The 288,358-nt window shown below is 38.4% G+C and overlaps 1 protein-coding gene across 2 annotated transcripts; it reads right to left on the minus strand.

Moving 5' to 3' along the window:
* Positions 1 to 45,331: 45,331 nt before the first annotated feature.
* Positions 45,332 to 197,037, minus strand: MAN1A1 (mannosidase alpha class 1A member 1). 2 transcript variants are annotated; one of them, XM_072965804.1, is made up of 13 exons: positions 196,800 to 197,037; positions 195,689 to 196,546; positions 158,483 to 158,579; positions 156,050 to 156,165; positions 145,156 to 145,236; positions 110,328 to 110,422; positions 73,831 to 73,954; positions 71,767 to 71,860; positions 63,905 to 64,020; positions 53,802 to 54,021; positions 52,867 to 53,039; positions 48,438 to 48,553; positions 45,332 to 48,059 (listed from the first exon to the last, which is right to left on the minus strand). In XM_072965804.1, exons 2-13 carry the CDS (start codon positions 196,298 to 196,300, stop codon positions 47,933 to 47,935), a joined length of 1,971 nt encoding a protein of 656 aa, XP_072821905.1. In that variant the 5' UTR covers positions 196,301 to 196,546; positions 196,800 to 197,037; the 3' UTR covers positions 45,332 to 47,932. The 2 variants fall into 2 exon arrangements, with proteins under 2 accessions (XP_072821905.1, XP_072821904.1); XM_072965803.1 differs by having other exon boundaries at positions 196,754 to 197,037.
* Positions 197,038 to 288,358: the final 91,321 nt, after the last annotated feature.

Here is a 288,358-nt window from a genome sequence, read left to right on the forward strand (position 1 = left end):
TTGACAAACCGCTGGCCAAACTCACAAAGAAGAAAAAAGAGAGAGCACAAATTAGCAAAATAAGAAAGGAAAATGGAGAAATTACAACAAACAAAATAGAAATACAGAATATCATATGAGAATATTATGAAAAACTATATGGAACCAAACTGGATAACCTAAAGGAGATGGACACGTTTCTGGAAACATACTGTCCACCAAAACTGAATCAAGAAGAAACTGAACACTTGAACAATCCGATCACTAGAAAGGAAATAGAAATAGCAATTAAAAACCTCCCTACAAATAAAAGTCCAGGACTGGACGGCTTCACCGGGGAATTCTACCAAACATACAAAGAAGAACTCATACCAGTCCTTCTCAAACTCTTCCAGACGATTGAAAAGGAAGGAATACTCCCAAACTCATTCTATGAAGCCACCATCACCCTGATACCAAAACCAGGCAAAGACACTACAAAAAAAGAGAATTATAGGCCAATATCACTGATGAACAAAGATGCCAAAATCCTCACCAAAATTTTAGCAAATAGAATCCAACAACACATAAAAAAGATTATACATCATGACCAAGTGGGGTTCATCCCAGGGACACAAGGCTGGTTCAACATACGCAAATCAATCAATGTAATACATCACATCAACAAGAGAAAGGACAAAAACCACATGATCATCTCAATCGATGCAGAAAAAGCATTTGATAAAATCCAACACCCATTTATGATAAAAACTCTCGCCAAAGTGGGTATAGAGGGAACATATCTCAACATAATAAAAGCTATATATGACAAACCTACAGCCAGCATAGTTCTCAACGGTGAAAAACTCAAAAGCTTCCCACTAAAATCTGGGACAAGACAAGGATGCCCACTATCACCACTCCTATTCAACATAGACCTGGAAGTCCTAGCCACAGCAATCAGGCAAGAGAAAGAAATAAAAGGGATCCAAATTGGAAAAGAAGAGGTAAAAGTGTCATTATATGCTGACGACATGTTACTATATATAGAAAACCCTAAAAGGTCCACACAAAAGCTACTAGAGCTGATCGAAGAATTCAGCAAGGTAGCAGGTTACAAAATTAATGTTCAAAAATCAGTTGCATTTCTTTACACTAACGATAAATCAACAGAAAAAGAAAGTAAAGAAACAATTCCCTTTAAAATAGCACCCAAAGTAATAAAATATCTGGGAATAAATCTAACCAAGGAGGTGAAAGAATTATACACAGAAAACTATAAACCATTGATGAAGGAAATTAAAGAAGACTTTAAAAAATGGAAAGATATTCCATGCTCTTGGATTGGAAGAATCAATATTGTTAAAATGGTCACACTGCCCAAGGCAATCTACAGATTTAATGCAATCCCTATCCAATTACCCAGGACATATTTCACAGAACTAGAACAAATCATAATAAAATTTATATGGAACCATCAAAGACCTAGAATTGCTAAAGCATTACTGAAGAGAAAGAAAGAGGCTGGAGGAGTAATTCTCCCAGACTTCAGACAATACTATAGAGCTACAGTCATCAAGACAGCATGGTATTGGTACCAAAACAGACATACAGACCAATGGAACAGAATAGAGAGCCCAGAAATGAACCCACAAACCTTTGGTCAACTAATCTTCGACAAAGGAGGCAAGAATATACAATGGAATGAAGACAGTCTCTTCAGCAAATGGTATTGGGAAAACTGGACAGCAGCATGTAAAACAATGAAGCTAGAACACACCCTTACACCATATACAAAAATCAACTCAAAATGGATTAAAGACTTAAACATAAGACAAGATACAATAAACCTCCTAGAGGAAAACATAGGCAAAACATTATCTGACATACATTTCAAAAATTTTCTCCTAGAAGAAATAAAAGCAAGAATAAACAAATGGGACCTAATGAAACTTACAAGCTTCTGCAGAGCAAAGGAAACCAGAAATAAAACAAGAAGAAAACCTACGGAATGGGAGAAAATTTTTGCAAGTGAAACCGACAAAGGCTTGATCTCCAAAATATATAAGCAGCTCATACGACTCAATAAGAAAAAAATAAACAACCCAATCCAAAAATGGGCAGAAGACCTAAACAAGCAACTCTCCAAGGAAGACATACAAATGATCAAAAAGCACATGAAAAAATGTTCAATATCATTAATTATCAGAGAAATGCAAATCAAAACTACAATGAGGTATCACCTCACACCAGTCAGAATGGCCGTCATTCAAAAATCCAAAAATGACAAATGCTGGAGAGGCTGTGGAGAAAGGGGAACCCTCCTACACTGCTGGTGGGAATGCAGTTTGGCGCAGCCACTATGGAAAACAGTGTGGAGATTCCTCAAAAGACTAGGAATAGGCTTACCATATGACCCAGGAATCCCACTCCTGGGCTTGTATCCAGAAGGAAATCTACTTCAGGATGACACCTGCACTCCAATGTTCATAGCAGCACTATTTACAATAGCCAAAACATGGAAACAGCCTAAATGTCCATCAACAGGTGACTGGATAAAGAAGAGGTGGTATATTTATACAACGGAATACTACTCAGCCATAAAAACCAACAACATAATGCCATTTGTAGCAACATGGATGCTCCTGGAGAATGTCATTCTAAGTGAAGTAAGCCAGAAAGAGAAGGAAAAATACCATATGAGATCGCTCATATGTGGAATCTAAAAAACAAAAACAAACAAACAAAAACAAAGCATAAATACAGGACAGAAATAGACTCATGGACAGAGAATACAGACTTGTGGTTACCAGGGGGGTAGAGGGTGGGAAGGGATAGACTGGGATTTCAAAATTGTAGAATAGATAAACAAGATTACACTGTATAGCACAGGGAAATATACACAAAATGTTATGATAAATCACAGAGAAAAAAATGTGACAATGAGTGTGTATATGTCCATGAATGACTGAAAAATTGTGCTGAACACTGGAATTTGACACAACATTGTAAAATGATTATAAATAAATAAAAATGTTAAAAAAAGAAAAAAAAGAAAAAGAAGAAGAGAATAAACACAAGGAAAGAAAAAGAAAAAAGTAATGCAATTTGAGCAGAAAATAATGAAATAGAAAGCAAACTTACAGCTGAGAGGATCAACATAATCTAAAACTGATTCTTTGAAAAAACCGGAAAAAAGAGCAAACCTCCGGGAAAATTAAGGACAAAAATGGAGAGCATTCTTATATAATATCATGAACAAAAAGAGTGATATGACTAAGGATGTCAAAATCATGAGAAAAAAGTCAATTATTTTAAAATCTAGATGAAATGAATACATTCTTGTAAAAATACAACTTCTAAAATCTATCTCAAGAAGAAAGGGAATCTGAATAGTTTTATTCCCATTGAAGAAATGAAGTAGTTAAAAACCTTTGCACAAAGAAAATTTGATCTTTAGATAATTTCAGCCTTACACAAACCCTGTCAAGGACTAGAAATGGAGGGACTATTCCCCAACTTACTTAATGAAGCCAACATTAATTACCTCGATGCCAAGTCCAGGCAAAGACATTCCAAGCAAACTACAACCCCCAAACCCCCAAAATAGGCCAATCTCAGTCATGACCACAGATACTAATAAGAAGATTACTAATACTAGACAAAAATAATACAAACAAAACCAAAATCCCCTAAAACTCCCAAATAGGCCGATCTGAATTGTGACCATAGATAAAAATTCTAAACAAAATTTATATCAGCAAATTGAATCTGAAAATGCATAAAAAGACAGTATGTTATGATCAAATTGCCTTTGTCCCACAAATGTAGTATTGGTTTACTTTATAAAAATTTATTAATAGACTTTTTTTTTTTGTAGAGCAATTTCAGGTTCAGCAGAATTGAGCAGAAAATACAGAGAGTTCACACATAGCCCTCCCCACCCACACATCTATGCTCCTCTACCATTAACATCCCTCATCAGTGTGGCATATATCATACAATTGATGAACCAACATGTGCACATTATTATCAACCAAAGTCCATAGTTTACATTAGGGTTCACTCGATGTTGTAAATTCTGTGGGTTTTGACAAATGCATAATGACATGTAGCCACCACTATAGTATCACACAGAGTAATTTCATTCCCCTAAAAATCCCTCATGCTCCATCTATTCATCCTTCCCTCCCTCCCTCTCCCCAAACCCCTGGAAACCAAGATCTTTTTATTGTTTCTGTAGCTGTGCTTTTTCCAGAACGTCATTTGGTTGGAATCGTATAGTTTGTAGCCTTTTCAGACTGGCTTCTTTCATTTAGTAATATGTCTTTTAAGTTTCTTTACTTTTAAATTGTCTGACATCTTATAAACAAATTAATATAGAAAAATCATGTGATTATTTCAACAGATGCAGAAAAAAATTAGAAAAACTTGACATTCATTTAGATTAGAAAAATTTTGGGTAAACTGAAAACAGTCATTGTCATAGCTTGAGTTCCTTAGGAAGAACAGTCTGAGACGGAGGTTAACATGCAGGAAATTTATTAGGGAGTGTTCTTGGTGTCAGCACCTGCGGAGGAGAAAGGACGGAAGTAGCTGGGCTGCAGTGTAGCCTCAGGGAAAGCCGTGGCCAACCCTAAAGAGAGCTCTGGAATGAGTGTGTCCCTGTGGAGATGGCTTGACTTGGGGTGAGCAGGTTGGCGTTTATACTTCATGTCAACCAGCCACCCCAGTGAGCTGCCCCAGGAAATGGGCGTGATGTGGGCAGGTCGACTCTCTTCAGCTGAGGGCTGACATTCCAGGGCTATCTGCTAGCCGTGCTCCCAGCTGCTGGAAGAGTCGCTTTAATTCAGAAGGGGGACCTCAGAGGCATATCACCGTGTCTGTTACAAGCACGTACAAAAAGCCTACAGCAGACGTCACAGTTAATGTTAGAATGTTGAAACCATTCCCTTTAAGATTAGAGACAAGACGAGAGAGCCCATTATTACCACTTCTATTCAGCACTGTGTGGTGAGACATGAAAAACAAAAGGTTCAGAGATTAAAATGGAAACAAAATGATTATGATTTGCAGGTGATGATTGTCCATGAAGAAAATAATCCACAAATTATTACAATAGAAAAGAGTTTATCAGAGTTGCTGGATGCAAAGTAAATAGAAAAAGGTATGTATATACACATGTGTGTCAACTGTTTTTGTACATAAGCAATAATTATTTAGAAAACCTTGTTTTAAAATACTGTTTACAATGGCATAGAAATATAATAACTTGAAATAGATCTAATAAAAATGTGTGATTCCCTTTATGAAGAAAATGAAATTTTATTGAAAGATATTAAAGGATTTGTTAAATAAATAGAAAGATATATAATGTCTATGGATAGAACTCTGTCCTCTAAAGATTTCAGTTCCTCCCAAATTGATCTATAGATTTGATGAAACCCAATAAACAAAAGTACCACTGTGGTTTTTGTGGAATTTGACAAGCTGATTTGTGAAGTTGAAATGGAAAAATAAAAGACCAAAGAAGAAGGTGGAAAGACTTGTATTACCGGATGAGATGACATATTATTAAGAATATAATGTTGATACAGGATGAGACAAATTGACAAATGAAACAATAGAACATAATAGAGTCCAAAAAGAAATCCCCAAATATGGATATATGGAAACTGGATTTTCACAAATTATTGGGAAAGAGTAGACTAATTTGTAAATGGCTTAAGGACAATTTACTGCCCACATATGTTATTAAATATCTGAAAATAGAGCCTAACCTTATACCATAAACAAAAGTCAATCTAGGTGGTCAATGACTTAATGTGAAATGCAAAATCATACAGTTTTAGAAGTAGCATAAAGGGAATATCTTCAAATTCTTGAGTAAGGAAGAAGACACAAAAGTGCAAACTATGCCAGGAAAGATAAATACACTCAACTACATTAAAATTAAGACTTCAGATCATCAAAAGACACAGTAAGGGGAATAATAAGATAACCCTCAAATTGGGAGATATTTGCAACCCTTATTATCAATAAAAAATTAGTCTCTGGAATATAAAAATATCAAAAAATCAATTTGAAAAACCTCAAACCAATACAAACATGAAGAAAACACATGAGCCAGAAATTTACTCAAGAGAAAGACAAAAAATTCATAACCATAGGAAAACATGTTAACCTCATTAGTAATGAGGGAAATTCAAACTAAAATAAAAATGAGCCATGTAAGTTATGTTTTCCTTTGCCCCTAAACTCAGTAATAAACATTTATTATCTCATAGTTTCTGTGGGTCAGAGATTTGAGAGTGGCTCAGCTGGGATGTCCCATGAGACTATACCCAAGAAGTTAGCTAAGACAAGGATATACTGTACAGCACAGGGAATAGAGCCAGTGTTTTATAATAACTATAAATTAAATATAATATTTAAAAATTGTGAATCACTCTGTTGTCCACCTGAAACTTACATAACATTGTAAATCAACTGTACCTCCAAGTAAGAAAAGAATTGGCTAAGCTGTAGTCTTCTGCAGGCTTCACTGGGACTGGAAGATCTGCTCCCCAGATGGCTCAGTCATATGGCTAGCAAGTTGATGTTGGCTGTTGCCATGCGGGCAAACTGCCCGAATATCCTTACAACATGGCAGTTGGTTTCTTTAAGAGCAAGTGATCTAAAAGGAAGCTAGGCAAAGCTGTGATGTCCTTTGTGGTCTTGCCTCAGAAATCATAGTTCATCATTTCTGCAATATCTTATTGTTTACACAGATGAGCTGTATTTACTGTGGGAGTGCAGTATATTCGGAGGTGACTGTTAAGAGGTAAGATCCACTGAGAACCATCTCAGATGCAAGATACCAGAGCTACCCTTGCACATCTAACAGACTGCCAAAAATGTAAAAGTCCACCACTCTCTGTCATGAAAAGGATACAGTTACACTCACTAGGACCACATGGGGAAAATTCAAGATAGAACAGTTAACCATGTTGTGTGGGTCCCCTATCCTCTTGTCATCCTTCTGGTGAGAGAGAGAGGTATCAGGGCCATTGAGCAATGGAAACTGTCACCCGCACGTGGGAGTATAAACTGGCACAAATGTGTCAAAAGTATTTGTATTTCCTAGGAAAGCTGAACTTCTGTACAACCCGTGATCTAGCAATTCCACTCCCAGTATATACTTCAAAGATACTTTCTATTGCATGTGTGCAAAACTATGTTCACAGAAGCCTCACTTTTAAGAGCAAGATTGTAAAAATAATCCATAAATGAATAAACTAATTATGATGTATTTATCAAGTGGAAAATTATATAGTTATGCAAAATGAATGAACTAAGGCATATGCATCAATCTTAATACTCTAAAAACCAATGTTGAACAAAAGATGCAAGTCATAAAGGATATGCACAATATATTCTTTAGAGTTCATATATGTGAGATAAAACTATGAAGAAAAGTAACAGAATGAATGATCAATACAAAATATAAGCTGGTAGCTCTTTCTATAGGAGAAGGATCGGGAAGTAATTGGAGAGAGGCACTGGTCATGCTCTGTTTCTCAAATGCCATGGGAGTGTATTATGTTCTTTAAATCTCTATGGATATTTTTTATACAGTCCTTTTGTAAAATGGATATGCTGCACGACAAAAATGCAAATTAAAGTGTTTTTAAAAATAATTTTAAATATCAGGGCTATTTTAGTGAGCAAACAAATTGTTCTTAAATATTCAGCCTTGCACACCAAGCATCTCCCCATCCTCCATTCCTCTTCATCAGAATTGAAAAGTATAAATGTACCAAGCCTATAAAAGAGAGCCAAGTTTCCTGGGTTCACAAATGTTACCACAGAATCCATGGTAATTTGCCCTCCGAGCTCCCGCTGATTCACTGTCTGGCTCCAGATCTTTGATGTGGATCTTCAGGAGAACAGCTGAAATAGACTGAAAAATAATAAGCCTAGATCCAAACTTCATGCAAAAGAAAGATTAGAGTTTGACTTGCTAGGTGAATCCTACTATTTCTCAGGTCTGTGATATCCACACCATCTTAATGTTGAAACATATATTACCCTCTTTATTCTACTCATTGGTCTGTAAATGTTTTGGAATACAAATCTCATCAACTTCAGAGGAGTTACTCAGACATTAGCATTAAGCCCTAAATATTCGGGTTCTCCTGTTAATAAAAAAAAGTCAGAAGCATATTTCCAGAAACATAGTATATTTCTCTTTGGTACACTAATCACTAAACTCTTTTGAAATAAATTCTTTCTAAACCATAGTTTTCAATAATGCATATGCATTTTAGTGGCATAATTGTATAAACATAAGCATATTAGCATTAAGAAAAAAATCAGTAGCACAGATTTGACAGAACCACGTATTAGTCAAAGCTTCTTTGATGGTAAGGAACCAACATCAGATCTGACTGATTGAAACTAGAAAAGAATTTACTGTGAGGATATTGGGTGTCTCACCAAAGTGAAGAACCAATGGACCAACCAGACTTTGGAAAGGGCTGGAATTAGGTAGCTCTAGGGATCTACAGAGTGAAACATATCAGGCAGGATGTTTTTCCTAGGTACTACTATCAAAATAGATTAGCTCCTGCTACCTTGCCTTATTCTTTTATCAGCTCTAGTAGTTTTTGTGTAGAACCTTTAGGTTTTTCTACATACAGCATCATGTCATCTGCATATAAGGACAATTTTACCTCTTCTCTTCCAATTTGGATTCCTCTTATTTCTTTTTCTTGTCTAATTTCTATGACTAGGATTTCCAATACTATATTGAATAGAAGTGGTGAGGGTAGACATCCTTGTCTTGTTCCAGATTTTAGCAGGAAGGCTTTTAACTTTTGACCATTGAGTATTATGCTGGCTGTAGGTTTCTCATAAATAGCTTTTATTATGTTGAGATATGTTTCCTGTATACCCACTTTGGTTAGAGTTTTTATCATAAATGGGTGTTGGATTTTACCAAATGCCTTTTCTGCATCTATTAAAATGATCATGTGATTTTTGTCCTTTCTCTTGTTGATGTAGCGTATCATGTTGATTGATTTGCATATGTTGAACATCCTTGTGTCCCTAGGATGAACCCAACTTGATCATGGTGTATCTTTTTTATGTGTTGTTGGATTCTGTTTAATATTTTGTTGAGAATTTTTGCATCTATGTTCATCAGTGATTTTGGCCTGTAGTTTCTTTTGTGTTGCATTTCTTTACACTAACAAGGAAATATCAGAAAAAGAAAGTAAATACAATCCCTTTTAAAATTATATCCAAAAAAAAAAAACACTTAGGAATAAATCTGACCAAGGAAGTGAAAGATTTATATGTGGAGAACTAGAAAACATTTACTAGGGAAATTAAAGATGACTTAAAAAATGGAAAGATATCCCACGTTCTTGGATTGGAAGAATCAATATTGTTAAAATGGCCATACTACCCAAAGCAATCTATAGATTTAATGTGATCTCTATCAAATTACCCAAGACATTTTCCATAGAACTAGAACAAATAATCCTAAAACTTGGAATCACAAAAGACCCAGAATTGTCAAAGCAATACTGAAGAAAAAGAATGAAGCTGGAGGAGTAACCCTCCTAGACTTCAGACAATACTACAGGGCTACAGTAATCAAAACAGTGTAATATTCGTACAAAAACAGACATAGATCAATGGAATAGAATGTTTATAGCAGCACCATCTACAATAGCCAAGACATGGAGACAACCTGAATTTCCATTGACAGATGACTGGATAAAGAAGCTGTGGTATATTTATACAATTGAATACTACTCAGACATACAAAAAATAATAAAATAATGCCATTTGCAGCAACATGGATGGACCTGGAGATTGTCATTCTAAGTGAAGTAAGCCAGAAAGAGAAAGAAAAATACCACATGATATCACTTACATGTGTACTCTGAAAAAGAAGTAGACAAACAAACTTACTTGCAAAACAGAAACAGACTCACAGATACAGAGAACAAACTTGTGGTTACCGGGGTGGGGAGGAGTGGAGGGGATAAACTGGGACTTCGACATTTGCAGATACTAATATATATATAAAATAAACAATAAGTTCATACTATATAGTGCAGGGAACTGTATTCAATATCTCCTAGTAACTAATGGTGAAAAAGAACATGAAAACGAATATACGTCTGTATATGTATGACTGAAGCATTGTGCTGTACACTAGAAATTGACACAACATTGTAAACTGACTCTACTTCAATAAAAATATATATACAAAAACAAAGAAAATAAATTATCTTCAGTATTTTTCAGATCTCATCACTGTGCTCAACTTTCTAATTTCTGCTGTCATCTGGCATGGGCCACTTTTTGGCAAGAGGAAGGTATGACGTAATTGACAGTTCCACTGAGACCGCTGCAGTGACGGCTGGTAATGGGAAGAGATTCAGAGTTTTCCAAAGGAAAATCAGGTGCTATTACTAAAAGAATAGGGGGTATTGACGCTGAGCTGGAAAAAGAGCAGATATCCACTCAAACCCTTTTAGCTGAAATGAATTTGGCTGTAATCTTCTTACCTAGAACCATTGCACAATTTAAATGAATGCTACAAACATTTGGGCATTGTCTTAGCCTGCTCAGACTTCCATGACAAAATCCAGCAGATTGGGTGGCTTTTACAACAGAACTTTATTTTCTCACAGTTTTGAGGTCAGGGTGCTGGCAGGTCGGGTTCTGGTGAGAGCTCTCTTCTTGTTTGTAGACGGTCGCCTTCTCCCCGTGTCCTCACATGGTCTTTCCTATCTCTCTCTTTCCATTAAGGCCACCAGTCCTATTGGATTCGGACCCCCAATCCTATGACTGCTTTTAATACTAATTATGTTTTAAGAGTCCTATCGCCCAGTACAGTCACATTGAGGGGTAGGGCTTCAGCATATAAATTTGGAGAGAATTCAGTCCTTGACAGATACTAACAATGGGACTCACAATTTGCTAACTCTCGTTTCATAGTCTTCTTGTTCTCATGCACACATCTGACTGCAAATTCTGGTAAATATGTGCCATTTTCTAAGTTATCTGTCTGGGGTTTGTCATGCTCTCTGGGGAGCCCTGCCTCTCCTCCTCCTGGACCAGGAAACACACTGTGCTCAAAGCCAGAGGCCCCGTGTCTAACATCCATGTGCCCGGCTGGCTTGTCCGAGTCCGTTACTTTTCTGCATTTCAGCTCTGCTGCACCCAGTGCTCCAGTCTTGGTAGTGCTGCCTCTTCTGTTTTTCAGACACCCCAACAGGAATTGCTTAGAGACGCCATGTGGAATCATGGAAACGTGGAAGTCAGAACACCTGCGTTCTCTTCCTGGCTCCCGCACTTACAAGCTGTGTGCCTTTGGGGAAATCACTTAACTTCACTGAGTTAATCTATGCCACAAGGGTGCCTTGCTTTCTTAATTGCAAATTTGGGGCTAGGTGTTGAGAAGTCAGTGATACATGTGGTGAAGGAAAAGTGAAGGATGCTATGAGAGCAGGTGGGAGGGTGAGGAGTGGGCAATGAATCTGGCAGGGTAGGTTCAGAAGGCCTCCCAGAGGAAGTGACCTTTGATAAGGAAAATGAAGGATGAGTAGGAGTTACCTAAAAGTACTGTGAGGGAAGCGTGGGGGAGGAAACACATTCAGGACGGAGGCAACATCTCTGTCCCAGGACCGGTGTTGGGAGTAAGAAGACTTGCTCCAATATGTGTTTTCAAAAGATCACTCGGCTTAGAAAATGGAGGAGTATTGGGAGAGGGGTAGGGGTGGCTAAGGCTGGATCAGAGAAGTGGCTCGGGAGCACAGTGGTTTGGAAGAGGATGGGGAGAGCAGCGATAAACAAACGTGTCAGTCATTTCTAACCAAGATAATCATGCCTGCCGGTTACATTACACCTACTGGATTGGTCCAGAGTGATTATTTCCTGAGTAATGAAGTCAACAACATTCATCAAACAGGTGCTGAGGACGGGGCTGTGAACGAAACACAGACTTTGCCCTCACACAGCTGACTCATGAATAAAATGGTTTACATTCTAGTGGGGTTGTGGTCGGGTCAAATGAGGTATGTAAATTATCCAAACAGGAAGCCTTGGGACCTCTAGTTCACTGCTTTCCAGAGAATATTGGTTTTCAACTTCTGCCCTGTGTTAGGTTTCTGTGGTTGCTGTAACAAATGACCCCAAATTTAGTGCTCAGAACACCACAAGTGTATTACCTTCAGTTCTGGAGATCAGAAGTCCGAAATGGATCTCACTGGGCGAAAATCAAGGCAAACAGCAGAGCCGCATCCCTTCTGGAGGCTCTAGGGGAGAATTTGTTTCCTTGGCTTTTCTGGCTTCTGGAAGCCGCCTGCATTCTGGACTCAGGCCCTTCCATCCTTCGAGCCAGCAACAGCCAGTCACGTCTGTCCCACATCCCATCACTCTGACACTCACTCTCCTTCCTCTCTCTTTCACTTATGAGGATTCTTGCTGCATTGGGCCCACCTGGATAATCCAGAAAATTCTCCCCACCTGAAGATCCCTCACTTAATCACATAGGCAAAATCCTGTTTGCCACTTAAGGTAACGTGTTCACAGGTTCTGGGGCTGAGAACAGGGCCGCCTCTGGGGGCAGGGCTGCCTTCTGCCCACCCCACTCCCAGAGCAGCGTTCGTCTGTCCAAATCATGATGTGCAATCAAGTTTTCTTTTTTCCCTTTTATTTTATTTTTCTTAATTTTTAAAAATTTTAAATTGAAGTATATAGTCAGTTACAATGTTGTGCCAATTTCTGGTGTACATATAGCATAATAATTCAGTCATACATGTACATACTTATAAATATATATATTTGTTTTCATATTTTTAAGTTATAGGTTACTACAGGATATTGAATATAGTTCCATGCTATACAGTAGAAACTTGTCATTTATCTATTTATATATAGTAGTTAGTATCTGTAAATCTAGAACTCCCAGTTTATCCCTTCTCCCCCCCCCCACTGGTAACCATAAGTTTGTTTTCTATGTCTGTCTGTTTGTTTTATAAGTAAGTTCATTTGTCATTATTTTAGATTCCACATATAAGTGAAAGTTTTCTCTTCTCTCCTTTTTGTGTTGTTCTCAAGGTGTGACTGAGCAGTAAAGTGAAACACAGGGACAACCAAGCTGGACCATCTCTTTTTCCTGTGTCTGAGAGGTTTTAAGAGAATCACAGAGAGCTCCCTCTCCGTAAGAGGGTCTAGTGTCCGAGCCACGGACCACTCCCGGTGCTGCCGGGGAGCAGAGGAACACAGAGCGCCCTGCCCTCGTGTGTTGCCTCCTGTGTGACAGGGACAGGCGCTGGCTGTGCAAAGCTGTGCTGAGAAATGGGTCAGGAGAACACACTTTCTGGCCCCATGGCTTTATGGTTTGCCATACACCATGCTCATGGGTCTCCCAGTCCGATTTGCTTCTTCACTGAAAATGATACTCCATTTCCCCCAGCCTCTGAGAAGGCCCCTGGGAGAAGCAGCCAGGCTAACTTCAGGTGGGACGGGCCTTACCTTTGAATGACCAACACACAAGAGGCACCCAATACACACTATCCACTTTCCTGGACGCACAGGGCACTTCTTTCTTCCTGTCTCAGCCATTTTCAGAAGCTCGCTCTCCACTTTCCTGCAGTCCTTGTAATCAGCATCATCTCATCCACACCTTTCAGCGGCCGGCAACACGATGCTGCACCCCGGCCCCCCGGCCCTAGCTCCCTGCTGCCGCAGTGTCGGCTCTCAAGGGCTCCAGCTGAAGAGCACAGGCTGCCTCTGCCGGGAACGAGGTCTTCTTTCCCACACTCTGAGCAGAAAAACAGGTGAAAGGGAGGTGGGGACGGGCCTCTCTTCCCCTTTCAGAAACCGGGCATCAAAACCCTGCTAGGATTTCCATGCCATACTCCACTGTGCACTGCGGTCCACAGTCTAGGTCTTTTCTTTCAAAGTTAAAATTGATTCACTAGGTAATAAGTAGACGATTCCTCCTCAGGCTTCCCAGCAGAATCATGTATGTTATTAGTAGCAGTCAGCAGGCCTTTACAACTGGAGACAGGCTGATGTTCTGCCTGTCTGGAGGTGTGAAATCCAGGGCTACTTCCCATGGCCTCGAATAGGTGGCAGGGCCAGGGGAAAATGGGGCCATTTGTGTCTCTGGTCCCTTGCCTGGATTTGTTCCTATGAGGAACTGCTCTTTAATTCTTGCACAAGAAAACCATAGCTCATTAAATCTAGCTAGACATAGAGAGCATAAAAAACTACATTTTAAAACCCTGACTGCCTTAGGGTTTAGCAACCTGCCTAGTCAAATTGCCCTGGTGTTGACCTTCAAGCAAAGCTGCCTCTGTCAATAAATCACTGGGTGGCCTGGTCCAAGCATCTGGGAAGTTTGTGTCACTTCTGCTGGCCACCTGCAGTTTCAGCAGTCAAGTGCAGGTTTGGTACCAAATAGAGTGAGCATCCGGGTTGCAGGGCTGCTGAGCTGCTGAGGTGGGGAGATCAGCTGAACTCCTTTAAAAGTCCACCTCTGGGCCCCAGAGTCGTGTATCTCGGAAGGGTCTGTGTGGTAGATAAACAGTAGCACCTTATTTCAACAGATGAGCTCAGAAGAATTTTAAGTGAAATCTTATATTATTATTATGGTTGTTACAATCGTCTTTTAGGAATCATAACAAATCCTTTTAAAACACAAATAATCATCTTTTAATTTTACCTCATCTAGAAATGCTAATTTTCATAGACTGGAAAATGGTTATCTGTCTAGAGAATAGGGTGCAGGGGTAAATAAACCATTTAGCTGCAATACAGTTAAAGTGTTGAGAGTGGCTCATTTCTGTTCCCACTCCTGGTGAATCTGTTTTGTGTGTCCCAGCTTGAAGAATGTTATGGAGGACACGGACAAACATCTGAAGACAATATATCAGCTAGGCAGCCTAGGCTTCTCTAGGGTGCAGTATTTAAGGAGATGGTGACAACTGAATAAGCCAGGGAAGGACGCAGTGACCTTGCAGCCCTGATGGCTTCACTTCCCAGGAGCATCCAGGCACAACATTTCTGCCCGTCCTCTGGGACAAGGCAGGTAATGAAAAGCAGGAGAGGATGCATTCTTCAGAGATCAAAAGCAACAAAAAATAGAATGTGTCAGGAGCTGACTTGATCTACCGAAGTCCACACTTAATGTTCTTCCTTCTCCCAGGGATGAAAACGACATTGAACATTTAACAACACACAGCGAATGCAGTCCCAGTTGGAAGGAGAGGGGCATTCAGTAAGCAAGAATGGACTTCACACTCTAGACCCAGCAGTAAAAGGAGAAGGAAGTCCTTGAAGTCAGAAGACACACAAGCTAAAGGTCAGCTTCGCCGGGATCGCTACTCCCATCCAGTATGCCGCTCACGCATTTACAAAACCCACTTAATGCTCACAGAGATCCTGGAGCGTGGCTCTTGCTGGTTGAATTATGTCTTCCTGAAAGTCATGTTGAAATCCTAACCCTACCACCTGTGAATGTGACCTTGTTTGGAATGAGGGTCTTTGCAGACGTAACCAAGTTAAGATGAAGTCATGCTGAATTAGAATGGGCCCTGACACAGTGACTGGTGTCCTTGTAAAATGGGGAGAATTTAGACACAGAAAGAGGAGAGACTGCTATATGAAGACACAAACACACAGAGGAGACAGCCGTGTGAAAGCGAGAGTGATGCAGCCGAAAGCCGAGGGGGCTGCGGTTCCAGCAACCACCAGAAATGGGTTCCCAGGGTGGGCAGGGAACGGATTTGCCCCCTGTGCAGCCAAGGAGGAACCAATCCTGCTGACGCCTCTGGACTTTCAGCCTCCAGAATTGTGAAAGAATACATGTTAGTGTTTTTAAAAAAAAATTTTAATTAAAAAAATTTTGGGGGGTAATTAGGTCTATTTATCTATTTATTTTTAGAGGAGGTACTGAGGATTGAACCCAGGACCTCAAGCATGCTAAGCATGTGCTCTACCACTTGAGCTATCCCCTCTCCCCACTTCTGTGGTTTTAAGGCACCCAGTTTACAGTACTTCATTCTGGCATCCCTCAAAACATAATACTGTGGGTGATATACTTTCAACTGTATGGAAGAAAAATGCAGGTTTCAGAAATGTTAGGAAACTTGCCCAGGATTACATAGCCAGCAGAAGGTTAATGTGGAGACTTAAAACCCAGAGCTGTGACTTCAAATCCTAGGCCCTTCCCCCACATGACCTCTAAAAATAGTTGACATGGAGGTGAAGAAAAGAGATGTGTAGAAATTCACTTCTGGGTATATATGCAAAAGTATTTAAAGCAGGGTCTCAGATATTTACACACCTGTATTTATAGCAGCATTATTTGCAATGGGTAAAAGGTGGAAGCAACCCAGATGTCCATGGATGGGTGAGTGGATAAACAAAATATGGAATATACCTACAATGGAATATTATTCAGCCTTAAAAAGGAAGAATATGCTGACACATGCTACAACATGGATAACTGTGGGGGACATTTTGCCAACAGAAATAAGCAAGTCCCAGAAAGACAAACACTGTCCGATCCCACTTACATGAGGGCTCTAGAGCAGTCAGATCCCTAGAGACAGAAATTAGAAGCTGGACGCTGACGGCTGAGGGAGGGGGCAGTGAGGAATTGTTTAATGAGTACAGAGTTCAGTTTTATAGGGTGCATAGAGTCCTGCAGATTGGTTTTACAGCAGTGGAAATGTACTCAACGCTACTGAACTATACACTTAAAATGATTATATGATAAATTTTATGTGTATTTTACCACAATTTAAAAAAGAGAGAAAGGGAGATGTGGAGGGAGCTTGCTCTGATAACATGACTGTTAGGTTGGCCTCGCAATGCAAAGGCAGCCAGATTGGTTTCCACACTCAGGAAAATACTGCTTCTGCCTGCCTGGGGCCTGCACCCTAGGGATGCCTTCGAAAAGGTGTCACCTGCCTTCCTCCATGAGGTCACCTGCTTTCCTCCCGGGAGCCCTGCCACCCTCTGACAGGTGTCGGCCTTGCCCTGCACCCCAGCACACACCCTGTCAGCACACACAGTTCCCCCAAACTGCTGTTCGAGGCAGGGGTACCTCATCCACCCAGACTTACCGTGCTGCCTTCTTCTCTCAAAACACATGGGGAACGCATCCCCCAACTGTTAGTGGGAGAGCCATCTTCCTTGCTCTGCTTCCTGATTTTGCTGGCTTGTGGCGAAGAAGGGAGTCGTGGGGGTTCCTTCCACGGACTGGTCTCTTCACCTCCAGAGTCATGCTCCTTGGTAACAGAGCCGTGGCCCACTGGCGGCTAAGAGATGACTTCAGTTCTGTTTGCCTGGTGGGAGCTGAGGGCTGAGCTGCCGCGAGCTCTAGAATGGTGGCCCCCGGCCTGCAGGGGGCGCTCTCTCAGCAGTCTAGATGGGTGAGACATGCTTCTATCTTTGCCTGTGACTTCACTTGTGTTTGTGTCATTGACATACACATTTACAGTCTGATTCACTTGGTGTTTACAACCCACTCTTCTGAAAGTTTAAGGGGTGCAAGGGGGCATCACAGATGGATAAACATCATGTTACAGGAATGTGTTGGTTACTCGCCATCTGGCCCTCTGGGTCTGCTCTCCACGCTTCTCTGCTGGCCTCTAAGGATGACATGTTCAGTGTTCCCCTTGCCCTCTGGCTTCCAACTGGGTTCAGCCCCTGGAAGCTCTGGCGGGGGACGACAGGTAGGAGGAGAGTCCGTACATGTAGGCACTCTCTCTGCTCCCTGGTGGCTGGCCTGTGACCGACCTTCTCCACTGAGGACACAGATCCTGTTAGGGCAGAGCAGGGTGGTCTCTTCTGGCTTTGGAGCTCCCAGAGTTCCAGCAGCAGCTTCCTCCTGTCTAATGACCAAGCTAAATCATCTCAGCAATGAGTTTGATGTCCTATATTTGAGAGAAAAGAGTCAGAGGACTGGGGAGCACTCTTCCCGAGGGAATTTAAGTAAGGGTGAGTTTTATGGAGCCTTAGAAGTCACAACGTGGAAACAGGGCATGACTGGCTGGGATTGTATATCTGACCTTACGTAGAAAGATCAAGGAATAAGGAAACAAGTGTAGCGCCCAGAGTTGGCTCGGCGTCTGGGGATCGGATGACCGCATGGACTGTGTTTCTGGTCCAGTGGAGCATTTGCGGAGACAGGAAAGTTCAGTTTGCTGACATGGTTCTGGGCAAGAGCGGCTCCATCTTGGGCCTAGAAATTTGTTTCAACATCCTTCTTACCTTTGGGACTTGGGGTGTCACAGCTCCCTGTGGTTGCTGGGCCCTGGGTGCCTCCTTATCTTTCGCTGGCTTCTTCAATTCCTGCCCACACCTCCATAAACAGCTCTATTACTAATTTCATTACTAGTCTCTTCAATTACTCCTTTGAGTACCATCTGATTCCTGCTGAGACTCTGACTGGTACAGTGAGTGCCAGGAGGAAAAAATATTATCCCAGAGAACCAAGGGGCTGGGAAGGGACAGGTAATATAAAAAATACAAGTCAAGAGTTGATTGATATACTTAGGTTCTCTGAATCACTGACTGGAATTTTTAACATGAAAGGCTCTATAGACCCATTGACTAGAAGCTGTGGCTTTTTATTTTTAGTAGCCTGCAAGTCTTATCAAAAAGACATCCATGCGCTGTATATTCTGAACATGATTCCTGTCCACAGGTAAGTGTGGATGTTTCGAGGTCCAGCTGTTAGGAGGAGCTACACACTGGTGAGCTAGTCCAAAAGGATACTATTTATAACAATTATGGTGACAATCAGAGTGACAGCTAACACTTACTGTTTATAATAATGAGGAATGTAATTTATAATACAACGAGGAAACCACACTTAGAGGGGCTAAACATTTGCTTAGGACTTTACAATTAGACTTCAAGCTCAGAACCAGACGCCAGAGCCAGGGCTCGAAGTTGTAATGACTGCGAGATTTTCCGCCAGTGTGGCCCCTGTACCACTGGGAGCATAGGAGACAATGTGGGGGGATGTCTATGGGCGAAGAGTTCCATTTGATTAGTTATGTATATTTAGGATTACCTTCTATTTAGGACAAGTGATATTAAATTTCCACTTCTAATAGTGATTTAGTTTCTTTTTCCAAATAAAGGTAATGAGAAAGAGTAAATAAATTTAAAGAAATATATTGAAGCATTACAAAGGCTGAGTTCGGGTGTGGCCAAAATTATGGCTGAAACGTGAGGAACACTATGACTCTACACTGGCCCTCAACCAGTTGGCTTGGATGGAGCTGACAATGATGTCAGTATGACACAGGAGTCGTGCTGGTTCACACACGATGTCCTAGTGGAGGGCTGCTGGGAGCAGAGTCATAATCCCCACCAGGAGAGGTGTCCTCAGCCCCCCTGTTGCACAGATCAGAGCTTCTTTTGCTCTACTTGGATTGCATAGGGGGGCCTGTCCCTGGGGCTCCCCAGCTGGGCATTTTCAGCATCCCTGCCCTTTCTGAATCATGGCCACTGCATTTCTAAGAAATCAAATATAGTTTCTCATCAGGATAGGGCAAGGTCCCTAGACTCTAATTAGCGGCACTAACACACCTCATGGAACAGTGGCAGGCTCTGTTTCATGTCTCTTACCTCCCCCAGCTGCCCACAAGATGGGCCACCCTACTACCATCACCACTGCCATGTCCTCCTTCTTCTCTTGAAGCTTAAGTTTCTTCCAAGTTCCTCATCCACTTCTGACTAAGGCAGCGAATAATGAAGCTGCATATTAGTGGCCAGGGAGGGGTTCAGTGTGGGTCCACCCTTGCTGTTGACCTGAGCCATGATACATGTCAGTACTGACCACTGAGCTTCCAGCTTGTCCTGTCTCCTTGAGGACTTGATTCTGACTGCCGACAGGGTGGGGTGAGGGTTGTTTTGGCTGATTCCGAATCCTCACTGTTTGCCTGACTCTAGAGGAGGCCTCCAATGCTGACCATTTGCTTCTAGGCTGATCCTTGAGTTCTAGCCCCTCAGAGCTGAGAGACTGAATGTACAAATGGGTCCAACCATACGTGGAAACAGAACTTGGACCCACAGTGTGCAGCAACCTGCTCAGGAAACCAACCTCTTCATCTACAATAAACCACCCGGGAAGCCAGTCCGCTGTGAGCCGTCCTTGCAGGAAGCCAGCTGCCGTCTCTGGTGACAGTCCAGGGAGCTAAGCAATCCCTTCTGTAACGAGTGACCCCTAAATGGCCAGGGCTTGATTACTGACAGTTTTCCTGATTTTTGTCTCCACTTGCAACATAGGATCAACCGGAGAAAGCCAAATATGTACCCTAACGAGTCACGCAGACACCCCACTCTAGATAGCCTGCCTGCAGCTTCCCCAGGCCAACAGCCTCTGATCAGGGCACACCTCAAATCCTCTCCTTTTTTGCTCTATAGAGCTGTCCCACTCCTCTGCCTGCCTTGGAGCCTCTGCCAAAAGAAAAGCGACAGTGGCTGACTCCCTGACTACAGAGAAAGCACAGAATAATAAATAGCCTTTGCTTTTCTCATTTGCTTGGTTTTCATTTATTTCCATAGAGTCTGAAACCTGCTTATCGTCCCAGTGCCCTGCCTCATGATGAGTCTCCAGACTGCAGTCTCCTCTGCAGACAATACTCCCTTCCCCTGCTGGGAGAAGAGTGTGTCTGGCTGGTGTGTCTGCAGGAGCACTTCCCCAGGGGAGGGTGCTGGCAGGGCTCAGCTGGACTCCCGGAGCTCTCCTGAGTGAGACAGTGGGTCCCCTGGCTTCTTGTAAGAGCCAGTGACCAGGCAAGACTGTAACTGGGGTTTACCTCTGGTTCCTACTTCATGTCTCAGTCCCATGGGCTCCACGACAGTTGGGGCCTCGCCTTACTCTTATCAATTCCTCCTTCTCATAGATAAGGTCTGGCTCAGGAGCCCAGGTCCACTAGTGTGGTCTTAACTCCCCGTGGGTAGATTTTCTCTCCCCCGCTGCCTGTCTACATGGCCAAATCCAGCTGCTTGGGGTCTCCTGGTCCCGCCCCTGCTCTGCCTGCAGGGATCTTCTCAGCCCTTACTCCCGCCACCCAGCACACATACTATTGCTGCCTGTATCAGATGCCGGACTAGCCAGCTCTGTTCTCACCCCCTCCTCCCCCATACTGTCGTGTCTGAATCAGAATCTCCCTGCCAGGCTTGGCTCCAGACGAGTGTTTGAACAGCTTGAGAAGGGACCACATGGTGGCGCTATAAAGCCGCTGGCAAACTGCAAAGCTCCAAGGAAGTCAGGATCTGTGTTTTTCTGTTCTTGTGAAATGTCAGAAAACTGAAAACTGGTAACGGTCACAACTTCCAGAAAAATCTTAATATTATTTTGCCCAGGGCTCTTTCTAATCAATGGCTATTGGTGTTTGATACTTGCCAGAGGTCAACCATCCTTCCTCAGCACACATCCCCCTGCCCGGGGCTGTCTTCTCTTTGCACTCAACACATGCACATGTCTGTCCTAAATAGTCTGCCAGTTGCTATAAGCCCCAAAATACACACACGGAGATTTAAGAAAGATTAAAATGTCTTACCTAAGCACGAGTGAAATGATTGCTCCTTTTGTTTTGGTCTGTTATTGTGCTAAACAGTTAGAAGTCTTTTCCCTTTCCACATATGGAGCTGAGCAAACATGCACAAATGAAAACTGCCCACATCTAGAAAAATCCCTCGGCTGCCCTGGCCGATTAGTCATTACATATTTACATAGCAGAGGCAAGGTCGCCCAGGAAATCATACAAACATTTGCTGTGTTCCTGTACCTTCCCTGGCTGATTCAAATTCTTAGGAATTGAGATTTGTTTTGTGCATGGTTTTAAAAACAGCACTGATGAGATTTACTGGACTTCTTATTCTTTAACATGACTGGATGATAGCCTGCTGTTCTCTGAACTTTGTGTCAAAGACAGCAAAACAGTGGGGAGAAATCAATCTTCAGGACCTAGGTGGGGGAGGGGGATGATCTGAATCCTGGCTCCATCCCTACTTTATTTGTGATCTTGCCCAAATGGTCTCAACGTCCTTGACTTTTAATTTGCTTATCTGTGAACCAGGGTAGAGTCTTTGCCTTCCAGAATTGTTTTAGGGGATTAAATAAGGCAAATATGCATAGAAGGGGCATTAAGTAGGTAGTATTTCTGAGAGTAGATTGGGCGCTCACAGAGCATAACCTACGGCCAAGTGACTTCAGAAGGTCAGGAGAGTGCCTCATGCTCCTTTGGAAACCTCTGGAAATGTGGTGATGAAGAGCATGATCTTTTGAGTCAAAAGATCTGAATTCAAACCCTGGTCCTGCCATTTGTGCAGTAGATGAATTCAGAAAAGGGAAACAAATCTTTCCAAGCTTCAGTGTTCCAGTTTGTAATGGTGACAGTTGCAGCCATTACAACACTGAATGAGATAATACATGTATTATGGGTTGAAGTGTGTTTCCTTCAATGAGGCTGAAGTTCTAATCCCTAGTACCTGCAAAGGTGACCTTATTTAGTAATAAGGTCTTTGCAGATGGTCAAGTTAAGATGCAGTCATTAGGGTGGGCCTTAATCTGATACAGCTGCTGTTCTTACAAAAGGAGAAGGTTTGGACACAGAAATACAGCCACCCAGGGAGAGCACCATGTGAAGACGAGGGGAGAGACTGGGCTGAGGCAGCCACACGGCAGGGGATGCCGAAGCTGCCAGCAAGCTGCCTGGAGCTAGGAGAGGGGCCTGGACCAGATCCTCCCTCAGAGCCCTCAGAAGGAACCTTGATCTCAGACTTCCAGCCTCCAGAACTGTGAGATGTTAAATTTCTGCCAAGCCATCCAATTTGTGGTACTTTGTTACAGCAGCACCCACCCCCCTTCAAAACTCACACAGTATTGGGTGCACTACCCTAGTGGCTGGCACCTCGTAAGCATTCAGCAAATGTTAGATGTTATTGCTGATGCTGTTGGCCAGTGAGATTTCTCACCTTTTCTAAGACGATTTCCTTTGCACACAAATATTCCTACCTGGTTTCTCCTGCTTGGTGAGTAGAACATGCATTTTATTGTGATGCTTAAATACGTGCAGAAAAGACTATACAAAGGCAGATTTCAATCAAGCTGTTGTTTAGGTTTTTGAAACATCTAAACACCTTGAACAGAGCATCACTAAATAGAGAGCCCCGTGTCTAAAGAATGGTTTTATAAGAGGTGAGGGTGGAACCAGAAAACATCCCTGATTAAATTGTGAGGTATTCTGGCAGGTGTCAGGCCCGCGGCCAGCAGGAGACATATCAGTAGCTCCGAGGAGAGGTTGGGGCATCCTGACTTGCTTGTCACGCATCTCTGGGGAGTGGAGTTCACCTCATGAAAAGCACAAGGTTCCATCAGGACTCCTCAGTGGCTGCTTTATTTTACACTTGTCCTGTGACAACACGGAAGAAGCAGTTTTATTTTCTCCTTTCTTGGTATGACTTGGCTGGTTGGTGACAACTACTTAGAAGTCTTGATCGATCTGGCCTGTGACTTGAGTTGGAATCTTGACATCCAAACTGTCCCTAAAACCACCTACACAGCAAGGAAGCTCACATAGCCTCTGACTCACAGAGGCTGTTTAACCATAAGTTTGCATTGGAAGAGTAAGTGAACTGCGAAAATAAATACCTATTTTACTAATACTTGATTCTCGATCTTAAGGATCATTAGGACAGTCTCACTGGAAATATGTTTTAAAAATTTCAGGTAGGAAGCATTGGTGGTCTTTCTTTCTGGAGAAATTAAAATTACAAGCATTCCCTGCCTCTCTGATGTGGAGTGTACAAACAATCCCTAGAAATGAACTGTCTGGAGTATTTTATTTCTTAATTAATCCAGTTTTGCTATTTGGTATAAATAGGATGATGTTCAAGCCGAATGAAAGAACAGAAAAGTTTAGGGAATACAATCCAAGGAGGAGTTTTAACTCCCTCCACATCTGCTGCTCTATTTTGCTTTAAATTAGATTTTAAAATTAATTTAATTTTCACTGGAAGCTGCTTTCCCTCACCCCTTTCTTTCTCTTTTCGTTCAGAAGCTGGTCCTCCTGTCTGTGTACTTTTGGAGACCAAATGCTACTTTCTACATCATGTGATAATTCTTTTTCCATCTTAAAAAAAAAATCACTTAGTTATATTGCAGTAAGAAAAGTATGACATTGGTTGGCAGGACTAAGGTTATTGGTATATGAAAAAGACAGTCTCCCCCACTTATGTTAGAAATTCCACTCTATAGGTCACCTCTTTCTGGAAGCACCGCCCTCTTCCAACATGCAAATACTCAAGGGAACACACCTGACACTTCTTCCCTTTAGTTTCCTCATCTGGAAAACAGAGACCCAGCAAGGGGTAACTATTTCCTAGGGCTATTGTTAAGAATCACATTTTTATGTATTAGTAAATACTCAGCCTTCCACGAAGCACGTTTGTCTGCTGACCACAGGTATCATATAAGAAAATAATGGTAAAATAAAATTAAGGAATCAGGATTAAGGACATTACACACAATACTAAGAAAGTCAAGACTAAGGAAAAACATGTTGCGGGCGGTGAGGTGGGCTGAGCTACCTAATTTCTGTAATTAGGCTTTAAATATGACTGAGATTCTTGAAACTTCATGAGTCAAGAATCAGTTACATGATTTTCATGATCAGAGAGAAAGGTAAGGCTTTTAAGAGATGACGTGTGGAACTTGAATGTCCTCAGCCCCATCCCCATGTGGGGCAATGAGGTAACATTCTCATTAATAATACACTTTCCCATAAGTTCTGGCCCCCACTTATCGATCTTAGCCCGTTGTGTTTCACCTACTGGTCTCCTCCACTTCCCTGCATCTCCATGTTCCCTCCAGTCACCCTCGCAAGCAGTAACAGATCAGCAACCACAAAACAGGAATAGTGGCCTTTAGATGTCCTTCGTGCAAACAGACCTGGGCAGGGGGTAGTCAGTGGTCCCTCACTGCTGATTACATGAAAGCAGGGTCCCATTTATGGTCTCTGGGATCCTACCTCTACGAGGCTCTCTTATGTAAAGTGCTCCATAAATGTAGGACTGCATCCGTGTGTCACTGTGACATTCAGAAGTTGTTTAATAGGTGGAAACAGGAGACTGAAGACACACATGGTCCCTTCTCCAGCTTTGTTTTGGCTCTAGGCTTTTTGGCACTCGTGTTAAACCCAGGTTCCTCTGTGCTCCTCACAAACATAGGTGTCTGTCTACTCGGTACTGTCTTAGTCTCCTCGGGCTGCTGTAACACCGCTACAGATGGGTGGCTGGTAAACAACAGAAACTTATTTCTCACACTTCTGGCAGCAGTGAAGTCCAAGATCAAGGTGCCAGCAGATCTGGTGTCTGGTGAGGGTCTGCTTCCTGGTTCATAGATGGCTGCCTTGCTGTGTCTTCTTGTGGTGGAAAGAACGAGGGAGCTCTCTGCGGTCTATTTTATAAAGGGCACTTTATAATCCTATGCATGAAAGCTCCACCCTCATGACTGACGCACCTCCCAAAAGCCCCATCTCCTGACACCAACACGTGGGATTTCAACATGTGAATCTGGGGAGGACAAAAACATTTACTCTGTGGCCATGGCAGACTCCTCTGCTTGGCAGTGGGGTGGGAGCCACACGGAGAACCCAGATCTTTTTTTGCTTGTTTGTTTTCAATTAAAAATGGACTCTTTTTTTAGGCTGACTTTTTGAACATAGTTGAAACCCCCTGAGTAGGAGGGATTACTAAACTGTTAGGGAGCTAATATAAATCAAAAGGGGGAAAGAAACTATCAAGTGTTTATCTGCTTCTGGGCTGAGGACTGGGCTCCTGACCAATAGCCTCTTAAGCTTTCTCCCCTCCTTTCTTGGAAGGCCTCCTCGCACGGCACCCCATGCACCCTCAGGAGAGTATCACCCTAGGCTGTGTAGCACCATCTCTTATTACCTTGTCTGTCTCTCTTTCTGGCTTCTGGAGTTGCTTGAGGGGAGGGTTCTTGCTTTTTTTAAATCTTTTAATCTCAGTATCACTAAATCCTAGCAGATGATTAGCTCCAAGAGAGCAGACAACACATTTTGTTCTTTTCTCTATCCCCTACCCAGTTTCCAATAAATATTCATTACATGAATAAGTTACTCACCAAATTGTAGGCATTAATAAATATTTACTCAATTAATGAATTGTATGTGGAAATTAAATCATATTTTCATGCAATAAGGAAGTTAACTATTTTGAGAAACGTTTAACATATCCTATGTAAAATGACCATCTTATCCACTTAAAATCTCTAGTCCTATCTCAGGGCTTTTCTGATTACACAAATAATACATGTCTCTGGCAGAAAATCTAAAAAAGAAAGAAGAAAATAAAAATGATCCAGAATCCTCCCATATAAAATAAAGAACTGTTAATATAGCCCTACTCATACTGAACACACCATTTTTTATTCTGCTTTTTACCTAATCATGAATGCTTCCCTACATTGTTAAATCTTTTTAGTTAACATCCTTTTTAATGGTTATACAATATTCTGACTTATTGATGTGTCTTAATTTTATTTAGCTATTTCTCTTATTACTTCTACTGGAGGTTGGTTTTGATTTTTCACTATTATAAATAACATTGCAGTGAAAACTGAATATAAATTTCTGTCTGCATTTCTGATTGTGTGCTTAGAATCGATTTCTGAAAATCTTTTTTCTCCCAAGTTGTCCAGGGCAGTTTATTTAAGTAAATGCTGGTACATCCTGCCTTTCATTAGTGACCTTGGGTAAAGGGAGGCATTGTTACCAGCTATTTGTTTGCTAATGGCCCTTTTTTGAAGAAGAGACTGAATTATTCCTACTCCCCTAGCCTGTGACTACCTTCTGAATTGAATCATTACCTCAGCCAGGTTTACAGTCTTTCCCTCCCTCCAGGGTTGTCTGAACACTCTGGACATTTCCCTGACATCCAAAGAACGGTTTTGAAAAAGCTGAGATTGATGGGGTCCATTCGGGGGTGTGCTCTTTAGGTGGAAAGGATAAAGGTGAGTGCATTTTTATGATAGCTTTCAGTCATCCTGAACACCTACTGACCTAACCAACTCCCTGAGTTTATGCCCCTGGTAACCCTCTGAAACTGCTCTGCACTCGAATACAAACTCAAGGACATGCTGGTTCTGTAAACACCGTACGTGGTAGTAGATCATCCTTTCTTCCTTCTGCCTGAAATATCTCATTAGAAGAGGCGATGGGTGTGTACTTTAGCCCAATACATTACATAAAGAATGCTGGCCGCCACAACAGGAGAGACAGCTTATCCTGACTGCCTGGAGGTAGTCCTTTCGTGGGTAAGATCTAAGTGGCTACAGTAGATTTTAAACTGGGCTGAACAGAAATTCCCATGAGGCTCACGGCACAGAACTGGTTCTGGTCACCAGCTCTGCCCTGGGGAGGCTTCAGTGTAAATCTCTACCACTGCTGACATGTGGCCTCCAGCTGCCGGGTGGCTTCAGTAATGAGTCACAGCTAACGGCACTGGATGGTGCTCAAGATGGTCACGTGGCTCAGGAGAGTGTCAAGAGGGTTACTGACCAAGTGACCACTTCTGCTTTCAGACATTTTATGGGTGGCGTTTCCCGGAGAGATCGGCTGGTCCCGAAGAAGGGAAATCCTTAGAAAGTCAGGGGAACTGGAGTCATGTGTTGGAAAGGGACACCGCATGTCCCAGGTATGAGATGAGCACAGAGGCAAGGACAGGGTGGGGAAGGTGGGAGAGGGAGGGTGCAGGTACCTGTCAACTTGCCCAAGTCCATAGTCCACTAGTTCCTTCTTCTACTCTGGAGATTTTTGGTTTCAGAGCAAAAGAAACACTTGGTCTGGAAACAGACAGCAGGCAGGATTAAAGCAGACATTTATTAATTAATAGCATGAACTTTAAATAAGTGATACACACACTTAACTGTGGCCCAAACACTATGGTTTAAAAAAAGTATATCACGTGGCCAACCACCCTTGCCAATGCCGTTAATACTGCCAAGACTCTGTGACGATGAGCCAAATTATTCTGGAATATCGTGGTACAGAGCACAGCACCGTGTGTTTGTGAAAGACTCAATACCAGGGGAATGATCCACACAGCTCAGGAACGTGTCGGTGGCAGCAGGATGCACTGGGGGGATCCAGACCCTCACGCTGAGCACCTCATCTCCACACTTTTGATGGTGCGTAGGGGGAGAGTCAGGCCAAGTGAGACATCTTATTTGGGGGCAGGGAAGCCAAGAACTGGGATTTGTTTTTTAAAACCACGAGAATATCTCATAACTAAAGTTGGGAACTTCTCCTGGCCTAACCTTTGCCTCGGCGAGTGTTGCCTGGTAGAGTGCCAGTGATCTTTTCCAAGAGCCAATCTCAGTCCTGGCTGGAGCTCCACTTGCAGGAGCCTGGAGCAGGTCTCCTTGAGATCATCGACCTCCAAACAGGCCCAGCATCCGCCAAATGCTCACTGCATCCGTGGCCAGGCCAGGCCGGCTGCCTGCCTTAACAGACGCCCTCCTGGCCAATGCTGCTCCCACCACACCCAGTGGGACTTCCTGCCTGACTGGCGCTTCTCTGACTCCCTGACATTTAGCCAAGTTGCCTAATGAGGAAGCTGTGATTCAGCCTGTGCTTTAGTACCAGGAGATGCAGAGGTCTGCGAGTTTGTCTAAGATTTGACTGGTAACCCAACCAGATGGGAGCTGAGAGGCTGCTAAGTGGGCAGATGGGTTCTTTACATCTGGCTGTTTCCAGAGGTTCTCCGCGGAGCTGGCTCTCACCTTGCGGTGTTGGCTGTCACCTTGCGGTGTTGCACATGGTCTCCCAGGGCGTAAGGAGATGGGCGGACCTGTGCTGGGTGATGACCCCGACAGTTATTAGTACAGAAACTACACAGATCATCAACATAAACATACAGCACCAGCCACAGAGCATGCAGTACGTGTGCCGTAACTATTCACCGCGTAAAGAAGTCAATGCTCTCAACCACGGATTTCTTTGTGAAAGAGAGAAAGAGGAAATATTTTTCATAGGAGCAATAGTTCTCTTCCCAGCAGCAACACCCCTCCCGGCGCCAACCGCCACGGAGCACGTGGAACATGTAACGCAGATGCATTTCCCTTTCCCTTTCCTCCCCCGCAGTTTCCCCGCCATCAAGACTAAGCTGTGCCGCCCTGACCTGCGGGTCGTCCTTGCCAGGTGGAAGAAGGGGAGGAGAGTCTTCCTTCCTTCCTGGGGGGGGGGGTGTAGAAACCACGGGGGACGTGGCGTGGAGGGCAAGGGGGCAGCTGGGACAGTCCTGGCCACATGTGCTGCGGGCAGGTGAGGCGTCGCCACGTTCCAGGAGAGGATTCTCTCAAGTGGCAGCAGGCCCTGGAGTCCCTCCCCGCTGCCCCATCCCTCCACCCACCCAGCTCTCTTCCGTGAAATATTTCCCGGCACCGGTAGTTGGAACCTGGAAACGCAGAATAAAAGAACAAAAATGGAGGGGGCCAAAACAGCACCGTCTGTACTTGCCATCTGTGAGTTTTCAGATTTTGCTTCCAACCTCCCCTCCAGAGGCGTTTGACATTATTTTCATATGCAGAACTCCCCATATCCTGGCAGCCGACTTTGGCTGCCAGAAACAAGAGTCCCGGAGTCGAGAAGATTCCCCAGAGATCCGATCCACTCAGGAAGCCCGTCGTCGGTGGCCGCCCCTCACCGGGACCCGGCCAGCTTTCGTTCCTGGAGATGAACGAAGCATGTGATGCGCTGTGTGGAGGAGGCCTCGTGCGCATGTGCAGCTGGGAGCGCCGTGAGGCTGCCCTTCTCAGCAGCATCAGCCCCACACATGAAACCTTCAGTGACCCTGTATTTCCTAATGGGGAATTTCCTAACGGAGAATTCTAAACATTTCTCCCCTGCTTTCAAACCCTACATAGTCTGGCCCTACCCTGTTTATGCAACTTGTTTTATATTTGTCCGCAACATCCCATCCTCAGTCACGCTGCTGGCCTGATTCTTGGATGCCTCATCTTGCATAGAGTCTTCCAGGTCTCCGGGATCTCTTCCTTTCTGATCGCTGCTCATCACACATTAATTGCACACTCTCTCCCAGCCCACCTTGGTCTCTAGTGTCAATTTTGTCTCCCTCATGTCACTTAAAAATGCATTGAGATCAGAGTCACTGCTTACTTCTTTTTCTTCTCTTTGAAGCCCCATCTTGGTAAACAGACAAGGGCGAGCTTTCTCTGGGGTTCAGTTATTGAGCCTCCTACCTGAGACCCAAGTTTTTAGCTGTGACCTTCCTGGAACAGGAGGGGACAGCTAGTTCTTGGAAGAGGAAAAGGAACAAGGTAGCTGCTGGCTGACGACTAGGATGAACAATTCCTGGAGCTCATTAACACACAAGTGGAACAGATCCTGGGGCGCCACCAGGGCTCCTGCCTCTTCTCCTCACTCCTCGTCTTGTTTCTCGGGCTGTAAGGTCAGGGCTGGAAAGGAAACCACAGCCTACGGCCTTGCTGGGAAGGGATCCACAACACTTCATTGTGTCGGCCTCCTCCCTGGGTAGGGAGCTTCTGTGTGAAGGAAAGAGGCATTTGCTACAAGACAGTGCTTTTGGAAGTCTGGCTGTAGTAGAGGCCCATCCAAGCATCTGCACCCCTGGGGTAGGAAGGGGGATTTCTCTCTTCGCCTCAGCACTTCACTTCCTCTCATTGGCAATGAGAGAGGGAGGGGAAACTCCAGCCAGAGAGCAGTGCCATCTAGTTTCTCCCCACTGCCCCACACCTCACCACCCACCCAAGAAATGCCAGAGAGGGGCAGCCCTCCAGACGCCCTGGCACCAAGCATTCCTCTCCTGAGAAGGCCTTCACCTGCTTGCCGTCCCTCCTTCAGTGTGCCCCGCCCCTTCACAAGAACCCAATGGTCCACACCCACCTCACTCTTCAAAGAAATGGGGAACTCTTCATTGTACACAGCGGCACACAACCCGGGGGCCCACCTGACACTGTGCAGCGATATAAAACCCCACCCCTCAGTTCATGGGACCCGGGGAAGGGAGACCAGACAGGGGAAGGGCATCCCTGGGGAACAAAAGTTCTTGCATCTCCGACTCTCCTTTGACCGTGAGTCTCGTACCATCTCCACCTGCCGCCAGGGGGACAGTGGTGGCCACGAGCTTGGACTGCTGGCTGGGGGATGGGAGTGGAGGCCGGTGAAAAGGTTCAAATTTGTTGGAGAAAAGACACTTTGTTTTAAAATATTTGCCCTCTACTACTCTGTTGTGGGGCACAGCTCGCATTTCCCAGCCCTAATTTGGGGCTCATTTGCACTAGTTACGCCATCTGAGGTGAAAGAGGTGAAGGAAATTGCTCTGATCTTTACGGAGGCTCTACTTTGTGCTCCGCAGAGCCCTTCACACCTATTATCCCGTTCTCACGGCCCCTGGCAGAAGGCCATTTCATATCTGTTTTACCAGGAGGAGAGGAGAGCCGGGGGGAGGGGCTTGCTCCTGACAGTGGTCTCCACGCCCCTCCTGCAGCCCTCTCCTCTCACTGTGCCGGCACACACTCCATTCCTGCCTCATCTCCTGAACTCTATGCCCCATCGTTTCTCAAATCCTTAGCTCTAGCGAGTCCCTTCGTCTGGAATACTTCTCCCTGAATGACCCAAATAACTCCTTGGCTAATTCTTCATAGCCTTCATGCCTTTGCTCCAGTCTCCCATTCTCCGTGGTGGTCCACTCTGACCACCTTATCTTCATACTGCAACATATATAGCAGGTACCATCCCCTGCTCTCCTGATTTCTTATCCTGTCCTGATTTTATATTTTTCTATACTTCTCATCTTCTAACATTTATATTTTTTCCTTACTTATGAAATTTATTGTCTTCTAGAATATAAGCAGCCCAGGAAACGGGGAGCTTGGTCTATTTGTCCACTGCTGTCTCTGAAGCACCTGGAATTGTGACTGGCACATGGCAGGTACTCAAGAGCCAAGGAATCAATCTAATGAAAGGTCACCCTAGTCTCAGTATAGTAAGAGATGGAGTTGAATTCGAATTCCAAAGCTGGTCATCTTGCTTTCCCACCTCAGAGCCCATGGCCTGTCCTGGTAAACAGCATATTATTGGCAGCTCAAGAGATGCCTGTTAATTAGATTTCCCCATCAGACTGCTCCCTCATAGCAGGGATACCAGAGCTACATCTGTGAGCACTGAACCTTGCCTTGTTTTTCCTGGGTGACAGGTTTGCTGGCATCCTGCGTGTCTAGATGAGATGGCACATTTCTCGTCACAGGGCACCAAGCTCTGTGGTCCTTAGGAATGTCCTGAATGAGCCTTCTTTGAAACCAACACAAGCTGTTGGCCCCATGCTGAGTGCTCAAGACACATGCTTGAGATCTCTCCAAGTCAGACACCTGTCAAATACGAAATTGGCTCCTGGCCTTGCTTCCAGGGTTTGCTCTCTAGGAAATGATGGAGGGAAACAGCTGGGGCTTTTTAGGCACGAGCTGGAGGTAGCAGGGCAGCACAGAGCCTGGGAGCATGTGAGGAGAAGCCGGTGGAGCAGGGGCACCAGGCATGATCTGGGTGGCTGCTCTCTGGGCAGCAGTGCAGCTGAGCACCAGAGAGTTGGGGTGCTGCAGTGGTTTTGTCATTTCTGTTTTTAATTAGGGTCTAGGGTTGGAAATGCTGTGAAGAAACTCTATAATGCGAGAGCAGAATTGGGTCAAGGTGGGTCCAGTTGCTTGAAGGATGCAGACATTTCACTGTTCGTTTCATAGTCAGTTTCCTCACAACAAATTCTTCCCTGAACTCCATTCACCCGGTCCTTCTACTTGTTATGCTGTTGGTTCTAGTTTCTGTTTTGTTTGTCTTGGTTTTTGTTTTGGTTCCTGTTATTAGCTCACCTTGTTTATGTTGGCATTGAGGACAGTTTTCTTGCTAATCTCAATAGCTTGGTAATAGAAGTCACCCATTGTATGGATTCTGGGTGAAAGGGAACATTCATCTTTTATTCTCATAGTTACTGGTTCACTATGTTAGTGTTTCTAGGCTAGCCCCAGAATGAATGTTTCAATGAACACTCCAGCTGCTCAGGAACACCATTCTGGAACACATTAACCCAGTCAGAGAGCTGCCAGTTAGGCTAGTATTTGGTCAACAACAAGCATTTTCTTCCCCACGAAAGAGTAATGGGATTAATTTAGCATTTCCTAGCTGGTGGCATCTATTTCAACATAAATCTCTATATAGAGATTGATTGCACATATAACTATAAAACAGAGCATTTGGGGAAATATCATGATGAGGAAAATCAGAACACAAGCACAAATCAGGCCTTGGCTGATGACATACAGGAAACCAACGGGTGTTCCCAGGAGCAGCACTTAGAAAATGGACTTAATGAAAATAAATCACTTCTGTATGATTTCCCACTGCAGGAAGCTGGTATCTGCAGATAACCTCAGTACTTGGAATGAGCATGGCATTGTTTCAATTAATGCTGGGTGATTCTGGGTGATTCAGTTTTGCTCTCAAGAGTTATACATTATCTGTTCATGAGCTGCTTTGTAACAGGAGTATGTCTCAGGATTGAGATTGTCATTTTTTTAATGACCTAACAAATAAATAAAACAAACTTCTCAAAAGCACCTGGTGACCTGAGAGAATCTGCTTGGCTTCCCAAAGTGTATAGCTCACCAGGAGGCAGAATGCCCTTCGCCCCAGATCGCCCGGTCTAGCAGAAAACACATGGGGTGTTACACACAGCAGCAACGGCTTTTGTTTGTTTGTTTGTTTGTTTTTTAACATGTGCAGCTCTTCCTTGGTGTTCTAATAAAAGCTCCCAAGTGAATAAAAAAAGAGGCTCAACTTCTTCACCATATGTTAACTGGGATCACAGAAGAAAAATGAGCAATTGTAGCAGAATTCTCCAGGTCCAAATAGTGCAATGAACTGACATGTGGAGAGCTCCTAGGTTAACTGAGCTGCTGTATTTACTTGTTAACTGTAGCATCTATCTACAACAGTGGTTTCCAGTCTTTTTCAGGTCACAGACTCTCTTCCCCCCACTTTGATAATCTGATTAAAGTTTTAGATCCTCATTCTTGAAAAATGCATGTATGGGTATCCTCCACTTTTTGAAAGTTCACTTTACACCATTTCACTTTAAGGAAAGACCTACATTAGCACCTGTTTTCGCTAACTGAAAGAAACCCAGGGAGGATTTTCAGTTTTACAAAAAAGGAAAAAAAGGGAAAATGGCGTTCAGCATGTGTTTTGCAGTGGGCTGTTATGGAGGTAGCGCACACCTTGAGCAGCGAGAGTGTCCCTCTCCAAGCTCCTTCTCTGAGAACCACATTCAGTATCTCAACATCCGGCGCCATAGTTTTGAACTGTGTCTGTGAGCATCTGGGCTTTATCTCCATTTACTTTGTGCATCTGTTAGCAAGATGTGTCCTAAGGTATCTGCTTCTTTGCTTTACACCTTTTTAGCTTATGAAAGGTTTTTCAGATATTGGGGAAAACCTGTGCACTCCCAGGCCCCATCCATAGACTCTTAGGTCCTCAATCGCTCATCTGACAATTGCCAGAAACGTCTTGTGTTTATATTCTTTGGTGTGCTCTCTGGAAATGTGTCAAAGTCTGCTGTTTATACTGAAACATGTACATACACTACAAGTATATATATGACATTTTTCCTATTAGAATAACTAAATGAAATAATGAAAAGATATGTCATAAAAAGCCAACTGTGAGAATGTTGATATAGTTATTGTTTTTATTACTATGATTATTTACATCGGCCATTTAAAAATTCACCACTAAAGCTTTTGGTTGATGTTGCAGCAAATAATTTGTTTTATGGAAACTGCTCTAAAATATGACCGTTAACATTCTCACAATCCAAAATGCCTCTTTATTCTTGCTTCATTCTAACGAATCATTTGAAAAAAATCACAGCACACTTACTTTTCAATTTTTGTGAGACAGGTGCTTTCGAGTGTATACTGTATGTAAACCTTTTTCATTCTGTGAAAAAGCTACTTCTCAGTAGTACCCTGGTAGGTCTGCACTTTACTGTAACTCCAACAAAGGTCCTGCCAAAAGCAATTAAATTCTGACCTGAATTAGTCATTTTATTAATTACATTTTAAGCAAGTCAATTACTTATTTGTTTAACTGATTTCTTGTTATAAACTGATTATAGACCATTAACGTTTATTAATGAACCAAATTAGATTTCACATCTTCTGCAGCATTCACTGGAAATAGCACCAGTCCACACTAAGATCGGATCTGTTATAAAGAACGCCCATTGGAGTCACACTCTCCTGTGTGATTTTAGAAGTAGATAGCCACTCAAGAACAATTTCTGAGCTTGCTCATTCTTCTTTTTCTCTTCCTGCCTTTAGTGGTAACATACAGCTCTGATGTGGGGAGTCCTCAGGAGTGTTGTCTAAAGGAAATTCCTACGGTTGGGAAGAGAAATAACTTATGAGAGGGATAACTTTGTTCTAGCATACAGTTTTTGGATAGTGAGACTTTTGCTTAACGCTTGGGGAGGAGGAGTAGGGAATAGGGGGAGCTGGGAATTGCAGAAACACACTGAGAGAAGAGTAGGGAAACATTTATTTCCCATTTTGAAAAATAGCATCCTAGCTCAGTAGAATCCAGTTTGAACTAGCACTAAATTTGAACTAATGGACTCATGTAAAATCTTTGATAAAGAAAGACCTCTCAATATACGCATTTGTCGAATGCTTGAAAGAATGGCTGCCATCTATTGACAGGAACTGAATTCAGAAGGAAAAAGAGCAAAATTAGATTCATACTGTTAGTCCATTCAGGTTGCTATAACAGAATCACGTAGACAGAGTGGTTTATAAACAACTAACATTTGTGTCTTACAATTCTGGAGGCCAGGAAGTCCAAGGTCAAGGTGCTGCAGATTCCACGTCTTGTGAGGGCCTTCTTCCTCATTCACAGATGATTGTCTCACTGCTGTGTCCTCACTTGGAGGAAGGGGTGAGGAAGCTCTCTGGGGTCTCTTCTTATAAGCACATTAATCCTATTCATGAGGGCTCCTCCCTTATGACCTAATCACCTCCCAAAGCCCCACCTCTAAATACCATCACATTGGGAATTAGGTTTCAACATACGAATTTGGGGGACACAGACATTCAGTCTATAGCAATCCTTGTTTACTTATTAGATACTTATTATATACTATGGGCTAGAGTCCAAGATAAACAGGCATCATTATAATATTTTCTATAAAAAAGAAAACAGAACTTATATATCACTTTCTAGGCAATCAATTTTGGACCTCAAAGTGGCTCCATCTTGTCCCCTGGTACTAAACATTTGTTTCACCCAATCTCCTAAATTGGATATTTTGGTTGTTTCAACTTTTACAAATAACACAGAGTAGCAACAACTAGCTGAAAAAAATAATTTAGCAAAAATGAGAAATGCTTCAGTCTCAATTCTGAAAAAAATGACAAGAAGTACTTAAATTCTGGACCCACAAATCATTGCAAAACAACACCATTCTACAACAAAATGACCAAACTTGGCAACAGTGACTGAAGATATTAATTTTTGACCAACTTATGATGTGGACCAGCTTTATATTTGTCCAATTTATAAAGTTAAATTGCTTTTTAAAAGTTGTTTTGGTCTAAATCACTAGTAGAGAGAGATGACTGGTAACAATTGCAATATAATGTAATAAGTATATCATTTAGGCTTATTCAAGATGCTAAAAGAACAAAAAAGAGGAAGACAGGGTAAAGTTCCTAGGTGACATTTGAACTGGGCTTGGAAGAGTAGGCGTTTCCATCTAAACCCAGTGAAGAATGCAGAGCATAATACTCCAAGATGTCTTTAAGTAATAAATATACTTTTAAATCATAGGATTCTATGCTATTAAACTAATAGAGTCAGTGTTTTTAAAAGAAAATCTAAGTTCTCTCTCTTGCAAGATCATTTAGCTTTCATCATTTTTATGTTCCACTAAGTAGGATATAAAACTAGGCTGATGTATTTGGGTTGGCAGATAAAGGCTTTGAAAAGTGCTATCAGTCATGTGAAAATCTGGAGTTAAGATCAATTGTGATCCGAAGCAGGGTGGTCAAAGTTTAATCACTGACATTAAAACGGTCATTTTGATGGCCATGCCTTCTGCAGGTTTTATTTTAGGCCTATCCTTTAATTCTCTGGAAAACAAAAACAAAAACAAAAACAAAATGCTTCATGGACTCACAGATTCCCTTCTCTGAAGTCTGTTCTCTGATTGAAAGCATTTGTTAAACTTTTTGGACCTCTCACGGATGGGCAAATGTGACATCTCACTAGTATGTCCATCACTGAGATATGAAGGCTCAAAAATATGTCCAATAGTTTTGCTCTGCAACTTAGGGAGGGCTCACGGATCACTGCAATCAAGGCTCTCAACCTGTTAAGTTTCTAGCAGCTGATATTCCTAAGGCTTGTTTTTTTAAATGAAGTCCTCTCAAGCTACGTGAAGGTTCCAAATGATGATTAGCTACAGCTACGTTTGCCTGACATTTACCTGTTTTCTCTTATCTCTATTCCATGAACTTCCTCAGCTTGACTCTGAATCTCAGGGAACTACGTTTCCCAGGCTGTTTTGCTGTTTTCCTGGTAGTCTTGACCAATAGGAAGCATTGGTAGAAGACTGTAAGGTAGGAGAAAGGGAGAAGCTGGGGTATTTTTCCCATTCATTCTGCTTCTCGTGGTGCCTCTGGTAGTTGCGGCATCAGTTTCACAATTTTACCTCCTCTTGGACTGTTCCTTCCCTCTGTGGTCTTAGTTCCTGTTAAGTCCTCCATTGTCAATCTAGCCCATGCTCTGACCATTTCTCCTCTTCGGTAGCATCACTTCCACCTTGTGTCTTTCCAGCTCCTCCCCCAGATCGCGGCATATTGCAGCCGCTCATCTCTGAATTGCCATCAGAATTCACCATCCACTCTTTGGCTTCTCAACTCTCCTATCACCTATGTAACTAATTCTCTGTGTTAAATTTCTTCTTTTTGAGACAGAGTGGTTTTGGTTTTCCTGGCTGATACACCACTTATAATAATTATAAAGATAATGACCATAAAAGAAACTGGAGGAATGCCCACTTTAAACACCTCTCTTCACACCTTGATGCCTGCTCCTCAGGGTTCTACCTAGGAATCTTGGTATCATAACCATCAGGATAATGGAAAAAAGGTTTCCCCAACTTCTTTTGAGATGTGGGGCACATTAGCAGTTTACCCAACGGTCTCAGGGCAGTTCCTAATGTGCACTGGGGAGCCGCCCAGCAACCTCTGTCCAGTGGAGTAGCAATTGGCATTTGGTCTTGGATTTTCATCTCAGGAGGAAAAATACAATCTCATTGCCAAGTGGATTTTTTTTTCTTGCCTCAAGCTTTTTATAGAAATATCATGGGCAATATAATGTAGCATATATTTGCAGAGTAGGGGAGGGGTATGTATTTCTCATTTTTCCCTTTACACTTTTCACTCCAAAAAAGAATAAAACGTTTGTTTTAGAGAGTATTCAAGACTCATTTTAAACAGAATATACTCTACAGTTAATCAATAGATAAAGACTCTAGAGAAGTCTTTGCTCTTGCTCGGACGTGCTGCATCTCCTATTTAAAGAATGAGCTGTGTACCTGAGCCAAGAATGCTTTTTGGTTTGGCAGTCTTTATTTGATCTTTGGGAGAGGTTACAAGCCCATACACAATGTGGAAAGTTTGAAACTTCTCCTTAATGCAAGCATCATTGTATGAGGCGACAGAAATTACAATCTATTCCATATCTACTTCAAACAGCAAAATAAATCCAAGATTTTGTTAAAACTAATTATATTTATTTACCTTTTAATCATGGTTTTGGCATATTATATGGTTTTTATCTAGTTTTTAAAGAAATTCTGTGTATTGATTTATAATAATGACAAAAGTCACTTTCCGATTCTCAGGGACAGATTAATCTCTCTGAGATCCTTTGCTTTTCTCCTTGTTATTTGCTCGTTTATATTAGCACCTCCCCTAGAAGTTAGAGACAAGAAGATAAGGAGGATGAGATTGAAAATTCTAATCGGTCATTTTTGTCACTTGTTAGAATGGTTGAAGAAAGGCCAGCTTGGGAAAAGGAAGCTGAACTTATTAGGAAGAATATAACAATGTAATTACTAATGGATTTGCTTTAGTCCTAGAATTCTTGGTCCCATTACTGGAGAGGATTACAAAAAGGCTGCAGTAACTACAGAGGAGTTCTTTCTGCTTTACATCACTGACCGTGTCCCTCCGCTGTTTCACTGAGCAGAAGCAGCCAGTCTCAGATGTGTGCGTAGCCTTTATCTATGATGGCTCGAACAAACAACCCCCCGTCTCCCCCAAAACAAAATAAACAAGCAAGCCTAACCCTCATGGTGAGAGGGCATCTGGTGTGTCTGTGGATCTTACCAACAGTGTGTGGTCCAGAAGCAATTAAAATGGAGGAATACAGTGTGGACTCCTGTGGGTTTTCCCTGAGACAACTGATGTATTTTGAATGTACTAAAAGATAAGAAAACCATCCTATTTTTGGTGAGTTTGCTTTTGCAAGTACAGTGATGAAAATTTTCTAATGACAGCTTATAATTAGGTATCTCACAGTTAAAGTGAACACTAGATTACCCACTAAAAATAGAACCTGCATTCAGTTTTGCAGACAGAAGTACCACTTTGAGTCAGTAGGGCCTCGTAGGGGCTTATGTTCTGTTGAGGCAAACGTTAAGATGAAAATTATGTTTATATCTTTTGAACAAAAGTTTAAGACTAACTTTTTCTCCATTTCCAACAATTTGTTCACTCTTTACCAAATGCTGAGTGCCTCCTAGTGCAGGATGGAAGGGTATAACCGGGTTGAGAACAAATATGTGCCAGATGCTAGATTTCCTGTATTTATATTAATGAGTAAACCATGGCAGCTTCCATTAAAAATTTTGTTTATTTTTGCATATTTACCTTTTTTCTAGTCTTTAGCTCTATGCAAACAAGAAGCAAATTTAACTTGTTCTCTGCTAAATCTCTAGGACTTAGGATAGAGTCTGAAGCACTCTGGATGTTTAATAAATGTCGAACAAATGAATGAGTAAACAAATAATGATACTACAGTGTGAGGCATGTGGATAGGAGTTTGCATGGAGTCCTTGGAGACCCAGAAGAAGCAAGAACAAATTGAGGGAAGAATGAGGTAGACAGGCCACAGACATGTGAATAAAGACTTAAAAGAGGAATAGATATTTTCCAAGAAGAGTAGAAGACAGATGGGGAGGGCTTCAGGCAGAGAACAGAAAAGCAAAGGTCAGCAAGGGTGTGGCGGGGGAGGGCAGGGGAACAGAGAGTACTCCTCCGGTAAGCAGTATCTGGGGCAGAACCACAAGTCCCTCTTCCAAAGCTAACAGTCTTCCGTCATTGGGGGTGAGTACCAGAAGAAAAGGAAGTGTCACTCTCACATAATTCATGTCCCCAGTGCTGTAGAAAGTAAGGCTTTTTTTTTTTCTTTTTCCAGAGACGGAGCAGGCAAGTGGACTCTCAATCAAAATCACTTCATGCATTATTCTTTGGATGTGGTTAGTTTTAAGTCACTATAAGTGATTTTTAAACATGTAAGCTGATTTGGGAAGCAGTGCTGGCTCTGTCAGAAGTTATTTCAGCAATCCTTCCTAGTTCATACAATTGATTCTGTTGGTTTCCAAAGATACTCTGGGATGAAAACAAAACTATACTTCAATTTAAAAGCGGTTCTTAACTTGCAGTCCCTGTTTTATTTTCACCGGCTTATCTGAATACATCAATGACACAATTGATAACAGAGTTCTTACCAGTGCAACAGTCTTGGAGGTTGATCCCTATTTCTTTTCTTCTTCAAATGCTAAAAGAAAACTTCCTGTTCTTCAATAAAAAAAAAAATAAGTGGAAAAGTCTTCAATTAGTGCATCATACCAGCATGATGAAAGAGGGAGAAATTTCCATTCTTGTGTCAGAAAACAAAAGCTAAACTCTGACCTTGGAAGATGAACAATAACATGTGTTTGAAGCAGTCTGATTGAAGGACGGCATCCAAAAAAGCCTAGGGTAGTTGGAAACAGCAAGCAAAATAATAGCAAATGTGTTGTCATAACAAAACAAGCTGGAGGCTTCCCAAGGTAGAGGAGAGATGATTCTTTTGCAGGATGTACGTGCTAGAAACAGGGGCTGGGATTCATGGATTGAAGGCATAATCCTGCCACGTATGGAGCTAAGAACATGTACATATTTTAGTCCTCATGACGCAGGTCTTATCATTCCTACTTTACAGATGAGAAAACTAAGGTTTCTGATGTCTTTTAATTTGGGCCTGGTGATCCCTAGTCCATGGATGGAAAGTTCCTGGCTTGCGTCCTTCTGTTTCTCACTCCAGCATCCACAACAGACATCACTGAAGGCATAGCCTAGCTACTACATGGCCTGATGACTCCTTGCAGTTTACAGATGAGGAAACGGAGATGTGATGACTTCAAGGGCTTGTTCCAAATCACGCAGGAAGTTAATAACAGAGCCAAGTTTGGAACTCAGCTGTCACGATTCCTAATGAAGTTGGCTTCCCATTGGTCCAGCTGTACCTACTTCCTACCCCTTCTCTACTGCATCATAAAAAGAAAAGAGTCCAGAGGGACTTAATTTTAATGGTGGCATTTAAAACGTATATAATTTTGCAGCTCCTGGCTAAGACTATGTTAAGTCACAAAGTTATCAACTTGGAAATAGCAGATAGCAGTGTGGATAGCAGTGAAATGTACTCAGGGTTTATTTAACCAGTGAGGTTAAAGTGTTGTATTGACTGGCACACTGGTGATGAGGTTTGCACAAGGAAGGAAGAGATTTAGTTCGCCTCTCCTTCTGTCACTTACTAAATAGAAGCCTTGGGTCCCAACAAGCCAGAGCTGTCACGAGCATGAAATGGGACCACTAGCACTGTGCCTGCTTTAGGAAATTGATAAGGTGCCCTCCCACCCTGGTTCTAAGAGGTGATTCTACACTATGTGTTTCCACTTTCCACCAATAACTATAAGAGTCCAAAGTCAGGAACAAAGTTCCTAAAGATTCTGTGAATGAGGACCATTCACTTACTTCTAGGAGAGTTAGAAAACAAAATAAAGCAAACAAAAAACTCTCAGGTGCCAGTCATTTTTGAAAATGCATACTTCATCTCATCTTTGCTTCATTTTCACTGCAAATCAGTACATTTCTGGCTTTTTCTTTTTTGCAGAATTACAAATTAATATGTGTTCATAGCCTGAGGCTGAAATATTGCAGGATGTGGAAAAGTTTTTAGGCACCCATCACTCTTCTCTGAGCTTTCTTGTAATTTGCATTTGCTGGGGGAATTAAATAGACCCGTAACACAAATTTACATTAATTTATTAGTAAGTAATGGCATGCTTTAGGGGATTTAAAGTGATCATCATAATAAGTCAAAAAAGTTTCTGGCAATTAGCACTGCAACGAATGTAAAAACACGGAGGGTGGGGGATGTGCATGGAAATGAAGGTGCATTTCAGAGGTCATTTCCAAGAACATCTTATATATTTACATGACATGTGACCAAACTAGGAATTCTGTGTAGTCTGTGCAAGTGGCAGTCATGTTAAAATTCAACAAGAACAGAAGAAACAATTTGAGAACTGACTTTAAAAGCAGCTACTAAGAGAAGAAAACAAATGAAACAGTGACTGAATAAAAATAGGGGTGATTGAAGTTAATACTTTTCAGATTCTCTCAATAAGAAAGAGTTGTTTAAAAATCCAATGTAAATCTGTTTCTAAAAGATTTAGATATATGGCTTACTTCTCAGAAATGCTTTTGTAAAAGGATAAATCTATGTTTCCACAGTGGTCCAAATTATGCTTCAAGTTGCTTTTGTGCTTAAACCTTGAAGCAGAAACAAAAATTCTGTAAAAGGTACATATACTTGTCATGACTTGCTAATTAATTCATTATTTCTTCTGCTATCTTGGGAATTCCACCTACCTGTAAACCTGTAACTTAAAATTGTGTTTCTTGACTTTAGCATGCATAGGAATAACAGAAAGAGCTTATTCAACATGGATATTCCAGGCTACCCCCCCCCAATTTTGATTTGCTAAATTAGGGTAACGCTCTGGAATCTGTATTTTAACAAGACTTACGAGAGGTTCCAGTATAAATGAACTGTAGCTCACACCTTGAGAAATACAGCCTTAGACCAATTTCCAAGGGTGAAGTCTGAATTTACACCTTTATTTTGGAGTGGCTGGTTGGATATGACGTGAGCATAAATCTTACCAAATCCCTGGGCCTGGTAGTACAGAGCTAGGATAGAAAACAGTCCCTGACCTTGGAAAAATTTCCCAGTTTCCTCACATTTAATACAAGAGAGCTGGACTAAATGCTGTCTAGACTCCTATGTAGTTCTAATACTTTATGTGCATATCTGATGCCTAGCAAATATTTCGTAAAGATTATGACTCATGTGTTGGCCAATGTGGATGGAATGAGCCAGGGAAAAACAGAAATCAGGCTTTGGGCCATTAAATCAGTTTAAAAGATTAAATAACTCCACTCTCCTCCCTTCTCATTTCAGCCACAACCTAAGGAGCTGGAATGGCAATTAGATATACGAACTCTATGCTTAAATAAAAAAAGGTACTGTTTACTTAAAAATTCTGCAACTGTCTACTACACATAATTATCAGAAATTAGATATATTGATTGCTAAGCGGTCATCTCTGTGTGGATGGTTGACAATTAGTATAAATAAAAATCACTCTTAGATTCCATTTTAATAATCCTGTCAACAACAGACTAAACACAACCAACATCATTTGTGTTACAAATAACTGAATTCAGAAGGTTCCCATTTGACTAACTCTATGTTAACTGAAAAACCAATTTCTTTGCTTGATGCTGTTGAAATAGGTTTTTTTTTTTTTTAATATAAGACAGGGACTGTGAGATCCAGTTATAGAAAACAGTAGTAGGCTATTCAAATAGCAACAGGGAAAAAACTCCATATTACAGAAATCATGACTTACAATTTTTTGAGTGTGTATTTTACACAAGGCCATACATGGTACCTTAATGATGTAAGTGGCTTAAAAACAAATCTGTTGGGTGAGGGTTGATTCCAGTCACAAATACTAATTTTCTCTATATTTCCTTAAAACTACTATAGGCAGCAATAAAAAAACTGCCCAGTCTTATGATTATTTATTTAAAACAGCATGTTATATAATACTGGTGTTTAATATTTTTTTAAAAAGTACTGCTTATTAAGACATGTACAAATAGCTGTAGCAAAGCCTATGAAGATAAGGCAGAACCTCATGCATTCATTTGCCCACTGACCAAACACTGTGTGCTACCAAGAGCTAGACGCTGCTCTGGGTGCTGGAGATGGCAGTGGGGAAAGACCCAATAAAGTAACCTTCTGTTTCCGTGGGGTTTAAATTCTAAGAGGTTAGACAGACAGTAAATACATAAGGAAATAAATACGTCATATAACAAATGCTAAATAGAAAGTACAAAGAGGAGGGGGCAAAGGGTGATGGGGAATTTTATGTTGATTTGCCAAGGAAGCCACTCTGATAAGATGCCAGTAGAGCAGAGGCTTGCATGGAGAGAGGAATGAGCCAGGAAAACATCTAGGAAAGAGAGTTCCAGGCAGAGAGAACAGCAACCAAAATATCTGAACCATTCTAAGAAGTACAACATGAATCTGGAAAACCTAGGCTTTGAAAAAAATATTGCAGGCTTTCCTATAGCTTAAGTTGTGTCGTTTCTACTAAGCCTCTTTGACCACTCAAATTCTAGTCACCTCCTGCTGCCCTGAACTCCTACAGCAAATCTAACTTGTCACTGAACACCATGAAATGCTGTTTTGTTTTGTTTCTAGGGGTGGAGGGAGTGTGATCCCCTCATTGAACGGCAAACTTTAGAACAAGGATGATACTGTGTGCTATTTCTGATACCAAACTCTTGCCTCTACCCTATGTGCCCCAGTGTTCAACATATGCTAAGATTCTTAATAAAAGTATTTGATTAACCAAAGGTGGTGTGTGCAAAATTAGTTGCAATTTGAAGTTTTTAATGGGAGATATTTCCTTGTCACGATTCCCTGGGTGTGGCATTGAATCGCTGTCAGGATCTCATATTTCCATTTGTGATGGTACACGCTCATCCCAACATACACAAAAGCTTCCTTAAAAGGAGAAAAACATAACAAATGAGGAGATATATTAAAAGGCTTTATTTACAATAGAGAAATTTTACAAATATAATTTTTAAAAATTATGTGTCAATCTATTATGTTTCCCATAACATTAGAGATTTATATAAAGTTGGAAATGACAGGATGGATTTATGCACAAATCAAGAACAATCAATGGAAGGAATGGGTAATACATGTGAAGGCGTCATGACAAACATCACTGAGTTCTGTAAACTGCCATACAACTTAAACGTGTAATATTAACTGCACAAAGTATACCAAAACATATGCAGAAACACAAAATTAAGTGCTGTTTTAATTATTCACTTTTTGGGATGTGAATACATAAGTAAACTTCATTGTACAGTTTTTGCTGAAAATGAATGAAAGACAGTATCTACCTAAGGACTTCAGTTGTTTAAAATAATTAACACAAACTATATAATTAAATTATACCATCATAATATTAATCTCTTATCTTGTTTACATTTTTGGTGTTTTGGGACTTGGGTTAAAAAAATCCAAGTTCTGCAACTGAAAGAACTTTGTTCTTTCCATTGGCTGAGCAGCATGTAGTATAGTCACCTCGCCTGTTAATGCCAGAACACGGACGGTACCTCCCAGTGCAGTGTGTGCATACAATCTGATTTTAATATCCTATTCTGCTGCAGAAATACCTATCAGCTTGTGCTCTTTCAAATCAGATTGAAAAGCAAAGAAAATAAATTAATTAAAATTGCTAGTCCAAGGATGTTCATATGAAAATTATAATCTAAATATATATGGTCCAATTTTGACAAGAATCTTCTATATTTTGCCTTTAAGCAAAGGCACTATCCATTCATTTCATAGGGTGAGCTGAAGATATGAGTGGAAGAAATTATTCTGTGTCACAGAAACACATTAACATAGCAATCATGATGTACTAAAGGAGATCTTTTTCATTTACTAATTGTATTGATCTACTCTTTGACATATACCAATGTATAATATTGAAAAAAGGGCAGGTCATACAAGGTGGTCCTTTCAGACAAAGGAAATCTTTAGAAACACTTTCAAAAGCTGAAAGAGCTAAAACAACTAAGTCTATTGAGATGTAAGAAAATAATTGTCTTAAAAAATACTAGGTTGAGCCCCATGAAATGACTGGTATTGAACAGTTTTTAAAGTAAAAATGCCTCCATTTCATGTGCTTCAGGATAATCCGTGGGGTGGCACTGACCTGCCCAACCACAGGAGGCTGAAAATGCAGGTGGTCAAAGCTTTGTACCTTGGGACAGGCATCATCATATTAGCCCTTTCATGAGAATATATATAAAATATGAAAACACAAGGTGTCACCAAATCTATTCTTGGGAAAACAACTCATATCTCAAAAAAATGCTTTGAAGAATCATATAATTATTTTGATTGCTACAGGACTGTGGAGGATTGGGAGTGTCCATTCCTATGTATTATTTCTAAGCGGAGATCTCTATGTTGAATTTAACCAGATAAAATACACTATACCCTAATTTGGCCGAAAGGTTTATTAGATTTTCCTCAATTGACCGGGGAAGAGATACATTGGCAAAACTTTTTTCAGAGTTAAATCCTGCTTTCATAACCTGAAATGAAATGATTTACTACATTTGAGAAAGGGCTCTTTTCAAATCTGAAAAATCTGAATCAAATGTAATGCTTTCTTTTTTTCAAGAAAACAATTGAAGATGAAATGCAAATTAAAACCATATGAAATACTCACCCTCTCTGTGGAGAGACGCATTCTCTTCATATATTCAGATAAAAGCAAAGTCTAACACACTTATAAAAGTTATACAATTTCTCTTTAAAAAATATAATTCAGTAATAGCAGAGCTCTGCAAAACCGGAAAGCTCACCTTGCTGTGTGGTAGGAAACAGAGTAAACTGATTTAAAGTCAAACTTGGGAACTAATTCTCAAATTAGAAAACACTAATATAATTAACCAACAAAAATACACTGTGGTTCCAGTGAAATGAGGTCAACAGGAGATGATCCTTTTGGGATGAGATTCTAATTTGAATTACAATGTGAAGTCTTTTAGAAGACATTCTATCAAATAATGATAGACCCGCATAAGGAGGCTGTCACAGTTATAAGATCTGTCTCTGGCGGATAGAAAACCAGATTAACATAAAATTGAAAAGGAAAGAGCTTTTTCATTATTTAATTTATTATTATGGCTTTTGCAACATGGCAAAACATTACAGCTTAAAGCAGACATCATCTCCTCATAGAGGAGGAAAAAGTTTTGCAGTCAAATCAAAATCGTAATTAAGAGGTCATTGGTATACCATTCTACTCAGTTTAACACAAATGATACCATACCTTCATGAACTCCAGAGATAACAGATTACTTAAAAAAACAAGCAAACAAACCTGTGATTCACTGACTGAATAATAAAGGATACAATGAGGAATTTATGTCCATTGATGCCTATGATAACAAACATAAAAGACTGCAAAACGATTTTAGAACTTAGGATAATCACAGACCTATTAATAAAAATTCAGCATGTGCCTGAACACCAGAAAAGGAATTATTAAGGTATGCAGTGAAGGGAGTGGAGTAGAGTAGAGTAAAACATAAAATGTCTTTTTATTGGTCATTGACTTCAGCTTTCTTTATATTATTAGAGAGGACAGGGAGAAGATGGGCTTCGGTATTGAAGATCCAATGTTTCAGAGGAAGTAGATCGTCATCAGAAAATATTAAGTACAAATATCTGGAAAGAGAAACATGGGTGTATGAGGCCTGGAGACTGCCAAGGAGTGAAACCACAAAGACAGAAAAAAACCACATCAATGTCTCCTTTCATCTTACGGAGAACCATGGACAACAGTCAGGGAAAGCAAAACCCTGAGGGGGGTACTCAGTGCTGAGCAAAGAGGCTGCTTTGCTCGTGTCTGAGAACCACACAAAGCGGCCCCAGGCCGTCGGGCTTACACGTGACTGAAGGCACACCTGCAATTATCGCCACGCGTGTACAACGGCATTCAGAAGCAGTCATGCCTGACGTTATGCGAGTGTACTCACGATACAGACAACCAGAAAGGTCTGTCCGGGTATCCCAGTCATACATGCTCAGAGTGATTTTACTCACTTGAGCGTCTCTGCCAGGAAGAAGCTCTGCTGCACGTCGTCGTAGCTCTCACGGCTCAGGTAAACGTCCCTGAGGCCTGAATAGCCTCCTTTCAGTCTGCAGTGATTTTCCAGGGCCTAATGCACCAAGAGGAGGAGGGAAAAACAGTCATTCTTCAGTAAACTGATTGTCACAAATTTTTACTATAGATTGTCACATTTAAATAAAACAAGGATTCAAACTGAATGACAGACAGCGACAGGTTCAGGCAAAAATTTCAAACATGGTGGCAGGAAAGTGTAAATAAAGTATGAAAAGTTAAAGGACATGCGGACAATCTATTTCATCTAACTGGGAACGCTCTCACATTTAGTTTTAGAATAATTTTTCAGTGAGTTTTACCATTTCCTCCTGTGGTCTAGAGTAGGGTTTGTCAAACTACAGACCACAGGAGAATCCAAAATTTTGCTTTTATAAATAAAGCATTATCTAGTATACTGTATAGCATAGGGAACTATATTCAATATCTTGCAGTAACTTATGGTTAGAAAGAATATGAAAACAAATATACGTATGTTCCTATACAACTGATGTACTGTGCTGAATACCAGAAGTTGACACAATATTGTAAACTGATTATACTTAAATCAAAATATATTAAAAAATAAATAAAGTATTATTGAACCAGAGACATGCCCACTTGCTTACATACTGTATGTGGTTGTTTTTTCACTATCGTGGCAGAGATGAGTAGTTGCGTATGGCCCCCAAGCCTAGTTCTCTCTGGCCTTTCCAGAAAAAGTTTGCTGACCTCTGGTCTAGAGAGATTGTTAATGCCAATTGGGATCCTACACCACTGCTTGAGAAAGTGTACTGGACCCAAAACAGCTGCCTCTGTCATCAGAACATCTTACTCCTTAAAAATTGACTGTGGAATACTAATTAGTGATACTGGTGACTGACAGATATAAAGGGAGAAGATGGAAAGCAGTGAAAAAAACACGGCTGGTGTCTTATTTCTGAACTATATTTTTCTTTTCTTTAGTCTGGGATGGAAGAAGATGGGATGAATCCACTGGTAACTAGAGAGACGTGATCCTGCGTTGCTATGCTGCCTGACTGTAGTGAGTATCATAGTCCAAGATGGGAAGAAAACATTGGGCAGTGTGGGAATGAAAATTTAGGTAAGAACCTAAATCGATTTGCCTTCCACTTAGCTGTCACTAACGTGACTGTTGTTTGTATTTTGAAATTACATTGATTTGCTTTGCTAGTTACCAGGCATATTCATCTCTAGGAAAGTTATTTTCTACTCATAATATCTTATTAATTCTATTAACCATATGGTCAAATAAAGATGTCCATTGTATAAGAACTGTCATCAGAAATCTGGTTATAATTCATAGAACACGACAAAAATAATAAGACTAAATAAACCCCCTAATATTTATAATGAGATAAAACACAGGAAACGCCAATAAGATAGAGCTCCTCTCAGATTCTCATGTCATTTTTTCATTTCTTCCTCAGTTTTCTTTCACAAGTCACAACCCTGTCCCTCTTTTTTCACATGCATAATTGTATTCTGTCTTCCTCCCACTTAGCCCAACTACCAAGAAGATATGGCATTGATCTTGCCGTATTAGTTGAGAAAATCTTCACTGGCTAGAAAAGGGCTTTGGAGGAAAGTATAGCTCTAATGACCCGGGGCCTGGAAGAGGGGAGAGGGAGGCAAACCCAGGGAGCAGGAATGGGGCGCTGAGAGCTCAGCTTCCATCTGCACATGCTGATAATGAGGATATTGATTCTGCATGTGAGGGCTGGAGGGCAGAAGGGAGCCGTGAGGAGAAGCATTTAATTACCAGGTTAAAGGAAATCTAACTGGCAGCCTACTTGAATAAAGAACACGTCTCATGATGTGGTACTTTCTAAAAGCCCTGGGGAAAATAAGAACAATCAACTTAACCACAAAAAAAAGTGCTTTGATTATATATTCTCAGTTGCAGACAATGAGCTAAGTCAGGGAAAAGCCTGAAGAAAGGAACTTTCTGGTCTTATTATATTTTTCCTTTCTTCCTTTTTTGATAACAGTTCTTTCTGATAAAAAGTCAAATACCAGATACATGGTGTAGGCAAAAAATTATCAGTAAAAAAAGAAAAAAAAGTCAAATCTAAATTTTAAGACTTTAGGGATGTGAAGCTGGGGACAAGCAGCTCTCCTGGGCTCCCCCAGTAGGCCTGGTTTTATAGTTTCTCCACAGCAGAAGTGGTCACGTATCCACGCCACTTAGTCTGATCAGGACATCATCTGACTACAACTTGTTCTTGGGATTCTCAGCCTCTGGGAATAGGATTCCTCTGAGAACAGAGCATGAAACAAGGGTTGGATGCATGGAGTTTTTTTTGGAGGTGACATCAGGAAGTGAGCCAGCGGGGAGAGGGAAAGAAGGAAGGGAAAAGGGCCAGTGGAAGACACGGAACAGGTCACCGCTGTGTGCACTGGGGGCTCACCCCTGCCAGGAACCCTCTAAGGAACCATGTAGGACACATCTTGGAATTATTCTTCAGAGGAGTAAGACTGGGATAGTTACCATCAACTCCAAAACCTCACTGGCTGGGGGTTGCCCTGGGGCCGCTAACTCTCCCACATTTCCCAGACCACAGCCAGCTGCCTGGGAAGGGGCTCAGAGTCCGAGTAGCTGAGAAGCCCTGGGTGGTGATGCTGTCAGGAGGCCAGGCGCCCCAGCAGCCAAAGCTGAGACATAGGGTGGGGCTGGGGGATGGGATACAGGAAAGAAGGGGGAAAACTGCCGCCACACCTCCTAAGTCTATGATCTTTGTGCTTAAGAAAGGCAAGAGCCTCCAGCACTCCTCCCTCCCCACTACAGCTCAAGTCCGAACAGAAGGTACCAATGGCAGAAACGGGGGCAATCCCTGCTTTGTGACACAGGGAAACAATCTGACATCATGTGCTACACTAAAGGTAGACAATAGATAAAAATCCTAGCACATAAAGCCAACCTTATTCCCCCACAAATAAACAAACACCCCTGAAGAACCAAGCAAATCAAAGCTGCCTGCCCACAAGATGGTAGAGATTTGCTGACTTTCCATTTTTGATCAATCCCGTCATACATTTTTCACATTTTCACATCTCTAAAACTGGCATGCCATAATTTAATTGGTAGTGACATGCTTCCTTAGTGGTATATAAAATAACGGTATTTCTTATCAATTATGGTGTCTTATACTTAATGATACGCTATTGCTGATATTTTCAATTTATCTGATGTTTTCAAAGTGAATATTAACGTTAATTCCTTTGCTGGTCTATCGAAGCCCAAAGTAATTCCCATCACTAAGGCTTAGATGAATCTCAATTTTAATATACTTTTCTCAGAGGAAAAAAAAAGATAAATTTAAAGAAATTGGAATTACCATTGACTAAACATAATTAGAAAACTTTGCAAAAAAAAAGAGGCCTAAAAGCTGCTATTGCTTAAAATGACTGACAACTGGTGATAAGGCACGCACAAAATGAAGTCGGTAATAAGCAAGATGCATCAACGGCTTCCTAAGATATTAGTTAAATTTTACACAAAGGCAATATTCATTTTAGATTTCCTGAGAGAAGTTATTCTTAACAGTTTTAAAAGAAAACTAACTTTCTCACAAAGAGTGCTAGACAGTAAGAGTGTAATTAAAGCATTTGCTAGTTCTTACCCCCTGAATTCCCTACCACTCCTTTTGGAATAATAGCTCTTAAAATTAGACATTGTTTGATGCATATCCTGGAGGGTGCCTCCGCTGGCATCCAGCACACAAAGTGTTTAGCAGGTTAGTTTAGGAAGATGACACAAAACATTCAACAGGAAGAGACCCAAGAAATGACAAAGATAATTAACACACTGGACAGATAGAAAGCTTAGAGCTATTCAGAGAATCTGGAGACTAGTGAAGGAATATTCTCGTGCAAAGCAGTTCCTCTGTAAGTACTTTCTAAAAGATCTGCATAGCTAACTTACTCTAAGTAAAACCATATATTATCATTTCAATGCCCCAAGACTAAAAGAAGCTACCACATAGTGGCTTCTTGAAACAGACAACAGGCAGGGGTTGACTACTTCCAACTTGCCAGTAACCTTCTGTGTAATTAAGTGATCATCATTTCTACACTCGTGAGAACTTAATTTTGTAATATTCTTGTCTAGATTTGTCCTTCAATACCAAAGTAGGCATATTTACATCACTGTTACATAAAGCAAAGCTGAATCCAGGGATATAGGATGACTTAACTGAGAATACTCAGTCTTGAATGGAAAAATGGCTGGTCAAAGCTCTAAGTTTTAAAAATCATAGAAAAGTTGATATGCTAGATTTGTAGGTACCATTGAACATTTTTTTCCAGAGACATTTATATATAAGAAACGTGAGCAAATTAAAACGTCACCTCTACGACTTCCCAGGCCCATTTCCTGTACTTTGGGTCATGAGTCAGTCGCCACATGTACATGTAAGTCTCGACAACTTCTGGCCGTAGGATGTAGTATTTCTCATTCTGCCGTGTAGCAATGGCTTCAACACCACCATCGAATCTGAAAGCTTCTGGTCCCAGTTTCATAACTAAAGGACATGCAACAGGTGACAAGGGTCATTGTCCTAGACAATGCTTAGTGTCTATAACTAAAATGAAACTAGAAAGTACTTTATAACATTCAAGAGAGATGCCAAAACAATTATTTTATGGAATAGTTATAAACATTGTATAATAAGCAATATTAAATATACCTTTCTAATTTATTCATCAAAAAGAGTTCATCTTAGAAAATGGTAATGATCCTTTATTTTCTTTCATTTAGCCACCATTTACTGAGTACCCACTGGGTAGGTGCACAGCACCACCTCACTAGCGAGCTAGAAAATCTGTGGTGGAGAATTTTAAGTCATTACATTGTGAAGGGTATTCAGTCTTTGTGCTTCGAGCTTCTGTTTTATAAGAAGGGAGCCAGACTCTTCATCTATTTCATGGAGATTCTGGGAAGATCAATGAATAGTTTATAAAATACTAAGTTTCTTTTGCACCGAGACAGAGACTCTCACCAATGTTATTTACTTAAGGCAGGGCAAATAAGTCAGACTGATTTAACACTTGATGGCCTGGATTTCTGCTTCTTGGTAAACGAAAGGTAAATATTTTTATGTAGGAAAGCAGTGCCTCTTAAAGTAAAAATATAAATTCCTTTACGATATTAATCACGAACACCAAGTTTCATCAGGCATATTCTTTTGAGGGCAACAATGGACAACAAATGGACAAAGTTCCTTACTGAATGGAGCAAAAAGCATGCGGGAACAGACTGCAAATGAAGACAAGCGCGTACTCACACGTGCGATTGTAAGACTCATGACAGGTACGGGCGATTTCAGTCCCGAGCTGAAGGTAGTGTTCGGTCAGGCCTTTCGGGGCGTCATGTGCCCCAAGCGCAAACATGCCCCCAGCAAAGCAGGTCAGGTGGCCCATCTTGTGTTCCAGGAGGCCCCCTTTCCACTCTGCGATGTAAGTCAGCCCGTTACTCGACTTTCGGATCAAGTGGGTCTCAATTGCCTGAAAATCATACTTATTTTTAATATTTTGTAATCTCCTCTCAAATTTATACTAAAAACACCCCCAACATTAAAAAAAAAAAAAGAAAAGGATAAAACATCACTCACAATTTGAAATCGGTGCTACAAGTCAATTCAACCTGAAATTTCATGTCACTGCTTTCTGTGTATTTCCTCTAGCCCATGCCTCACTAGTTTGGTTAGTCAGGATTAACGCTGTTGGGCCAGCCCTGTTGGCTTTGCTTGGTTCCCTAACTAAACACTTATAGCCTTTATACCCTCCAAAAGCTGTCTCTTTTTCAAAGACAGGCCATGGGTATAGTGGTAATAGTTGCTTTAGTGTATTTCCATTTTCACAAATGAAGAAACAACACAAAGCAGCACAGGCCGTACCATGAATGATGAACAGAGCACATCTGTGAGTAAAACCCAGCCTGGCGGTACTTCCCTTCCTTTCCCTCTCCTAGGCGTGGGGAGGCAGCAGAACACAGTGGGAAAAAACAGCTGGTCCTGAGTCCGATTGCTTGGCTTCAAATTCCAGCCCTGACACTATCTGTAAATTTTGTGGGTTATTTGCTTACGATATCCTTAAATTTCAGTATCCTTATCCAGAAAATGGGAATAGTAGTATCTACTGTGAAAATGGCAACATTTTGTTTATAAAGAGATCAGTACTGTGATTAGCACTTGATAAAGGTCACTTATCATGATCACATCTCCACTGTGGTCCAACACTTGAATTAAATTCCTCATAATAATTCTATTTAAAAAGGATATTCATATATAATAAATAAGTATTTTTTTAAAAAAGAATAAGGTCTATAAATTTGGGAGAGATGATGTTTACAAGAACGGTTTATTAAACACCTTTTATTTCTGCCCAGGACAGCTGATATCCTTTTGATTAGATAAATAAAAGAAGTCTTATTTTTTTTTTAAACAAAAATGTAGTGTAAGTGCTTGGCATCACTGTTTTTAATTACTGTAATAGGAAGTGTCCTCCCCCCACCCAATTTCTTCATGGAAGGAGAAAGACTATGACTGTGACTGCACCTGTTATACTATTAACAAAAAAGAGACGCTTTAAAAAAAAGAGACAGGATTTTACGAAGCACATTTGGGAATACAGGCACACCTCATTTTATTGTGCTTTGCTTACTGCACTTCACAGACTGCATTTTTCACAAATTGAAGTTTTGTGGTGACCCTGCATCAAGTTCATGAGTCTATCAGTGCCGTTTCTCCAATAGCATTTGCTCTTTTCATGTCTCTGTGGCATATTTTGATAATTCTCAAAATACTTCAGACGTTTTCATTATTACTATATTCATTATGGTGATCTGAGATCAGTGATCTTTGAGGTGACTATTCCGACTCACTGAAGGCTCAGATAATGGTTAGCATTTTTTAGCAATAATGTATCTTTTACTTAAGGTATATATACTGTTTTTTTAGACATAATGCTATTGAACATTTAATAGCCTAGAGTATAGTGAAAATATAACTTTTATATGCACAGGAAAACCAAAAAAACCTCATGTGACTTGCTTTACAGTATTATTTGCTTTGGTGCAGTGGTCTGAAACTGAACTCACCATACCTCTGAGGTATGCTTGTAGCAGGTACAGACAAAACTTGTGATAGAGAAGAATGAATGAAAATGAATAGATATACTGATGAAACCTCTCCCACCTTTATTGGAAATAAACAAATTAAACCAAGATGGTAAATAAATGAACACACTACTGTGCTCATTAACTGTGGTTAAGCTAATTTTATTGATGATCTAGTTATTACATTAATATTTCATTCTTATTTAATGCAACTGAATATCTTAGCTATTTACATTTATAGCACAAATTGCAATAAAGTCCTTCAAGCAGATACTTGTTCATCACCCAAGAAATGATTCTTTCTACATAACAAGAGTAATGGTTTTTGAGCAAGGATTACAGAACCATTATTACCCTGTTATGGATCCTGAATAAAGTACTATATTATTTTTGCCATAATTCTGACCAAGTTGCTACCTCTCAAAATAAACTACAACGAAGTTCCAAGATCTTTAAAACAATGTTTGTGTGGCAATGGGAAAATTTTAAAAAATATAAAGGGGGAAAAATAGCCTTTAGTGGCTCTAAAAATGTTGTGTCAAGCTGATGTGAGGGTTGTGAGAACTGATTAGGAAAAAAGAGTATTGTGTATTTTGTGATTTCATCCTTCAATATTTGAAAAAAATTAGTCGGCTGTGCCTATAGAATCCTAAATGCCTAATACATCACCTGCCCAGGTATCATTCACTCCAATGGACTTCTGGCAGCATTAACATATACCATATGGATTCTCAGAATGATCTCCAGATGAGGTCATAACAGCCAATTGAAAACTCAAAGTATTTTGTTATTAAAACAGCTAAAGAAAACATGCCACTCTGGGATTAAATGATTCTCAAAATGCAACGGAAGCTAAAACTGATGAACTGTATCTCCAGTAACCCAACTGTCAAAAACAATACTGTAACGGATTCTCTCCTTCACAATAAAGTACAACCAGCACAAAGAAACTTTACTATGTAAGACATGACTACTTCTTAAAACCAGAAGTGTAATTGTTCTAGCTTTGCTCTCTAAGTTGGAAATACACAATGGATTGAAAATGTTTTTACTATTAAGAGAAACAGGTAACACTTCGACTTCATTTGTTCTTAATGGATTTTCCTATCCATGGTCTGCCTAAACACAATATGTTGAAAGCTGTGTGGGTATAGTTCTAGAAACTGGGGAGAAAGTATTTCAGAGGGTATTTTAAAGTTGCCTTTCCTGGTACTTCAAAATCTTAGGGAAGGACTTTAAGATTAGAATAATTAAAATATCTGCCAGGACAGTAATGAAAAATGACATAATGGAAACCACACTGTATAGAGAACTCCTTAAGTTAAAACCTGAAACCTCATAGGATTGAAGAAAAATAAACCTGGAGGAGGCCATCTGGACCATATCCTAGTTTGCTTTTAATATGTGTCATGTGCCTTCAAAGCTGTGAATGTGTGAAATGGCCAATGTCTAACTAAAGTGTTCTGGTTTCTATATGTGAATAGTACAGAGTATTTGCTCTACTTAGTGAAGTTCACTATTTACCTTGGAGGGAACCAATGTAATATTGAATCTGGTCAACCAGAGCAAACTATGTTGTATTTATATTTAAATAAATAAGTTGTCCTGTTTCAAAACCACCCAGAACTCTTTCTAGGAACATTAATTTTAGAACAATGGTAACATCATTGAGATTACAGATTTCCATTCTTCCCCCTACAAATTACTACTATTGATTATAAGAATAATTTCTAAGCTGTCAATAAAAAAGTCAATTTTCTGATGATTAAGTAATTACATTATTTAAGATGTCTGATAATGATTAATATTAAAAAACATGAGCTACCATATAAAATACTTATCAATCACAAAGTTACTTGATTCTACTAAAAGCTTTTGTTCCTAAAAAGTTGGATTTGAGGTTCAAGTATTTTATATAAAATAATTTTCTTTTTAAACTTTATTTTCACTTTTGATTAAGGCTTAAATTTGACTAAGGCTTAGTTTACTCTTACAATGGCCACCTCTTACATATTTTGTTAAGTAGTTTCTAACTTATCTTATGAACTTTATGCCAAGAAAGACATTTAAGTGTAGTATGGAAATTCTTATTCACAAATCCACAGTGGTGAGGTAGAAAGGGATAGGTATTAATACAAATCTTAGTTTGAATTTTGGTTCCACACTCAACCTCTCTGAGGTTCAGTTCTCTTATCTGTAAAACTGGGTGAATCATATCTAAACTACTGTAAGTGGCTGGGCCTGATAGGACATCTCCTATATAAGGTCACTTCTCCAAGATCGGGATATGTAAGTTACCTACGTAACACAAAAAATAAACAGAGAATTGGAGGAAAGGGGAGATAGAAAAAGAGCCAAATGAAGTGGATATAAGCAATCTACCTGATAAAAAGTTCAAGGTAATTATCATAAAGATGCTCACTAAACTCAAGAGAAGAATGAACACACTGAGACTTCAACAAAGAGTTAGAAGATATAAGGAAAAAAAGCCAAAGAATACAATAACTGAAATAAAAAATATACTAGAAGGAATAAAGAGTACATTAGATGATGCAAAGGAAAGAATTAGAGAACTGGAAGACAGAATAGTGGATATCATCCAAAGTTGAACAGAAAGGAAGCAAAAGAGAAAGAGGAAGGGGCAGGGAACTTATCTGAAGAAATAATAGCTGAAAACTTACCTAACCTGAGGAAGAAAACAAACATCCAGATCCAGAAAGCAAAAGAAAATGCCAAACAAGACAAACACAAAGAAGTCCACAGCAAGACACATCATAATTAACATGGCAAAAATTAAAGATAAAAAGACAATCTTAAAAGCAGCAAGAGAAAAGCAACTAGTTATCTACAAGGAAATTCCCATGAGACTATCATCTGATTTTTCAGCAGAAACATTGCAGGTGAGAAGGAAGTGGCACAATGTATCTAAAGTGATGAAAGGGAAAATCTTAAAACCAATAATACTCTGCCTAGTAAAGTTATTATTCAGATCCGAAGGGGAGATAAAGAGTTTTACAGACAAGCAAAAGCTAAAAGAGTTAAGCAGCACTAAACTGGCTTTACAAGAAATGTTAAAGGGACTTCTCCAAGCAGAAAAGAAAAGGCCACAATTTGAAATATGAAAATTATGAAAGGAAAAATCTTACTAGTAAAGACAAATATACAGTAAAGGTAGTCTATCAAATACAAAAAGTTAGTAGAAAAATTAAAAGGCAAAATCAGTAAAATCATCTATATCCATAATAATTAATAGGGATGCACAAAAAATGTAATATTATGTCAAAAACATTACAGGTGGTGGGGGAATAAAAATGTAGTGTGGTTAGAGTTCATTCAAACTTAAGAGATCATCAACCTAAAATAATCATTTGTCTGTCTGTCTGTCTGTCTATCTATCTATCTATCTACATACCTACCTATATATATATGAATGACATTATATACGAACCTCATGGTAACTACAAACCAAAAACCTATAATATATACACACAAAGAAAAGAGAAAAAAATCTAACATAAAACTAAAGATAGTTATTAAATCACAAGGGAAGAGAACAACAGAAGAAGAAAAAACAAAAAGAACTATAAATACAACCAGAAAACAATTAACAAATTTAAATACATATCTATAGCACTTACTTTAAGTGTAAATGGACTAAATGCTCTTATCAAAAGACAGAGTGTCTGAATGGGTGAAAAAACAGGACCCATATATATGCTGCCTGCAAGAGACTCATTTCAAATCTAAAGGCACAAACAGATTGAACGTGAGGGAATGGAAAAAGTTATTCCATGCAAATGGGAACAAAAATAAAGCTGGAAGAAACATCTATATCAAACAAAATAGATTTTAAACAAAGACTGTAAAAAGAGACAAAGAAGGGCATTACATAATGATCAAGGGACTCAATCCAAGATGAAGATAAAACAATTGTAAATATGTATGTACCCAACATAGGAGCACCTAAATACATAAAGCAAATATTAACAGACATAAAGGGAGAAATTGATAGCAACACAACAATAGTAAGGACTTTAACCCCCCATTTACATCAATGGACGGATCATCCAGACAAAAAAATCAATAAAGAAACACTGGCCTTACACGACACATTAGACCAGATAGCCTTAATAGATAAATAAAAAACATTCCATCCAAATGCAGAATACACACTATTTTCAAGTGCATATGGAACACTGTCCAGGATAGATAATTTAAGAAAACTGAAATCATATAAGGCATCTTTTCTGACCATAATGGTGTAAGACTAGAAATCAACTATAAGAAAAAAACTGCAAAAAACACAAACATGTGGAGGATAAACAATATGCTACTAAACAACCAATGAATCACTGAAGAAATGAAAGAAAAAATAAAAAAATACCTGGAGACAAGTGAAAATGGAATTACAATGATCTAAAATGTACAGGACACAGCAAAAGCAGTTCTGAGAGGAAAGTTTTTAGCACTACAAGTCAACTGTAGGAAACAAGAAAAATAAATAAACAACCTGACCTTACACCTAAAGAAATCAGAAAAAGAAGAAACAAAACCCAGAGTTAGTAGGAGGAAAGAAGTCATAAATATTAGAGCACAAATCAATAAAATACAGACTAAAATAAAAAAAATTGAAAAGATCAATGAAACTAAGATCTGGTTCTTTGAAAAGATAAATAAAATTGATAAACTTGTAGCCAACTCATCAAGAAGAAAAGGGGGCCCAAATAAATAAATCAGAAACAAAAAAGGAGAAGTTAAAATAACACCATGGAAATGCAAAGGGTCATAAGAGATTACCATGAATAATTATATACCAATAAAATGGACAACTAGAAGAAACGGAAAAATTCCTAGAAACATACAATCTCCCAAGACTGCATTGGGAAGAAACAGAAAATATAAATAGACCAATAACTAGTAATAAAATTGAATCAGTAATTTAAAAAAGTCCCAACAAACAAAAGTCCAGGACTGGATGATTCACAGGTAAATTCCACCAAACATTTAGGTAAGATTTAACACATATCCTTCTCAAACTATTTCAAAAATTGCAGAGGAAGGAATGCTTCTGAACTCATTCTATAAGGCCATTATCACCTCGATTCCAAAACCAGAAGAAAAAAAAGAAAGAAAGAAAGAAAATTACAGGTGAATATCAGTGATGAAAATAGATGCTAAAATCTTTAACAAGATATTAGCAAACCAAATCCAACAATAAATTATATGGATCACACACCATGAACAAGTGGGATTTATCCCAGTGATGAAAAGGAAGGTTCAATATCTGCAAATTAATCAATGTGATATATCATATTAACAAACTGAAGACTAAAAGTCATATGATAATCTCAATAGATGCAGAAAAAGCTTTTGACAAAATTCAACATCTATTTATGATAAAAACTCTCAACAAAGTGGGTCTAGAGGGAATATACCTTCACATAATTAAGCCCATATGTGACAAATCTACAGCTAACATGAATGAAATGCTGAAAGGATGAAAAGCTGAAAGCAACAAGATCAGGAACAAGGCAAAATGACCATTCTCATCACTTTTGTCCAACATAGTTTTGGAAGTCCTAGCCACAGCAATTAGACAATAAAAAGAAATAAAAGGAATCCAAATTGAAAAGGAAAAAGTAGAACTGTCACTTTTTGCAGATGACCTGATATTATATATAGAAAAATCCTAAAGATGCTATCAAAAAACTATTAGAACTAATAAATAAATTCAGTAAAGTCACAGGGTTCAAAATTAATAGTCAGGTATCTGTTGCATTTCTATACACTAATCACAAACTAATAGAAAGAGAAATTAATAAAACAACCCCATTCACATTTGCATTGATAAGAGTAAAATACCTAGGAATAAATCTAACCAAAGAGGTAAAAGACTTGTACTCTGAAAAGTATAAGATATTGATGAAAGAAATTGAAGACAACACAAACAAATGGGAAGATATACTGTGTTCATGGATTGGAAGAATATTGTTAACATGGCCATACAATCCCCATCAAAATATCAAAGGCATTTTTTTTTTTTTTACAGATACAGAACAAATAATTCTAAAATTTGTCTGGACTCACAAAAGATCCCAAATAACCAAAGCAATCTTGAGAAAGAAGCACAAAGCTGGTGATATCACCCTCTCTGATCTCAAACTATACTACTAAGCCACTGTGATAGAAACAGTAAGGTACTGGCACAAAGACAGATACATAGATCAATGGAACAGAACAGAGAGCCTAGTCAGTTTATCTATGATAAAGGAGGCAAGAATACACAATGAGAAATGAAAAGATAACCTCTTCAATAAATGGTGTTGGGAAAATGGGACAGCTACATGAAAGAGAACCAAACTGGATGACCTTTTCACACCATATATAAAAATAAACTCAAAATGGATTAAAGATCTAAGTGTAAGAACTGAAACCATAAGACTCCTAAAAGAAAACATTGGCAGTACGTTCTTTGACACTCATGTTAGCAATGCTTTTTTTTTTTTTTGATCTGTTTCCTTAAGGAAGGAAAACAAAAACCAAAATAAACAAATGGGACTATATCAAATTACAATGCTTTTCTGCAGTGAAGAAAACTAACAAAAAAGTGAAAAGGCCACTTACTGAATGGGAAAAGATATTTGCAAATAAATCTGATAAGGGATTAATATCTAAAATACACAAAGAACTCAACAAACAACCCCATTAAAAAATGGACAGTGGACCTGAATAGACATTTTTCCAAAGAAGTCAGAGAGATGGCCAACAGACACATGAAAAGACATTCAACATCACTAATCATTAAGGAAATGCACATCAATCACAATCAGATATCACCTCATACCTGTCAGAATGGCTATCATCAAAAGGACAACAAATAACAAGTGAGGGGAGGATATGAAGAAAAAGGAATCCTTGTGCATTATTTTGGGATTGTAAATTGGTACAGCTACTATGGAAAATAGTATGAAGTTTCCTCAAAAAATTAAAAATAGAACTGCTATATGATTCAGCAATTTCACTTCTTGGTATTTATCTGAAGAAAACAAAAACACTAATCCAGAAAGATATATGCACTTACACGGTCATTGCTGCAGTTTTTCCAAGCCAAGATATGGAATCAACCTCAGTGCTCATCGATAGACAGATGATGTAACACACACACACACACACACACACACACACACACACACACACACAGCATTATGCAGCTATAAAAAAGAAATTTTGTCATTTGCAACAACATGGATGGATCTAGGGGGTATTATGCTAAGTGAAGTAAGTTAGAGAAAGTCAAACACCATATGATCTCATTTATATGTGGAATCTAAAAAAGAAAACAAACAAGCAAAACATAAAGCATAATGAAAACAGACTCACAGATATAGAGAATAAATGTGTCATTGCCAGAGGGGAGGTGGATGGGGGAGTGGGGAAATAGGTGAAGGGGATCATTAGGTACAAACTTCTTTATAAAATAAATAAGCCACAGGGATTCAATACAGTATACAGTATAAGGTCAGTAATATTGTAATATCTTTATATGGGGACAGATAGTTACTAGACTCATCATGGTGTTCATTTTATAACATACAAATGTCAAATCACTATGTAGGACACCTGAAACTAACATAATACTGTACATTAACTATATTTCAATTAAAAAAAAAGACTGTAAAGAAACAGACAAACAGATTATATAAAGTATCTACCTAACACTACTTAGTACACAGCCAGGCAATTCAACAAATATTTGTTCCCTCTCATTCCTCCTCCATCATAAGGACCTTTGGAAACTGTTAATAATCTTCCCTTTAAATACTAGTTTGGTTAGCTCAGATTTATTTGAAAGTGCCATTCATCTATCTCTGGAGATAAGTTTACTGCAAATAGAAGCAGCCATTAGTATTATCTAGCAATTCTAACTTAGTCAATATTCAGAATATAAATTCTGGATTTTTTCCTCTCCATAATTTTAATTGTGACTCTAACAGGAAACTCATACTCAATGAAGAAAAATATCTCTTTATCAGATATGTAAATCTTAACTGAGCTTTAAACCTTGAAAAACACTTTTAACTGCCTTATTGGAACTCAGCATATCAAGTATGATTATTATTATTATAATTATATTAGCACCCATTAACTTCTATCTGACTGGAAATATTCTGTAACCCATTCAAGTAGTATTCCATTTTTTTCATTAAAGCTTGATTAATATGCAACTTATAAGTTAATTGAGTGGCAAAGATGATTTAAATCTGGGTTTACCTTAACAGCATCAAAATACATCTTCTTAGCTTCTAAATCTGTCTTGTCTGACATTAACCATGACTTTAGCAAATATTCATAAAAGCTGTCTCCAAGTCCTCCAACAGATACATGATCTGCAAAGAGAGGGAAATGAATTTTAGAGTGATTCAGCATTCAATTCAGATAATGCAGTAAAATCACATTAGTAACTAGGATGCAGAACCCTATGTCAACTGCAAGTCAATGCTACATTTAAATTCCAATAAATCTCTTGTCTTCAGAAAGATATTCTGAAATGAACAGATGTGCTATAAACTAATGTGATGTACTCTGAATAAATACCAATGTAGTTTTGTAAACATTCAGATAAAAAAAATATAATCAACCTGATTTCCAAAACTGTTTCTTTAGTAAAAATACCAAATTAAAATATTTCATCATATATGTATTCTTAATTGCTTTGATTCTCAATAATAGAAACTATGTCAAAGCTATGGGTATAATCAAATCTTAAAAAAAAAAACCCAACTGGCTTGCAATATAACAAGAAGGTCCTCAGCTTCCTGTAATTATTATTATTTGGTAGGTTTTCTAGTTTTAACAATCTGAAGGGTCAAAATCCTTTTGGGGAGACCAGTAAGAAAGAGGACAGGGCAGTAGAAGTTTTTCTTCCTAAAACAGTCACCCCTCCATATCTCTGAGGTCCCCATTCAATCAACCATGGATTGAAAACATGAAAAAACTTCCCAAGTTCCAAAAAGCAAAACTTGAATTTGCAATGCACAGCCAACTACTCACATGGCATTCACACTGTATTTACAGCTATTTGCACAGTATTTACATTGTATTAGGTATTACAAGTAATTTAGAAATGATTTAAAGTATCCCGAGGATGTGCATAGGTTATATGCAAATACTATGCACTTTACACGAAGATTTGAGCATCCATGAATTTTGGTATCCATGGGGTTCCTGGAACTAATCCCCTGCAGACACGGAAGGATGCCTGTACTCCATTCTACAATCCCCCTCCACTGCCACGTATTATGCCATCGACTATATATATTACCAATAATCTTGCAACTTGTAGGATAGGTAACCCTCATTAAAAGTGAAAACTGAGATTAGAGGGGATAAACGAGATTATAACATTGGTAGGTGCCAGCTGACTGTTTGGCTCACACAGGATCTTAAATTTGGAATCACTTGCTCTCCAACATATAACTAAATGTAAATACTCTTTTGCCTACTGCTTGAATTAATACTTTTATTTTTGAAGCATATTTACCCACAGAGACATCTGAAATATCATTCCTAGAACTCATAGTGAATTTGAGCATTAATAGGATGGTCCTATTTGGGAAATCTGTGTTTGAAGTTTTATAACTCAAAACTAATTTCATGTATCTATAAAAAATAAAACCTTTACTTGTTGACTTAGTTACACAAAACTAAATCAGTTTTTATACATCTCTCAAGACAATTTTCTCCTGAGACCCACCCAACAACTCCATTTGGACATGGGGACTTAAACTTGAGCAGGTTAAAACTGAATTCATTACCTTTTCCTCCTCAACCTTATCTTCTGCCTTGGTCCCTGTCTCACTAAGTGGCAGCATCATCCTCCCAACTGCACAAGTCAGACATCAGATAGGCATCTTTACTTCTTCTCTCCCTTACTCCCATATTCAATGAGTCACCGAACTCTACTAATTTTACCCCTAATATCTCTCTCGAGTCCACACACTCCTCTCTGTCCTCACTAATATGATTCTGGTCCAGGCTACCACTATGTCCTGCCTGAGTCTGCAATGGTAAATTATCCGGTTTCCTGCACTATGACAACACTCTGCTATTTAAAGTAGTTAAAATACAAAAACAAAACAAAACAAAACAAACCAGTTCCTCTGCCATACTAGAGCTCAATAGCTATGTGTGTCCTTTGGCTACTGCCCTGGAGAGGGGATACATAAAACACTCCCATCACCACACAAAGTTCCAAGGGCAGTACCACTCCAGTCTATTCCCACACTAATGCCAGAGCAACCTTTTTTAATGTGTGGATCGGATCATCCTGTATTTGAAGACTTCAATGACGAAGATGCGAATCCCGGGTCTTCGGAGACCTGGGAGGCCCTGTATGATGTCAGTCTTCTCTCCGCCATTGGTCCTGCCCCTCTTGCTCTCTGCTCTCTTGCTATCTGGCCCTTCTTCTGGTTTCTCCAAACCATCAGGCTCCTTCCTACCTCAGGGATTCTAAAGGCACTGTTCTCTCTGCCTGCAGTGCACTCCCTAACTCCTTTTCCCCTTTTTGAATAATTCTTACTCATATTTCATATTTGGGATCAAATATTGTTTCCCCAAAGAGACTTTCCCTGACTGCCCCCTAGGTTTTCTCATTATATGCTTTCTGATAGCACAGTCTACCACACCTGTACTTTCATAAAATGGTGAAATTTTTTCTGCCTCCTCCATGAGATTATGACCCAGGAAGGCAGGGACCAGGCCTATTATGTTTCCCAGTGCACATCAGCCCCTAAAAAGTATCTTGCCCATAGTAAGTACTCAGCAAATAATTGATGAACAAAGCAAAATCCTTTTAAGTCAATCTTAGTAAGGAACTACACCTATTAAGTTTAGAAGGGATTTATTTTTAAGTAGTTAAATACTTGATTTGGCTTTGCAGAAAGTCCAGAATTATAGTCTTAATTTTAATGTAAAATTGTTATTTTTATAATTGTAAGGGTGACTCTTAAAATAGTAGTTTGAAGTGACCTTTAGAGTTTTCTAAATAAATCACCAAAGAAACCTCTGACATTTACAAACTAAACAGACTAAGTACTATCTCATCAATAATAAGCCCTATTGTTGTAAACATGATTGCACGAGACAAATGCAAGTGATGCGTGCTAAAGCAAATCACTGTCCAGTTACTGTCAAAATAACAGGGACCAAATGAGGTAATAGGAAATGATGGCCATGATCCAGACATGTCCTTTAGAGTTAAAGCAATGAGACTTGAAAAGTAACAGCCAGATGCAGCTTCATTTTCTTCCCCCTTGGGTTATGATTCTAGAATGGAGGAAGAAGCAAATTTGGGCATTTGGTGATTTTTAAAAAGGGAAAAGAGTTTACAAACTTGTTTTAATTAATGTTGCCAAGTGCTAGTTAATTTTCTATTTTCTTATTTCTTACTTATAAAATTTTCATATTTGGAAAGAATCAAAGTAAAGGAATGTAGAGGAGAAACAAGAGAAAGTTTTATTTTGATAATTTAGCATATCACTTACTAAGTTTCCCCCATATTTGGATGACTATTTGTGTTGGCAACAAAATCCTATGTAAATATCTTAGGGGATGTAAGAGAGAACACGCCTGGTTTTACCAGCAGGAAAGGACTGCCTACTTCTAGAAAGAACATATATCATGTTCTTATTCCCAAAAGCTCTAAAGGTAATGTGTACCATTGCCACTCAAATAGTATGTTCTTCTATAAAGGGGGTAATTTATTCTTCTATTTTCAATAGGAATAGGTCCCATAAAATGATTCCTAATATTATAAAATTTTTTTAATTAAAACAGTTTATTTTTTTTTAAATTGAAGTGTGTCAATTTCTGGAGTACAACATAATATTCCAGTCATGCATATATATACATATATTTGTTTTCATATTCTTTTTCTAAAGGTTATTACAAGATATTGAATATAGCTGCCTGTGCTATATAGAAAAAATTTGTTTTTTAATCTATTTTTATATATAGCGGTTAACATTTGCAAATCTGAAAGTCTCAAATTTATCCCTTCCCACCCCTTTCCCCCCACCAGTAACCGTAAGATTGTTTACTATGTCTGCGAGTCTGTTTCTGTTTTGTAGATAAGTTCATTAGTGTCCTCTTTCTTTTTTTTAAAGATTTCACATATGAATGATACCATGATATCACTCACATATGGAACCTAATACTTAAAAAGAGAAAAAATAGTAAAAGAATCAAGACGAAAGTATGAAATACTCAACAGCTTCACTTTTTAATATTTTGTAGAGTTCATCTGAATCTGAACTTCTCAAAGCAATCCCCCAGTGATGCTAGTAACACCATATATATATTAATGTTGTTATATTAATCAAAGTAGGGTGATCATTGTTCTGTTTATAGACATGGGGCCCCACATCTGGCCTCAACAGTCACAAGATACTATCAATGACCAGGACCAGATGCTGCCTCTCAGCCACAACTGAGAAGCAGGAGACAAACTGTTCAAAGAGGAAAAACAGAACCATCATTAAAAGCAGAGGCAAAAAGAGTCAGATTGGATAGACGGCATGAGTGCTCACAAAATTCAATTAAGTTAACTCCTTTAGCTGTAAGGTACTACCTGCTGGGGTTAACAAGTATGACTAAGTCAATGTCCCTAGAGGTTGTGGATCCCTAGGAAGATGGGTATGTATATGAATCATCAGGAAAAGGGTTGTGATAGGGAAGTACTCAAAGTGTTGGGCCAGGGCAGAAGTAGGGGGTGAGCAGAGGAGGAGTGGTGCTAAGCATTTCTAACCAGGATCTTGCAGAAGGCCGCCTGGAAGAAATGGCGACCAAGCTGGGCGTGGTAGAGTTAGAAGAGCAGTAAAAGGACAAGGAAAACAGCACGAGCCATGACCTGGATATGGCCAAGCAGACTTTGATCAAAAAAAAAAAAAAAAAAGTGCTGGAGCACAGGATGGGGGTAGGGGAAGAGAGACCGGGGACTCACGAACCCTATTTGTTTTTCCATCAGGAAACTGGTCCATAAGCAGTCCAACTATAAAGGGCCCTTTGTACCAGGAAGCACGGCCTAATACATAGTATACTGGTGACCCAGAAGGTGAAGCCAGGATGTTCCAGAACAACTGACTCCCTTTGTCCCTCTTCATAGTGACCTCTAGATCCTAAATCACAGGAAGAAAACAGTAAATCATAGAAACTTTTCTTCAACTTCTGAAATCTTTCCTAAGGGGAACTCTAAAAACACCTGTAGGGAATCCTCTCTCGTTACCTTGCACTTAGAAAGCTACTCAAGTTCTGTTTTATCCCAAATACTCTAGAGGCCCTCACACTTTTCAGCCTCAGAACCCTTTTACACTCTTAAAAATGAATAAGAACCCTAAAGAAATTGTTCATGTAGTATCTATCAATAATTACCATGTTGGAAGTTAAAACAATTTAAAATATTTTGTTAGTTTATTTAAAGTAACAATATACCCATTATGTTAATGTAGTTTTTTTCATAAAAGTATATTATATTTTAAAAAACAAAAACAGTGAGAACGATACTGTTACATTTTTGATCTCTTTAATGTTTACTGTACTAGAAGACAATTGGATTTTCATACTTGCTCTACATTCAACCTGCTGCTATCTGTTGTTCTGGCTGAAATACAGGAAGAAAATTCAGCCTCACACATTTATACAGTTGGAAAGGGAAGAGTATTTTAAGTTTTTTTCAGATAATTATGGATAATTTTTCTTTGGTACTACAACAAAATTTGACAAGTGGTCAAAGTTTCTTAACAGTTGCAATGTGGAATTAGAAACCACGTCAGTAAATTTTTATACTATTACATTAAAATCCACTGGGCTATCTTGCACTTTGAATGTACTTTTTCTTGCATAATATGATTTTGTCACAGCAGGCATTGGTCATTTGGAAAACACTGAAGGTTCACTGACTTACACAGATCTTCCAGATGATGACACATTTGATTATACAACATCAAAAAAACATATTTGTTAATACCAATATCAATCCCAGAAGAAGAGTCTTTTAGTGTTGGTGAAAGGCATTAAGCTTATGGTGGCAAATGCAAGTTTTTAAAAATTCTAATTCAGAATTTAGAAGCTCAAGTTTTATCTTTGGCATAGATACTGTCAGTTTTCCTTGAAATGACGTGCTCATTTCTGGGACCATGTCTACCAATTATCCAAGTCTGAATAACCAGAATTTGTCTGCAGTATTTCAACTGAAAATGGTGACCCCTAAAACCATATGCAGCTAGTTCAGCTTGCAACTCAAACAACCACACAAGTGCTTTTCTATGAGGCAAGCACTATTTTTTATCATGCAGCACAAGTGCTTTAAGTGTACTTTCCATTTAATCACACAGAATAGTACAATGATGTATACTCAACGATTTAGATTCACTGGAATTGATAAGGGTTTTTTTTGCTTCATTAAGAACATTCACAAGTGAAACTGGTATCTATTTGTTGTTATCTGTTATCTGTGGTGAAGGATATGACCACAGACAGGCATATGTCGTTTTACTGCCTTCTGCAGATATTACATTTTTTACAAATTGAAAGTTTGTGGCAACCCTGCAACAAGGAAGTCTATCAGTGCCATTTTTCTAATAGCATTTGCTTTTCTTCATGTCTCTGTGTCACATGTTGGTAATTTTTGTAACATTGATAACTTTTTCATTATTATTAGATGTTTTATGGTGATCTGTGATCAGTGATCTCTGATGTTAACCACGATTTGCTGAAGGCTGAGAAGATGTTAAGCATTTTTCAGCAATAGAGTATTTTTAAATTAAGGTATGTGCGTACATTTTTTTTAGACATAATGCTACACAGTTTATAGACTATAGTGTAAACATAACTTTTATATGCACTGGGAAATCAAAAAACTTGTGGGACTTGCTTTGTTTCGATATTTGATTCATTGCAGTGGTCTGGAACTGAAACTGCAATGTCTCTGAGGTATGCCTGGTGTTACTACCCTTTGGTCTCTGCCAAAGCTCTTATTGTGGCTTCATCAGTTTTACCACCATTGCTTTTGCAACAGAACTGCAAATGTCAACACAGGGAAGAAGACAGAAAGTCTTATTGCTATTATAAAAATAGCTTTGATATTGTAGATCTCCTGAGAGGTCTCAAGGACATCCAGGGATCTGCAGACGACACATAGGTTAAGTGACAACCTCGATTATGGTCTTATGGTCTCAACACTAGGCCTTCCATGGACATCATCAACATGTAAACATAGATGGCAGTGCAATTTTTTTTTTCTACCAAATTATTCTTTAAGAAAAGTATTTTTAAAGTAACAGTGAGGCATAATCATCTAAGAATACCCTACTTAAATATAAAGAAAATGTCACGTTAGAGTAAAATTTTGAGGCATCGCTAACACCCTTGGCACAGCTGAACATCTCAGTGTTCTTCATTTGCTCTCAGTTGCTGCTTAATCTACCACTGTTCTTCCAAGTCAGCTCGACAGCATGGCTTTCAGCTACTCGGAGTCTTTGTACCTCTGGTCAAAGTCCCTAAGGACGTGAAGTGAGGGTTTCTAGCACAATACTTCCTCCTGTGGTGAAGGTAGCTCTCCTGGCAAGAAGCCTTTATCTGCTGGCTTAAAATTAACTAAAGAAAGTACCCTGTTGCTCTTCCAATTTCCCAACCCTTAACGATTCAGGCTCCTCTCTTATCTTGTGGCCAAGCAGAAAGAGAAAACGTTATGAAGCAGAATGATCCAGCCACTCTGCGCAAGCCCTGCTAGTCATCAGCACAAAGGGACAATCTCCCCGTCCATCTACATGACCAGTTTGTTACAGTAGCGTCAGCACACTATCCTGACCAGATCTTCCCTTTCTGGTTAACAGCTTCAAATGTGTACAGGCCATCATATTCACAGTTATACATGAAAAATAAATGATCTAGTTCCCCCGGTAACACTTACAGTCTGCCCTAAGACAGAAGCCTACTTATTGAGGGAACCATGTTCCCTTTCCCCTTTTCTAAAGATTCTCCAACAAGATTTGTTGCTTTTTTTGGATGTTCTTTCTGTTACTAGAACAGTGCTGGGCGCCAGAGAGAGCTAAAACAATGCTGAACTTTTGACTTACATTGAGCCCACTGTCCACTACTGGGATTCAGATAGTTGGGATAAAGACCTTGCGGTTTTTCCAGGTTATTCAGTACTCTTCGGATATTCATCACCTACAATAGAAAATCAAAAGTGACTATAAAAATCTAAGAAAACAATTTTGGTGCTATTCATATTCTCTCTTTCTTGATTATATTTTCCACGTTAGAAAAAAAAAAAGAGCTGATATAAATGATGTAGAATTAAAACAGAGACAGCCGCCAGCAGCTTAACAAAAACAGTAACAGTAAGTGAAAATAGTCACACTGATCTACCATAAGTCAGTTACCATATAAGGACCTAGGGTTATGTCGATGGGAAAACGAAGTTATTGCCGCCTTGGAATTGCATCTAGTGGGATGAGACAGCTAAGAAACAAGCAAGTATGTCCAGTGGTAAAAACCTGTGAGGAAAGTACACAAGGGTAACGGGACAGAGAGGGATGAGAGGTGGTGAGGCTGTGCTATGCTAGTCGGGGTGGTCTGGGGGGCATGGTATTCGGAGAGTGAGCAGAAATTTAACGGAATGAAGGAGCAAGTCATGCAGAGCAATGGAGGCAGAGCACCTGGGCAGGAGGAGGAGCAAGTACAAAAAAAGCTCTAAGAAGAGAGTGGGTTTGGCAAGACCATGGAGGCTGGAGGTGAGGAAGCAAAGGAGCAAATGTCAGAGAGCACCGAGGTAGCCAGGACCCATGTCTTGGAGGCCTCACAGACCAAAATGTGGGCTTATGTTATTCTGAGCATGATGCAAAGCCATTGAAAGCTTGTATTTTTACAGGATGGCTGTGACTGAGGGGGTAAGAAAGGAAGCAGGAGTCAGATGGTTACTGCACTGTCCAGGTGAGAGATGATGGATCCCTGGGCCAGGGGAGCAGCACAGGTAACAGGATACAAAGCATTTCTTGGTGGACTGGACCTGAGGTTTACCAAAAAGAGAGGAACCAGGATGATCTCCAGATTTTTGGTCTGAGCCACTGGGGTGTCATTTCCCCAGACAGTGAAGACTAGAGTAGAAGCTGGTCTGGGGATGGAGTCCAAGGCATTTTAAGTGGGAGCTGTCTGACAGACTGCTCAGGGGAAACGTTGAACAGGTACTTGGAGACAGAGTCTGGAGTTCAGGGAACAGGTTGGGACTGGAATTACAAATTAGGAGTCAGCAGTGTATAGATGGTGTGTAAAGCCATGAGACTGGATGAAATACTGTGGAGAGTAAATGCAAAAAGAAAAGGCCCAGGTCTGAGTCCTAGGGCTTTCCAATGTCTAGAGGTTGGGGTGATGAGGAGGACCCAAAGGAGGAGATGGAGAAGAAGCACCTGGTGAGGAAGGAAGCGACCAGGCGGATACTGTGTGTCCCCAGCCAAGTGCAGAGAATGTATCATGAAAAAGGAAGTGATCAGTGTGTCAAATGCTGAGAGGATGAAGAAGATGGAGAGGTGAGAATGATCACTGGATCTGCAAGCATGGTGCTCAGTGGGGTGGCTGGGAGAAAAGCCCAGCTGGGAAGCACTCAAGGGAGTGAGAGGCAAGAAGACAAGATAAACACAGACAACTCTTCCAAGAAATTCTGCTGTGAAGCGATGCTGAGAAGTGGGGGTGAAAGCTAGGGGCAGAGCAGCAGGGTGAATACGAACTTATTCGAATAGCTATGGGATTATTTCCTAAAAATTAGAAATCGATTCAGTTGCTACCTCACATTCGTAAAACACTTTGATTTAAAAAAATCTTTCACATATATGGCTCATATAGTCCACACAAATGATATGTTTTTAGATAAGGGAAACATTCAGAGAGGTAAAGTTACCTGCTTAAGCTGTAGAGAGTCGGACAGGTAAGCCAGGCCCTCCAGCACCGAGCTAGAATGGATGCCATGAAAAGAGGGGTTTACAGTTGGGTGGAATGAAATGCTGCAGGCAACAAACTTCATAAAGGGCTGCATTAAACGCAGTGGTTCTTTTCCACATCCCATATTACTAAATCTTCCCAGGGAGGGTATCGTTTCTCACAAGTACTTTTTTTGTAATGCAAAGTATATTGGAGAATCTCACCTTTTCAGCAAAGATGGGGTTTCCTGACAAGTAGCTCAAGTGTATAAACTCCAAATGCAGAGTTCCAAATTCTGCCAAAATGCTGCTGCCTCCCGAGGCCCAGGGCCAGTTCCTTCCAATCCCACTGAGGAAGGGAAGAGAGTGAAGGGTTACGGGTCAGACTGATTCCATTTTTTGGATCTCTAAACAGCACAAGTCAAAGAGACAGCTTTTGAATAATGGCATCTAGCTTATTGCACACTCCATATATTTTAAAATATCCAGTACTGTTTTCCTTGGCTACTGGTTTCAGGCTTTGACTCCTGCACCAAATTGAAAATGACTTTTGACTTAAGTCAGAAAGAAGTTGTTATGTATTTGTCGTTGATGAACAGATATTAGAAGGTACAGGTGCCACATAGACATGTACAACCATTCCAAGTAGAATATAAAACAAAATCAGAGCCCAACACTCCCACCATGCTCCAAATCCCATATAAAGCCTTTCAACATTTTAATTAATTTCAGCTCGAGAGGTTATGGACTTTTATAGATACTCTGATTATATACAACATTTTTCTTGGCTATATTTCAAAGATTTACTAGTTACATACTCACTCCACTCTGCTTCAAACCTTCCCCGCATTTACTAGACTTCCTTTCTTATGTTTCCCTTCACACAATTTTACTTGTTTTCTAAGGCACTCATGTACCCTGTGACCTATTTAATCTATGCTCAAGGATTTCAAAAAATTATGTAATTCAAATCTCAAAGAGACATAAGTTAAAAAATTACTGCCTTGTGGCCCATCCCAGTGAAATGCTTTTAAAAAAGAGTTAGTCCTAAACACACTCAGGCACAAAGACACATAAAGTGGCTTTGGAGACATGGTCATACCCTTGAGTACAGTTTATTGTGGAGAGCTACTTAAAATGTCAAACATAGGTGATAATTCAAATACAGAATAAAGTCAATGATACTCCTGACCAATAAATTCCCTTCAAGAAAGCTGAAAACCCACATCTTGGTTTTCATTCAGACTCACATTTATTGTATGCCTACTATTTGCCAGGGACTTATGTAGGGCAGTGGATTACAAGGATTCTTATAATGAATAAATTGCTCTTTACTTAAAAGACCTTCTGGCATAATGGGAGAGAAAGACCTAAGCATAAACAATTCCAATCACATATAGTAAGTGCCAAGTTAAATGTGTTAAGTGTTCTCTGAGCACCTAGAGCCAGGACATGCAAGCCAACATGGTAGGGATCACAGAAGGCTTCTTCAAGGAGAGTCCTGAGTTGATTCTTGCAGGGTAAGTAAGAAGTAGTGAAGGAAGAATGGAGAGAGGGAGAATCTGGACACGGGGAGACACACAGCAGAAGGGCTAGCCAGGAGCTGGGGGTAACTCCTGATACTGGTGAGTGGAGGGAAGGAACAGGTAGCAGGAGAGAAGGCTGCAGGTTAAGCTGAAGCCAAACTCAGAGGCTTGTGAATTTCTCACTTTCTTCTTTCTAAGTTGGTCCTACTGACATACTGCTGTTGGTGTCCCCTGTCCCCCAGGTTTTCTACCTCTTTGTTTTTGCCTTATGTCATTCACAACTTCAGGTAAAAGCTTCTAGTTCTGTCACTGCTTCTGCCGCAGGGCTGCTGAGGACACTGATGAAAAAGAGAACATTGATGACAACTGGTATCTGACAGTCCAGACTGCCTTCCTCTCAGTCCCTGATTCTTTTTAGAGCAGAATCTAAATTTCGTTCCCAAACATGGATTTATAGTAAACCTAATCAAAAGTAAACAGAAATAAAAGACAGAGATCTGAAAACCACATATGCATTTATTTTAGAAACTGTCTTACATTTATTAACTTCTGGGAATGAGAGTCAGTTTTATTTTCACGGTTGGCTTAGATAAAAGGACTAGCCAATCATCCAAATAGGATGAACAGCTACTTTCAAATTGTATTAACATATGGCAAACGCACATAGTAATTGGTCATTAATTTGCTGTCATGACATATTATTATTTTATTCCAACTATTCCATCACTGACCAAAGTCAATAAACCTATTAAGCAAAACTACAGATTCCCATGTTCTAGAGAAACTATAAAAAACAAAGCCACAATATCAGGGCAAGAGGGATGATGACTTCATCTTGGAGAAGGGAGAGGACATCACGCCAAGGAATACAGCCCAGTTTCCAGATCTTCAGAGGCTGTTTTTTTTTTTTTTTCAGATCAGGATATTAGAGGGTGTGGTGGCACACTCAGATGCGAAACTTAAGCAGTAGATGTACTAAATAAAATACAAATTACTTTTGTATCCAGGCATCTGTTCTCTGCTATTAATGTGGTCAATCAGGAAAAAAAAAAACTAGAGATATACAGAAAACTTTTCAATATGTTAAAAATGAAGATTTAAAAAGGATTTTATATATATATATATATATATGTATACATATATTCATTCTCTTTTTCTTGTCTTTGCACAAATTCCTATGAGAAGAAAAACAGCACTCTATCACTATACAGGGAGCAAAACACTAAGGCACTAGCAAAGGATACATCATGTGAACAAAAAGGAAGCTGGGTTTAGAACACATGTATGTTTCTATGAAACGATGGCTTTGGTTACCATTCTTTGAGCCAACAGAATTAATGTATTCTGGTAAAATTATAAGATCAACAGTTCTGCTAGCTCTTAAATGTAAGTCAGGCAAGGGTTTCAGGAAATCAGGTAGGGCATCATTTTATCTAGATATTAAAGAAGGTCACCTGCCTCTTCTTAGGCAAAGCTTCAAAGACATGGAAATTGGCCTGGAGAGCACGGGGCACATGCCATGGCCATCACAGCTGAAGTACGTGTGTGTCGGGGAAAGGGCTGTCTCCTTGCACAGCAAATGTGCACTGAGTCAGAACCAAGTTTTGCTCACTTATAGGATGCTTTCTAAGACCTTTTTTTTGTTTCTAAATTCTGTGAGTCTACTGAGAAATCTACATATTTATGTGGTTCTAATTTTTAAAATAATATATAAGGACAGTGGGCATTTGACACCAAAACGGTGGATTTGTGATATAAGGACATGAGTCCAGAAAGATTCTGCTCCCTTGGTCTGGGAGTCAGACCAAGGCATCCTGGGCATCCATCCCATGATACCAAAGGCTAAGCTTTCTAGACCTCTGGCTCAAAACAAATTTCACCTGAGAGAGCAGAGAATTTAAAATGTCTTTAACTTTAGTTCTGTTATTACAGCATTTAAAGGCAATCATGATGTTCTTTATCTGTTTTAAAATATCATTATTTTATAAGCACTAATAATATTTTAGAGAAATATTTTAAAGATAAGATAACAGTTTGTGTTCAGAAACTATAAGTTCCATAAGGCAGGCATGAAAGGGGAGAATATTTAAATACTGCCAATCTTGTTATAATGACTACATTTTAAGCCAAAATGATGACTCAGCATATGGAAATGTATACACAAAAATGCAATTAACATGATTTGGGGAGCTGCCAAGTGTTTGGTTCAAAGAATCCTGGAATAGAGCTTCAAACTTTGGTATCATTCTGATTTCATTTATTTCTGTTTCCTTTAATCTCCAGTTCTTCCATTTTAAACTGGAGTATTGTTTAATATATAAGCCTCAACTTTAAATTTAATGTAAAACTTCAGTATTCTAGAAAGGCAATAATTCTTTGAACATAAAACATCACATTAGAAAATAAATGATTATGGCAACTGCAATTAGAAACATGTCTTTTAGAAAATTGAGTTGCTATGATTCTTTTGAAAATGTGGAATACTATTTTGTTGCTTTCGCGAATGTAATTTGAATGTGGTTTATTAGCACTGGGAATATACTTCCTCATTCTACTGCACTGAAAAGCAACAAGGTCTAATTATTTACTGAACTCATAACTCTGATAAGCAATGGATGTTACATGTTTTCCTTCTCTCTCCTGGGAATGGTTAATAGCGCCAGAGAAGGAAAGTACAGTGCTAATGATGCTATTCTACCCACGTCTGAATCCCATGGGAGATTTTGCTAGAGCTTATAATGAATCACGTAGCTGGAGGGCTGTTCTGGACTGATGGTATATCCCCTCAAAATAATATGAAATCTAGGTACCTAAAGTTATATGTCATAGTTACTTCCCATATACAATTTGGAACATTAACAAATAAAGAATTTATAGAACAACTGAAACAACTCTAAAAAATTGCCAGGTGAATATATAAACAAAACATTAAATAGTTGTAAAGTCTTGATAAGCTATAGACTTTCAATTTACTCTTTCTTGCTGCTTGTTCTTCCATGCAAAATGGGAAATGGGCCAATAAAGTAATTTCTTGAAGATTCTTGCCTGAATAATTTCTGATTAGCTGATCAGTAAACAAACTCCCTTCCAGTTCAAAGTCCAGAATACAGATTATTCCTTAGGGCTATGGAGTTAACAAATTTTGGAAGAAAAAAATTCCTCACATTCCATACATCATGAAGCTCTACTTATATTCACAAATGAAGGGGCACACAGGGATACTTAATTCAAAAGAGCAGATAATCCAAAAATAATTCCTTTTGGATTTTAGCACAAATTAGGAAAAACATAATTGGAAAGTTCACGATGATTTTTTCCTTTAACTGTACTCCAAAGCTAATTGATTTTGAGGTTAAACAATTTCAGCTTCACTTATTACAAATGCTTCCTTCCTGAAGAGGTTTGCACAGTGCTGATCTCTCATGTTTGTAATCTAAGACCTCATTAAGACTTGGACTAACAATTCCAAGGACTGGCATTCTATGACTGGTCAAGATTCTACAGGGAGGTCATGCACTGAAATTTAGACTGGGGAGAACTACTCCCCTGAGGGCTATCTCACTGGGTAAAGCTGGCTAATAATGGGGATTTGACTGAATTAATTCGTAATCCAATAGTTACTGCTTCTGAACAGCAACATGTGGATTATATCTCCAAAGAATTTTCACATTTAAATTTTTTAACCAAGGGCCCAAATAATGTTTCAAAATTATCCATATCTTGCTTCATTTTGTGGGTATTTACACAGAATTGAAATTGAGTATTTATTATTTTAGTTTATTCTCATATTCATTACTTCTGTCCTTGTATTTGGCTTTCTTGAATTGGGGGAGCGGCTGGGGGGGTGCTACAAAGACTGAGGTGATGAGAAATCCTCTTTAATTCCATAACTAACTTGCTCCTGGAGTCCAAAGATGCTAAAATTCTGTTTTACAGCTACCCTTTGAGTATGAGTAGCTCCTTGCTAACCACTTTCAACAACAGCCTGAGAATACACTGAATGTAATTTTCTGCCTAGTAATTGGGCAAACTGGGATATCATATCATTAGGTTGGGAACACCACCAGAAGGCAGTACTAATGAGAAAGTATTTCAGTGCATTCAGGACGTGTGGGCATGCATACACATTTACTTTATCATACTTAAAAAATTATATTCTACCTGTTGTTTTAAATATACATTTCTCACTGCCATTTCCCATGCCAATCATGTTTGTCATCATTGTTGTTGAGTGTTGAGTGCATAGTATTTGACTGAATGTATATATTCTAATTTATTTAAACATACTCCTATTGATGGACACCAAAGCTAATTTATTTTCCATTTTTAATTTTTTTACCATTAAAATAATTTAGTGGTATGTCTAGATCTCTTACAAAGCTAACTTATTTTTACATAAAAATGTCTACATCACTTCAGGTTGGAAGATGTTAGTTGAATTGTCTAAACTGATAATGAGGATGGATTTGGGAATGTGTATTGGAGTTATAAATGTCCAGAAAGAGAAATGAGTTATTTCTCTTTACAAAGTAGGCCTATTATATCCCAGCACACTTGGTAGCCTCTAGAACTCTTGGAATATCTCAAGTTCATTTGATGTAAATCATCACATTAAATCCTTTAAAATTGGAAAGGGGGAAGTTACAGCAAAGATTTATATCCAGACACTTTTAATAAACTTCAGGATGAAACAGAATAGTATATTCCATATCTTCAGAAATGGTAATTCACTAATATTGGTTTGCCAGACATTCCCTTCCTTTGATTTTAGATACAACCGCTCCACTACTGTAAGAGTTTAACACACAGCATTATTTCAAGACATTACTAAGATCCAAGACTACAGTCAAATTTGGCTCTGTTTATTCATCTCTTTGCCTTTCATTCTATGGATCTATGGATTGATCATCTATGGATCAAGCTAACTGAAATCAGTACAGACCCCAGGCTTTTAATTCTCCAAATGCTATACTCTGGTTTATTTCCATAACCAGCATGGTCAGGATTGTTCCCTTCTACTAGATTCTAAGATCCCCAGGGACATAGATTCTGCTTTATGCACCTGTGTAATCCCAAAGTCTAGGGCACCACCAAGAAAGAAAAGTGCTCAACACATGCTTCCTTAAATACAATTAAAAAAAAAAAAGCAAAGGGTTGTGTTATTGGTGCCTACCCCTAATTTATATCTAAATAATATAATCCTACATTAATGTCACCACATGCACACCCTCAAAGTCAATTTGAGAAAAACATTCTCACTGGGCTGATCACATAGTTTACTATCACAAACTTAAAGTGGTCTGAGGTTGTGTTTCTAAGAGTTGAGATGTGGTGGAATGAGGAAAACAAGGACAGGATGGTAAATTTTTATGAAGGCTAAAATGTACTCTATTTAAATGATTGCCTTTATCCTGAATTTACACCTTCCCTATTTTTTGTGATGTTAAGCTTATCTTTTTAAATGAAATAGTGACAGTAGGTAGTTTTTGTTTTGAGGGTTTTTAGGAGGAGGGGTATCCTTTTTTGATAAAATAGAAACACTGGCAACCTAGGGACAGTGTTTCACTAAATGGGGAAATTTTACTCTGTCCATGAATGCGAAAAGTCTGGCACCAGTGACCTTAAGATACAGTTGAAGCTATGGAGAATCACTATTGGAAAGAACAGCTCACTATCAATTATGCCAAAACTAATGTTAGTTTTTGGCAGAAATTCTGAGGTATAAAAGGATAATATTAAATGATTTTGCTCAACAGGTTAAAAAAATAAGCACTTTGGGGGAACATCTTGCCAAACTCAGCAAGTAAGACTGAGCCAATCAGTCAACCATAATTTATTGAGTGCTTCCTAAGTGCCAGGTGCTGTGCAAAGCAAACATCAAACGCTATAAAATTCATGCTGAGGTTTTTAACGGTCAAGATGGCCTGCTCTGAAATGTGGAGATTTGGGGTATCAGTTGCAACTCAACACAATTTTTGTGCAGTCACTCAAGTACAGGTAAGACAATTCTTAGAGAACCATTTCTGTTCTTCCTAGGGCCATTCCTCTGAGGTCTTCAGTGAAAAACTCAAGTGAGTCTAATTCAATTTTTATAAAAGAAAGTGAATTTCATCTCACCTGAATATAAAGCACTCTCCCTCTATCTCATTACCAAGTTCAGTAGATCCTGACTGTAGGGAGGTTTTTTTCCAGGTATTAAACTACTTGGGAGTAACTGGGAAAGATTCATTCTCTAATGCTTAATAAATTAGCTATTACTATAATTCAGGGTGGGTAACAAATTGTTTTTAGGGCAAGATCAGTAAAATAAATGCAAAATTATGCAACCTGTAGGGGGAAAATATAGCTTAATGCTACAAATGCTATTCAAATTTCTAATGATAAATAAGCAAGAAAGTTCAAGAAAACAGATGATATCTGGGTAATCACAGCTAATAATTAGTGTGTTCTTTTAAGCTGTATTATGCAAATTCAAATATTTCTCTTACTATCTAATGGAAATCTAAGCAACCAAAAGAAACTACCACAGTTAATTAAACCACCTTATAATTTAAAATGGTAGCTTTCCTTAGTTTTGAATTTTTATATAATAGGCATTACACAAACAAAAATGTGTGCATAGCTTGTGGGAAGAACAAACAGATTCAGGGAATACTTGGAACAGATGCTGGAGAATAAAGCTACCAAGCTATTGCATTCTCATTTCCCTGCCTTCTGCCTACAACGTATGGTTCAGAGAATGTGGAAAGCTGTGTTATAAAACACTGTGGCAACTAAGGGTTTAAAAACATAAAGATTAGCAAAAATCATGACAAAAGAATAAAGAGGACAATGGAAAATAAAGAATAAAGAGGAAAAATAAATCACTGAGGAAAACTCAACAATAAAGACAGGTGTCCTCAACAGAATATGAACTATTATGATGAAATCAGCATCTGTTCTGTTTTGGCTGTCAGTGACATCCTTATATAAAACAGTCAGTGCTAAAGGATCATCTGCATATAATTAGCTATACGCTGCCTTGTGATGTCTTCTCTGTTATTTAACTTTCTACATGCTTAAATTCATCCCCGTAACTGGAGAATAAGATCTAAAGGTGGAGATAGAATTCTGTTTCTTTCACCACCATCGCCCCTGCAAAAAGATATTCATATAGTAGGTGCCATAACTAGATGATTGGAGCATTTGTATATTTCAGCAACAAATCCATTTCTAACAATTCTGTAATTCATTTTTTTTCTATAAAATTCAGGAAGTATTCTAAGCAAGGGTTTTAACTTATAGTTAAAATATTTTACATGTATTGACACTTTTAATTTATGTTTACCTTTAACTTACATGTTTAGATAGTTTTAGTAATTAAGATTCTTTATATCATATGGAAAAATACTGAAAAATGTAACTAAACTCCAAGCAACTTTCACAAAGTAAGAATAATCAAAACAAATAGTTTACAACGTCTAAACTTCTGGTAGCCTCCTAATGCTAATCTGTCCATTCAAAAAATGTTTCAAAATACTAAGTAAATGGTTGGTGGAACTTTGATAGTAAAACTACCTATTTCCTAATAGAATATTTAAAATATGAGTGTCGACAAACATAACTAACTTTAAAAACTTTTTATTGAATGTGTGTTAGCTCTGTAAAATGCAGAAGTGAATAGTCAGTACAGTATTTTGAGACCATACAATCATTCTTATCTTACCTTTAAGGAAATACTCAGATAAGTGAGTGCTAACACAAAAAATGTACTTTTTGGGAAATTTAATTTGTTAGGAAGCATTATAAAATGCTATGATGAAAACATCAAAGCAGTATTTTGAAAGTAGAAATGGTAACCACTCTCATTTTACCTGTAAGAAAAAGGAAGAGAAAAAAATCCTTCTTTATCTTTTGCTAATGGAATTTGGACTTTATACTGGCTCAGAGAATTTCATGTAATAATTAGGCCTCAAACACTGCTGTTCTTAACCCACTAAGGATAGAGTTTGGTAATATTATGGGAAGAATTTCTGAGAGATACAGGAATCTGGAATGAAAGGGGAGAGGCTAAACTTAGGACAAACTATACTAGAATAAGTAAGACCAGACTTTTCAGACAGATCTGGTCTGAAATGAGCTATTGTGAAATAAAACAATGAACTAGCAGGAGGATTCCAGGGTTTTAAGGACTGGGGCTACTCTTGCTACAAAATAAATCTTACAGCTTTGATGAGTGCCTTCTTGTTCCATGAATGTCAGTTTAAGAACAATAACAATGTTTCTGGACCACCTTCCTCCCCCAATTCAAAATGAAAACTTTCTCTTGGGTCATGGGGAAAATGCACTCTCTTGGAATTTAAGATTACCGACTTCTGTTAATTGTAGGATGCCAATGTGAAAATGGCACAATTACCATTTAATGCTAAGCAATAAGAAGCCAATAAAACAGTATGGAGTGGCAGAGTCTGATGGGGAGCTTCTTTAGATGGGTTTGTTGGGAAGAAGGCCATGTGGAAAGGGAGATTTTCAAGCTGAGACCAGCAATGTAAAAATGAATCTTTCAGGGAGGACCTGGGAATGGTTTCTGCCAGTGCCCTAAGGTGGCCATGACTCTGCAAAGTGTGCAAACAGAGGCCGGTTGTGTGGCTGAAGGACAATCCGTCGGGGACTGTAGTGACAGGCACACTGAGAGCTGATAAAGCAGGGCAGATCCCCAAGGACCCACAGGCCGGAGCAAGCATCTGATTTATTCTAAGTGCAATGGGAACTCACTCTAGGGTATTAAATAGGAAGTGACGTAATCTGATTTGTGTTATTGAAGTTCACTCTGGAAACTGTGGGGAGAACGGACTATAGGAGAGCAAGACGGGAAGTATGCTAGCAAACAGGCATCCCGGCAAGAGGCAGATGGCGGCCTGGACGAGGTGCTAACAGTGGAGGGGGACAGATGCGGGCAGATTCAGGCTACGTCTGGAGGAAAGAGCTGCCAGGAAGAACTGGGTTTGGGGATGAGGGAGGACTGGAGTCACAGATGATTCCTAGTTTCTTGGCTTTAGCAGCTGGGTGGATACTGATGCTACTTACGAAGATGCAAAAGACTGAAGTAGGAAGCATGATTAAAAAAATTTGAGTTCTGTCTTTTGAATTTTGCTACAATAACCGTCATTTATAATTATGAGGAAAAGCCAAATTTGATCACTTTAATTTTCCTTTTTCAATTTTTTATAAAGATCAGTGTATTTAATTTGAGGAAATTTTCTCTTGCAATGCCTTTTCTGAAATTATTTTAAAATTATGAAAATCACACATATGGAAAAAAAGTAAAAACATATAAAAGAATATATAACAACAACAAAAAACGAATATGTAATGGAAATGAATCTGCTTCATATTCTAGATCCTACCATTATTTCTCAGAGTAAACACCATCAATAATTAACTGAAATCTCTTCCAAAATTTCTAGAGCATGTCACTAGAAAAATTTTTATAAATACAAATGAAAATATACTATATGTATTACTATACACTGTCTTTCATGAAAGAGTTAAGTATCTTGGTGCTGTACCTCATTATAGCTGCATAGTATTCCAGTGTATGGGTGTACAGTGACTTATTCAGTCATCTTTCTTTGGTCTCCAGTTTTGCTATTATAAACAATGTTGCACATTCATGAGTAGGTCTCTAGGATAAAATCCTACAAGTGGAATTTCCAGGTGATAAAGCATGTATTTCAAATTTAATAAACACCATCCAATTACCTTCCGAGTTTGTCCCAATATACACCCCCTCTAAATGTGCATGAGAATACTCCAGCTGCTAACTCTGAGCATCTATCAAATTTTTAAAACTTGGTGAATTTGCTAGGTTAAAAATAACATGTTAATGCTATTTTAATTTGCATTTCTTATGAGCTTCTGATGTTTAATGGCCAATGTACATGTTTATGAAGTTGTCTCATGTATGTATTGGTGTTACTGCCTTTCCCACTTGTTACCTTTTATAAACTAAAAAAATTTAAAAGTAATGTATATACATTCTTGTAAATGAAACAATGTAAAGATGAATTGAGAAACAGCTAATATTGTACCTGTACCCCCTTGTAATGTCTCCCACCTGTCAATCCTAGCTAACCAATGTCATCCACCCACATGCATACATGCATACAGAGACATATATCTATGTAGATATATATCTTGAGGATATGTTCTTTTTAATAAAAGGGATTACTTGTATCTATTACTTTGTAAGGTACCTGTCTCAATTAGCAGCTTATCATAGACACTTCTTAGGATGCTCATTTTTAACAGCTGCACAATAATATTCCATAAAATGGATAATCACATTTCATTAAGCCAATCCTCTACTGATAAACAGGTAGATCTATTCTAATTTTTAAATACTACAGTCATGCCATATTAATCACCCATACTCATATTAATGCTTTTAGAAAGAGTTTTTTATACATTAGGAATACCTGCCTTTTATCCATCAAGTGTTTGCCAATTTTTTTTTTCCAAGTTGCTCTTTGTCTTTTGCTTTTACCCCTCGCTCTTTTTTTTTTTTTTTGGCTCTACTAATTTTTGTTTGGTAAAAATTTCCAATTTATACCTCTATATATGTTCTGGGTTCTGTGCCCTATATAGAAAGCCTTTTCTCCTCACCCAAGATTATCTTTTAAAAATCCTGGAAATGTGGGCAATGACTTTTTTTTAAAGTTAGATTCAACAGTGAAAATCATAGTATTATTGTATATAAACAAAATTTATATTGTTAACTATAAGTGTTTTGCTTCTCAAGTCATTTGACACCTTTTAAAAAATTGTATTCAGCTCACCTGTTCAATAGCTTAGTTAATTATAGCTGTTGAATATTTAAGTATTCTAAAGTTAATTTCTCTCAGTATTTCTTTTTAGTCTTTACTGATTTCTTCCCCATAGAGATTTAGCAGTTTCATCAATATTTCCTCATTAATAGAAAAGAAAAAAGTTGCATTTAAACAATAATGGAGAACATTTTATCCAGAAAGACAACAGAGAGGCTGTAAGTAAATCAGAGAATGGGCTACATAATCTTTAAACGTTATTTGTGCATTTAGAGAATTTTTAACTGTGACCTTGGGCAAGTCCCTTAAACTCTCTAAGGCAGCTATTTCCTGAGCTTTAAAACAAAGTAACACTTGTGCAACCCACCATCTTAGATTTTAGTGGGATCAAACAGGACAAACACGTGAAATACAGAGTTTATCCCAGAAAATTATTCTTATCTTTTGCATTAAGCAAATGACATTTAACTAACCAAAAGAAATCTGCTTTTGGGTTTCTCTCTTCAATTTTAGAGATATCTACTCAATAAAAATAAACTAACCAAATGTTTATTTGGAGATGGATATTACAACACAAGTAATAAGGAAACAAAGTAAGGCATTCCCAAGATTTAAAAATATAACAAATTGCTGTTAACAGTCAACTTTCTTAAAGCAGTTTAATTGCTGTACAGCTACCAAATATGTAGCACTTTAAGAAAGCTCTTTTATTTCTTGCAAGTCCTCTGGAAAAAAGGTAATTCAAAATTATTTCTAGAAGTAAGAGAGCTGCATAGACCAATGACATATTACAAACACTATTGTTTCTTGAATTGCTTTTCAAAGATAAATTTTTTGCATATATGAACAAATATCCATTACTTTTTACATAAATAGTAGCAGACTAAACACTGTTAAGACTATATTCTTGTTTCATGTTTGGAATATTCACAGACCCACTTTTAAAAATTGAAAAAAAAATTTAATGAAACAATTTCATTAAAAATAAAGTTTTGATATATATGTATGTATATGTATGCCTGGGACATTGTGCTGTACACCAGAAATTGACACATTGTAACTGTACTTCAATAAAAATAAAATAAAATAAAATAAAATAAAATAAAATAAAATAAAATAAAATAAAATGTTAAAAGTCTTCAAACTTTTAAAAAACTTTATTTTCAATGAAAAATTTCAAATACATAGAGAAGGTAAAGCAAAAGTTTAATAAACACCCAGATTTATCCATATACCCACCACCTAGATTTAGTAACTATTAATATTTATATTGCCATATTTGCTTCACCTGTCTATCTATATGTAAGCATATTAGTATTCTTTTGGGGAATTGTTTTTAATGAAATTATAGACATCAAGTCACAAAATATTTCAGTATTCATCAAAAAGTAGGGACATTTTCCTGTATGACCACAATATCATATGGCATCAAAGAACATTAATAATTTCTTCAAATCCTCTAATGCCTAGTCCTTATTCAATTTCATCAACTAACTGACCCCAAAATGTAAAGAATTGTTATTTTTTTTACAGAATTTTACAAAATTGTTATTTTTTATCTTTTTGGCTGTAGTATTATTAACATAAGAGGTATATTATCTAATATCAAAAGTTTATAGTGTTTATTTTTCATTTTGGTGGTTGTTGTCATTTTATTTTTATTAGCACCTTTCATTTCTATGAAAAAATACTGACTAAACTTCTCTTTGACATTAGCGTAGGAAATTTTCCTCACCATGGGTAGTCTTCCACAGTTTGACATGCACAAAATTGCATCAAAAATGTTATTTATATAATTATAGCTAACATCCTGAGCAGAGGTAGGAAGTGGAGAGGAGAAAGTCCAGCCCCCTCTTGTGGCAGGGTCTTCCTTCTCTCAGTTACACAAACTCTACTCATTGACCCTCCCAGGACTCTATCTAGTATTCTCATTTTATTATTCAAAAGGAAATCAGTGGTGGTGATGGTTGCACAACTCTGTAAATATACTAAAAACCTTTGAATTGTACATGCTAAATGGGTGAATTGTATGGTACGTGAATTATATCTCAATAAAGCAGTTTTGAAACGAGAAGAGAGGGAATACATATAAAATTTCATCCTAAAAAATCTTGTGAACAGAATTAGTTCCCTAAAGTGAAATTTAAAATTTTTCTATGTATTCATACTACTGAAAAAGGTGCCTAATAATTAAACTAAAGTACTAAAATTCCTCTATTATTTTGATTATGTAACCGTATTACAACTGTGACTATTTTATATGTAAGCATAATATGTGGAAACAGTTTATAAAAAAAGATAAGTCAGGAATAACTTTTTGCTTTATAATAATCAATCAAATAATTTTTTAAGCTAAAAAAATCTCATAATAAATTTAAAGTTATGTGACTTGAGAGGAAGGAAATAATCTTAATTTCATAGTTAACACTGACAATTGGTACAACCATTCTGCAAGGATATCTGGTAAATTGTATCCAAAGTATGAATAATATTCAGTCACTAATTTAATAATTCTATTTTCAGAAATGTACCCTAAAGAAATAATTTTAATTTTATTCATAAGTATAAACATGTATATTCCCAAGTATAAATAAATAACTTACATATTAGGGTATTATTTATACTACTGTAAGACGAATAGAGCTTAACTATCCAACAAGAGAAAGTTTTAAACTGATGGCCCATTTAGAAGATCTTATAGCATGCAGCCATGTTGTAAGAAAATATACAATATGTAGTTTTCTTCCTAATACTTTTTTAAAAAGGAAGGGATTTCTGAGTTCTAGTAATGGTGACGGGAATTGGTTAGCAAATCCTCCAGGAAATAACAATTATAAAATCAGATATAATCTATCTATCTATCTATCTATCTACCTACCTACCTACCTACCTATCATTTAAAGGCACTAGCAAGTGACCAGTATTAGGCTTAAACTAAAAAAAAAAAGTATTAACCACAGAAAGACAGCCACTGCAATGAGTTGGAGTTCAAGTTAGTGACTTTTTCCCCCTGATTTCACAAAAATTCAGTCTTACTATAGACAGAGTTAAAGGTTGGCAAGGCAGCTGAAAATCTGGTGGTGGAGGGGGAGAAGAGGGAGAGGATAGTCCTAGAAATGAGTGAGCCATAGAAGGAGTGGGACTAAAAATCTCAGACTAATCTCTGCCTGAATCTCTGGAGGGCCACTAAAGGAGATACCATTAGGTCACCAGGAAAACAGTTGACTGAAAGAAGGGGAACATTTACCTTTGAAAGGCAGAACTGCACTAGATGAGATTTGTGAGTTTGCTGCTTTCTCTTACTCAAGTTACTCCTGAATCCATGCTTAACCCAGGAGAGGCAGAAAGCGAAAGCCTTACTGATTTCAAGTGTCAGAGGACAGAGCTTGTTGATGGCCTACCACAAACTTTGCCCCAAACCTTGACTGTATTAACATGCATTGCACAGGTACAAGAAAGTTCCCCAGGAGGCCAGATGAAAGACAACAAAAGCTGGAAACTAAAAGAACTGAGCAGAAATCTCAGCGGTTGCACATTGCAGGGGAGACAGAGTTAATGGCTTGAGTGTAAAAGAGCTAGCTTCATACTAAACAACAAAATAATTCTCAGAAGAAGATAAAACAATCAAAGGTTGTTAAACATATCCACAATATCTAGTTTTTAACCAAAAATTACTAGATATGCAAAGAAATAGGAAAACATGACCCATGCTCAGGAAGAAGGAGAGTTAAACAGAAACTGACTCTGAATGGGTCTAGATACTGGATTTAGCAATGACTCCAAGGCAACTCTTTAAACACATTCAAAGAATTAAAGAGAAACTTGCCAAAGAAATGGGCAAAAGAAACAGTTAACTTGAAGACAGCAATAAAAATGATCATATTTCAGGAACAGAAAGAAGATAGTTTAAACATAATGAACAGGGCTTCAGAGGCCTGTGGAGGACATTTAGAGGTCAAACAAGTGTAACTGAAATTCCCAAAGGAGGGAGGGAGAAAGAAGAAGAAAAATCTGAAGAAATAATGGCACAAAACTTCCTAATTTTTTTGAAAAGCATGAATTTACTCATCAGTAAACACAAGCAGGATAAATACAAAGAAACCCAGACCTAGCTAGGTACAGAGTCAAACTCCTGATAGCCACAGATAATGAGAAAAATTTGAGAGCAGCCAGAAAATAAACAGCAAGTTATGAAATAAGGACAAGATAACGGCTGACTTATTATCAGAATCAATGACGGCCACAATCTGAAGGGATGACACCTTCAAAATGGTGATAAAAGACCAGAAAACTAAAAATTCTACATCTAATGAAGTCTTCCTCTAAAGGTAAAAAGGAAATACGTATTTTCAGATAAGCAAAAAACTGAGGTTATTTGTTGCCAGCAATAACAACAGAAAACTAACACTCAGCGGATACAAAGGGTCGACTACATTATGCCATTTTATATAAGGAATTTGAGCATCTTCGGAGTTTAGTATCTGAAGGAGGTCCTGAAATATATTCCCCTTGGGTCCCAAGAGCTGACTATATATTGTTGTAAAGTTTATATAAGTTTTCTGTAATAGAGTAAGAACTCTAAATAGACTAAAGCAACTACATATCTATATCTAGATATATATATATTATATGTAAATGTATAAAATATATGTTCACATATAATAATACAGGACAGGAGAAAATAAAAAGAACAGCAGGCAGCATAAACTTCATATGGGTATCAGGTCCCGTGCCCTCACATCACTCAGGGGTGAGGCACAGTGGCTGGGTGGATGCTGTACATGTTTGTATTACAGTAGAGAACCTTAATCTTTTAAAGGAGCTACTAACAAATTTGCCCAATCTTTGCTCCAAATGGGGGCATTATCTTTATTATCTTGGACAGCAAAAAAATCACAACAAAACCAAACAAAACAGAACTGCCCACTGCCCTAGAAGAAGACATGTTACATATTTTATCTTCTGAGGCTGTTCAAAACATCTTTGAAAAGACAATCAGGAAAAAAACCTGATAGGATTCAACAATTCCACTCCTAGGTGTTTATCCTAAGAGACATAAATACATAAAAGGTCCACATAAAGTCTTGAACTTTCATCACCAAATACTGGAAGTAACACAAATGCCCATAAAACAGAAGAATGGAAAAACCATGGTATATCCATAAAATAAAATACTAGTCAGCAACAAGAAGGAATGAACTATTATATACAGAATGACATTAATGAACCTCAAACACTATGCTGTATGAAAGAAACCATTCAGAAAACATTTACTGTATGATTCCCTTTGTATAAAATTCTAGAAAGGGCAAAACTCATCTCTAGTGACAGCAAAATATAAGTGGTTGTTGGGGTCAAATGACAGGGGCTAAATGACTGCAAAGTTCACAAGGCAAGTTTTGTGTGTGATGAAATGATGCTGTATACCTTGATTATAATGGTTACAAAGTATATACATTTGTCAAAATTCATTGAAATTTACACTGAAAATGGGTGCGTTTTTAGCTGTAAATTATACCTTAATAAAATGGATGAAAAGAAAAAAGAATGGGAAAAGTATATGATTTTATTGTTGACTCTAAAAATGAGAACTGATGATACATAAAGTGTTTATACAGGATTGAAATTGTGAATGATTATTTTCTTCTTTTTGTTCTCTACATTTTCCTATTTTCTCCAATTAAAATAGTTTCTTTTACAATAAGAAAAAACGATAAAATATATTAAAAATGCACTCAACCAAAGATTATTTACCTTTAAAGTTATTAAAAATTTATTATCTAGAGAGAAATACATCCATAGTATTTCATTGCTCTACACTAACGTTTAGAAAACCAAAATTTTTCTAAAAATGTAAAAATACTTATTGGAATGAAAAAGGAGACAAGAAAAATGCTTGATTTTCTTCTAGCTCTTAGGTTAACATATTCAACTGAAAGTTAAATATTGGAATATTTAACTTACTAGACTTATGACAGTGATATGGTTCAGAGAGACCCTTGTAATACAGCTTTGTGGTAATTACTTATTGATTGTTCACCAGCATATTCATTCTTTGATAACTCAATTGAAGAAAGTTTTACTTTTAGTTCAGGGGCAAAGAATCTGATTAATTTCATTCTAACCCTACTGGTATTACATGTGTTTACAATGAATCCAAACCTTTGGTCAATAAAAATGATCACACTCCGACAATATCATGACATTATGATATTGACTTAATATTTCCTTTAATATATATTGATAAGTCCCAAACATCTTTTAATGATTCTCTTAACAAGTTTTTTGCTGAGAAACTCAACCATCTTGACTGGCCATTCAAAAATGCATCATGGAATAAGTTATCAGTACACAAAACGTACTTGTAATTTAAGAAAATAAGTGTTTTACAACTATACATCTTAAATTTTTCTTACGAGATAAATAGCTCAAACTTTTTAGGGAAGGTCAGACTCTTTTAGGAGGATAATTATTAAACTAAATTCTTAGTCACAAGATTATGGAAATCGGAATAAATCTAAGAAGCTTTAAAAAACAAACGTGGAGGCAATACTAAATTTTTTCTAAACAAAAATGCAGATGCTTTATCTGCCCAGAGATGAAAATAGTTACATTTGTGTCAATCTTGTACCTTTTAAAAATTATAAAATATAGAAATAAAAAGTGTGGGTCCTCATAATGGCCCATAACAAAGCTTCACACAGGTGACTATGCATATAACTCTATAACTTCTCCTGCTACTTAACCTCCCAGAGTTCAAAACTCTCACTGAGGGCAAACATGTAAGCTTGCTCCTTTTCTATTAAAAAGAATCATAAATACAAGCAATAATGCTAATTTTCTACAGTGGGACTTTTTGAGATTAAGATTTCATATTGCTAAACACATGGTATCCCCATTAGTAACTAACATAAATGAATAATACATGACATCTTAATTCATTTCCAAATATATTTTGGGCAATAAGTTTATTACTAGAATAATAATGTATTTACCAAGATGACTACTTTGAAGGACGTAGGACAGCAGTCATCTGAATCAGAAATTTATGAAAGTGCTCTGGAGACAACTGTGGATCAGAAATGGCAACAGTTGTTCTGGATAAAAGAAGTCCCACATGAAAGAAGTCTGGAAAGTTGTAAAAAAGCTCTGTCCCAGAGATTAGCAATGCACACTGCACTTTGCACACTGGCAAGCTAAATGCTCTGAGAAGTTTAGGGTGAGGAAGTCTCTGTAACCCAGGGTTCACATTTACCTACAGTAGAGCTCTGTTTTCTTTTCATAGATCACCAATTAATATCTCAAGGACATGATATTCTATGGAACACAGTTTGTGAAACACAACTTACGTATAAATTCTGCTATGTTGGTTTAAAATATATATTTCACAAATGCAATTGGGTTGCAAGCATTTCTGATTGAGAGTCAACAGCACACACTCATATTCTATGAGGTAAGTGCTCCACCAACATCAGAGAGGAATGCTGTATCTTTCATGAACCTTTCTTCCTCTGCAGTGCCACTTTCTCTGTCGTTCTCAACTTATGTAATCCCCCTCTTCTCTATCTATTTTGAAAATGTAAAAAACAAACTGATAAAAGTTTAGTTTTTTGGTGGTGGGACTCATCCCAAGCTGCAGCAATTTTGAACCTGAATCCATTTTACGTGATGCTCTCTTCTCCAAATTAAATGAACAGGTTCCTTTTTTCAGTTATTTTTGACTAACAGAAACAAATAAAGAGAACTGAAAAATGCAAACTTGCTAGTAGTATAAAGCACAGGTTTATTTCCTCCTAAGTTAGTCATTTTGGTAGCAGTCCCTTGTCAAACAATCTAATTTCAGAGATCATTTCAACTGAATGGAAATCTTGGAAATTGCTGCTTGATAACTAAACCAATGATAAAAGACCAAGTTTAAAATTGCACCCAGCATTTTGAGGACCTAACTGACTGTGAACTTTCACAAGTAGGACTTCACAGGCTTATGTTCTGGGGAAAAGTTAAATAGACGTGAAAGAAGGAAAATACAGAGATCTAAAACTATCACTTCTGAGAGTCAGCACAATTCGGTCATACGTTTTATGGCATTCGAGGCAGGAATAAGCAGGAAGCCTAACTCAGCTAACCTCAAGCACCATCATGTTGCCCACCCTGCTTAAAATCTTCAACGGCTTCCCACTGATGTCAAGAGAAACACCTTGCTCCTCTTGGCCCCAGGCAGCCTTGCCTTTGTTCTGCATCTTGGCCTTACCCTGGTCCTTTCTGACACAGAGATTCCCCTCCATGGGCCTCCCTGCTTGGATGGTCCACCCTTCCCTCTTCATCTAGATCTCACCTATGCATCCCCTTGATATCAGCTTGAAAATCACTTCTTCAGGAGTGCTGCCTCTGACTTCCCTGAAATTTGATATGTTATAGTGATTAATTAATGTCTGTCTCTCTCATAGATTGTAAACTCCATGAAAGTCACCAAGAAGGTGTTTATAGTTACCAGTTTATCTTTGGCGTCCAGCAAAGATCTAGAATGAGGAGAGTGTTCACTTGATGCTTGCTGAATAAGTGAGCAGGTTCCTTTAATTTACTGCGATGGAAGCACAGGTCTAGCTCCCAGACTACTGTCCCAGAGCAGCTTCTCTGTGGCAGTGCTCACCCCAGTTTAGTATAACTGTAGCGACTACAATAATACATAACTGGACCTCAGATAACAAGTGCAATAATCCATCTTGGACCACATGGTCCTTCTGCTGATTATACAATCCTGTGCTTGCTCCACACCAGCATGCTTGCTTTCTTATCTTGCCAAAGCAAGTATTACTGATACTTATTTTACCCTGTCATTAACCCTTGAAACCGCTTATCAAAATGCTAATGGAAAGGAGACTATAATTGAGTAAAGATATCACAGTGTTAAAACTATTTTTGAGTCTTAGAAAAATTTCACACAAAAGGAATTTACCAAGAGTTTAAAGGGCAAAGGTGAGAGAAATGCACTACTGGGCCACTGTCTGGGCAGCAGATTGGTGATAAATGGGGAGTACTTGCCACACTACACTGGGGTATTCTACTCTGCCATTTCAGATACACTGGATCCAAGATTCATGCATCTACATATTCTTAACAGAACTTGCTTTTTACCCCACCCTTTAATTAAAATGCTTTCATACTAGAAACTTATGAAGAATGTTTTCCCAAAGTGGTATCTCTACTTTTCAAATCAGCCTATCTGAACCAAACATTGTCTTCCATTTTCTTCCATTACATTCTTCTTCCATCCTTCTTAAAGTATCCAGACACAATTTAATTTAAATCTCTCCTATGATTCCTGTGTTTGGAAGTCTAATTTTATGTCAGAATAAGATAATCTAAATGTTATGAAGACAAATCACTGGACTTGGTGCACCAGTTTAATATTTAGATTTAGATGATAGGGGAACCTCAATCTCTTCTCTAGTTACATAAAACAGAAAAAAAACAGCAAATGATGAAACACCACTTTGTGAAAAGATGTCTATATTATTTCACTACATAATTAATACCATATTTATACAACAGAGATGGACTAAAAAGATACTTTTGCTAATTATACCTCAATGCATCACTTTTTTTTTGTTATAGGGGAAAAAATAAATGATCACATTACTTCTTAGTTCACTCACGAACTTTCATCTCCATGAATTCAGCATATCCTTATGGAGAACTTTTGGAGATCCTGCAACTCAGTGGTATAGTTTATATTTGTAGAAGTAAACAAAACGTTAGAACAAACAAAGGAAGATGATTAAACTTGTTCAGGGTGGGGAAAGGACAAGGTAGATAGAAAGTAATTGAATAAACCTTTCACAGGATAGGTGACACAAGTGGATCCTTAAAAATGGCAGTTTTGTTGGCGGTGAAGGGATCTTTCTAGGCAAAGGGACCAAATATGCATGAACATGGGGGTTTGAGAGCACAGTGCATGTTTGAAGAAAAGCCTGCCAGCTTTTGGATAACTATTAAAGATTCTTGTCTAAGAGGAGAAAAGTGTGGAGAGCAGAAGGATAATGTGTTTTGAGAAGATGACTAGCTGTGATAGATACATGTGTGCAGCTGAGTTGGAGGGAAGAGGAATTGGCAACGATTTCCAAAGCTATTGCTGCAGCACAGAACTGAATTGACAGGGGCTAGAACTAGGTGATGAAATGAGAATGGGAAAGAAGTGTGGCTGTGAAAGATGTCAAAAATATAATGGGAATGAAGTGGATCTGATGACAGACTAGCCATCAGGGAATGTATTTCAGTATGTCCTTGGGATGTTTGAACTGTGGTTACTGATGTAACAAAGGTCAGTCTGGAAGGGAAACTAGTTCAGGGATTAAAATAATGCAGGTGACTTTCGACCGGTTAAGTTTAGGAGCTGCCTGGTACTAAGAAGGATATAGGGATTACAGTCTTCAGTAAAGACCAGGCTAGAGATTTGGATTAATGGATGGCGACTGCCACAAATTTCGGACTTAACAGTGGAACACCCAGTTGTTTCTATGTAGAGAAGGGTCATAGGAGAATACTTTAACATCTCTACAGAGTGGGGAGGATGAGGTGTTGATGAGTAGGTCGTATGAAAGATGAAGAGAGAAGGACTGGTGTCTTGAAGAGTCAGAACAGGGTGGAGAAGAGGATGCAAAGTCCTTCCTCACTGCACCGAGGGCCTGGTCACTGTCTAAAGGAAGTAGGAAGAGACTGAACCGTAGAAAAATGCTCTTGCTCTTCCTGTGTCACTTAGATTCTTATTGAATACAGTTTCAAATTTTGATCATTTTGACACTATCACAAAGATGGGGAGAAAGTACAGAAGTAGAGGAGTCACTAAGATGGCAGGAAAGAAGAAAAACTGGTTCTAACAAAAAAGGTTGAAAAGAATTCAGGTTCTTTATCCTAAAAGAGAAGACGAAAGGAAGATTGACATAATCCTAGTTCTTGCATCCAGATAAGAAAGATGCTTGCCGCCTAATTTTCTATTTTTAACTTTTTAGAAAGGAAATTCTATTTGTTTACATTTATTTTTATCTTTAAATAGTGAAAGTGGGCTTAACAAAACGTATATATCTAACCGCAAGGTACTGGTGAAATTTCATTCTGGAGGTATGTGAAATTCAACCAAGCCCATCTAAAACACCTAATAACCTGGGAGTGCTGAATGATCAATATAGTAAAAACATATAAATATGGTGACAGCCTACCATGGCAAGAAAAGATTAGGACAGTTTTCTCTTCCCTGTCTTTCTGCCAGGTATCAGAAAATTTAAAAGCATAAAATTATTTCTTTTAGTTCCAACAGTTCCAAACTATTTCAAAAGGGAATGTGAATTACAGAATTGTATATTTATGTCTGTGTCAGAATAGATTAAATCAAACTAATACAAGTTTTAATATATTCATATATTTGAAACTCCTTTGTCAGAGTTGCAGAAGCAGAAGGTATTAACATTAGCTGTCCAGCTGCCTGTAGCTTGGACACTCATAATTTCTCCTGCTTCCCATCTCCTCATCTCCTCCCCTTTACATCTTTTCCTTTAGGATCAACATAATAATAAATGTATTTTGTAGCACCTTTCGTTTGAAAAGAGATCCTAGGCTTTACTGTCTTTAGAGAAACTTGAAAAGCAAGTTTATTATTCTTAAAGATCTATAAATTCTAGTTTTGAAACATCTTTTTAAAATACAAATATGAAATCACCATTCTCTTGGCCATAAGATTCAGAAAGTCAAATTAGCAGATTCTGTAATTTGAAGTCCTTTGAATGTAGCAAATATTTTGGATCCTAGCACAAAATACGTTGTTCATTTTAAAATATCACTCTTCCAGTATAGACTGACACGCTCAGCCATTTTATTGTTTACCCAATCAATATTAAAGATTAATGTCTTTTAGCACTTTCTGACCTATTTCATATTAAAACCAATAACTCACCTAAGAAAAGCTCTTGATCTAATTAACAACTTTTTCAGGCACACTTTCACAGTTGGCCCACTTTAAAGTGGAGGAAATTAATACCACAAGATTATTTAGTCTTGTAATATTTAGATCTGGTTAAAAGTAATTTAGAACTTCCCTTGAAACCAATTTAAAAAATATTCTCAAGAGTAATCTAAACAGGATCAAAGTCCACTTAATATAATGAGACAATATGCCCATTATAAACTGCCAAATGATAAGACATTGGTACGGGCTTGATAAAGGCAAATGACACTTAGATATTTATTGTTTATGGCAGCAGCCTTTGAAGCAGAATGCAAGACTCTTAATTAGAGTGCAGGAAGAAACTATCAAATCTGCTATTTCTAAATTTTTTATCTAAAAGAAAAAAAGCTTTATTAAATTAAATATTCAGATATATACTGCTCTCTTCCCTTGGTGATTATATAAAAGATACCCAGAGGTTCCTGCAGAGGCTACACAATGAGCAGAGGCCTGCAGTGGGACCACTATTTGTTCTACAGCTCTCAGCAACTCTGGATGTATTGGGGTTTCAGAGCTATAGAAGGTCACTGATGCAGTTAATTTTAAAGTCCAGGACCTCTACACAGTAGAGTAGTTACAGTATTACAACACTTTGTAAAGAGATGGAGAATGACCATGCAAATATTCTGCACTAAATAGATTTTCTGATTGTCTTGAGGCAAAGTATTTAACCAAGAGTTGATATTTCACAAAAGAAATGTGTCCCTATGTGCTGATATTTTCTGGTACAAGTAGTTTGTCAGGATTATGCTACCTACCAGATAATTAAAAAAAAAAAAAAAAGGAAGAAGAAAAGAAACAGAAAACATGCTTCATCTATCACCTGAAGATAAAGGTAACAACTTAACATGAATAAAAAATACGAACTTGAAAGAAATTCCTTCTAGGGAAAGATCATTTTGAAATTGGATGTATATGAAAATACATATTAATGTGATTCACCTTTAAAACTCATATTTGTATCAAATGGAATGGAATTTTCTATCCTGCTTTTAAATCTCCCAAAGTTAGAGTTCCAAAGGTTTTTCTAATTTTCTATTAGTTTGCAAGAACAAATGATGATATCAGGAAAGGCTGAAGTTTTCCAGCAGAATTACAAGAATATTCTTTGCATAATTAAAGGATAGGATTTAAAACAAACATTAAAAAAGAAAAACAAAACAAAAACAAGCATCATATTTTAGGGAGATAAGCCAATACCACGCTTCTCTCATCAACACAACTTTTTAATTTGCTCACCTGGACAAATCCAAGTTTTGAAATAAACACAGAACAAGATCTTTGAATTACTCACTGTCTCACAAGCATTAAACTGAAACAAACAAAAAAAAAATCACACTGCTCTTACTAAAAATATCATAATTCATTGACTCTTAGTAAGATATTTTATTTCCTCATCTACACCTTGTCCTTCTACAATTTTAATTTTTGAGTGTTTTAAAATGAATTAACATATTAATACAGTGGCACATGTATTATATAATTTATAAATAAAAATACATGTTCTGGGGTGAATGCTCCAAAATATAGTACTGGCAAGAGAGCAAAAAGGCTTAAAAGCTTATGATCCTGATACAATTGTGCAGCACAAATTCTATCATACAACTAGCTAAAGTAATTGCATGTAAATAAATGGCTAAAAGTAATGCACTTATACAGTGTTAACATTAATTTTTCCAGTTAAATTCAGGAACCACAATTTTTATACCTCACAATGAAGGAAACTGACACAATTTTCGTTCTTATTTTAGGGTATTCCAATAATTTAAAAATAACCCTTTTTCAGCTGGGCAGTTTCATTGTGTATGATCCTTTGCTGTCTCAGATGCTGACAATTACTATGAGGACTCTATAATGCTTCCCTGTTTCAGGAAGACTATGAGTTATAAACTGAACACATGGGAGGCTTGTTAGAATTACGGATGTGTGCATACATATTATACACACAGATGCACAAATCTCACACACAGTTCTTTACTTGAAAATCCATTCTTGAGTCTCAGCTTAAACACAGGTGATATGGATGGATACTATAATGATGTCAGGATCCTGAAATTTCACAGTGATCCACTCTTTTGGGTCTAAAAAAGCCGTGACTTCTCGAATTTCTAGGGCCTGTCATGAACATTGTCCCTGTAAAATGGATACTATTCATTAATCCCACTTTAACAAATGAGAAAACCAAGACTTAGAGAAAGAAGATATGTGACCACATTATTTTTAATAGAATTATACTTATATTCAGTACAACACAGCATCTTAAACACATGGTTTGATGTGTTTTGAGAAATATATATACAGTTGTCACATGATACTAAAGGTAGTGGAAGCAGGACTTGTATTCCTGTTCTTTCTGCTACCTTTTTCTTAAACACTCACAATTGGCAAAGTTACAGCAATTGGCACTGTCAGATATTAAAAAATTATGGCAAATCTATAATTCATAATTCATTTATTTTCCAAAGTCCATTTGCAGAGTGCCAACCAGGTATAAAAAATCACTATGCTGACAACAGTTTGGGGCAGAGAGAGTGGGACAGGGCATTCTGGAGCTCTCTGAGGGAAGAGGGCAACAGCTCAAGGGCACAGGCATAGAAAATAGAGATGAGAGAACACGAGAGTGTGTAAGAGTTTTGTCCAAGGCGTAAAAAAGATCATTTATAAAATCTTACGCTTTAAGGGATTGGCAAGTAGATTCACTGATCTTTGAAATAATGTAATCATATTTTTTAAAAAAGAAACACACAAAAAGTCCATGTTCTTTGTACAATGTACTCGCACACAACTATTAGAAGTAATATCTACCTTAAAACAGCTTATCCAACTTTTACTGTACTTCAGAGAGTAGAATAGATTTATGCTTAAATTTTGGAAAACTGCTCACTGATAAAGCCATTATAGTAATTGCACTGGGTCTGTTTATTAATTTGTCACAATTAAGTCAATAAGAGCTTTACTAATGTCCTATTACTTGATTAGTTTTGAAAGTGATTATCTTAAGAACTTGACTTAATTGGAAGCCTCTCAATTTACAAGGTACATTAAACTCTCAGTAGCATCTTAAGATTATTCAACATATGCAGGTCAATTACCAGTAATCACTGTTTTGTACAAATGTTCCATAAAAACCGTAGTATGACATGACAAAGAGGGAAAGTGAGATTTAATTAATAATGCTAGACTCCCATTGACATTTCCAGGATAAAAGGGCAACGTGAGCATTCATATAAAGTCTTCCTGAAACTGGGTCTGCTACTAAAAACCAAATAATGGGAAGCTAGCAACTCCTTCCACCTTATAGATGAAGATAATTTGTCATGATTGCTAAATCACCAAATTGCACTGCCTGTACTCATGCCCAGCTGCACATTAATTTCCAGATTAGTAAATTATAATTAATTCTTACTATTGCTCCATCACTTTTCTTTTTCTAGTTAATAAAAGAGACTGCAATCAATTATTGTTCATCCCAGTTTTCAGTACAGATCAGCTACAGCTATTACTGCACAGGCAGGAAACAAGGAGTGGTTAATGGACCCACGGAGATTGTGAGGCTTTTAAAAATTATTGGCTGTAGCATAAATATTTTATATTGACCTTCCAATTCCCACTCAAAGATTCAATGGAGTTAGCGGAACATTTACAATGATTAACAATTATAAGGGCTGACAAAGTGTCTTGAGACCTAGGCTGATTTTCAAACACCTGTTCAAATGATTTCATAACTTTTAAACTAAACTTTACTAGGTATTTGAAAGGTCTGCACCATACTAACAACATGAGCCTGGTCTTTAGAGTCATCACAGGTAAACTGATTGCTGCTTCATTAAAATCCTGGGATTGTAACTACTTGAAAAGATTATTTCACTGCTGACCTGTGAAGGCGTAGTATGAATTATGTGTTCTGATTTGTTCCTAATCTAATTTCTGTACACAGAATACGTTTCCAATTGCCCAGGTTGATTTGCTACCAAATGTGTGAACACAGTGAACAAAGCTGAATAGGTAAAACACTACGAGTTTTGAGCATTTGAAAATCTTGAGATGAAAGCCACTTTGAGTTTGCTGTATTCAAATAACTGTAATTGTTCTTAAACAAAAACTCCCCGGTGAGTTAACCACTTAAACAGTGGGGCTGCTGTGGGGAAAGTCACGGTCATATCTAACAATACAATCCCGTGGGTTTTGTACCAAGGATCTATCTTGCCCAAAACTGAAGAGTGAGGAAGGTGCCCTAACAGAATTTCCACATACCACAGGTCGTTGTTTAAGCTTTAAGCAATCCTCTTGGGATAGAGTGTTTCTAAATTGCCTACATATCACCTTTAATGTATTTCTGCACTTGAATTACTCATTTGCTGTAATTGAGCCTTAAATGCAGAACCTTATGAAAATACACAAAAAATATTTTTTCAATATCTAATTCATGGTTGGGTAAAAGGCCAGCCAGTCTACTCCATTCACATGTCAATTTTCTGCCACTGCCTTTCTGGAAGCACAGCAGAAGTGGTCTGTGGCAGGTGAGGAATCGTGGAGAAAGAAGGTGGGTGGCGTGGAGAAGTAATGAGGACTGTTAGAGCCTGTGTTCAGAGACAGATTAGGCCTGCTTCTTCCTGCAGGGAAGGAAAGACATCGAAAAGCCCATTTACCTGGACATTAGTTTCAATTATGACCAGAGGAGTGGGAAGAAAGGGGACAAAGAGTTCATCTACCCTTAGGCTCTCCAAATTACTGCTTCACAGTGCATGACAAAGAGACAGCAAAGCATCCTTTGCTCAGAATTGCTTGTCCCTTGCATCTCAACAAAGGAGGCTGCACACAAAGTACATTTAAATTAAGCATTGCCATCCTTACAGTCCACTTGCAATAAATAAATGCCTCTAATTTGGTCAAGCTACTAAGTGCATAGCATGCACGTAAGAGATCTGAAGCTTGGTGAGAGGATTAAATGATTCAGAAGAAGCCTAGGTTCCCTCTTTCTTTGGTGGAAGGATAGTCTCAGCCTCTTTTCTTGGGCCCTGGAATGCCCTCAGGTATAAGCACAGGTCACTAGCTGCTTTGAATAAAGTCGCTTTGCCTGAAGTAACAAGAATGGCTTCAAGGAAATGGCTCTTCTTTTTAATAATTACCCTGAAGCCCTTAATTAAAAATGCCTTTTTTCCCCTCCTTCTATGCTAAAATGGCCCACACTTTGCTTTCTAGTCTTACTGGATTAAAAAATTTATATATTGCAAGGGAAAAAAGGACATATACATTCTTTTGGGGTAATTAATATCTGGAATTAGCTGCCTTTGAGAAGACACAACAAACTGCTTAGGGATAAGTGAAAATGTTGGGTAATTATTAACAAAAATAAATCAATCATAGAAACAGCGCCCCCCTCCCGCCCCCCGCCAGACGCCTACCTCTATGCCATGGATGTTTGGAATTGCCGGCCTCACTGAGCAGCTCTGAGATTAAAGAACCCCAAAAGCTCAGATGTCTCAATCGTTTCTTATATTACAATGGTTCTCAAAGTGTGGTCCTTGGACCAGAAGCAACAATCAGTCTCTGCATCTGCTGAGATCTGGTAAGAAATGCAAATTATCAAGCCTGACTAAAAATCTGCCCAATCAGAAACTCGGTGGATGGGGCCCAGCAATGTGTTTTAACAAGCCCTCTAGGCAATTCTTACTTACTCTAAAGGTTGAGAACCACGGTTTTCTTACAGCTGGGTATTTTCAAACCATTTGTCTAATATTCTATATTTCAATAATTAAATTGACCATCAACATGGAGGGAAAAGTTTTCAAAGGTCACTGAGAAGAGAAATGAAGCTATCCTTAGGATAAAAATACTAGACTAGAGCAGTGATTCTCAACACTAGATGAATATTGGAATGGCTGAAGAGGCTTAAAAAATGCCAGGATCTTACTTCAAGTCAACTGAAACAGACTGGAGGGTAGAGAGGCAGCGATGATATTAAAACAAAAAACAAAAAAACAAAAAACAAACAAACAGAAAAGCTGAGACCACGGCCTAGTTATTCTAAAGCCCTGGGAAGGTTGAGAATCACTGGTAGAAAATAGCCACAGCAGTCAGACCCTTAATAGCAGTAGGACAGCCGAGGAATTAGAACGTAGGGCCCTGTGGATGTTTATGGGAAGAATACACACACCTTTTCATAGACTAGGTTTGTGCCATATTAATTAAGCACTAGCTAGAATGCGGACTTGTGAAAATAACATTACATTTTATTGCCTCACACTCTTCTTAAAGCCATGAATTGAACAATTCTTATTTCTAGAAGAGATCATTCACCAATAAATATAATTTGAGAGAGGAATTTTGACCCTATAGGCTGATTCCAAAATAATTTTAAAAATAATAAAAGTTTGAGCATGGAGCTACCACAATCCTACATGGACTGCAGGAAGCTGTACTCTCCACACCCCTAGCTGGTTCTACCAGTACCATCTCCCTTCCTGACCTAGAAAAGTGGGACTCGAGTTTGAGAATATGTTTGGGGCACTGAATAGCTTAAAAACCTGAAGACTACCATAAAAAGGCATCAGAACCAAGTCAGTTTTAGTTATATACTATTTTATCATTTTATCTATGTATTTATATATATGTGACACATACATATGCTATTTTAGAATGAAAATTGAGAACAAGATGATAAATTAATAATCATTCCAATTTACATTTATTTCATAGCAATGATTAATCTTCTTTTACATATTGATTCATTAGATTTCCACAAAAATGCCTTATGAGATCATCAGGAGAGACACTATCACTGTTGTCATTTTAGTTTCACTTATAAGAAGACAAACTCAATTAAGCGAATTATCCAAAGCTAAGAGCTATACTGACAATGTTAATAGCAGCTTTAACTATGTTAATAATATTCTGATGTCTGATATTAGTAACTTTGTGCATGTCAGTATTAAAACCTCAAAGTATGGTTATAATTATTTCCAGAAGACTATAAAGGGCCAAATGAATTAAAATAGGCGAAAGAGGGAAATAATAAAACATCCAATCAGAACAAAATAAAAGCATAAAGCAGGTTAACTTAAAATACCTGGAAAGTCTGTAACTGCTTCTTTACTTTTCTGGTAGAACTTATCTTTGAATTCTTAACAGATCCACAAAACATATAAATAAAAGACTAACTATAAGATGCAGCTCTGATTTTATACCTGGGCTACATAAATGCTACAGAACACTTTTAGGATAACTAAGTACTATTTTGCTTCTTAGAATATTAGCAAATCATTAAGTAAGTTTGATCTCTTCCTATCAGAAAATTTGTTTCTTGATATTTTTAATATTCTTATGATTTTAAAGTACAGAATTATATTCTGCTTCATTTTTAAACATAATACATGTGTTTCAAATCTGAAACCGGATACTTTAAAAAATGGTTATTAGCAAATTCAATTATGCAGAAGTTCATATTTCAACTGTCAAGTAAAACACAGGGAAATATATGGAAAATATTTATCCTAATTAGACTGTTTTTCATAGTTTGTGTCTATTAAAACTAACTATTCAATACAAAAGTATTAAGAAACCCCAAAAAGGGGTTTATTACAATAGATATACTACATGCTTCATATAGGATAATCTTTCACTATTAGAAAACATTAAGCTATGTACTATTCTTAATTAGGGCCCCATTTCAGTTAAAGTAAAGCAATTTGCAATTTAATTATAATAATACAAACTGCAGTGTAACTAATGACATAGTATGCATTTGTGTTGGATAATTATAGTAGTCGGTAAATAAAGCTTTACAAAGCAGGAAGTGAAAACAGGTGAGGGAGCTGTGGCTCAGTCATCGCCTTGCTTACTAATGAGAGCTGGAACAGAGATCAGTCATTTCCCAGCACATTCCTTGATGTGCACAATAAAAGCACACGCTGTAGACAGTTTCACTAAACTAATACAGCCACCAGGCAAGTGTCAGCTCAGAGAAGCCCACAAAGAGAAACAAGCGATAAGACACCAAGCAGCTAAAACTAACTCATAATAAAGGTAAAATAATCGTTAGGAACGCCCAGACTATGTGCCCTGCAATAGAAATGAATAATGGGAATACTAACCTTATTATTTTAAATTAAGAACATACTTTAGAAAACCTCAAATTAAGAAATGTATTCTACTTCAGTTTAAATTATACCTAAAAATATGGAAATGGTGAATTGCTTGATTTTACAAGCCACAGAGGTGATCTTTCTTCTTTAGGTTGGAGAAAAAAAAATGCATAGGGTCTCCTGCTAATAGTAGTAACAGGATCAGACATCAAATTTTGACATTTTCACATCAGCGAAACTGAGTTCTACCAAAATCTAATCTGTTAAAAAGGTAACGCTTTCCTTTTAGCAGAGGTGTCACGTACTCACGCATCTTCATTTTACCGTTGTACCGGTGAAGCAAGTATGTTGGTCTAATCGGGTACTGTGTATAACACCTAGGTGTCTGTTCAATCAAATTACCACTCGGTCTTAAATCATAATTTCAATTAATTTACAACTTAATACAGCAGCTCTTGAGTTGAGAATTTATTATAGCTGTAGCAGAAGAGATAATTATAACATTTTTTTCTGAACAGATTTTGGGACAGACTTTCTAATATAGGATATGAGTAAATTATTTAGGTTCTCTGCAATTCTCAGTTTGCAAAAATACTGAAATCTAATTTGGCTTATTGGTGTTTGGTCTCCAAACACATAAACCTCCCTGATTCAAAATACAGCTTCTTAAAATTCAAGCTGGTGAGTCCTTACTATCTCTCCTTGGCACATACTGTCTTACATTTGTCAATCATACAATTAATTGAGTGTATTATGTAACACATAAAATATGTATTCTCCTTTACTAAACAAAGTTATGAATATGAATACCTTGAGAGAAAGACCATGTCTGTTATCTTTTTAAATAAAGTGAAGAGAAGCAGAAAATCTGCCCAGGACCTAGCATAGAACCTTCATCACAGCAAGGACTAAAATAAACGTTTATTTCTTACAAAGGATAGGTAAAGAAACCAATCATCTTTTGGCAATAACTTGAATACTAGAAGGATGTGAACAGATGATATAAATAAGTTCACATTTTTGTTAACTTGTAGGTGTTGGCAAAGAGTAGCCTCTATAACTATTTTCAAAATTGAGAGGGAAGAACAGAATTATGATATTACAGACAGCATATTGTGCTTCTCCCATCGTTATTATTGCCAAGAGTTTTAAAGCCAGCAAACAGTGACACGTAGCTATTCTAAAAAGCATCCTTTAGCATTTTTCTCTTGGGCATCCTTCTGTAGATAGTCCCTTATTCTGAGAAGGTAATTAAGAAAACATAATTTTGCCAGACATACTTTCCCCCTTCTCCTTTGAAACTTGTACTAGTGACAGTCTGCAAAAAAACAAGAAAATAAGTTCCATGCCAGCTGTCCCTTGTACCCTGGCCCAAAATGTGAAAACACAGAGATTTGGAGAAAACAACATGTATGTACAGGTTGACATCAACAGCACATCCTGAAATGTAATTACTGCAGATAAATATGAAATGCTGTTTTTGTCCCCTAGAGAAAGTTCTTCAGGATGATAAATCAGCTTCACAGCTGGAAGGAGAGAGGATTCTATGAACGTACTTGACTGGGCCAAGGGATAGGAGAAATTTTAGTGGATTGATATTACTATTAATTTTGCCAAGGCTTATTGCGTGAATTTGGGTAAGTCATTGCTACTTGGTAAATGGGGCTGAGAGTGAATAAAATATATAATTAAAAATTCATACAAGTTGCCAGGAAGAAATTAGATGTTCCTATCAGTTGTAAAATGGTCACCTAATTTCCTCTAGTTTAACTTGAAGACATCAGAAAATACACAAATAAAATGGCACATTATTTTTTGACCCAAAATAGTTTTCCTGTGAACTTTGAAATTAAACAAAAATTCTAATGTAAAATACTGTAGACTCAAAATAAGGTCTTGTGAAAAAGCTGAAAGTCCCAGTTAATGAATTTTCAAGAGATACAGATAAAAAAGATAATAGAGGATTCAGTACTGAGTAGTTTTTAGTAGTATTCCTGTATGTGCTGAAAAATATCTCCACTGTATACAGAAGATAGATTTAACTAAGAAAAAATCCCCTTGGCTATAAAAAATAAACACTGAGTAAACTTAAGTATGCTTTAAAATAATCCAATTTGTTATGCTTATTTCAAGAGAGGTTAGAGCTAATTAAATGATATCAGCACCTTACAATAATTGAACTTTTGCAAAGACGTAGGCCCACACTTGTATTAGTTTTAGGAAGCTTTTATCTAATTCCATCACCTCCCAGGAAGCAATAAGGAACTAGCTCCACAGTATCTTAAGCAGAAGTTTGGAGTGATCATTCACATTTAAACCTGGGGTCCTTAGGTCCTAGGTGGTCTCCTATGGTACTGTTAGCTTTTGGGAATGGAGTGAAAATATGTGTATTCAGGAATATGCATTTATGAGAAGAGGGCCATGTTTCATTAGAATTTCAAAGTGGGCTATGAACCTGAAAAAGTTCATAGAAAAAAAAAACTAGTTAAGTTAGCCTAACTTCCAGTTTACAAATAAGCCTGGAGAGTTGAAATGATTGCTCTAAAGGCAAACCCAGGATAGCTATAAAACACCTAGAACCAGGTCTCTAGAAAACCAGTAAACTCAGTGTACTCTTAGGGCCACATCATTCTTCTCAGAGGGCAGGTAGGAAAAATGTGTGTTAAGTGTGCACAGGGCTTTCATAACTAGATCTCATTTCAAGTAACAGAGTAGTTTCTAGGTCACAATACTATCTATAAATACAAAATCTGAAGATATGAAAGTAATATAGGTGATCTAAATGAGCCAAATAAAAAACTCACAAATCTCCCAACACGATGCTGCCTCCACACCAAGCTTACACACCTGTTCCAGCCTTGAGTCCCTGCAGCATGTGCCACAGTCTCCATGCTGACAGAGAGCCAGAGGCCCCCAAAGAGAAAAATGGATCCTGAGCTATCACATCACACAATGGAGAACTACCTCGATTTAACATGCCCAGGGTGTGGACTCTCCCCATCTTACTTCCTCGGCACCCCCACCCCTGCCCCAAACATACACATACATGGAGACATCTACATACATACAATTATAGACAGGTAAAGAGTGATTTCAAGGTATAGATATATAAACAAGATGAAAATGAAGCATGACATTTACCTGATTTATTAGCCAATCAATTAATCTCATGATTTTTCATGATTAATTTTAGGAAAGACTGTCACTAAAATAAATAAGTAAGGAGAAAGGTACATTAATCCTGCCAAGTAACCCTGTACATCCTCTTGGCATTTCTAAAACTTTAAGAAAACCATTTAATTTATGCCTATGAATCAGTGTGCACGTAAACATCTGAGTACATGCTCTAGTTCTACCCTTTGCATACATTATGATGTTAGGCAAATGATTTAATTTCTCTGTGAGTCAAGTTCCTGATTAGTAAAATGGAAATAACAACAGTTCTGACCTTACTGAGTTGTTGTGAGGATTAAAAGTGGTAATATGTGTAAAGTACCTAGAACAAAGCCTCATACTTTATGATGATAAAAGAGCCACCATCATCATCATTATCACAAGAAGACACATATGCAATTAATTACTTATATGGGAAAAGGAGTTAAAAAGAAAGCTTAAGATAAAATTGTTTACTAACAAAGTGCTCAAGCTACCATGAAAATTCAAACCACTTACTAGGAGAATGCCAGTAAGTCTGTTCAGCCCACGTGTTCCTTGGGGTACTTTTCCCACGGACTTTCCCACGGACTTGGCACTTCACCCAAGTGGGATGAAAAGGTTGGGTTGATGTGGGTCAATGGAGCAGTTCCCTTCCCTCTCTACAGTTGTGGGTGAGCAGCCTCAGGAGCTCCCAGTATCAGGTACACCAGCTCGTTGCACGGGAGTTCGGACCAGTCTAAGTGTTGTATCCGCAATATCTCTAACCAGAAGCTTAACTGAAGGAAGTGACCTGAGGAACTGGCCTCTTTGGAAGTGAAATGCTTTGATGACAATTTTAAAGATAATGGGATGCTCTTGGAATCTATGGAGAGAGACTGTATCACGGATGCAGCATCACCAGGAAATAGTGAAAACCTCAAATTATGTCTCATTTGGATGAGTCTCTTGGGGTTGTTTGATCCCATGATGGGGACGCATCTAAAGCCATGGAACACTGAAAAATACTAATAACTTCCAACACAAGGACAGATGCCAAGACTCCCAATAGTGTCAGTCACCAACAAAACTCAGTAATTATCCATCCAGGGTCTATTTGTTAGACCACAATCTTGAATATTTCAACTTAAAACATGTTGAAAATGAAGCATTTTACCTTTTTATATTCAGCAATGCCCAAGGTATTCCAGAGGGAGTACGAAATGCAGGTAGCAATTTTACCCCAAGTTCCACTGCTTTCTTTCGAAATATCTGAAAAGTTAAACAGTTAAGTAAGCTACTGTTGTAAGAAAAACAAAATGCACTATACTGCTATCTCACATTGAGCATGTTTCTACTTAAAACTTTTTTATATGAAAAAATAAAAGTTTCTTAAATTAACAGAATTACCTGGAAAGCAAGAAAGGTCCAGGAGCCATTGTTCTTTGGGGTATTTATCTTGGTTGCATGTTAAAATCATAGGGGGTATCAGTATAATAATACTGATATCTGGGTTGCACTCCTGAGATTCTAATTTCTATGGCTTGGGGCTCCCAAATCAGTTTTTTTTTTAAAGCACCACAGGTGACCTCAGGTGATTCCAATGTGCAAGACAGGGAGAGAACCACTGTTGCTGGTGCTAAGTCCTGGACTGAAAATCAGGAGCTCTGGTCCTGTTTCAGCTTTATTTACTAGGGCACTGAGAAAGAAGTTGTGAAAAAGACATCTTATTACCAGTAATCTATATGTCCACTCAGCCCTTTGCAGTTTTGACCTCCTCTGATGTCAAGCGTGGGTGATATGGAAGATACAAAGTTAAGTTAGATACAAATTCTGCCCAGAATTCAGTAACAAAGGCAAAATATGCATGCAAATATCTGGAACACAGATAAAATGAGAGCCTGGCATAATACCATCTAGGAGTTCAGATGAGTTCGCTAAGGCTCTATGGGTGGAGACGGCATTTAGATGAGGATTGTACGCAGCATGTAATGAGGTTAATAGTACTAGAGATGTGTGAGGTGTGGGAAGCGGAGGGGGCCTCCCCGAAGGCATCAATGTAAGAATATAAGCACAGATACCCGCAAGTGGGGGCCTGCAGAAGAAATGGAGTAAGTCAGCTTGCCTGTCCAAAGAAAAGGGGAACACTTGTAAATAAAGTCAGATATACACAGCCCATATTTTCATGGGTAAGGCTAAAAACTTTATTCTGTTAAAATGGAAAAATGTTGAACGTTTTTGAGCAGCCAGTCCACCTGAGCAGAACTGTGATACCCATTCACAGTTTTAGGTCCAAAGTAAAGCACTGAGTGAATGTACTCATTGAAGGAAAGACTGTGATAGTTTTCCCTGCAGCAGGGCCTTGTCCCTTCTCCTTGCCATACTGTGTGACCAAGCGTGGTGGGCTGGGAACCTACTATTTCCTTTTCCCTCTTCCTAACAAAAGCTAGGGGAGCCCTGGGAAGCATGGAGAATGGAAGTAAGATCCTCTCCCAGTGTGGGAAAGCATTCATTAAGGTCACTGTCAGAGAAGACCTGGGGGGCTCCTTCAGAGGGAAGAGTTCCAGCCCACAACTTCTGGTCTAAGCACACAGCCTCCCTACAGAGAGAAGCCAGGCACCGGGGCTTCTGGACTGGAGATAATCCACTCATATTGATATTGACACTATTTCTGAAACCCTACTCTTTTGGAATCTTACTTTGTAATGAAAGTTAAGAAAAGACTAAGTTTTCATGTAACAATTTGGCTGACAGTCAATTTAGATAAACTAGTATTCCTGGGATACAAATGAGGACACAGACATTTGTACTATATGAGGCTCTTAAAAAAACAGAACCATTTTTTCCCACAAATTATTATTATAACCCTCTTTAAAGTGGACAATTTTCTGTTTCAACAACTAAACAGTGAATGGAAGAAGAAGAGAAAGAAAAATAAACCAAAAAGTACAGTCTTCCTTTCCTTCTCTGCCTTACCCTGGAGAATTTTAAGTTCTTTTCTGCTGTAAGGGATTATCCAATCACTGTCCAGCCATCTGCTGACTTTCTAGTTTCCACCCAACTTTTAAAACTGTTAATTAATTAACTCCTTTGCAAGAAACTTACATAAGATGGAAGTCAGACTTGTAATTAAAACACCATCATGGATATTATAACCATATGGCATGGGAGTTAAGGGCTGAGGCTTTGAAAACACAATGCCTGTAGTTGAATCTTAGTTCTGCTTCTTCAAATTGGATGATCTTGGGCAAACTGGCTTAATTTCCTTGCGCCTAAACTTCCTCATCTATAGAATGGAGATAACAATAGTACTTGCTATTTTAAAGGTTGTGGAAAGAAAGGAATGAATTATTATATTTAAAGATCTTAGAAAAAAATACTTAGGATACATAGTAATCACTCTAAAAGGTTAGTGGTAGTTTTTATGTGAAGTAATACTTTCCCTATTTACTGCCTGAAAATGTTTCTTGTTCTGTCTTTAATCCAACTGCCGTTTGATACGCTATACTTGGGTTCTCTGAGTGTGTGTGTGTACGTGCGCATGTGCATGTACACCCCTTTTCCCCCAAACACACACTCTTAATCATAAGCATTCATGCTCAAGAGCTAAGCCCGCCTTCTCATCACCGGTTGCACTCCCAAATTCAACTTTTCTTTTTGAATTTAGTTCTGTACTTCTACTTGCATGCTCACATCACAATCTGGGTGTCGTCTTCTGAAACTTAACATGTCCAAGATGAAATCAATCATTTAACTTCCCGGGCAAACTTCCCCAGTTCCATCACTGACACCACTGTTCAGATAGTCCATGAGGCACGAGAGAGCTGCATTTTGACTTTTGATTTCTTACTCTTTAGTTATTGAGTATCAACATGGAAGTTCCTGGAAATGTCTCATATATGGCTTCTTCCCTTTCTATGATGAGCATAGTCCATGTTTTCATCACCAGGTACCATAGCAAAGAAGGTCCTCCTACCTGGTCTCACATCTTCCTGTCTCCATTAATCTGTATCTATATTGCCAAATTCCTCTTTTTACCGTACAACTTTCTTATTCAAGAAACCACAACGATTCCCTCTGTTGTCTAAAACTTCAAGTCAAAACTGATTACTGACTTTTCAATAACCTCTAACAATAGGACCATTTATCATTTTTTGTTCCTTCAAAGACCAGTTCTTGAGCACTCATTGAAGTTTGGTCCACTTTAGTATCTTTTTTGAAAAAGTTTTTTTCCCCCTCAGCTTTATTGAGATATCATGGACATACTGTGTAAGTTTAAGGTATACAACGTGATGATTTGATACACGTACGTGTTGTAAAATGATTACCACAATAAGGTTGACACTTTCGTCTTCTTGCATAATTACCTTTTGTGTGTGTGTGTGTCCTGCCACAGTAGTATATTTGTTCACCCAGTTTGCTCATCCTGAAACACCCTTTTCTGCCTCCTGTTGGCCAATACAAATTCACCCATTCTCCAGGCCTAGGTCCAGGCCAAGATCACTGCCTTCTGTGATCTTTTACACAGACAACTGGCATCACACAATGCAGCATTTGACTACAGAAGGCAAGATCCACATCTCGAAATGTTTCCTTATGTTCCTCTCTTACATCCCCAAGTAATTATCTTTAAAAATAGAGGAAAAGATCTCCATTTCTTCTCCATTGCCTATTTACATATCCGACCCAGATCTGGTCATTCTGTATTAAATTTATTGATGTTGCCAGCGTATGCCTAGGAGCTGCAGGTGGGAAGATACATACACTCTCAGTTAACAGGAAACAGTGGCCCTTCCTATCTCAAGGTTTTTGCCTTTGCTGTTTCCTCCTGCTGCAATGCCCTTTCCCTAGCTCTTTACGTGACTGGTTCATTCTTAACTTCAGGAATCTGCTTAAATGTCCCCTTCTAAGAGGGGTCTTTCTTACCAACCCCACATAAAGTTGGCCATTCTCATTTATTATTTATCATATTATCTTGTTTATTTCTGTCCCACTATTTATCATACCCTAATTATCCTATTTGCTTACTTGTTGACTGTTGGACAACTCTGCCAGATGTAAGCTTCATGAGGGCATGGATTTGATCTTGTTCATTGCTGTGTGTATATACTCAGTATCCTGTAAAGTAGCTGGTACTCAATAAACATTCATTTAATAAATGAATGAGTCAAATATTAATAAATGTACCTGGAGCACTAGAATGAGAAACCACTAATATTCTAGTATTTGCAAAGTGTTCTATTCCACTAGTTTCTATTGTCTGCAAATAATTACATCAAGGATTCTGGAGTCTCAACCTTGGGCACAATTACAAAATAGTTTTTGGATGAAAACATTAATTAACCTATTGATGCTTTAAATGAAATCATATGTGAGCCTAAGTCAATTCCAATTCTTAGTGTTCGATTTGTTACCTCCCCTTGAGACATGAAGAGAGGTTACTTGGAGGAGGAATCCAGAGTCTCAAAGACAACATCTTTTTACCCAAAATGGTGAGTAGTAAAATTCCAAACTAGCTTACAAAGTTAATATTGTTAAAAGAATGAAGGAGAAATGTCACAAATCATTCTAAAGGGTAGTTAAGTTTTAACTAGCGTATCTTAGATAATGTACTCAAAAGCAAATGATGACAAAGAGCACACTAAGAAAATGGTACTTCAATTCAGTGCCCCTTCAAATGGGGCAGCATGACGGAGGCAGCACTGGACAGGTCAGTACTTGGATCCTAGGACTGGCTCTGCTACAGTTCAGTGGGAGGCCTGGGCCCACCGTTTAACTTTTCTGGTTCTCAGTTTCCCCAGAGAAATGGGAGAGCAGGGCTGATCATTTCTACTTCTGATTTATTACTGAAAAACTAGTACTCAGAAGTCATAAAACTGGTATTAAAATGAGGCTGGCAAAAAAAGAAAAATTATTATAATTTTTATAAAGATAGAGTTGATTTGCCACCCAACTCTTAGTCAATCTTGGTCTCCAGGATTTGCTGGTACTTATATTTGCTGGGGAGGATTCTATAAAGAGAGCAAGATGAAAATGAAAAATGACAGGCAATAAAATACAATCCATGATGATAACAGAAGACATATTCTTTTTTTTAAATGACCATTACCACTAAATAGAGTTTTTGTGCAACTTGCACCAATCAGTTCAAAATGGGCAGACACCTAATGGTCCAAAAGGAATCTTCCAAAAGATTATGCATTATAGAGATTCTGATTACATTCACAGCAAAAATCAAAACTCATATAATTTGCTGAAAAAAAGAGTGGTAAAATATGATGAAATAGCTTCTAAAATAGTCTTTCAAGCATGTAACTAACAAACAGGTTTAAATAAAAACTTTTATGGTCTCAAGTTAAGAATTTCAGAATAACTGCAGCCAAACAGCATCTTTTCATTACCCTTAAATAACATCATCAGTCTTACTGCTATGTTTGATCAAAAGTTTAAAAAAACTTCATATTTTAGAACCTATCAAATAAAAAACATTTATCTTTTTATTTTATCCGTACAGATAGGATTAGACAAGGCTGTAAATAAGATGTATGGCTTTCTTTGCCATTCTAGTTTGCAGATCCCTGAAGAACTGTACAAGAATATTTATACACCAGAGCAAAAAGTAAGGAAAGAAAATATGAATATGAACAGACAGCTCTGGAAAGAACCAGTTTCAGTTCAGACATGCTTTGGTTTGAAATGTACAATTAATATCAAAGCCTTTCTTCAAATGCTCATGCTGAAAACTTCACTGTTAAAAGATCAAACACTAATTCCCCATTAGTACAAGCAGAGTTTACCTATTACTCACTTTTGCTACATAAAGCTTCCAGCATGAAATGCCATAGATATGATAAATATCTTTGGTTGAAAATAACTGAATAACCCATATATCGTTAGCTGAGTTGATCAGCACAGGTAATATGGGCCAAATTTAATCACTCAACCAATAAATACTTATTGAATTACTCTGGCTTTTCAATTTAGAGGGAAACCTCAAAAGGTTTAAATATCTGAATAAAGACATATAAAAACAGTCAATCCAAGAGAAATCTGGAGCTGGAAGGGACATCAAATATCATCTAATTGCATAATCTTGGTTTATAGATGAGAAAACTGAGGTTCAGAGAGGCCCTCTTCCTCTAATTAAATGCTCCGGTATGGGGCGGTTTGATGACAGCTACAGCCAAGTGAATGCCAGCTTTGTGCCATTTCAGATAACACGTAAGTCTTTTGATCTGGAAGGATCTCCCCTGTGAGTCCCTTGTATGTAAGCGTACATACATCTTTCTTTTCTTTTTTAACTGAAAATGTGCACACATCTTTCACTGCCTCTTTCTACTCTTTGCATTCTCTCTCTCATTAATCAAAACCCCAAACTGAAGTTTTCCTAAATTAAAAGAATTACTTGTTGTATTTATCAAATTGTATTACGAACTTCATTTTTTAAAATGTATACATTTAATTAGATGAAAACTTGTGTCAACTGTTTTGTTTTTCTTCCCTGTAATTCAGTATAATTCAATTTTTAGCCTCTAGGCCATTAGATGAAGAGAGTATTCTTCATTTTTCTGCAAAACTAAAGCACTAAAATCTTGTTTATTCAAAATAAGTAAGGATATACACGCTAACCAGCCAGTAACCACAGGTCATAACCAAGAAGTATCAATATAACAGTGCCTTAGGCTTGAGTTTCTAACGTATGAAAACACAAAGATTAAATGAAAGAAAAAACTTCTGGTAAGTATATTAATAAAAAAATCTAGATGCAGAGTGCTGTTAGTGAATCCTGTTAGACTCAGGATTTTAAAAAAGATATTTATTTTCATGAAAAAATTAACAGCTAGTGAAACCTTTCAAAGTTTGCTTTTATACTAGCCCCTAGTCAAAATAAATGTTAATAAATGAATTAATAAAATTATATTCTAATACTAATTTTTTTTCCGTGAGGGTTCAATTTCATGCCCTAACTCCTGAGTGAGAAAGATTTTATAAAGTTAAAAGAGTAAGATGAAAAATAGTGAGAAATACTGGAGGGAATTCATGCTATTGTTCAAGGTGGACATCACCAGCATCCGTGTGGGCAGAAACCAACGCCACCTACTTGCGGAAGTGATCCTGCGTTTTCCCTGAGCATAAGCCGGAGTCGAGGTGGCCTGGTAACAGGCACACTGAAACAGGGCCTGAGTTCTAGTTCCGGATTACTACCTACCTGTTCTGCCACAGTGAAGATGAGTTGTTATTTCACTTCTCTAATTCTTTCTCTTGTAAAATGAGGGCACTAGATAAAACACTTTCTAAGGTGCTTTTCTGCTCGATGTGGCATGGTTTTAAGACTTAAGAAGCACTTACAACATGTTTCCCAATGTCCTAAGAGCTATAAGGGAGATACACCACAAAAAATAAGATCCTTGTCTCAAGAAGCTTATAACCAGGAAGGCAAGTCAACCATATAAAACTATAGAAACATAAAATAACACCAGAAAATAACAATACGAACCAACAGATCAGTAGAGAATAAATTGAGTGATATAGGCTGTAACTATGGGAATAAAACAAAAGGAGAGACTGAATTAGGTCGAAGGGGAGAGTAGGACGGCAGAGGGGGTACTCCTGTAGGTGAGTATGCGTATGTCGTGCACACTCTGGGTTAATGTGGTGGGGGACAAGAGAGAAAGCAGGAGGGGAGAGGAAGGAGCCTGACAGAGAGCAGGGTGGAGAGAGAGATTCATAGGGTTTAGAAAATGGCAAGAAAGAAACAGAAGAAAGAAGGCAAGCTAATAACCTTAACTATCAGGGACAGAAGTTAAAGGGCTGGTTAAAAAAGCACATCAGCTGGATCAAGAAGGTTCCAACACTTACGATCTTGGTGCCCTTCATTTACAAGTGGAAGCATTTCTTGATCATCAGGGTCCTGAGAGATGGGGCGGGGAGAAAGGCAGTGGTTCTCGTTGATTATGGAACTTTTCTGAGTTGTAAGGGCAAAGATATATAAATCACAACACCATGAAACATTACACTGGCTATCTGGAGGAGAAACCTTGAGAAAGAATTAGGGTCCTTTAAAATAACATTTCCTCAAGGAGAAAGTATACATGTATTGTAGAGAAAAATGGGGCAGAAGTGGAGCTGGGAAAAAAAGGGAACAAGTATGATCATATGATAAAGTATGACAATATGATATCGCTGTATGTCCTTCTTCTAACATACACTCACTATGGAAGTTAAAAATGCACAGAAAAGGAGAAACAAAACCATGGCTAGACAGCTTTCATGCTTAGAATTATTGTTAGCTGTACGACACAGTATGTTATCTTAGATGTTCTAACTCCTAAAGCACTGGCCCAAGAACAATAAATAACATCGTAACAGTCCAAGCACTACAAAGGGCTTAAAGACGGGGTTTTGAGTTGATCAATCTCAATTTAAGTTAAAAAAATGGGCAAGTCACTAACATAATGTTTTAAATGTGCAGTTTATTGCTAATAATATTTAATATTAGGTAAGTATGACAAATAGTTTCTGAGCATACATTTCACATCAAAATGAAAACTTTTTTTTTTGAAAACATAATGCCTACTAAAGAGACAGGGAATGATGAAAGCACGTACCCTATCTGGCTATTATTTCTAATAGAATTTGTGGAAACCACCATTACAAAGGTTGTTAATACATAGTATCATAGTGTTAAAATAGGGACTATTTTGTTTATTATTACATTTGTAGGTAAAGATCACAAATCATTGGATATATACCAAAATCTAGGCTCAGAAACCTTTGTTCAAGAGAAAAGGTAAGAGGAAGAGAATGACAGCCTCATCCACGTAAGCATATTGTGAATCTCTGGCATTTCTGAGTTAGGAGGCATTCTCTGCTAACGAATTTTTCCAAGTACTGAATCTCACCGCTAAAGAGCCTCGAAATATTTGTAGTTTAACCTTTTTATTGTTATCGGTTTAAAAAACATGTTTCTGTTTTTTTGATTTAGCGCAACGTACACGGATCCTATCTTGGTGAGTCAGCGTCAGCATCACATGCAGACACTGGGCTGGGGCCAGAAGATGAGTTCCAGGTCCTCAGCTGACCGGGCTGTATGATCTTGAGCACTCACTTAACCCCCTCTTTGCCTCAGTTTCTAAATATGTGAATAGGGATTGTTCTCCCAATTCACAAGATGATTAAATGTGATTAAATGCACAAGTGCTTTTTAAAGAGCGTAACAATTATCACCATCATTGTTCTTCGCTATAAAATACTGGTTCCCTCAGGAATAAACGAAGTATATTTGACTTTACACTGAATGGTTCAAAAACTGCTGAGCTTTTATGTCTGCTTTCTATAGTCTACTGTTTCTTTTTGTCATTAGCACTCGTTAATTACAACGGCCGTTTCTCACCATTGTAGTGTATTTGCTCTCCTTCAAAAAGTTTCAGACTAGTTTTATAAACAGTTGTTGGCACCAAGGCCTGAGGATAAGTCAAATGTCTCTTCTGGGTCTATTTTGTAGTACAGGGTGTGAGCTTCAGGAAATGTGCCCTGTTTTTTCTCAGATGACTGCGTTTGAACCACTAACTCTACAGGTATGAAAAAACAATTAATTAGTATATTATTCAGGAGTAGTAGTTTGCAAGTTTACAAGGTAACCTAAACACCTAAGTCTATATAGGTTTTATTTGCTTTTTTTTTTTAAAGCAAAATGTAAGCCACGCCTTTTTCACTCTATCTAAGCAAATGTAAACCTATCTAGTTGTACATCTATTCCCATTAAACTGACGTATTTTGATTTCTGCATCACCTGCCTTTGTTTGTCTTTTATTTACACACTGACACTGAGACAGGAAGGAGGCAGGGCATAGCCATTCAAGGAATGCTACAGCAATTAACATCAAAATGGTAAAAGATTCAACCCCCAGTAGGCCTTGAGGCTCAGGATGATGACAGATTTAACTTCTAGTAGATCTTGAGCCCATTGTAATATATTAACATGGTGAATAACACACCCACAGGTACCATGGCAGTCCCAAGGCTAGCCACAAAAGATCAAAGAATGGGAAATGGCCAACTTCCTGGGTATCCCAGCCCCTTCCCCAGGCTACTTAGAATGGTCCTTCCACTTATTAGCATAGGAAGCCACCAAGCCGATAAAAACCAGCAACACTGCGCCTCCCAGCCGCCCCTCTCTCTCCCTCTTCAGAGAGGCCTGAATTCTGTCTATGGAATGTGTACCTACTTTTAATCTGAGCACCCAACACTCACACCTTGTGGCCTTTCTCTTGCCTTTCAATGTATCTCTCTGAATAAACCTACCTTCACTCAACTGTGGCTCGCTCTTGAATTCTTTCCTGCGAGAAGCCAAGGACCCACGCTTGGTGGGGCACGTCCCAGGGGCTCAGCCGAGACCTGGGACATGGCCTCTCCTCATGCCCCACACCTGTTTTCCTGCATCAACACCTCCAAGTGCCTTTGGGCAGAGTTCGTAATTTCATATGTCAACTGATGGATGAACATTTTAAGTTATCAAAGGGTGATGCTGATGGACACAAAATTTGGCAGCAGTGCTATTTTTGTCTTGTTTGTGTCCCCCAGGAAAGCTGATTAACCTCTCTTAGTCTCAGTTTCCTCATCTACAAAATAAAGAAACATAAACTCAGAGAATTTCTTGTTTCCCTATTATTTTCCCATTTACCAAGAAAAATTTTAATTTTCTTATACAATACATTCTTATTATTGAAAAATCATAAAATTAGACAAATAGACAAAAAATATAAAGCCCCATTAATCTTATCTACCCAAACACAATTACTGTTAACATCTTAAGCATCTATCTTCTAAATGATATTGATTGTATTTGTTATGCAAAATGGCATCTTTCCATATATACTATTTTGTAATGTTTTAAATCCATCCCTAGCAACTTAATCTACATTAAATACATCATTCTACATCAGAGGTCGGCAAACATTTTCTGTAGAGAGTCAGAGAGTAAGTATTTTAGGCTTTGCCAGACATTCTCTATGGCTCATTTTTAGTTTTTTTCTCTTATAACCCTTTAAAATGTGAAACCATTCTTAGTTTTGATAGTACAAAAACAGGTCCCAGACTGAATTTGTGCTGTGGTTTGCTGACCCCTGTTTTATATCAATGGATACACTTCTGTAATATCTTTTTTTAAACAGCTATATAGTATACCAGTGTATGGATATGTCAGAACCTAGTTGCCAATCTCCCATTATTCAACACTGAGATTTCCATTGTCTTGATATTACAAACAGCGGTGAATAAATATCCCTTTACATACTTATCTGTATGCATGACTATTTCATCAGGTTGAATGTCTGACAATGGAATTTCTGGTCAGAGGGCATTCACTCATTCATTTACTCACTAACTATAGTTGTAGGGTCAAAGCAGCCATAGACAAAATGGAAATGAACGGGCACATCTGTAGTTTGCCAACTCCTGGATTACGTTAATTTGACTAAAAGCATCTTAAATATTTTTCACTTAAATTAAGAGATTTAAAAGTATATTCATATATTCTATTTCATGAGAATACTACGTTTTTAATAGATCAGTGTTACATTCTTACAGTACCATAAATAATTCAATGAAACAATCATCATCAGAATACAAAATGTCACATAACTCAATACTTTCCTTATTAGAAAAGTTTTGAATATATCAAACTGAAATAATTTGGAGGGCATTTCCTCTTTAAAATATAAGCATAAGTAATCACTAACATGAAACATAATTTATTTTGCCAATTGTGACCATTCTTGTACTATTTGAATGCCTTTGAAAAGCGATTACACACATACACAGACTTCAACACAGTTTAAACTTTCTAAATTACAAGCTTTCAAAGAGGAATCTATTCTATAATTCTGACCTTTTAGAGATGTAAATTCAAATATTCAACAAATATTTATTGAGTGCCTATGAACTATAGGCCGAGTTGCACAAGGCACTTGGAATACATAAGTAAACAAGAGAGCTGTGGTCAATGACTCATAATACTTGTTTCTGAAGTGTGACAGTGGAAGAACATCCACAGAGTATATTATGATATACAGGGAAGGCTCAAGTAATAACTTTCATTTCTTGTCCAAAAGAGAAACTGAAGACAAATACGATACTGTTGTAGTACTGCACAAGGTAATCAGACAAATCCTGGCCATTAGTCTGACCATGTAAAATGGAAAAAGGTATCAGATATACAGAAAAACAATTGCACAAAATTGTAGAGAAAGTTATCCTTCAGGTGTTCTTGAAGATCTTAAATACAGTTTTAGATTAAGCAGACTTCTCCCACTGTGACCTATGCACATCATATGCCCTTTTTTTTTGTTTTTGGTGATTAGTCAACATCTTGAAGGTTATCATTCAGGTGGGAATCACCTACAGTAGTTAAGGAACTGATCTTTTAGATCTGTTAAAAAGAATTAAGTCCAACAGAAAGCACTGGAATAGTCTTTTAAAAAGACTCAGGGACAGAGAAAAACAAATACTGTATGAAATGAATTATATGTGGAATTTTAAAAAGCTGAACTCATGGATATAGAGGCAAAATGGTGATTGGCAGAGGAGGGAGGGTAGGGAGAATGGGGAAAATGGGAAGATGTTGGTCAAAGGGTGTAACTTCCAGTTGATGAAAGGGTGTAACTTCCATAAGACGAGTAAGTTCTGGAGATCTAATGCAAGGCTTGGTAAGTATAGTTAACAATACTGTATTATAAACTTGAAAGTTGCTAGAAGAGTAGATCTTAAATATTCTTACCACAAAAAGGAAACGACAATTATGTGAAGTGATGGAGGTGTCAACTAACCCTACTGTGTTAATCATTTTGCAATGACTAAATCAAAACTGTGTACATCTTAAACTTACACAAAAATCAGGGCAGTCAAGGATAAAAGGGGAGTAAAACAGAAGTGATGGAGATGCACAGAAGTCCACGGTCCCGTCTAAGGGCCAGGCAGCTTCAAGATGCGAAGGATGTGGAGTCAAGCTCTTTTAACATTAAACAAACAGCAATGCACTTGATTAAAGCTTGACATGAATGCCAAAAATTTCATCTGTTAACAAAAAAAAGTGGAGTATTCTTACTTTGGCCCTAATTTTAGTCACTACAAGGCAGTACTGTTGAAGACAAATGACTAAGGAGCCTGGGAAAAAGCAATTATCTCTTTTTAAGGGTTAGAAAATAGAAGTTGTCTCTTCTTTTAGGGATAAAAAAGTAAACAAACAAAAAATTTTAGCAAAGTCCAACATGGATCCTGGACTTTGAGGAAATAAGATTTCAAAAGGCTCTTTAAAAACTTCAATATGTATCAGAGTAATAACAGAAATTTGTGCCCCATATTCCTTAGGGATTGTGGCAGGGCTTTTTTATTTGCTTTATTTAACTGGAATTGTCCTTAATATAAATGAAACCCCAAATAGCTTATGCTCCATTTGATACAATGTTTATCAGATTTTAGAAAGGAGCTTCATTATAATTTCCAATAGAGAAAATGTTTCCCTCAATTCTTGATCCAGCAAATTAGGACGTGGTTTCCTCAACAAAGGTGAGAGCCAAACCCGGATGTCTATTTTCTTAGTTCATTTTTTTAAAAAAAGGAATCCTGTTAATTCCAAGAAGAGGGATTCACGGTATTCTCAAACCAGCAGCATCAGCATCATCTGGGAACTTATAAGGAACAAGAAATGCAAATTACCAGGCCCCAATTGAGATCTACAGTCAGAAACTCTCATAGCAGGGCCCATAAATCTGCATTTTAATAAGCCTTCCTGGGAATTCTGATACACATCACAGTTTGAGAAGCCTTGAACTAGCGAAATAAATTGATTGGAAAGAATACTTTTATCAAAACATTTATTGCCACCGGTATAATATATACTGTTTCTGTAGTGAATGAAGCAAAAAAAGTCTTTAATAATCTTTAAGTTAATCAAATAGCATGAGAGGTCTGAAGCCATGTGATGCTGAGTTCACAGTTTAACAGCCAACTCTCCATTTGCCATCCGCCTGATATTTAAGAACAAATGGGACAGCCAATTCCTAAACGAACAGCAGTCATCACTGTATAATTTCAGTCTTATGTGCTTGTCACTGTCGCTTAGGAGCTTATTTTACTGTTAAGTCATGTCTCTAAGTCACTTAATAGCATTAGAATGGAAGGATAGGGTCAAATTTATGAGGCCAAGAAGGAACCTCCTGTGAGTACTTTACACCACATTGAGAATCTAATTATTGGTTCACAACACAGCACTTGGCAGTTTTTTTTTTCCTTCATACAGACTCTGTGGCGAATCAGTACACAATAGTATTGTTTTAAAGGGCCATTTATGTGTAAAGTAGCTCTTGTGTCTACTTTTGGTAGTTCAAAGGTAAAATAACCTTGTTTTAGCATAAAACTGGTCATACAAGGTAAAAAACATTAAAAAACAATAAAACAATTATTTTTCAACTATGAGAGCTGTGGATGAAATATATTGCCCACAATATCAGTAAACAAAGGCCGTTGCAGCCATCAAGCCGTCAGCCACTGCGGACACCCCAACTGTGCACCCCAGGGGATTCACGATGGAGAAAAGCAAGATGGTGGCCCCTAGACTGTTAAGGTCACATCAAAGAAATGATTTCAAGCAGCCCAGACTCTTGCTTCTTCCCATACATGCAACAGTGCTAAATTCATTAACTTGAGATGTCTGGTTTTCTTTAATTAACAGTAATCTTTTGATGTTCCTACTACCTGGTTTTTGTTGCACAAACCCTGTATCCTGACTTCTCCCTTACCTCTCGGGAGCAGTCCCTCAGAGCGATCTGAGAGGCTGTCTTCTGGCTTTAAGTTCTCAGAAAATTTGTCAAATAAAATAAAATTCTCCACTTTTAGGTTGTGCATTTTTTTTCAGTTGACAGAGCTATGCCAATACTATAGGTTTGGAATAATGTAATTGATAAACATTTGTAAAATGAGTCATGTCATATTAATACTGTGAGGAAGATTCATGTACAACTTTCTTATGATATATTTTGGGCCTTTTTCCATTCAAGTTCTTTTTTTTCTTTTTAACATTTTTTATTGATTTATAATCATTTTACAATGTTGTGTCAAATTCCAGTGTAGAGCACAATTTTTCAGTTATACATGAAAATATATATATTCATTGTCGCATTTTTTTCTCTGTGAGCTATATATATTTCCCTGTGTGTTTATCTATTCTACAATTTCCATTCAAGTTCTTAATAAGAAAATCAATAGGAAAGAAATGGGCACTAGTAGACATATGTAAATATTTCTTGATGTCTAGATTCCTTAGGATCTTGGAAAAGTTAAATTTCTTAACATTTTTAAGTTTCCTAAGGCCTCTCCAAATTCTTTTCAAACAGGTGGGGCTGCATTTACCAAAGATTAGTTAAAATCTAGAACTGGGGAGGGGGTTACTACTGGTTTTGTGCTAGTCGAATAACTTTTTACATTTGAAAAATCATGATAAAGATTTTCCACTAAGAAATATAAATATATTTAAATGAGATAATCACACAACTAATTATAATCACAGACCACCCGCATCTTGGTAAAGTGGACTGCAAATCAAATATTTCAAAGCACTCCTTTTCCCCATGAGGTTTTTTTTTTCTTACTTTCTTCCCCCGTTTCTTCTTCCCTTTCTCTTCTTTCTTGCCCCCCCCTTCTTTTCTAAACATCTTCCCCTTTCATAGCTCTTGTAATATATACTTACACTGTGAACTGACATTTCAAGATATAAAGAACATGGATTCCATTCCAAGTTACCTCTGACATGCTAACTGTATTTGAAAGTGAATATTCAGACATAAACTATAAAATCTGAACAACATGCTTTGTTTATATCACTATCTCATACTAAGCTGCTTAAGGAGGGTGAGGACCTCCGTGAAAACAATCATGTGGTGAGAACGCCCCAGTTCAGGGATGCCAGGAATAAGAAGCAGGCTTTCAGCCATATAATTTCCCAAAGACTGAACTGCATAAATGATTCTGGCCAGGTAGTAATAGCTGATGATTATATAGCATTCAATACATTCCAGCAACTCTCCTGAATGTCTACACTTACTAAGTCACTTAATCCTTCTAACAAGCTTCTGAGGCAGGAAAGGTTATCATCCCTGATCATGTTCACACAATGCCAGCAAGAAACAGACCTGGGATTCGAATGCCACAGTCTTCCCCACTACTCCACGCCCCTGAAACCAATTTTCAGAACAGCTCTGAACATAAGTAGCTTCTGTTGTAAAATGAGAAATGAATTAAAGATCTATTTACTGTCCTCTACACAATACATATCATAGTATGTCCTATGAAGCATACAGCATGCTTATGGTTTGAAAATTTACAACTAAACCTGAAATGGTCAATGCAAAATTGTTTCAAGTTATTTGGATAATCTATTTCATAATGTAAAATGACAAATGTTGTATATCAAAATACCTTTTCAGTCAGCACTTTAAGACATGTACTTACATGTACTTTATATTTGAATTATGTTTGTGTCTGAAATATGATCTCTAATTTATACATATCAAGCTAATTCAAATACATTAAACATTCTTTTAGAGAGAGAAAGAGATCCAAATAGATCCCCAGATCCAAAATTCATTCCACTAAGTTTGACTATCCTTCTGGGTAATGGCTTTTATTATTGATTTATTTAAAAACACAGTTAAATTCTAAAGACACAAAGAGATACAGATCCTCCCACCCACAACACATACCTACAAAATATACAGCCTAGGATAAAGACACATATCCCAATAATTACTATCCAGGTCAGGAAATAGGACTTTGCCAGCCCAGCTAGAAGCCCTCTGTGTGCTGGCCCCAGTCATTGCTCCTTCCCTCTCTCCAAAAGTAACCACATCCTGGCATTTACTCTCTTATATTTCTTCATCAACCAACAGCACATCCTTCGACACTATAGATTTGCCCACTTAAAAAAAAAAAAAACGACTTCTGAGCCTCACACTACAGGCTCCCCATTTTCCCCTTGCATTTCCTTATAGTTTATCTGGACAAACTGGAGTCATTTGAACTAAAGGAGCCACGTTCTGCACACGTGTAGTGCAATTCGATATGTTCTTCTTTCTATATTTTTGACATATTGGAAGCCGGATCCAGAGAACTGATCCCTTTGACAAGACCCTGGGTGATATGTTCCCTTATCAGGAGGCACATATGTGGTTTGCTCTCCTTTTGAGAAGTTAGCAGCTTTGATGACCATGGCCTAGATCCATTAATTTATCAGGAATTATAAAAATGGGTGAACTTCTACTTTTATCAGTTCACTTTCATTTATTAACAGAAATAATTTTATTAACAGACACTTGGCTTATCTAGGACTTGGTTTCCAGTGATAAAGTTCATTTAGGAAAGGCAAGATAAAGCCTTGACTCTTTTCCTTTATCAGTTTTCAAGATAATAAATTGCTTCACTGTTATTTCTTTGAATGTGTCCAGTTGTTTTTACTTTTCAACATCACTATGAACTTATCAACTTAAACATACTTAATGGGTTTTAATCTGTTACATTTCTTATTTTTACTGAAACTCAAAATTCTCATCTTTTGCTGGATAAAGCCTCTTTTAAGTTAGCTCTTGAGTCCTTTTGACATTACTCTACTAGTTTTTGTTAGCTTCTTTGTTAACTGGTTGGATGAGATGTTTGAGACTAATCTTTACATTTTCTATTTCAGGTATTGCTCCAAGAAGCCCTGGTTAGTAAGAAATAGAAACATAAGACCCAATCGGGGTGCTACGGATGCTCATGACTATGAATTCATCATTGTTTCTAGGCTTTTTCAGGGGATACACACACACACGCACATGCACGCACATTTATATAATTTAAGATAAAATATTTCATAAACTCTTAATATTTTCAATTAAAATTCAGAGCTACAATGTTTTCCTTTTTAACATTTTATCATATAATTTACTCATTTAAAGTGCACATTTCAGTGGTTTTATTATAGTCACACTAAATTGATTCCCACAATAAATTTTAGAACATTTTTATTATGTCCCCGAAAAGAAACACCATGCGCATTAGCTGTCACTCCTCATTTCCCCCAAACCATTCAGTCCTAGGGAACTTCTGATCTACTTTCTATCTCTCTAGATGTACCTATTTTGGACATTTCATAAAAATGCAATCATATGATACGTGGTCTTCTGGTTGTCTGAAGCTTATTGCCTGGTAGGTTCATCAGAAGGGCTCTGGGAAATAATATTCCCCAAGTTCTTACATGCAGATAATCTCTTGCCTGTGTCCTTTACACCTGAAAGTCAGTTTTGCCGGATATAAAATCCTTGTTCCTCATTTTTGCTGCAGCTGCCAGAATTCCCCTTGAGTCTGTCATTAAAACAGGAGATCTGTTCAAAAAGGAAAGCAATCTCCATTCAAATTTTGGGTAAGAAAGGAGTTATGACTGTGACTATTCCATAAGTAAAGAATCGGCACATGTTTTTAATTGTTTCTCTGTCTATAGCAGTTTATTGTTTTCTTTAAATTTTTAGCATCTCCCTTTTACTATCAATCAGCCAATTTCTCTTCCATAGGACACAAGATTTTTCTAGGGCATAAAGATGTCCAACTTTCCTACTTCTTCTTCATTCCTAGGTATTTACAAATCTGGACTACCTAAGCATTACATAACAAGAAGCACAAATCTACATTTCACCAAAAGGAGTCATTGTGTTTATACCCCAAAATGAGTTAAGACGTTTTGAGTTATGAGGAGGAAACTTCTTCCACACTCACTTCTCCGATTTACAACATTCTGTGAACTTGGAAATCAGTGTACCATAGTTAGAGAACACCGTGTTTAGAAGATGCTTAGTATACATTTATTCCATAGCCTAGTACTTTAATGAAAAAAACTGAAAGTGATAAAATGGCTTGCTTGAGGTAATGCAGTGAGTCAACCACCAAACAGGGTCTGAGAAGCCAGGATTCCAGATTCTAGGAGCAATGTAACTTCCACTCTCTACGAGCTACTTCTTAAGTTCACTAAGCAGATGTCTCCAATGCAGTGAGTATTTCAAGTAACCCCCTGTTTACAAACAGTTTAACGACAGGTCCAAAATTTGGCAATTTCCCTTAGAAATACAATTATAGCGAGAGACCCAGAGCATTACACAAACGTCCACTCCAGTTACAGGATCACAGACTAGCAGCTAATCCTCATAAACGGAAGGAGAGGCAGACTTTTAGGGTGAGGAGAGAGGGAAGTGAAAGAAGACACTGTTGGCTTTTCATCACATCTATAGATTCCCCCAAACATTACTTTTAAACAAAATATTTCAAAAACACAGAAGTTTCCTATACCTGGGTACCCATAAGCAAGCTCTATTCATTCATATCATGTAGTCATGTTTGCTTTGGATTTTAAAAGATAAAGGAAAATATTATAAATTTTAAAATACAGTTTCTAATTATCTTGGGTTTCCATCATAAAGCGAATCTAGATTTTGTTTTGAGAAGTCTCACGAGTGTCTGGTAGACTGTACGTTCCCCTTTTTCTAGTCACCTCCTTTATCTCTCAGACAAGGTTTTCTTTTTCCCCTGGCTCATTACTGAACAGCTTTTCTCTTACTCTCTTCGTCGTCAAGCAAGCATCATGTTTTGAAGTTTCTTAAGGGATATTTACTGCTGTAACAACAGGAAAATGGCTCTCTGCTAAGTCTTTCCTAACATCTTCCTTCAATTAGATCCTGTAGAGAAAGACAAAGTCACAGATAGTGCCAAGTGGCCCCAGATTTTCTTCTATGTTAGTAATGAACATACACATTATTGTGAGTCTATAATAATCATCACAAATAATTCCACTCTTTTGGCTTTTAAATGGTTGAGGGTGAAAAATGCAGAGATTTCCAATGCACATTTTTTTAAGAATATGAAATACTCTACATACTATTTTGTATCACATTTTAAATAGATCTGTGTGCATGTAAGAAAAAAATCTTGGTACTATAATTAGCTTTTTTTCTTTTTAAACTGCTCTTGAAAATACAAAGACTAAATAGTTGGATCTGAGACTGTGCAAGGATTTATGAACAATCTGTTTACTTAAGCTTTGTGTCACCTCCATTTCCATGTGAACTGAGGATGATATTAACATCTAATAGATGTTGTTGTAAATAAGCCACCGTCTGAAATGGAAATCTATAAATTGGCTATAAAGGAGGAAATTCAGTTATCACTGAGTGAAGTCATCTTCTTTATGAAACAGATGTCAGAAAGGGAGAAAGGTGACTTTCAAGACTTCACAGGGTGTATCCTTGTAAGAAAAGTTTAAAAAATTCAAATCTTAAAAAAGCTGGAACTAAATCCTGAGGAAGTCTAGGGGCAAAAGTTTGGTAATGATTTTTTTCCAAGTTTATCACAGTTTTCCTTTAAATATTATTCTGATCATAAGATTATTACTAGTTCACAATGAAAATTTTGATAAATATAGAAAAACAAAAAGGCAGGGGAAAGATCATATACCGACTAGAAGCAAATACCGTTTATATTTGGGAATAGTTTCCCATTAGTTAGTCTTTGTATTTTTGTAGGTGAAAACAATCAATCAATCAAAAATACCAGGTTCATAGATACAGAGAACAGACTGGTGGTTGCCAGAGGTGGGGGTGGAAGGCTGGGAGAATGGTCAAAAATAATCAAATTATACATGAAATTATGTATCTTGCTTTATTTATTATATGAATACCTGTCCATGCCATTAAATAAATTGACAAGCATAAACTTTAGTGGTTAAACAATATGCCATTGTGTGGGCATTCCATGATCTGCTCCACAATTCTTTTAGCGTTGGCTATTTGAGATGTCGCTTCCTATTTACTGAGTATATAAAATATATTCATTAACTGCTTTAGGTATAATATGATTACATTTTGGATTATTTCCTTTGGATAGACTCCCCAGTGTCGAATAACTAGAGTTAAATAAATACCTTTACTGAGGATCTTCTTATATACATAGGACTTAATAGCTCTTCAGAGCAACTGTATCAAATTACATTCCCTTCAGCAATATCTGAGTGAATTTTTGTCCTATTCTGTTCAAACTAGGTATTAACATGGTTTTTAGTCTTTGCTAATTTGATAGGGAAATAAAGGTCGGGGGCGGATAAAGAAGTCAGAGTGTTGGTATTTTACTTTGAGTGTAAGGAGAGTAAGTGATTATTCTGCGCCTGTCTGAACATGGCGGGGGGAAACACTGAATGGGTAAGTAAAGCTAGTGGGAAGTGTGCACCAGGCAATGGAGACACGAGACTGTAATCCTTAAAAGTGTGGCAACTATTCATTTATCTGAGTGCTAATTAAACTCCATCATTTGAGGTGGCATCTTGAAATTCCACAATGGACAAACCCCTAGGAAAAACTCCTGGAGGAATGCCAGGTCCCTGGATCTAATCTTAGCTTAACCTAAGGGCCCTGGTTCTCAGTCTTATCTTTTGACAACAGTTAACTTAACGGAAGAAGAACATACTATAAAATGGTTCACTGAAAATCTTTAATGACAATGATGAGTAGGTGTTTTAATCACTTTTTTGCAGTTACTTTTATGATATATGACAATAAATATGAGCTTTTCTTCTCTTTGTCTAGGTGAATAAAATAAAAAAAGTAAATAGGTAACTGGATTCCAAAGTTTCATTCATAGTCAGAAGAATTTTATTAAAGTGCTGTCAACATATGGTAGACTTATGAGCTATTTCTAAATTCTTTTTGGAATTCTCTAATTACATGAAAGCATTCCAATTGTATTGGCAAACTTTCACAATTTATGTCTGTTAATAAAGCCAAACTAATTTCATTTAAAATAAGATACTACCATTTTCCTCCATATTTCTTTATTAGAAAATCCGATTCAAAACTGGAAAATACTATGCTTTTTTCTAAATTATGTACATTCACATTATTCAGTGCTTTCAATTATTTATATGCCTTACTTGTGAAGAAAAGTTGAACAGTCTTATCACCACCATAATCATCACCACCACTGTCCTCCTCCTCCTCTTCTGCATCCCAAAGGGAAGAAAGAAATCTACCATAAACTCAGGACTCTCGGCTTCCTCTGTTCAGAATGTTATTTTCTCCAAATCTTCAATAGTGTCATTCAGATCCAAGCTTCAGTTCACCCTAAAGTAGTCCTCTTCTTCCTGCCCCTCTCCCTGTCACTCTTTATCACAGGACTGTATTGTATTGCTTCACAGTTCTTACTGCTATCTGAAATTATCCTGTGAACTTATTTATTACTTTACCTCGCTAGCTGTACATTTCATGAGAGCATAGCCGAATCCTCCAGAGACAAGAACACAGCCTGGCACGTAATAGATGCTCAAAATAATCACAGCTGGCACGTAATATCTGCTGAATAAAGGTGTGAATCATAAGCAACTAAACATGTTAATAATTGTAAACCTGACAAGATGACAGAGCTTTAAGGTCCACTACCACTAATTCTTCAGAGTTAAACTCTGGGTTAATACTATTCCAAGTCTAGTCATAAAGCACTAGATACCATGAAATAGTCATAAAGATTAGATAGCACACAGTCAACGTTCATGCTATGGGTGTTATCTGAATTAACAGTTAAACATAAAGTGAATAATAAGTGTACTTTCTACCTGACTAGAGGAAGTTCATAAGAGAAGTCTAAAGAAAGAGGCCACTATATAATAATTATAATACCAACATAGCTGTAAGAATTGAAACATAAAAGTTAGTAGCAATTATAAATTAGAGCAATTGTGACCTGTTTTATCAAGAACTTTAAAAAAATCTGTTAAAAAAATTAAACAAATAAATATATCAACCAAACAGGACTTATTAGACAAAGATGACAACCTCTTCAACTTATCTGTTCTAACTCTAATCCTCTACCTTCTGGTATGGATGAAAAACAAGAGTTTATAATAAAGAGCTGTGAAAAAATTCTTGTGTTCCCTGACCATACCACTAAAGTTCTTAGAGTCCTTAAAGTTTTCTCATTTTGCAGGACCCTGGAAATGATCACTATTTGTAGTGCTTCAGAGGAATGTGACACTTCAGATTAAAATCAGAACAATTATTAAGTTAAAAACAAACACTAACCTTAAGGCTTAGGTCCATTTATCATCAATGTAAAAGAATTTTCAGCTAAATTATAAGATGAACTTTCAAATGCAAAGTTAATGGTGGTATATTCAGATATATCAGCAGATCTCTCTTGGAGAAACACTTCAAAATGAGGCAGAAATGGCTTTAGTTACTAGGATGGTTAACTCCAAGATTTGTCAATGAACTATTTTCTAAAATGTTTTAAAGAAGAAACTTTAAAGAAATACATAAACTACAAATCTACATTATAAAATGGTAACACAAGAAAGCTTTATAAATGGAATCTTTAGAAGACTCAGGAAGGTACCTGCCATAGACTGTGTCCCCCAAAAAGCATATGTGAGATGATAATCCCCAATGTAATGATAATTTGGATGTGGAGCATTCGGGAGGTGCTTAGGTCATGAGGGTGGAGCCCTCATGAATGTGATTGGTGCCTTTATAAAAGAGACCCCAGGGAACTCTCTCATCCCTTCTGCCATGTGAGGACACATCAAGAAGATGGCCATCTATGAAATAGGAAGCTGGCTCTCACGAGACACCAAATCCTCTGGCACTTTGATCTTGGATTTCCCAGCTTCGGGAGCTATGAGAAATAAATGTCTGTTTATAAGCCACCCAGTCTATGATATTCCAGTATAGCATATTACAGCCTGAATTGACTAAAGGAAATCCAAAGCAAATTTACATCACCACAGTCAAATATACTAAATTTACTGCAGATAAAAGTTCATCTAGTATATAGCTTAAAAGAAACAACTGCATAGGTATATAGTTGCCTCAAATCAAACTAATTAGCGGATAAGCACTTTGTTTACATTTCTACTGCCAACTGTAATCATCTGCACTAACTTCTTAAGACTCTAGAGTCATGAATATTTGTCCAACAATCATATATTTAAACTTCAGACTGCATGAATATTTTTCTCTGTTTTGTTCAAGCAGTGACCTTTGTTCAGCACATACTTTCATACAGATTTATGATTATATAAAGGGTTTAAATCTCAGCAAATTTAAAAACAAGTTCACTGATGCTTTTTTCAATTTAAAAAAAACCAATTATTTTTTTCAATTAAAATATATTGCATAGTCAGCCACGCAGATAGCTTCTGGCAAAACCCCTCCTTCATCACTCAGTCTCATGTTATCCTGGATTATGACATCCCTTAAAACTGCCCCATTTTTAAAAACTCTTAGTCATACATTCCACTTTATAGCCTTAACTTCCAAAGCTTCTAGTCACCTGATTAATTACTGTTACTTCTACCATCCTACTTCAACTAAACATCAAGCAATTTAACCTTTTTTCTCTCTAACAATGACTCCCTGCTTTTTTTATACTGTCTTCTACCCATTCTTGGACTTTATGTGTATAATTTAAATAAAATCCATGCCTTTTTTTTTTTTTTTGGTTATCTGTCTAACAAAACTCAACTAAAACCAAACCAACCAACTACTTTCTCCATGGAGAAATATATACCTGAGAATTAACGCCATGATGAATTCATGGTCACCCACCTAGATACTGTCCAGAAACTCTACCAGGATCCTCTAGTCAACCCCCTCTGGAATGACAATTTCAAATTATATACACTCATCTCAGATGTCTACTTTTTCCCTGTGAGTCTCAGCAGATGTCCCCGTCTTCTGTTTCTTCATACAGTTAACAGGGGTCACCAGACAGTAATTATCTCATATCTTTGTTATCAGATTTACCAAGTCACTGACATGTGTGCCTATTTTCTCCTCCACTCTTTCATACTGCAGTGGAGGAGGGACCACTCCCTAAGGCTATCTGTCCTCTGAATTCCACTCTTCCCCACCTTCTTAAAGACCTTCTCCTCTTCAACACCAAAACCAATTTAAATTCTCTGCTATTACTCTACCAAAAGTCCTTTCAGTAAAGTCATCCATGACCTCCACACTGCAATGTCCAAAGATGCTTTTCATTCCTTAAATATCTTGCCCTAGCAGCAACTTTTGACACAACTGAGTACTTTCACATTTTTCAAAATGCTATTTTTCCCTTTGCTTCTGTGATAAACACATTTTATTGGCTTTCCTCCTTCTTCTGGGTCCACTACTTCTTAGTCCCTCTTTCTAGCTTCCTCCTCTCACCAATGCTTAAATGTTAAGGCTCTCTTTTCTTAGTCTAATGTATTCTCAGCAACCCCATTCCCTTCTGTCCCTTCATGTATCTTCTAGTTGTCAATGACCCTTAAGTTCAAGTCTACTGCCTGCATCTGTCTTCTGTGTTTGAGATCCCTAATGTCTAGTTGCTACTTGGTGTCTTGTTGCTAGACTACACAAGTTTGAACATCAGCTATGCCACTTCATGTGCCCTTGGGCAAGGTACTCAACTCTCAGGGCTCTGTTTCTCCCTATGTAAAATTAGGATAAAAACAGTAACTATTCCTAACTTTCTTTATAGGGTTGTTGTGACATTTATACGCATTAATATTCATCAATGGAGATTGTTTCTCTTTAAAAAAAAACAATGGGGGGTGGGTTTACTTATTTATTCTTTCAATGAAGGTGCTAGAGATTGAACCCAGGACCTTGTGCATGCTGAGCACAGGCTCTATTGCTAAGCTATACTCTCCCCTTTGGAGGCTGTTTTTCTTGTTTGTTTTTCCTGTAGCACCAAGTGCAGTGTTTCAAAGCAGGTATTCAATAAGCATCTGCTGATCCACTAAATAAATGGACTTCACAGATGGTAAATTATCACAATTCTCAGGAATTCACTACTAGTCCTTTTAAATTTTAGGTTCCTTGCTATAGCTATCTCATGATACTTTTCTAAAGGACATCAAAATTTCACAGAAAAAAACACATAGAAATGTTCCTGGAAAAATATAACTTCTGTTTAAATCACACACGTACATAACACACACAAATCTAGTATTAGAAATCTATGTCGATATGGTTCAGGCAATAAAAATGATTTGAGGTATTGGTTTTAACAGACATTGTGAATTATGAAATGATTCAACATTAAATCTAAATACAAACATATTACCTCATCTCTTACATTAGGCTTTTGCAAAAAGAGAAGTGTCTGGCTTAGGGAAGTACTTAAATCACAGAGAAAAGGGTTAGAGGAAAAGCACCAGGTAGGTCCCCAGCGTCTGCTCCACACAGTCGGGTGCTGCCAAAGAGCACTGATTGGCTCTCCCAGCAGATAACCACAATGCTGGTGACAGGCATTCTTTTTTTAATACGGTAGTTTATGCTGTCAACTTTACTGTATGAAACTTGGGAAGTTGCAGGAGAAGCCTAGCATAGGAGGTGTTTCCTGGAGAAGCAAAATTCTGTAGACAAGTCCTGGAGGAGTAGGTTTTTACTTGAAAAGTTAATGCAGAAACGTACTCCTATCCCAAGGCACAGCTCTCTACTTTCTACCACAGGATGGATGTCTTTTCCTAGTGGTGCAGAACTGACTCCAGTTTGGGGGATCCTCTCTTCTCACAGATTCTTATCTTCTGCTACTCCCAGCTGCATCGTAACCTGGGTCTATTCTCACTGATGTGAACTTGTAGTCCACTTACTATGTGCAAAGTGCTACGCTCACCTAAAAGGGGGATACAAATATTTCATTAAGAAGTTAATTTTCTGAGTTTCCCTCTTCTTTGGGCCCCAAGCCCTCTTGTTTGGTCTACCACATTAATCAATCAGATGGAAATCTATACCAGCTTCTGGCATTTATACATTAGCCATAAATAAGTTTTGGAGCTGGAATTATTAGGAAACTGTAGAACTATTTTCATGAATTACTGAGATAAAGTTCTTACAGCTAATACAACTTCTGTGCTTCTAAAAACAATTATAAACACAGGACAGAGGTTTATACAGAGGGAGACACATATAGCAAATCTGAGTTAAGGAGTACGTATGATTTCTAATTCACTTTGAGACAAAAAAGATAGTAATTTCATTTGACTAAAACGTATATTATTTTAGAATCAATTCCATATACTCCCAGATCCCTTTTTCCCAATCAAAAAATTTAATATGCAGCAGTTATAACTCATTAACCATGGAAACTTAATTATAAATTTAAGCAAAATCACTAGAATCTAATATCACTTTAAGTTAAACCTTTTTAAATAAGAATTTATCTATTTAGCTTATTGTATTCATTCCTTTTATAAAAATTTCAATAGTGAATGCTGAATAGTAAATTAATATCTAACATATATGTAAGGATCAATCTAAACCTCTAAGAAATAATAGGGCCAAACATATTAATACAAAATAACATAAAGAAACAATCAACATCATTTAATTAATATGATTAAAATTGTTTCTTTCTAGAAAATTAGCATAAATATATCATCAAACCATTTAGAAAGTTTTAGCTGGATAGTTTCCTCAAATTAATTCTACATTGTAGAATCTCTTTCCCATTTACCTTTTATAATTTCTTCTTAGGTTTAAAATTTCACAAAATGTTCAGATGTAAATTCTATTTTAAAAATTCAAAATAAACAAACTACCATATTTAGTAATGATTTCAATTTGGATTAGTCTCTAGCTCACTGGTTTTCAAAACTCTTTTGGAGAACCGGTATATGCAGAACAGATGAAAAGATGTTCTGCCAGGATTAGTGCAGAGAGGGCTGCGGTGGGGAATAGGGTGGATTTGTAGAGGGGGTTATAGAGGAGGTTAGAGATCCTGTATATTTGCAATGACCTTTCTGCATTCTCTTTGAACCCACACTCTACCTCAAGCCTTCCTGGACAGCTGTCTATTTGTTATCAGTGTTAAGATTTTACTTAGAAGGTATTGGAGAAATTTTCTACTGGAGTTTTAAAAAATAAAGGTCACAGGAAACCTCATGAAGGTTTAGTCAACAAGCACTTAACTATTTTCTAGTGCCAGGCATGCAGTGCTAAGTAAAGGGATTAAAAAAAAAAAGAAAACCATTTGCAGCAACATGGACGCTCCTAGAGAATGTCATTCTAAGTGAAGTAAGCCAAAAAGAGAAAGAAAAATACCATATGAGATCACTCATATGTGGAATCTAAAGACTCATGGACAGAGAATACAGACTTGTGGTTACCAGGGGGGTAGAGGGTGGGAAGGGATAGACTGGGATTTCAAAATTGTAGAATAGATAAACAAGATTACACTGTATAGCACAGGGAAATATACACAAAATGTTATGATAAATCACAGAGAAAAAAATGTGACAATGAGTGTGTATATGTCCATGAATGACTGAAAAATTGTGCTGAACACTGGAATTTGACACAACATTGTAAAATGATTATAAATCAATAAAAAATGTTAAAAATAAATAAATGCAAAAAACAGAAAAAAAAAAGAAAAAAAGAAAAAAACAGAAGAAACTTAAACCTTACTTTAAAACTGCACAAATGCTACTGGGGAAAGTGGAGTGAGGAGGTAAGATGACCCCAGACCCATCCATATACAAGGAACTGTGACAGCAGCAACCCCAGAGAGTGCAGGGGAGGAAGCAGGTGCCTGGCTCCTCCTCGAAGGAGGAGGGGGCAGTGCAGTCAGGGGAGGGCCCCACAGAGGGGCCATATCTAGGCTGGGGGAGTTGGAAGGAGCAGGGTAAGAGCCAGTCTAGGCAGAGGGAATGTGGAAATAAAAAGCACACAGATGTCCTTGGTGTATTTTGCGGAAAAAGCCCACTGTAGTTACAGAGGAAGGTGTGTAAGGGACAAATCCAGAGAATGTAATCTGAGGCCAGATTATAAAGCTTTTGTGGACAAAGTCAAAAGACTCAACTTTTAAGGCCACAGGGGCCAGTGGAGGTTTCCAAGAAGGGCTGTGGGGCACAATACATCTTCAGCGTTCAAGTGGAGAGTGACTAACGAGGGAAGACGCTGGGAGTACAAAGGTCAGGTGTGACGGGTGTCGATCTCTAAACAGTTTTCTGATTGCTTATTATCCTGCAATACTCAAAACAAAATAAACCAAAACATAAACCTTGTTTTCATGTAGTTCAAGTTTCCCAGCTTTGGTTTATGAGAGTTACGTTTCCTCACTAACAGACAAGCTCCACAGGCAGGGATTGGAGGTGATTTTATTCTCAGGGGCATCTCAAGGCAAAGAACTGTGTCTGGTAGGTGGTAGGAATGCAAGCAACATCTACTGAACCTCTCCCAGCCGTGACCGCGTCTGTGGACGTGGCCCTCACTACTTCTCTGTGACGCGGCCCAACCTGACGAACGCCATGTCACCGTAGTTTCGCCCAGACCCACACCTGTGAGCGTTTTCCTGCTGAGGGGGCCCCTCAAACTCCTCCTCGTCAACCCCTGGTCACTTAATAGATGAATACTTAATACTACAGTTCTTCCTGTTGCCAAATTCTCTCCCAGAAAATTCATCTCAGTAAGAACATTGATGAGGAGGGAGAAGCTTGGTAAGTCCAGCCCTTTTTCTAATTTTATAATCTATTTATGTTCTTATTTTTATTATTTCTTTTTTTCTTGATTCTTTTTTCTAATTAATAAAATATAAACCTAGTTCACCACACAGTAATTTTTTTATAATATAGACATTTAGAAACATGTATTTCTCTAAGCAAAACTTCAGCTATTTGCTAAGTAGTCTATTTTAGTATTTTAGATTAATTCCCTGATCTAGTTATTTAAGGGATTATTTAAAAGTCTTCATGTGGTTTCACCATTTTAAAACATGTGTCACATACTTCCAATATTATATTTTGATTGTAACATTGTATACATACATACATATATACTATATATATATATTTACTGAAAATTTTTCATTATCTGTAGCACATAGTAAATATTGGTTAAGAATTTGATTACTTCATTTTTCTGTTTCATTGTGCCATTATTTCAATCAAGCCTCTCTTTTATAGCTGTATTACTAAAAATCTGACCTTTTTGTTTTCCAAATATGCCCTTTCTTGATCTCTCTGCTTTCTGGATTCAAACCGACTTTTTAAGAGACAATAACTAGACTACCTTCCATATATTTGAGAGAGAGGGATATATCTGAGCCCAGTGTTTACAATGTAAGCAGGATTAGAGGTGCAAAAATATTTCTGGTGGATCCAACTGTATTGTTTTTTTCTTGTTTATTCCAATTGATCACGTGTTTTATGGAAAATTTAGTCTGTATATAGGTAATATTATATGTGGGTGATTTTATGTTATCAAATTTTTAGCGTCCATCGAAGTACTAAAACTAAATGACTATTAGCTCTCTCCCCTTTTCACTCTGGCCTTCAGGAAACCTGAAGATAACTTTCTGCCCAGAGCCTCGTTGCTCTAACAGCTATTTGTTATGTGACTTTAGTATTGTCTTTACGCTGTTTTCCACAGCTCTGAATTATGTACATTTTCTTTAACTCACCTTAGCTTCCTTACAGAATAAGGCACGTGACAGACAGATGTTCTGGGAAATGACTATTCTTTTTAGTGGACTGTGGCAGACACTGAGTTTGAAAGGTAATCCCATCAGTGTATCCTAATTTTCTATGAGATTTCTAAACACTTGTATGATTATTCATCACTAAACAAACTCTACAAAGTTGATGTCCAGCCTCCTAAGCACCCACAAATGTCTGAATCCTATGACAAGAAAGAAAAGAGATCTTTCTACCATCACACTCACATGCTCAGTCTAACCTCTCTCCCCCCAACCCACAATCCTATCCCCTTCCTCCATGTCTTCCCCTTGATAGTCTTAAAATTAGTGGCATTAGCTACTTCTCTCTTTCAGTTAAGTCCTTCAGCAATCTTTTGTACTGATGTGTCTGGAGCAGTGGGTTTCTTTTGGTGGATTTGGGAAAAAGCATTCTTTTGCTACCTTCAAAATGCAGGCTATCTCGGCAGAGTAAACTGATCTAATGTAAGAATCCATGATATGTATTTCCACAGTTTTGGATCAGGTACCCTTGTTACCTTTTTTCACTGAAAGCTCATTCTTTAATCTTTTTAGCTTTTATGAGTTGACTTTTTGTTTTTCTAGTTTACATACTTAAAACATACTAATCGAGTGTTTCCATTAAGGATTAAATATCTTGGCAGTTCTAAATGGTCTCAATTTATGGAACAAAGCAGTTTTTCGAATCAGGAAAATCTTTCCCAAGCATTTCATTAAATTATCAGTTTCCATACAGTTTGTCTATTTCCCTCTGATACCCTTATTCACCATAGTGGAATTATGTCTTTTTTTTTTTATCCCCCCCCCCCAAATATCTTTTCTTCTTACTCTTCTAAAAGGGTCTCAATTTCCTGTTCAGGAATTATCTATCCTCGGTCTGCATAGGATACCGAATTCAAAGTCTGTGGAAAACTTCTTCTATCATATCCTCTCTTTCATTTCCCAAGACTGTCAAGGCGCCACATGTAACCAAAATTGCCAACTGACCTCCTTCTTCTGGGATTTTGTGTCCTTACAAGGTTAGAAAAAATAGTTCATATTTATTATTAATCCTAGGATGTCCCAGAGTGACTATTGAGCCACAGATCCTCTGTGGCAACTTGAGAGTGTTAGTTCTAACTTGTTCCTCAGCCTTCTCTAGAAGTCTGTAGCGTCACTATATTCCATTACATTCTCTTTCTGCTCAACATAGCCACTGCTTTCTGTCATAAAACAAATAATAATCCATGGTAATTTCATACATGCTACCTTCTACGTGCATCATCTTCCTTTGTGATGTCCTGTTTTGCATTTGCCAATTTTCAATATCATTTTTGCTTTGATTTTTCTTATGCTACAGTGGCATTTTCCAAAATTTTTTCTGGGAAACTATATTTGTAACTCAGTGTTAGCGGATGTTACATTAAAAACATAAGAGAGGAAGTAAGTATGGAAGACATAGGGATAAATAAAATCAGTTTCTTTTTCTGTGAATTGTGAATTTCTAAGAAAGAATGCAGGATGTAGCTTTTTCTGGATTTATTTTTAGTACGTATACAGATACAGATTTATCCTGCCATATCTCAAGAAACTAGTGAGCTGTAGAACATAATGGATAATGATATTCTAGCTACTGCTATTCACTATATCTCCAATGGGGATTTTAGTTTCCCTCGAACTTACAATAGAGCAATACTATCTCTTTATTTTTAATACTGATCATTTAGTATTTAGTATTCATCTTATTTCTACCCCATCTGTTTGTAATTCCTATGGTTGTTTGCATTTCTTATTTAGACTCTGGAAGTCTTGTGGTTTGACTTTAAAAACAAATAACATGACAAAATATTTTAACTGAGTTAGGACATTTTAAGTTTTTGAATATGTTCCTGTAAACAAAGTATTTGTCAACAAGTAACGTTTCTATTGTTCTTTTGGTAGGCTTAATTAGACAGGTAGGTAGAGTGAGTTAGATACAGTTCCATTGACATTCTTGATTATTATTCAGTGTTTCTACTTGTAATTTTCCTGAAGCATGTAACACAAATCAGTGGTATTTCCTCTTCTGTTTTTGCAATATAAATTTAAGAATCTTGAGCTTATACCAATGTGGACTTATACATTTCTGATGGTGATTTATAAGATGTTCTCAGAATACTCCTGAGCCACAGAGATGAAAAGAGAATGTTAAATTATGATGATTTAGTAGCCCCTCTGTGAGATAATTTAGGAAGATGAATTTTCCTAGACTGTCTTAGTAAATATCTTGATCCACATAAAAGTATGCAGTATAGAACTTTCTCAACAATCTGAAACCAACTAATTCATAATTTGGCCATGTTGATGTTCTTTCTATTAAATGACTGCCTAATTTTTTACTGTGATATGGAGACAAATAGCTTAGGCACAGACTTGGGGTAAAATAATTCTCCTCAATCACATTCCTGAAAGCCAGTCTCCTGAGTGCACTGGTCAAATGAAAGGCAACTGACAGTGATGAGATAACTGGAAGGAAGAAACAGGAGATGATGGTAAATAGTCTAATACTGATCATTTCTCACCTGGCAATCCCAATTTAGAGAATAAACACATTAACTGGCTGGTTATAACTATATTATTCAAAATACAGAAATACTAGGAACAACCCAACTGTGCAACATTTAGGGAATAGTTAGCAAAAACAAAGCTGAGAAGATGAATCCTTAAGAACTAAAATTAACACATATTCTACAGAAACATAGAAAAGTATATAAAAAAGGAAATACCTAAAGTAATTTTTATTAAATTAAAATAAAGAAAATCTAGATATAATAAAAACAATGTTTTGCTCAGGGATAAGGACAAAGCAAATGTACTAAAAGAATAATTATTTTCAGTGAAGGTGTTTTTGCAGTCCTTTGCTTACTAAAGTTAGCTAAGTATAGAATTTAAAAATACCCTTACAAGGTCTTAGGCAAATGATTTTACCAATAAACTATAATATCTGTAGGTATTATATTTATATAAGTATATAAATATATATGCCTATAATAAGCATACACACATATAGAAATAAACACTTACGTATAAACTTAAGGCATTGTTATGGGTGAAACAAGTATCTTAATTAAATATGATGTATATTTAGAAGAAATACATAATTGTTTCTCTTTGTACGCTCCATTACCCTATCTGAGCCCAGATACAGAATGAAGCATCCTTAATTCCTCCAAATTGTCTCACTCCCACAGAACTGATGAAGAAAGTTAAAATCAAGGTCATCTTAAGCATGCCACGTCAAAAACAGGGGGAATATGCAGGCACTGAATACTCAAAGACAAGTACTCCAAAAGCAGTTTTTTTAGTTAGAAAAAACAGTGGTTAATTTTAAGTATGAATTCTTAAAAATATGGATTCCCAGGTTTAAGGGAATAAGAGGGATAATGAGGAACAGAATTTAACACATAAACAGGACAGATATGGGGAATAGAGAAGTCATCTACGGACTTTTAAAATCTCTGAGGTAGAATAAAATCTAAGCAGAGAGAGAATGTTAAGATTGTGCAGGCTGTTTTGTTATGACTAGGAAAGTACCTGAGAGACAGAAACAAAGTAAAACAGTCTTTCTCATTAAACATTTATTGTTCTGCTTAAATCTGTCTGAAGGAGCGTAGAAATGCATGAACTACTACACCAGGTAAGCTCCACTCCTCCCCTAGCCAGAGTGCTGCGGCTAACACAAATCTGATTGATATGCAATTGAAATACAGGACTGTTCTTCCTTGATGTCAGCTTTTAACACTGTCGACATGAAAGGTGAGGCCCAGTCCAGCGACTCTTAGTGGACACTGAGGTTGTCATTCATAAAGTTGTCCAAAACCTTTCAAGAAAATAGAATCTGTGCTCTTCGTGAGCATGATACAAAAACCCCTTCTTAATCTATCAACTGAAGGCACTCCTGCTTTGCTCTGAGTAGTGGATCATTAATTAGGCCTCAACCCAGGGCAGCACTGTACACAGGGATACTGGCCTACGGGACTTCTCGCTGGGAAGCTGGGTATCTCCCTCACCCCCTCAACTTCTTAAAACACTGTAATTTTTATATCTCACTTGCCAAGCTTTCTTAACTTTAAAAACTTTTTATTAAGTGAACATTTTACTAACATTAAAATAATATTTAAAGAAACAGATTTATCCACAAGCCTGCCACTGTACTAAGCCTCTTTACTCTGTCCACAGGCATATATAATTTGTAGTTGTAATCACACCACACATAACATAACGGAGCCAGGGTTTTTTAAAGGCATTGCTAAACATTTCCTGACAACATGTTCTGCCAGACTTTCCCAGTGTGCTCATATAATTAGTAGATATTATAAGAAATTTAGTGTATGCTAGTGGCCCACTGAAATGTGAAAATTTAATGGATGCTGCAAAAGGCCTATTTTACCCAGAAAATATAATTTTAAGACACTTTATACTTCCCATATATATGCTGCTTTTCATCTTACCTCTTCTCCCGACAGATAGTAGGCTGAGAGCAGTCCACCGACAAAGCGTATATTTACTTCAAAAACAGAAACTTCAGCATTCTGTGGAAACAAAATAAAGGCAATTCACATACATATGGTAGTACACAAATGAGAAAAACATCATGATAAAGTTGCATTAAATATTTAAATTTTGTACAATCTTAAGTGTTTGCCCAGAGAAATTTATACACAAGAGCAAAAAGCCCTGTCTTTTAAGTGCCAAAAATACATGTAGATAGATAAAGTCATTTTGACTTTTAAAATAAATAATAAAAATATTTCTAAAATAAAGCTGTTTCCTCCCTCTATTCAACAGCAGATACAATATTCAATATTCTCAATGCAGGTGCAATAGACCCAGGACATTCTATTTTTCTATTTGTGTTCTTTTACTCATTTGCATGTTTTTCTTCCTGAAGGGCCATTCAGACTCTTTATACTTTGGTTGGTAGTTCAAAATTATTCTAGGATTCTTCTCATATCATGTTAAAGGAGCACAGCTAGAACGCAAACAGGGCTTGAAGGGAGGAGGGTGTAGCTCAGTGGTAGAGAGCACGCCTAGCATACATGAGGTCCTGGGTTCGATCCCTACTGCTTCCGTTAAAATAAACAAACAAACCTAATAACACCCCACCCCTCAAAAGAACAAAACAAACAGGATTTCAAGTTGGAGGAATTGGGTTCTAGCGCTGGTTCCCAAATGTTGTCTGTGGCCTAGGATGGTCACGTCTCTCTAAGAAGAAAGTTCATCTCTGCACAAAAGAGATAATAATGTGTTGCACCTTGCTAAAAAACTGCTTTTACACCATAATAGCTTGTTTATGTTATTATTACAAAGTGCTATATCCTGTGCTAATCTCTTCACATGGACTGTCTTTTTAATCCTGATACCAACCCTGTAAAATGATGACTATTCTTATGTCCATTTTACAAATGGAGAAACTGAGATTTATAGGGGTTACTTCGGCTTTTTTAAGGTCAGACAACTAATATGTGGTTGAATCAGGATTTAAACTTGAGTACTTGGATTCCTGGTCTAGGGCTCTCTTATCCTGACTTCTGTATCACCTCACATGATAATGTATCAAGTCCCATTAATAATGGCCAGAAATTGAGGCATATAATTAGTGATTATTGTCAATACTTTTTATTATTTTACAACATTTGACTACTACATGGGATTTTTCCTACATTCTGTTTAGTACGGGTAATCCACAGTAGATGTTAGGTACACTGCAAGCTTTAGTTAACTTCTTTTCTTGTTCATTGGGCCTACTCAATAATTGTTCACTTTTGTCTAAAATAAAACCATTCACTGAAATCACAGAGGCAAACAGCAAACTATACTATATGGAGTCAATATCCAGCTGATGAGCTTAGTCAAAATCATCTGAGCTATTATTTCCTTTAACAAACATTTATTGAGCAACTACTATGTGCCAGGAACTATCCTAGGTTCTAGGAACATGGCAATGAAGACTCATAAGGTCCTCAAGCTCATGGAGTCTACATTTTAGTGGGAGAAAACAATTCCAGAAGAAAAAAAAGGAGATATATTTTCATTTAATTTCTACATGCTCTCTCTAAAAAGGTATAAAGCTAAGTAACTGTTTAAGTTAAAAAACGTTTTCAAAAAATTCTTAAAAAAGGAAGATTATGAAAATTACTTAGGAAAGAGAATTATTGGGCCAGTATTAGGCAAAAGCATCATAATATAAGACTCTGGTGAGTTTGTTTAATTGTATTTCATAATCTATAACATGCACATAGTATAATTTGATTAAAAGCATTTTTATAGGTGCAATTTATCTGTGAGGTGTACCACTCTCAGTATTATATAAATATTGGTAAAAGCTTTAATATTCCACAAAATTACTGATAAGGAAAAAGGAAGGAAATTGTTAATTTATTTTGGTTCACATACCTATACTTCTTATGTCTAAAGATAACAAAGTCTAATAATAAAATCTAATAAATTTAAACCCACAAATCATACCACTCTCAATTTGTACTTGTGTTTTTCAGTTTTTAAACGTAAGAACAGTCTTCCACATTTTTGCCTACTGAAGTCTATTAAGACGATTTCATATTCTTATTCTGGCTTTCAGTCCATTCGATAGGTATTCTTTTCCTCCTAGGAAAACTTTGGATAATCAGGACTTTTATATGGACATCTGATAAAAATTATTGCAAGGTAGAAGACTGAGCCATGTCAGACACCACCCTAAAAGTATCTTCAGCAAGATGTCAGTCACCCATTGGGTATAGTTGTTCAACCAGTTATTGATCCAGCAATATATTCTAGATAGAACCTAAGTTATATTTATCTTGCTCTGTCTGTAAGATATTGGAAGATGATTTTGCCAAGTGCGCCATGCTGAAAGTCAGGTGCTTTGTCTTTTGAATTTCATGGATCTAATAGTCTGGTGAGCCTGTCCAAAAAGCACATCTGGCTTGTTAATAAATCCGTGCAATGATTGCTGTGTCCTTGTCTTTAAGAATCTTGCTCAGGAACGTCACATCATCGTTGGTCGTGCTCAGTGGTCATCATATCTACCTTCCTTTGAAAAGCAAAACTACATTTCAATTCCCAACATGTAATTTTTTCTCTTTTCTTCTTTTCAAAGTTAAATCTAAATTATTCAGAAACCTTAATTTGATAGCTCTTAACTTTCTGGGCTATATTATGTTTTAGGTCAGAAGACTGAAATTTAGACACTTTAGGTCCCTGTTTACAGATCCTTAGATGAAAAGAACTAAGCAAATAAAAACGTAAGAAATTGGTTGGCTAAACTGGGGGCGGCAGACCATAAAAACACTCCCCTAGAGCCAGGAAGAGCTGGGAGTGAAGGCTGTTTCAGAAGCCGGCAGATTGTGAGGTCCCAGCCAAGTCACATATTCTGAGACTTGGTTTTCTCATTTGTAAAAAGGGACAATGCATTCCTTACAAGAACACAAGTACTGTGAACAGTGCGTGGCACAGGTAAAGCCCTCAGTGAAGAGCTGCTGACGTCAATATTGCACAGAAGCTCAGCTTCCATTAGCTAATAAGGCCTAGCTTCCACAGGGGTTACTGGAAAATCAGACACTCCAGAATCATAATATTCTAAATTCTATAATGCAAACTGATATATCTTCTCTGACCCTCATGGGATCCATGTTTCTCAGACCCTCTTCTGAAATACAGTATCCTGACCAAACCTCCTTTTGGGCTTGATATGCTTTATGTGATACCTGGGTTTTCAAAAGTGAGTTCCTACAATCTGAGGCTTTTAGGCCATTTTTATAAACTTTTGATTCTGATTTCCATAAACTTACTAAATTCAAATGAAGATATTCATCCTATTAATATTCATGCAGGATCTTTTAAGATGTTCTAAAACTTTTCCAGTGAACTACTCTAATGACAGAAGAGGGATTAGGGCAGGGAGAGGATAATATGTAATGGACGGGGACCCCAAACAGCCTGCAACTCTAAAATCTTGTGTGACTTATCCTAACAATGTGAATTGTATAGTCTTCTTAATCTATGTTTGCTTTAAAGTGAAATTAAGTTATTTAAATCTGTAAGTAAAGTTGCATCCCAGGAATATGTCCCACTGTAGTCTGTGGCTTCTACTACACAGTTTTAGTATATACAGAGTGCCAGTTTGGAAAGTAGATCCAGAATTCTATTTAAATTGCAAACATCTGTTAATCAATATCACAATTGATGAGCAAGAGGAAGTTGGACATTTTTGGTTTAAAGGTCTCCCAACAAAACAACGTAAATTGGAGATATTGCTCTTTCATTTTTGACTTTCCTCCACCAACAGCATTTGAATCAAAGAACATACTTGACCAGAATCACACATAATATGGTATAGTGAAGTTTACATCTAAAGTCAAGAGGTGAGTATTGTGAAATCATGAAAAGACTAGGCCTCAGTACTAATCGCTCATATTGTCTTGGGTGTCTTAGACTGATAATTTCCACCTTAAGTTTGTCCCTTTCCTTAGTACTGCTGTTGTCTTGTTTACTATACCTGTATGTAAAATTATGAGATATAGGATTAAGGATGGCTAAAATGGAAAAAAGAATTTAATTCAATAAACCATTGTGTATGGCCCCCTCCCACAAGCTTTAACATCATGCTCCATCTTTCTACTGGGAAGGCACCCTTCATGAGCTCATGGGCATGAAGAATCTAACCGTATCCGGACAAGAGGGAAAGTGAACACGTCAACCTGTTTCAACCTGAGTACCTAAAAGACCAACCTTCTTCTACTAGACAAGATAGTATTTCCAATAACTCAGAGAAATTTATTAGGTTTTTTTTATAGGCAACTTATTCACCAAAATTATCTATTAAGTAACACATTTTAGTAAGTGAAATACCAGGCTTGACCATTAAAATAACAAATTTAGGTTGTGGAACAGATTCAGCCACAGCTTCTTTTTTTTTTTTTTTTTTTACATTTTTTATTGATTCATAATCATTTTACAGTGTTGTGTCAAATTCCAGTGTTCAGCACAATTTTTCAGTCATTCATGGACATATACACACTCATTGTCACATTTTTTTCTCTGTGATTTATCATAACATTTTGTGTATATTTCCCTGTGCTATACAGTGTAATCTTGTTTATCTATTCTACAATTTTGAAACCCCAGTCTATCCCTTAGCTTCTTTTTGACTGAGGAACTACAAAGGCACAAGGTTTCCTTGAAGAATGGATATATTGTTTCCTTGAACCCTCAGGTCTTACGATAATAGTTTAGAATCAAACTTGCATCGAGTTTAAGGGACTCTCCTTAATTCTTAAGATTCCACACAGCATGACAGACCTGATTGATTGCATCAAACTGAAAAAGACTTCTTGGAAAAGAAATTTTATTTTCAGAAATATCTTAATCCTATTTTGAGTGTTTGATCCCAATTCTGAGAGTTTTTTTTTTTTAAGGGTAAATTCTCTGAGCCCTGAATTCAGAGAATACTTCTTTGCTAGCTACTCCTCCAGTCTTCCTCTTAGCTTTCTACTCAATGAACTACAGGTGACGAATAAGCAAGCATTAATAACAACTGCCCAACTACAACTCAGTGCAATAGCTATGTTTAATAATAATTCTGCTACTACTAATAAATAATAACTCTGCTCTGCTACTAACACATGTGATAACTATGCGTTCCCTGGAAACAACACAGGACTTGTCATTCATCAAAGACAGGTAACTGCCTATGAGCTCTGCCTATGTTTAGGCTTAGCGTACACATTGATTTAAAAATGGTACTTCAGAGTGTGTGTTGTACTAACATTTTGAGGATTAAAACTCCTTTTAACAGATTAAATCACAATATTAAACAGTGTAGCTTAGAATAACCTATGTCTTAGCAATTTTTAATTTCATATTTAAGTAACATGATAAACCTCTTCAGATGAACAAAGTGCAAGTTCTCTGGGCCACAAAGTTAGGCAAATCACCATCTTCTCTCTGTCAATAGGTTGGTTTTACTATGCAGGTCCAGGGAGCCATCAAGTAGAAGTCCAGTCCATCAGTAATTACAATCAGAGGGAACAGCTCAGTATCCTTAGAGCTAAAACCCAAATCATCACCCTTGGCAGACTCCAACTAGCATTCAAAGGGAAAATACTACATAATTCCATTGGACAGGATAATTAACTTAGTTATCTGCACCATCAGGTTGCAATGCTGCTCTAAAGCAGACCTTTTGCAAGAACAATACTAAGGCAAAAGTCACTTCTTTCATGCTCCTTGGCATGGAGCTCTGGACTAAGCCAAGAACTCACTTAGGCATTTGAGGAGATCCAAAGTCACTTCTTGAGGTCAATTTACATCCCTTGGATAGGGAATCCTACAGCTTATTTTTCTAAAAAGTAGGATGGCACTCCAATTGGATGAGACAGTAAACAGGATCTTAAAAAAGTAAATTTAGTTTTGCCACCAACACCTCTGTTATCTAAAACATACAGTGTTCATTACAATCAAAAGCACAATCCAGGCACTTGCCAAAGATCAGTCTCATTGTGTTCCTAGTGTCTGGAGCAAGCTCACCATCTATCCCTTGTCACTCTCAAAGCTCAGCCTCTCATACGGAGATATCAGTTTACCTCAATGAAGAAAAATGCTTAATGATAATTTTAATATAGCTTTAGCTATCTTATCTGGAGAAAATTTCTACATATTCTATAAAATGTATCACGGAAGGTAGTTTCCAACATTTCTCGTGTAAGAATCTAGGTAATTAATACTATTTTTAAGTGACAGTAAAGAGGAGAAAGTTTGGGACTGAATTTGGAAACACCCGAATATGAAATTTTTGATCATTTGTCCTTATATTAATGATCTTCCTGTATCAGAAGCTACCACAAATCTGTTCCAGAAGTAAGTTAGGTAAAAACAAGTAGATCAATTGCACTTGACTCCACATCATTTCTAACTATATAAAAAAATGACACAATACAGCTACCTTTGCACCCTGTCAGCTTGTCTTCTAGCTGAGTTTGTCAGGAAGCAGGTCAAGATAACAACTTCTCAATCATTTAATTCGTATGTATTGAATACCTACAGAACAACGTACCCTAATGAGTACATTAATTGATGTTAAGATTACATGCCTAACCTTGGAAGACTCAAATTCTCTGGCTGCCTATGTATTTCTCAACTCTGTACTTCCTCTCCAATAAAAACAGGGTCGTTGAGTTAGTCAGACCTTGTTCAAATCACAGCTCTTAATTGGTGTATGATTTTGGGCCAATTAGTTAACTACCTCTTCATCTATAAAAATAAGGAAAATACCACTTAACCTGTATTGTCATCACAAAGACTAAACCAGATAATCTATGAAAAAAATCACCTAGCATAATAGTTGGCATCAGTACTCCGTAAACAGTAATTTCCTTTGTCCTTTCTTCATTCCTTAAAAAAACCTGGCCCTAGCTAGGCAATCTGACTACTTTTCCTGTTGGACTGTAAACTCCATGTGGGTAAGTACCTGACAATAAAAAGGTATTTAGTGAATAATTAATACATGCATGAGTTAATGAATGAGTAATGAATAACCAAGGATCTGTTTTATTAGAGTCTTTGTCCTACGATTACTTTGAATTAAAACCAGAAAACTCATCCACTGGAGTCTACTTTTAGAATTTTCTGCCCAAACTTATGTGCCCCTACAGATACTTGAAATAAATACAAAGCTCCACCTGAAGCCATTGCTCCTACACATTATCCCAGTGATTTGTTTTACACCAGTTATTAAACCCATTTGAACTTTGTACTACCAAGTATGCAAATTCAATCAACTTGCTATGCCTTAATTAAAAGAAAATGAGTTTTAGTTAATGACAGTGGGAGCCAATAAAAAACATTTACTTTACACCTTTAAGTGATGCAAATTGAGTATTTCACATATAAACAAATTTATTCTTGATGGTAAGATTTGCTAATAGGAGCACCACAGGATAAACCAACTCTTAACAACAATGGTTCTATTTCAGTTTCATTCTTATTTTTCCCTTGCAATAAATTTAGATGCATTAATTTTTTTTTTGCAATACCCTCTCACTGTCAATTAAAATACTTTATCAGGAAAAAGTGTTAATTGGAAAACAAGCAATAATTTACCCACAATGAAATGATACTACATATTATCCATAAAAATGTTTTCTCTGTCTTTGCTTAAGTTTTTCCAATTTTCCCTTCCTCCAGATAAATGGAAAAATTTTTTCAGTGTTTTCAGAAGGAAAACTGTGTAATCGTTGACATAATCACTTGAATCTCTGGGTAGAATGAGTGAATGTAAGACATATTCTCATATGGGAGATACTAAAATCAATTGGAAAACTGTAAGATGAAGAACTTTAAAATGATTATAAGAGTAAATCAGTGTAGCTGTCCTGAATTTATATTTGTTATTAATTTTAATATGGAGAGTACTATCATTTGGATGTTATTGATAAACTTTTATATTTTAAAGGAAAATATGGCAATATCCAAAGAGAAAACTGCAAGAAATGTTTTAAGATCTCTCACATTAGGAAGAATCTAATAAACAGAAATTTGAGACCTGTGACTACGACTTTTAAAAGTATATTTTAGAGGGTATAGCCCAAGATGATCAATAATAGTTCTAAAATGGTATTTTACACATCTGTCAACTAATTGATAAAAATCTTATAAAAATACAAAAATACAATTTTAAATAAACGAGGAAACAAAGCTCAGTATCTTAGCAATCACTCAACAGCAGTCCAATCCCTTTATCTTACAAGTAATGAAGCCAAAGAATTTGCTCCTCTTCTTTCTACACAGTCTGATATCCCCTATTAGGTTCCCACTGCTCCCTCACAGGTCCCCACAGTCCACGGAACACATTCACGACACCTGGTCATGGTCTCAGGCCAGCCAACTGCCTTCTGTCACCCTGTTCATCACCTTGAGAGGCCTTTGTGCTTGGTCCTTTTAAATAAATGATTCGAGTTTTTCAAACTACCACTGGTCATGAAAGCAAAGAACTGTTGCAGTATTTGGGGGGCGGGGGGCAGGAGTCAGGGCAGCAAGGCTTAGTCATCAAACAAGGGACCTGGACACTATTCAGGTCTAGTGTCACTGAAGTCTACTTTCCTGTCTTTCAACATGGGATCCTGAAGGAATCTAGTTTCCATTCGCCTACCCTTCCCAGAAGAGGGGGTGGAGGAGGCAACATAGTCTCTGTTTTCTACCCTCCACACAGCAAAAGACAAGTCCATAATTACTTACTGGTGTGTAGCTGGATTTTCTTATAAATAACAAGAATTTTCTTATATATAATGAAGCAGGTCAGAGGTATTATTAAGAAAGAATAAACCCTCAAAAAGAAATAAATTTTTTCCCATTGCCTTTAATTTTTCACACTCAGTTCTATTGGTAATACCCAATGTTATCCACAGGTCATATCCAATCAAAGGGCTGTAGAACTTTAGCAAATCACCCACTCCTTGGGCCTGTCTTCTCATGTTTGAAATAAAAAGACTGAACATCTCGATCTCCAAGGTCCTTTTATACTGTAATACTGTCTCATTTACAATCTAAATTCAGTTATAAGGCAGATTAGATTCATCTGCTTGTCGGTTAAGGCAGTGCTCTCCAAAATGGGTATACACGGCAATTAATTAGGGGAGTAGGAACAAAACATTAGAACTTTTATATATTTTTTAATCCAAAAGGATAGGACAAAGACTCAGCTTTATATGCTCTTCCTGAATATTCTGAATGACACTGGTGTCTTCCCTTGGTCTGTAGAAGAATAAGAGCTCCACAAAGCAGAGGGAGCATCAGAGAAGCACTCTTGGTCCATTCTCAACTTACAGCAAGTTTCTTGTGCCTGATCGTGGGTTTTTACAGATATTATCGAATGCTTACCAGACAGACGAGAGGCTTACAAGGATTTCTGCAAAGTAATCTCAGATTAAAAATAATACCAATAATGCAAACATAAGTGAATGACTAAAACACAGCAGGGCCAACACCTTTCTTGAAACAAGCTCTTTGTCAACCTCATTACGAGGTAAAGCAATGACGATGGAATTAGATTAGCTCTGACAAGCTGTAGTCCTCCCAAATCAAAATTATCAAGATGTACTAGAAGAGTCCACTATCCTTAATTCTGAACTTTTCATTGGTGTATAATAGGCTTTGAGGTTTGTTAAAAATGATAATACATAAGTAAAATTAAAAAAAAAATATTTCCAATATATGTTGGCAAAAATTTATACTGATAAGGGTATATAATTAACATAGCTTAGCGCCTTCTTTATGGGGAAGTGGTTGCAGCTGCAACTGGATGCATGTGGAGAGTTCACATAAAGCTGCTTAATAATATTACGGCCTCAGCAACCGTTTTGTTTGGCCAAGTGGCCTGCAGGAGCCTTAAATGCAAGACTGTGCCCTTGATAACAGTCTGCAGAGTCACAAGCAAATGTCAGTTCCTAATATGACTCCTCCTTGTGGTCATCAGTGTCCTCCACCTCCTAGGCCCATCCCTTTGTGCACCTCTTAGAAAAGACCACTGCAGAGCTTACCAAAACCTAGCTCTTTTTAGTTTGAATCGACCAATTTTGTCTTAGCTTTGGAACCCCAAAGCACTCCACCCACCCTAATAAAGGCATGTGCCCCAGGTCCTGTCTCTCTGTCTGTGCTCTGCCGTGACCTCCCTGTGTTACCCTTGGAGGTGAGTCGTGTACCTTCTTGGGGCCTGTAAATAATAAACTTCTCTATTTCAATTCCTCTTGTGGTCTTCCATTGAACTGCAGCTCACCATCTGGCACCCTGTGTGCCAGTTAACAAATGTTAATTTAACAACGTCATAATAACGCACCACGGAGCACTGGAGGCACACAGACCTGTGCTAGGCTCACAGCTCTGACACACAACGAGCTGTGTGGTCTGGATAAGCCTCTGAGGCTCTGACTTCTAGTCTAGAAAGCTGTGAAAATCTTACCCGTCTCGTAATCTGTAAAGGTGTGAAAACAATACCCGTCTCACAGGGTTGTTGTGGGACTTGAACAAGAATATTTGGCACATGTAGGTCTTGATAAATATTATTTTCTTTTTCCTTATTCTTTTTTTTTTATTATTGAAGTATAATTGTTTTTCAACGTTGTGTTAGTTTCTGGTGTACAGCATAGTGATTCAGTTAATCCTTACTCTTATTGCCAAAAAAACAAAGACATATATTTGCAAAGTGAAAGAGGGCAAGTTAAGACTATAGTATGACACTATTTAAAACTGCATTATTTGTTTCTCTTAGGGTACAATAATCTGCCCCACAACAGAATTTGCCCATGTTAGCTGAGATTTAAGAACTGAATTAACAGCTTTTGCTTAACTTACCACATCAAAATTTAGATTTTCTTCAACCCATGATTTTGCCTCTTCAAATTCATCTTTCATTTCCATAATAAAAAGTGTATCCAGAGCATCTACTATTGTTGCTCCTTTGAAATTACCTGAAAATATCAGGAAAATATTTACTCAGTAAAATACTTTCGACAGATACATACATGCTAATTGACCATATCTTGGAAAGGGAGAGGGTAATAGCAAATTTATCAGTAAACAGGAATCCTGAACACGCCCTGAAATTCTTTCAGCGAAAGAAAACATAAAAGCTGCATCAAAACCAAACCAAAAATTATCACAGGCTACAGATTGGTACACTAATCTTTAGAGTCTCTTCTGAGTTGCAGAAAATAAATCCCTTAGAAATCTCATTTGTGATTGCAATCTCTAGCAAGGGAAAAAAAAACAGGCCTGAAACAAGGAGCAACACACATATTAATTTTAATGTACTTATATCAAAATGCACCTATGCAAAACTGTCTAAATATAATTAGATCTAAGATTGTCTAGTGATAGTGCTAAGAAACCACTACTCTAAAATGGAATTCTGCCCCCTCTTTGCACCCTGACAGATCCTCCCCTCCCCTCCCACCCTCCTAGCCAGTCCTGACTCTGATTTATTTTCTCTGAACTCCCTCAACAGGAAGACTTCACGTGCTCTTACACTCATTACTTTTTACTTTTATTTTAACTACTTATACGCATCTCCTTTCAGTCTGTAAACTTCCTTAGAACAGAGAAGTCATGTCTTGTTCATCTCCACAGTCCATACTAAGAATTCTAGTATGTTTTTAATGCTTAATAATAAATTAAAAACCACCACTGTATTAACAGAGAACTAAATAAACTCTCTGATAAAGATTATGGCAAAATTTACACATAACTGCTTTCTTAATGGTATGAACAACTTTCATAGAGATAAAAACAAAAATGGAGTTAAATTTTTTTAAATTATAGTAAACAATAAATTTAAGATCTCTGAGCCTGCGTGAAGTTGCTGAGTTTCTCTCTTCAATTCCTACTTTTCATCACCTATGTTAACTGGTCACTGTATCCCCAGAATACGACTTCAGAAACATCTGAAATCAGTTGAACTGCCACTACTGCAGGTTCAGGCTCTCTTCATCTCTGAAGTGTGTCACTATACTAGACCAACCAGCCTTTTCCCCACTCTTCGAGCTCTCTCTAACTGTTCTTGCAATACCCTTCTCCCTACCAGAGAGCCTACGGTTCTTCAGAACTTCGTATGAGCATCTATTGAGCTACCCAGTGCTTCGATAATTCACTGTCTACACATATGTCTTCTGCACTAGGCCATGAACTTTGCAAAGACTTGTATAGTGTCTATTAACACCAGTGCTGGAGAGAGAGCCAAACTTAAGGAAGGTCCTAAATAAGTGGAAAAGCACAGCGTGGCGATTAGGAGCAGACTCTGACCTGAGCCACACCTGGGTTCAGATCCCAGCTCAGCTAGTTAATAAGTGGCTAACACAGGGCAAGCTATTCTCTCAGCTTCATTTTTCTCATGTATAAAATGCATAAAATAATGAGGTTAAATGAGAAGATGCACAAATGGCATGTGGCACATACTGTCAGATGATACTGCTATTTGTTTTATGATTTGATACTATTTAACACCTTCAGTTGAATTATAGAAAGTCACCTTTTCTATGGTGAATTCAGAAGCATCAGAATAAGACTCCCTCCCCTTCATCCTGTTACTTACAGACAAAACTACGGGAGTTAAAACCGAATTGAGTACAGTGGGAAGGGCACTGGGTAGCTCTGTGACCTAAGGAATCCACCTACCACTTCTGATATTTAGTTTCCTCACCTCCACAATGGGAATGTTATGTAACACCCAGACAACCAATCGCAGAGGGATGCCGAGAGACCAAATGCAATAAGAGCATGCCAAAGAGGATAAACGGGAGTTCAAATAACTGGCCTAATCCATCCTCACTTTCTCTCCCACGGCACAAACAGGAGAAATTTAGAGCCAAAGTTGAGAGTCACTAAAATACAGTGAAGGTCACCACGGCTGGCTGCCTTGGCCAGCTTATGGATAAAGACACAGCTTTCACCTGACAGGAAGCAGTTAATGCAGCCAGCAAATGCTCCTCTGCTAGGTACCACATGGGAGCTAAAAATCATGATGCTGCATCCATAGCCATTAAACAAGAATCTTTGGAAGTGTGCCCCAGGCATCAGTATTTTTTCAAGGGACACAGGTGGTTCTAATGTGCAGCCAGTGCTCTGTCTGAAGGACACGCTATGCACATTCCCTGCAGACAACTCCATCAGGTGTGCAAGTTTCCTAGCAACACAGCCTGGAGGGTCACACAAACTTTCTCCATCACCCACAAGTTCAGGCGATTGAAGAGGAGTTACTGTCACTAAAGAACCAAAGTACATTCTACTCACCAAACAAACTGCTTGAATGGCCTTCTTTTGATACAGGCTTCAGTTCATTTTGCCCCCAGGCATAACGTTTATAATTATTCCAAGCATGTTTCATCATCTGAGAAAAGAAATGAAAATTGGATTATAATTTGAAGTTGGGATGTTTTTGCTTCAAAATAGAGCACATATTGAAGACCTAAAAGTTAGAACATTAAAAGTCACTGCTTAGTGAAAAGGATGATGATTAATTAAAAGTGACGGTGGTATGAATAAGCTAGAACACACACATAACACACAAATACACACCGTCCCTTTATGTTTACAAATGGAGATTTTACTTTTCTGACTCCATTTAGCCCTATTTAATATACATATCATTTTCAAAAGTCAGTTCTCAGCAACAGAAATTTAGCTTATCATAAAAGGATGAACCATTCTCACACCTATTTCATCCTCTTGACATTAAATCTGCAATAACTCTATATTTAAAGTTCATATTTTTGCATAAGGTTCTCTGTACTTAGTATATAGACAAATATCCAAGGTTACCACTTTAAACACTTTGACGTATCTTGACCAAGTCAATATGGAGAAGTATTTTTAAGTATTTATAGGAGATGGAAAAAAGAAACTCTATGGGTATAAAGAGATTTTGGAAAACTTCAGCCTATTTTAATAAAATTAATATTTAACTGTATATATATATCTGTGTATACCTATGTAACTGAAGATTGACTCTGTATATTACCATCCTAGACTCCTTGTACCAAGAATGTTTTTAAAGTCCAAAACTCCCATAAAGTAGTTGTATACATTTTAAAATGTTATTAATTTTAACAAAATTAATTTATCTACATACAGTGAAAACCAATCAATTTCTTTCGGTTCATAGACAAAGTTCTGATCTTTTGTGCTAGATATTAACTGTAGTAGAAAGTGAACGATTTTCAAGGGGAAAAATTATTCTCTAAGAGCTTATCAAAATAGTTGTATAACTACTATATAATAGTTGTGCAAATTATTTTCAGTGACTCCAAGAGTATACTGCAGATAATTATTTTTGCATACATTTTTTTAAGAAGTGTTGAGGACTCCTCAGCTGTCTAGAATTTATTCATGCCACTATTCCCAATCCATTAGAAATAGTAATTAAAATATGGACATAATTTGGAAATATTCTAATTTGGCTCCATATTTTAAAATATCTTAAAAAGCATCACATAAAGCTATAAATATTACATAAAGGCTGTTTATCACTAAAAATCTAGAGCAAAATCAATACAACTTTATTAATAAGAAAGTCTTCAAATGTCCCTGATAAATACATAGTGAACATTTTTATTTAATCAATTTGTATATTACCTTCTTTCTCACTATTATTGCTACTAATCCTAGCTATCAAAAATCTGTACTATCTGCTAGGTACTCTGCTAAATGCTCTATATTCAGTTTTGTGTTCATTTCTCATTACAACCGATGAAATGAGGTGTATTATCATTGTTTGGTAGATGAAGAAACTGAAACTCAGAAGATGAAAAAACTGAGACTCAAAATTAAGATATTTCTCCACAGCTGAGGAGCCAGGTTCCTCGCTGAGGTGGACTGGCTCCAAAGTCAGTCGCATCAGTCCCACACTACATCAGCTTCCTTTAATGAGTCAAAAACAGAAGCTTCCTTTGATGAATCAGATTGTTGATCTTCTAACAATCGATGAAACGTGTTAAGCGTTTTGAAGACTTTCTCCTTACAAATTAATTTTATTGAAAAGTATAAGAGATTTGAAGGGAAAATAACCTGATTTATAATCCCAATACCACCAGTTAGTCACATAATCATGGATGAGTCATAGAAAAAGTGGGATCAGAATTCCTCCCAGGGTGTGTGTAAGGACTACAAGAGCAAGGCCTGTGTGATGGCACCTGGCACACTGCCTGGCATACGGCGAATAATCATGTACCTATTGAATTTTAAACCTGATTGAAACCAATTAAAGTCACATCACAGAAGAAGAAACTAACGAGCCTCTGAAAAGACTAGGGACACGAACACTAGGTACAAAACCACCTTGAGATTACATCTGAATTTGATTTGTGTTTTCCCATTAAATGTACAATATGTGGTAAACTCTTCATTCCTGTACATTTCCAAAGATACTTTATAAATTCAAAAGCTTTTGGAATATACCTAAAGCAAGAACAGAGAAAAACTGCTATGATGATTTGCTTCAGCTCCAAGGCTGAATGGAAACCAGTGCCGTATACTATTAATGACTCAAAGACAGCATAAAGCTCTCCCATAGAAGGCTGTCGCTTTCTCAAAACTGTTCACTTATACAATGTGCCACTAGTAAAGAACCTCCTTGAGTTACCTCTGTAGTATATATTAACTTTTCTTATCTTTTTTTCCTTCAAGGCAAAATCTGACACTAATTGCTTATCTGCCTGTATCTCAAAAGCTGCTGTGACACACTTCTCAAAATGGGTTCCTCATCCCATGGGATTTCTATGAGTTAAGTTTAGAAAAGAAAAAGGAAACGACATGGTCAAAATGTCCTGTATGGAGCATCAAGAGTGATTTCTCCAGAAATCTGTGAAATGAAGAGGAGCAGCCAAACTGTTACTGGATTCCAACGGTTGCTCACCTCTGGAGATGATTTACTACGTCAAAACACACAAGACTTCGTGTGAGTGTATGTGTCTAGGGGTGTGTGTGTGTGTGTGTAGAATAACAATGAGATTAAATTCACAAGTCATATATAAAAGCAACTTTGTAACTCTGATTTACGACTTACACAAATTTTGAAAGTATCCAAGTGCTACTAGCTTCTAGTTTTACAGTGCTAAGCCACTAGCCAGCTGAGGGACCGTGAGAATGAAGCATTTACTCCCTCTAGACTCAGTGTGCTCAAGAGCTGTTAGGACAAGAATGGCACTTCTAAAACGCAACTGCTAACGTAGAAGCTCATAGAAAGGATTAACCCTCGGTTTTCATAAGCTCCTTCATTTTGTTTTGCTGTCTTTCATCAATTTAATTAGGGTTACACAGCCTGACATACTAAGTAGAAAGATTAAAATAGGTCTAAATTAGATGTTGATTAGGATGTCAAACCCAGAACTAGGACTCTCTCAAAAAAAGATAAACTGAAAACAAGTCGAAAATTTTTGTTGAATTTTATTTTTTCCTGAATATTTATATTTGTGTTGGTAAAAGGTGCAGCTAACATAACCTGTAAAGGGAAATATACAAGATCCTGGAATGGTAATCCATTGTTTTGACCCAGAGAAGCTGACATTAAGGCATAAAACACCAAAATTAGCATTCTTGACTCTATGCCTATAGAATATTCCTCAATTAGCACTTTCTTCTCAATTGGCATCAGTGCTGAGTAATTAGGCAAAGCTGCTTATTGGGTATCTGCTACCCTATGAGTGATAAGATGCTAAAGGACTAGCAGGGAAAAGTCCGCAGGTCTATCATAACCTAATAGATAACATATGGAAGCTTAACATTCTCCCTTCTTACGACACTCACAAATGTTTACAATAAATATAAGAGAATAATAAGAAAACCAATTAAATGTTGTGCCTAACTCTATTGTTGTAAATAACAGTTTGTTTCCATTTGATGCCCTAATCAAGGACACGGTAAGCCATGAATAAACAAAAATATGCTTGAATTTCCCCAGGTATGTGTACATTTCACAATTGACATTTTTGTCACTAGCAACTACCCTTAGCAAATATTTTTATTTGCTGATACTTTAATCACATGATCTTAAGTTATTCATAAGGCACATTAAACTTCTTTTTGAAAATCTGTTTTTTTCAGACAGGTCTGATGAGGATTTGGGGCTTTCAGTGCCTTTAAAAAGCACACATGTTCAAGTCCCACTTACAGGCCCCTCCTGTGGGGCCTTACACAAAATTTCCATAGTTTGGCAGTATGATCTGGGTTCCTGGTTCTGGCTGACTGATTCAGGCCCTGGTGTCTGATCCAAAGAAAGACATGAGCCATGAGCCTTTGAGGTGAGGCACCCAGGGGTGATGTTCTCTCCAGTGGATGGACAAACCCAGTCATCTACTGCACCTTGGGGAGTGTAACTGGAAGATAGTCACAGAGAATATGGAGGCCAGAGGCGATGGAGAAGCAGAGAGTACAAATATATAGAGGAAAAAAGGCACAAGAAGTCACAATTGAAATCATGAGGGAGATGGAAGGCAAGGGGAGAAAAATAAGATGAGGCTGGGAGGCAGATGGGGGAGGGGAGGGCAGAGCTGGGGGTGGGGCTCAGTTATCTGCACGGTGCCCCAGGGGAACCAGGTTTGTAGAGCTGCTGTATGACCACAGACAACGCTGCTGAATCCTAACTGTTGAGGAATCTCTTCCTCTCCTCCCGAGGCATGGCGCTTTGCCTGCTGAGACTGTTTACTTACTTCCCCTCTGTGTCCTTACAGAAAATCCTCCTGTTTATTTGAGGAGGAATGTGTAAGAGCAGGTCACCAGCGGCAGGCATCTAACAAACTGGGTTCATATCTGAGCTCTGCCACCACTGGTGTGACTCTAAGCGAGACAATTAATCTCTCTGAGCCCACTTTCCACATCCATTAAGTGTAAATAAATAAAAGAACCAGCCTCATTGGTTACTGTGATGATTGAATAAAACAATGCATTAAATAAAATAACACATTGTCTGACACATAGTAAGTGCTCGATAAATTACAGGCATTAGAATTATTTTTATTAAAAATCTAAACATTTCTCTGATCTTTGCAATCTGAAAGAGTTTCCTACTTATTCCTACTAACATATTTAAACAGGGAAGGCAAATATACACAAAACCAGGTTTAACCAGCGTACAAACTGTAAACATACACAACTACTCAGTATCCAAAAAGTGGACAGAGAAAGGATGAAGGCCCTTTCTCCAAAAGATCTTCTCCAGACGTAGGGTGACATGGGTCAACTTTAGTTCTGAAGGTTCATACACTAGCTTTCTTGAAATCTTGGTTGTGTTAGGTATCCTTATGTAGGGGATTTGTTTGAGGGATTTGGGGGGCTGATTTAGGAAAAAGATATGACCATGAGAGACAGTAGCACCCAGGTCTTACTGGGTGGTGTTTGGACAGGGCTGCATGAGACTGTCCAGAGGCTTAACGGGAGGGGGGCCAGCATCCAGAAGAGGAGGAAGGCAAGGGAACTCCCAGGGCGGAGCAGGTCAGAGAGGGGGCTTCCCTGTCTAGGTGGTGTCACTCAGAAGCATGGCAGGGAGTCTCTGGGTCAGAGAACTCCGAAGAACAGGAGTAGCTTGGGTTCTTCAAACCACAAGGCCCTATCTTACCAAGGGCCAACAGATGCCGGGCAAGGTTTCAAGGGGTATGTAAAGCAGGCAGGCTCTAAATGGCTAAAAATCTACTTGTCTGGCTATTTAAAAAAAACCTGGATGTGTAAAAATTTGAATTTGATGCCAACGGCCTTTTGAGCTAACACGTCTCAGCCCATAGTGAAGAAACAAGCAAACTCAGGAACAAGGCAGAGGCCTTCTTTGGCTCACTGACGTCACAGCTTGCCATCTGGCACTAGTGGGAAGAAACTCAAGTCCAGAGACACTCACATTCCTGCTGTTCTAGAGGACACAAAGGGCTGAGTCCGGTTCAGCTGAGGACTAGTGGGGGAGTCAGTCTACCTCACTGATTGTTAACCTGGAAATCGGCGGCTTTGGCTCTTAACATTATACTTCCAGTTGGTTGCTTTGTAAAACGCTGATTTTAAAAGCCTGTCAGTCGTTGCCACCAAACTATGTCTGAAATTACTTGATTGTCACATGAAAGTAACTTCTTAAACTTCCAGATAAAAATCTCAACACAAAACATTTTTAGGATCCCTTTGATGGGACTAGGAAATGGAAGAAAGGAAAGAAGATAAAAAGTAACTTCAGGGAATCAAGTCACAGCTTCTCCAAATCTTCACTTATCTGTCGGGAAAGAATTTCTAGATATGCGAACACAAGACAGCAATCTAGCCGCCCGTCCTCTTATCTGGTGCTGTCCCACGCCCTACATTTCCCCGTGGGAATGAAGACAGAGAGGACCAGAAGGAGCACAGGGCCAGCAGGAGACCCAGTGCTGAGGACGCTGTCCCAGGGAGCAAGGCAGGCGGGCTTTAGCTGGGAGACTCGGAGCCCTGCTGCCCAAGTCCCTGCTCTCTCAGACTCTGAGTTTCTCATCTTTTAAAAAAATAATGGATGGTAACAAATGTCCTACTGTGGCGCAGGGTGTTAACAGTGGGTGAGAACAGGGGTGTGCTGGGGCAGGGATTCATGGGAACACTCTATACTTTCCACTCATTTTTGCCGTGAACCTAAAGCTGCTCTAAAAACTAAAATCTGTATTTTTTTAAAAAGAAGAAGAAATAGCATTACCTTCCTCACATCATGGTCAGGAGATCAAATCTGATAATGCACCTGTCTGGAAGGAGACAACCAATGAGTTTTCCTGGCCTTCATCCACACTTCCTCCTCACTGCCCCACCCAGGTGCAGAAGACAAACAGAGAAAAGGGAGATCAGCCCAAAGGAAAACAGACACTTAGCTACACTCACAGTGGACAGGGCAATTCAGGGAGAGGGAAATCAGCAGGGTAGGAAATAGGCCAAAGTCACCCAGAGCTGACAGAATGCAGAGCATGGCAGACCGCATTCGCAGACACTGCAAGCCTGGAGTCCCACAATTACAGTGTTTCGTACCCTCTCACCTAACTGCTATCAGGACGCCACCCAAGACAGTGCTGGGAAGTTCCTCCCCACTTAACACAGTGCAGTGGGCAAGGCCAGAGTCCAGCCACCTTCTATCTGTCCTTGTCCAGCATGAAGGAAACCCCTCTCAGCCGTGACAGTTTCCAATTTTACCCCATATCAAATTAAAACATTCTTCAGCATCTTGCTCAATTTCTCTCATCCAATGCTGAAATATATTAGTTCTCTCTCCCTTTCCCCAAGGCTGTTAGGTGTTCTGTTTCCAAGGTTCTTTTTCCCAATGTTGCAATGACAGGTACTACTAACTGAGTGCCTATTGGAGGCAGGGTGTGAATTACAAATGAGGATAGGGTAGAGGTACCAGACTTATGAAATAAAAAGCTTGCATCGGACATACTTATACTAAAAAGTATTTATGTTTATCTGACATGCAAATTTAACAGAGTCCTGTATTTCATCCAGGAACCCTACAGCTGGGGGATAGGACCCATTCAATCCCTGGTTCTGTGTCAAGGGCTAGCTCCCTGGCTTGTGCCCTTCTCTGCCATGGGCTCAAAAGAGGGGCTGAAAATTCAAGGGCCAGGAAGAAACAGAATGGTCGGGTCTAGGGAAACTGAAAATGACAGGGAATGTGGCCAAACAAGATGAGGGCCCTGACTAAAGCCATTTGAAAAAAAAAACTCTGAAAAAAAAAAATAACTAAGCTTGCTTTCAAGGTCTGAGCCAGGTTTTCCAGGGGTCTGGGTAAAAAAAAAAAAAAGCTAGCTACGGGGAGAAAATATCTGTGAGCCACAGATGGCCCACAGACCATGGTTTATGGGCACATGTCTACACTGTACTGCTCTGTGCTTAGGCCTGTGGGCACGCTGCTTTCCAGCTCAGTGAGCAGTGACCAGCCCACTCTGCCACAGGCTGATCTCGGTGCCTGCTCTTGGACTGTCCCAGCCCCCCAGGACACTGGTGCAGTCTCTCTGCCTAGAATTAGCAAGGTCCTTGAGACCTGAGATATCTAAAGCGTTATGCTGAGACTTCTCAGCAATTCTCTTCTTGCTGGATGAGTGGTTGTTTCACATTTCAGAAAACATTTAGAATTCAAAACACGACGCTGTTCTACAAATGAAACTTCAGAAGCTGTGAAGGAGAAAGTGACTTAACTTTGTCCAACACCTATCAAGGCACTGTGAGGGGAAACTGATAACAATTTACAACACATTTAATCCTCACAACACCCCTCTGGGGTATTACTAGCCCATTTTACAGATGAGGAAGCTGAGGAAAAGCATGGCTTCAAATGCTCCCATTCTGATTCTTTCCTCTACATCACTTAGAAGAGCCTTGACCTTTTTGCTGCTTGCGAACTTTAAGATAGTCAGCTACAGCCTCTGAGCTCTCCTCCTGCTCCATGCACAGAGGGCAGCTCTATGTGGGTCCAAAGAGATGCGGCCAGGCCTGCCACCAAAATGGCACCCACTAAACTTGGCTTATAAATTGGCTCAAGGACAGGACCCTGCAGCAACAGCTTTTCTCGCCTGCATTATATCCTTCAGCCCTCATGACCTTCCTTCCCTCCACTTCAGCTTTCTCTCTCCAGCTCCATTGCCCAACTCTTCTCCTCGGGCCGTGTAGGCTACCTGGGAAGACAAGATGGCTCTGTCCTCCTCCAACCCTGCCCGTCGTTGGATTTATGGAGAACCGTGAAACCCTCTCCTTCACACCAAGCTGCTGACTGTGCTGACACCTGCTCACTTCAGCTCCAATGCTTCCTGAATGGCATCGCCACCACCAGGGCTGAGGGTGGCCAGTTTTCCTTCCTTTTCACTACCCTACTGCTTTTTGCTTGTGCAAGTTGTTTGTTACCAGGCACCCCAGGCTGCCTCATAACCACTGAGTGGATAGATGTATGTATGTATTTTCCTCAGCTTCAGATGTCCTGAATTCTCATGCAGCCAATTCAGTATACTTCTTTTTTTAAGATAGCAGGAGATATGTAAAGGAGGAGTAATAATTTAAGGCTATTATTGCATGAACCCTAATGGGCCAATGAACATTAATTCCCTAGTGAATTGAAAGAGCAGTTAGAGCAGCAATCTCTTTAGAAAAAGAGTCAGAATGCCTGATAAAGCCAGTTTAAAAAACAGAGAATTCTAGTTAATCACTTGTGGAGGACAGATTGTCCTCTTTCTAAGAAGTGTCTCACTCTCCTAAGCAAGTCAGTTTTACTATGTCTAGATCAGGGAATTTGGTTATATGCTATTTAATGGTTCTTTTTCTTTGTGCTCAAGTCTGACATTATTTTAAATCTTCTGTGCTATTATCAAACAAAAGGTTACTAGGAACCCTATGCTCCCCCAACAAACAAACAAAAAACCCAACCAAATTTCACTAAAATGTAAGCATATATCTCTAAAATATTCTAAGGGATAGTATCTTCCTATCTCAAAATGTAGCCCTTAGAGAAAGGCTTGTTCATATGTGAATTATCTAGTGCCTCTCTTTTTTGGAAAGAAGCACTATTGGTGAGAATGATTTCTTTACATGGACAAGCTCTGGATCAGCCAAGGGTCTATCACTTGCAGTTATTTCTTCATCAGAAATATCTGTCTTGTGGTTAATGACTCTGGTCTCTTTCCACATAAGCTGTCACTCGAGTTCAAACGTTAAACCTCAGGATTTTTGGTGCGTGTTTGGTTAATTTTTTTCTTTGACCGAAGTATAGTTGATTGTATTACAATGTTGTGTTTGTGTCTGGTGTACAGCATAGCGACCCAGTTATACATATACATATTCTTTTTCATATTCTTTATCATTGTAGGTTATTACAGTTGACCTAAAACTGCCTTCATTGGATTTCCCCCGGCTAAGTAAGGCCTCTGCAGTCAGTGGGAGACTAGCAAGTGGTCCTTCGTAGGCCCAATGGCAGCTGACCTTCCCTGCCCAGTCCCCAAGTGAAGACTTATAGGGCTTTTCCAAACCTGGGAAACATCATTAACTACAGATCTTTCCTAGCAATCAAAAGAAAATGCTATCTCCTGTTGGAATATCCTGAAACTTCCTTTATTCTAAGTCAGAGGTCTAAAAAATTATCCCATAGGAACAAATACTATCCTCATTAGCGAGCGTCTTATTTCAAAAGATGTCTTCTTAATTTTAACATTTCTAATAAAGAGGCAAGTCCAAACATTCTTTTACCTCATGCCTGTCACTCTATAGCTTCCAGTTTTCACTACATTTATCTTTTGGCAGTAGGGACACAACAATGTTTTAGAACTGAAATACACTCTCTTTAAGGGATTTGTTCATAAGATTTGTCAAGCCCACAAAGACTAATAAACTTATCCTTTTAATGTTCCTTTCTTAAAAAACATTTTTTCCATTTTTTTCCTTATATATTTTATTTTTCTCACTAACAGAGGCACTGGAAATTGAACCTAGGACCTTGTGCACAACAAGCACACAGTCCACCACTGAGCTATACTCCCCACCCTCTAAGGTTCCTTTTTTTAAAACTTTATAAGTACTAGGAAGTTAGAACATAATTAATGATAAATCAAAAGAATTGGCTTAACTTTTATAAAAATAAGCAAAAGTCAGAGATATATATCTTTTAAAATTATATTCTTTTCTTATTTTTTGAAACAAAAAATCAAACTAGCCCTAGAGAGTCAAGCCCTATTCTGCTTCAGTTATCAAGAGGAGAGTTGTGGGACAAAGTGTTCCTTTTCTTTTCTTTTGTATGTATGTTCCTTTAGTAGACTTTCCTTTTTAGAGCAGTTTTAGGTTTACAGCAAAAATGAGAAGAAAGTACAGAGATTTTCCAAACCCCCTGCCTATTCACTGTACCACCTCCCCTACCATCAGTATCATGGACCACAGTGGTACATCTGTTACACTGGGGAGCCTATGCTGACACATCATTATCACCCAAGGTCCACAGTTTACATTAAGGTTCACTCTTGTTGTTTTGTACATTCTATGGGTTTTGAAAAATGGATAATGACTTGTATCCATCATTTTAGTATCATACAGAATCATTTCACTGCCCTAAAAATCCTCTGTGCTCCACCTATTCTTCTATTTCCTCGCTCCCCCACCCCATCCTACAACCACTGATCTTTTTATTGTCTCCATAGTTTGCCTTGTCCAGAATGTCATATAGTTGAAACCATATATACGTAGCCTTTTCAGACTGGCTTCTTTCACTTAGTAAATATATACTTAAGGTTCCTCTGTCTGAATTTTCATGGCTTAGTAGCTCATTTGTTTTTAGTACTGAATAATATTCTGTTGTCTGGATGTATCACAGTTTATTTGTCTATTCACCTTCTGAAGGACATCTTGCTTGCTTCCAAGTTTTGGCAATTAGGAATAAAGCTGTTATCAACAGGAGAGTTTCAGGGTACAAGGGTTTCCTTTTCAAAATTAAAACCAGAAATCCTATTTTCTTAACTAAAGGATTATGAATTATGATTTTATTAAGTTATTACTTTTGAAGGTAGAATTATACAAAATATTTGGGTTATAAAATGCCACATGTTATAGGGAAATATTTTTTAAAACTTCTGAAATAATTACCCTTAAAACTGCCCATTATTAATAAATAGAAGGAGTACTCCTTGTTATTCAAGATTCCATAATTTTATAAGATTATGAAAGTAATTCTTTTGTATACTGCAGATAACAGTTTTAGGCACTATTATCTGGGCAGAGCAATAATAAAAAATGTTGCATAAAAGGTGCTATTTTAAAAATAACCTATGAAATGTATTATTTATGTATACTAAATACCAGAAATGCTGGTTCCTAATCTTAGAGTAGCAATTAGTGCGTCTGTTAAGACTTAAAATACATAATCAATCGCTGTGTCACAAAAAGGCACTATCTTAGCATCTTTAATAGTAGAAAGGGCCAGCATGTACTGAACACTTATGTGTCAGGAAGGACGTAAAGCATTTACATATTCTCTCACCCTTCACAACAACCGTTCAAGGAAAGCAGTCTCACCATTGAGATTCCCGTTGCACAGATGAAGAAATCAAGAGGTTAAGTTAATCTTCCCCAAGGTCAACGCTCTAGCAGGGGTGGAGGTTGGCTCTGAATTCAGGCTGACTCTAAAGCCTATGACATACTGTCCTGTACACTGTCCAGAGCTAAACATGTGAGCCATGCAATCTGGAGAACTTGCCTTCCAAATAAGCTTCCAAACAAACTGTTAACTCATGTGTTACTGATGTACATGCCTGCATGCTTTCTATTACCTATTTAATTATTCTGGATAAATTCAACTTTCAATAGTAAGACTTAGAAACATGACATACAAAGCCACCCTCTAATCCTTCCATTCTGAAAACCTCGCTGATTCAGGAGAGAAACATTAAATATGTTAGTAGTTTAAGGAGTCAAAATGGAAATGAGAATGTCTCTTGCTTCTGGTGCCCTGTGGAAAAAGATATCTTATATACATTGAATAGGAATTTTGCTTTACATACATTTTAACATTTAAAAGTTCCTTCCAGTGAAATACACTAGTTCATTTTTCTCTGAGCATCCTACAGCGTTAGAACATAATCTTTATTCTCAGTTTCATAGTAGGTAACATTTCATCACCAACAGAACACCCTATAATTTTGGTTTTTTGGCAACTGAAAAAAAAAAGATAATTTTCCTCAACATGAGTTTAAATGCCAACAGCATTCTATAAATTGCCCCTAAATTGGCAACATCAGATTTCTTGCTAAACACCAACAAAAAAGTATAGCAATATTGATTATTTGTCAGTGCTCTTTCTCCTATAGTTTTGTTTAGACTTCTACTATGTTACTAAGGTTATTATTGAAGATAGAAGACAGTAATTTTGGACTATATGTGCTGTCATTTCTAAGACAAGCATTAACATCTAATATGCCTGTGTCATTACCACACTATAAGCCATATTTTCCATGGATTGAAGATCAGCTGAAAAGTTTTTGTAAGTGATGAGAAGTATTGCCTGAGCCTAAAAATGCATGACTCTAACCATTCTGTTAGAACTTCAAATTCTGATAAGCCTAGATTTTTTTCCCAAAGAGTAGAAAGAGATAATCATCATTCATTCTACAGTTGTTGGATGGCAAGTGCCCAGAATTAATTACACACCAGATTCAGTGACCTGTTAAAGCAGACTGCATTACTCAGTGTTAGCTTTGGGTACAATGACTTCCAGTTTTGTTCAGGTATTTTATGGCTTAAAAATCAGGCAAAGATCTTCATAAAGAGGAAAAACAATGCCAGGTTTGTCAGAAGAGGTCAAATCATTTTATTATTCAAAAAGACTACATAAAGTTACAAAATAATAATAATGGGAAAATATGAATATACATTCTACCTGCATATTAGTTCACCCCATACCCAAATCTCCTTCTCCCTTGCTTGTCCCTGGAACAGAAGCTGCAAAAGCCAAAAGGGTGCTTTTCTAACTCTCACAACTAGAGGTGGCTATGTGACAAAGCCCAGGCCAATGAGACATTTGTCAAGGTCTGCCAACAGCCCTGCTGTCCCTCTTCTCTCTGCCTTGAAAGGAGGTGCGATGCAGGTAGGTGTGCTGTCGCACGGCTGTTCTGCGGCTGTAAATGAGCATAAATCCAGGAGGACTACACATCATCCTGATGGAGGAGGCAGAACAGCCTGCCCCTTCTATTTAAGTTCAAACTTAAGGTTATTTTGTTACTTAACTCATTGATTACTAATCACTAATGAATTTAACATTTGAGGAGCTCTCCTTTGGTTGTTTTTTAAAAACTTAAGTGATCATATCAAAACTGGACTTATACCATATCCCTAACCTGGGGAAACAGGAAGTTTTCCTCTGTATTATTTCTTTTCATAATATTGTTTGGTAGCTGAAACCACTCTAAAGGTTTGATCAGAACAGTTGCATAATAATAAATAATACGATTAATCAAAGAAATTATGGTACTTGAGTCCTTTCCTCAATCTTTAAAGGTCTAGTGTATTGCAGGGGTTGGGGAGAGAGGCATAACTGGTTAAAAAAAAGAAAAAGGATGTGGTCAGGGTTCTTGGATTCACCCAGAAAATAGTAACTTCATGGGACAATCTGAGCTGTTTTCCTCCACTTTGCTTGAAAAAAGTAAAATACTTATTCAAAGTGGGATAAATTATTCAAGTAAATATTACTATCAAAGAAGATGGCTATGTTATAATTTTGGATTATAAGTTCTGTAAGAGAGCCTATCTGTGATACTGGTAAAAACTGATTTACCCTAATACTTGTATGCCATTCTTGTTAAGCTAACTAAAAAGTGCTCTGGTTAAAAAAATTGTAAAATCGTATTTTTACTAGATACTATGCTTCTGATTAGTAAAACTAACAATAATAGTTGAAGTGTTTAATTTTTATCTACTTTTATGGAGTGTCATAGCTGAGTTACAATATCTTTCTCTCTAATGTAAAAATTTTCTCCCTCTAATGTATATGTATATATATTTATGCAGGAAAGAATACAACTTTTTCCCCATGTTTTATTATAATGACATCAAATCTTATTTAAAATAGGTCAGTATATTTGTGATCTTCAACTATCAATTTCCATATAAACTGACTGTCTTACACTATATATTTTCTTCTCATTGTTTGAACAATATTAGAATTCTATATCCTTCATTTCTGGAAACAAGACTGTTGTTCCAAATAGAGAAGTATGACCTTCTACCGTCGACAGGAAGTACTTTCCTAGCACTGAATATAAAATACTGTCCTTGGCTTAGGACTCTCTAACTTGATTTAGAATATCCTTGTTTAAAATGCTTCTCAGAACCAGAAAAATATTCTGCCTTCTCCCACGATGCTCTGTCAGGATTTACGAGAGATCTGTCCCTTCTGCCTGCTGCTTTAGTCCTGTTTTAGAAGGACACCCTCCCAATAACTAACTACCCACTTCAAAATTTTATTGGTAAAGATCTGAGGTCCTAAAATCTAGTAAATAGGTTAAAATATATAACCTGCAAATATCTACCCCATGCAATGGTTTGTTGAGGCAGTAGCCTCAGCCTCCCACATATGGTCGGCTCCTGTAGGATGAGCTCACAGAAGGAAACCTTTGTCAGCCAGGCAGAGAGCAAACTCCAGAACAGATTCAAAGGGCCAGTGGGGTGCAACTGCTCAGCTGTCCTCATATTGGACTCCAACTCCCAACCCCGCTCCCACCTGTTCCTTTGTGCCAGGCTGAACTGTCCATTCCTTTCACAAACATCTGTGTGCCTACAGCTACATGGCTGATACCACATTCACTGACTGTCCACCAGGGGCTAACCTGTGCACAGCTGTACGTCTGTGTCATAAGTCTGACCAGCATTACTAAGTGCTGTAATTCTGGTCCCACTGTTTCTTCTCTCCCTGACTTGCACCTCTGGGTACTGGAATCTGCTCAGTTTAGACCCAGGACCACTACAATACGCCTTGCTGCTGGTATTCTTTGAAACCCACACTCCCTCCTTAGCTCTATTCTCAGAACTACTGGAACTGCCTCTTATAAAGGAACTGCCTTCCTAGCATGATCACTACCTTCAGCCCAGTCCCCTCTAGCCACTGGCTCAGCCCTCCACAATAAAATGCCATTCTACACGTACAAGTACAGGCAAGAAGCATAGTTCTGTGATGTTTGCTCCTGAGCCAATGATCCTGTTTACCAAAGTTCTTTCTATAGTGTAACATATGTAAGTACTGATTCATTGTGATCTAAGGTCCCCTCTCCCCCAGATCAACTAATTCTCAGTGGAGAAACTTAAGCAATCCCTATGTTTCGCTGGTAAAGCTGTTAAGAGTTTTTCCAAAATGTCTTCATCACAAGGTTCTACATTATGAAGCGGCAAAATAAGACTTGGGTCATAGTCATTTCAAAATTGAAGTAAGTCTTTAATGCGTTTTCAATGGCTCTGTAGCTTGATCTTTTGGTGCTCAAAGATGCAGCCAAATCCTTAGTGAGGTGGCTGCAGACAGTCAAGGCTCTCTATTCTCACAGCCTGAGACCACAGGAAATGAGCTGGTCCTTGTCCAAATCCCTGAAAGATGCCAATTACTCTAAAAACTAATTCCTCTTAATCATGAAGTCTGTGAAGAAGTAGTTATCACTGTTCCACCATTTCTAAAGAGTATCACAAAAACAAACTTGTGAAGTTTAAAAAAAAGACCACAGTAAATACTGTAATTCTGTTGTAAAGTGCTTTTCCCAGTTTCTGGCCCTGATGACAAAGTATAGCAGGTACGATTTGTATGAATAACATTTTGTTTGCTCCTTTTAAATGGAGCGCCTGGTTGTTCCTCTTTGAACCTCGACAGGTGTATAACATAATGATCCAGAAAGGACAGAGTGGATGTCATCCTCACCAATGAACGCTCTTCTTTTGCTAATATTTATATAAGGCCAGAATTTGTTAAATACAACAGAAAAATCTGTTTCTATCATAATACAATCATATATTTTACCAATACTTGGCAACTGTATCATTAATCGTGTAAGCAATTATCAAGTACTTTTGAGTAACTACTTGGTGCCTAGCACATGTGTGTTCTGCTTAATCCATGGTGATCTACAGCGACAGGTTATTGTGTTTGTGTCTTGTGTTTCTCAGTGTCTTCAGGTAGTTAACAGAGAGGAAGGTAAGGGGAAGCCCCCAGATTCTTTGCTTTCCTTCCTGGATGTCAGTCTAACCAATTCTGTGCACCCAGTGGTAGTGCAGGTACTGGTGACTAACTGACCCTACCATCAAAAGAACAAATTCTATGAGAAGTGAGAGTGGAATAAACAACCTGGATAGTGAGAGACAACTCAAATTGCTGAACTTGAGGTGGAGGGGACGTGGGTGAGGGGTGGTGGAAAGGACTAGCTGAAGAGTATTCTAAATCATTGCCTATGTGTAAGAATGAAAGGGGAGGGAGTGAAGACAGCAAATACACAAGCTTTATATAAAATTCAGAAATAAAACTGACACCAGCATACATGTTTCAGGCCTTTCTAAGCCATATGCTACAATGTAGGTAAATTCTAAATTGGTAACTATAGTGGGTTGTTATCTTGACTGTTACCATGTTTCAACAGACATAGTAACAGCAGATCCCCGAATTCAATAATTTCTTTCCTATGATCTCCAGAAGAAAACTCACTGGAAAATTAGGAAAATTAGAAATTCTACTCACTTCTTCACAAGAACAGATTATTTCTAACACCCAATTATGTATTCTAGAGGTTAAGCACACGCTTGTGAAATCTGTATACATATTAAAAAATAGACAAGTAGATAGCCAAAGTAAGGTTTCTTTTTAACACTGGACAATGTGCATTATTATTATCATTATCATTATTATTGTTATTTTATTGTAGAACTCAGAGCCCCATGGCTGTCAGGCATGAATATCCTCAGTTAAAAGTCACTAGATGCCTTAACATACACCCCTAGATGTGACAACCAGTGTCTCCAGACATTGCCAAATGTCCCGTGCAGTGGGGGGCAAGATAGCCCTGGTTGAGAAGCAATGGTTAAAGCAAACGGTTTAATTAGAATAATAATTCTAATACTTCTACAGCACATGTACTGGGCACAACTCAATTTGATCCTCAATGACAACTCTATGAAGTAGGGTTTATTTTAACCTCCATTTTACAGATGAAGAAACTGAGGTCCAGAGAGGTTAAGTTACTTGCCAAGGTCACTAAACACATAAGTGGCAAAGAGGGAAGTCAAACCCAAGGAGTCTGGTTCTAGAGTTTGTGCTCCTAACTTCTATACCACACTTGCTATGATAGACAGAGAATAAAAACAAATCAGAATTAGATTTTTAATAGTTTATAATACTGGGTACCTTACACACCCCTACTGAGTTCAGAATACTCATTTGTAAAATAAAAGTGATAATGAAATGAAAATAAGATACTTTATCAAAGGCCTCAACAAAAGCTGTAAGAATAAAGACTAGAATATTTTTCTTACTTATCAATACTCTTTATATGTGGATACATCTCTGGTTTTTCTTTCCTGTTTACCTGCATATAGCAATTAAGAGTCAGTTATACACGAAGGAACTACTCTAAAACCTGGCTTCTTTTGGTTTGGTTTCCCCTACCAGTAACCTGAGGCACAAAATACCTCCTGAGTAACAGCTTTGGTTGATCACAAACCACAGCCACAGGCCACATAATTCACCAGTGGCTGTTGAGTAATGTATGTAAGGGACTGCACTGCACTTAGCTCCACATATTGCATCACACATGATACCCACAGGTGCTAAGGAGAACTGCCCCCCACAAAGAGGTCCACTCCCTGGACCTGTGAAAATGTTATTCCACATGGCAAAAAGAAAGTTTGCAGGTATAATGAAAGTTACTTGAGGATAATTAAGATAACCTTAAAGTACAGAGATAAGCCTGGACTATTCAGGCAGACCTAATCTAGTCACTTGAGCCTTTAAAGCAGAAAATGTTCTTTAGCTAGAGACAGAAGAGATGCAGCAGAAGAGAAAGTCAGAGATCCATCTCCCTCAGCAGATGCTGCCCGTTCGAAGATGGAGGGGCTATGTAAGCATGAATGCAAGCAGCCTGTAGAAGCTGAGAGGCTCCTGGCTGACAGTCAGCCGGGAAATGGGGACCTCAGCCCTCCAGTCACAAGAAACTAAATTTTACAACAATGTGAATGAACCTTTAAGTGGATTCTCCTCCAGAGCCTGCAAAGAAGAGCCTGGGCTAGCCGGCACCTTGATTTTGGCCTTATGAGACCCACTGCAGAGAAACCTAAAGACACAAGCCCACTCAGACTCTGACCTACAGAACATTAGTTTGTATTGTTTTAAGCTTCTATGATTGTGATAATTTGTTACAGCAGCGATAAAACCTAACACAACACACAATATGCCTGAGACAAGGAAGAGCAGTAATTCACCCATTGTCATGCTGTGAATTACCAGGTGGCAGACAGGGGTTTAGAAGCCTAGTCTTTCAACCCCCAAACTATTTCCTTAGATAATCAGTATCTGCGTCATAGTGGAAGCAAATAGTTTTGCATCCATTCACTCACTGGCTCCTAACAACAGCCATGAAAACAAGGCATTATCATCCCTTTTACAGATGAGAAAGGCTCAAAGGCATTGTGTACTTGCACAGGGTAAGGCTGTTCATAAGTGACAAAGCCAAGAGCTCTTTTATCTCATTGCCTTTGCATGTGCTGCCTTTAGCAATAAAACTGCAATAAATATATTAACAGAGGATTAAACCAAGCACAGAAAGACAAATGATTTTCTGCTGAAGGGGGACAGGAACAGGTAATACTCTGTGGAACTGATAAACATTTAAGTTGTGTTTTGATGGGCTGATAGGATTTCGAAAGATGATGAATGCTCAGATTTTTTTTTTGTAAATATGAAATCAAATTCTGTTGTGTGTGTGTTTTCACCATTAAAAAGTTTGGACTTCATCACATCTCAAAGCAGCAATATGATAGGTTATTAAATAGCGAACATCTCAGGGCAGGTGCATTTGATTCATGAACTGATATTTTTCAGGCATCTTTGTTATCACAGTTACTGAAATAACATGAAAATGCTAAGGCTGGTGAACTATCCTTTCAAGAAGGCAGAACTTTCTGTAGTGAACATATAGCAGAACCTCAGACAATCTGCCTCTAAGTAGGAGTCCTACAACAGAGAGTCTTCCACTGAGAAAAATGAAGCTGGATGCAGCAGAGATGGTGGGAGACCTCTGTGCAGCCAGGCAACCCTCTCCTCTCCAACATTCAGGAGGTTCTGTGCCATGGCTGCATTGGTGCTAAAAGTCAGTTCTCCATCCCCAGCCATAGCTGATTAGACACCTAACTATAGCTGGGTCAGATTCTCTGTTCTGGGAATGTGGAGTTGAGTCTCTGAGATGCTTTTTAGAACCTCCATCAGTACTTAAACTCACTGGCCATGTAAACTTGTTTGCAGAGTAAAGAATAAAGCCGATACATCTACAGATGAAAGATCAAGTAGCCCAGGATAAGAAACTGGGGGAATAACATTCTTGGTGCCAGGTACCCTCCAGATTTGTACTTCTAGGCCCTGTGAGGTCTTGCTGCACTTCTCACCTGGATCCATGAGATACTTCCTCTTATTTTAATAATAAACAGCACCCCCCCAACTTTCTTTAACCTAAGTTGAGTGAATTTGTATTCTTACAAACAAATGATTCTTGTATCAGGTTCTACAAAACAGCACTTGGGACCAGGCATCTTCTCTCTGTTCCAAACACTTGGGAAAACCCCAAGACTAAGCCAGTCTACTTGTCTGCCTCCTCCAAATATGTCAGAGTGGCTGCATCCTGCTAAAGGAAAATCAAACAAGTGAGCAGATGGGGCCATCAGAACTCCACGGCCACCAGCCCCAAATGTGTGCTCAGCAGTGTTCCCTGTTCTCTACTCATCATCCCTGTCACCTTGCGGCTTCCATCCCATCTCTCTAGTCCTGTTCACGGCAACACTCTTGGAAGAGTTGTCTCTGTACTTCCTTACCTCCACTACAATCTGGCTTCCACCCCAAATATGCGACGGAATCTGCTGAAGGGGTCGCCTTCTACCAACTTGTTACCAAATCCAAAGGCCAGTTCTCAGTCAGTCCTTCTCTTGCCTCTCAGCAGCTTTTGACACTGCTGAGACTCACCTCTCAGAACAGCAAAAATCCAAAAATGCTTCAGGGCGCCACACTCTAGTTTTCTCCATGTGCTTCTGACGCCTCCTTTCTGTTGCCTCTTTCTCTGCACATCCTCTAAATGTTGGTGTTTCTTGGGCTTTAGACCCTGGACTCTTCTTACAGGACTCTATTCCTGGGGGAGCTTTTTACTTCCATGGCTTGATGGTCTTAAGATTGGTAACTCTAGTTTAGTGCTCTCTTTGCAAGGCTTATATATTTCCAACTGCCTGTGAAAGAACTTCTCTCCTTGGACATCTTTCTCATTTAATGCAAAGCACCCTAAATCAAGTCCATCACAGCCCCCCACTTCTCTCCTTTGCCTGGGTCCCCACTGTCACTCAACCCCTTGTGCAAGCCAGGAACCCAAGCACCATCTTTGACTCCGTATCCACCCTCCCTCTCAATATAAGTGCTCACAAAGTTCTGTAAATATTTAAAAAATTTCTCAAAGATCTGTTCACTTTCTCTATCCCCACTACCTCTGTGCATTTAGGCCATTATTATCTCTCACCTGGAGTCTTTTAACACACGCCCCTGACTCTAGTCTCAACCAAAAATGCAAATTCAATATCTAATCCTTTACTACTTTTGGAAAGTGCTCCTGAAGCCCCTAAGTCTGAGCTAACTGTCCCTATTACATGCTCCTGTCACACCCTGTACTTTCCCTCCCAAAGCACTTATCACACTGCTCTGCTCTTTATTCCTGTGGGTTCCAGATGGGCAGTGGTTCCATCTGTCTTGTTGACTGCAGTCTTTCCAGTGCTTCCCACAGGATGGTATTGCCTAAATATTTCTAGAAGGACCTTGTTGGAAATGTTTCTTAATTTAGTTTGTTAAAGGAAAATGACATTAAAGTTATTTAAAAAAATTTGGATGTGCATGATTACTGTACTGCCTCATCTGCATATACTTTAGAAAGAGTTATCCCATCCTGTGTACCATCACTTAGGACCAATTAAACATGCCTTTGTTGTCACTTCTATATAAAACCTGAGTGTCAAATCAGTAACAATGTATTACCTGGACTCACATATTTTTTTGTAATACACTTCACGAATTTAAAATTCACATTTCATTTGTGTTAATATGGTCACACTTTATGGAATGTTTCACTTGAAAATTAAGTAACTGCAAGATTATTTATTCTCAAATTTAGGAGTCATAATTGCCCTAAGACGAGGGGGAGAACAGGAAGCAAATTCAGACTTTCTTTCAGAGACTATCTTCTTTCTCTCCATTTTGATTCAAACAACTTTCCAGAAATTCCAATTACTTTCATTAGTGCCTCAAATATTATTTGAAATCATTATATACACACACATAATCATTTATATATTATATGCATACGTATCATTGAGGTGTATACACATATACTGAATATAATACTGCTTTTAAGAAAAGCTTTTCCAAATATATTGATCAGACGTTTTACTTTCAGAATTAAGTACTAAAAAAAAAAATTTTTAAACCCAACTCAGAATGTTGTTTGCCACAAGCTGAGACAGAAATAGTGTCAATTCTCACACTCCTACAGGTAAAGGAGTGCCTCTGTGGCAGGAGTCCTGGTGAGTCAGGATGGGTAAGTTCCTCAGGGGCCCCGAGGCATGGGGGGTGGGGCTGAGGGGCTTTCATCCGGGCTAGCGCAGTGGGAGCAGGGTGTGTGCCAGGGCCAGACAGACCCCGTATCAAATCCCAGGTGAGGCACCCAGGAGCTCTGGGCAATTTGCGTGACACATGTCAGCCTCAATTTCCTGTGTGTAAAATAGGGGAAATAATACTGAATTCACAGGATTGTTCTGAGAATTTAATGCGTTTATGTATGTAAAGTGGTTAGCACTGTGCCTAACAAGAAGTAAACACTCAACAAATGGTATGCTATAATTACTTTCATATTTTTCACCACTCTAGAATTAAAATTGCAGAAAAAGGAGACACAATCTATGCAAAGATGAGATTGTGAAAATCTAGTTATTGGTTGTTTTAATTATATATAGATCAAGCTATGCAGAAAATCACTTAAGAAGATTATTCTCAAAACAAGGAGACTAACACATGCATGCTATTGGGGGAAAGAAGGGAGCATATTTTAGAGTATAACCAAGAAGCTGTATTTTTTAATTAAATGTTTAGTCTTGACTGCTACCTCAACTTTAAATCTAGAGAAAAAGTGAAAATTATCAAGCATTGTTACTATTATTGTTGTTATTCACAAACAAATATACCTGCAAATTAATAGCTGAGGTTTAAGAGTCAATTAAGGAATAAAAATCTTATTTAAAATAGTAAGGCAAAATTCTATTTAATAAAGAAACAGCTAACTTGGGGTCTTGTTATACGAAGGTAGAAAGCTGGAGTGCAGTATATCCTCCCTTTTATGATCACTAATGTGTTCTGTGCCCCTGGGGTTTGTGCAGACAGGACAGTCCAGAGTGAAGAACAGGTGCAGTAATCTCACCTAGACATAGAGAAAGATACCTGCCCTCCCTGCCAGTTTAGATTACCACCTTCCAATCAGCTCCTGAAAGTGCTGTCTGCAAAAATCCTCCAGTGTTTTAGAAAACCGTAGCAACACTATGGTGATGCCTGAGATTTCAAATCCAATCACAGGCATTCCTTTCTGAGACAACTTTCAAGCAATTCCCCTGAGAGACAACGGCCCACAAATAATGCTAACCAATCATATAACTGGACAGCTTTCTCCCCCAGGGATTCTACAGCGTAGCAGTGAGAGCCCGCAGGTCAGGGAAAAGGTGATCTGCCTGTGACTCAGTGCTGATGTCTGGAATCCACCGCTTAAGGTTCCAGGAAGCCAGCGTGCTGCTAGGTCCCTGCTGATAACCAGTCACTTCCTGACTGTTAAGGTGACTAGCAATCTGACGTGTAACAGCTATAATCCCACTTGTGCTACTCTTCTGCTATTTACCTTTTTGTCATTAGCACCACCTCTCTCTGAGAGGAAACAGAAAAGGATGGAAGATGATTAACAGCATGGGTAAACAGCATGACAGAAAAATACAGCTACATTGAGACAGCTACAGCTAATACCTGACTACCTGCGGCGTATTTGGCTATAAAATTTTAAGCCTCTGTTACCACATCAACATCAGAGTAAAGGATTTAGGTCAAAACTTTCATTTATCAAGAACATATACATCCAGAGTAGTTTTCCTGAAGAGAAATCTGCAACTGGTTAAGTCAGTCCTGGTATTATAGTCTGTCAAATTTAATTTCTTCCTAGTCCCCCAAAAGACCCTTCTAAATGCCTAAATTCTAGTGCCTCTACCTTATGAAAACCCAGAGTGTAATTCTCCAGATCACAGGTGGGTGGAGAACTACAGCCACAGAAGCACATATGCTGAAACCCAGATTCACAGGCATACTCTAATGAACTATACTAGAGAAGCATCAAGAAAGAAACAGATGAGCAGTATCTCTCTTCCCCACTCCCCCGAGGGCAGTGTTTTTAAAGCTCTGTATTTCAGGTTACCACACCATGCTACATCTTGGAATAGGACTCTTTCCTATCTATAAAATTACAATTGTTTGTTTTCAATCAATTTGAGAAACACCTGACAAGGCATGAGCAATACAAATATTCCTTTTATTTTAACTTTTCTTCTTTTTCCTTACCACCAACGGCAAACAGATTTAAATTCCTGATTATTAAGGTGACTAGCAATCTGACAGCAATCTGGAAAAAAAAAGACGGGCCTGGAGTGAGGGAGGTCGCATGGTGGCAAAAAATAAAAAGCTAGAATAAAAGTAGACTAAATAAAACACACTCATGGTCAACAATATCTTTACTTCTTTATACCAATCAGTTTTTATTAATAAATTTTACTTTGAAATCTACCATGAAAAAACTTAAAAATAAAATCATAGATCAAAAGTTTTCTATCATTTTAGGTTGAATCATAAGAATTTAAGTATCATCTCTCATGTTAAGGCTAAATTCAGCCAAAGTGTTCTCCAGGAAGTCTTTAAGAATATGTTTCAATAGAAGAAAGTAAACTTTTAGAACATTAGCTGGTGTTCTGTTTCCAAATCTAATTCTCCAGGCATAAACTACAAAGTTAATAAAGAGCAGATTAAAACCAACCAAGAACAAATTATTAATTCTGTTTTCCATTTCACTCTTCAATTCTTGTTTGAAATGCGCTAGGAATCTCTGCTGCCAGTGTAGTTAAAGCTGCAGAAGCTCTAATAATCAATGGATCTTATCACAGAGGGTGTAGATACTTTCTAAATGAAAGCACCATAAGCTTAATTATTGAGCTAAATTTATACCCGTAGCTATCTCTGAATGAAACATTTTCTGTTATTTCTTTCTATGCCCTTAAGATTTTAGATTTCATTCTTCCCCTCCACTTTTTTCCTTCCCCCAAAATCTAAGTGTTTGTGTGACACCAAGCCAGAAAGCCAGAGGTAACTGGCCACTGATGAATGGACACCCTCTCCCTGGTTTTCCTAAGGACAAGCATCACTTCTGTGGGCTAACAAGTTAAACAAGGCAAAGGAATGCTTACTTTCCTGCCACAGGAAGCAAGGATTTTGGCAACAACTAAGGAGGGGGTAACAGCAGAAAATACAAGCTATTGGTTAACATAGCAACACGACAGCCAAAACTTTTTCCTGGAAGTGACTTCTCAAATCCAGTTCTTTCCAACAACCCCTTTTCTTAACCTATTACTTCAATCAATCCCTAGTTGCTAATAAATAAGTGCTATTTATTGAATAATGCTACATGCCAGGCATTGTACTGAGAGATTCACATACATTTTCTACTTTAATCCTCAAAAGAACTCTGCAAAAGAGAATTATTAGCCCTAATTCACAGAGGTGGAAAGGGAGGCTCAGAAGGGTTTCCACTCTGCTATTCTGACTCATAGTCTGACTAGTTTGTAAAGAATTTTGCTGATATACTTAAATTGTTTCTCATCTTGGTTATATTTAAGACAAACTGTCTTCCACTGCTAAATTCTGGGCCATGAGTCTAAAGGAGAGAAAAACTCACCTCCACACTGAGGGGGTCTAAAATCTAGCTGGAAGATAATACATGCCCATGAAATTAGCAACACACAAAGACAGAAACAACAAATGCATGTGAGTTTGGAGAAGGGATAAATCAGTAAAGGTTGGGAATGTGAGAGAGGGCTTCTTGGTGGCATAGATTCTGAGCAAATGAGAAGATATTCCATTTGAGAAGGAAAAAATAAGGCAAAGCCTCTAATTAGATGTGTTTTGGAGACAGCATGCAAGTTTAGCTGAAGCACAGAGTCCTTCCTAATTTAAGGGCTATGACTCCAGCAAAAGAGGCAGACTTTGTAGAAGACTATGAGTGCCAGCCTAAGGAGTCTGGACTTCTAGATGTTCTAGAGCAATGTTTTTCAAACTTTAGTCACTGGATCAGTGGTATCACCATAACCCACAGAAACATTTTAAAAATGCAAATTCTGAGGCCAACCCAGATCTACTGAATTAGAAACTCTGGGGGCAGCACCCAAAAATCTGTGTGCTAATCTGCCTTCCATGTCATTCTGAAGCTGCCTGAAGTGTGAATCAGTGCTTCATAGGAAATGAGGCCCGCCAAAACCTCTGAGTTGGGCAACGTGAGAGAAGGGGTATTTAAGGGAGATTAATCTAATAGTGATCTGCAGAATGAATTGGAAATTCATTCTGTGTGCAAATTCATGAAATTCATAAAGCCTCTACCATGCAATTATTTACATGAGACAACACTTTTCAGGAGATACAATATTAAATTGGGAAACAGAGGACCAAGGTTCTTTCTCAAAATACCACACCTTCTTACAGAGAAAATTTTTATTAAATTCTAATTTCTCTAGTGGAAATAACAACTAACCTTTGGTTTTTCATTTTGATGCGGTACTCTGTAAGCATTACTTATAAAAACACAATTGTCTCTCAACAATTTTTGTTGCGATAGGAGAAAAAAAACCCACCAACTTTAGGGTGAATCATGTATAAAACTGAAATGTAAGAAAAATGACAACTCTTATTAAATGTAGCCCATGACTCTAGATAATAATGAAGAAAAATAAATGAGGACTCTACCTAATTTAAAAATCACAGGCCTGAAAAACAAAATGCTGGGTGTAAATATAAAGCAGATTAACTTTTAAGCAAAACAGAACTTTTTATATTCAAGTAAGAGTCGACCTTCAAAGGACTCTCACAAGCATCCACATTTATTTCATCGATGTTACATCTGCTCAAAAGATTTTTGATGATCCACCTTCACAGCGAGTTTACAAGTCACGTAAAAAAGTGAGTACAGATTTTCATTTTATAAATCATTCTGAAAACAACTTTAAAACTAGAAAAGGTGTTTCCTATGTTGATAAATCTCTTTATTCACTAGATCTGCTTCTGAATGACTTTTGACATAAAAAAAAATCAAGTCTCCCCTCCAAGACAATGGCTTGTAGCCTGTGAGGACAGGTAGAGGGGGTTCCCCAATTGAGTGGAAATCACTTTTGGAATATGTGATTATTTAAAGGAGGGGAAGGTGTCATATTTAACTCCTCCCAGTACACTTGTTTGAAAAGGTGTATTCATTCGCAAAATATTTACTGGGTCCTCTTATGGGCAAGGTCCAGGGCTAGCCCCTCTGGTGGATGAATAAGGGGGCAACCCTTTCTCATACTCTCAGCATGATGGTCAGGAAACAGATTCATGACTATGAAGAACCAACATCACAGACATTTTATACCCTCAGAGGAAGTGAAAACAGAAGTACTTCTAATCTCTCCTATGACTTTATCTTAATATTGATAGAACACTTAATAAATCATAATTTTTATTCATCCTAACTGCTAAAGCAGCATTCAACAGTACTTAATAAATCATCTTCACTTGTTATGCTCCTCCAATTGCGCCTCCACCCCACTGGCTTTTTTTTTTTTTTAGCTAAATTCTTCATCACAAATTTTAAGTTAAGCAAATCCTAGGAGGATTAAATAATGAAGACTAATCAACATGCATAGTATGAGTGAATGCACACAATGTATTAAATGCATGCCAAATATAAAATATGCCTTTTTCTACATAAAGTTCCTCTTACACTTACTGAGGATGCCTTATAAAACTGCTCACTTGGGCTAATAACTCTTGAAATGACAATATGCACAGTTCAGGCATTTCTAACCATGAGACGAAAACCTGTAGTTGACTATATATATTGTAACAACACTGCTAGTTGACTACAAAAATAACGTGTCTCAGAGACCAGCATCCTAAATATTTAAAAATTACTATCATCTCAAACCACAATTTATAAAAATAACATAGTACATTTATGTCAATCGTTATTCACCATGTTAACACAGTTTCAAAGCCCAATTTAAACAGTTCTGGCATTTGGCAGACTTTTATGAACTAACCAAGGTCACAGTATAAATACATTTTAAAACGTGCAGCTCTTCACTATCTTAAAAAGAAGTATGACTAAAAATACATTTATTTGAAGGAGTTAGCACAAAATCAAAAACCAAAACCCAAAAACCCAGAGCCTAACTTCATAAACAAATCTTTTATTCTAAAATAAAATATCTTAGACAAAAATCCACATTTATCCTATTTAAAACACCAAAGACCTCTAACATACAAAGTTTAGCCTGCCCTTTCAAACATAAAAATGTATATTGCTATGAAATCTTATCAACAATTTCCTTTTGGTTAATTTTTCTTCTTTAAGAATTCAGCTTTGTTAAGACTTGCCATTTTCTGGAATCACTAAAATCACTTCTGAAATTCTATTCGGAATCTTTCTGAGCTTCAACTATGACTTTAAAATATTAGGAAACCATCTTGATGAATTCTAAAAAGAGAAGGGCCTTCCCTCCTTCCCAAGATCTCTGAAGAGGCCATCGCCTTCCTCAAATATCTGATACAAAAATCCAATGACAATAAGGAAGAAAAGCCAATGGAAGCTGGCTGGCTGGGTCTCAGCAAGGGGGAAAGCGGGGTGTTTCAAAGTGCGTGGTAGGTACACTTATCAACAAAGAGCACTTTTTATCCTAGGCATCCAACCCAGGGAAGGAGCAATTTTTTTTTTTAATTAAATGCTATCTATTGCTTTTCATGACTTTGCTTCCTTCAGGAGCCAATGTCCCTCTGGACAGCTTCTCTGATACCCCACTCCTTAGGCCTCCAAGTTTTGCCTTTGCCCCAATCCTGCTCCTTTCAAAACTTCCTTGTTCCATACAACTCACAATGAGGAAATCCAACCAGTCAACCAATTCAGGAGACAATGTTGCTCAAAGAAAGGCAAACTAAATATTCAAGATACTGTTTCATCACCTATGAAATTTATAAAAATTCAAGACTGTGTTCATTACATTACAGGAGAAAGTACATTGTTTTTGGAAAGTCATCCCTCAAAATGTACTACTATCCTTAGACCCATTCATTTCCCCTATCAGGAATTTAAGGAGAAATCTTACTTATGGGGGATGGAGACGAAAAATGAGCTAGAATCTTAATGGACAAAGGTGTTTATCTTAGCTTTAAAAAAAATAAAAACAGAAAACTGGAAATAATATAAATGTTTAGGTCCAAGGAAATGATTAAATAAATCATGATGCTTCTATTTCATATATTATGCTACCATAAAATGACACTTTAAAAGAAAATGAAAAAACATGTATACATAGTGTGCTTATAACTGTGGGAAAAAATACCCAGCATGTTGGGGTGGGAAGTCGTGTTGACCCTCCTTGTGACTAAGTGATAGAACTGTGAAGGATTTTTCTTTCTTCTATTCCTGTGTACTTTCAAAATGTTCTTTCCTAAGCAAGCATCACTTTATAATGAAATAACACCATGAAAGATACTTGCTTCTATAAACCTATTCTCACCCTTGCTAAGACAAATCTCAAAGGATAACAATTTCTGCCAGGCAACTTTAGTGATAACGTTTTAACAACATCCTTTAAGAAGCAATACATCAATGAAAAGGAGGCACTGACGGTGAAATTTCAGGCAGCTGAGAAGATTTTTTGAGACTGGGTACACATCGTGTGCTGCCTTAATCATTCCACAGGTCTGTCCTTTTGCCTTATGCCCCGACAGGCAGACACACAGTGATGAGACACAGGCATTTAGTAGTTTCAGCTCATATTCTTGGGAGAAAGGAACTAACTAGGATCAGACAATCATGCCCTGAACATCAGCTCAGGGAAGATGGATGTGGCCACCCCCCAGTGTGGGCCAGAAGCCCTGGCCTCCTATCTCTGGACCCACTTTTCCCTGAGAAGAATCAAGTGCTCCTCACAGGACTTTGAAAAGATCCTTTGGTAAAGAAGGATTTGCCAGATATGAAGATTCCATCAATAGCTCACGGTCTTTGGATGGCCTGGGTTCAGGTCTCAACCACCGTCATTCACAGGCCAGTGTACATCATTATTGCCACACCTTTTCTCATAAACTCCTGGCCTAGGCAAACAGGCATCCCCATTGGCGTTGTAACAAAGACTGTTTCAGGGTGTAGTGTGCTGTGTCATTAAACCTCCCCTGCAGAACCTGGCATCCTTCACCAGGTTTTTATCCCCTCATTTCCAGGCCTCCTCTCACACTAAGCACCCTCACACTACAGACCGGAGACAAGACAATCTACTGGGAGATCCACATAGATATACACAAAAAAGTGCAAATGAAAGCTAGTATAATATGGCCTGAGCGTCACTGTATGAAAGAATTTAGAGCAAGACTGACTAGAAAGTATTAGAGCAAATGAGGGATGGGGCCTTTGATAAGCTTAAGAGCCAGGGAGACAAAGAGACCGACAGAAAAAAAGGAAGCAAAGGAGGCATTTTAGTTACAAAAGTCAAGTAAATACAAAGGATATATGGGCTTTTGAATTTTATTATCTCTGTTCTGGATTACCTGCAGGTCTGTTGGGCTCTAACGTACCTAAAGCAACTGCCCGGGTATTCATGACAGAAATGAGCGACTTTTAAATGCTCTTAAGCCTTAATCTCATTTGGTTTTCTTTCAAGTACCTAATGATCACAGAAGTCTTTATCAGGATTCCGTGGGGGTGGGGCAGTGCTGCCGCATTCTTCAGAGCAGAAGAATTAGCCAGGATTGCTTTCTCAGGCAATACCTTACCAAATGAAGACATTCCATCTCCTTCTAGGATGGTCTCAGTGGGGCTTCTCTCTGCTGGCCTGCTATTCAGAGTTGAGGAAGGGGGAGGACCAGGCCAGCTAGCCTCCAGAACATTTGCTCTCACTAGCATCAAGGTATCCCAGGTGGCGCAGGGCCTGAGAACTCCCAGGCAGTTCTCAGCTCAATAGTTAGTGCACTGGGGGAATCTCAGGAAGTCACAGCTCACAGCGCCCTGTTTATCATATGTAAAATGAGTACTGGGCTTCCAGAGGTCTGAGGTCCTTCTGGGCCTGATACCCTAGTAAATCTAAATTCAAAGCTCTCAAAAGAAAAGAAAAGAAAAAAAAAAAAAAAGCCCAAATCTGTGAGTTACAAAGTATAAGTGATTTATGTGAATTCTGACTACAAGGTGACAGACTGAGCTCTAATATAGAATTAATAATAATTATATAAATTTTTGCTAAATGTAAAATAATTTTCTTCTCCCTTCTTAAAAACATTCCTCCAACGACAAAACAGGTTAAAATGCATTTTACTAATTCCCTCTATTTTGGGGAACAGTTTCAATGCTTCAAGGGGTAGCTCAAGAACTGTGATCACTCTGAAAAGATGTTACTTCAGGAACAAGCACCTTTGACTATGAGAAACAGGCAAGTTAATTTTTTAACACATATTCTGAATTACAGAAGCTGAAAAAGTATGTAATTTTAAAGATAAAATTTTTTTTTGCAATTTTGCAGGAATCTTAGAAAATCAGAGTTGACAGTAGCACAATAAAATCACAGCTGTCTGGAAAGATCAGCTTGATGAACTGGAAATACATCCCTTTAAGCAAACTTAATTTGAACTGTCTTTGATAACTTTCAGAAGCATCATTACCCACTTCCCTGGTGTATTAAACAGTATAGGAAGCAATGTCATCTTGGCTTGATGGCTTTAGATAGTGACTAAACAGTAATAATAGCAAGCAGCATTTATTACACACTTACTGCATACCTGATACCATTCTAAGGGCTTTGTGTGGTTGATCACATTTGAGCTTTCCGATCCAACAGAGTATGTACTTTTATTACCTCCATTTTACAAGGGAGATAACTGAAGCTCTGAAAGATTAAACAAACTACTTAAAGTCACAAAGCTAGTAAACAGAAGAGGCCAGATTCAGACCCAGGTCATCTGACTCCAAAACCTGCCCTTCTCACCACAACACATTGCTACAAATTAGTGGAGCAGGCACAGGTAAGGGCATCCAGAGAACCTCCAGGACCAACTTGGGTGGTGAGAACTGTGTGCTCCTATAATGAAGAGCCCCTAGGTGTCTACTGTTAAAAATATACAGTCCTGCAGTTTACCTTTCAATTCTTGTGCAATGTCAAAAGAGCATGTACACTGAGTGTGAAAGAGCTCCCCCACACTAGCACACCCCTCTTCTCCAGGCTACCTCTCTTCCCTCTTTTTTTCTCCCTCCCTTCCCTCTTTTTTCTTCCCAACCTCTCTTCGTAAAGAAAGTGCAACCAAGTGATTACAAACGTCTCTGCTTCCTGCAGATATCTTAAAAGGAGAAAAGATGTTTTATCAAGTTGTTGCTGAGTGGTTTTAAAAAGAGGCCTTCTAAATCATGCTGCTCGTAAGATTTTTTTTAATGTATAGTTAATGTAAACAACAAATACGAGATCAAAGTTGTAATACTGCAGAATTGTACATGTTTTGTACTCACTCGTCATTCCCGACATTAGGATCTGGAAATAATGAATATGGGCTGTCAATTTATACACCTCTTTGGCATTTTATTTAGGAGGCAAGCCGCGTTAGGACAGTGAGCAACACTCACCAAGGACTAGACTTCTATTCTCAACTCTACCACTAACTAGCAATGCAACTTCCAGAACAATCTTTGTGTCACAGTTGCCTCTACTGTATCTATCTCTAAAGTCTCACCCAGATACAGTATTTTATGACTTAGAGCATAACATTTACTTTTTAAAGTTAGAGAGTTATTTTTGTCATATTTTTTGGCCATATTTTGGCAACAGAACAAATCATTTGCAGACTTTGTGTAAAGGACCTTGAAACAGATTTAGGAGTGAAGGGTGGGGGGTTAGAGGTAGTTCAGTTATTTAACACTAAACAAGGCACTAGACTTAAGAACACTGAGGGGAAAGTTAAGACTTAGTTTCCCCAGAGAAAGAATCTCTTCCTTAAACTACCAAACATTGGTTCTCCTTTGTCATTTCTGGCTGCTTAGGAGAAGGCATGTCATAGTATTCCTGGAGCCCACGGTGTGGCTGCTCCTATTTTGACCAACTAAAACTCCCCTTTGACAAACACCTGCATTTCTACGGTTTTGTGGGTGATAAAGAACTTATAAGGCCACAGGTTCTCTGTGGGGTTGTGGGGTATAAGCAGGGTCCAGGGCACTGCTGATCTACCCGTCTATTTAGCCCTCATCACTCACACTGATCTGCATGTTTTAAACTCTTTCTAATAAAAAATTTATACTGCCGTAGCTTATTAAATAATTTAATACAAATATGTTAAGTAAGCCACTGAATTCTAGCAAATTCAGATCTCATCCAAAGACACTTTCTACACATAGGAAATACTAGAGTAAATTTCTCAAGGTGGTTTAGTTTATTAGCTCACCTAAGAAATACAAATGCATTTACTTGAAAATGCATCTTTCTTAACTTCTTTTCCAGAGTCTTAACTAGGTTCTAGATCCTAAATGTAGCTCCTTTATTGGAATGTTAAATTACCCAATAAGAAAGACAGAATACTCCTCCCATACAAATTATCAATAGCTTACAGAAAATCAAGCTGAGCATGACTAATGTATCTGCTAACAATCTTTTCTTGCTTTTGTATACTTATGTTCAACAGTCAGCATCTACTCTAGTACTTACACTGTTGAAAATTTAATTTATTCATTTACTTGCTAAAAAGAGAAATCTTTTACAAACACTCCATGACCTACCTGCTCTAGGGAAGGTCCTAACCAGGGGGGAATCTCCCATTTGCCCAAGTTCAATGTCCAGTGTTGCAGAACAGGGTGAGCAGAATAGTCAAGGTAACCCAAGGGCACCTAAGCTCCTTCAGAGTCAGGTCTTCAAATTGTGGCCTTTATTATTTTGCAAATATCATTTTCCACACCAGAACTACCCAGACAAATAAACTGGAAAGTTAAGTTTCAAAATAAGAATGTTTTGTGTTAATCTGTTAAGGTTGAGTATTCCTATGTCTGATCTTTAATAAAAAGGTTAATTGTCAGTAGTTAACATAAATTATAGACTCAAGAACAACCTAAGGCTAGTGTAAGGCATAAAAACACACTTTCACCATTAGCCATCTATATGAAAATTCTCTTTAAACTTATGATTTCGTAAACAGGTCTGGAATAAAAACAGAAGCCTGTTTTGAGAAACCTAGAGAAAACAACTGTGACCCTATATCTGACTGTCTGTTCCTAAAACTTTTCCTGATAGACCCAAAGATAGCTGTCAGCCTCCCCATCCCATTTAGACTGGGGGTTCCAGAATAAGAAGGGGGGAATCCCGTTGACAATCTGTCTTCAGCCCCTATTACTTAGGGACTTTCTCCACAATTCCAAAAAATGAAAAAAAAATTGTTCATACTCTAAATTAAGATTAGGGCTCTAAACCTAAAGGACAGCGCAGGTTCTTTATGTTGACTCCTGCCAAAAACCCTCCTGATCTTAAAAAAGACTGGAGTAGAAGGGGAAATGGACTAATTTTCTAAAATTTCTAGGGTACTATTTAACTTCTGTACTTCACTGTTTACTACTGCTCTCTAAAGTTAAGGACAACTTGAACACAATTTTAAAAAGGATCGATCTCATGAAAATATCTACCATGTGTGTATTATAAATTTCAGGGAAACTTCAGAGTTAATTTATTCACAAAGTTTTCATAGGGGGTGTCTTTATTTCAATTTTAAGTTTTACATCAAATATTTATTATGCATCAAATCAGTACTGAAAAGCAGGCAGGACCTTTTTGTGAAAGGTGCTAGGCAACAAATACCCTATTTGAAATTACAGACTGTTTCCCCTTGCCACAGATTTGTTAAAAACTTAAGCACAGTATCAGCAACACAACTGTGCTGGCAATATAAAAATAGCATTGGCTGTTTTTTAAACCAAATTTACAAAATAAAAGTTTGCTCCGAAATTACAGCCCAAGCTCCCAACATGTTAGACTTGCTTATAGCTTCTAAATTTTACTTTTAAAACCATTAGTACATTCAGGTGTAATAGAGAATCTAAATGTATAAAGAGAACTAGAAAAGTAGAAAATACAGCAACAATACCACTGTTTCCTCTCCAAAACGGAACACTTATAGTGTAGTTTTAGAATAACATGTTAATTTTTTTTTTTTTTTGGTTTACAAAGGAACACATCTGCCTGAACTAATCTGATGAAAAAACACAACCATTTCTTCCCATTAGCTTTTGACTAAATACTAATGGTAACTAATTATGCTGGATTTTGGGGGTGCAGGGAGTGGGAGACAGGTCTCATGGCAACATGAAACTTAAAAGAAACCCTTTAGTTCCACCACTTTATGCAAGACTGGGCAGTTTCAAAACATGTAAGTACTAAGATGTTAGCACCACATGGACACAGAAGGCTACATAAATTTCCTTTACATGGTTAATTAAGACCTTTTGATTTAGAGACACAGATAACCTGACTCTAACAGGGACAGATACACATACTGTTAATATGCTGTCCTGAATCAGCTACTGTCCCAGTGCTTCTGCTCTAAATGCACTTTTAACCACTGTTCAGTATCAACAGCTTTTTAATATCCATGCGTCTTTAGTATTTAAAATAATTTCCTTGGACAACTGTGATCTGCACTAACTAGCAGCTCATGGGAATTTAGAGGCATGAAACATGTGAATTACACTGCTTCAAACTTAAGTGGAACATAAGCAGATTCAGATTTGGGGCTAATTTATCTACAGGTTTTGGTTGGATATTTTCAAGGAAGCTGAGAGATGAAGAGGAGAGAGAGATGGTTGGTGAGAAGCAGAGCTTTTACCACCTTCCTGGTTTTGTAGCCCTGACAGGATTTCATGGAGAAAGGAAACTGCTAGACAGAAATTATCCAGGGGAGTAAAATCCATTCCCCCAAGTCTGGGAGGGCTCTGTGCCTGAGGAAGGGTCTCAGAACAGAAAGGCTGTTGGGCTGTGGAAGGAAGCTATCTGTGCAGGGGGACAAATGAAGACATTCTGCCTAGGGCAACCAATTCCACTTTAACTTGCTCAATTACAGCTTAACCAAATTCATTTGGTCTTTATAATAAAAGCACAAATCCTACGACAATCAAGCTGCCTCTATCCTGCAGTCACTTAAGCTAAATACCTCTTTACCACCTCAAAATTCTTTTTACCCTCTGAAAATGGGGGGAATCAGGAAGCTTCCTTTCCTGATTACCTGTCCAATGTCAAAACACACAATTTGTTTTCACATAGATTCTGCGAACCTTAAAAAATGATAAAAACATTGCTTCCATTCATAATGTATTGCAGAAATTAGAATCAAGACTTGGGATAGAATGCTTTTAATATGGTTGCTACAGCTGTTGGATTGTGTAAAAATCCAGGCTGGCATAGTTTCACGTGGGAGAGTAGCTGTGGAAGGAGGCATGTCCACAGAGAGCCTAGTCACAGGAGGAAGCCTGGCTTCAAGCCCTGACTCAGTCACTAACTCGTTCTGGGGCTCTGGGCCTTCAACTTTCATCTTTAAAATGACAGTCTGAAATGATTTTTAAGGTCCTCTTCAGTTTTAAGCTGGTCATGAGTTAACCACACGTTACAAGTTTTAAATGAAAATTACAAGAAAGAAATTATGAAAGACTTATCAAAGTCCATGTTTGCCCTAGATTAAGTCTGTCATCATTGTGCTGCTGTGGAGGCAAACCTGTTGCATCACATGAAATACTCTTTTTTTCTGACTTCACCAGAAATGCAAGAGGCAGTCGGCTGATTTTTCACATTTTTCATTTTTTGAAAAGTAAACATCAGTATGCCCCCTATGATAAGAAGTTGTCAGGTTTCACCTTTACAGTCTGTTAAGTACACACACGATGCCACTTGGCAGAATGGGGGCCACATGACTGAAGGTGAGGTGCGCTGGCTTAGTGTTAGAACCTTATTATCATGCGTGATTGATGTTTTGCGTTTACATTCACGCTTCATTTCCAAGCCACTCCAAGCCTTATCAGGGGGCTGTTTGAGACCTTCACTGCCACTGTTCTCAGAGACGATTAACCATGTATCAGGCGGTGAAAGAAGAGGTCTGCACAGCACCTGCCCATGTATTTAATACCTACCTCGTGTGGCTTATTCTCACCCAAGCGTGCAAGTTAAAAACAACAGGATTCAACCTCAGATCATAAATGGCCACATCTACTATGACACTGAAGAAAGGAAAACGAAAGAGCCTTTGACACTGCGCCTGGTAGAAGTGGAAAACCTCCACGTCCCCTCACACCGTACTGTTACAGTCATGTCCCCCTACACTAGAATGTTACCTTTTTAAGAGTTTCAAAGGTTTGTCGTTTCTCCCAGAAAAACACCGCGGGTCTGGAGGGGTTTCCAGCCCGGCGCACTCACCTCTTTGATCTTCGCCCTTTTGTTGCGGACGGCGGCGTCGGTGGGCTCCTGGTCAACCGGCCCGATGAGGGGCATCAAGTACACCGGGGGCAGCTTCCTGAACACCGACCTGTCACGCCGCTGCTCTTCGGCCACCTTCTCCTTCTCCAACAGGATGTCTCTTTGGATCTCTTCGGGCAGCTTCTGCAGCGTCTCCTTGGCTTCCCTCAGAGCCCGCTCGTGGTTTTCGCGGATCCTGGCCAAGTTGTCCTCCAGGGCGGCCGCCGGGTCCCCGGGTGCGCCCTCCTCGACGCGCCGGGCTCGCCCATCTGCCGCGTCCTCAGCGCGTGCCCCGGGCCCGGGCTTGTGGTCGGCGGCCGGCTGCAGGGCGGGGCTGGAGTGGAAAAGGACCCCGCTGAGCAGCTTGGAGGAGTCGGGCAGGAAGAAGATCGCACCGAAGCAGAGCGTGATGAAGGCGCTGAACACCAGCAGCAGCACGAACTTCTCCGTCAGGCGGAAGGCGGCGGGGCCCGACCCCTTCCTGCCGCTGCCGCCGCCGCCGCCGCCGAGCCCCCCACCCAGGCCGCTGCCCGCGGGGCTGCTGAAGAGCGGCAGCAGGCCCCCCACCGGCATCGCTCCTGTCGCCACCGCCGCCGGGCTGCCCGCTGTCCAGTGGCCTTGCGCCGCGCCGCTCAGCAGCCAAACTTCGCCGCCGCCCGGCGTCAGCGGCTGCGGGGCTGGGTCTTGTGCATCCAGGCCGCCCAAACCCCCTGGCTGGACTGCAGGTATCCCCTGGGGTAACAACTCCCCTCCCGGTCTTCTCCCCGGGGCGGCTCCTTTGGTAAATAAACACGCGCGACAGACCTCTAGCTGCAGCCCCTGCGGGGAGAGAAACAGTAAAACGTAGTAATTACGATGATGGTGATAAAGTTTCCACCAGTCTCCGCCCTCCGACAGCCGAGCGAGCCGCTAGGACAGCTCCCCCTGCGCGGAGTCGAGTCCCGCTCCCGGTACCGCCTTCGGACCCCACTCTTTGGACTTGGGGTGAAGTTTTCGGGTCCCGGGGGCGGGGTGTCCCGTGCACACCTGGAGCAGGGCCGCGTGCGGGCACCTTCTGGAGAGGGCAGCGCACCTCAGTGCAAGAGGGGAGCAGCGGAGGTGGGAGGCTCGTCAACTTAACCCGCTCCCCATCCCGGAGATGGGACTAGCTGTCTCCGCTTCCCAGGCGGCGGCTGAGCGTACAACCCCGCCACTCCACAACCCCGGTCACCGCTCAGCTGGGCGAGCGCGCCGACCCGCGGGCGATTAGAAGAGCAGGGGAGCAAGACGCCCTCCGCCTCGGCCCCGAGAGCACTAATGCCACTGCCGGTCTCGAGGCTGTCGGAAATGAGGGCGGTGACGCGTCCGGAGAGTGATGGCGGGGCCGGGCCAATCACGCGCCACTCAGGGTCCCGCGGGGGCGGGGCCGAGGCGGGGAGGGGGCCGTGCGGGGCGGGGAGTTTACGGGAAACGCAGCCTCGCAGGGGCCCGGCCGGGGGCGGAGGGGTCGCGGGGGCCCAGAGGCACGAGGCGGGAGAGAGTTGCGGCGGCAGTGAGGGCGGTCAGACTCGTCGCGGAGGCCCGGGGCGCGAGATGGCGGGCGGGGCTCCGGATCGGGGAGTTTATCCCTTGCCGGCCTCCGGCCGGGGTCCCAGGTTGTGCTTAGTCTCGAGTTGCGGCGGAGGCGCCTGGGCTGATGCGGGACCTCCCTTGCAGCCACTTTCGGACCTGAGTCTGGCCGTGCTGGGGCCCGCTCCGAGGGGAGCCGGGAAGGGCAGGGTCTCGCAGAGATTTGTCAGACTCTGGGTCATTCTTAAGCGAGTCTTTTCTCCAATTACCCGCCCCCTCCTTTTTTTTTTTTAAATTTTTTTAACTCCCAGCCAGGGATTCCCTCGGTGCCTGGTAGAGGTTAACCCAAAAGTCCCTCGGCGTGGAGCGGTGTAGAGCTGTGATTCGAAGAGCTTTTGAGCTCAGCTTTTGAGCTCTCTGGTTTAACCTCCTTTTACATCGTAAGAGACTTACGGTTTTGTGGTTGCTTAGGATTCTTCGTATACATCGTCTCCCCCACCCACGCCCACTTTCAAAATTCATTTACCTCATACAAGTTGGTCATATTTTCCATTTAAAGAAGACAGTTCTATGCTGCCATAGCTTCAAGTAATAAATTTTAACACTTAAAATTAAGTCTTGGGTTTGACTACTTCTAGGGAAGGACGGACTTGATCCAATAGAGTGTCTTCAAGACAGCGTTACTTTCCAAAATGTGTTCGTTATTCCCCCGTTGCTCTGCATATGAGACTATCAAAGAGGAAAAAGTTGGCTGATTTCCCATTTCTGAAGGTTGGTTTGTAGCAAACTTATTCTCTATCCCTCACCCTTCTCTGGAAACGTGATTTTTAGCTCTGCTTCTGCTTGTTGTCTTAAAAGGAAACAGCTGACACCTTTCAGGAAGATGCCCATAATACAGTAGGTTTCAGGTGGTAAACTGTATGAGAAAACATCAAATTAAAGAATCATTATTACAGTTTTCATTTAAGTATTCATTTTGACCATCATTATTTGTTTTGTGTAAAATGAGCCATACACCCAAAGTTTCTGTTAATAGGTGATTATTGTTTGATAAAGCCAACTGTATAGCTTGGTTTTTTGATAACTGTTATGAAATTCTATGCCCAGAAGAGTGCAGCATATCCAAGCAGGGTAACAATGTCTAGAAGGACTGAAAAAATAAAAAAATGATTTTTATTTTTAATGATGGAAGGGTAATTTTTGTTTCAAGCTGCAACCTGTAGATAGGCTGAAAAGTTTGTCACTGTGAATATTGTTTCCAACAACATCCTGAAATTGAGTTACCTCTTGGCAAATAGATAATAATTACCCTAAAAGCCAATCTCTTTATGATCATCTTTTTTGGGATGATTTATTATTTCAACTATTATGTTTTAAGAATGGAATTATTTCTTATGGCCACAAAAATATTTAGAAACATTAAAATAAGTATTACTAAGTATTCCAGAAAAGCAATAAAATCTACTTTTAAGTGCATGTTAAAGTGGCGATGAAAAGAGTTTATAATTCTATTTCTGGCATTCTTTTTGATATCAAACCAGTTTGGCATTTAATCCATCAGTTAAGGTGGAAACATTCAAAATTTAGCATGTAGATTAAAGATAATTTTTTTTCTAAAAACTTTAAATTTGACTTACCTATATTGTGTTTAAATTTTTTAAACTGACTGGTCTGTTTATTTCTGTTCATCATTATTAAGCTTATTTTAATATTGCTTTCTTACTATCTATTTTTCATATAAAACAGATATATCATGAGTGAAGGCTAGCTTTAATGACCTGTTAAACAAGAAGTTAGCATGGGTGGTTAATTATGGGATATGTATTAAAGGGTGCCAGTTTGTGTTAGGTAAGATGAGAAACATGTGGGAATGCTCATATTTGGGCTAGAGCAAGTTTAAAAAAAATTCACAGAGAAGGTATTTGAAGAGACATACCAATTAAATTAACCATGTGAAGGCTTTCAAAATAACCATGCAAAGGCCTGCGTATTCACGGTAAGGGAGGAGTACAAGATGTTCAATAAGTAAAAATGTGCGTTTTATAGAAGCAAAATCTGACACTTTGTCCTGATTTCAATACCACACACAAGCACCTCATATTCTACAATGCTTTGTTTTGTATCCTGAGATAAAGCAAAAATAGAGGAGACTGGTTCTGGTCCCCAAATAATAAAACCTTGACTATGTCCCATAAATCCAGACTCCTGACCTTACCTACCTGAAGACACATTATGATCTTTGTGAATACAATGATTATGATAAAGTTGCTGTTTTCTCATTATGAATAATCTAAGACAAATTTAGCAACCTTAGAAATTTTGTGCAGTTTTTCTGTTTAAATACTTGCTATGTTTTCTTATGTGGCTGACCAATCCTGAAATGACCCCCTTGTACTTCTTGCAAGTTTGCTTGCAAACTTAATCCTTACTTTTTCCTTTTCCAATACTTATATCTCTGTATCTTTCTTTGATAGTTTGTAAATTTTTTTTGTTTCAAGATAAAATGTTTAGAATCAAGTAATTTTTTAAACTGGTTTTGGTTAGAGATACCAAAAGTACAAATAAATCCCCAAGTTTCTTGACTGCTTGGATTTTGCTATTTTTAAAATAACATTTAACAAAGGGTAGATTTAACTTTTACATAGACATACCTAAAATTAAATATAAAGATAATTATAAACAAGATTATAGAGGAAAGAGACAATATTTAAAAATAAACTGGTGAATGAATGTTTTTATAAAGTTGTAAGTTCTCAAAAATTAAATTGCGAAAAATACTTCTCAGTAGGAATTTTCTAGGATGTACTAGGTTTATGGAAGAATCCTTTGTTCTTTGATTTAAAAATAAAAAGTTGTCCAATAAAAGAAATGAATTAACATGTATGTGTAATAATTAGTAAAATTCTCCAATAAGTTAGATTTCTGATAAAAATCTTCCCATACTGATTTTCTAATTGTCTTCAAATTCTAGGTCAGAATAGGTTTTTTGTTATTTTTTATTTAAAGCAAAACAAAACCAAAATGTAATATGTAGAAAATAGTTCATTGTGAACATTAATCTTGAAATTTCAGTACTTCAATGGGCAATGCTGAATTTTACACGAAGTTTAGTAAAATGGGAATTAACCAAAGTTTTAAAATAAATTATCAGTGATATTCTTGGTCATTTGAGGGGTTATAGTCACATCTCTGGTTCTTTTTTCCACCCTCTTTTCAACTTACTTTGGAATTGCTTGAGTAGCTTATTTTTATGGCACTCCAGTAAACTTTGTGTATGTTTGAGGGGAGGGGAAAAGAAATAAGAGTCTGAATCAAGAAGCCCCCTCTGTCCCTGCATGCTCCTATTGAAAGATCTGTTTTTGTTTTGAACACTCGTTTCATAAATATTAGCAGTCTCCAACTTAAAAACATTGTGTTCCACAGAATATTTGTACATTGGCTCTTTGGAACTTTCAGAGTATTTTTCTCCACAGAAACATTGTAAATGGTGCTTTGGTTGTTAGTGTGCTCTACAAAGATCTAAGACCCTCAGGTAGAATAAAATGTTGGGAAAAATAGTGTTGCAATGCTAGTAATCAAAGCAGCATTGCATTAGAAAGTGTTTTATTTATCTTCGTTGTTGGAGCCTGAGGACAAACAGATTTACTTGGAAGACAAGGAGATATAGTGATTGTTTCAGGAAGATTCTAAATGAACTTGCAAAGTTGGTAAGGTTTATGGATGTTCTTAGGTATAGTTTTTCTTCACTGCATATAGCTTTCTTTGGTTTGAAGTGTATCCCTAGTGCTACGCTTAGGGTGTTTTTGTTCCTGTTTCGTTTTGATTTGATTAACAAAGGAACTGAAAGAGTTAAATAAGCACCTGGAGAGATTTTCCTGAGGTAACTGGGCAAGGGTTTGAATGAGAGAGTAATTTATTACAGAGGACACACATGTCCTTGGCTGTGTGACCATGAGTGATAAGTCACCTATCTTCTATATCTCTCATTCGTCGTCTAGAACATTGCTGTGGCTTTTAGATTAAATGATATAACCAATGTGTCTGGCACAACAGGCATTCAGAAATTTAACTCAATTTGTCCCCATCCCTAAAAAGGGAACTAAATATGTCAGGAGTGGTGAAAGAACAGTGTCTATAGGATTCTTATACGGAAGAACCAGAAAAGGGTGGCAGGACAGAAATTTTGGATTATTTGGTTCTTCATATGGTTGTCACTTTTCAACTTCTGTCCTCTATTGAAATAATATCCATTGTAGAAAAAGTGAGGGGGAAGAGCCCCAGGTTTGATAGAGAGGGTCCTACAATATTACCCCATTCTTTGTACAAATAGGACCAAAAAGCCAACTAACCGTATTTATATGTCCTAAAGCCTTGAGAAAATGTGAGTGATGGCAAGGTCTCAAAGTGAGGAGAATGGTATTACTGCTCAGTGCTCAGGAAACCAAGGACTCAGGGCAGAAGACTGAGCAGAAAATGCTAACAACCACCTTTAGGAGCCCTTGTATATAAAATGAATTTTATGACTTGTGGAGAATATACTATCTCAACTGAGTGAAACTAAAGGAAAAAGTTTTTTTCCTCTGGCCAGAAAAAGAGATAAAATTTTTCCTTAAATTCATTAGCTATATATATTTTTTTAAATAGCCTTTTATTTTAAAAAGGATTTTTTCTCTCCATTTCTGTCCCAAAAAAGATCACATTTTTTTTCAGAAAAACCAAACTCAGAAAAAAGGAAAAATTATGATACATTATTCTGCCCAATTGAAACTTTTCTCATGAAATAAAAGTGAAATGAAACCACATGTTCTTGTTTCTATTTTGGAGAAAATATCTACAACTCTGACACGACAGCATTTGGCTTCCCAGTTGCAAAATAAATGTGCCGTTTGCACTACATGTCTGGTCTTTCATATTGTCTTTTAAGGGCAGAACTATGTTTTAGCCCTGGGTCTCTGTAAATAAATAGGAATTCATTTGTGGTTCTTTGTCCACAGAACTGATTTTTCAAGTTCACTTGAAGTGTTCTCCTGCAGTATGTAGCTTCATTTAAGGGCTGAGGTAAAAGCAGATCTGTGTTCAAGATAGAACCTGAAGAAATTATATCTACTGAATGTGTGACTAGTAGTCTATTTATTCAGTATAATTAGTACAGTCTGGACTGTGGGAATGGGAGGAACACACTGAAATTAACATAGGAAAGGAGAAGGGAAGAATTCCAAGCCAGTGACCCAAATATCTATTAGACTTAATGGTCTGGAACTGGCTGGTTCTCATATAGGGTTTCTACAAATTACTGGGCTTAAAATATCAACAGTTGAGTCTGAGACATTTAATCTGGCTCTTGGATTATAAACAGTTTTTGAACATCCACTAAGATCATTAAGTACTCCAGTTTCTCCCAAATATTAAGTGGGTATAATGCATTCTATTATGATGATATATCATATCTTGAACAATAACCAATAAGAAATGAAAATACTAAGTGCCTAGAAGTGCCATTCATTAAAAAAATTCTTAATATTAAAATCCATATCTCTATCAAGAAATTAATTTCAATATTCTTAAAAGTAAGAATTTAGTTTACTTAAGTAATTGTGGAGCTATTTTCTTTTATTCCGCAGATGTTTATAGGATAGAATAAATTACTGTAAGAAGAAAGTCAGGAAATGTAAATTTGTGAAACTTTTCAATTAATGAATAGACTAGACATAATATGCCAGAGTACATTTTATTAAGTGTGTAGAGTTTCATCATTTCCCTCTCCTTAAAAAAGTGTTTCAAATTTACATGCACTGCTGATGGGAATGTAAAACAGCACAGCTGCTTTGGAAAGCAGCTTGGCATATCTTTAAAAGGATAAATATAGAGTTAACATATGACCTAGCAATTTCAGTCCTAGGTATAACCCCAAAGAAATGAAAATATCTATGTAATTAAAAATCTGTATATGACTGTTTATTACAACATCATTCATAATAGGTAGCAGCATTATTCTTAGTAGCTAAAGGTGGAACAGCATAAATGTCATCAATTGACAAAATGTGGTATATCCATACAATGGAATATGACTTAGCAATAAAAAGGAATGAAGTAATGGTGCATAATATGACAAAGATGAACCTTAAATACTTTATGCTAAGTTAAAGGTGCTAGTTACAGCGGGGAGGGTGTGGCTCAAGTGTTAGAGTGAATGCTTAGCATGCATGAGGTCCTGGGTTCAATCCCCAGTACCTCTTCTAAAAATAAATAAATAAATAAACCTAATTACCTCCCCCTACCCCCCCAAATAAAACTAAAAAAAAAAAAAAGGTACCAGTTACAAAAGACCACAAATGGTATGGTTCCATTTGTAGAAACATCTAGAATAGGTAAATATATAGGGACAGAAAGTATATCAGTGATTGCATTGAGCTGGCATCCTGAGGAAATGGGGAGTTACTGCTAAGTGATACAAGATTTCTTTTAGGGGGGACGATGAAAATATTATAGTATTGATTGTGGTGATAGTTGCATGACTCTGAATATAATACATCCTACTGAACTGTACACTCTAAATGAGTGATTTTTATTTTATGTGAACTATATTTGAATAAAGCTATTACAAAAAGAATGTTTTCTTCTCAAAACTTGTTTATAAGAATCTTAAGAACCATGGAATACCTTAAGCAAAAAAAGATTAAAAAAACAAGATAAAGTTGACAGCACACTAAATGGTATTATTAAATATTTAAGTCCAAAAAGTAGTTAAGTAGAGAGTATAAAGCCAAAAAAGATCTTCAAGAACACCGAGGAAAATGTTACAAATTCTCAGCTTGAGAAATATACATTTTTATTGAGTAGTCAAACCAAGAGAATGTTTTAAAGTTACGAAGCACTTCTATAACTCTACACTCTTTCCTATGAAGTAAAACATAGACAAGTAATTCCATTCATATTTTTTGATGTGTGGAAAATTACCATTAAAACAACTGTCCCTCTCAGCACTGTAGTGACCAAAATGTTTCCAGAAGTTAACTGCTCAGAATGGACACCTTAATCTAAGCAAAATGATACAGGGGCAAGACAGCTATATTAGGAATCAGAAGACCTGTTTTTGAAACTAGTTCTGACTTCTGTGGATTTTCAAACACTCAGCTTCAATTTTTTCCTATAAAATAATGGGGACTCCTAATTGAAAAAGTTGTGAAGATCAAATTAGATACTGTATGTATATCAGAGAATGCTCTACAATTCTAAGATATTATAACTATTAATAATATTATTAGTTATTGATATAATAATATTCTATGTTAATACTAGTTTTTTTATTATTATTCTATAGTAATAATTATTAAGCACTTAGAAAATCTAGCGTCAGAATCCCAACACAATGATTACTGAGAAGACCAAAAGGATAAAATTTGTATCTATTATATCAATTCTCTTTCTTTCCTTCTTCCTTTCATCTATCATCTATCTCCAAGATCTTTAACTCAAAAAGTTTAAATATTTTGAAGAATTGACTACTATTACTTTTTTAAATCACAAATATTTAATAGGGTATATTATCAAATATATAGCAGAATCTATGTCTGATTCTTCTGTATTCAGTTAATTCTACCAAAATAGAAACCATTTTTTTCTGAATGCCTTCAATAAATAATAAAAATCAGACATCCTGAGAAATTTTCTATTTTTCTGTTTTCATGTAGTAGCCTTACATTTTCTCCTCTTAAATTGACTTTTACCTTTTTATTTTTATAGTTTTATAAACTTATCTAAATATAATACATATTTATTAAAATTTAGAAGATATGGACCAACAAAAAGAAAAAAACTTAACAATTTCCCCACAACAATGCCTTTGTACATATCTTATATAAAAGAGGAAATTTTCTCTTTTCCCTTCTAGGTTCTTTGGCTGGTTTTAGAATTAAATTGACATGAGACAGATTAATAGGAGAAAAACAAATTTAATTTTGTATTTATGGGAGCTAATAAAAATATGAGAGTCAAAAACGTCACCAAAGCAGGCAGCCTTTATACCTTTCAGGTAAAGAAATAATTACTTGTGAAGATTTGACAAAACAAAGGGGTTTGGGCTTAGGGTAGCAAATTAATAAAGAAGTAATAAAGTTTGTTTATACAGTCTTCTCAGCCTTGAATTTCCTATCTCTGGTAATAAGAATGCCTTCTACCTTCCTGATATAGGGAAGATAGCTTCACATGGGAGATTTATTTCCTACTTCATGGGGGACAAAGTTTCCTTCTTGCACTGGCTCGCTCTTAAGTAACTTTAATTAAAAATAATCAAAGTGGCATATTTTGGGGTAGCATATTTTGTTTGCCCTCAGTCCTGCCTTTGAAACTTTCCTGAGAAGTTTAGTCTCCAAAAGTTGACTTGGTAGATTGTTCCATCTCATTGAACTTGTCGCTTATTCCTGATAATAGATTGGTTCAGATAAACTCATTTCAGGCGCTGGTAATGCAGGTGGGTGCCCAAAGTTAGGCCTGTGCTGTGCAAGCTCTCTCAGGTATTTAATGGGGCATTTAGATTGCAATAAAAGAAAATCAATGGTTAATAACTGGAGTAGACCATAAATCTAGTTTCTGAGTTCTGAAGGGAGCCAGTAGAGAAGATTACTAGACGTCAGGCTCAGAGCATCTTCAGATAGATAAGAGCAGGCAGTGGCCATCTGACAGATTTTCCAGGTTTGTGGTATGAATATCTTTGACTGTCTGAGTGGCCCACACAGCAGCAGGTGCAAAGATTGTCCATATATGAGCTGTTGTGGTCAGTTATCTGAAGCTTATATCAAGTTGTCCTATTTTAGCTTGCATGTCTTCAGGAAAAGGGCAGTTTTAGTTCTCAATGAGTTAGAGTCAGAAGGGTGGGAGAAAAATTAGAAATACAGGTTAGAGAATTGTCGCTAGATACTGGAGAAAACTAGAAGAATTCAAGATTCCATCTAGTTTACAGGCAGAGAACAAAACCTCAATGGCAATTAATAGCACTAGAATTTGATAACACAAAAGTGTACTACTAAAATATAATCTTCCCTATAATTACCCCCATTTCTTTTAAAGATAACCACAATAAGCCTAATTTGTTTGCAATAAACAAATTTAATAAACTTGAACTGCTTATTTACATAAATGTAGCAAGAATAGTGAATAATCATATAAGCTCTTTTGAATCTGCTTTGCTGGAGCTTTTCATAAAAAGTCTCAGATTGAATTCTAAAAAGTTCCTTGAGGCTAAGAAGCCAAGTTAAGAACTTGCCATCAAACTTTCCCTGCAATTATCTATAGACTTGGGTACATTCCTCTCTTCTCGAGGTAACCCCAAATCCTGATGTTCCTGCAACTGCCAGTAAGTGACCTTCCTTACCTGATAAGGGTGCCAAGAACGCTATGAGAAATATACCAGGTTGTTTTCTAAGTGGCTTTACTGACTCCATAAAGCCAATCTTAGTTCCTTAAAACTGGTCAAATCCGAGTCTATGCACATCTCTCTCAAATTGACATTCTAGTCAAAACTTCGGTAATACAACCAGCGTTTTCAGTTGTGCCCTGTCATAAGGAGAACAGATTCTTATTGAACTTATTCAAATAACTGTATTGCCATGAAAATAAGAACACTCACTGAGAGTTTTCAAATTCTGGAGGGATCAGGTAGGGAGAAAAAGTAATTGCTTTAGCTTTGTTCACAAAGGTATACTTTACCAAACTGCTTTAAGTTAGGAGTAATTTAAGAAAAAAAAAAAGAGAAAAAAATTTTCTTAAATCTGGAAAAACAAAACATTAAAGAACGAACAATGTTTCAAACAAAAAATTATAATCATCCTCATCAAGTCATTCAGTCCAATATAATTAATTCTTGTTGATCTTGATCTTTGTTAGCAGTTTTGAAAGCCATTAGTTTCTCCATTGGGGTTTTGTAAATTCTTACCCAATTCAATGATATGATCTGAAAGTGATCAGTATTCTAGAGTACTTGTCAGAGTCATTTCCATGAATTTCTCTGAAGATGGAACACTTTTGCAAAAGCATCGGAGAAAAACAATAAATGCAGAAGACTTAAAAATACCCATAATTGGGGGGGAGGGTATAGCTCAGTGGTAGAGTGCATATCTAGCATGCACAAGCTCCTGAGTTCAATTCCCAGTACCTCTGTTTTAAAAAAAAAGCAAATAAATAAACCTAAAATTACCTTCTCTCCATTAAAAATTTTTTAAAATACCCATGCTTAAAGATCTGATGAGAGCTCATTACAAGGTTTTTGACAAGGAAATTTTGGTTATTTTTGTGACATATATTTTAAGATAGTAATTAGAATTACAAGTGATAACATTCTAAGACATATCAGATTTCTAAGTAGTTCACACAGTTTCTGGAACACTTATGACATATACCTATATAAATATAACATAAAGAAGGCTTAGTATTATCTTCTTATTTGACAGTACTTCCCATGTAAATTAACACATCAAATAAGACAAATCAGATTGATATTTCTCGTTTATAAGGAGAGAAAACAAATCTTTTGACATACTCTAGTGGCCCTCTGAAAAATCGCAAGGCACTTTCAGGTCAAAAACCAACCAAACAAACAAACAAACTTCATTTAGAATTTGATTTTGGGAAGTTTGTCAAAAATATTAAAAGTTTTGGACATTCGACTTAAAGTATGACAAGTCAACTAAGAAACAATACATAATTAACCATTTAATCAAAAGACAATTAAATATTTTAAAGGCAAATACAGAAGGTTATATAGTGCTGAGCAAAACTTAGCTCTTTACTTAAGTAATCAAAGACTTGATATTAAAGATAATATAAAGCACAGGGAATTATTTTGATAAAACATAAAATATTTGTTTTCTAGGAAGATTACTTTAAAAAGTTAAAAAAAAAAACTTTCACAATATCTTATCAAGAGTAAGCTAATAATTCAATAAAACTTTTTCCTTTTAGCAGATGAAAGAAAATTAATTTTTAGTTTTACATAGGGACACTACTGATATTAAGCTTATTTTAAAACCCCTATAATAATAATTTAATTTTTATCCAACTTGACCACAGAAGATTCTTTTCCTGTCTCTTTTGTTCTGTCTTTCTTCCCAAACTTCTATGTCCTTTATCCTCTCTCCCATTCTGAGATAATCAGCTTTAGTTTAGGACAAAATTACTTCATTTTTCCTTAAAAAAAAAATGCATCTCTATACTTCATACTTGTTCTTAACCAAAAAGGCAACTAACTTTCCTTGCATAAAGAGTAGCTTCTCTTACTATTCTCAATATTTAATTACATTAGAATTTTTAACCCTTAAAAACCTTAATTTCTAGAGAAAATTAAGAAGTAAGCAATTGTGAACTGTCAAATCAGCATTCTTTAAATTGGTAAATTTGTGAATACTTTTCAAGAAGCATACACTTTCTCATAGTACATTTTAAAAATGTGGCACAAAACATGCTGATTGACAGGTCCAAATATCTTCAATTTCTTTTTAATAAGATGCCAAAGGTGGAAAACATATGTTTCAGTATTTAATCTTAACTGGAAATGATATAGGTATTTAATAAATATCACTTAACTTACTCAAGCTTCAAGTCACCAAAAATATTTAGAAAACATAATTATTGATGAAAAGTTCACCTATAAACCTTTATCCCACTTAATATGCATGTAAATTGTTTGTTCCCAACAATGATGTTTAGACTACATTTGAAAACCTCATGAGAAATTAGGCAAGGTCAGCCATCATCCCAAGCTATTTTCCATGCTGATAAATTTTGTAAAAGATAACATGAACTTATTTGACTAGTAAACTCAGGTAGAATAAAAGTTGTATATCTGCATTATAGTTAATGTTGATAACTCTGAAGACAGTTCTGTTTTAATTAAACCACCAAATTTAGATTAGCTTTTATTTATCGAAGATTATCCCAGATCACATAAACTTAAAAAAAACACATTTGGGTTTGTTTCTATATTTCTGAATTTTAGGAATACTTAATTTGTAAGCATTTAATTTTAAGCCAATTAAATAGAGCTCTTTTACAGATTAATTGGCAATATCATCTGAAGGTAGAAAAATTCCGTATCTGTAATGTACATACATAAACATACATAAACAGACAGACACAAAACTTTTATTCTAAAATTTTATCCACAAGTCAATTATAACAGTATAAAACTCATTAGTTATAAATAACAGTTGAATTCAAACTGTATCTCTGCCAGACAGAACAAGTTAAAGTTACCTGCTCAAATGGTTAGAACTTTTTACTAACATTTATGGAGAAGGTGTTTAAGGTTTGTATTTGCCCTTGACGAGTAATCTTATGGAGGCTGTGGACTAGATTTTGAGCAATGAAGCTTCTGTAGCAGTCTGTATTGTAAAAAGCTTCCCTCCTTTGTTTTCAGTCTCTGGTGAGTGGGGAAGTGTGTTTTAGTTGCTTTTGGAGGTGTTACTATTTCAAAGACGGGGTAAGATGTAGAACTTCAAGGGCCAGAGAAAGAATGTAAGTTTTTTCTAGGAGCTTTGGAGTATATTTGTCTATTATCAGTAGTCTAGGCAATTGCTATTATATTTTTCCTTCTTTTTCTTATGTGCAAGACAATTGTACTTCCAGTGTCCCGATATTTTTATATTTGCACATGTCTGAAGGCAAGTAGGAAAGGGGGTGAGTGGATTTTTGAGTTGCTCTCGGAGTTATGCTTTTGTTTCTCTAAAAATCTAAGCTGCACATCACGAATTATTGATTCTAACTCCGTTTTTTTCCCCCTGTTGTGCTCTTGCACTCTATTTTCAAAGAATTGAGTAGTTGCTTTTATGATGATACTTAGAGTTGATTAGCCCACCCAACCACACTGTTTTGAGTTTGTCTTTGTGCATCAGGGAGAAAATTTCCTGTTACAGGAGAAATTCGAGGATTTCTACATTCTGGAGCTTTAGGATTTTGTGCCGTATGCCTTTGAAAAGTTTGCACAAAGCGTTCAGGAAAGGCCTTTGGATGCTCTGCTTTTTGAGAGCACGATTTAACCTTAACCAGTTCACCTTAGAGGACAAAACTTCTGCTAATGTTTCTGTTAGTCCCTGAATATCAGCCTCCAGTTGAGCCATTTCCTGATCATTTGTAGGAGGGCCTGGGAGAATTTTTGGCCATCTGTTTCCTCTGTGAGGAGGGTTTTTTCCAGGGGGCCATCTGGCTTGTCTGATAACTACAGTATAATCATGGGTGGGAAGGACACCCCTTAGCACCAGACAAGGTCCCTGAGAGTGGGACTGTAAGTGGCCATTAATCGTATTAATTCATCTTTAAATTTGGTAGGATATTCTGAAACTGGAGGTAAAAGGCTTTATACTTCAAAAGATTCGCTGCTGTCTAGACCACATGGACTCTTTGGGTGGGGGTCTAGGTTATATCTGCAAAGGACTTTGCTTAGGAAGGCCTGAAGCTGGCAGAGCCTGATTATAGAGCCCGGAAAGTGGAGTCTTTTAAGGGAGAGCAAAGCAACTTTTACAGTCTGTCTTGGGTGCTTTTGCTAAATTCACTTCCTGGTTTTCAGCATTTACCTTGGTAACTTGTATAACTTGGGCCTTGAGACTAGACTCTCTGTAAATCTTGTAGGGAAAGGAAAGTTAAAATAAATAGCTGGGTATTTAAGGAATTTTCTGAGGATGGTTGAGGATTTGGTGGAGGTAAGGGAATTTGTTCAGGAGATGGGGCCAGATTTTAAGAAGGGGAATTTACACTGGATGTTTTAATTTTAATTTCTGTTCTTTCATCTAGTTAAGGGCTGAAACGCCCGAAGGCTAGTGTTCTATTCCTTTGTATCTACTTTTCATCTTGATTTTTCTGTAGGTATCACCAAGACAATTGTTTAGGATGAGAGCTGCCTAATTTTTTTTTTCTTTAAAATATAATCAATTCAAAGGACCATCATACTGGTGGCCTCCTTTGGCCACCAGTAAAAGGAGAGTAGAGGAACTTACTAGACGGATACATAGGATTCCTGGAATCAGCGTGTGACTACTAGTCCTTTATATGAGGCAGTTATGCTGCTAGAGGGAACTAGAATTATTTGTAGATTTGTATCCAGAGTTAGAACCTAGAAAGCCCCAGGGCACCAGTTATAAAAGTGAAGTCTTGGTGGAGAAAACTTAGATATCAAAAAATTGTGGGATTTACATCAGCAGTAATTTAGAAAACATATATAAGCATAGAAATTTAAGGTATATAACCAAAGATGGAGAAACATGATTGATCAGACTGAACTGTGAGTTCACTTGTCAGAGATTCCTGACGGCATGTGATAGTAAAATGCTGGGCTAGTTAACACTACCCCAGACTTACAACTGAACTGGAGATGTCAGAAATGTCTTAGAATAATATAAAGAAAATAATTCAAAGAATTGGGGGATTGGAATATGGGATTTGATTTATTCGAGCTATCCTGTCCACTCATCCAGTAAATATATTCCTCAAGCAGGTCCTGAAGACTTTCCATTCACTGTGGTTTTGAGACATACATTGTGGTTGATGCCCTAGCATATTACATAAGTGGTGTAGTGACTGTCCCCTGAAGGCTGTGGGTGAAGCTGAAATAGAAATGGGTTTCCTGATTTCAGTAGGACAAGTGAGTCTCTAAGGTGGTAGAAGCCAGACAGGTCACTCCCCAGGGAAGAATGGTGGGCCTAGTTACTGTAACGGCAGCGTGAATGAAATGGGCTGACTATAGGGAACTTTGCTGTGACTAATTGGTTGTAGAATCCTTGGCATTGAAATAGAAGAACAATCCACGAAGGTCACATTTTATTTCTCTAGCCCAAAATTACAGGTCTGGTGGAGTTCTTTTCTTTACACTCCATACTAGGGTATAATACATATGGCTTATTAGTGGTGGTTAACTCTAAAATTTATCTTTTAGGCTAATACATATCACAATGAAACTAGAGGAAGAAGCAGCATTACCTGGAGTTTATAGACTTGTGACCCGATAGAGTAACTGATGAGATTTGGAACTATCTTCATTTGGAAAAGGAGTGTGTTTTTGTGGTACAAGTAATGCATTATATTAGGAAGAACAATTTTGGAGGAAGTGTGATTTGGGTAAGAAGGATATGAATGAATGTTTGTCTGCCAAAGGTGTGGACCATACATTTTTCATTTGATTTCTGACTGTCTAGTATTTAACCATATTTCTATTTGAGGCCTTTCCCAGTGAATATAGTCTTGGAAAGGATAAGTGCTTCACCTCCCAGAACTGACCTTGAAGATGTCAGCTCCTCTCTTTCCCCGCCCTTGGAAGACAGGTTAAAAGGCGTATGACCTAGCCAATTAGACACTACTACCTTGGATTGTAAATTTGAATATACAGCACATAAATAAAGATAGGGTAAGGATCCATCTTTGGTAGTATAGTGGCATAATTCTTGTAGTGTTGGGGTGTTCTGCTCAGATGATTCTCATTAAAAGATACTTCTTATGCCCCCTGATTCTTGGACTTCTGGACCTGCTTTAATTCCTATCTGGTTTCCAGGCATTGTGCTTCAGTATCATTTGATTTGGTAAACTCTTGGTAATATTTCTTCTTCATTTTCTTGCACTTAAAGAGTCACAGTTCATTTGTATTACTTGCATATGTTATTTGTACCCTAAGAAACTCAGATTTAAATGGTAATGCTCTTTCCTCCATATCCCTGGTCCTCTTCTAGTATCTCCTGTCTCAGTGAATGGCACCATAATTAATCTAGTTGAATAAGCTGGTAGCCCAGGGTGTACCCTTGACAACCCCTCTCTCTCAACCCCACATCTAATCAACCACTAAGTTTTATCGATTTTTCCTCCTAAATACCCTTTGAGTCTATCCACTTCGCTATAGCTTTACCGTCATCAGTATCAACACCCTGGTCTAAGCACCATCATATCTCATCTGGACCACAACAACCTTTTTGGCCTCCCTGCACTTTTTTTCCCCCTTTAATCCATTCTTTTCTAAATGTAAAATCTGATCACGTTACACACTATTTCTGGTGAGGGCCCATTTCCTGGCTTTTAGACAGCTGACATTTCATCATGTTCTTACATGGCCTTTCCTGAGTGCACAGGTCCCGAGATACGTGGGGTGGGGAATCTCTTTTTCTTATAATAAAACCACTGGTACTTTCAGATTAGGGCCCCCCTCTAGTAACCTCATTTAAACTTAAAATCTTCCTAATGACACTATCTTCAAACACAATCACGCTGACTGACATCAACAGATGAATTTGGGGGCACACAATTCAGTCCATACCATTCTGTCCCTGGCATCCCAAAATCAATGTCCTTATTGCATGCAACACACGCTTATTGCATCCCAACAGCCTCCAAAGTCTTAGCTCATTACAGCATCAACTCTTAAGTCTCATCTAGATATCATTTAAATCAGACATGAGTGAGATTCAAGGTATGATTCATCGTAAGGCAAAATTCCTCTCCAGCTGTGAACCTGTGAAACCAGACAAGTTACATGTTTCCAAAATACAATGATGTGACTGGCATAGGAAAGACACTCTTATTCCAAAAGGGAGAAGTAGGAAAGAAAGACTGGATTGATGGCTCCCAAGCAAGTCCAAAACCTAACAAGGCAAATTTCATTATATCTTAAAGCTTGAGAATAATCCTCTTTGGTTTGATGCCCTGCCTTTCAGACACACTGGGTTGGTGGCCCTATCCAGGTGGACCTTAGGCAGGGGTCACAGTCTCATGTCAGACAGAGGCCATTTGGCCTGTTGAAACTGAGTTGGTGGTCCTGATGACCTCTGAATCACCTTTGGGGTCATTGTTCCCTTTTCTTGAAGCATAAAGCATGTTTGCAGCCAGATAACTCTATGGTTCCATCCTGTAGAATTCAAGAAGTCTGACAGCCTTCCTTCGTTCTGTGCCACTTTTTTCTGCCCTTCCTTTGGTCCAAACTGGTAGTATCACTGCTGATATAATTGCGTCCCTATTGCTGGCTCTACGGAGATGGTTGATTAAATCCATGAATCACACCCACGATGACCTCTTTACCAAAAGTTGCTCGGCCACACCCCTAGTGTTGTCTTCCAAACAAGCTTCCCCCGTCCCCCACCTTTTTTCTTCTTTGCAATATGGATAGGCTAAGCATTTTCAAGTTCTGGTTCCTTTCTGCTGACCAAGTCCTTCTTTAATTCATCTCTCTCCTCTCACATTTTACTACAGCAGTAAGGAGGATCCAAGTTGCATCTTCAGTACTTTGCTTAGAAATCTCCTCTGCTAATATTTCAATTTCATTGCTCTAAAGTTGTACCTTTCACAAAACTCTAGAATATAATTCAGCCAAGTTCTTTGCCACTTTATAAGAAGCACCATAAGAAGTTCCTCATTTTTGTCCGGGACCTCAGCAGTCTGGGAGGAGTAAGGTTTGAGAATTTGCCTTTCTAACTTTAAGAATCAGTACTATAAGCTGTAAAAATGCCTCTCAAACTCTCAGACACATACTAATTCCTGGTTAGTTTATTAAGTGTGGATTCTGATTCTGTAGGTCTGAGGGTGCCCAGGGATTTTGCAGGTAGGCGGCGAACTGTCTCCAGGGGAGTTGCATCTGCATCATCTAGAAGTTTATTAACAATGCAAACTCTTCCTGCGATAGCCTTCCAACTCTGAACCTGCATTGAACCATGCATTTTAACTTGATTCATGTACATTTAATATTTGAGAAGCACTGTGCTAGGTGCTTGGTATCATCAGGGGATTTAGGGAACCTGCCATGGAGGCAATGATAGGCTTGAATCACAGAAAACTTGTGGGTTGGTGCTTCATTCATGACGAACAGTGTTTAGCTAAACAACCCACTCACTTTTAATACTTTTAGAGTTTACAAGCCACTTGAAAATTATATTACTTTCTTTGATCTTGACAGCAACATTGATGTATAGATGGAGCAACTATTCGTATTTCCATTTTATAGTTGAGAAACTAAAAATTAGTGGAGATAAATCATTTATTTAAAGTCACACAACTAATATACGACAGGTCTTCAGTTTGAACCAAGTACTCTGCCCCAAGTTCAGTGTTCTTTTTCACTAAGTCATACTTCCAGATCCCTCTATCTATTTAAAAAAAAAACTACTGATTTGGAAATATTACCTGAGAGGGAACTGGTCTTTCCAATCAAATTGTTTCACATGATCTGTTAGCCTGCTCCTTCAAATTCTCCAAAAAATAGCCTTCACCTTGAGTATCATCATCATGCTGTTCTAAGATGTTCTCTTCTGTGTACTTTACTTTTTCAACATTTGGAACACGGCTGGAAGTCAGGAAACAAAGACAGCTCTGCACAGCCAAGGTGGGAACAAGAAGATCCCAGTGCTAAAGCTCATGTAATTTGCTCATAGGTGAATAGTCTCTAATGTAGCAAAGCTCCTGGAGTCCTCCCTGGGAGGAATGGTCCTAGAAGCAGCTCTTCCCCATTTCCCCTACCCAAATCTAAAGCATATAATAAGTAACATTTGGATGGGGAAGAGTTCCTGTCATAGGCAGATACAATGACAGAGGGGAAAAAATCTTGGACCTTTTATAGTAGAAAGGAGATAGTAGCCATAAAAAAGGAAGAAGGAGAAAGACGAGGAGATGGAGGAGGAAGAAGAGGAAGAAAGAAATCAGTAGCGTAGCAATACAGAGTCCTGTGCACCACAGCTGGTCATGCAATCATCACTGCATTATACTAGAGTGGAATTTTCTTTCAAAATAACAATGATTGTACATCATCCAAGAAAAGGTTAAGTTATATTTAGAGTACCTTTCGAAGAAAGCAGTAAAATATGCAGTGCCATTCAGAAAGAGTTCTATAAAGAGACTTAAGTGAGCAAATCTCCACCATTTCAGAGTGACACATCCTCTAAGGATTCCTGATGGAGGAGATTTTATTGTATTTTCTTCTTTTGTCTCTCTTTCTATTGTAGTGTTTTAGAGGATGGAGAAGGTTTATCACTTCACACCTGAATTATATATATCCAGACCAAAAAAAGAAAAGGAAGAAAAGAAAGAAAAAGTCCTAGTGGGGTTTCCACCAGCCCTTCCACCAGTGAGTGCATATTTTGGCATGAGCTTGGGATGGAAGACAGGCCTTTGCTGTTACTTCAATTTCAGTTGCTCTTAGGGCTCTCATGATTCCTGCATCTTTATGACTGCAGCATTTGAAAGCACATTTTTTTTGTGCTCTATTACCAGATAAATGCTTTATCCGTTGAACAACTGAGAAAACATTAAACTCTTTAAGTGCTGGAGTAAAGCCTGATTGTATTGTACTTATTGAGAGATATTGTGTTGGTTTCCAGTGTTTAGTGTCAAATAAAAAATCCAGACTTAGTGAGGAGAGACTTTATTTGAAAGGATTATTGCAAGATGTGGGAATGGCAAGCATCTCAAGAGTGAGGCAAAAAGAGTTGGCTTTACTTTATGGAGAGGAGTAAACAAGACCAGAAAGAACCAGATGGGGAGAAGTGAAATGAGATAGTGGCAAGATCTGGTAGTAGTTCAGAGGATGTTTTATTCTGAGGCCAGTCTGTTCAGGTGGGTTGTGCGCTGGTTCAGGCTGAGGGTGAACCAAAGTTCAGGAACCTTGGGAAAGGAGAGAAGTTACCAAAGTTTGGTTAAGAAGCATTTTCTTAACATTGATCAGTGGGGATGCGCAGTTCAACTAATCATTTATGAAGCAAAGAACGAGAACTTGGAAGGTCTCATCATAGGTAACAAGGAGGAATGAAAGGATTTCAATCTAAAATGAAACTGGAGAATAAGAAGTGGAGAATCCCATGCATGTGTCTTCAGAAGAACCAAATTTAAGAACTGAGAGATAATTTTCCCTAAATACCTGATTTACAGAAGACAGAGACTTATCCCCTGACCAGTGAACATCTGCCAAGAATCTCTCTCCATCCTCAAGCCCAGTGAACTTACTGCCTGGACTCTGGCTGGGCTTCTCCCCTTTTTGTGCTCCTTACCCATGAATACAGCCCACCCCAAACCCTCAATGGACTCATCTATAACTTGCTACAGCATGTGTTTCCTGAATTGCAATTCCTCTGGTATTCCTGAATAAGCTCAATTTCCAGTAATTTGAGTTTGTCTCAGTTTATCTCTTTATTTAGGTTGACAGAGGGCATCTGTAATTCTTATCTAAGCTGTCTGGGGAAGAGTCATGTTTTGTAGTGATTCATTTCTTGCAACACAAATAGGTGGGAGGCATCACTTAAACTTTACTTTTCCAGGAGCACAGGGTGCAGTTAAAATTTGACATTGTCAATAGTATATAAATACTACTACATACACTGAATTTGGGGGGGGTAATTTATGGAGTTTCCAAAAGTAATTTTTACTATATACCATAACCAGATGGCAATGGCAGAATCCAACTTCTGCTCAAGATGACTTTATTACAATTAATTATATCCACATATGTGAGTTTGAAATTTCACTCCCCAGTATTTCAAAATTTCTAAGGGAATGAAATACACAAAGACATGTCATTTCCTCAAAGAAGCCTTTCCTGACCCAGATGAACTTTGGTTTAGGGGCCTGTTACTTGCTTACATTTCTCCTTCTTAATACTCTTTACACTTGTAAGTCATGCACTTAATACTTCTCTTTCATGATAGATTGCAAGCTCACTGGGAGCAGGGGGCCTGCCTACCTGTGCTGTTTGCTGCTGTGTTCCAGCACCTGACCCAAAATACATGCTCAATACATATTTGTGGGATGAATAAAAGTTGTTTCTATCATTCTCTCACTGTAGGATAGACTGGGGAAATAATAAAATTATTTACTGTTTCTTAAAAACATCCTGTGTCCTTCATTGTATGTAGTTTTGACTAGTGATTCCTTGTAAGTTAGGTTTGTGAAAACTGGAAGCAGTGTTTTGAGAGTCACTTTATAATATTCTGGATAAGATAAGTCTATGTAAGTGTAATATCATCACCTATTAATCAAAACTACCTAATATTGTTAATGCTTAATATACGTTAAATGTTTTACATAAATTTTTTAAATCTTCGAAATAATCTTATGAGCAAACCGTGGATCACATAGGAATGGTTTTAGACAATTCATATGTAATAAAGGCCAGGATAGTCAAAATATCTAACAAAGTATCTAACAAAACATTGTAATCATGAATTCCTGGAGCACAGAAAAGAATGGATCCAATGTAAAGGAGGTATCTTTATTTCCTCCAGTTATTTAGCACAATACATCTAAACTATGTAAATTATGAAAACACAATGTGGTAAAAGGAATTTGGGGGAATTCTGATTTGTGAGCCCCACCCAAAATTAACTACCATTAACAATTTATAATGGTTTCTCCTCTAGTTATAAGTATGAATACCTTTTGTGGGTGAAAAAACATAAAATACAAAGTTATTTGCATTGGATAGAATTTATATAGCATAAATTCACCTCTATAAGTCACAGAAAATGATGACTAAGAATAGTGTAAGCCAAAAATAACTATAAATTAGGGACTAATGATATAATTCAGTAAGATTCTTTTGTCCTAGCAGGATACAGAAAAGGTAACTAGAAAGGCCATGGACAGAGGACCTTGGTGCTGGTCCTTTGACTGGGTTCAGCAGTACAGGTGCTTAGTCATCACTTAATTCCTAGCCAATTGAGTGGATAAAATGATTGAACAAGCCACTCGCAGATGCAATGGCTTCACAGAGTTTATTCACTTTCAAATTCTCAGACTCTGAAATCTGTCTGAACCTGTCGGGTTTTGATGGTGGGAGGAGGGTTGGGAGGCATCACCTTCTGTCTCCCAAGGAAGTTTAGCACTTCATCCTCCTCTCCCTTCCCTCCTTTCTAATGCTTCTGTGTGCTCAGTAAATATGGGGGTTTGGGGAGGATGAAAGATAATTAAAAAGAAAAAAGTCTCTTGTCCTTTGTTCTTTACCCTCTATTGCCCTGAGGCAGAATCCTAATTATAACTTTGAAATTAAAAGCTAGCTTATTTAGATTAATAGAAAAGACACTCCAATTTCAAGATTGCCAAACTTGTATATTATTTTTGAATGTTTTCCAGAATCTAGCCTTCCTGTTTTTCAGAATTTGTTTGGTACAGGAGACTAATAGTTATCAGAATTAAGTCAGGTAGTTATTGAAAGGCAGTTTTCTTACTAAGCCAGTTCTAAATGCCAGACACCACTGTTTCAGGCACTGAAGATACATGGGTGAACAAAACAAAGGTCTTCTCTTCATAAGCTTAATTTTAATGATGGAGACAAGTGATAACAAAAACATAATACGATTTCAGGTAGCATTAAGAGCTCTGAAAAGGAAGTAAGAGAAAGCATAAAGAATGAAGTATGTGTATGTATGTGTGTGTGTGTCCTTTCTGATGAGCTGATTCCATAAAATGAGAGGGCAGGACAAGTGATAATTTGGGGAAGAGCTGTCTAGGTAAAAGGTAGAGCAAGTACAAAAGCCCTGAGAGGAGCATGTGCTTGGCAGGAGGGCAGTGTGGCTGGGGAAGAACTAAAGTGTGAGTGAGAGGAGATATTAAAAAACACACAGAGAGAAGACTAGGAAGAGTTAAACCAAATGGTAGCAGTTTCGGGGTGACTTTCAGTTTGATTTCCTTTCTGATGATTTGAATGGGAAGTGAAGGAAGCAAGAACCGAATCAGCCACTTCATTTCTTTTTTTAGTCAATTTGCCAAATTTTGATCACAAATATTTCCTCACACATTATAATTTTTGTAAACAATATAGATGACTTTTTTTGGCCTTTTTTTTGGTATATTCTAACTTTTTTAAAAACAGAATATGTTGTATTTATAATGATAAAATAAACTTTAAAAATAACCTACAATTTTCCCTTCCTTTTTCAAAGGTGAAGCGAGCTATTGAAAAGGCTTTCAGGATGTCCTGATACATTATACTAAGCTAGAAAAGATTACTCTCTCTGTTGCAAGCATGACAGCAACACCATCCTTCAAATCCCGCTGCACAGCAGGCAGCGCTGACCTGGAGTGTGCCCGGATCAGAGACCAGCATTAGAGCAAGGAGTCCATGGTCTCAGCGGGGAAGCCTTGGCTTGGATGTGCACTCCAAACACCCAGACTACTAGGAGCCCCCAACTGTCTCTTCTGCCAGGAGAAGCTCCTGTGACAGGGCAAGACAGGGAGTCCAAGCAGCCTGGAAGGACTGCTCTCTCTGCAGTGTTTGGAAATATTAATCAGGACACAATAGAATGGGATGCTGCCTGGTGTTCTGTGTCAGGGGGACCTGAAAATCTTGTGAGTTTCTGAGGACAAAATATAACATGATGAACCAGAGAGGCGATGACCTTACACCTGTGCCTCTAAAGAGCTAACTTCTTGTCTTTCTAAGGAGAAGAATGGATGTGGAAAGCTATGTAAATTTATTCACTAGATACCTTAATATGTTACTTATTTCTCTTATTATAATGGATGTATTTCTCATTAGTAGTAAAAATAGTTCATAGGATATGGGGACAAGTTGGGAATTCCCTTTTTCATAGGAAAAAAAATGGCCTGTATTTGTGGGATGACAGTTTTAGTGAATTTACATTTGGTAAGTTTTAGACATAGATTAAAATTCTCAAATAAAAAAAACACCATGAAAGGTTTTTATCATTTTTCACAATATACTTAATAAACCCGACTATTTGTTTTGCTTTGTCTGGTTTGTCTTGCCTGTAAACTGGGTACAAATTTTAGTTGAGTCAGGTGGTTATTTGGTAAGCTTGCCTAAGACTGGACCGACACCTTAAGTTTTCCTGACTTATTTTATTGGTTCTTGTGTAAGATACCAGACAGACAAGGCGTCCTACTTCTCCTCTGTAGAGAAGATGAAGGCGCCAGAAAGAAGACAATTTGTCAAATAAACTACGTGAGCAGTAAGATTTCTCAAACACATTAACAAAATACAAAGCGTGAACTGTAATTTTGTTGAAGTGCATAAATTTGAAGCTGGGATAGAAATAAAACTTCTTGCTTACCAAGTTAGGTTTTGAAGAAGATTCTTTCTTTAAGCTAAAGAAATTCTTTCCTTAAGCTTCCAGTGGTGAATTTTGTTCTCTGGGCCTGTACCACTAAAGGGATAAAACAGAAGTTTTTTTCCTGCTTTAGACCATCTAAAGTTGTAAGGTCATGAATTAGAAAAAAAAAATAGGATGACTGTGATGGAGAAAATAATTGATGTAGAAGTGTCCTCCAATTCTCCCCTCTTCCTTTCTGCCACGAGGCCTTGGCTGGGCCAACCCTGGGCTTTTGTGCAGCATAGAGATAACAGGTAAGAGAAAAAAAATGCAGAAGTGACATAGATTTGCTTGATTTAGATTAGATAGAGCATAAAGTTTCTTCAGGGAAAACAGACTAGATCCAGGAAAGGAAAAATGCAAGGAGGAGAAAGAAAAAATTCAACAAGGGCTGGTCTTGAGGGGAAATATTTGGGGGATTTGGGGACTAGAAGTGAAGAGAACTCTTCATGGTATATGAAACACTGGGTGAAAGATGGGGGGAGGGATAATTTGAAGTTTTGCTGCACATTATAAATGTAATGACTCCTAGACATCTTTGAGAGACTATAATAAAAATTTCATCGGTGTTTGGAGGTCAGATTGGTGAATCTTTTGAATAGAATATACTGTGTAGAAACTATCTTTAAAGGAGGTGGGTGATGGAGCCACCGGCTTTACTTTGGTTATAATCACTATGTCTGCTCTGAATCAACTTCAAGGGAGTTTGCTCTGATAACCCCTAAATTTAGAAGGTTGAGGGGGAGTAGAGGGGTCAGAAGGAGGAAAAGTAAGAGAGAGAAGAGACTTTCCCTTACGTCTCTCCCTGCACTGCCAGTCTTGTCTTTATCACGTCCTTGATTCCTGAGCGCAGCAAAAAGGCAAAAGGCTCGTATTGTTCCCTCTAATTAACACACGGCTGATGAGATGTTTCTAAAGTCACAGAAACAGATTCGTCTGGGAAGAGCAGCAGCATTCTAAAAGGCAGGAAGCGAGAAACACCTAGGAAGGTGAAGCCAGCTTGGGCTCTTTCCTCTGTTTTACCGCCATTGGATTCTGAAGTTGATGGAGAATGAAGATGGACACAGAGGCCACGATGTCGGGAGGCTGGCCTTCTGTGATGAGCTGTATTCTTCCGTGCCTGTTGAGTCAAGCACTCCTGGTTCACCTTCCTTTCCCGAGGACTGTTCTCCTCTCCCCTTTTCCAGGTCCATCCCTTCACTTCTTCGCTCACATTTTCTGTCAACCGTCCTTATTCACTGCCTTCCTTATCTCTGCACGCACACATTTCTCCTCTTCTCCTTCCTCATCACTCTTTCTTTCCCACATTCCCAGTCTTCTGAAGCCCACTCACACCATTTTCTTCTTTTTTTGCCTCCTAGTATTCATGAAGATTGCATTTGGTCAAGATTTGGTGTGTGCCATTTGAAAACAGACAGAACAGCATGGCTGAGTCCAATCACTACTCATTTATTTTATACTTTCATCTCAGTAAGGATCCATACTCGTGCTCCTTGCTGAGCTAAGAGCTTCACCATTCTCAGGGACAGGACTGGAGGCTCCAAGTGCCTGCCCAGCTGTTGCTCCTTCTGAGGAATGTTATTGCAGGTGGTTATTCCTCCTGATTTGTCCAATAGCTGGTGGGACAAAGGACTGATCTGAAGGCACCATCCACAGGCAAGGCAGTGACCTTGAATGGGCCTGGCAAGCAAACGCTGTCCATCAGGAATGCACTTTGTGGGCTGTGTCTGACTAACTTATTCAGTGTCTCTCTCTCAATAGTTTGAATGTTGGTTGTCAGGGCAGGTAGGAATGCTTTACCACCTGTGTGCCCAGAAATGAGGAAGCAGAAGCCATGGGACACTGGAGGCTCATAGGAAAAGAGAGAAAGTTGCAAATCAGAGAGAGAAAAGCTGCAGAGGCAAAGACAGAGAGAGAAGCTGGTAGAGTAACTAGACTTGCTAGAGAGGGAGCAGGCTCACTTGTGAGGGGGCTGGTGTTTTTCTGTCCAGGAGGCCTGGAGCTGCAGCTGTTGAGACTGAAGGAACCAGAATGTGCATCCTTTGCCCTTGCAACTTGAAAGAACCTGGTGCATATATTGTTTAATTTAATCTTAACAGCTCTGCAAGGTTATTCCCATTTTATTGTTGGGACAGAAGTCAGAAAAATTACATGACTTGACCATAGTCTTGTGAAAACCCCAGATACTTGCTTCTAATGGAACATATGCTTCCAATGAATAGCATGGTAGAGTTTTTGAAGCCTATATTCAAGTAGAATAACATGAGATTGTTTTCCTCATTGTAATTCCCTTTTCTGTCCACATTCCAATGTAACTCTATAGCTTTGTTCTCTACTTCCTTCCATCTGCCAGCCCCTCTCTTTTGTCTCATTAGCTTGTATTACATACAGGCTATTTCAACCATGTACTATTTGATAACAGTGTTTTAAAGACTTGTCTTGATAAACCCAAGTCGGGATGTTTTATTTTGACACAATTTATAAAATGAAATCATCTGGAAATGCTCAATCAAGACCAAACTGATTTGAGTTAATTAACAGGGTAGCAGGGATTATGTGTAATTTATGACCTGGAAAATATAACTCCCCAATTAGGAACTAAAAGCATATTATTGTCTGTGGGATCCATTTTGGCTTAATATGTTTATTTATAATTCTTGAGGTTTTCTTTCTTTTAAACTCAGGGTATTAGAAAACAAAAGAAATTATTTGAGAATTCATTGCAATAAATATAACTAAAGAGGTTTCATTTAACAACTCCCTCATCCTAGGACTAACACCAGTGTTGAGCCCTGGCCAGGGCCCTCCTTGTCCTCCTCTGATCCTCACCAGCTCTTCACCATAGAATTTCATTTTCTAAGAGTTTATCCTTCATGATTGGTTCAGTATGATGACTACCTGCCTCAATAAATTCTCTACTGCCAACACTGCTACTTTCTGTTCAGAGCTCCTGGACTCTGTTGCAATCCCTGTGCTGGGCTTGGTTTCTTTCACGCCTGTTTTGTTCTGAGCCATGTAACCTAAGTACACACATTCTCTGTGGCCTCCTGACCTCTGTAAGCAAATCTAAGGCTTCCTTGGTTCAGTTGCCAGGAACTGCCACTTTGGCTCAGACTTTTCTGCACGTTCTATTGTGACCTTTGTGTCCAACGATTCACCTGGACTTTCCTCTGACCATGAAGGGAGAAGCCATTATCCTGTGCCTGGGTTTTGGGTGCAGAGGAAGTGGATCCAGGCAGAAAGCCCCTGGACAGACAGTCCTTGAAGACAGTGGACATCCTGGCCCACAGTCATTTTCTGACTGAGAGGAGTTAAAACCATGCTGGGGCTCATGGCCAGGTCTGAGTACAGCTGGAGAGAAACTTCAGACCACACCGTTCTTTAACTTCTCTGTCTCTCTTTACACTTCATAGTGGTCTCATCAGTGAAACAGAACTGTAGAAGTTATCAAAGAGGAAAATGAAAATAAACAGATTTGGCCCCCAAGGGGCTATTGACATTTGACGCTTTCTTGAATTTTTCCAGAAACTGGATTTAAAAAGATATCCTTTCATTCTAGAAGAAGGTCCTAAGTCATCACTCCTCAAGGATTTCTGAGAAAGAGAAACCATTTTTGGCTGTCCCTTCTGGCTTAGTGTCTGGTTTTTGGTGCAGTAGAGGAGGTTTTTAGGGTCTCTGGAGACATGTAGGACTGTCTGGCTTCAATTCTACCTGGAGCAGTGTTTCTAAACTCCCCAATAAGGCCGGCTTAATGGGTGTCTGGCCGATGTGGTCACACAGGGGCCCACACTTAGAAGGGCCTTGCTCTTGGTTTAACAGTCCGCTGTTGCCATCTTGAAATTCCTAATTATTTTTGAACAAGGAGCCTACTTTTTCATTTTTCACTCAGCTCCACAAATTACATAGCTTGTCTTGCTTCCCAGACTGTTCTCCTCAGAATCACTTGGTATATGTAGATAAATCAGATTCCTACTGTATCAGATGCTCTAGGGCTAAAGCCCCTGAATCAGCACCTTAATAAACATCCAATTAATTCTTTCACAAAGTCTGCAAACCCAGAGAACCACCGGGATAGAGAGTCAAGATACGGGTTCTCAGGCAGCTTTGCTTGTAAAGATTTAAAATAGAATTCTTGGCTTTTATTTCAAGTAGAGGGGAAAAAAAAAAGATGTGTCCATAATTAAAAATGTTTTATGTAAATTATACTAGTGGTTTTGTCTTCTCGCCAAGGTAAATTATTTGGAAATATGCCCAAATTCTCACATTCTCTGTTCATTCTAGCATTGATTATTTATTTATGTTTATTTCTATTCCTCTCCCATTAAGTCAGGGCAATGCATCTCCTGTTTGTTCACTAATTAGATCTGCTAAAAGGCAGTAATAATGCCCTGAAAATAGTCTCAAAAAATTTCCTCCAATCCCCTTTACACCCTGACAAATCAGCAAAGATGGAGTCCTCGTACATGACTTGTAGGTTTTTGAGAAGTGCTAGCTGACAATCTTGCAGGCGTATATATTTAGTTTTCATTCCAAACTAATTCCAAGACAGGAAACAGCATCAGCTTCCTAGACAATCTCAGTGACAGATGTTAACCTGGCTCTGGAAGGCAAGACCCTAGACTTAGGGTGGCTGGGGATTGTGGTCTTTCTGTGGATCTTTTTTGGGACTGTGAACATAAAGTTCAGCGGTATTAGTTGCACTAAGATCGTAATACTAAATATTTAATCTAGGCTGAATCACCATAGAGCCATTACAAGGAAACAGTTTTTCAATACAGTGTACAGAGCACAGTTTGAACCAGCACGCTAGTGACGAGAAGGTCCACCTGACACCAAAAAGCCCCTGACACATTTGATTGCAGTGCTGTTTGGTTTCTAGGCTCAAAATTTCACTTTTTCTGACCATATCAAGCTGAGTCTATGAACATGAAGTATTTTTCTAATCCATACTTTAAAACACTTGCTGGGTCAGTGGACTGTTTCACTGATTTTCTGTGCATTTGAAAAATAATATTTATTATATTTTTTTCTTCTTATAAAAATAAAAGAATTTCATAGCAGAACATTTGGGGAAAAAATCTATACATTGTTGGACACATATTTTGATGCCTTTTGAAATTTCATTTTACTGAATCCATTTTACTTACTCCCTAGAACTATCAATAATCTGTAGCTGTCATCTTTTGAGTCAAACATGTGAATAAGAATTTTTGAAAGTTAATTAGCAATACTATTAATTTAGACATTTTGCCATGATTGATTTTTTCTCATTCTGTAAGTTTAGTTTTAAAATGAAAATGTTTTGGAATGGTGTTCATTCCTCCTTTAAATAAATTCTTCCAACCTGAGCGTTCCACTGTCTTTTGATAAGTAAATTTATTAGAGAGGAATTGGAACATAAGCCATACTCCACAAGTCAGACCCCAAAGACAAACAGTATAAACGATTTCCTGAATGAGAGCCTCTTCTCGTCTTTCTGTGCCCCCGCCCCCCCCCCACTGGAATCCTCTGCCTCTAGACTTGGGGTGGCAGGGAGCCTCTCAGTCCTGCTGCTCATAATCAGACCTTAATGCAAACCTCATCTGAACCTCTCCCAGAATGGCATTCAGCCATCTGCTCTGCCAGGATGTGACGCCAGAGAAACAAACTGAACTGGACTAATTGCTAAGTTGATTGCTAAAGTCAGTCAAACACTGGACAAGGCCCTAAAAGATACAAACAAACAAAACCTCACAAACAGCTGAGATGTACTTATTGTTTTCAATGTTATTGCCCAATTATATAGTGAAAATGGTTGGTGTGTGCAGTTAGTCATAATTTTGATTGGGCCTTTTCTCTATAAAAGATCTGGTTATTAAAGAAATAAAACAATGTCCTCTGTAAATAGGTTTTATGTAGTTTATAATTACTTGGTTAAAGAAGAAAGATAAACGCTAGCAGGATCTCAAATAAATAATCTGCATACTCAGGTTCATTGCTGTTACTATTCACAAGCCAAGAAGTGGAAGCATCTCAAATGTTCATCAAGGGATGAATGGATAAAAAAAAAAATGTGGTATGTGCAAGCAATCGAATATTATTCAGCCTTAAAAAGAAGAAAGTCATGTCACATGTTACAACAGGGATGAACCTTAAGGACATTATGCTAAGTGAAATAAACCAGCCACAAAAAGACAAATACTGTATGACTCCACTTAAATGAGATACCCAGTCAAATTCATAGAACAGAGAGTAGATGGTGTTTGCCAGGAGCTGAGGAGACAAGGAACATAGGAATGTTTGCTCAATGCATACAGTTTGAGTTTCACAAGATAAAAAAGTTCTAGAGATAAGTTGTACAACAATGTGAATATATTTAACATTACTGAACTGTATACTTATACTTTAAATAGCAGGCCTTTAGGGCAGCTTTATAAACATAAAGAATAGCTCATTTGCTAAGTACTTGGCAATCAGTGTTATGTAAACCCCTCCAATCACATTATTTAATCTTCTTAAGTTTAAAGATTGAGAAAACACACAAATACATTTCTATTCCCTTTTTCATTTTTGCTTTTAAATTAAAAAAAATGTTTTTGACATAAAAAAAGTACCTTCCATTTATAGATACTGGAAGCTGGGGACTTAAATGGGAATTTCACTTGAAATTAATCATTTTGCTTAAATTGTGCATTCAAGTTTAATAGGTAAAGTTCATCAACAGATTGGTCATTTTACAATTACAAATTCATTTTCTATTATCAGGCACTGCACTATAATTAGGAGATTGCATGTGTAGGCTTGCTTGTTCACCAGTCTACTACAATTCTTATAAACACTAGAAAGAGGCATTAGTTTTTGCCAATGACTAATCATTGACTGTTGTAAAATGAAAATGGTTTGAACCCAAGTTTGATACAGTACAATTACAGAAGTGCTTTGGAGGGGTAGTACCAACTTCAAGAAAATACATCTAACAGCCAACTATGTTGTTTTGTACCAGTGTTCGGCTGATTAACTGAACTTTTGTCATTCTCAGTAGTCATCCGTCCTTTGAAACAAATTTTTTAAAAAATGTATTGAGCAAATTTATTACTTTGAGAAATATCCAGCTCAATCTTTGTAGGAGATATTAATTTACAGTTCACTGCATTTATATCCTCAATGAATTATTGGGAGATTTCCACCAAAAGTTTTTGCTCAGATTTAGATCATTACTTCTGGCTTAGAAATGTGACTCCGTAGGACTTCAGCTATTAACCATACATGAAACACAGGCAGTTTTTTCCCCTTAAAATCTCACCCATGTAGCATATTTCAATTACCTTAGTTATATATCATTAACCTGTAATCCAAGCTAACTACTGCTGCGTCCAAAGCATTGTGCCATTTATTTTATTTTACTCTTCCCTTTCAGAAAGTCAAAATGCAATTAAAGTGGAATTTAAAAAAAAGAGAGAATAAGAGAAAAAAATTACAAGTGAAAATATATCATGATGTAGCTCTTTATTAAAGAGTTAGGTATACTGTGTTACATTGTATTTCCTTCATGTAAAAGTAAATTTACAGTTTTCTTATTGAAGTAGTCTTAGGCTTATCTCCCACCACTAGTATTGGAAAGGAATCTCATCATCTTGGAAAAGAATGCTAAATGTAACTGTGAAGTAAATATGCTGGGACAATACTTTTTATGTTTATTGCAGTAGTGTTGCAATTGGCCTAATAGAAAGCACACTGCTGATTGTGTAGACTAGCCTTATAGAACCGGTGTCACTTATTGGCAGGAAACAAAGACTCAAGTGAAATATGAAATAAAAGTTAGGGAGTGGAAATATTTGCAAATGTAATTTTTAACTTCCATTTTGACAAATGTTTTTATTTGTGAAATTATTATTTTTTCTCAGTAAGCTTTTTACCAATAAGCAGACAAGCACTACCATCATTTATCAAGCTATTTCAGACCCTTAGCATTCTTCTCTAGACCAGATCCTACCAGCTTCCCCATCTCTCAGCTGATGATTGTCTTATCTCTGAAATATCAGGAGGCAACTTCCTCAACTTCCTACTTCTTTCTCCACCCGCTTCTACTAAGGTAGCTCTATCTAGACCAGGACATAATTTCTCCTTCCATATTAAAGGAATTGTTTTTCCTACTGTCAGAAATTAACTCTCCATTTGCTCCACTGATCCAACTCCTCTTTGTACCTTCTTATACCACTGATTCTCCCATCTCGCCTTCATCTTTGTCCTCTCAGGATTTCCTCCTCCTCAGTATATAAACACACTGAAGTCTCCATATCAGAGGGAAAACAAACACATTCACAAATCTACCCCATCACAAAACCCTCCATTGACTGTACTGCACCCTCTGTGTACTAGCTTATTTTAAACTAAACTATTTTTAAAAATTTGTTTATAAAAGTAAAATTCTCCCAAGAAGACAGCACTGTGTCTACATCTTCATCTCTTCTTTTGCACTTGAATTCACTGCAATCTCCTTCCATCATTCAACTAAAATTTCTTTGCCCAAATTATCAGGTCTCTCCTTGCTAAATGTGACACATTTCAGTCTTTTTCTTACTGCTTCTCACCTCAGTGTTGAGCATTCTTGCCCATTTTATCTATGAAACCTTTTCATCTTGTTTTCTATTATACTAATCTTTCATGGTTTTCAAGATATCTTTTTGGCATCTTTCTTCCTTAACATTTCCTTTAAACACTGATACTCACTAACAGTCTATGCATAGACCTCTTTTCCTCTTAATCTACCCACTTTATATGAAAGAACTTCTCTACTTTGCTGGCTTCAACTATGATCTGCATGATAGTGAGTCTCAGATCCACATTACATTACAGATTTCCCTCCTGGACTTTGCCCTTGACTGTGTCACAGGTACCTCACACCTAACAGAAAACTGGAGTGTCTACTGAATCTGATTCTCTTCTGCATGGTCTGTTCAATGGACCAACAGATATCCAGTTACCCAAGATAAACTGGGACACAGCCTAGGTTTGCACTTCCCTTTTCACATAATATCCAATTAGTGTCAGAGTCTTGTCAATTTTACCTCTTTTATATCTTCTGAATTCGTCTTCTCTTGTCACTGGTTCACCATTATCACGCCTAGATTAGAAACAATCACCTTACTACTCTAACTTCAGCTTTGATTTCGTAAAGTCCATTCTTCATCTTAAAAACATCTTCTAACATTCAAATTATATCATGTCATAATCCAATTTAATATCTTTAATAGTTCTTCAATGCTTTTAGGAAAAAAAGATCCCACTAATTAGCATAGTAAAGAAGATTATTTGGTCCCTCTCTGATTCTCCAAACTCATCTCTTAACGCACACTGCCATTTATTTCTTGCAGCCTTTACTCACATCATATTAAGCCTCCCTCAGTTTGTGAAAAGGGTCAGACATTCTCCTGCCTCTGTATCTTTGCAAATCCTATTATTGCTGTTTGGCACATCTTTCTTGTCCCCTTTCATACCGTGTATCCTTCAAAACTCAGCCTGGAATCAGCTCTTCAGAGAAACTTCTCAGTGGTTTAGCTGTCTGTTTTGTGAGTTCATTTTGTTAGATCACAGTACTTTTTCATTTATATTGAAATTATTTTCCTCTTCAAACTCCTGGAGGTCAGGGACCTTTATCTCTGATTTCTCAGTGGCTGAAAACACAGTAACTGATAAAGCTGGTGCTCAATAAATGGAAAAAGAATGAATGAAGTTGGAAAAAAAAATTAGCTGTTTTGTTAGAGCCAGATAAAGAACTCTGAGATTCTGTTCTAGTTTACATTGAGATTTGAAAGAGCCACTCAATTTCATTACCTAGAAGACAGAATCAATTGTGATGATGATTTCTAGTTCTCCTTCTGAAAGCTTTTGACAATAAATTTCTTAAGTATTGAATTTTAGGACCAGAACATATTTTATAAGTTAAAACTGTATCTACTAGGCACACATATTTTATACTTTATAGTGTCAAACAAATATATACGTATACAAACATTATTAAAAGACAGGATGCAAGACTGTCTGATAATAACTCTTACAACAATCTTGCTTTTTATTTTCAGTCATGTAATGTATATAGAAGTTGATCCATTGTAATGCACCTTTTCCTAAGATATTTTGCTAGAGAAATTAGCATTTCCTTGGCTTTATTGTAACCTTTAATGTTGTTCAAACATTACTATTGTTCTCAATAGTATTACTATATGTTCTCAATTAGCAAAGAACAAAATAAGAATGTTTGTAACTATGTAGGTTTCAAAGTCCAAGGGAAGAAGTACTTTCTTTTTATTTTCTGTGTTCTGAAATACTTTACTAAGTTTATTAACCACAAACAAAAAAAGTTTCCATTGCCATTTTAATGTTGTCTCTACACTGTCAAATGTAATGGTTGAAAAGTAAACCAATTTAGGCACCCAAATGTTTGTCTACTTAACTGAGGACAATGGGTTTGGCTTTTGCTTCTGTCACTTGGAATCATGAATAAATCAGCCAGTAATGTTGGCGTCCTGCAATCATTAGGGGCTGAAAACATATTGTTAGGTGCTGCAATTGTATGCATTCATACCTGGTCTTTAGACATTATTTGGCCTCTGTGGAATGGTAGGAAAAAATTCTTATAATTCAAAGTAAATTTGTAAACCACTTGGAAAAATTGATTTGCCTAATGATGCCTTAATCTAAAAAGTCAAAAATAAAGAAGTGACGAAAATATAAATAACAATCACAAAGCCCAAAATCCTTCTAAAATCCGCCACACAAATATTTCCCTTGTTTTTGAGAATTTCCACCTGTAACCTTGTTCTACCTGCTTATGCAAGACTGTAGCCTCTTATAAACTCCCTCTTCCCAAGAATTTCTGGAAGTCTACACACTCACACACACACACACACACACACACATGTCTCATGAATTACTGAATGGCCTCATCTTTACTCTTCCGTGTCTATTGCCTCCTGTTTTCCCTCCTACCTCAGCTTCGCTCCCAAGATTTGTCTTCTCTAAGCCAGCTGAGGGAGACGTTCTCTCTTTATTTTGATGTAATACCCCATTAGAAAGTTGCTAAAGTACCGCTGCCTTGTGTCCCAGTGTATAATGGGACTGCAGGGCACTTAGCTTTTAAACCATCAGAGACGGGGTGAAAAACAATTCCATTTTGCCTGTTGTCCCTATTATGTGGGTTATCACCCCCAAAACACAAGCTTCTCTACGTACCAATAAATTCTTGAACAAAGGATTCATATCTTACTTGGGGATTGGGTTATACAGGTAATGTTTAAGGCAAAATCAAAATTACTCTTGAAAATTCTATAAATTATCCATACAGGATGGTGTACATAGTTTTGAGGATACATTTTTGCACAGAAATTCTTTGAGAACCACTGAGGAAGGCTAAAGGAAGGAATCAAGGGAAAGAATGTCGATAGGTGGGTCTCACTTGTCTCCTTCAAAGTCATCATTACGTCCCTGGTGCAAACTGGGTGGAGGATTCTGAAGCATTCTGGCTTATCTGCTGACCAGTCCACTATGTTTTAATATTAAGCTCTTAATATATATAGAGTTTGATTTGTGGTGGTAAGGATTAAATGAGATAATACACATCAATGTACCTAGCTCAGGCTTTGGCATGTAGCAACTACTCAAAAAAAGAAAAGTTTGCTGGGCTCGAGGCTAAATCTTACTTGGTCAGATTAATATACACACTGTTCTTTGAAAATGAGCCACCTGTTTCCTGTTTTTCCAAGTTGCTTTTCCTTTTTGAACAGCTGTCACTTTCATGGGATTGGTCCCATGACCTCTAAGTAGAGTCACAGCTTCCCTAAGGGTTAAGATCTAACGTCAGCCTGTCAGATAAGCGTGTGCACATGATGAGTTCCCACCAGGCTCGTAGCCCCACTCACACTCCCCTGTATATTTCCTCTTAACTCAACACTCTCCATTACCCTTGTTCTTCTCTATGCTCTAAAACTCCTCTTTCTTGAGTAGCAAACTCTTCAATGTTCGTAGACTTTTCTCCAGATCCAGTCCTTGCCTGAAACCCAGTTGGGCACTCTTAGCCAGGACTTTTTTTTTTTTCAATCTGATGTAGTGTTTTCCTTGTTTGTGTCATGTTCCATCTTCTTCAAGGCCAGAAGGGTCATTGTCCTTCTTGCCTCCCAATGTTACTTCCAGACCATTATTCCTTCTCATTAAAACTTTGCTCTTTGAAGCTAGCCCTTTTCTCCCTTCTAACAACATTAGTTAACATTTATTGAACACTCCTATTGAGCCAGGCAGTGTGCTAATCATTTTGTACAGAATATCTCACTGAGAACTCCATAAGGTAGAAACTATTATTATCATATCATCATGACGTTTACAAAGGTCAAGAAACTTGTTCTCATGTGAATAATGCGATATTCCAGTGCCTAACCCAGTGGGCTTACTGTGAGGTATAATAGACATAAAGAGCTCAGTAAATACCATGTAAGTGTTAGCCGTTATTCTGTTGCCCAAGGAGACTTTGAGGAGGTAGGGGAGCTGGCACTCAAACCCTGGCAGTCTGAGCCTAGAATATGTATCCTTAATCATTATGCACAGCCAGGCGACATTCTACTGACCTCTCCTCATTCAGTAATGATATCCTTCAAAGGCACATAGCCTTTGAAGCCAGTTTTCCTTCAGTTCTCCTAGGCTTTTTCATAGTATATGATTGGCTCGTTCCCTACCCTTTCTCTTTTTCCTTTGTCTCCTCTGCTTTTCTTCATGGTACCTCACTGCCACAACACATCCTGCAACCTTCACAACCTCTGAAATCTCTAACTCACACATCTCATTACTTCATCACAGCCCAGTGTCTTAGGGTACATCCACTAATGCCACCATAATTTCATTATCCATCAACTATTCTTCACTTCTCTTTCTGCCCAGCTTAGTTTTCATAGTTGAAATCATAAACATGTCTTTGGAGAGACACTCAACTCCCTTATTCATCTCTCTGCCTCTCACCCTCACCTGACATTAGCACTGGATGAGCCCAACCATCTACCTCATTTGTACCTGCACCTGAACAGTTGTGTCTGGCAGGAGAAAGATCAATAACCAGGCTGACTGGTTTTTTACATTAAATGAATGCATCATTATATTTAAGACCTTTAAATTGGCACTTGGCACTGCGTGGCAGTATAGTGTTTCCCTAGTCAACTCAACCACTCTCAAGGTAATTATTTTACACTTTCTCCCTCACTTCACATCTTGCACACTTTCTCTTTACACTCACTCTCACTGGTGATTTCCTTTCTTACTTCATGAAGAAAACAGACGTACGGATGGAAACTTCTTCAACTTCCCATTGTCAGACCCACATGAAACCACCCCTGCGTTAGTCCCTTCCTCTCTTCCCTTTTTCTCAATGCAGAGGAAGTAGGCTCTTTTCTGTCAAAGACCATGCTCTCCGTGTGTTCTGGATCTGATTCTGTCCTGTTTTTTGCAAGGACTTTTCTCCTTCTCTTTTCTGCATGTCTAACTCTCCCTCTCGGCAATGTTCCAGATTGCTCTGTCCTAAAAACCCTCCTGCAGCTGCATACAGCCTTTGAAATCTTAGGAAGCTTAAAATCTGAAGGGGCCTGCTATCCTTGGTCTCTGTCTCTGCTTCCTCACTGGCATTCACTGTGTCCCCACCTCATCAGCCCGATCCCATTTGGCATCGCACTTCTCTACCAGGTCTGCTTTTTCTAAGGTCACCAATGAGTTCCACGCTGTCAAACCCAATGGATGCTTTCTAGTTTTCAGTTGATTCATTCACAGGATGGTTCCCTTTTTTCATTCAGCTTGCATCTCTTTAGAGAGACCTTCTCTGATGACTCAAGGTGAAATAGCCCCCCTCCCCCCATAAAGGCGCCATTACATCACTCTGCTTTCGTTTCTTCACAGCACCTACTATCTGAATTTTTCTTATTCATTGGTTGCCTGGGTGTCTCATGCCCTCGCCTAGAACAGTGCCTGGCACATCACAGATGCTCAGTAAGGATCTGTGGACTGACAGCACAATGCTTTATTTAGAATCTTCTCTCCGCTCTGACGACTAAGCTTTTGTTAACTCGATGAGGTGCTTCTGCTTGACTGCCTCTAATATTAGTACAGGTTTCTAGTCTCTCAATCAGGGAGGCTTCTTGGTGGGCCACTCTTATTTGTGGACAGGTCTGAGTCCCATTTAGGACTAGCTTCATTTTGGTTTCTGTGTTTCCCGTCTCTCTCATCCTCTTTTTCTTCCCACTCATCTGTACCATTCTGGCCACACATTTCTAGTCTTTCTTTATTTTAATGTGATCCTCAGTTTCAAAACCTCCTTCTTTCCAAATACTAATTACAGGTTGCTGTGTTGGTGTGATCAGTAGGCATCTGTGAGCCAATCTGGGAACATCGTAGTCCTACCTTTGCTCTTTAAGTCTGTCAGACTTCCCTGTCTGGGGCCAGCTGGCTAAGTTCCAGATCTTGTCTCTAGTCTTCTGAAACCTTAAGTATCTGGGTCAGAGCTATTTGCAGGCTTGATTTTTGTCATCTAGCCATTAAATTTTGGTTACCTAGTGAAGCATACTGATAGTGAAAACAAGGAGTGTCCCTACCAGTGTCCCTACACGTTTTTCTAGGGTGAGTTCATCTACTTTGACAGGGCAAAGCACCAGTAGTGTCAAAAAGAATATCCAGTTAAAACAAATCACCAACTGCTAGCCAGGCAATGTTACACTCTCCAATCTCCTATTGTTAAACAAACAGAAACAAAATGAAGCCCACAGAGGTATTAACTGAGAAACATTTTGAATTCAAATTTATTATATGTTCTGAGTGGTCATGAATTTCCTTTAATCATTATTTAATGATTTAAAAAGCTCCCATATACACACACAGGCATAAACATCTCCTTGAGACATGGCCTTAGCATGGGTGTGTGCTAGAAACTTAAAAACAGTGAAAAAGATCCAGAGGGACAATCAAGTGCCACTGGCTATTCAATTTCAGCCACTACTCTGACCACACCCAGTAAAAGTACCATATCCAGGTGCTCATTCAATTTACCATCCAAACTGGGATACTCTAATAATCATGCTGGAATCACATGAGTGTACTGGGGCTATCTTGAGAAAATGGGAACATACAGTCATTCTAACCATAAGTTCCCATGGTGACTACTATGGATCAGTCCAGCCTCCTGCATACTGAACAGAGGATCTGGCCCGTGCAGCTGTAACTCATAGCAGTCCTGGGTTCATGGGCTTAAAGATTATAGAAAGCACTGTTAGTCACGAATTAGGGATGTGTTTAATTGCTACAGGTGCTTTTTGTAATATCACAACTTTGTGATAACACAATGTTATGATCTTTTTTGATGTTTTTCACCTCATCTCTCACAAAATAAAGCAGGTCCTCAATACATGTCTTTGAGAAAGAAGGAACTGAGACAGAGGCTTACATGAACTAATTTCCCTTCCCCCAGCCCAACCATTGTTTAATGCAACCCATAGTCTGCAATGGCAAGTAAAATCAAGTCCTTTTTAGAGAACATCTTACTTGCAATGCACTTGCAGTTTATAGCAGAAGAAAAGTGTGTGTGTGTGTCTGTGTGTGTGTCTGTGTGTGTGTGTGTGTGTGTATGAAAGACATGAACAAATAAGTTTCGTAGAGAAAGCTTATTATACACATGCCCAAAGCAAGCCAATAATTTGATAATGTTTATACGCTTATATGCCAATAAAATTTTTACACAGCCGGGATGCCAGAAAGCTCTCCCTCTTTCAAGGTGGCTCCTGTGGGCTCATCCTGGTTATTCTCCTTTAATGGAGGCCCTAGGGCTGGCCCTGCGGAAGGGCACCAGCACTGTTCTCTGCACTCGCTTTAAGCTGTGAGCAGTCAGCCATGAGAAAAAAGTTATGAATGCCAGAATGCAAGGCATGTTTGGAATTAAAGAAATTCTTTTCCTTGATGGCTCAAGGAATTTTTCTCCTCATTTTACACATGCCTTGTACGTACATGAAGTCCTAGATTGCATAGGTGTGTTCACCTTTGAAAGTCATCAACTCCTACCTCCTCTTTATCAGCAGCCTCATGCTGAGCTGAGTCTGAGCATCTCCAGTGGTAGGAAAGGTGCTGCCTCTCACTGGAGAGTTTGGACTGTTAAAAGGTGTCTTTCCATAAGTGAATGGCACAATCTGTCATCCTAGCTGACCAGTGTTCTTGTTTGCCTGGCAATGCACTGGCTTTAGCTGAAATTTCTGCATCCTGGAGTACCTCTCAGTCCTGGGCAAACCAGGACAGTCAGTCACTCTGTCTTTAATCCTCACCTATTGGCTCTATTCTCCATCTTGGGCTATGCAAAGAAGTGCTATTACAAATTTCATCTAAATAACATACATTTTGACATACTTAAGGTACACATTTCTCTTGCTTTGCTCTAAATATTCTCAGCTGACATAGCTTTCAATTCTTTATTTCCCACCTGATCTGCTCAGAATGTGCCGTTCTCTGCTGGGGGGACACATATTTCCACAGAGGAGGGGAACTGGGTGTGAACATTTTTGTTGTTTCTCTACCCACTATTTTTTTAGCCCACTGTGAGGAAGAGCTGCAGCTAATCTGACTACTGAAAACACAGCCCTTTGGGCCAAGGTTCTTGCAATGACCAGGATTACTTGAACTCAAAGGTGACAAACAGGCTCACTGCCAGCCTCAGCCCCATGGATCACACTACAGACTCAGCTTTACTCCTTCCTGCTTCCAGGCAATTAGCATGCTGGCAGCAAGAGGAAGCCTGGCTTCCAGATGGAAAGTTCCATCATTTTGCTTTAATTTCCAGTTTCCCTGTTTCCTAGGTGAGTAGGGCAGGTCAGCAATGCCCTGTAAAAGTGGCTCTTTTTAGTTTAGAATGTGTAAGAGGGAGGGGGTCCCACTACTTTCTCCTGTTTTTCTAGGGAGCCCAACACTTACCATAACAATTAATATTAATAATGAATTATTATTAATTAATATTAGTAATTCATTATTAATTAATAATTAATCATCTCATTCTTTTGTTTCTCTTTTGGCTTAATACTTCAGATCTTTTTTTTTTAATACTTCAGATCTTTTATTTAGCCTTTGTAATAGTGATAAAAAGGAGGAGTGAATCTTTAAACTTAAAGCCCATTTAGCCGGAATTTAAGGTGTGGTGCCCAAAATGAGTGTAATACTTCATGTGTGACAACTTTTTGTTGTTGTTGTTTTTCCAGATACAGCACTTCTTTAATCCAGTTATGATCAGAGTAGGTATTTTACTGTCTTCAATCTAGATTCCTAGTTTTCTTAGTGATGACTAAAATCCCTGACAAGGAACACGTTTCTCCCCCATGCTTCTGCATTGGTTGTTTGTACCAAAGTCCAAAAGTTTGACAACCTCTGTACCTGCCATTCACTTCTTAACTCACTGCTGGAGCCCTCTGTACTCCAACACTCCAATAACTGCTGCCATTAAGATTACTTATGATTTTCTAGTGGAGAATAATCTTTATCCCTGCCCTTCTGCCTTATCACCATTCACTTAAGCTGGGTGACCTCCTTCAAACCAAATCTACCACCTATGTATTGATGATTCTCAAATTTATACCCACAACCCAGGTCTCTCTTCCAAGCTCCATATTCACGTAACCCAGTTGTGTGTAAGATAACTCTACCTGGATATCCTACCTGCACTTCAAATTCAACAAACCCCAAATCAAATTCATTACCTTGGTATAAGATTCTGATTTTACTCTAGTATTGACTGTTTCAGAGACTGGTACCACTATTCAGAGAATCTTCCAAGCCAGAAACCGGAGTACCTTTCCTAATTCCACTCTCTTTTTCTTTCTCTACCTTCAATTTATCTTGTTAATCCTACTCCCTAAGGGTCTTTTACTTCCCTCTCTTGCTCTTTAGTCTCATTATCACTACCTTACTGAGCCCTTTCTGGTTGGTATTACTTCAATACTGTCCTCCCTGCCTCCAGTTCCACCCACCCTCATTCTCCAATACTGTTGCCAGAGTAACCTTTCCAAAAGGCAAACCATATCACATCATGTCCCTGCTTTCAAAATCTTTGAATGAGCTCCCATATTCTTCAGAATAAAGATCAGACATTTTGGTTTAACACAGAACGTCCTTCAGGGCTTGTCTCCTGATCATGCTCCAGTCTCATTTTCCACCACCCTCCCTGCCTCTGGCACCCTCATTCCTACCGTTCTCAACAACATGCAAGCTTCTGAGTACATTACGCTGGCCCAGGCTGCAGTGCTGTTTCCACACACTGCCCCTTCTACCTGGGATGCCACTCCTCCCCTGCCCCCACCCAACTCCAGCCCACTGGTCCTTCATATCAGGGGTCACACTCTCTAGAAGTTTCTCCTGATCTCATCTTCCTCTGTTATCAGCCAGTCTCATGTTGGATGCTCCTGTTGGAGTCTAACTAAAACTCACACCTGAATGGATGGCCATTTAAATTCTCCACTGAGATGACTCAAAAGGAGATGTCTGGGTGGGCTATAGAATTCTGTATAGAAAGCCCCTTCACCTCAAAGGAGGAGTTGCCAATTGCCTGCCACAATCATGGAGAGCTCCTAGTAGTTTGCTCAAGAAACAACTGGTTTGGCAAAACTGAGCAACAGAGCTTCCCAATGAAACTGCCAAGGTCCTCAGTAACCACATGAATGATTTACTAGATGGAATGATTTAATGTAACCTAATTAAACCAGGGAATAGCTGCCACAAATAATGATTTCTACCTTCAGAATTATTGGCCATTACCTATTTTTTTCTAATAATCATTAGATAGCCGTAACAATTATCTATTGCTGCTATTAGTTCACAACGATAAAATTATGTCAACAGTGTATGGGAGGGATGTTTTCCTTTCTCTCTGTAGCTGGGGAATGTACTTTCAAATAATCCTAAAGAGGTTTCGTTTAGTTAAAATATAAGTTAAAAGACGTTTAAATTATGATTTGATCTTTTAGGATGCTTTCTACAGATCTTGAGTCTCTTGGTGTTGCTAAAAAGAAGGTTTTGTGTAAGAATTACCAGCTTGGGGACATACAGCTTAAATTACAATTGCTCCTGGTCTGCAGAGTTAAAGGCCAAGAACAGTCAACAGTCTTTTATTCATACCAGAATGACTGCTTGTAAGTGGTGTTGGGGAAGCTGGACAGCTATGTGTAAATCAATGAAGTTAGAACACTCCCTCCCACCATACACAGAAATGAACTCAGAATGGCTTAAAGACTTTACATAAGACAGGACACCATAAATCTCCTAGAAGAGAACATAGGCAAAACATTCCCCAACATAAATTGTAACAATGTTTTCCTAGGTCAGTCTCCCAAGGCAATAGAAATAAGAGCAAAAAATAAACAAATGGCTCCTAATCAAACTTATAAGCTTTTGCACAGCAACGAAAAGCATGAAAAGACAACCTATGGACTGGGAGAAAATATTTGCAAATAATGTGACTGACAAGGGCTTAATTTACAGAGTATACATACCTAAACACACATTTCTCCAAAGAAGACATACAGATGGCCAACGCTCCATGTCACTAATTATCAGAGAAATGCAAATCAAAACTACAGTGAGGTATCACCTCACCTAGTCAGAAGGGACATCATTAAAAAGCCTACAAACAATGAAAGCTGGAGAGGGTATAAAGAAAAGGAACCCTTCTACAATGTTGGTGGGAATGTAATTTGTTGCAGCCATTATAGAAAACAGTATAGAGATTCCTTAAAAAACTAAAAATAGACTTATCATGTATTTCAGCCATCCTACTTCTGGGCATATATCCAGAGAAAAAGAAAACTCTAATTTGAACAGATACATGCACCCCAATGTTCATAGCAGAACTATTTACAATCGCCAAGACATGGAAGCAACCTAACAGATGACTGGATAAAGAAGTTGTGGTATATATACACAATGGAATACTACTCAGCCATAAAAAGAATGAAATAATGCCATTTGCAGCAACATGGGTAGACCTAGAGATTATCATACTAAGTGAAGTAAGTCAGACAGAGAAAGACAACTATCATATGATATCACTTATGTGTGGAATCCAAAAAATGATACTAATGAACTTATTTACAAAACAGAGACAGACTCACAGACATAGGAAACAAGGTTATGGTTACCAAAGGGGAAAGGGGGTGGGGGAGGGATAAATTAGGAGTTTGGGATTAGCAGATATTATGTATAAACTAGATAAGCAACAAGGTCCTACTGTATAGAATAGGGAACTATATTCAATATCTTGTAATAACCTATAATGAAAAAATATATATATGTATAACTGAATCACTATGCAGTATACCAGAAACTAACACAATACTGTAAATCAACTATACTTCTATTAAAAAAATGCTTATGTGATCACTGCTGTGTTGTACTTTTTGTCTTGACAAATGTCTTCACAAGAAGTTCAGAGTTCAACAGGCTCTCTGGTGAGAGAGGGGATGCTAAAGGGTACCAACTCTACTCCTGTTCTTTCAGCCTAAAAATCAGAATTAAGTAGTTATAAGGGCTACACAGAGTGCCTGACAGCAAATGTGACTGTGGCTCTGGAGAGGTAAAGAACTGTTTATTTCTACAAATGAGATAAGTAACATTTCACACCCAGTCAGCTAGTATCATTCCTAGACTTAATTAAGACAGATATATAAGTTCTTAAGAATTAGAAACTGTCAGTGAGAACAGATAAGTCCATTTTAAAAATATTGATGATAAAACAAAAATAAGTCTCTACGTGCTAGGTTGGATCTGGACTACTGCAGGTTTTCTTAGAGATAAGCAAAAAGACAAATCAGGCCTCCATCACACCTAAATGTTTAATGTTTAATTAAATTAATAAATGTCAAAAAAGTTGTGCCAAAGAGTATTTAATTACAAAAAGTCTTATCAAGGAGTATGGAACGGAAAAATAAACTGTTTCAGTGAAAAAACTTAAGAAGAGCATGTATACAATGATTTTAATTTTTTTTATTTGATTTTTCTTATTTTTTTAACATTTTTTATTGATTCATAATCATTTTACAGTGTTGTGTCAAATTCCAGTGTTCAGCACAATTTTTCAGTCATTCATGGACATATACACACTCATTGTCACCTTTTTTTCTCTGTGATTTATCATAAGATTTTAATTTTTTAAAATGCATCGATACGCCTATAAAAGTGTTGGAGAAGTGCTGACAAGGATTCTTATTTGCTTGTTTATTTTGAAGAGTCAGAATGAGGGGAAATGGTCAAAACCATTTGACCACGTTTCAAAACCCATCCTAAAGAGTATGGTAAGTAGGTACAGGAAAACTGTGCTGTAGACCACCTAGGACAGGAATATGAATGAATATTTCCTCTGTCTTCTCTCATGTGCAATATCAGTTTTTGTTTTTGACTATTTTTAATGAAGAATGTTCTATGTGAGTTGACACAGCCGATCCTAAAAGAATGGCATCGGGGAGACTCCCCTCCCCCGCCATGCTGACCCTGGCATAGCATGGTACTCTGTGGATAATCAGGCTGCACAGAGCAGTTTTTAACTGTACTGTGATTGTTTATCTGTATCTTTCACTGTACAGTTGAGCTCATTCTTTCTAGATGAGCATGCTTCTGCAGAAGAACAGGGTTTCTGGCTCCTACATGGAAGCCCCCATGCAGAAAAGTGTGCCATTTCCACTGAAGCCGGCACTGGAACTGGTTTTGGGAGGTGAAGTAATGTTTTTCACTTGTTGCTGTCTCTGTTATATGGTACGTGGACACGTGGAGGGAGGGGTGGCCACCGCTGATGTCACCGCCTGCTTCTGCATGCTCCCGTGCGTCTGTGTGTTTGCGCTGGTGGGTGCTCTTCATACTCATGGTCTTAGAATCAAAAGGCTTGAGCCTTGTGGTTACACCTTGCTCACCATGATCCCATTTAACAGAGACAGAAAAAGACAGGCTTTTTTCAGTTTGTTTGTTTTGATGGTGGGGACAGATGATGGGCTCATTTGAGCCTCTTTGTGCTTCCAGAAATCAAGCAGCTCAGGGAGCTGAGTCCTGATAATTCTCAGTGAGCAGAGAAGTGAGGCAGGGTGTTCATGCGTGCGCCTGTGTGCATGCGTGTGTTTCCAGATTCGATTGTGGGAATCCCTGGCTAACAGGCCTTAAATAGGAAAGCTTCTAGGGATTTAGCCCAGTATCCTTTTTAGATATACACGAGGAGAAAATATTAGGAAACACACATCCAGCTGGCAGAAAGGTCCGTTCCTTTGCAGATTCAGACATGGTTGAAAGCCGTCTCTACACTATAGTACGTTTGGCACTTTAGGCTGCAGTTCTGAAACTCTGCCTCATTTCGTTGCCTCAGCTATTCATAGAGGAGCTGATTTTTATAAGAACAGAAAATGTGTTCTTGAGGCCAAACTTTCCTTTCTCTTCTTTAAGATTTCTTCTTGAAAAGACTTAAGAAAGTTAAACAGTTTCACGACCATACAGGGCAAGGCATAAGACTGTTTAGAGTAAATAAGTCAGTCTTATGAAAACACCATGATGCATATACAGTGGCTTCTGCATGAATAAAAGCGTATGTTTTCAAAACATAATTGATATTCCCAGGTGGGATGAATGGCTTGGTCCCGTGAGCAAACTGAATGGACTAGTGCCCACCTGTAAGGGATAATGATCGAATCAAAAGAAACGACACCAGCAGAGGAGTACAAAAAATTCATATTAAAAATCCCACACAAAGTTGAGTTTGGGAATTACTTATAACCTTGAAATTCAAAAGGAATTCCCAGAGTGCACGTATGAGCACATACAGATGATATATCTCGGCATCTAACGGACACTTTGCTTTCACTGATTTAGGAAAATGGTTAATTCTTAGGTGGAATTGTGTATCTCTGTTGGGAAGACTATGATAATTTGCCTGGTCTTGGAAATAGTTTGAATAAAAGAGCACAATTCATCAATGGAGGTCCTCTTTTTCCCCTTTCACTTTTTCTTAACATATATTTTTTGAAAGTAACTAATTTAGAAAGTAAAATGGATACAATTTATTGATAGAGCATGTTGCAGGAGAATCTTTCTTTTTGAGTTAACAATTCCTATGGGAAGAAATGCAAAATTCCTTTAGCTGTTGAAAAGCATTGGAGTGTGATGGCAACGTTTACATAATGTCCTGCTTTTAGTCAGGGAGGGGGTTCGATATGTCCCTTGTGTAAGGGTAAGAACAAATATATACAAATACTTACATGACATTGGGCTGTCTTCCTCTAAATGTTTTTGTTCTACTGTCAGTGGTGTGAAGGAAAAAAAAAACCCTGTAACTCATAAAAATCATATTTCTCCATTTCATTTCAAGTACAAGTTTTGTTCCAGAGACATATTCAAAGTGGAGAACAGGACAAAATATGGTTTATGTTCTCATTCATCTTTAAAATAGCCTCTCGACACTGTTAAGTTGTGACCGGACAATTACTTGGCACATAACCCATGCAGACAGCAACCTTGACAGAATTAGAGGAAATCCTTCTCCAAGGATGAAGTGTTCTTGAACAATTCATCAGAAGCATCGGGTAGAAATGCACCCTTTTTCTACACCTCATGCACACCAGCCCTCTCGCATGCCCATTTCCCATGTGTTATAAATGGTCTTGTTTGTTTCATGTTTCCTGTTTTATTTCCACAATTATCCCTTTTCCGTGACTCAGGTCAGGTAAGCAGATACGGAGGTATTCTACGTATGTGTAATTCCCATCTCCTCAAGAGCATTTTTTCTTGTTTTTTTTTAAGAGGGTGCTTACATGGCATTAACAATAACCTACATACTTCTTCAAATGTTGTAACTCTTTAGAAAAAAAAGTCATTATCTAGATCACTTTTTTCCCTTTTGCTGAATAAAATACATTATCTGAGCATGGATTATCGATTTAAAAAATGGCATTCCAGCACAATGCTGGGCTTTACCTTCGCTCAAGTGATAGAATGAATGACTTGCCTATCTGGGGAGATAGTTAATAGACATTGTGAATTTTTCAGGGGCCAGGTAGATATATACACACACAGAAACACACACACAGACACACACAGACACACTAAATGCTTGATATAAGCTTATAAAGAACTGGGGGTATGATCTTAAAAGTGTCCTGATGAGCATGAGGCTCTTCACTGCTCCTGCCTAATTTCCCATCCAAGAAAACATGGATTTTAATATCCTTCCCCCTTAGCATTGTGTCAGGGGATATTTTTGGACTCAGTCTCCTGAAGTCACTCTCTTGGTTTTGCCTGTTTAAATTCTTCTGTATTTCCAGCTTCAGATTCCATTTTTCTATCTGGCCTTAGTCTTAATGCATTAGAGCTTCTCTTGCTCTCTAGCATGTCCAGGTGTGATATTGAGACTTATAATAAGAAACAAATATTTGACCTTCGTCTCTGTTCCTGGGACAGAGCTCCTAAAACTTTTGGAACTTCCTAGGCGTTGAGAGTGATCAAGGCGTCTTTTATTGAGTTAATAAGGTGGCTTTTGGAAAGCCTCTAAGTAACCTAAGGATGCAGTCTGGTTGCCAGTGGAATGAACCAAGTGATTAGAGGGTTAGAACTTCCAGTCCTTCCAATCCTGCCCTCTCCTCTCTAAGGAGAGAAGAGGGGCTGGAGATTGAATCCAATCACCAGTGACCCATGATTTAATCAACCATGCCCATGTAATGAAGCCTCTAATAAAAAGCCAAAAGGATGAGGTTCAGGAAGCTTCAGGGCTGGCGGACAGGTGGAGTTGCAGGATGAGTGGCACACGTAGAGAGGGTGGGGAAGCTCAACATAACTTGCCCTGAGCATCTCTTCTATCTGGCTGTTTCAGAGTCATGTTCTTTCTTTTCTTTTAAAGCTAGAGTTTACTTCTACTTAAACAATACTCAAGGAACTTTCAGAAGGTCATGAGACCCAACAATATCTGAGTTTAACACAACATCATAGCCAGCTGCTGACTGTTGCTGTCTCTGTTTCAAAGTTCTCAGGATGACTCTGGACAGTTTGATGCCTCACTGACTCTTCTGGCCCAAGAGTGGCGTATTCTGAGTTTTAGTGTAATCCACACAGTACCATCCCTCTAGTTACGAGGACAAAGACAGTATTGGAAGCAATCATTGATGCTGAGAGGAGGAAAGAATAAGGCCACCACAGCAATTTGGAGGAGCAGGATTATTGAGTCATATTCTTCTATATCAAGCTGGTAATCTAGTAAGTAAAATGTTTCTCGAATTCTATGAGCTGCTCTAGCAAACTGATCAAACCCAAAGAGGGGCCGCTGGAGCCTCAGATCTACAGCGGGTCAGTCAGAAGAAAAGGTGACAATCTGAACTCATGATTGACATCTGAAGTTGATGGGGACAGTCTTGTAGGACTGAGCCCTTAATGTGTCGTATCTGATGCAGCCTCCAGGCAGAGAGTGTCAGAATTGAGTTGAATTGTAGGACACCCAGCTGGTGTCACAGAATTGCATGGTGCTGTGAGAAACTGCCCATATGTTGGTATTGCAGTCAGAATTGTACCATACTTGGATGAATGCGCTCCCCTTTGATCATATGTCCTGTCTCCAAGGGTAACCTTCACCTTTGCCTGGCATCACAGTTCACCTCTGTTTATTCCACATTCAGCAGCCAGCTAGGTGCCCATTCCATATCCAGCCAAGGCCCCAAGGGACTGTGGCCAGAGTCAGAGCTAAGGGAAGGGAAGTCTGTAGGGAAACTTAAATGCTTTTTCTCTTCTCTCCTTTGTTCCAATCATGGCCATGAGCATGTGTGAGCTATGTGTAGAAGTCTAGCATTTTGTGGGTACCTGGAAGGAGATTTCGAGAGACAAGCTTTCTCACTTATTTGCCTAGGCCCCATCTCAAGTCCTCTGTCCTTTCACTTTATAGAGTGGAATGCTTCACAACAACATCTGTGCATTCGTTTTCTGTAGCCTCGTGACTTCTGTGTCTCGGGGATTATGTGAGAAAGACTGAACCAGGGTGCCACTCCCCCTTTAGTTTCCTTGGCCTTTCCTCATGCTCAGCTTGCTCAACAGCAAGGACATGGCCACCAGATTACCATCCCCAAAGCAAGCCATTATCAGGAGAGAAACTCAGGAAAGCCCTTCCGCGGGAAATGCCTTTTTGAAGGCTCACCCTTTGCCACATCTTCTGGTGCCCGGCATGCCCCTCTGGGGGCGGGAGTTGAGGTCAGGATCAGGCAGAGCAGCACAGAAAAGATTCGCAACATTTTAAAGTTACAAAGAGTTAGATATTAGAATTCTATCGTCCCAAAGATTATCAGATGAAAATGTCTTGCTCTGTAGTGTTATAAGAAGCTGAAATGTTTTGAATGGACTAGGCAGACTTCCACATAAATGACGACAGTGAGGTCATTTTCCTGGTAGAAATTTTAGCTTGGAGTTGGAGAATTGTTAAGTTATTATACAGTTCGGCTAGGTATTGAATCCATTCATTTTTGCTGCACAAAAAAACAAAAAAAGCCCCTTAATGCCTTCCTAAAGACTCCCACGAGTAACAATTTTAACCAAGGTGAAAACACACTGAATAGTGTCATCTAAGGCTTCAGATTAATCTTAGTTAGGAAAGACCTTTCAAAAAAGTAATTGTTTGTTTGAAGTGCTTAGTTGATTCAAAATGTATTTTATTATAATTTCAAAGAGGTTGTCATTTTTTTTTAAACCTTACCCATGGCGCAGACGACATTAGCATTCCCATAAAGACTTAGCAATGCTAGGTTTTGAGTGTGAGAAGCATACTCATACATAATGCAGATTCTCTCTCATTTCTACAGCAGAGGTTTCTTAGTGGTATTGAAACTACAGGAAAATTATAAATTGCTGTAACTCTGACAGAGGATAGACCTTGGCCAAATGGGTTGACTCAGAGCCGCAGCATAATCTCTGCTTTGGCACTGGCTCTGAAACAGCTTTAATCACTGTGTCCCACACCCAGGCTGGTCTACTAAAAACAACAACAACAACAACAAAAACCTAAAACAAAAATCGAATTGAAAACACTGATGTTTGATTGATTCACTACTAATTTCTTGAGCACTCACTCTATGCCAGGGGCTGTGAGAGGCGCCAGGGACAGAGTAGTGAACAAACAGATGAGAGTCTGCTCTCATGAACATGGAGAACACCACAACTAGATGAAGCAGAGCCAGAATCAAAATAAACCCCACTAGTTTGCTCCAGGTGTTTTTTGACTCCCATTTTTTAAAAAAACAAACTCTTGGCTCCACACCTAAACGTTGGCTCCCACCATTTGGGAAGCACACCATGTTTGATGCTTTTGCACACTCCCCTCCAGGCATTTGGGATCTTGGCACATCTTACCACAGTGGGTTTTTTTTTTTTTCCCTGAAGTATAATATATTTGTTTCAGGTGTACAACATAGTGATTCTATGTTTCTAAAGATAATCTACCATACAAAGTTATTCTGATATTATTGACTGCATTCCCTATGCTGTACATCACACTCTCATGACTTATTAATCTTATAGCTAGAAGCCTGTACCTCTCAGTCCCCTTCACCTACTTTTTTCATCCTCCCACACCCCTCTCTTCTGGCGACTACTCGTTTGTTCTCTGCATCTGTGAGTCTGTTTCTCTTTTTGCTTTTGCTTGTTTTTTTGTTTTGTTTTTTATATTCCACATATAAGTGAGATCTTATGGTATTTGTCTCTGATTTATTTGCTTAGCATAATACCCCCAGGTCCATCCATATTGCCACAAATAGCAAAATATTCTTTTCATGGCTGATTAATATTCCATTGTATATACACCACATCTTCTCTAACTATTCATCTGCTGACAGGCACTTAGGTTGCTTCTGTATCTTGGCTATTGTAAATAATGCTGCAGTGAACATCATCGGGGTACATATATCTTTTTGCATTAGTGTTTCAGTTTTCTTTGGATAAATATCAAGGAGTAGAATTGCTGGATTATACGGCAGTTCTATTTTTAATTTTTTAAAGGAAACTCCTTACTATTTTCCATAGTGGCTGCACTCATTTACATTCCCTCCAAAAGTACGTGAGGGCTCCACATTCTCTCCAGCACTTGTTGTTTCTTATCATCTCCAGTTTTGCTCTTCCCTTTGACTGCTGCTTCCCATTGCTTCAGGCTAGGACTTAATGCTGGTGACGCTGGCCCTGAGAAACCTGCTCGTTTCCACCTCCTTATGCTCTGGAAGTCTCAGAAGCCCAAGAAACCTTATGGTGTTGCCTGCATGGTGATGGTTTCAGTGATTGCACAGCCTACTTAGAAGTCATTTGAATCTGTTTCTACTTCTGTGATCTCAGGTGGGGAGGTACAGGCAAACATTTTTGAGGACTGTAGCTGAAACTTCATCATGACAGATTTTCAGCTATGATGAGACAATGATGACAATAGAATCGAAAAAAACCTTTGAGGATACTTGACTTGCCCTCCTGACAGTTTCATTTCTTAGAAGTGAAAAGGGGGACTGGCACTCTGCACCTAAATCTTACAAAATAGGGAAGATTAATTGCTGAACTGGAAGTGACTATGTCTGATATATGTAGCAGCCAGAGGAAAGAACCCTAGCTTCTAGGTAGAGGCAGGCTTTTCAAAAAGTATAACCTTAAAATCTGAGATTCTAAACAGGACCCAAGAGGCATGAATGGTTATTAAAAAAAGTGACAGTCCTGTGACAACTGGTTATTTTGAGGGATACGTTTTAGTTCTCTAAAGAAAAAGGATGTGCTCCAAGCATCAGAACCTGCAGAACTTCAATCCCATTCTTAGAATCTGAAGTGTGTTTAGATAATGAGTAGTTTTATCACATCCTTGTCTTTCCTACTCACCTTTGTCCTGTTTTCCTTGTTGGCTTTTTAATATTTTCTCTGGCATTATGTCTTTCTGCCCACAAACTCATCTTTATTTTTAAATTAATCTCTCTGGCTCGCTCTCATTCTTGTATTTTCTTCTTGCTGTTTCTCTTGGATTTCAACCTGCACTTACACAGGTTCTCCTCCCTCACAGTCAGGTGTTCTCTTGGTCCTCCACTTTCACTTTTGCTTTCTTTCCCCTTTGTTAACCTTTCCTGCCAGTTATGATGGCCAGAGAGCCTCCATGCGAAGACAGTACCCCCAGATGGTGTGGGGGCTAAAAACCCAAACGCTTTCTATAGTGATGCCTCGTTCCTCTCAACCCCCCCAACCTTCAGCCCCCATTTTTTGACATTTGTAGCAGATTACTTGAAAATTGGAAGATAAATTCAAGAGTGAATTCATTCATTTAGCAAACTACAGAGGGATCAGAGTCCCTTTAAGTAGCATTTTTTAAGTGTTTATTTATAGATCATTAAATATTTAACTTAGTGAGAGACTGAAAGTTGAAATGTTCCAAACCACTGCTGATTAAATAGCAATCTGGAATCAAGATAAGGCAAATCTAAAATTAAATAAACAAATTTGAAATGTTCGTATTATCAGATAAGAAGCTAAAATACACGAATGTCTTGTTCAACAGGAGACATCTGGCCAGTCCAGGCCTTGCCTTTTCTGGTTACTAAGATCTGATGTTCAGCCTTGTGTCCTTCTGACAACCAGTGCTGCTGTACTACCAGGACCGCCCCAGGCCAGGGGCCACCTGCTCCACTCTCAGTCTGGCTCTTCCATCTCTGCACCTGCTCTCCCTGGACCAGGAAACAAAAGACTGAAGGAGGGGCACATTACCAAGGATGAATGTTCCTAAAGGGATCAACAATGTAAGAATGTAATCAGCAAGGCTAAACCTCGTTATGATAAAAATGCTAAAGATAATAAAAAAGGACATTCAAATCTATATTTGAACTAAAGAATTCAGGAAGGGATAAAGGCTCAGTGGAGTAGGGATGGGTGCTGAAAGGCTAAGTGACTTAGAGAACAGAATTAGTCAGCTTTGATTTCACCTCTGTCTTTTCTATCAAGGAAAATAATCTTCAAACTAAAAAGAGCAGAACAAGGATAGTTAAAAAGGAACAGAAACCCCAGATAAGGGAAGCAATAGTGAGAAAACACTTAGCTGCCCTAAAGGTATTCAAGTTTCTGGGTAAACTGCACTGTAGCAAAATTAAAGTGCTTACTGGTGAGATTCTAAAACTACTCTTGGTAATTTTAGAGGGTTTATGAAGAGAGGAGTGCAAAATCCAGGATGGGTAATTATCCCAATTATTAATGATGGGAGAAAGTGGATTTCAGACACTAAAGACTGGTAAATTTGAAGTCAAGACCTAGAAGGGAAGTGATGACTCCTTTTTCTTATGTGAGTATTTAATTTCTTTTTATGACAGATACTAGACATATGATATAATTCATTTGTTGATTCATGCATTTAATAAATACATTATTAAGTGCTCACCTGCCTCTGAGGCCACGTATGGGAGATCTGAGATAATCAGACTGACTCTGAGCTCAGAAACTCCCAGTCTATCTATGAACAAAAGGAAATGAGAAGGAGGAACAGATCTGAGGGAGCACAATGAATTATACCTCAGGGTCTGGTGATTTTGAGGTGCCATAGTTCTTCCAAGTTGGGGTATCAAGCTGTCATTTGGAGATGTCTGAAGCTCTAGAGAGCTCTTGCCTGGGAATGTATCTAGGTGGTAGGTAAAGCTATGGTCTGGGATGAGAAGAAAGGCAGGTGAGAGGGGAGAGGGCCAGTAAAAAGTGGTAAAGGGTGATGAGACATGAGAAAGTGGAGAAGGGAAAGCAGGTTTTTATGGGCTTGGTTATAAAGGCCAGAGTGGGACATAGGGTAGAGGGAGGGACATTTTTATGATGATAGAGATTTGGGCATTTTCTGATGGATTAAGCAAAAATAGCTTCCATTTATTGAATATTTAGGCATTGTGCTGAGTGGTTTATCTACAGTATCTCATTCAGTCTTCATTAACACCCACAGGGGTAGGTATTATCATTCCCAGTTAACAGACTGAAATATTGAGGCTTAGGGATGGTAAGTCATGTCATCTCAGTACATAGGAAGGGACACAGCTGAGATCCAAACAAATTTCCCAGGCTGTAAAGCCCTGTTTTCCCTCAGTATGCTAACCAGTGGTTCCTAAACTTTGGCGTTTATGAGAATCACTTGGAGGGAGGGCTGGTAAAGAGATGCTGTGAGCCCCAGCCCCCAGATTTCTTATTCAGGAGTTCTGTGGTGGAGCCTCAGAATTCACATGTCTGACCAGCTCCCAGGTGGTGCTGATGCTGCTGGCCAAGGACCACGTTAGAACCACTGGAACTTGTCACAAATGCAAATTCTGGAGACCTAGCAATCTGTGGTCTAATAAGTCTTCCAGGAGATTCTGATGCAAGAAGCTGATGGGTAGTAGGAGGTGGAGAGCAAAGAGAAGAAAAAGGACGAATTGAAAGCCCTAGAGGAGAATTGGAGGTGCTGGGATTCATGGCACAGGAATGGACCTTGGCAGAAGGAGGGACTGTAACTTTGAGGTGGGAGGCGGTGGGAGGAGGAGCTGAGCACGTGTGCAGAGGTAGCTTCAGTGTGTGAGAGGGGAGTGGAGAGTAGAAGAGCGAGGGCAGAACTATGACTTTCAGTGTTTCGGTTTTTGGCACAACATCTGACCATGCCTCTGTGAATGCTCCTGTAGGAAGGTGAAGAAATGAGGGCTCGCTGAGAGTGTCTTAAGTGGCTTCAAAGCTGGCTATCTCCTAGAGGAAGTTTTTAGGGATGTGCTACAGGGGCCTATTGAACTTTTAATAAGCCAGCTGCAAAGCACACTCATCAAATCTGAAGATGACATGAAGCTGGGAGGAACAACTAATTACTTGGATGATAGTCAAGATTCAAACAGATACTGACAAGCTGGACTAATGGGCCAAAAGAAACAAGATGAGATTTAATAGGTATAAATATAACCTCCTGCACTTAAGTTTAAACACCTATCAACCTCACCAGTAGAAGGGGAATTTCTAGACCCTGAGTTCAGTAGCTCAGGCAGCTCAGCACTGTATTAGCTTCATGGCTGCCTGACTCGCCTCTTAAATCCTGGTTCTGTAACAAAATTGCTGCCTTATTGCTCACGCTGAATTCTTTTCTTGTAACCTGTCTCTGGTAACATGCCTAAAATGGTATGAGACAAACTTCCAATGTGGGGTGGGAAGGATTTCCCCCAAACCCACCAAGCAATGCTCCCCAAGAGCTAGGTGTCCTACAATTTAACTCAATTCTGACACTCTCTACCTAGAGACAGCATCAGATTCCACAAGTTAAGGGCTCAGTCCAGTAAGACTGAGCCCCTCCCCTCACTTAAGACACCACTTTGCAAGCCCAGGTCACCTGTGCTTCTGCCCAACCAACTGTCAACTGAAAATTACAACATCTTCCTGGGGTTTGATTAACTTGCTAGAGCAGCTCACAGAACTCAGAGAAACATTTTACTTACTGGATTACCTGTTGATTATAAAAGGTTGTAACTCAGGAACAGCCAGATGGAAGAGATGCACTGGGCAATGTATGGGGAAAGGACACGGAGATTTCATGCCTTCTCCGAGAGCATCATTCTTCTCAAATGTCCATGTGTTCACTAACCCTGAAGCTCTCTGAACCCTGCCTTCTGAGTTTGTATGAAGGCTTCATTATATAAGCATAATTGATTGAATCATGGGCCATTGGTGACTGAACTCAATTTCCAGCCTCTGACACCTCCCTAGTGGTCAGTGTAGGGGTAAAGGGGACTGAAAGTTCCAACCCTCTAATTACAAGCTTGGCTCCATTGACAACCAGCCCCCATCCTTGGGTGATTTCTAAAGGTCACGTCAACCCAGTTGTGGTAAAAAGGTGCTTGTTACGAACAACAGAAGACCATTTATGGCTTTGAAACAATTTCAGGAACCGAGGACAAGAGAAAAATATTATAACAGAAGATGTTTCCATTGCTCTTATTGCTCAGGAAATGCTAATGAGGATGAAGACTAAATATTTCTTGTTATATCACATACATCTCTCTTATTTTGTCCCTGTGCTCGTGAAGACTTGGCTTCCCTGTCTCTAAGTTTCTATGAAATTGGGGTCTGGCTTCACCCTTGCAAGTCCTTCTGAACCTGGACTCCAGTGCCATGTCTGTCAATGATTCCATCACCTGATGCCTGACTTTCCTGACACCCAGCACATCCCTCCAAGTCTTGATGTATTTCCTTCCATGATGTATCATGGCTATTGTTTCTCAGACCTGCCTGGGGTTCTGTTCCTGACTGGCAGTATTTCTGACACCATCTGCTTGCCTGAGACCACTTCCCTCTCATTTTCTGCTGTCGGGTGCACCCCAATACTTGCAGGAAATAAATAACTAGAGATTTTTAATGAAGTTTCATTTTGAAGGAGTGAGAGCTTTAGTTTTGATTTATGTATAATTGCTCACCAAAATTAAATTCTACACTCACATGTACAGGGTACTTTCATGTACGTTTTTTCATTTAAATTTGATCATAATCCTGTAGACAGGTATTATAATCTTCATTTTACAGCTGAGGAAACTGAAGTTCAGGATGGTGAAATAACTCGCTTAAAGCCACACAGCTTCCAACTGTTAAGACTGGGATCAAAATCCAGGCCTTTTGATGCCAGCTACGCCCTCACAGCTGTGCCTGTTCATCAACTTGTAATTAAAACTCGAGTTTTCTCCCAACCATTAGCTTTTCCTAAAGATAAATATTAGGAAGAGTGTCAAGCAGCTAATGACTTCATTGCATGAAAAAGGACTACAGGGCCTCGAGAAGGGAATATTAGTGTAATCTATCAGAGTTTGTTTGTTTGTTTTTTCATTATTAAATGCATCAGCAACTACATCATGACTTAAGCTCTCTAAGTAACTTAAGCAGATAATTGTCTTAAGGAAGCATAAGAAATGTAGCTTAGTCCAGTGCTGAGACATCTACTGTCCCGGCCTGAGCCCCTGTCAGTTCACACTTGGATTCTGTATCAGTCACGGGCTGGCGCATCTGGTTCATTCTCTTTCTAGCTGTAGTTCCTGAAGCATCACACTGTGAGGTGACTCTTTCTGAGACATTGCTTTTATTATTGCCATACCTCAAATCAAAGACCTTTATTGGCTTTCACTGGCCTGAAACATTAAGCTTAAACTACTACTTGCACGGCATTCGCTGCCCTTCCTAATCTGACCACATCCGACCTGGAAAAGCTCTTCCTCAGTACAGACCATGTCCTCCCTTTATTTTATCTGTGCTGGTTACTCCTCATGCTTCCTGAACTCCCCACATCAAACTCACTTCTTCACAGATTACTAGTGTCTACAGTGGGTGGTGCGCTGTGCTCAGCCCAGCATAGCTGAGTGAATAATATTATGGTGACTGGTTTAGCTGGGGGAAGCACTTGCTGTCTAAACAAGTAACCACAGTGGAAAGTGAGGTTCAAGCATGAGCTGAGAGGGTGTCCTTGGAAAGAGCATAGATTGAGAGATAAAAACCAAGAGATTTAATAAAGAAATATGACAAAGAATAGAATATTGTTTGAAATTTGTGAAAATAGTGCTTTTATAGAGGTCACAAAGTCCTTTAATTTTAAATCTGAAAAGGACACAAAACATCAATTATTTTATTATTTCATTTGAATTTTGGGGGGAGAGGTAATCAGGGTTTATTTATTTATTTAAATGGAGGTACTGGGGATTGAACCCAGGACCTTGTGCCTGCTAGGCATGCACTCTACCACTGAGCTATACCCTCCCCCAAACATCAATTATTTTAAAGGAGAAATAGAGTGTGGTAGAAAGAACATGGGATTTGATGTTAAAATCTCATTTCTAACATTATCCATTTGTTAATTTTGGTCAATTGTTTGCCCTCCCCAAGTCTCATTTTCTTTATATCTAGAGCAGAAACGATGATATTTACCTGTATATATGTTTATGGTAGTCAAGAGGGTTAATGAGTGAACTGGACCACATACATGTGCACAAGCAACAGTGCAGTGCTTAATGAAGGGAGCTATTATTATCAAGAGACATTAGTTTGGATGCGGTTATAGTGTTTGTCTGGAAACCCAGATCCTGAGCACCCTAATCTTGCCTTTTCTTTAGGAAATACGTGTACAAAATAAAGAATCCAGGAAATACATATATAAGGCTGTTGCTCTCAACCCCAATGTGTAGGTCTCCCTTGGGAGCCCTGAATCCTTCCGCTCAGGCATTGAGGAGACCAAAGAAAGAGGCAGTTGTCTCAGTCTGGGGAAATCCTTTACCTCCTAAGACTGCACTGCATGTGCTGTGTTCCCCTTCTCGGGCCAGTGTGACGTGTAAGAGCGGGTCAGGGTGCATCTCTTCACTTGGCATACAGAGCTCTCAGCTGCCCCAAGACATGCTGATATTATCCTTTCTCCACAGACTCAAATTGTATAATTTTTCTCTGAATTCAAGGGAGAAGGAAACCCAACTCTTCTTGGGGGCAGAACTTTAGAAAACAGGACTCCTAAAGATCTCATGTGGAATCTATTTATCTTTGAAAGTCTTTGACATATAGGGCAAAAATAATCTTGGGCAATGGAATATAAAGAACAATTTAAAATAAACTTTGGGCCCTTTTTCTTTAAGGGAAGAAAAAAATAAAATTTTAAAATTGCTTCATTCCTCCTTAGAAAAAGAAAATAAGATGCGCTATTTGATCTAATAAATAAAAACTGAATAAAACGCATACTGTGGCTTTTTGAGGAACAGTGAAAGGAATAAGAGAGGGGAAAAATGAGAGGAAAAAGGGAAAGACAAGGGAAGAAAAAGAGATGGTTTTCCATCTGGGATGAAGTAAGGAAAGACGGAGGCAGGCTAGGAAGACAGGTCAGGTGGGCTGTGGGGAGAAAAACAGGGACAGGGAAGACCAGCATTTTCTTCAGCCTATTCCACTTTCTGCAGCCACATCCCAGCCCCAGGCTGTTGCACTCTCGCATTAGACTGCTGTTTAGGACACATTTCTAAAGCCCTTGGCCCTGAGGTGCCCAAGCCCTGAGGTGCCACCACCTCTCCTTGGTCCTTCCTCCCTCGCTGTTTTGTCTCATCCACTTCCGAGGCAAGTCGCCCAGCACCTGGCCTAGTGCCTCAGAGAGAGGCCTCTTGCTCTTAGAGAGGGACTCAGGGCACACCAGTCAGAAGAGGAGGGTGCTGGGTGGGGTGTCGAGACTGCCGTGTGCACTTTGAGACGTGGCTACAACTGGATTTGCTGAACTTTCTTTAGGGGAATTAGGAGATGTCCAGTTGATGCTTAATTTCAAGAAATTTTCTCTGTGACCAATGAAATTAGGGTGGGCTTGATCTGGCCATGGGCCAGAGGGAGGTTCCACACCCTGCCAAGTGTAGGAGCCACACAAGCCTTTACTGAAGATTCATCCTTATTCCTGAGGGCACAGTGGGTGAGGGGGACGGTGCAGGGGGAGGAAAGTCCTGAACCCAGAAGTGGGAACCCATAAATATGTCTATTTTGCAGCACAACTTGGTGAAAGTAGTTTAAAACCCTTTGTGGCCTCAGTTTTTTTCACTTATACAATTAAAAGACATGACAACTATTTCTAAAATGCTGTTAAGTGGAAAAGCTCTGTCAGTTTTGGTAAATTTCTTTGTTCTTTTTCATTAGAATCTCTTTGCAATATTCTGTGAAATGACTGTCAAAGCTCACTTCCAGTGACTGTAAGGCAATATGTCCCACTGATGTCCAGGTAGAGAAACTTCATTGTAAGCGTATATACTGAGAAGACTTTCCTAGTTATTTCTGTAATTCCACGCCAGACTAGGCAGAAGGGGCCCGAGACAGAGTGAAGTCCCACGTACCCTGCAGGATCCTGAAGCAGCAAGGAGAGTCCCAGGCCTGAAGAGAAGGAAAATGATGATACTGTTGGAAACGATGTGACAGTGACCTGTGCAGACTGCTGACCAAAGACCACAGGGGACTGAGGACATCTCACCTGATGCTCACATGGACAGATAACACCCCAACGACAGAGGCTCTGCACTGACTGAAATTTGGACTCCACTGCTCAGAGGAATGGGGAATTCAGGACAGAGATATAGTAAAGCTATAGAAAAACAAAGGAAGGTACATTTCTTTGCATCAGACTTTAGGGCCTGAGAATTTGGATCCACTGCCCACAACATGGAAAGTGAACCTGGTGTACAGGTTCCTTACTCTCAGCCCGTAGTGGGCTGAATGGTGCTCCCCCCACACCCACACATGTCCACATCCTTGTCCCTGGAACCTTTGGATGTTAACTCTTTTGGGAAAAGGGTCTTTGCAAAAGTGACTAAGTTAAGGATCTTAAGATGAGGAGATCATCCTGGAATATCTGGGGGGGGGGCCTAAATTCAACATATAGGATACACATGCACACAGACAAGAAGGTGAGATGAAGACAGAGGCACAGGTCAAGGAATGTCGAGAGCTCCCAGAAGCTGGAAGAGGCAGGGAATGAAATCTTCCCTTGGGCCACTGAAGGAAGTGTGGTTCTGCAGAAACCTTGATTTCAGACTTTTGGCCTCCAGACCTGGGAGAGGCTACATTTCCGTTGTTGTAAGCCATCGAGTTTTTGTGAACTTGTTAGGGCGGGCGCAGGAAGCTGACACAGTGCCTGAATCCATTTCCCTAGAGATCTGCCTCCCAGGACAATCCTGAGGAGATACTCTCATTTTAATTCTGAGGTGAACACTCCTCACGTGTCTGAAGACTGACACAGACAGAACTGTAAAGGAAGAAGGAGATCTTAGAGACAGTCCCACTGCTGTACACACAAGGAACGTGCGGTCCTCTGCTTGAGGCTGACAGGTAAGTCCCGGCCAAGCACAGGAGAACCAGTCTCTACCTCCCCGTTGAGCGCTCCCTTCACACCCACGCTGCCTCCTTGTAAGTGCAAAGGCTGCGTCTTACATCTTTTTGTTTCATATATTCATCTACCACTCAGGTACTGACCACAGACCATGAGCACTCTTCCAGGTACTAAAGATATGAAAAAATAAATCCTTTTCTTTATAGTAAGTGCGTGTGTGTGTGTGTGTGTGTGTGTGTGTGTGTGTAGGCGATGGTAGGGGTGAGAAAAAGCACAGAGCATGATACAAATTTTTTTTAATTTTATGAAATGTTTTAAAAATGTACTAAACCCCGATCATAGTTACCTACACAGAGTAGGTGCTCAGATGATTGTTTACTAATATTTATTGATTTAAGTTCTCTCCTATCTCCAAATCCTGAGGAAATGCCAAGATCTTTTTTAACTCCAGGAAGCTTTATTACAGAGCTCTAACCTCCTAACAACACTTCCTTCATATGGGACTGTGGTTTCTTAAGAATGGCTTCCTTTAAAGCAATATTTATATTACCTCTTAAAAACGTAGCACTGGCATTTTAAAGTCTAAAGACAGACGTAGTCTTCTTGGACCCATCCATTATAACAATAATCAAATTCACGACGAGGATATGATGCCACACACATGCTTAGTAAAGTAATATTCTTAACAAGGATGCAAATTAATTAGCAACATTCTGAATCCTAAGGATCACACTTAATTTTAAGTTTTTATATCGGTTAAATATTCTCTCACACTTTATGTTTTATATTTTAGTCATTCTTAACAAACTTCGGTTAAGCTAGTGTTTTGCTAACTGAATACATAATATCCCAGCTTTCTTAACCTCACTTCTTACAAAATTATTAGTTAACCTACTTATACTTGTAATTAACACACTTCATGGTTTTTTTCTTCCTTTTAGAACAGAATTATATTAGTATTTCTAATTGCATTTCAAAAGAATTTCAGCTTAATCCACTAAAAGGCCGTTAAAATCACTTGAACAAAGAGCTGATTATATCTTTTATATAGACAAATAAAGAGACGCCAGGAATGCCAAAGACACAGAAACAGGATGTGGATACATAACTCCAAATATTTAAATGAAAATTGAGTATCAAGTTACTTTCTGATTACCTGGATGCTTGCCAGCTTTTGAACGATATTACATTTAGTAGAGTTTTAAAATGTTATACTAAAAAACCTTCTATTTTGTAGGCTATGTGCACCATGAGAACTAGGACTAAGTCATTAATATTGATCTATGTGACTTCAAGACATTACTGAACCTCTTTGTGTCTCAGTTTCCTAACCTGTGAAATTAGGGTAACAGTAGTATGTACTTCCGAGATGTTGGTGAGGACTAAATGACATAAATATACAGAACACTGGCACTTGGCACAGGCCTTGGGGCCTTGCTCGGGGACAGAATATAGGATTAATAAATATTTGTAAGTGAGTATAGACAATAACAGAAATAGAGGGAAGTACCTACAGAGATCCCCTCAGAAGGTGGCTTACACATATATTTACAAATATTATGTTTCTTTATCCTAAAGCAGCAGATATATTTTCTTCCTACCCACTGTCTGATTTTTAGATCCTAGGTGGACAGATCAAGAAAATTTTACAAATTAACCTTGTGATCTCTTAGCCACTGTCAGGGCAAAAGGGTCAAGGCAGCAAAGTTTACTGGTTACCCTCCCATCTGCTGACTTAGTGTCCCTATAGGTCTCCCAGGGCTCCTTTAAGGGTTGCCGCTAGAGTGTTAGTGGGCTAGGATTAAAATAAAAACTGCCAGGATTTATTAAGTGTATTTAATGTGCCAGGCACTGTATTAAGTGTTTCACCTGCTTTATCTTATTTACCCTTCACAACAAAAAGAGAAGTACTATTACTTTGACCACTTAACAGAAGAATAATCAGATGTTTAGAGCGTCTAACTGACAGCCCAAGATGGTATAATTTAAAATTAGCAATGGACGGTCTTTGACTCACTCTGGGCCACTGTAATTCATGCCCTTATTTGCTGGGTATCCCACAAACAGAAGGTAGCCCATGATCTAAAGCTCAAGAAAGATGAGATCTCTCCTAACTTTTCTTCTTACATTTAAGAAGTCAGGAGCTGGTTGGAGATCATTAGATACTCAGGGTTAATTGTAAATATACTTATGATTATTGTCCCCATTTTACTCAGTGTGGTGAAATGCTTTTGCTCTTGAGAGAGAAAATGAGATGGATGAGTCCTCAAGGGATTCAGACTCCTTAATTGTTTATGTGATTAAAATGCATTCTTATTACAACGTAGAAGATAGAAGACAGAGTACCTGAAGCTCAGGGAAGTATAACAAAGCTAGTGTGTGGAAAATAAAATCTAGTCCTTAAATCTCTTTTACAGCAGCATTTCTGCTGCTGCCTCCTCCTATTCAGGAGCAACAGTTAATTGGAGGAAAAGGAGAGACAGGAACCAGGTGGACTTTATGCACCAGCTGAAACAGGGCCAGTGGCAACACCATCATAGCAGAAAAAGTTGTGGAAAAGCAGCCCTAAGACTGGTTATGAAAAAGCAGCTGGTGGCAGATGAGTGCTCCTGATGACAAGGACTAGAGAAGCTGGAAAACTTAAAAATCAGCAACATGGTCTAGGAAGTGAAAATAGTACTAATTTATATTAGATTTTTTTTCTAACACAAAATGCATGTTATAATCTCTAGGGATAAAAGTAAATATATGTAAAAAGCTAACAGGACAAAAATGAAATGATAAAACAAATACTGGATAAATCCAAAGAAAAGTAAAAATAAAAGAAAGGAAAGAAAAACAGATGGAATAAATGGAAAACAAATGGTTATATGATAGTTGTAAACTTAAGTATATCAGTAGCTATAGTAAATGAAAGGGATCTAAATACTCTGATTAAAAGACTGTCAAATGCATTAAAAAATAACAGTTCTGTTATTTATAAAAGACATAACTTAGATACAAGGATTCACAAAGCCTGAAAATAAAAGAATGCAAAAAAGACATATTAAGTGTAATAGTTTGTTGTTGCTGCTGTAGCAAATTACCAAAAAAAATGGCCTAAAGCACAAACTTATTATCTTATAGTACCAAAGGTAAAAATCTTATGGAGCTAAAATCAAGGTGTCAGCTGGGCTTCGGTCCTTCTGAAGGTTCTAGGAGAGAATCTGTTCCTTGCCTTTTCCAGCTTCTACAGGCTACCTGCATTCTTTGGCTTATGGCCTCATTCCAGCAGTTACATCACCCAACCTCTGCTTCTATTATCACATTTTTTCCCCTGACACTCCTTATCAGTATGCATGGAACACTGCCCTCAGCAATATAGCCACACATATTATTTTTAAGTGTATATGGAAGATTTGTCAAAACTGATCATATGATGTGTCATAAAGTGACTCTCAACACATTTTAAGAAACTAAAATCATTGAGGCTATGGCGTATGATCACACTGTAATTAAGCTTGAAGTCCATAATAAAAAGGTAACTAAAAATCCTCAAATGTTTGGAAACAACCTATGAATCAAAGAGGAAATAACAATGGCAATTAAAAATATTTTGAATTGAATGATACTGAAAATACGACACACTAAAACCTGAGGGATACAACGAAACCTGTGCTAAGAGGCAAATTTATACCCATAAGTGCTTTATTATAAAAGGAGGAAAATGGAGAATCAATGATCTAAGCATCCATCACGAAAGTCAGAAGACAAAAAGAAATTAAACCCAAAGAAAGCAGAAAATTTAAAATAATAAAGATCAGTCTAGAAAATAATAAAATAGAGAAAATCATTAAAGCCAAAATTTGGTTCTTTGAATGATTAGTAAAACTGATAAACCCCAAGTAAGACTGATTAAGGAATAAAAAGAGAGTACAAATTACCAGGAATAGTAAGCATGGAAGAGAGGAGATAACTAATTTCCTATATAAAATATAGTTAGAAGATACTAAAATAATATAGTATATTTGATATTATAGGTGAAATAGAGAAATCCAGTAAAATCCACAATTTACCAAAAATTACACAATGGGATCTGAAAATAGGAATAGCTCTACATCTGTTTGTAAATAAATATCTTCCTAATGAAGAACCTCCAGGTCTAGAGGCTTCATCAATGAAGTTGTTGAAACATTGAAAGAAGAAATAACATCAATCTAAGACGCTCTTTCAGAGAAGAGAATGAGAGGGGACAGTTTCCAACTTATCTTATGAAGCCAGAATAACTCTGATACCAAAATGTAACAAAGGTATTACCAAAATAGAGGTCAATCTCTCTTAAGAATATAGATACAAAAGAATTCTACTCCAAATATTAGCAATTTGAACCAGTAATCTAAATACAAAGGATAACACATTATAATAAAAGGTTTAATCCAGGAATGTAATGTAGTTTCACATTAAAACAATCAATGCAATAAATCACATTAGTAGAATAATGAAAACCAACTCTTAGTAAACTATGTTGGGGGGAACCTCTTAAATCTGATAAATAATAGCTACAAAAAACATATAGTGTATATCCTACTTTATGGTAAAATATTGAAAATTCCCTTGCGATTGAAATACTGCAAGGATTGTGGTATTGCCTCTTCTATTCAACACTGTACTAGAGATTTATAGCCAGAGCAATAAAGAAAGAAAAAGGTATTAAGGTTAGAAAGGATGAACTAGAACTGTCTTTGTTTTCAGAGGTCATAGAAATTCAAAAATTATAGAAGATACAAAAGAATCTATAAAAACTATTTATATGGAAAAGTAACATTAGGTCTCTATATACAAGCTGAATATACAAACTCAATTATATCTCTTTATATGAACAGGAAGTGATTTGACATAAAATAATAAAACATACTTTTTTATTTGCATCAGCACCAGAAAACATAAAACACCTAGAATTAAATCTAACAAAAGATGTGCAAGGTCTCAGGAGCAGCACTCTCCAGGGACCAGTCTTGGCCTGTGCTCACTCCAGCCCCAGCCACCACATCAAGGTGGCCTCCAGCACAGAGATCCCCGGGACTGCCCCCAATTTGCACCCATTCCAGCTCCAGCTGGCCTGCCAAAGCTGCCCAGTCTACACAAGGAACACTCCCACACAAGGTCACTCAATTTAAAGAGACTTATAAGGAATTTATACAGAAATATACAAAAACATTGAAAGAAATGAGGGCAGACTTACATAAATGAAAAGTTATTCCATGGTGGTGGATTAGAAGATTTAATATTGGAAAGATGCCAATTCTCCACAATTGACCTACAGATTCAATGAAACCCCAATCAAAATCCCAGGAAAATATTTTTCCTAAAAATTAACAAGCCGATTCTTAATTAGGTATGGAAATGCAGAGATACAAGAATAGTCAAGGTAATACCGCAGAGCAACACTGGGAGAGTTACACTACCAAATTTTAATATTTACCACGAAGTTACAGCAGTTAAGACAATGTTGTACTGTCTGTAGGATAAACAAATAGATCAAATAGTAGAGCGTCCAGAAATAGACCTGCCAATATATGGTTATGTGATACATGACAATGTTCACATAGCAGTGAAGAGAGAAAAGAATGGTTGTTTTATTAAATGGAATAGTTCCATTGCATTTCTATGTGAAAATGATGCTTACCCCATATCACACACAAAAATCAAATCCAGATGGATTGCATGTCTAAATGTAAAAGATAAAACAATAAAGCTCCCAGAAGATAACAAAGGAGATTAGATTCACGGAGTTGGTAGAGAGTTCACAAAAAAGCACTAGCCGTAGAGGGAAAGATAGGAATTCACTAAAATAAACAGCTCCTCAGAAAACACACAGTTAGGAGAATGAACAGGCAAGTCATTATGAGAGTATATTTACAAAACATATATTTAACAAAGAGCTCATATCCTCAGTATAAAAGCAACTTAATAGTTAGTAAGAAAATTATGGGTAATCCAATTTAAAATGTGCATAGACTTAACATACGTTTAAAAAAAGAGGATATCCAAATGGCCAATCAACAGTGGACAAATAAATTGTAGAATATTAGTAAAACCTAATAGTATATAGCAATGAAAATACAGGAATTACTGTTACATACAACAATACTGATGAATTTCATAAGCATAATTTGATTGGAAGAATCCAGACAAAATAAAACATGAACTATAGGAGTCCATTTTTGTAAAGTTCAAGAACAGGCAAAAATGGCAATTGATGTCAAAGTAATGATTATCTCTGGGGAGACTTACTGATGGGGAGGGAGCATAGGAAAGGATTCTGAGTTGCTGGTAATATTTTACTTCTTGATCTGAGTGGTAGTTACACATATGTTTACTTTGTGAAAATTGAGTTTGGCACTTATGATTTGTTGTATGTTATAATATAATAAAAAGAAAACTTAAAAAAAATAAAGTGAGATAACACCTAAATGCAAAGATTGAGCTTAGATTAGATCCCGATAATATGTTTTCAGGACAATATGGGAAATCTAAATACTGTCTAGATATTAGGGGACATTAAATACTCAGTTTTTTGAGGTATAGACATAAGCTGAAGTGATTATGAATAAAGTGCCATGATGTTGGCAACGTACTTTCAAATGGTTTAGTAAAACAATTATATACACATGTGTAAAGACAGACTTAGGTATGTGTGCACACTTAGATAAAGCAAATATGGTAAAACATTAACAAAAAATATTAACAATTGTCCAATTTAGGCAGTAGGAATACTTACAATGTATCAATCTTTTAGTTCTGTATGTTTAAAAATATTTATCACAGTAAATTGGGGGGGAAAGTCCTAAAGTATTAGTCTGTGTTAAGCTACATGTGGCTTGTGGGCCTGGAGACCTGTATAATGGCTCTACTGAGTCAAAGGGATGCGTAATGTTTTCTGTGTCCTCCCAGTCTTGCTAGCTCATTTCACGTTCCCTGGAGTTAGGAGGCAAGGCCCAGGCCAGCTGCTGCTTGGCCACTCGGGCCACCAGGTGCCAGGCAGCCCTTTCGGGCTTCTCTCCTGCCACCTCTCCCTTTGCTTTTCCTTCTCTCCTTGGGCTCTGCCCTCCTTTCCTCCAACCCCATCTCATGGCACCACATGGTTCCATTCCATTGTTTTGGAACCAGGAAAAGAGAAACAAAGAAATCAAATAAATATATCACCCCAGTATGACTCTAACTGAGCAAAATTAAAACAATTCCTCTGTAGCCAGCACTGCAGCAAGAGGTGGGCTCTCCACCACATGTGAAACACTGTGTAAATATTTTCAAATTGATTGTTAGAGAGAAGAGGAAACCCAGGCAGAGTCATCCATGGTCCAACTGTATTAGATCAGAAGCATGAAAGTGTGAAAGGTCAGACAGTCTTTCTGTAAAGGAGAGAACATCCCTCTTCCTTACAAGAGGCAGAATGAGGATTACGTGGACAGAGGAGGCAGGACACCTGCAGGCTGCCTCTGGGATGTTGACGGAGCTCTGCAAGGCGCAAGTAGACAAAACCCTGGCCACCTGTGAAAGCAGGATGGAGAAAAAATAGCCTGTGATGTAAGGGTTACAGGTCCTCCCTTCAAGTATGAGATTGTTTATTTTAATTTCCCCTGTGTGCACTATTGAGAAAACCCAATAAAAAAAGCTCACTCAATAAAAACAACATTTTGATGCCTGCTTTTCACTCAGTTTTAAAAATTTCAAGGTGGACTCTAGAGTCAGAATGCCTAGCCTTGTAATTCAGGCTTCATTGCTTACTTATTAATGATAGGACCTTGGCTAAGTCACTTAACCACCTGTGTCTTAGTTTTCTTATTTATAAAATGAAGGTATTACTGGTACATACTTCATGAGCTGCTTTCACTCTTAAATTAGTTAATATGTGCAAAATGCTTAGAATGCTGCTTGGCCCAGACTCAGTGCCATCACTTGTAGACTGTGGTGATGGTGATGGTGATGGTGACGAGAAGGAGAAAGAGCATCAGGAGGAGGAAAAGGACTTCATAGGCATTTTCTTCCCTTCAATAATCTTTTCTTACCTATATCTATTTCTGAAACCATCACTGCAGCCTCTAATTCCAAATCTGGGAGTCATGTTGCCTTTTATTTTCTCTAAGATTTCCAGAACTTAATTCATTGACAAGTTCTGTTGACTTGACCTTTTAATGTTTACCACATCTCTTAACTTCATTTCATCATCAAGGACGTCACTGAAGTTTGCTTTTTACCTGAAAAATTGGCAATGGCTTCTCGGTCTTACCGTCTCTCGGTTCCCTCTATTCCATTACGTTTCCACAATGCCATCAGTTTAAGTAATGTCAAAACCTGTTCAAAACCTTTCAGTGGCTGCCCGTTTGCCTGGCAGCTAAGCATACAGTCATTAATCCAGCATTTGGGGTCTTGGGAAATTCTGACCTGCATTTCTAGACTTGGTTCTTTTTATTTATTGATATTCACTAACTGCTCTATTCAAACTAGATTTTTCACAGTGACTTGAACCATTCTCAGTTTCAGATTGCGCTAGTTTTAGTCCTGGGCAGTTAACCAGAGTTTCAGTTTCCTCTTTTGTAAAATGGAGATAATAACAGACTATTTGGCTGTGTGAAGATTACAGGGGTTAACACATGTAAAGGCTTAGCACAGTTCCTAACATAAAGTAAGTGCTCAGTAAAGGCCAGTCATGATGGCGATGACTCTGGTTTAAGCTATTATTTTACATAAACTTTCCCAACCTCTGTTTCCTTCAGACAAAACACCAGCCACCCTTCAAGTCCTAGGTCTTTTCTCAAACTTTGGCCATTTACAAAGCCTTTTCTTACTCCATCCAACCAGTTATTTCCTCTCCCTTCTATGAACCCTCATGTGCTCCCATTTCTTTTGGAACTTCTATTTCTGTGTCCAACAATTAATTTTGACTTTTAAAAACCTTTTCCTGTAGCCGTCCTCACCCAAAACCCACAAAAATTTCCAAACAATTTACCCCTCGAAAGTAAAGACCATGGCTTAACTTTTCTTTGTATCCCCTGCAATATCCAACATGATCACATGGAAGATCCTCCAAAGCCCTTTTAATTGATAATTTAAGTTTAATTGATAAAGTTAAACTGGTAAAGCCAGTTTGTTGTGTTGCAGAAAAACGTTACAGCTCGGTGTTACAGCTCAGTTGTGACAGCAACCTGCACCCGAGCCAGAGACTAAGCAGCACTCGGAGAGATGGAGAATTCAGGTTTATTACAGCCACAGGCCCAGAGGAGCTAACACTTCAAGCTCTGGACCCCATCTGTAGGGTTACACAGGCCTTTTATAGGCTGCCAGTTTTACACTTTGCAACATCATATGCAAATAAAGTACAACAGAAGTTGACAGACCAGGAATAAGCTTTGTAGAAATACACCAATCAGGAGTGAGAGAAATAGCCAATCAGGAGTGAGCTCCATGCAAATAAAGTACTACAAACGGACCAATCAGAAATTAGGAGAGTGGGCCAATCAGAAATGAGAGTAATAACCAATCAGGAGTGAAGGAAATAACCAATCAGAAGTGAGAGTAATACCCAATCAGGAGTGAAGAAAATAACCAATCAGAAATGAGCTCAGGGAACCAATAGAATTTTAGGTGTAAGTTAGCCGCTTTAGAGGTAGAAAGTGAGATAGAGGCTTTGGGCCAGGGAACTGGAGGGTGCTGGGAGGACAGCAGCGGCCCTGCCTAGGGGTCCTGCCGGTCTTTTTATGGGAGTTCCCGCCTCAGTTGGATTACCTGTCAAAGTTCCCAGACATCTTCCATTCTAAGACGACAGCCACAGAATTAGGTGTTAGTTACTTCCCAAAGCCCCTTTCTCCCACAAGGGACTACTTAATAGGAGAGCCTACCTTAGGACAACTATAAAATTGTGGTGTCCAAAATTCTTCAAAAAAAGTTTCATATGTTATATTTGCCTGTTAAGAGATAAAGATTAAAGTAATCAACATGAAAAATCAGAAATTTGTTGATACTCCTTTACACTTTTGGGAATGGCGGAAGGATTGCGCTATGATTTTTTCAGTGTTTAAGCTGTGAAGTTCTTAGTCTGATCGTATTTTTACGCCTTTACCAACATGGAACTTTGCTTAAGCTTACCTTGTTTTCCCCCTTGTTCCTCTGCACCTCGCTGTTTTTCACTTGGGTGTGGGGCGGTGGAAATGTTGGCCCACAACCTCTAGGGTTTCCTGGGTGAAATCTGAAACTGGTCCCGGGACGCGGAGGTCAAGGAGGCAGATCATTCCGGCTTGCCGATGGCGTGGCAGGTTTAATAAGCCAAGAAACTTGCAGATGATGCTTGTCTCAGGCGGTTGCAAGATGGATAAGGTCTCCGCACCTGCTCACCAGACTCTTTTAAAAGTCTGTACGGAAGCCTCCATTGGGTTCAGTCACATACACGGTCCGTAGGGCCTCAGAAACAGCTATTCTCTCAAGGCTTCTCCAGGGACTAGCTCCCACTGTGGGGGAGGGGCAAAGGAGCCTCCCAACGCCGGGTCCAGCTAACAGGTCAGCCGGTGGTCACGCCCTCCTGGTGACCTCCTCCAACACTCCAACCTCGGTGACCCAGCTCTTACCATCTTACTCACCCTCCTCTTTCGCAGTGCGCCCTGAGCGGTCAGCAAGGGGTGTCCCTAGCGTGGAGGTGGCTCATTAGTTGGCCACTTGGCTGCACTGGAGGCAGATACCTCAGCAGCCATAGAGGCCCACGCAAGAGAAAACACAAATGACGATAATGATTCCCCAGGGGAGGGCATAGCTCATTGGTGGAGCGCCTGCTTAGCATGCACGAGGTCCCAGGTTCAGTCTCCAGTACCTCCGTTAAAATAAATGAGTAAGTAAACAAACCTAATTACCCATCTCCCCACAAAAGACAATGATTCCAAACATAGGTAACAATCTTTTCCACCAAGAGCCGAAGTCCCGGAGGCTGGGGGTCGGATCACCAGGGATAGAGTATGGGAGGAGGTCATCGATAGGTCGTGACCGTCCGTTGACCCGAGAACAGGACTCGCAATCAGACGCTTCTCACCTCACCTGTCCTTGGAGTGTACGTTCCACCCCCCAGTCCCATAGTGGGAGCCGCTCGCCTGCACGCAGCCTTGAGAGTGGAACGTAGTTTTGAAAGCATCTGGATGAAGTATGTGACTGAGCCCGTTAAGGTCTCCATATAAAGTTTTAACATTCTGGCGCGCCTGTGCGGAGTTCTGCGCGTCCTGCGGCGCCCAAGACAAGCCTCGTCTGCAAATTTCTCTTGCTTGTTAAACCCGCCATAGACCAGTCTGGAGCGTTTGGCCTGTTTCTTCCGTCTCTCCTTCCCCTCCTTGTGTGGGGCCTGTTTGAGAACCGGCAGGGAAGCGTCGGGAATGAAGACGATCTCTTCTCATGGGAAGACGCTCTAAACTACATTCCCTTACCTTCACTCTGAAAAGTTTTAACTGCAGAAAGCTGCTGATTCTGGGCTTCAGGTGAAAAGCAACAGCCTTCTTCAAGCCAAAGCCGAAACTGCTTTCTCCGGGTGGGCTGTTCAGACTGGACACTGGGTTCTTTGAAGAATGCTGGAGTAAGCCAGACCACTCAGGCAAAGTTTTGAAAAACTCACAAAGGTAAGATAATGAAGGACGTATTTGTGTTCAGATTTCTGTTTTAAATGATGCCTGTCTATAGATTGTGAATCCAAGGCTGCGGGGAAGTGAGGACAAATCTGGCTCAGCCTAAGGCAGTTATTACAGATTCATGGTCTGGTGATTAGAAATGCTTTATGTTAGGATCTCGGGATTGCTTTTGCTGTACCCACTGCAGAAAGGCCAGGTCATAGCACCTTTTACCTGGATCTGCTACAAACACATGATTGAAAATTGCTGACTTACACAGGTAATAGAATCTCTTTAAAGATATCTTTCTAATGTATTTACTTTCCAGACAACCAAATGCCAGGCTACTAACAGATGAGTTGTTTGTACTTTAAAAGTTTACTCTTCCAGTTAGGACATTCTAGATGGCATTTTATATTCTGTTTGCAGTGCAGCCAGCTGATTCATGCTGTGTTCTGAAGGTTATGAGTCTCCATGTGATGTTAAGAACTATATGTCTGAACCATTAAAGAAGAAGTGTATAAAATGCAGTGTTGCTCAGTGGAAGTATATGAACCAGAAGTATTTCATTTGATGCCATGGCTCTAGCTATGTTTGTAGCTTTTGGGCAGTTCTACTTTCTTTCACTTTTGGAGTTACAGAAGTTTCACTTTTGCAGCTGTCTCTTCTGTTGGAAAATATAGGGCAAGGTTTTTCCCAGATGAACTCTTTATATTGATTATATGTGTTTCAGTTCAACTTACAGATACCACTGTTTACGGAGTTGCTGTTCTATGTGAGGTTGTGTGTTAGATCCTGAGAGGGCTACCGAGGTGATTCAGGTATAAATCTTCAGGAACTTTTAAGTATGCCCATAATTGGAATGCATGGTAGAACGTGTTAGAGATGGTTAGAGAAGTACAAAGCATTAGAGAGATTCAAGAAAGGGAGATGATATATTGTTTGTGAGATCTGGAAAAACTGCATAAAATTGCTTTTTGAGACGTGCACTGAAGGATGGGCAGGAATTGAGCAGATGGAGCTTGTTTGGGCAAAGGAAATCCAGGAAAAGGGAAAATCATGGATTCTGCCATACAATTTGGGAAACTATGGAGAACCATTAATGCACACTGGGTAGTCATGGGGACTCGTACGGGAGTAGAGGGGGCTGCGTCCACCTGTGACTCCTGCTCTTTTCTCTACCATACTGTTACTAGAGTGACTACTCAACTCATGGCTACATTTCCCGGGTTCTCTTGGAACAGAGGCAGAACTGAGGGCTTGTTTTCAGGCCTCACGTGCCAGTGAGATGTTGTTTCTGGAGGTGACCTTGAAAGCTTCATAGTGCAGTTGTTACAGCCTCTGTTGGCGTGGATTCTGAAGGACTGCGTGGAGCAGTTACTCACTACCTTCTCTCTCCTACCCCAAGTGGGAGCAGTCATATATACTTACGTGAGCAAGAAAAAAAAGCTATTCAGTGTGTTTAGCCCCTGAGATAATGGGTTTCCTTAAGGAAGCTGCAGTTTTCCTTAACTAATGTGGTAGTTAAAAGGGAAAGGTAGTCCTGGCCCATGTTTTTGAGTGACAGCATAATATAGTGGAAGTAACTCTAGGCAAGAAAACATGAGTTTCATTTATTCACTTATTTATTTGTTTTGTACTTATGGAGACTTTTTTTAGCCTGTCAAATCATGAGTTAAATGTTGGGAAGGCTGTGATTAATAATGCATAGTTCGTGGCCTTATGAAGTTTACAGTGGGGTGAAGGAGAATTAAAAAAAAAAAAACAGGCTGTAATGATGCACCGAATGTCTGGCCAGCAGCATCAGCATCGCTCTGGAGCTCACTAGAAATGCAGACTCTCAACCCCACCCCCAACATGGAGTCAATCTGCACGCGCATTAAAGTTTAAGAAGCATTGCTAAAACAAGTGCTTTGGTAGGGACAGGCAACGGGGCAATGGGAACTCAAAGGAAGAACAGTTAGTCCAGTCTTGATTGAGACTTTTCAGAAGGTTTCCTAGACTAGAGGATGACTAAACTGACTTCTGAGTAGCATGGTTTAGTCATAATAATTGTGTGAGTTTGGGTGAGTTACATATTTTCAGCTTTGGTTTCCTTCTCTGCAAAAATAGGGGTAATATTCCAAGGGTGTTTTGAATCTCAAGACATTCCAAGGTTGTTTTGAAGATCAAATAAGCAGTATGTAAAAGTGCTTCAAATACTCTAAAGCTGTATACAAATGGAAAACTTTAATTTTTTCAGCTGTAGTTGGAGTACAGAAAAAATTGCTTTCTTCGGTATAATAATAATGCATTTTAAGCAGTATTGTAAGAAAAAATTATCCCATGTGGATTGTTTGTTTTGATTATATGTAGAACTGAAAGCAAACTTTTCTTCCTCCTACTTACTGCAGAAGACTATTAACATCTGAAAAATAAGTCTAGGATGTTGGTCAGATAGGGTGTCTCCTGGGCTTAAAAAGTCCATTCCCCTGGAGCTTGTGGGGTCTAGATTTCAACCATTTGTGCCCTTGTGTAGGGTTTATCCAAAACACTGTGAGAGTGGGGAGGAACCTTCTTCCAAACATTAATTCCTGGGCACAAACAGAAAAATTGAACTGAATGAATTTATTCAGAATTAACAGGACTGCAGAAGGTTAATGAAAAATAAATAACAATAATTGATGAATGATGTTAGTAGTCCAGCATTACAGTCTTTGCATAGAATTTCCTCATTACCAACAAGTATTTTTAGTGTTTGTTAGGTTTCAGGCAAGGCTCCAGTTGTGTATGCTACAGTCATGCAAAATGACCTGTTCTTTTATGTGTCTGTCCTTTTGCACTTATTTTTTTTCTTTGCCTGGTATGTTCTTCCTTTTCTGGACAATCTGGGCTATTTGAGCCACCTGATAACGTCCTTAAAGACGCCATCCTGATGTCATCTCCTGACAGTTTAAAGCTTTTGTTGACCAATTTAGGTCAATCTAGAGTCACCTGCCTCTGTAGTCCCATGGAGACAAGAAAAGTATATTGAATCACACTGTAATCATTACTCCATGTGTCTTACTTCCTATCCCTAGTATCTGGCATAGTGCCCAGCACATAGTAAGTTCTAAGTAAATGTTTGTTAAATGAATGTGAGAAAGGCCAGCAACTTTAAGAATGAATAAATAAAAATCTTTCATAGTAATACTGATAGAAGCTTAATTGTTGATGTCACTTAGAGAACTCTTGTCAAATAATAGTCTAAAAATGTAAAAAGAGGTAGTTATTTACAGATTTTTGTTCTATCTAAAACATACTCAGATATTAATATATATATAACATTTCAAATTCTTTAACCCAGAAATCCTCCTTATAAAATTTATATTACAGGAGTTAAGAATGTGCACAAAGATCTAGCTACAAAGATGCTCATTTTATTGTTTATAATAACAAAAAACTGTACATGAGCTAAATGAACAACAATGGTGAATTAATTAAATAAGTTATGATATAAAATTAAAAGTTATGATGTAAAACATATTTATTAATTTGGGAAGATATTCATGTTATCTCAGATGCAAAAAGCAGGTTACAAAAAAGCATATTCATTAAGTTAGCATTTTATTAAAAAGAAATTTAGATGTTTAAAAGGGAAAGTCTGGGGCGAAATATTCACTAAAATGTTAATAGAGATTTCTCTGGTTGGTGAAATTCTGGGTCATTTTGATTTTTGTTCTCTTTGCCTATAATTGTTCAACATTCTCACACTAAAATGTATTAATTGGATAATCAGTCTTAAAATTATAAAAGGAACCATTAACATTCTTGGAAGAAATCAACCCCCTGAGGGCTTCTGGAGGGCCTCCTATTTTTTGTGTTCCCCACATTCTAGTCTTTCACAAGCCTTCCTCCTCTTCCAGTGGAGTCACTGGAATATTACAGGTAAAGAGAGCATGGAATTAAGGAACAGGAGGTTAGGAGGCTAGTTCACTCTATCCGTATTGCACAGGTTTGTCTGCTGAATTTAACCACCAGAAGCCGGTTTTGGGGCTGGATGGATTCTTCTCTTGGGTCAGTGATAGCAGGACTTGGAGTGGAGAAGATGATGTGAACCAGGTCCTACAGATGTTGACAAATGAGATGTGCAGTGCAATTCTCAGATAGGAGGAGGAGGAGAGGGAGAAAGTGGAACAGCAGGAACCCATGTTCTTTGAAGAACATGGCTTTTTTCTTGAGTGAGGGAGTATGGTTCTGGAATTAATAAAGAAGAATAACAAAGACAACAACCACATGTATAGATCCTGATTTACATGAGGTGTGAGAGAATAAATAGGTACCCCCTGAGAGGGTCATAGGGGGCTGGAGTCCTGGGAAAGCCAGGTTTCATTAAGGCAGGGGATGCTGTTGGTGTCAGACCCAATAGTCTTGTACCTCATACCCAAGGGCAGTGGTATCCCAGGGGTTACCCAAGAAGGATAAGACATAGTTCCTGGCTTTAGGTAATGCTCCAGCTAGGAAGCCATACCTAACATACACAAAAACACCTAGAAAGCATTTTGATGCTGAGCTGTAGCAACTGGCTGTCAACCCTGGTCTTTGAAGCCAGTCCAGATGCATCTAAGTTTTTAAACTGGTCGCCCTTTGAACACAATCCCTGTCCCTAAGTCCTTCCTCCCCTGTTGGCTCATATGTGACCCAGCAAGCTCAAATTGCATATCATGAACAAGGAGTAAGACTATGACTCAGTGCAACAAGAATTTAGAAAAGACAGATCAGAGTGACGGGAAAGAGCTGGATGGGGATGATGCATGAGATTGACTCAGCCAGTTCTTAAAGGGTGAATAACGTTCAATTTCTAGGGACTGGGAAGAACATGAACAAAGATCCAACAGTGGGAATGAGCATAGCGTGAATATTATAATATAATATATTTTGTATGATAAAATTGTTTCCATTTTTCCTAGCCCATATTTTAAAATTAAGTCTATTGATTTATAATTTACACAAAATGAAATTCACCCTTTTTAGTGTATAGTTCAAAGAGTTTTGTCAGTGTGTACAATCATGTAACCAATATCACAATCAGGATACAGAATAGCACTGTCTGAAAGAAATATAATATAAACCGCATATGTAACTTTAAATTTCTAGTAGCCACACTAAAAAAATAAGAAGAAACAGGTGAAATAAATTTATTTTAATAATGTATTTTATTAACTAAGTATGTAAAAGCATATCACTTCAATGTGTAATTAATATAAAAGTTGTTGACATATTTTACATTATTTTCTTCATGCAGTGTTTGAAATCTGGTGTTCTTTTATACTTTACAACACATCTTAATTCAGACTAGTCACGTTTCAAGTGCTTTATAGCCACATGTGTCTAGTGGCTACTGTATTCAACCATGCAGATACAGAATATTCCCTTCATATCAAAAAGTTTTCTTGTGCCCCTTTTCAGTCAGTGTGTTTTTCCCCAAACCTGGCCCCTGGCACTACTGATTTGTTTCCTGTCCTTATGTATATTAGTTAGGGATCTCCAGGGAAACTGAACCAAAGGTGTATCTCTATCTCTATCTCTGTCTATTTAGAGATACTTAATTGGCTTATGTGATTGGGGGCCTGACAAGTCTGAAACCTGCAGGGCAAGACTATAGTCTGGAGACCCAAATCTTGGATTTACTTAAAGTCTACTGATTTAAATATTAAGCACATCTAAAAAACACCTCACACCACCTGATTCAGCAATTCTGCTTCTGAGTATATACCCCAAATAACTGAAAGCAGGATCTTAAAGAGCTATTTCTACACCCATGTAAATAGCACCTTTATTCACAGTAGCCAAAGGGCAGAAGTAGTCCATCCATCCACTGATGGATGAATGGATAAGCAAAATACAATATGTATGCATCATGGAATATTATTCAGCCTTAAAAGGGAAGGCAATTCTGACACATGCTACAGCATGGATGAATCTTGAGGGTATTATGCTAAGTGAAAAAGCCAGTCACAAAAAGATAAGTATGGTATGATTCCGCTTATGCAGGGCACCTAGAGTAGTCAAATTCATAGAGACAGACAGTAGAAGTGTCGTTTCCAGAGGCTGGAGAGAGGCTAGAATGGGAGTTATTGTTTAATGAGTATAGAGTTTCAGTTTTTCAAGATGAAAAGAGTTCTGGAGTTGGTTGTACAACAGAATGAATGTACTAGACACTACTCAGCTGTATACTTCAAAATGCTTAAAATGGTAAATTTTATGTTGTGTAAATTTTACTACAATTAAAAAAATACCTTCCCAGCAATGTCTAGACTGATGTTTTACCAAAAACTGGGTGCCATGGCCTAGTCAAGCTGATAAATAAAATTAACCATCACACTGCAGTTTTTCCTTTTCTAGAGTATCAAATAGAATCATAAAGTATGTAGCCTTCTGTGGCTGGCTTTTTTCAGTTAGCATAATGCTTTTGAGATTTATCTGTGTTGCAGTATGTATCAGGAGTTTATTCCTTTTTATTAACTGCATAGTACTCCATTGTATTAATATATATATATATATACTCTAATTTTCTTAACCATACATCAGTTGATGGACATTTGGATTATTTCCAGGTTTTGGCTATTATTATTAGTGCTGTTATAAACAGTTACTTACAGGTCTTTGTTTCTAGTTCATTTTGAGCAAGGATTTAAGTCATTGCATCACGCAGAATGCTTGAGGCACAAGTAACAGAAAAACTAGCCCCATATCAACTTAAAATATAGAAATCTTTCCATTTGTGACAATATGGATGAACCTAGATGGTATTATGTTAAGTGAAATAAGTTAGACAGAGAAAGACATATACTGTATGATTTCACTTACATGTAGAACCTAAAAAAGAAAATCAATGAGCAAACAACAAAACGAAAAGAGTTATAGATACAGAGAACAAACAGGAGGTTGCCAGAGAGGAGGAAGGGTGGGGGGAAGAGTGAAATAGGTGAAGGGGATTGAGGTGCAAACTTCCAGTTATAAAATAGATGGCGATGTAATGTAAGGCATAAGGATTATAATTGTAACAGTATAATAACTTTGTATACTGACAGACAGTAACTAGACCTACAGTGGTTATCGTTTTGTAATGTTTAAAAATATTGAATCACTGTGATATACACTTGAAACTAATATTGTTAGTCAATTATATTTCAATAAAAATATGTATAGAAATCTATGGTCTCATTAATAAAAGTCCAAAAGAAGAATGGCTCTCAGGTTGGTTAATTCAGCTGACAAACAGCATCATCAAATACCTACACTTTTCCTCTCTTTGTACGCCCCTGTTGTTCTGTGTGTTGATTTTATCCTCAAGCTGGTCGCACTCCTGGCCACAAGATAGCTGTGACAGCACCAACCATTATACCTAGGCAGAACAATGTTCAGAGTAGAAGATGGAACTGTCGTTTCCTCATATTTTTTCTGAAGAGCAAGGAACTTTGCCCAGAAGTCCCTCAATAGACTTTGCCTCGGTTCTCATTGATTAAAATTACGTCAAATGCTTAAAGCAACTGATGGCAAGGGCAGTGGGGCCCTCCTATTTAGCTTAGAGTACTTGGAACTCATTCCTGGTGATGAGGCTTGTATAACTCCCCTAAAGCACAGACTGTGCAGAAGAGAATGGACACTGAACAAAGTCAGGGTTTGCCAAGAGGGAAATTAAAGGGATGTTGGGTAGACAGGGTCCACTGTGGTCATTGCCTGTCCTCTGCTACTTTCATTGTGATTCTACTGTTCCTGACTTAGGACACACTTTCTGAAATACTTTCAAATGTGTTATTCTGTTTTTTGGGTTTTTTTCTTAAACTAAAAAGGTTAACAACAACAACAACAAGAAGCTTCCATCCTTCAGAATAGATAACTGAAAATTGTACTGGTTCCTCCTTCAAGGCTCAATCCTAAATTATTTCAGTCATTTATTTGACAGTAATCTGCTGAACTCCTATTCTGCTGGAAGGCTTTGCAGGGCAAATGAGGAAGAATAAAATTAAGATTCTTGCTCTTATCACTTTACAGTCTGGTTTAGAAGACACATTAGAAGTGAGAAGTTAAATAATCGCAGAAGATATAAACAGTGGTTCTACATAACTGTGCAGAGTTGGCCCAGGCAAGACAATGATTAATGGTTAAATGACAGTGAGTACCATGGCAGTTCAGAGGAGGACAAGATACTTGCGGGCTGGAACAGGCTGAGAAAGCCTTCAGAAGAGGAGGGATTATAGATGGGTCCTGACAGATAGGATTTGCCGAGGCAGACAGGAGTGAGGGAGGGCCCTCAGCTGCAGCACCAGGAACTATTTGAACAGAATGGGGGAACAGTGGAATATTTGCTTGTATCTAGGATGTAGAGCTGACTGTCCAAACCGATTTTTTTCCATTCATTCATTAGATACATGTTTTTGTGTTGTGCCCATTGTGTCCCCGGCGCTGTCCTCAGCAGAGAGGATACTATAGAAAACCAAATAGACAAAAATTCCTGTCCTCATAGAGGTTGTGTTCAAGTAGAGGAAGATAGACAGCCATATGATAAGAAAACGATATCTAATCTCAAATATAATGGAGAAAAATCAGGAAAGGGGGGCAGTATGAAGACGGAGGATCGTGTGAGTTTAGGCATCATTCTAGACCTGGAAGCCTGAATTAGCTTCTCTGATGTGCACAGGGATGCAGGGCAAGGTGACATTGGCTTCAAATGTTTCAAGACAGATGGTGGTGGCAAGACTGTGAGTGTGGCAGGGGAGGAGAGAGTGAGGCCTTGCCAGGAACGTGCAAGTTCCTGAACCCCTGCTCCCTTTATTCCTGCTGAATGTGAGGAGGAGGCTGGGGAAGGCTCAGACTCACCCAGGCAGGGCTCACGGCACTCCTGGCCTCTTCTTTGCTTCTGCCCTGGGGGTGGGGTGGGGGATAGCATTCTTCCTTGCGAACGGCAGGAGTTAAGGTTGGAAACAGGTTGGAGCCACATTGTGGAGGGTCTAAAAAACCAGGGTAAGGTGATTAGATGTGGTCTTAGTGAGTTAGGAGAGGGTTAAAATCTTGTTTGCTTGGATGCTTGTCAGGATGAGCAAAACAATGTATGGACCAGGTCCTCTCAGGTATCTCTTAAGTCAAGTGTCTTTTATTTTGAAGCTCCTGATGTGCTACAGAACAGAAGAAAATCCAAAATTGGCTAGCAAAAATTGTGATCTATTTGAAGTGTTTACATTTAATAAATTGTTTTATCAGACAATAACACAATGCTTCTTGGAAGATATTACAAAATTTACTAAAAAATTGTTCAGTTCCAGGTGTGCTAGCAGGTCTGGTCATGGTACTGTTATTTAAAGTTCTTCGACAAGTGCCCTCTCTCAGTCCTGACAGTGTATCTCTGTATCTGTGTGTGTAACATCGTTTGGGCATAATAACCCCAGCTTCAGGCTGACCTTCAACGTTTGCTGATTTCTTATTTGCTCATTGTTGGGCCTTTTATCATTCTCTGTCCTCTGCTGTCAGTGTCCTTTGCACTTTGTGTAATGCCTTTTGACCAACCCCGTTACTGTCGTGACCCTCATGTTTTGTATGTATCTTGGTTTCCTGGTTCTGGCTCTTTGCCTGGATCTCTCGACCTGCTGCCATCCACAGCCTGGCGTGACAGATGGCCACAGTCTAATGGCAAGGGCACTCCATCAGTGCCTTGGCACCGCAGTCATTTAAGATGCATGACAGGCAGTGCAGAGGAAAACGTGAATAGGTAGTAGGATGCTTTTCACAGCTCCTGCGCGGTGCCAATTCCTGGCTGGACTGCTTGCTATACACCTAAATGAATCACTGTAAATGAGGCCTTGGGTAAATAGATTCTCCCTTTGGGTCATATTGCATATTGTCTTAGTTCAGTGCACGCTTATAGGTCAGTCCTCCATAAAGCTGTACGGGGTACTGAGGGTACAGAGATGACATGACTTTTACTGCCCTCAAGGAGCTTGTAGTCCAAGGAGAGAGGTGCCCATGTGAACAGCAAATTGTAATATAAATTAAGATGGGAATGTCATATGGCGGAGATCCAGACCAAGCTGCATGAAGCACACAAAGCCATGACTTGACCTGGTGAAGGATGGATTCCTTGATGGCTTTCAGTTGTAGTTCTGGCTGTGTTGTGTGCTTCTGGGTCTTGAGAACTGAACACACAATGATCAGTTCCTGCTAATTGCTTTGAATAATTTATCAGACTCATGATTTCAGGAGAGAAGGGTCAGATACAATCGCCACAATAAGGAATTTATCTTTTCCATAGATGAGATTCAAAAGTGGGTCACATTTATAGAAGAGGAAGTGCCAGTGGAAAAAGGGCAAAGAAGAAATGGCTCATAATGGTAAAACCAGGCCATATGCTAATCAATAAATTGTAATGTTCAAGTTCTAACTGTATGTAGACTATTTTGATCATTCCAGCATCACAAACCCAGTATATCAACTTCAGTGGTTACTTAACCATTTTAGGGTGCACCCTTTTCACCTAAAAACAAAAATATCTGTCCTCTATTTATTATATGTGGTAGAGATTGATTAGAAATATCTCTAAAAACTTAAAATGTTCCAGCTGATATTCCTAACATTTATTTTAAAATGACCATATGATATGAAATGATGTTTTTGATAAAAAAACAAACAAAAATAATGACAGCTTTAATTTCACAGGAAAATGTACAAGAAGTTTCTTTTTTTATTTTTTTGTAAGATACAGATTTTAAACACCAGCTGGTTTCTATATTCCCTACCAGTATTGGCTCAGAGGAATGCTGTACACATATGAATTCATGCAGATAGGCATATGAACATATACAGAAAAAACCATCACTCTGCTTCATATTATGAGCCTCAATATGTATACAAATTAAGCTATGCAGGACATAGAACATTATTTTTCTAAAACTGTAATTTCTATTTCAACATCCTATTTTTCTGAGATGGTGGGATTTAATTTTTTTTTTTTACCGTATTCCCCTGCATCATGAGTAAGGTCTGGGCCGAGGCAGGGGGTGGGGGTGTCTCTACTCTGTCAAGATGTTGGAAAGTAGCTTGTCTAGTACTCAGTGCTATTTTTCCATCCATAAAGATATCAGAAAACATGTCCCTTATTCCTGTCCTGAATTATCCTAAGGAAAAAAACCCCAATTTACACCTTAAATTATCCCAATGCATTAAATAATCATAGTTCATTCTTTTAGGTATCTCATTAAGTCTTCATCCAAATGGTCTGTACTTAGGCAATATCTCCATGCAACAGAATGAAACAAAATGAAACTGAGGTAAATACAATCTGAGTTTCAATTTATCTTTAGATATACCTGATGGAGACATTTAAAATCCTTTTTTGGAAGTAGATAAGGATATAAATAAATAAAAATTGCCATATGACTGATGAATTTGTGAATTTAATTATTTATAATCTTATTTTCTCCTGAAAGGATTTCAGGAAGCTAAGAGAAATGAATGCAGTAATATATCATGATAAAATAAATAGATAAAAATAAGTCATACAGTAAGTTTATGGAAAATGGCTAGAACTGGGTTGCAAATTTCATTCTGAGTTTTTAATGGCCCAGGCAAAGAGGCGATTACAGTCTGCTGAAGGATTCATGTGTCATCACAACACTGTTCAGAGTTAGCAGAGCTTCTCCAACAATGGGGCCCATGGGCAGGGGTCTCCAGTAGAACTTTACACAGTGATGTCCTCAATGCCATTCCTAAAGCAAACTGAATACTATCAAGAACAGTTCATGAAAAGTGATCTCATATGATGTCAAAGCAGTACTTCACAAGTACTGAGTTCTCTGCTGGTATGGCTTCAACCAGGAACAGGAGTGAAGCTGGCATTTAGCTCAGCCCAACACTTCTGTCTGTGTTTGAATGAAGGCTGGCATATACATCCAACAGAAGCACACTCGGGCATAATTTTGGTGTTTAGAGGTTCCTCTCCCTCATTAGTTGGAATCCAGTTCTTGACGTAGTTTAGAGTGAAAAACACTCATTGTGTGACTTTAGAGTTCAGAGTAGAGCAGTTTTGGAGCCCAGGACAAGCAGAATGAAAAGCAGATCTGTCACCTGTGTGATTTGTGACGTGGCTTTCAGACAGCGCTATTATCAGCAGATGCCATCTGGTCCCTGCCTATTTTTACTAGTTCTTTTTGCAGCTAGGTGTTGAGCTCATTTGCTTCTGAGTTACTGAAAGGGGACATATACTGTAAACATGTAAATGTCACACATTTTCAAAGGAATAAATTTAGAAATATTTATTATTATTATTATTTCCTTCCTATAAATGTTGGTGACCCAAAACAAGGGTCCTCTAGGTCACTGCAGTCACATCCCAAAGTAAGTTCATTAGAGCTTTGGAATGTCTCCCATTTCAGATCCAACCTCTTGTGTCTCAGACACACTGGTGCCTCAGGAACAGGAGAAATAAAGTCTTTGCTGCCATAATGATGTTTTCCTTATGAACTGCAAACATTTATTCACTTGTTTGACTCTGCGTTATTTTGGAAGTTCCCCAAGAGCAAAAAAGTATTTATTAGACTTAGATGTATTTTTAAAAAGTGTAACTTTAAGATATTTTAGAGGTTTCTGTAAACACAAGAAAATGAAGAGACTAATTCTTTGCCATATATTCACCAACCAGCATTAACAGAGGGTGACAGTCTGCTATATTTTCTTACAGTCTTTTTGTTGGCATGGCAGAGTGTTGAGGTACAATTTATACGTGGTAAGATGTATAGATCTTAAGTGTGCAGTGTGAGAAATCTGGACAATTGGGTATACCCATTTTACAACCACCCAAAACACATCTAAAAATTTCTCTCAAGCCACTTTCCCATCATCCCTCACCAGTCAAGGGGCCGTCTTTCTGAACTTCTTTCTGATTTTCTACCACTGCAGATTAATTTTGCTTGTTTTTGAACTTCATATAAATTAAATCCCACAGGATACCTACCTTTGTGTCTGGCTTCCTTCACTCAGGATAGTGTTTTCTAAATTCATCTGGGTTGATACCTATTACAGTAATTTGTTTCTTCTCATTGATAAACAGTATTTCGTTACATTTGTTCATCCTCCCTGTTGATGTGTGGCATTTGGATTGTTTCCACTTAGGTTGCTGTGAAGAGTCTGTGCATATCTTCTTATGGACATATGTTTTCAGCTTTTTTTTTTTTTTTTTTTTGGAGAGGAGTAATTATTTAGGAGTGACATTGCTGAGTCAGAGGGTAGGTGTGTGTTTATCTTGACAGGAAAATGCCAAATTGCTTTCCAAAGTGGCTGTAGCATTTTACACTCCCACCAGCAATGTGCAGGAAGTTGATTCACATCCTCCTCAAGATGAGATACTGTCAGTCTTTTCAATTTTAGCCACTCTGGTGGTTTTATTTTGCATTTTCCTGATGACTAAAGGTGTTGAATACTTTTTCATGTGCTTGTTGGATGCAGATACATCTTTTCTTTTGAAGTGCCTATTCAAGTCTTTTGTTCCCTTATGGTCCCCCCGCCCCCCTTCCCCACTTCGGTTTGTTTGTTTTTGTTTGGTGGTTGTCTTCTTACCTGAGTTGTAGGAGTTCTTTATATTCTGGGTACAAGTCCTTTGTCAGCTATGTATTGAAAATATGTTTTCCAGGCAGTGACTTCCCTTTTCACGTTTTGCCTATCCCAACTGTAAGAATATTCTGCGACGTTTTCTTTTAGAAACTTAAGTGTTTCAGTTTTTGCTTTTAGACCTATAATTCACCTCAAAGTAATTTTTGTGTACGGTTTCAGGGAGGAAGTCAGAGTTTCTTTCTCTCTCTCTCATATGAATATCTAGTTCCCACAGAATCACTTATTGAGAAGATTTTCTTATCCCATTAAGTAGCCTTGGTTCCTTTGTTGAAAATCAGTTGACTGTGTAAGTGTGTTCTATTCCGAATTCTCTTTTCTGTTACATTGATCTAGTTGTCTGTCCTCATGCCAATACCACTCTGTCTTGATTACTGTGGCTGTTAAGTCTTGAGGTTATCTAGTCTGAGTCCTCCAGTTATGTTTTTCTTTTTCAAGATTGTTATTGCTGTTGAGGAACGTTGTATTTCCAAGTAAACTTTAGAATTGGCTTTTGAAATTATGACTAGGGTTGCCTCGAATCTATAAATTAACTTGGGGAAAAATGATGTTTTAACAGTAATGACTCTTCTAATCTACTGCCGTGGTATATCTCTTCATTTATTTAGATCTTTTAAATTTTTTCAGTTATTTTGTTGTTGTTGTTGTCAATGCACAGATTGTTTCTGATACTATTGTAAGTGGAATTGTTATTTAAATTTCACTGTCCAACTGTTTGCTGCCAATGTACAGAAATACCACCAAATTTTCCATATTGACCTTGTATCTTATGACTTGGCAAAATTCACTTACTAGTTTGAGTTGCTTTGTACATTCCTTAGGATTTTCTGTAAGACAATCTTTTCATCTGAAAATGGCAGTTTTAGAGAACCCCTTTCATCTTTATACCTTTTATTTCTTTTATTTGGTTTATTGCACAAAGGGCAGTATTTTGTTATATTTTCTTTAGGCCTTTTTTTTTTCTACCCAGCCTCTTCTTTCACCTGTCTTGTTCCAGCTCCAAAACTGTCTTCATTTTTAAGATGACCACATCCCCATTTCTCTTTGTAGGTCTGTCAGATTCTCATTTACAATCAATTAGTATTTTCAAGTATTCATGTTGATGAAATTCAATGAGGTGCCTTTTCTTCTATGACTAATAGGAGAAAATTAAAATACACATTTTTTAGAAGGGCTGTACCTCATAGTCAGGAAATAGCAAAATTCTAATTAAGTAGTGAATTCTCAAAACAGGGAACTTAGTGAAAAATTACCTGAACAAGTGAATTGCAAGTAAATTCATAGTGATCATTTATTAGTCAGAAGTGCCAAGCTATTTCTGAGGGCACCTTGACATTACCTAATTGTGGAGATTTAAAAGTCCTATAAATTACAACTCATTGAGATAATGGTTTTATTTGGTTCATTTAGAAACATAAATTGGTGTAAAATTTTATTCATTGCAGCAGATGTTCCCTCATATCACCATCATAAGGAAAACCTCGATTCCCACCAAAAAGTACAAAACATAGTCTTTGCATACAACTTGTAATCATAATTTTGCATGAAAAAAAATGCAATTGATTTAATCAATCCATTTATGTATAAAGTGATATTTTCTCTAAATTAGCTTTGTTATAGAAACAAGATCATTAAATGGCAAATTGAAATTGTTATACCAACATGTATCTCATGAAACAGAAATCTGTTTGATGAGAGGGAAATACTGATAAAGTGCTAAAAGCTCATTAATTTTATGAATCTATATGTTTATTTATCTACTTTATCACAGTTCATATTTAAAATCAAATTAATTAAAGCTAGTATAAATACACCAAGACTTAACCTTTTGATACAATTAATTCTATTTCCTAAAAATAAATAGGTGACAATGAAAAATTTATGATAAGGAAAAATACATTCTACATCTTAGTATCTAGTATTAATGTTCAATTTTCAATGTGTATGGATGATTCTAAGTGTGTGAAGATCTGTAGTACCTGCATGTAAAACACACAACCTCTAGGACAAAGGTTTTTAATGTTGATGTCACATTAGAATCATCTGTGGCACTTCTGAATATCTTGATGTTCTTTTCTGTCTGACTCACACCAGCTGCCCATTATCAGCATCTCCCGTCCTTGTCACTGTCACCCACTGTGTTAGCATGCTTTGCTGCATGACAGGTAACTACCAACTAAGTGCTTAAAATAACACCCATTTATTAACTCATGTTTTTTAGATCGTAGTCTAGGTGAACTTGATTGTGTGGTCTGTGCAGGCCCTCACAAGGCCAGAATCAAAGTGTTGAATGGGCTGGGCTCTTTTCAGGAGGCTCTACAGAAAACACATGCTTCCAAGCTTATTCTTACTGTTCGCAGAATTCAATTCTTTGTGATTGTAGGACCGAGGCCCGGTTTCCTTGCCGGCTATTAGAAGGGGGTTGGTCTCATCTCCTGGAGGCTACTCTTAGGTTCTGTCCATGTGGCTCCCTCTTTCTTCAAGTCAGCAACAGAGAACTTCTCATGTACTGAGTCTCCCTTGTGCTTCTACTCTCTGACTTCCTCTTGCGCATCTGGCTGGAGAGAACTCTGTTCTTAAAGGGCTCATGTGACTAGGTTTGGTCCTTCAGGATAATCTTCCTATTTTAAGGTCAGCTGGTTAGTACACTTAAATACATCTGCAAATCCCTTATGCTGTGTGATGTGAACAAAATCACTGCAGTAACACCAGGGATTGGAGATCATGAGGCCATCTTAGAATTCTACCCGCCCCATCCACCAATCTCCAGGCTGTGTCTCCCTACCCACGGACCACTTGAACATCAGATTCATTATCTTTCTATTACATCCCTAATGTCACCTGGGGGCTCAATATTTGTGCAGAGACCTTTGTCACACAATCATCTTCAAGTTCCTTGGCTCTACTCAAATGATATTTAGCTCTAGACCTTGTTATCATCAGTCAGAAATACTGTATGTATGAAATCTGAAATCTATTTTCCACCTTGGATAACAACATTCTCCTGATGGTTTTGTTATAATCCATGTTGACTTTTCTAGAAGATGTAGTGTGAGGGAAAGGGGAGGAAGTTAACAATGGGCAGAGCCAAGGATTTGAGGACTGACTTTATAGGAGGGTTGGAAGGTTCAGGTCAGCAGATAAGTAGTAAATCTTTCACTATGTTCAGGGAGGCAAGGCCTGTTGTTGATATCTAAGAATTCTTACTGCTGGTTGAGCCTGGAGTTTTTGGCTTCCATGATGCTTAAATCAAAGTGGCTGTGTTTTGGCATCAAGAGTCAGTCTGGATTGAGGCTGGATCCCAAGCCAGCAGATGACAGAACTAGGTCCTATGCTGGGTGAGCGAGGGCTGTCAGGGATTAGGTATTCTGTTAGTGCTGCAGGGAGTCATTCAGCATCAAGGAAGAACTCTAATCCAATCGGAAACCTGCTAGGAATCAGAAATTGGAGCATAGAGCAAGGCAATTGCAGAGGGAGTTGGGAGGAGGCTGTGACTGAGATGAATATGGAAGCCAAGCTTTAGGCAGCAAAATTGTTTTCAGTCTCACATGCTAGAGAGATGATGCTTCTAATAATCCTCTAGGCTTGTTGCCTGGACCCAGAGACTGCATCGCACTGGGTGTAGTGCAGTCTAAACTTCCATTTCCTGCAACTGGGTAGAAAAGGCAGGACTGACACCTTCTGGCTTTCTCAGTCTCATCGAACTTACTCTGCTGCCCAGTCCTTTCCCCATGTGGGAACAGGGAGAAGAGTCTCCTCTTCTAGTTGGTCCCACAGGGATGCAGTGGGGCGAGGTCTTGGGTGCCTCTATCCCATGGTTTCACAAGTAGGAGGTCAGGAGAGGTGACAAATCAGGTCCTAGATGAACAGGGCCGAAGTCACAACCGGGAAGTGAATCCAAACCTAGGTGCCTACAAGAGGGGCCAGCAGAGCAACAGGAGCAGGGGCACAGGGTGAAAGGAGGGGC

The sequence above is a fragment of the Vicugna pacos genome, chromosome 8, assembly GCF_048564905.1.
Source record: "Vicugna pacos chromosome 8, VicPac4, whole genome shotgun sequence".
Classification (NCBI taxonomy): Eukaryota; Metazoa; Chordata; class Mammalia; order Artiodactyla; family Camelidae; genus Vicugna; species Vicugna pacos.

What these genes read in the sequence shown, in the direction of transcription:
- MAN1A1 (XM_072965804.1), bottom strand. Translation starts at nt 196,300, where the DNA reads ATGCCGGTGGGGGGCCTGCTGCCGCTCTTCAGCAGCCCCGCGGGCAGC. An exon ending in ACTATCTGTCGGGAGAAGAG is followed by an intron (nt 110,423 to 145,155) that starts GTAAGATGAAAA and finishes TTAACTTTTCAG; the next exon opens with ATATTTCGAAAGAAAGCAGT. An exon ending in GGGCCTGGGAAGTCGTAGAG is followed by an intron (nt 48,554 to 52,866) that starts GTGACGTTTTAA and finishes TTGGTGCATTAG; the next exon opens with GCCCTGGAAAATCACTGCAG.